The 274,666-nt window shown below is 44.5% G+C and overlaps 2 protein-coding genes across 5 annotated transcripts in view; both read left to right on the forward strand.

Annotated features, from left to right (window-relative positions):
* The first annotated feature begins 46,432 nt into the window (after positions 1-46,432).
* LOC144893004 (vasoactive intestinal polypeptide receptor-like) lies at positions 46,433-203,379 on the forward strand. Of its 2 annotated transcripts, XM_078782245.1 has the most exons (13): positions 46,439-46,514; positions 49,392-49,509; positions 127,551-127,658; positions 133,899-133,999; positions 142,609-142,709; positions 144,096-144,234; positions 150,943-151,096; positions 160,127-160,187; positions 161,380-161,449; positions 161,686-161,777; positions 164,814-164,955; positions 177,104-177,145; positions 201,694-203,379. In XM_078782245.1, the coding sequence occupies exons 1-13, from the start codon at positions 46,461-46,463 to the stop codon at positions 201,883-201,885; spliced, it is 1,374 nt and encodes a 457-aa protein (XP_078638371.1). In that variant the 5' UTR covers positions 46,439-46,460; the 3' UTR covers positions 201,886-203,379. The 2 variants fall into 2 exon arrangements, with proteins under 2 accessions (XP_078638372.1, XP_078638371.1); XM_078782246.1 differs by lacking the exon at positions 49,392-49,509 and having other exon boundaries at positions 46,433-46,514; positions 201,694-203,377.
* A 27,938-nt stretch (positions 203,380-231,317) lies between these two features.
* Positions 231,318-274,666, forward strand: part of LOC137411552 (signal transducing adapter molecule 1) — a 94,021-nt gene continuing 50,672 nt past the window's right edge. The window contains exons 1-9 of one of the 3 annotated variants that reach the window (XM_068096877.2): positions 231,318-231,449; positions 248,476-248,560; positions 248,667-248,742; positions 251,316-251,411; positions 251,680-251,838; positions 253,849-253,945; positions 254,125-254,314; positions 269,288-269,382; positions 272,311-272,396. In XM_068096877.2, coding sequence (XP_067952978.1) covers positions 248,493-248,560; positions 248,667-248,742; positions 251,316-251,411; positions 251,680-251,838; positions 253,849-253,945; positions 254,125-254,314; positions 269,288-269,382; positions 272,311-272,396 — 867 coding nt within the window. In that variant the 5' untranslated portion in view covers positions 231,318-231,449; positions 248,476-248,492. Of the gene's footprint in view, positions 231,450-231,763; positions 232,082-248,475; positions 248,561-248,666; positions 248,743-251,315; positions 251,412-251,679; positions 251,839-253,848; positions 253,946-254,124; positions 254,315-269,287; positions 269,383-272,310; positions 272,397-274,666 lie in introns of those variants that run through there. The other 2 variants (XM_068096874.2, XM_068096876.2) reach the window with 2 other exon arrangements.

Below are 274,666 nucleotides of genomic sequence, written 5' to 3' on the forward strand. Positions count from 1 at the left end.
CTTTTTTTTTTGTATACAAGATCGAGGCTCGTGAAAGAGCTAACATTAATCACACAAAAAGTCAAACCGACACATAAAACACAAAAATAAGGGGAGCGGTAGACAAGATGGGGAGAGAGGGGGAAGGACACAAACACAACATTTGAGAGCAGGGACATCGGGAGAAATGTGGGAGGGGGAGGGCTTGGGGGGAGGTGGGGGAGGTATAAAACATATGAACACTGCAAAGACTTCCAGGAAAGAAGTTGGAATTTCAAAAAAGTGTATCTGGGGTGAATTAGCGGGGGTAGAAAAGATCAAGGTTTTGGATGGGGGAAGATAAGAGATGGTGGTGAACAGCTGTTATAAAGACCTGGAGGGAGGAGTGGGATTGAAGGGAGTGGGGGAGTTTGTTCCAGAGGCGGGAGAAAAGGGGAATGAAAGAGTGAAGGTGAGCAGAGAGCCTAGATTTTGGCAGTTTAACCATAAGACGGTTGCAGGCAGATCTTGAGTGACCTGAAGGAATATTGGGGGGACAGAGCACAGAGAGAGCTGGGGGAGCAAGGCCGGAGAGGAGTCGGTAGAAGACAGACAGACCACCAACCTGCCTGCGGTGGGTGAGTGAAAGGCCCTCGGAGTTAACTTCATCACAGGAGATTCCAATGATTCTGAACACTTTGGTTTCAACAGCGTGAAGCCGAGCTAGGTGTGAGGCAGGAGCACCGGCCCAGAGGGGGGAACAGTATTCCATTGAGCTGCGGATGAAAGCCTTGTATGTGGTGAGGAGCTCAGGTGTGCCAAGGAAGGACTTCGCACGACGGAGGATGCCCAGTCGGCAACTGGCTTTGGAGGCCAGCTTGGAAATGTGGTTTTCCCAAGAAAGATCATGGCAGACAGTGAGACCCAAAAGCTTGAGCGACAGAACTTCTTGGAGAGGATTGTTGAGAAAGTAGATGGGAGGGTTTTCCAGTCGGTCTTTTCGGAGAGACATCCTAAGAGTGTGAGATTTGTCAGGATTGAAAGACATGTTCCACTTGTTTGACCAGTCTGTGATTTTGTCCAGGTCTGCAGAGAGAGAGAGGAGGCTGCAGACTGCCGATCTGAGGGATGAGGAATGAAGCGGCAGATAGTGGAGTCATCGGCAAAGAGATAGAGAGGATTTTCCAGAGAGTCGGAGAGATCATTGATGAAGACCAGAAATAGCACAGGGCCCAGAACACTACTTTGGGGAACTCCAGCCAGAACAGGAAGGGGAGATGAGAGAAATCCATTCAGGACCACACATTGCCTATGACCAGAGAGGAAGTCCACGAGCCATGAGTGGAGATTTCCATGGATACCATAGGAGGAGAGTTTGGTGAGCAGAGCTGGGTGCCAGACCGTATCGAAGGCACGTGATATGTCAAGTGAGACAGCTCTGATTTCCTGTTTGGCATTGAGGACCTCCATCCATTGTTGAAACAGCAGAAGCAACATGTCGAGAGTAGAATGACCTGGTCTGAATCAAAATTGATGATCAGAGATCAAGCCATTGGAGAAGAGGAAGGATTTCATATCCAAAGCAATGATGGATTCCATGACTTTGCTGATAATTGGAAGCAGGCTGATTGGTCTGTAGTTGCAAGGATCTGTTTTTGCACATTTTTTGTGTAAAGCGGTAATGTTTGCTGATTTCCAAGATGCTGGCAGATGACCTTGAGCAAAAGAGAGGGTGAAAAGAACAGAGAGTGTGAGATAGAGCGGCAGAGCAGGATTTTCGGACCCGTGGGCTGATGCCGTCTGGTCCAGTTGCAGAATCAGAGTCGAGGTTTGACAAAAACTTCTCCACCTTGTCAGGAGAGAAGGACACAAAGCCCAGGAGCAGTTGAGTTCGACTGGGAAAGGTGGGAGCAGAGAGAGATGGGTTTGGGACACAAGATTTTGAGGCAAACACAGAGTTGAGGCATTCGGCTTTGTCACGTGTGGTGTCAACTGTGTAGCCATTTGAGGTAAGGGAGGGGATGGAGGGGGAACAAACACCAGAAACGGATTTGACCAGACGCCACCAGGATTTGGAGGAAGGAGACAGGTTTGAGAGTTCAATCTTGAGTGTGGAGAGATAGAGCTTCCTGGCACTCCTGAGGGTAGACACACTTGTTCCGAGCTTGGTGGAAGGAACTGAGATTGCCTTCAGTTGGATTTGCCTTCCAAGAGGCAAAGGCAAGTTGTTTCAGGGCAACTGCCTCACCACAAGATTCAGTGTACCATGGACGGGAGGAAGGGTAAGACAACTGAAGACGAGATGGGATAAATCTGTGCATGAGAGAGATCAGTTTGCTTTGGAAGAAATCCCAGGAAGAATTGATGTCAGAGGCAGTAGATATAGGAGACCAGTCCAGATGATTGATGGCTGCTTGCAGCCCGTGCCAGTCGGCCTGAGTGAAATGCCAGACTCGTCGGCGCTGAGGAGGCTCTCTGAGAATGGCCAGAGAGATGTCCACTTTAACAAGCACATGATCAGAGGAACCGATTGGAGCAGAAGAAGAGCAGCAGACATTTGCAGGAAAGTTTGTCATGACGTAGTCCAGAAGAGAAGATACTCCATTGACTGCGACCTGGGTCGGAAAATTGACAGATTGTGTCAGTCCCAATGAGTCGCAGAAGTCCTTTGCTGAGGTGCCATGGCTGGTGAGAGGAACCCACACCCAGCCAGCTGGCATGATGACAGTTGAAGTCGCCACATATGAGGAAGAGAGAGTTTGGATGAGTTGATAGAAGTTGGTCCATGTTGTCCGACCGCGAAATGTAAATGGAGTCATCACTGTTTGGAGGACGGTACAGAACACATATGAACAAAAGGTGGGAGCGGAGAGGAAGCCGTAGCCAGAGGTACTCCTGTGGGTGGGGTGGAGAGAGGGCAGTGCAGGGAGAGTGAGGGAGAGAGTTTTTGATAAAGATAGCCATCCCACCACCAGGACGAGGATCAGGTCTATCGTACCGGAGGAGGGAGTAACCAGGAAGAGATATTAAGGAATCAGAGACATCTTGAAGGAGGAAAGATTCTGTTAAACAGATCAAGTCTGGATTGTCAGAAGCAACCTGAATGGAGAGATCAATCAGGTTTGAGCGAAGGCCCCGGATGTTTGAGGTCCATACCGTTAATGAGGAGAGAGGGGGAGCATCGGGTGCAGGACAGGGGAGGGGAGGGGAGGGGTAGGGTCAGATGAAGTATGAGAGGAGGAGGTAGGGAGAGCAGTTGATAGTGTGTCAGAGATTACAGAAGAATTACAAGAAAGGGAAGGATGAGGAGGACGAAAGGTTTGAGGGTGATGGGATGAGGCACAGTGAGGGGTTGTTTGAGGAGGGGCAGAGGAATGTCGAAGGTTGTGGGAGGTGTAGGTATGAGATAGAAGGGAGACGAAGTGGGGAGGGGCAGCTTTGAGAAGGAGTAGGGAGGAGGGAGAATTTGGGAGGGATGGTTGCGGGGGAGATTTGAAGGGGAGGGGTTGGGGGGGAGTTTTGAATGGGAGGTGTCGTGAAAATCAAGCTCAGACACGACTTGACCTCTGGGTAGGTTTAATATCATTTAGATCTGAAGTAACATCCTGTAAAAATACATTCATGCAACAGGCATTCAAATCAGAGTATTTCATGGGCAATGGTCGATTCCAATAGAGAGAACAATCAGCGCAGCATATAGGCAGCGTACATCAGCGCAGCGTACATACCATTCAAACTACAGGACTATGTCACAGTGAGTGCCGCTGGAGTGTACGTGCGCCCCGGTAGTCCCGGGTCTTATAGACGCCCCTTTTGAAGCGAGCACACCCTGGGTTCACCTTGGTATAATTTCACTACAGGAGGGACAAGGGGGGAGTTTAGGAGGGGAGGGGCAAGGGGGGAGTTTGGGAGGGGAGGGGCAAGGGGGGAGATTTGGAGGGGAGGGGCAAGGGGGGAGATTTGGAGGGGAGGGGCAAGGGGGAGTTTAGGAGGGGAGGGGAAAGGGGGAGTTTAGGTGGGGAGGGGCAAGGAGGGAGTTTAGGAGGGGAGGGGCAAGGGGGGAGTTTAGGAGGGGAGGGGCAAGGGGGGAGATTTGGAGGGGAGGGTCAAGGGGGGAGATTTGGAGGGGAGCGGCAAGGGGGTGTTTAGGAGGGGAGGGGCATGGGGGGAGTTTAGGAGGGGAGGGGCAAGGGGGGAGTTTAGGAGGGGAGGGGCAAGGTGGGAGATTTGGAGGGGAGGGGCAAGGGGGAGATTTGGAGGGGAGGGGCAAGGGGGGAGTTTAGAAAGTGGATGATTATTGAAAAATGAACATTTGTAACAAATTGGGTTTATTGTGATTTTCAAGTTAGCGATCCGTTTAAGAACGATGGAGGAGGGGTGGAAAGAATGAGAATTTAGAGCATGTCGTGATTTCGAATTCTAAGAGATTGAATTTTTTTTGAAATGGAATGAGTTGAAGAGGAAAAGGAAAGGGGTCTTTTAAAAGGATTAAACTGTTAGGATTGCGGAAGCAAAGCGATGGCATGCACCCCTTCAGTTTTGCCACAAGGCTTGCTGGGTAAGAACCGCCCACGTCTATCAAACTCAGATTGAATGGAAACAGGAGCTTTTACCTCGATTTGAGTCAACTGTTAAAAGCGTGTTGCAGGCAAACCTGGATCAGCTCGAACCTGTGTTTAAATCTGAGTTGAGTATTTAAACTCTCAGGCAACAAGGTACAACTTGTGACTGGTAGAAAAGTTAAGACTGCAAAAAGGCACAGATAGGGGAAGATAGCAAGTCATACATAAAGTAGAGAAAGAACATGGAGCAACTTCGCAGAGACTGATTCTCTGCTCGTTCTATTCTCACTTTCTCTCTTATTTGTTCTCGCGTTTCCCTTCTTTCTTTCTTTTTGCTGTTTTGCTGATTTTTTTTTTTTTTTTTTTTGCTAATCAGTGATTTTAGACTTCTCTTGAAAACCCGTTTGTTCCTTTTTAAATATGAGTCCACATGTCTCATACAGTAGTACCTCCATCTCACTGACAGGAAGACAGCAGCTGCATCACGCTCTGCTGATCTGGAATTGTTTAGATGTTAGTCTGATAAATGGAACATGTCCTTAAATCCTGGAAAATCTCACCGTCTTACCCTGTTGCTTCGGAAGGAACATCAAACCAACCCGCTGTCTATTTTCATTGTTGGCCACTGGAAGATCGAGGTTCAATCTTTTGAACATCTAGGCCTCACCACCAGCCATAGCCTTTTTTGGACCGATGACATAGCAAAGCTGGCCTGCCAAGTCAGCCGCAAACTCAGCATCTTCCGTCATTCCAAATAATTCCTTTACATATGAGAACTTCTCATACCCTACATCTACATGGCCTTTGTTCAGAGCTCATTGAAGTGCTGCTCCTCCCTTTGGGCTGGTGCCCCAGCATCACATCTGTTTCTCCTGGATTCTTTAGATTCTAAAGGTCTTTGTTATTGACATATCTTACGATGAGATAGAAGCACATAGCCTTTTTCACATCACTGACAGGCTGGTAGTCTCTTTTCTTCGCCGCCTCTCCTCTAGTCCAGCTCCTTCTGCTCTAATCCTCCCCATAAATTCCAGTATTTACACATTCATTCAGGAACCACTCCTCATTAATCTCCCTAAATCCAGGCTTCTTGACCATCTCCATTCTTTTGCTCCACTTTTCTCCCATTTGTGAAACCGCCTTATATAGGCGGTTCAATCCCACTCCTCCTTCCAGAGCTTGACGTTGACAGTGTACCACCACTTCATATCAATTCCCATCCCTATCTGTAATGTTTTTTACCCACATTAACCAGACCTACCCCACCCTCTTGTTTTAAGGTTCTCTTTCTCTCTACTTTGCTTGATGCATCTACCTGCTGCCACACTGTCAGTATATTCCATTTTTGCTCTTTGTAACCTCCCTCTTCTGTGAGCTTAGATTTTTGTATTCATTTTAAAAAATCGAACTCCTCATCTTCACTCCTTTGTTCGTATTTCTCCTTTTTGTCAAATCCTCTTCCTGAATTCACGCAGGCTTTATGACATTAACCTAATGGTTGTTTGTGGAGCTTTGACCGAAATCACATGGAAAAACATATTAGTGAACATCTTTACATATGAGTGTACTTTTGCATGAATTACACTTTCATCACTTGACAATGGGCATCATGTTGTGGAAATAGCTTTAGGGGTTAACAATGTATCGCTTAGAAAGTTATTTTAGCTTAGAAATAGTTATTTACACAGTGCATGGTTAGTGTAAGATTGAGGTGAATTAATTGTAATATAATATGCGTCGATATTTGTATAGAAAGTCTGCTGTCCCCCCCCGTCCCCCGTCCCCCCTTCCAATCTTTGTTTCTAAAACCCTTCTTCCTAAATTCCTTTTTAATGTTTTATCCTTTGCAAACCTTTTTGTGTGCTTTTGGGGAATAATGACCCTGCCGCCGTTTTGGCAGAAGGCGCAAGTTTTGGCACACCCGTACAGGTCCTGGTACATTTGGGATGGGCCGAGAAGCTCAGGGGTGGGTTTTGCCTTGATTGGCATCTATAACATCAATGGGCTGAGTGAGAGCAGGCAGGCCTGCACGACATCACTATAAGTAAGAATCTTCCATTTGTACGAATCCCTGGGGAATGTACTTATTTTATTGTAAATAACTGCAATTACTGCATTCCTGTTCTTCCCCATCCCTGTTTTAATACACACTTTGAACTTACTTGGTCTCTGTTTGGGTTATTACTTCTATTACCAAAGGTGGGCAGAGGTTGGGGTTTTTTTTAGTCAAATGTGGGGGGTTCATAATGAAATACTGCATTTGTACTTGAAAATAAATGGTTGTCGTTGGAAAGGGTCATAATTCCCAAGAAAGAAGTAGTAGCAATCGGCCACTCACTCAGTGATTGAAACTTCTGACCTGAGCCTTGCCTCTGCGCAAGACTGCAAAAGTTGATGGCTACTGCCTTTTTGTTGAACTATTTATACTTGGACTGCATGAAGAGGTTAAATGAATAACAGAGTTTAACCAAGATGAGCCTGGTGTTGGCTTAGCGGTTAGGGTGCCGGCTTGGGATCCTCGGATCCTGAGTTTGAATCCCGGTCGATCGCTGAATTAACGCCAGGGGGGTTCACTCAGCCTGTCATCCTTCCAAAGTCGGCAAATTGAGTACCAGCTTGCTGGGATGAATGATCCCGGTGTGTACCCCAGTTTAGAATAGGTACACCGTTTCCCTGCGCATCATAAGAGGCGACTAAGGGTTGGCGTCAGGAAGGGCATCCGGCCATAAAAACATTGCCTCAAACAGGGAACCATGATTGTCATGGGGCCCGCAAGGCTAACCCCCGCTATAGCGGGGAAAAATGGCCTCAAAACGATCATTCGTTCATTCATTCAAAGTTTAACCAAGAAAATCTTCAACAGATGCTCATCTATCAAAAGCTGAAGATAAATTGGCAGTGATTTCCAGTTTTCTTTGATAATGTCCAGTTTCTGAATCATCTGAAGTTATTTTCATGATCTTCCTTAATAACAGTGATGCATCCGCTGTTGAGTTGACCATGTCCACCTGCACAAGTGTGGATGGAAACTCAAGGGTCTTACCCCTAAAGACTATCGGCTCAAAGGTCCATTGAATCGCTTTATTAAAAATATTCATTTTAAAAAAACATGGTACCAAAATTTACGATGTGGTTGTGCACTGTACCCTTGTGGTTGTGCACTGTACCATTATGCTCAAAATGTTTCACAATACGTTGAATGGCACAATTTGTGGGTCCATCACGTGTTCTGATATGCTCATCTATCAAGTTTGTGGGTCCATCACGTGCACTGTATTCCCGACAGAACCTCCGGCGGGTGTCTACAGTCACGTGAAAAAGTACGTACACCCCATGTAAAGTTTTGACTTTTTCAACATATTTCAACATACAGCTATTTGATATTCATTTCAACAATATTGATAGATAAAGGTGATATAATAGAACAAATACCATGAAACATTTACATTTTGTAGTGCATTGTATCATTTAAATAAACATAAATGCAAATTTCGCATGTGGATAAAGTAAGTACACCCTTGGCTCTAATAGGTGGTATTGCTCCCTTTGGCAGAAACAACCTCAAGTAGGCGTTTCTTATAACTGTCTACCAGTCTCTGACATCAACTGGGAGAAATTTTTGCCCACTCCTCCATGCAGAATTCTTTCAGCTGTGCGATGTTTGAGGGGTTTCTTGCATGCACAGCTCGTTTCAAATCCCCCCACAACATCTCGATGGGATTTAGATCCGGGCTTTGACTTGGCCATTCCAGAACCCTCCATTTCTTTCTTTTCAGCCATTCCTTGGTGGATTTACTGGTATGTTTAGGGTCATTGTCATGTTGCAAGGTCCACCTTTGGTTGAGCTTCAACTTTCTGACAGATGGCCTCACATTATCCTCAAGCCACCCTCTGGTACAATGAAGAATTCATAGTGGATTCTATGATGGTGAGCTGCCCAGGCCCTGATGCAGCAAAGCTGCCCCAAACCATAATATTTCCACCACCATGCTTTTGCAGTTGGTATCAGGTTCTTGTGGTCAAATGCTGTCTTTGGTTTTCACCAAACATGTCTTCTGGTACTGTGGCCAAATAGCTCTACCTTTGACTCATCTGTCCAGAGCACATTGTTCCAGAAGTGCTGGTCTTTGCCTCGGTGTTCATTGGCAAACTTTAGTCTTGCCCTGATGTTCTTTCTGGACAGCAAAGGTTTCCTCCTGGCACACCTCCCATGTAGATCAAATTTGTGCAGGCTCTTTCTAATGGTAAACTCGTGCACTTTGACATCAACAGTGGCAAGAGCTACCTGGAGGTCCCGTGATGACATTCTGGGGTTCTTTGAGACCTTTTTCAGCATCTTGCGGTCTGCTCTCGGGGTGAACTTGCTGGGGCGGCCTGGCCTGAACAAGTTGGCAGTTGTTTGGAATCTTCTCCACTTGTAGATGATCTTCCGGACAGTCGAAAGATTGATTTCAAATTGTTTGGAGATCTTTTTAAATCCCTCCCAGACTCGTAGGCATCTATAACCTTCTTTCTGAAGGCCTCAGAGAGCTCTTTTGATCTCGGCATGCTGATGCCGCACACTTCAACAACAAAGAGCAAACCAAACTAAATGTCTGAGGTTTAAATAAGATTGGTTCCTCCAAGATCCTCTCTAACGATGTTCTAATCATTTGCACCTGGGCTGGTGCACCTGATTCTAATTTTAGGTGTTTGAAGTAGTGATAAATGTAGGGGTGTACTTACTTTTTCCACATGCGAAATTAGCATTTATGTTTATTTAAATTATACAATGGACTACAAAATGTAAATGTTTCATGATATTTGTTGTATTATATCACCTTTATCTATCAATATTGTTGAAATGAAGATCAAATAGCTGAATGTAGAAATATTTTGAAAAAGTCAAAACTTTACCTGGGGTGTTCTTACTTTTTCACATGAATGTACATATGATTTAGTGTCATACCACAGAGCCACCTCTTTTATCTTCTGCTCCACTGTCAATGGCATAGTTGAGCTACGGAGCTAGAAATCCCTGGTAACAAATACCACGATAACTCCACCAAGCCCTGAAAAGGAAAAAGATGTAGGTCAAAAAACAAAGAAATGGCAGGAAGTCAAAGTTATCATTCTTTTTTAAGCACCCTGTATTTATTGGATTTGACACCCGGTTCATACGCCAGGGCCTGGGGTGGAGACTTAGGGTCACAGGGATCAGAATGGAAAATATTTTTTACCCTAAAATTTTATATTGAGTCATTCCTGTGGAAACTTTTGCTATCTTTCACTTCTTTGCTTTAGATGGGACTTGTGGGGATTTGCAATGGCGTGCCATCAAATTTGCTTTTGTGTTGCCGTTGCGATACGACGGTTGTGGGTTGTATCACTCTCACAGATGGGGAATTTTTCGTCTGAGTTTTTCCCACAATTTCACTTCAATATTATCTTGCAATCCTTCTAATACTCGTACTTGAAAGAATATGATGCAATTATTGCACTTCCTTGTAAATCACTTATCAAAATTACTCCCTCAGAATCCCTAAATACAACTAGAATGCACGGCACTCGTAGGGCGCATAGTCTCACCTCGCATGCGCATTCTGAACAAAAATACCATCATTAACTGAACACGCTATTATTATGGCCCATATACCAGTCTCATCCATGCACCATATTGTTACGTTTATGGGGGTAGGTTAGAGAATACTGAAGGAAAGGTAGGATTGAATCGAAATAGAATGGACTGTGTGATGTGTCAGAGCATTTCGATGTAACAAGTAGGGAAAATGTAGCTTAAGGTTGCGCGTAAATATGCATCATACGAGGGGTGATGCCGTGTTGATTTGTAGTCGGGATTAAGGTTAATTTTTATTTTTTTTTGTATATAAGATTGAGGCTTGTGAAATAGCTAACATTAATCACACAAAAAGTCAAACTGACACATAAAACATATAATAAGAGGAGCGGTAGACAAGATGGGAAGAGAGGGAGAAGGATGCCTTTCTTTCCTCTGGTGTCATGCCTTTCTTTCTTTGTCAGATATTATAGCACTGTGTGATTTTTATTTTTTTTATCACAGCAAGTACAGTCGTGGCCAAAAATATTGGTAACCTTGCACTTTTTTTCAAATAATGCACCATTTCTTCCAGAAAATTGTTAAAATTAAAAAATATTGTTGCGGATATGAGGACTGTATATTTTTTTGATTGTGTGCTTTATTATTATTATTATTATTGTTTATTCTGCGCCCCCTGCCTCCGGAGCTGTGTAAAGGTGAAAGGGCATCCCATAATTAGTCCACAAGCATACACGTCAGCCAATAATAGAATACCCCTGTTCGATAGTTATATCTTATTCTGTGTTTTAGAGTAAGGCTGTGTCTCCCATTAATTGAAGTACTCCATTGCACCAGTGAAAGAGAATAGATCCCCTTTCATTCCCATCCCCAAAATCTCCATTTCCTTTCACATCCCCTTTCGTCATTGCCAAGCCTCGATTGCCAATTACATCCCCTCCAAAACCACCATTGAACATGTGCTCGGGTCGGGGAAGAGGGGCGTGCCCGCCCGTCGTCATCAAGGGCGGAGCCAGAGGGTCGCGTGACCAACCAGGGCCGAGGTGAGCACACCGATGGGCGTGTCCTGAAGGCCGGCGGCTTGATCGCCGGAGGCGCTATAAAGGCGCGCGCGCAAGAAGCGTGAGGAGTTGGTGGTCAGTGGTTGCGTTGGTTGCGGTGAGGAGTCGGTGGTGAGGAGTGAGTGGACCAAGAAAGAGAAAGAGTGGTTGGACCAAGAAAGAGAAAGAGTGGTTGGATCAAGAGAGAAAGAGTGGTTGGACAGGGAGACGTGCAAGAGTGTTGTTGAGTTGAGGGTTTGGACCAGACGAGTCAGACAAGTCCTGGGAAAGCAGCGGAGGCCACAGCAGCAACAACACCCAACAGCCACTTGGGGCCGGGACGGCGGTTTTGAGCAAGGCCGTGAAGGAACGGCGGCTGCTAAACGCGCCGATCGTGCTGCAGGACCCCCTTGGACCTTCCTCTCCCTCCAGCCATCCACCTCCTGCCTTTCCACCCTTCTTGTGTACGTGAGTTTGTTTTGTTTGTTCTGTCCCTGGGTTAATTAAGTCTGTATAAGCTAGTATTTGCACTGTGTCACCTGCGTCTTATGTGTTGTAAATAAACGTGACTGCTTTCTTTTTGCTTGTGTGTACAATAAATCCAATTACTCTTCTGTCCGTCTTCTCGTAATTATCCCTTTTCCTCTTTGCATTTCGTCGTTTTAGAGTTTTCCAGATTGGGCAGCTGCGGTGCGATACGGCCAAAGTTCTGGGTGAATCGGGTGAGTCGGGGAACAACTGTTCGGTCGCGGAGCCTTCGCTCGGCAAAGTAACATCTAAACCGCGATCAGTAACAATTGGTGTCGGGAAGTGGGATTGGACCCGAAGCGCGCTTAACGCGCTCAAAATTACAAAATACCGAAATTGCTTTTGTTTTACAAAACCCGAATTTTGAAATCGCGCCATGGCTGGTCAAGGCGACGGGATGCCGGTGGGAGAGATAGACGGGGTAGAATCGACCCAGGACCTCGGGGAAATGTATGTGGATGAAAGAGAGGAGGAGAACATTGGCAATGTGGTTGAGGGGGTATCAGGCGCACATAATGGCGCCCTCGCGCACATGGTTATTGTGGCGCCAAATTTAGCCGCGCCCGTGACCGTAGCAGCACCGGTGGATTTGAACCTTTTTATGGAACAAATAAAGGCCTTTATGGTTAAGTCGGGCGAAGAAATGGAAGACAGAAGGAGGGCTGATAGTGAGAAAATGGAAAGCAGAATGATGGGGGTAATGAGGGACGAAGTGAGGGGTACCGGTGAGGCGTTAGACAATGGGATAAAAGAGGTAAAGAATGGGTTAACGGGGTTAGAAAACAGGATGGAAGGCAAATTGCGGGAGATAGGGGAGCAATCCGCCCGAGAAATTAAACAAATGGGAGAGCAGATAGAGGAAGTAAAAATCGGGGTAGAAACCAAATTGGATGCTCAGAGGGATTAATTGGGACAGATGAGGGTGGCATCTACAAAGGAGATGGAGGAGATGAAAGAGGAGATACGACGAGGTGTGAGTGAGGAGGTCTCGGGGCTACGCGAGGAGGTAAAGCGAGGTGAGAAGCGTATGGAGAAAGAGGTGAGAAATAATACGGCAAAGTTACAAGGGGGAATAGAAGATCTGACGAAGGGAGTAGAACAGCTGACAGTCGGACAAAGGGAACTAGCGGACCAAGTGGAAAAGAACACTGCAATCATCGGGGGTTTAAAAGCGACACAAAAGGACATTAAAAACGAATTAATAGCAACACAAAAGGAATGTCAGATGGTACATGAGGGGTTGACGAAGAAGTTGGAGGAGGTGACAGAAGTAATGGAGACGAAGGACCGAGAGGTGAGGACGCACATAGAAACGGTTAAGGTGGCGTTAGAGGAAGAGATAGAGGGGGCGCACCGGGAGATGAAGTAGGTAAAGGAAAAATTAGAGGATGTGGAAGAGGGGGTGAGTGAAATTAAGAAGAGACGGAGGGAAACTAAGAGGGAGATAAAGGAGGAAGTCATGGAATATGTACAAGGTCTGTGTTCAAATCATGATGTGCTGCTCACTAACCAAATAAAGAGTTTGCAGGTGGCAGAGGAGGTGCGACGACGAGGTACGGAGGTGAGTGGCAATGTATATGATGTGAGGAAAGCTTCAGTCGGCTTGGGGATTGGTTTGGATCCGGGTGTTCGTGAGAGGCCGTTGGTGAAGTGTGCGACAGGTCTGGTGTGCGAAAAAAGAGGTGTGCGAGAATGTCCGACCATGGGGTGTGTGAGGAAAAAGTGCGCGCCGACGAGTGAGTGTGCTGTCGAGAGTGAGTCGGTAGTAGCGCGTGTGCGAGGGAGCACATGGAAGCGCGGTGTGGGGAGTGTTACGGAGGAAGTAACGAAAAAGTGTGCGCAAGAGGATGCGCGAGAAAGGTGTGTAACGGACAGGTGCATGGGGAAAGAGTGCGCTGTCGAGAGTGAGGGAGAATGCACGCCTGGGGTGAGTGTTACAGAGGAAGTAACGGGAGAGGGTGCGCAAGAGTGTGCGCGAGAAAGGTGTGTAACGGACAGGTGCATGGGGAAAGAGTGTGCTGTCGAGAGTGAGGGAGAATGCACGCCTGTGGTGAGTGTTACAGAGGGTGTAACGGGAGAGTGTGCGTGAGAAAGGTGTGTAACGGACAGGTGCATGAGGAAAGAGTGCGCTGTCGAGAGTAAGGGTGAGTGCGCGACCGAGAGTGGAGGTGAGAGTAGTGAGAGTGACACGGAGCGTGAGTTGGTTGTGACAGGTGAGCGAGGACGTACACCTGGAATGGAAGGATGCACACCTGGAATGGTAGAGCGTGTGTGGGAATGCACACTTGAGTTGGTCGTGAGGCACGTGGTTGGGTGTGCGAGTGAAAGCACACCTGTGATTGTCACAGAGGAGGTGACCGAGGAAGGGGCGCGAAGAGGTGTGTTGGTGAGGTGTGCGAGCGACAAATGTGTGCCAAGGTGCTCGGTGGTCAGGTGTGTGACCAAGTCTGTGAGCGGAATGAGTGTACCGAGGTGTGTAAGGAAAGGTACGAGGAGCATGGGAACAGCTGGAGGTATGAGCAAGAAAGGGGTAGCGTATGCGTGTAACCATGCAGGTGAGGCATCGACGGTAACCGGGTTAGCGGTTAGAGCGACTTATAGCCGAATCGGGCCCTCGGTGCGTGCCGGGCTTCGCGTGCCGCGAGAACCAGCGGGGATCCGAGCCACGGCGGTTTCGAAAGGACCGCCGTACGCGATCCACGCTGTGCCTCGCTTGGAACGGCCGCGTCCGGGCTCCACTAGGCGGAGCGGGCAGCCTGATAGGAAGGGTCGTCATGGCGACCACTTTCTATTGAGACGTTCCGGCAGGTCGAGATCGGGCAATTGGATGGCTCCGCGCCGAGGTGGTGCATGGGATCTCGGCACGGGTAAGCCCCCGTCCCTGCACCGAGTGCCGGACGTATCCAGCCGCTGGCACAAAACAACCCGCATTCATTGCTCGGCTGTACGAAGCCGAGCTTTAGAAGGGAATTGGCGCACCGAGAGGATCTAATAAGTAGACGGGTGATGAGGATAGTGTTTTGGCCCCTAAATTAGAAAAAAAAAGCAAAATTTGATGATGGTAGAGTGATTGGCAAATTTTTGATTTATTGAATTTGGACGAACAAAATTTATAGTGAGAGACCCCCGATGTGGTGGGATGGCAAATCCACCATCCCTCACGAAGGGGGGGCAAAGGAGCACTAGGTTATGGGGTTGATGGCAGTGAAAACTAGCCCGGGTGGGTTAGGATATTGTGTGTAGGGATCTAGCGAAGATGACATTAGGTAACGTTAAGGTTAGTTAGTGACTGATACCTGTAGTGGGGACGCAGGTAGTTTAGTGTGGATGATAATGACGTGGGAGCGCAATAGTTTAAAGGGGCGACTGGGAAGCGCAAGTTTCAGAGGGGAGTAGTTAGAAGAGATGATGCCGTGTGTTTGAGGATTGAACAGGTGTGATTGCACAGGTGTGCAACTGAACAGGTGAATGGAGCAGTGTATGAGGGAGTAGTGGTGATTGCGTGTTGTGCTGACCAAATGGTCCAGGAAGAAAGGAGGGTGCAGGTGGCACCAGGTGTGAGGGCACAGGTGTGCAACAACAGGTGTATGTGGCTGTGTGGAATAAATGGTAGTGTGGAATAAATGGAGTATTGGAATGGATGGTCGTGGAGTGAGTATGGTGGAAATTGTGGAGTGGAGTGGATGGTGCGAAGGTGTGAATGGGGGAAGAGTGGACCCCCATCACGGATACCCGGGGCGGGTAGTGTAAGTGTTAGGTAGAGGGTATAGGTAAATTGTGGTTGGATATTGGCATCTGTGGTGCGGGTGGAAGAATGGTGATTGGATGGGTGCATTAGTGTTGTGGAAATGGCTGGGCGTGTAGCCTGTTAGTGTGTGTAGTTGGTTTGGGCACTCCACCACTGTGAGGATGTCGGCCAGGTGAGGCTGCAGGTGGGCTCTGGGAGCCGGTAGTAGTTGTTGTGGATGGGGCCCGAGGATCCGGAGGACGGACCCGGGTAGCCCAGTGCCAGAGGGCACTGAGGGGGGTGACAGAGCCAGGAGGGGCTTTCCCCAGTTAGTTAGGTTAGGGTGAGGAGCTAGGTAAGCTCGGGTGGCAACTGCAGTGGTGGAGGTGTGCAGGTGGGTAGACCTGCTGGGAGAGCTACACGTCGCAGCCCAGAAATTGTGCGAGGGCACCGGGAGATGAATCGGGGGAGTGAGACCCCGAATTGAGAAGCACCACAGTTTGGTCAATGGGAATTGGTTTTTAGAACCCATAGTGTAAGTTGGCCAATGGATTGGCAGGGAGAGACCCCGGGTAGTGTAAAGTGTGTTAAGGTCATTTAGAGGATAGTTAGGATTGGAGTCTCCTCGCACCATCTGCATCCACTCACCTGAGGTGACAGGTACTCCACACCATGCCATGTTTTGATTATTTTTGATGATGCAAATGTTTGGATTGTGAGACGCATTATGACGTGGGTGTGACATTGTGCTTGATGTTCCATCTCTTCCTCCTTAGGAGGATTGATGATGAATTGGGTGATGGCAAATTTTGAAGTAGAGGGATTGTGGAGACGAATTTGGTATAGGAGAAATATGGGGAAGACGTGACAGTAGTGACGAATTTGTAAATGGGTAGATTTTGTAAATATGGGGTAAGGGCAAGGGTAGTGTAGGTGACAGGGGGGTGACGTACGGTAGGGACGAGCTTTCTCACTTCGCCCTCCGTACGCATTTCGCCTTGCATTGCCTTATTGATGTGTACCCTTGTGACCTTACCCCTCGCTCAATTGTCTCTTTTGTCTCCCACATGACCTGTGCGCCATTGGGCGCCGAGGGGAGCGTGCGTGGGTCGGCCATTGTGCGCCCGAAATTCCCAGAACCAGCTGTCTGCATCGATGCACCACATTATGGACCACATGCCTGTGGCCGAGCACCACTGATGGACCCCATGGGTGGGGGCATGGCCCCTCTGCTGGAACCGGCCATGAGGGCCTGAAATCTTGCTGGCGGACCTTGGCCACAGGGCACCGATGCCACACAGGTGAAGCACACGTAGTCGGCCCTGTGGGCCATAAATAAAAGAAAATAAAAAGGACACATTGGGCACACTTTATTGCAAATAGGCCGCCAGTAAGAAAATGAAAGAATGACAACATCTGGAAGACCAAATAATAATAACCAGCAGAGGGAGCCGAAGAGCAAGAGATCACCTGCAGGGTTAGGGGTTGTTGATTTTATTTTTATTGAACATGCATTGAACACTGATGAACTATGGTGACTGCACCGATTGGTGCTTGAGGGTGCTTGTATTGGTGCGTTTTTGGGTGCTTTCAGGGTGCATTGATGCAGAGCAGACTGTCTCCCCCCCCAGAAAGAACGATCACAGGTCCTGGGTTAGTTTTGTAAATAAAAATAGCGTCATTGTAAATAATGCTTCCCACCGTCAGTGTGTAGTTTGAAGACCATTCCGCAATTCGGTTAACTGTGGGCGTAAGTCTGTTAGGCAGGGTGCAATGGAGCAGTGGGACACATTTATTTATGTTTTAAAACGGTCGCACTCAGGGTCAGGTTAAAAGTAGAGGGAACTACACCTACGTGTCACACTAAATAAAAGTTGTAGGCCCGGATCGTGCCTAAGAGGAGGAGGGTGCAGTGTTGCGGATATGAGGACTGTATATTTTTTTGATTGTGTGCTTTATTATTATTATTATTATTGTTTATTCTGCGCCCCCTGCCTCCGGAGCTGTGTAAAGGTGAAAGGGCATCCCATAATTAGTCCACAAGCATACACGTCAGCCAATAATAGAATACCCCTGTTCGATAGTTATATCTTATTCTGTGTTTTAGAGTAAGGCTGTGTCTCCCATTAATTGAAGTACTCCATTGCACCAGTGAAAGAGAATAGATCCCCTTTCATTCCCATCCCCAAAATCTCCATTTCCTTTCACATCCCCTTTCGTCATTGCCAAGCCTCGATTGCCAATTACATCCCCTCCAAAACCACCATTGAACATGTGCTCGGGTCGGGGAAGAGGGGCGTGCCCGCCCGTCATCATCAAGGGCGGAGCCAGAGGGTCGCGTGACCAACCAGGGCCGAGGTGAGCACACCGATGGGCGTGTCCTGAAGGCCGGCGGCTTGATCGCCGGAGGCGCTATAAAGGCGCGCGCGCAAGAAGCGTGAGGAGTTGGTGGTCAGTGGTTGCGTTGGTTGCGGTGGTGAGGAGTGAGTGGACCAAGAAAGAGAAAGAGTGGTTGGACCAAGAAAGAGAAAGAGTGGTTGGATCAATAGAGAAAGAGTGGTTGGACAGGGAGACGTGCAAGAGTGTTGTTGAGTTGAGGGTTTGGACCAGACGAGTCAGACAAGTCCTGGGAAAGCAGCGGAGGCCACAGCAGCAACAACACCCAACAGCCACTTGGGGCCGGGACGGCGGTTTTGAGCAAGGGCGTGAAGGAACGGCGGCTGCTAAACGTGCCGATCGTGCTGCAGGACCCCCTTGGACCTTCCTCTCCCTCCAGCCATCCACCTCCTGCCTTTCCACCCTTCTTGTGTATGTGAGTTTGTTTTGTTTGTTCTGTCCCTGGGTTAATTAAGTCTGTATAAGCTAGTATTTGCACTGTGTCACCTGCGTCTTATGTGTTGTAAATAAACGTGACTGCTTTCTTTTTGCTTGTGTGTACAATAAATCCAATTACTCTTCTGTCCGTCTTCTCGTAATTATTCCTTTTCCTCTTTGCATTTCGTCGTTTTAGAGTTTTCCAGATTGGGCAGCTGCGGTGCGATACGGCCAAAGTTCTGGGTGAATCGGGTGAGTCGGGGAACAACTGTTCGGTCGCGGAGCCTTCGCTCGGCAAAGTAACATCTAAACCGCGATCAGTAACAATATTTTGGTAACCACAAATGGATTTCTTTGGTTTGCCATGGAACAAAACATAAAAAGCAGAAAAAATTACTAAATCTTAGCTTATTCCACACATAAATCCTAAAATGGCCCGGACAATATTATTGGCACCTTTTAGAAGTTGTTAGAAATAATTTGATTTCAAGCAGGTGATTCTCCTTTACTTTGGAATTGAACTCACCTATGGTGAGTTGCAGGTACCTGCAATAAAAAACCACTCATTCAACCAGTTTGAATGGAGAAAAGGAGTCATTCTGCTGTTTTGTGCCACTGTGTGTACCACAATGAGCATGGAGAAAAGAAAGAAAACCAGAAAATTGTCCGAGGAGGTCAGACACAAGATTATAGTCAAGCACGGACAATCTCAAGGCTACAAGTCCATCTCCAGAGACCGTGATGTTCCTGTGTCCACTGCACACAATGTTATCAGGAAGTTTAATGCCCATGGCACTGTAGGCAACCTTCCTGGACATGGCCACACGAGAAAATTTGATCGAAGATTGCAGCAAAGGATTGTTTGAATGGTGGAGAAAGCACCTCGATCAACTGCCAAACAGATTCAAGCTGACCTTCAGACACAAGGTACGACAGTTTCAACTCGCACCATCCGTTACCACCTCAATGAAAGGGGGTTCTATGGTAGAAGACCCAGTAGGACCCCACTGCTGAGAGAGAGACATAAGAAAGCCCGACTGGAGTTTGTCAAAACACACCCGAACAAGACAAAAATCCTCTGAGAGAATGTCCTGTGGACAGATGAGACCAAATTAGAGCTTTTTGGTAAAGCACATCATCTCTATGTTTGCAGAAAACAAAATGAAGCCTTCAAAGAAAAGAACACCTTTCCTACAGTCAAACATGGAAGAGGTTCAGTGATGTTTCGGGGTTGCTGTGCTGCCTCTGGCACTGGGTGCCTTGAATGTGTGCATGGCATCATGAAATCGGGAGATTACCAAGGCATTTTGGAGCGCAATGTTCAACCCAGTGTCAGAAAGCTGGGTCTCCGTCGAATGTCATGGGTCTTGCAGCAGGACAATGACCCCAAGCACACTTCAAAAAGCACCAGGAATGGTTCAAGACAAAAAGCTGGACTGCTCTGAAGTGGCCAGCAATGAGACCAGATCTGAATCCCATTGAACACCTGTGGGGGGATCTGTAAACAGCAGTTGGTAGAAGGCACCCTTCAAATATGGGAGAACTGGAGCAGTTTGCACAAGAAGAGTGGGCCAAACTGCCAGTAGAGATGTGTAGGAAGCTCATTCATGGCTATAGGAAGCGCTTGACTGCTGTTATTTTGTCCAAAGGCCGTGCTTCCAAATATGAAGTCTTGGGTATCAATAATTTTGTCAATGCCATTTGTTTTTATTTTCTGATTCAAAAGGATATATTAATTTCTAAATAAAAAACAAAGGTTCTGTAATATTAACAGTGAACTACAGAATTGTGGAGACCAAATATTTTTGTCAATTTCAACTTATTTTTTGAGGAAATTGTGAGTTATTTGAAAAAGTGCAAAAGTGCCAATATTTTTGGCCACGACTGTATGGCCATCATCTTTTATTTTCATGCCTCTTTTTGAAGAGGCCTGAAAATAAACGTGTATGAAATGAGAAATAAAAAGTTTGAAGTTTTAATATTGTGAACCATATGTGAAAAAGTTGAATTTATATCATGCAACAATTTTTTTTGCTGAGCAATGCTATAAGGAGGTTCGGCTCCGAATCAGTTTGCCAACCCTCATAAGTTTCCACTTACAATCCATGTCGTGACCATGATAAATGGCCAGTTTTAATTCCCAACCTCCCCTAATGTTTTTGGCACAACCTAAATTGTTTTTGCAATACTTCTGTGACTTCAAAGATGCTCGCATAATCTCATTGTGCAGAGGACAAAATTATTACAATGAAACACTTGTGAGTTTATCTATATTTATATATCAAAGCGAAAGTTTACTTGTTTGTTACTTTTGAAAATCGAAGATTTTTCAAATATATTGGTTGGTCTTGTGTGTTATTCTGTCTGTTTGGCTGTTTGTATGTCAATTGCCTAAAGGTCACAATTTTAAACCAATCTACACGAAACTCCACCTAGTAGTAGAGTTGGTCATAAGGAAGAGGTTTATTGATTTTGAGGTTAAAAGGTCAACATAGGCCAAAGGTCAATAACTTTGTCGAATTTCTAAAATCCTCAATTTTCATCCGATTGACTTGAAATTTGAAGAGGATTTGCATATCTGGTCACTGAATTCAATCACCAATTATTTTTGAGGCCAAAAGGTCAACGTAGGCCAAAGGTCAACAACTTATTTTAGGCATTTCACAAGTATCGTGCTATGCACAACATACTTCTTGTTTGTCTGTGTATATCAATCGCCTACAGGTCACAATTTTGAACCAGTCTTTATGAAACTGAACCACCTTTCGAGGCCATTTTCCCTGCAGAGCAGGAGTTGGCCTTTTTTGGGCACCGTGGTCCCCTTTTTGAAGCAATGTTTTACAGCCAGATGCCCTTCCTGCCGCCAACCCTGTTAGTCGCCTTTTGCGACACACAGGGAATTACCAGTGAACTGGTACTCAATTTGCCGACCTCAGAAGGATGACAGGCTGAGTCAACCCCCCTGGCGTTAATTCAGCGATCGACCAGGATTCAAACCCAGGATCCTAGGATCCCAAGCCGGCACCCTAACCACTAAGCCAACACCAGGCTATAGAATTGGACATAAGGAAGAAGCATATTGATTTTGAGGTGAAATGGTCAACAATTTTGTCAAATTTCTAAAATCCTCAATTTTCATCCTATTGACTTGAAATTTGAAGGGGATTTGAATATGAGGTCAATGAATTCAACCACCAATTCGTTTTGAAGTCAACTTTGGCCAAAAGGTCAACATAGGCCAAAAGTCAACAACTTATGTGAAGTTTCTAAAATCCTCAATTTTCATCTGATTGACTTGAAATTTGAACAGGATTTGCACAATCCGGTCACTTCATTCATCCATCAATTATTTTTGAGGTAAAAAGGTCAACATAAGCCAAATTTCTAAAATCTTCAATTTTCATCCAATTGACTTGAAATTTAAGAGGATTTACAATATCAGGTCACTGAATACAACCACCATTTATTTTTGAGGTCAACATAAGCCAAAGGTCAACAACATACTTTTGGCATTTTGCAAGTATCGTGCTATGCACGACATATTTATTGTTTGTTTTTTGTTAGTAACCCTACTCCTCTGAGCTCCCAAGGTTAATCGCCAGAAAACTTTATAGGATAACATTTTTTACCACCTAAATAGGGGTTTTAAACAGTTATTTTCTCACAATTCATAACTTAGAAACACCCAAGCAACCACTTGTCATGATCTCCGAGACATCCATATACCAGCTTTATAAATAGCCCAAATGTTTTCGAATTTAAACCCAAATACCTAAATAATTATCGAGCTCCAATCATCAAATATGCCATCAGATGTGAAAAATAACTGTTAATTAAGACGTTACCATGATCAGTAAGATCGGCAAAGATAGTCACGTGACCTTTCAAATGCGCTAATCATTTAAAAACCGAAGATAGTACAAACACAACCAAACATCGATTTAAAGGTAACTTAACTGCTCATCTAACGACATAACTCTCAAGGGTGAAAAAATAATTTGTAGAAAAAAGTTTACCACCTTAGCTAACTTCAAAATATATACACCTCTAAATATACACCCTCAAAATATACATCCTATAGTTTAAAACGAGCTATTTGATCCATATCCCTCAGCAGTCATTTAGAGAGCATGTTCGATTGTCTAACAACAAAACAGATTTCGAATATCTCATTTAATTATGTCATGATGATCAAAGCCGGGTGATCGGGACAATTGGTGCTTTTTTTAACCAAGGGCGTTATAAGTTCCCATTGGCTGTAGTTTGAAAATTCCAAGTCATACAGATTAAACAAATACATTAAATTAAATCCAGATAAATCACGCATTCAATGATACAAGTCAGAAGGACGAAAAAACGACATTTGGAGTCGTTGGAGTGAGTACCCGTGGGGTTTCATAAACTAGGGTAGATCCATACATATGCAATTCCTGCCAAGCAACCATCTCCATCTCCATCTCCATCTCCAAACACCATCTCCATGCAACATCTCCAAACCGCCACATGCCAACACATAAATCTACAACAACAACTTCATGGCAAGGTGAGTTGTTTTGCTGTTTGTTTGTGACCTTTATGCTTTTAGCTCCCCAGGTTTTGGCAGCAAAACTTTCTACGATCAGATCTTTAACCACGATACACCGAATAGGGTTTTTTTTAACAGGAATGAGAAGGTCACTTGGCCAATTATTGTCGTGTTGCACTCGCGAGTTAATTTATTCATGAACCCGAGGTAATGTCTTTACTACAGCTTCACTCCTTGAGACCATTGAGACCCCTTTATGACTCTTAAAACACTTTAGACCTCTTTGAAATAGATTTTGATGACTTTTTCCGTGCTCTATTCACGTCACATCACAAGTTGCAATGACGAATCAAAACCGATATCACAATACGAAACAGATGTTGAAAAGTGAAACTGAATATTGATCTATTGATAAATCGAATGGGAAACCAGAATGAAATGGTATGAGAAATACGAAATGGAAAAAGCCGAAAGCAAAGCTATGGCGAGTATAGAGAGGGGGGACGTCGGGGGCTGAAGAAGTGATGTGGAGAGGGATAGGTGCCTGGTGGTGGTCGGTTGATATGGAAAGAACTTTGGTGATCTTCCGTCAGGTGGGCGGTCGGCCCAAAACGTGCCTAAATCAGTTTCCCAGTCAAGCTTTCATAATATCACCCTTACTCCCAAGCAGAACTTCGGAGGTGAAACAAGTCAACGAAAAAACATGTTTTATGGCTACATACTTTTATTTTTTTAAAGTTTTAGACCTTTTTTATTTTTATTTTTTAATTACATTTTGATAGATAAAAATGTACCAGAAAAGAGGGCCGTGGGTCAAATTTCAGCTCTCTAGGACGTATGGAACCTAGAAAATTAACGGCTCAGAGATTTGAAACAGGACAAACAAACAAAGTTCAGATGAAGTTAAATAAAAGTGTGTAATAATAATAACTAGCCGAAACCCGTGGAACATCCACAGAAGGGAGGATGTGGTGTATGGATAGAGTGTACCATTATGGATGGCATAGGGGATTTGCTTGTCCGAGTAAGAGTTAGGAAGAAAGATGAGAATGAAGAGTGCGTATATGAACAACGATCGCCAACACCAGCACAAATGCATGCTCTGGATTGTCCAATCAGCGGACGGCTTGCTTCGCCTTCGCCCAGCAGACGCCAATACGATGGCGTCGTAAGATGGCGTCGTATCGGCAGTTAATCGGATGCTTTTGGGCCCCAACGTCGGCTAATTCAGATTTTTCAAGTATGGCTGTACGTGATAAACAAAGAGCGCGGTTCGTAGATCGTAAATCCATTAGTGCCGTGGGCATCGGGTCACTGGGTGCGGCGTAAAAGGGATAACAAAGTCGAGTCCTTATGCTATTATTATATAGATATCAAGCACGGATTGGAAATCTTTTCTGGTAGAATGGAACGAGGCTGGCAAGGTTACCAGCTACACCCATTGCGATATCTTCTCAATGAATATTTACACTGCATTCCCGTTTCTACCAATACACACCAAAAAAATTGCTCATTTCAGGTGAGACATCTACGAACCCCCGTCAGTGAGGGATACCTTTGCTAGTCTACAATAAGTTCTAAACAGTTTGTGCATTTTGTGGATTGCTACTTGCCACACACATTTACTGTAGATACGTGTGAAGTTGCCATATGTAAATAATTGCCATAATAAAGGTAGGTTGAGTTTTTTTCTGCAATAAAGCTTTTTCAAAAAAGAAGAAATTCCTAACCTATTGACTGTTTTCATATGTTTTGCTCAAAAGTGAGAAACGCTAATCTTTTTTTTGTTTATTTCGCCCAAACATTGATTATACTGTACAGTATATCCTTCCACATATTACCCTGCCACGACGTAAATATACTAAAAACAAAACCACAATCTCTTTTTACCACATCCTGGTTTTTTTTGTTTGTTTGCTTTTGTATACAAGATCGAGGCTCATGTAAGAGCTAACATCAATCACAAAAAAAAAAATGGACATACAAAACATACAATAAAGGGAGCGGGGGACAAGATGGGGAGAGAGAGGGAAGCACACAAGTACAACATTTGAGAGCAGGGACATCGGGAGATCTGTGGGAGGGAGAGGGCTTGGGGGGGAGGAGGTGTGGGAAGGGGGGATGGGTGGTGGGAGAGGTATAAAACACGTGGACACTGATAGAACTTCCAGGAAATAAGTTGCTATTTCAAAAAAAGTGGATCTGGGGTGAATTAACGGGGGTAGAAGAGATCAAGGTTTTGGATGAGGGAAGATAAGAGATGGTGGTGAACAGCTGTTTTGAAGACCTGGAGGGAGGAGAGGGATTGAAGAGAGTGAGAGAGTTTGTTCCAGAGGTGGGAGAAAAGAGGAATGAATGGAGAGTCTTGATTTTGGCTTTTTCTGTTTTTCTGTTTCCCATTTCATGTGAAAATGTCCCAGAATAATTCCTTTAAATAAAATCCCAGATGCTCAGTCTACAAGGCCTTGGTCCACAGCTGATCAGTGAAGTACTTTCCCAAAAGTTATGAACAGGTACTAATATTCATGGTATTCATAAAACACTAATTTAACAAGAAATGTGTAACAGCAATATGTGAAAACAGATACAATAATCACTTATTGGGAGCATCGGTTAACACCTCAGCCAAAGCAAGGTTTTCAGCATACAACTTCCGGTTTACAAATAAAGGAAAACAAAATGGCTGCCTGCACATCCCTTCTTCAGCTTTCCTGATCCTAAACCTAACTTAACTCAAAAATTATTCTTTCTTTTCTTTTTCTTCTCTCCATCTTTTTGTTGCCATTTTCCTGCATCAATGGTTTCATTTTGTCATCTTTATCAGGTTCAGAAGTTCCATTTATATTCATGATGATGCGTTATAAACGTTGGTGCGGGTGTGCCTGCCGGTTCGTATTCTGTTACATTAGTATTACTCATGAGCATTATTGTTAAAGTTCGAAGGGAATCGATGAACATGTACAATCTCCTCCCAGGAAATACCAACGACTCCCAATTCCCGGTGTCACTATGTTCCTTGCTGATCACTGGTCAGTTTAAGTCACGTGATTCAATATTACCTTTTCCAGCTGCCGCCAATGTAATTGTGAGTACCTAAATAGGTCTACTGAGAGTAATCTCGGTCATAATGCTGTTACATGACAGTCAAACTGTTTGTGGTTGCGTGTTGGTGTAAAATTACCGATATAGACTGTCTTTAGGGTATTTTTATAAGTCTCATTGTCATAATGGTCCGAGGAAAGTTCTGCTCTTGTCATTTTCCCACTTGCATAAAAACATGTCATTGGAAATGAAATAATACATCTTGTTTAAGTATTATTGAGAAGCCTAATTATTTTTATTTTTAACCACAGGTGCTTTGAAATGCTACAAAAACCTCATTGCCCAGCAAATCAAATCTGTGATTATGACTAATAAGGAGCATTCATGTGTGTGTGCCTTGGGCATTGCTTCAATACAATTTAAATATTTGTTGTTGGTGAGAACAAACAGCAAGCACTAAGTTATTCATCTGGAATGTGATTCATGGGATGCAGTTTTGCAAAAGCTTGTTTTTCGTTACAATCAGCACAAGGAATCAGTCATCTATCTCCATCTTCTTCTTCTTCTTCTTCTATTTCTCTTCTCTTCTTCTTCTTCTCTTCCTTTTCCATATTTGTGAACGTCTGTTTGTTCGGTTGTGCCTCATGGACAGTGTGGTGTTGTGCATAGAAGGTATGCTAGAGGGGGCGTGAGTAGTAGTAGTAGTAGTAGTAGTAGTAGTTGTAGTTGTAGTTGTAGTCCACTCTGCTGGTACCAACCCCCTGACCCCCCCCCCCCCCATCCGGACCAAATTCAGATCTTGGGGGGGCAGGGCCTTCTCCATCGCTGCTCCCACCCTCTGGAACTCACTACCTCACACCATCAGAGACTCCTCCTCACTCACCACATTGAAAACATCACTCAAGACCCACCTGTTCAACACTGCATTCAACATTTAACCCACAGCATCTAACCCCTGACTATCTCCTCTCCTTCTCCCTCCTTTGTGCTTTGAATATTTCCCTATTGATTCTTCTTTTTTTGCAATTGTTTTTATGTTTTGCTATGCATTATGTTTTGCACTCTGTCAAAGCGTCTTTGGGCTTCCTGAAAAGCGCTATATAAAATAAATGCATTATTATTATTTATTATTAGTTGTAGTTTTTGTTGTTGTTTTGTTGTTGTTTTGTTGTTGTTTGTTTTGTTGTTGTTGTTTTGTTGTTGTTGTTTTGTTGTTGTTTTGTTGTTGTTGTTTTGTTGTTGTTGTTTTGTTGTTGTTTTGTTGTTGTTGGTGGTGTTTTGTTGGTGGTGTTTTGTTGTTGTTTTGTTGGTTTGCTGTTGTTGTTTTGCTGTTGTTGTTTTGCTGTTGTTGCTTTGTTGTTGTTGTTGTTTTGTTGTTGTTTTGTTGTTGTTGCTGTTTTGCTGTTGTTGTTTTGTTGTTGGTGTTGGTGTTTTGTTGTTGTTGTTTTGTTGTGTTGTTGTTTTGTTGTTGTTGTTTTGTTGTTGTTTTGTTGTTGTTGTTGTTGGTGTTTTGTTGTTGTTGATTTGTTGTGTTGTTGTTGTTTTGTTGTTGTTGTTTTGTTGTTGTTGTTGTTTTGTTGGTGGTGTTTTGTTGTTGTTTTGCTGTTGTTGTTTTGCTGTTGTTGTTTTGCTGTTGCTGTTGTTGCTTTGTTGTTGTTTTGTTGTTGTTGTTTTGTTGTTGTTGCTGTTTTGCTGTTGTTGTTGGTGTTGGTGTTGTTGTTGTTAGTACCACCACCAGGTAAAGGACGGGGCGTGGAGAGGATTGTAACGTGACGTGCGTCCGATGTTGCATTGAATAAAACAGTTTGACATAACTGAATTATTCATTCTTGGAGTACTTTAGGACACAAAAAAATGGCGACGAGAATGGGACTGAGCTTGAATCCACCGACATCCTTTCTGCAAAACCCAGTGAGATGACTTTTTCGGCCTGGACTCGAGTCTTTGAAAACTTCGTGCTGGCGATACAGGAGACTACACTTGCTGATGCGAGAAAGCGCGCACTGTTGATACATTGCTTGGGCACCGAAGGTCAGAGACTCTTCTATACATTAACAGTAGCTGATGACAGCTATGAGACTGCACTTGCGGCCTTGAGGAATTTTTTTGTCCCAAGACTTCATGTCGTGGCAGAACGATATACATTTCTGCAACGTGGTCAGGAAAATGGCGAATCTACGGCACAATACACCGCCTCATTAAGGGAGATGGTCGTCACGTGTGAGTCTGGAGAGCGGGCAGACGAAATGATCCGGGACCAGCTGGTCGAGAAAACAAATTCACCTCGGATTAGAGAGCGGTTACTGCTAGAAACGGGACTGACATTACAGAAAGCTATAACCATCGCTAGACAGACCGAGTCGGCAATGGAGGAGGCCTAGATCACAGGCCAAGGGGCTGCTAGCGCCATACAGGCCAAACATACACCCTTAGTGGGGTCACTTTTCTGGGACCCCGTAACTATTTTGCGGAGAACTAAGTTTGAAGGTGGATTTGGGTACTTTAAGACATTACCTTTAAAATGAGCTCCCATGTCCCTCGCGAAACGATGGGGAACTCTCGCTAGGGGGCTTTTTCCAAGATGGCCGCCATTAACATACTGTATACCTAATATCGGTTTGGCCTACGTTTTTCACTTCAAAACTAATTTAGCATGTTCACTCAGGTTTTGTAGTGTTCTAAAACCTTTAATCAGTGTTATCGCTCACAAAGGAACTCAGAAATACCCAAAGTGGTGATTTATTTAGCTGAAATGATCAAGAAAACACAAATTGACCGCCATACAGATGCTACTGCTGTCATATTTCACCCAAATTACTGATAAATACCGCGGCGCTGTGAGTATGAACTATGGATATTGAAGGTTTGTGAATCAGAGTACTACGAGCAGCCATTTTAGAGGCAAATGTAGATAACAGAAATGCCTCTGGGAATGACGTCATCGAACTATTGGAGTCATAATCTTTTATATGAATAATGGCTGAATCCCTTCGGTCGAGGCCACTGCTGAAACCGCTGCCAGAGGAGAGTGGGCGAAAGAGAAAATACCGACCCAACTGTATATTGTGTGAGCAGGAAATTCAAGATGACGATATTCTGGAGTTGAAGGAGTTGACGGCATGGGAGAATCTAAGAGTAAAGGCTCAAGACTGGGTTACTCTTGATCCCTTTGCCAACTCATTTGATAACGTTCACTGGTCTGCCGGACCGAAGGGACAATTGATGCACACGGCATGTACAATTCACATTTATTCCGGCCGAGCAATTACCCAAGCCAAGAGACGAAAACAGAAAGTTAGAGAGCAAGAGGAACTTCAAGATCAACCAGATGTGACAGAACCGGAGGCTGGACCGAGCAGGATAACGCGAGGCAAAGCGGGGACTATACACCAGAAGGATGACTGTGTTTGGTGTTTCCAGTCTGCTGATAGCCGACACCCGAACAGACCAAAAGGGCGACTCTTTTTATTGACTCAGGTGAAATATCAAGCCTCCAATTCACATCCGTTGAACTTCTTTGTGGTTTAAGTGAATTTGAGTTTTGAGTATTAATATTTATTAATTATTAAGCAGTATCGTAGACACCTGCATGCTGCGTCCAATTCCAAACTCCACAAGATAACTCTGGCAGCGCCCAAAGTTTCCTTTGCATGTGCGATGTGGAGAAATATCTGAGAATCTGCTTCTTCGTGATTAGCTGCCAGTTAAGCTTGCTGTTGGCTTAACGGTTAAGGTGGCTGGCTTGAGATCTTAGGGTCCTGAGTTTGAGCCATTGTCGAGCCGTTTAAATAACACCAGGTGAGTTCACTCAGCCTGTCATCCTTCCAAGGTCGGCAACATGAGTACGAGATTAAGGGTGACGGGCATTGCGGCACAGCCACGCTTGCAGAAAATAATGCAACCAGCAGCCACAGACTGCATACGAAACCGTACAATTTCATTCTCTAAACTCACCTTCATTCCACCTATCCCTATTCAAACGGATCTCTGATTTGAATATCTCAAGAACCCCAGTTTGAAAAAATGTTTTATTTTAATTAATCACTCAAAACCTTCAAATCTCCCTCCTCACCCCATCCCTTCTAATCTTCCCCATCTCCCCTCCCCCTCAAATCTCCCCTCTCACCCCTCCCCTTCTAAACTCCCCCTCACCCTCCCTCTAATCTTCCTCCTCTCCCATCCCCTCAAATCTCCCTCCTCACCCCTCCCCTTCAAATCTGCCCCTCACCTCTCCATTTCAAATCTCCCCTCACCCCTCCCTTCTAATCTCCCCTCACCCCTCTCCCTCAAATCTCCCCCCTCACGCCTCCCCTCCAAAACACCCTCTCATCCCTCCCCTTAGATCTCCCCTCACCCCTCCCCTCTAATCTCCCCCATCACCCCTCCCCTCCAAAACTCCCCACTCACCCCTCCCCTTCTAATCTTCCCCCTCACCCTCCCCTCCAATTCTCCCCCCTCTCCATTCCCCTTCAAAATCCCCCCTCACTCCTCCTTCAAAACTCCCCCTCACCATTTTTCCTCAATTTCCCCCTCTCACCCTCCTCCTCAAAGTTGCCTATTAACTCCTCGACAAAGCTGCTTCCTCCCCACTTCCTCTCCCTTCCAACTCATACCTCCACATCCACCAACCTTCTACTTTGCTCTCCCCCCGCCCCTCAAATGACTCCGCTTTGTGCCTCATCCCATCACCATCAAACCTTTTGTCCTCCGGATCCTTCCCCTTCTCCCAGCTCTCCTGCAATCTCCGACACACTATCAACCGCTCTTGCTACCTCCCCCTCCCCTCCCTCATCTTTCCCCTCCGCTCCCCTGTCCTGTATCCAATGCTCCCATTCCCTCTTCCTTAACAGTATGGACGTCAAACATCCGGGGTCTTCGCTCAAACAGGACTGATCTCTCCATACAGGTTGCTTCTGACAAACCAGACTTTATCTCCTTAACGGAAACTTTCCTCCTTCATGATGTCTCTGATTCCTTAATTTCTCTCCCGGGTTACTCCCTCCTCCGGTATGATAGACCTGAGCCTCGGCCTGGTGGTGGGGTGGCTATCTTTATCAAAAACTCTCTTCTTCACTCTCCTTGCACTGCCCTCTCTCCACCTCACCCCCAGGAGTACCTCTGGCTACGGCTTCCCCTCCGCTCCCACCTTTTGTTCAAATGTGTGTTGTACCGTCGACCAAACAGTGATGACTCCATTTACATCTCCCTGTCTGACAACATGGACGAACTTCTATCCACTCATCCCAACTCTCTCTTCCTCATATGTGGCAACTTCAAATGTTACCATGCAATTTAGCTGGGTGTTGTGATATATCTCACCAGCCATGGGACTTCAGCAAATGACCTCTGTGACTTGATGGGACTGACTCAATCTGTGATGTTTCCAACCCGGATTTCTTCCAATAGCAAATCCTCCCTTCTGGACTTAGTGATGACTTCTGCTTCCACAAATGCCTTCTGCTCTTCCTCTGCCCCAATTGGGTCATCTGTTCATATGCTTCATTGTGAAAGTCAACATCTCTCTGGCTATTCTGAGAGAGCTGCCTCAACGCTAGGGAGGCTGGCATTTCACTCAGGCAGATTGGCAGGGACTGCAAGCAACCCTCTCTTTTCATGGCTGGTCTCCCATATCCACTGCTTCTGATGTGAACCCAGCTTGGGAATTCTTCCAAAGCAAACTGATCTCTCTCATGCACAGATTTATCCCATCTCGTCTTCAGCTGTCATACCCTTCCTCCCGTCCATGGTACACTGAATCTTGTGGTGAGGCAGTTGCCCTGAAACATTGCCTTCGCCACATGGAAGGCATATCCAACGAAAGGCAATCTCCATTCCTTTCAGAAAGCTCAGAACAAGTGTGTGTCTACCCTCAGGAGTGCCAGGAAGCACTATCTCTGCACTCTCAAGACTGAACTCTCAAACCTGTCTCCTTCCTCCAAATCCTGGTGACATCTGGTCAAATCCGTTTCTGGTGTTTGTGCCCCTTCCATCCCCTCCCTTACCTCAAATGGATACACAGCTGACACCGCATGTGAAAAAGCTGAATGCCTAAACTGTGTGTTTGCCTCAAAATATTGTGTCCCAAACCCATCTCTGTCTGTACCCACCTTACCGAGTCGAACCCAGCGGCTCCTGGTTCAGTCAAACCTCGACTCTGATTATGTAACTGGACCAGACAGCGTCAGCCCACGGATCCTAAAATCCTGCTGTGCCGCTCTATCACACCCTCTCTCTATTCTCTTCAACCTCTCTTTTCCTCAAGGTCATCTTCCATCTCCTTGGAAATCGGCCAACATTACCGCTTTACACAAAAAGGTGCAAAAACAGATCCTTGCAACTACAGACCAATCAGCCTGCTCCCAATCATCAGCAAGGTCATGGAATCCATCATTGCTTCCCAAATGAAATCCTTCCTCTTCTCCAATGGCTTGATCTCTGATCATCAATTTGGTTTCAGACCTGGTCACTCTACTCTGGACATGCTGCTTCTGCTTTCTCAACAATGGATGGAGGTCCTCAATGCCAAACAAGAACTCAGAGCCATCTCCCTTGACATGTCTCATGCCTTCAGAAAGGTCTGGCACCTGCTCTGCTCACCAAACTCTCCTCTGATGGTATCCATTGAAATCTCCATGCATGGCTTGCAGACTTCCTCTCCGGTCGCAGTCAACATGTGGCCCTGAATGGAATTCTCTCATCTCCCCTTCCTGTTGGGGCTGGAGTTCCTCAGGGCAGTGTTCTAGGCCCTGTGCTTTTTCTGGTCTTCATCAATGATCTATCCGACTCTTTGGAAAATCCTCTCTATCTCTTTGCTGATGACTCCACTCTCTGTCGCTCCATACCTCATCCCTCAGATTGGCAATCTGCAGCCTCCTCACTCTCTGCAGACCTGGACAAAATCACAAACTGGTCAAACAAGTGGAAATCACACTCTGACAAATCTCACACTCTTACTCTGTCTCTCTGAAAAGACCATCTGGAAAACCCTCCCATCTACTTTCTCAACAATTCTCTTAAATAAGTTCTGTCACTCAAGCTATCTCACTATATCAAGGTCTCACTATCTACCATGATCTTTCCTTGGAAAACCACATTTCCAAGCTGGCCTCCAAAGCCAGTTGCTGACTGGGCATCCTCCGTCATGCGAAGTCCTTCCTTGGCACTTCTGAGCTTTTCACCACATACAAGGCTTTCATCCGCAGCTTTATGGAGTACTGCTCTCCCCTCTGGGCTGGTGCTCCTGTCTCACACCTAGCTTGGTTTCACGCTGTAGAAATCAAAGCTTTCAGAATCATTGGAATCTCCTGCGACGAAGCTGATTCTGGCGGCCTCTCACTCGCTCACCGCAGGCAGGTTGGTGGTCTTTCCGTCTTCTACCGACTCCTCTCCGGCCTTGCTCCCCCCCCCCCCCCCCCCCCCCCCCCAGCTCTCTCTGGGCTCTGTCCGCAGGTCACACAAGATCTGCCTGCAACCCTCTTATGGTTAAACTGCCAAAATCAAGACTTTCTGCTCACCTTCACTCCTTCATTCCTCTTTTCTCCCACCTCTGTAATAAACTCCCACACTCTCTTCAATCCCTCTCCTCCCTCCAGGTCTTTAAAACAGCTGTTTACTGCCATCTCTCATCCTCCCTCATCCAAAACCTTGATCATTCCTACCCCCGCTAATACACCCCAAAGCCACCTTTTTCAATCTCCGACTTCATTCCTAAAATTCCTAGTGGTGTCCACTTGTTTTATGCCGTGTCAGCTGTGTATCCATCACCAATCTTCTCCCTCCCTTCCCCCACCCCAGCCCTCTCCATTCCACAGATCTCTCGATGTCCTTATTCTCTACTATTGATGTGCTTGTGTGTTTCCCTCTCTCTCCCCCTCTAGTCTCCCGCTCACTTTGTTATATGTTTTATGTGTCCGTTTATGTTTTTATTTGTGTTTAATGTGTTAGCTCTTACATGAGCCTCGACTTTGTATAAATAAATAAAAACCTGCCTCCTGCAAGGCATTTGGAGAGCTTTCTGATGAGCTGTTGAGTAGAATTTGTTTCCTTGGAATGAAATTCAAGTACATCGCAGTTATTGGTGACAACTAGTCCAGTCAATAATCTATTAAATAGGAAGAAAGAGCTTGCAGAAGCAGTGTACAGATGGAAGAAATTTGAAACCGTTTGAGGATGGCACCCATTCCAAAAGAATTGCTGAAGATGATGTCAAATGCAAAGAACAAAGCAAATATGGTAAATTTTCTTATGGAAGACTGGATTGTGAAGTGTGAGGAGACATTTATGTTGAGCTGTGAACTCTGTATGGTGGGTTTTGTGACATAAAAAAGCAGACATAGTATTTCTGTGGGTACCATCAAGATGTTCCTGAACTAGTAGTTAATCATGAAGAAGTGGATTCTCAGATGTTTCTCCACATTGCACATGAAAAGGAAACTTTGGGCGCTGATAAGCTTATCTTGTGGAGTTTGGTTTCAGATGGAGCACACAGGTGTCCACGATACTGCTCAATAACTGTAGTCAAGGATCTGTTCTTGCAGACTGGCACCGGTCATAAGAAGAGGTTTGTGCCAATACACCCTGTTGCAGCAGAACTAGGAGAACACATGCCGCTTGTATTGCCTTCCATTCACACATTCAGCGGATGCGACTCAACATTAGCCTTCAGCAGATTTCTTCTCTTCTCCCTGTCAAGGCTGGAATAGCCCATGGCAGTGTTATAGGCCTCATCCTATTCCTAATTTTCAGCAATGATCTCTGTCTCTCTGGAAAGTCCTCTTTATCTCTTTGCTGATGACTCCACTCTCTGCCATAACATCCCTAATCAATCTGACAAAAAGGAGCAGCTCTTCCCTCTCTTCAGACCTTGACAAAATCACAAAGTGATCAAACACCTGGGGCAAACATCTCTCAATCCTGAGAAATCCCACACACTCACTCTTTCTCTTCGAAAGAATCGTACTGCAAATCCTCCCATCTACTTTCTCAACAAACCTCTCAAAGAAGTTCAGTCACTCAATCTCTTGGCTCTCACTCTCAGCCATGATTTCTCTTGGGCAAGCCACATTTCCAAGTTGGCCTCAAAAGCCAGATGCCCTCCTTCGTGCTAAGTTTTCCATCAAGCTGACACCGTTTGGCCATCCCCCATCTTGCAAAGTCCTTCCTTGGCACACCCGAGCTCCTACAAGGCTTTCATCCACAGCTTGATGGAGTACTGCTCTCTCATCTGTGCTGACTCCCCAACCTCACATTTTGCTGAGCTTGACGCCGAGGAAACCAAGCCTTTCAAGATAATTTGAATCCACTCTGCCATTGCAGATAGGTCAATGGTCTCTCTGTCTTATTCCGCCTCCTTTCTGGTCTTGCACTCTCTGCTGTCTCCATGCTTCGTCTCCCTCAGGTATCTGCAGTATGCACGTGGTCCACCAGCTACCCCCTTCCAGTGAAACTGCTGAAATCCAAGATCGCTGCTCACCTCCACTCATTTGTTCCTCCTTTTTCTTGCCTGTGGAATCAACTTCCACATTCTCTTCAATCTCATTCTCCCCTCCAGGTCTTCAAGACAGCTGTTTACCACCATCTCAAATCTTCCTCCATCCAAAAACCATGATCTTTTCTACACCCATTAAACCATCTCCCATCCCTCCCAAAATTTTGCTTCCGTATCCATCTTGTACACCCCTTGTGTTCTCTCCTACCCCTCATCGTTACCCGCATCCCTTGTTTGTCCGTCTCCGTCTATTTTCTCCTTCCCCCCTGCTGGCATTTCCCCCTTTTTCTCCTGCTGATCCTTTTATTATGTTGCATCCTGATCAGTTCTATGTTCTAGCTCTTCCACAAGTCTTGGCATGAGATGGTAGTATGCCTGCATTTGAAGCCCTGGAGGGAAGAGTATAAGGAGGGAATGGGAATGGCCTGAGGAAGGCAGTTAAACAAATGAGATAAAATAGTTTAGATTTGCAGTAAGTTTGGATTTTGAGAGTTTGAGAAGGGATTTGCTGGAAACGTGTGTATCCTAGAGGTGCTGGGGAGGAGCCCTGGATCTCATGGATCTCGTTCTCTGCGGGCATAACATTGCATAAAGGGTCGTCAAATCCCGGGCCCTCGCTTCCAGAATGACGAAGTCAGAGAAACCTAGCAAGCCGGCAGGCCAGGCTGTGTCCCAGATGATCCACGTAAACTCGGGTGCCACGTGCACAGCCCGCTGCCCCACCAAAGCCACCGTGCACTCCGAAGTCGCCGCACACGGCACAAATCCTCAATCTCACCTCGCTCTCTCACATCCTCAACAGGCGGAGCTCTACAGGAGGATGTCCATCAAAGCTCAGCCTTCCCGCCCAGCAGCACAGGGCCCACATGTCCCACTAAGCTCCAGACCCAGGCCGCCCAAATGCATGTCAATCAGCGTGTCACCGACCACCCCATGCACATCTCATCCCATCAAAGCTGCCGTTCTCAGGTCAATCTTTACTGTCTTCAAAACTGATTTATTCGACACATCTCCTAGTCCTCTCTGTCCCAGGTGAGAGGGAGACGGAAAGCCTTGCCGCCTTCCTCCCTGCCGCCTGTGTGTGTGTGTGTGTGTGTGTGTGTGCGCTTGTGTGTCGTTAGTTATCTCCATCATTTGGATTTTAGATGGTGGAACGGAGTCCTCCCAAGTCTCAAAATACCCACCCTCACCTCAGTGAAGGATTGCGATTCATAGGCTAAGTTGTGAAGTTTTGTTGTTCTCAGAGTTTTGTTCCGAGGGCTCTTTTCAGGATCGTAACTGAGCCATGTACATCCTCCAACTGTAGTTCGTTTGTAGTAATATTCCCAAGGATGTTTTTTTAAGATCTCTGTTAGGTTCTTCTTTACCATTCCCGTTGCTCAAATTATCACTGGTCAGGTTTGGCATTCTTCAGCTTCCAGGATGTTTTCACTTCATTTTCGAGGTCTTGGTATTTGGTCATTTTCTTGATTTCGGTATTATTTTGCCAAAATCGCTGGGTACTGTTATCTGAATTCAGTAATGTTGTCTTTTCGTTTTTGTTCCTGAGTACGATGTCCAGTCGCAATGCTTTCTTTTCTATATTTACGCCGGATGGGATCATCAAGTCATTCGTGAGCATTATGTCCTTGTTTTCAATGATTGCTTTTGGTTCATGTTTCCATGAGTTTTGTGGAAGTGGGACATTTAAATTTCTGCAGATGTGCCAGTGGATTACTCTACATACTTTGTTTTGCCTTTGGGTGTGCAGCTCCTCTGGCATGAGTTTTTTTACATCCTGATAGGAGGTGGCTTGTACTTTCTGTTCTACCTTGCAGAACCTACACTTGTCCGATTGACTTAGTCCTGCCATCTTAATAAAGCCATTGGTGTAGTGTCATGTCTTTGGTCTTGGGCATTTATAACAATTCATTCTCTGTCCCAATTGAGCTGACCTCTTCTTTGCCATTCCAGTGATCCTTCTTTGTCTATCCCCAATCTGTCCAACTCTTTTTATATTTCCTTACTGTTTTGTCTTTCTACCAGTTGTCTCTATATACAGTCATGTGAAAAAGTAAGTACACCCCATGTAAAGTTTTGACTTTTTCAACATATTTCAGCATACAGCTATTTGATCTTCATTTCAACAATATTGAGAGATAAAGGTGATATAATATAACAAATATCATGAAACATTTACATTTTGTAGTCCATTGTATAATTTAAACAAACATAAATGCAAATTTCGCATGTCGAAAAAGTAAGTACACCCCTACATTTATCACTACTTCAAATACCGAAAATTACAATCAGGTGCACCAGCTCAGGTGCAAATGATTAGAACATCGTCAGAGAGGATCTTGGAGGAACCTGTCTTATTTAAACCTCAGACATTTAATTTGGTTTACTCTTTGTTGTTGAAATGTGCGGCGTCACCATGCCGAGATCGAAAGAGCTCTATGAGGCCTTCAGAAAGAAGGTTATAGATGCCGACGAGTCTGGGAAGGGATTTAAAAAGATCTCCAAACAATTTGAAATCAATCATTCGACTGTCCTGAAGATCATCGACAAGTGGAGAAGATTCCAAACAACTGCAAACTTGTTCAGGCCAGGCCGCCCCAGCAAGTTCAGCCCGAGAACAGACTGCAAGATGCTGAAAGAAGTCTCTAAGAACCCCAGAATGTCATCATGGGACCTACAGGTAGCTCTTGCCACTGTTGATGTCAAAGTGCACGAGTCTACCATTAGAAAGAGGCTGCACAAATTTGGTCGACTTGGGAGGTGTGCCAGGAGGAAACCTTTGCTGTCCAGAAAGAACATCAGGGCAAGACTAAAGTTTGCCAATGAACACCTGGGCAAAGACCAGCACTTCTGGAACAATGTGCTCTGGACAGACGAGTCAAAGGTGGAGCTATTTGGCCACAGTACCAGAAGACATGTTTGGCAAAAACCAAAGGCAGCATTTGACCACAAGAACCTGATACCAACTGAAAAGCATGGTGGTGGAAATATTATGGTTTGGGGCAGCTTTGCTGCATCAGGGCCTGGGCAGCTCACCATCATAGAATCCACGATGATTTCTTCATTGTACCAGAGGGTGCTTGAGGGTAATGTGAGGCCATCTGTCAGAAAGTTGAAGCTCAACCGAAGGTGGACCTTGCAACATGACAATGACCCTAAACATACCAGTAAATCCACCAAGGAATGGCTGAAAAGAAAGAAATGGAGGGTTCTGGAATGGCCAAGTCAAAGCCCGGATCTAAATCCCATCGAGATGTTGTGGGGGGATTTTAAACGACCCGTGCATGCAAGAAACCCCTCAAACATCACACAGCTGAAAGAATTCTGCATGGAGGAGTGGGCAAAAATTTCTCCCAGTCGATGTCAGAGACTGGTAGACAGTTATAAGAAACGCCTACTTGAGGTTGTTTCTGCCAAAGGGGGCAATACCACCTATTGGAGCCAAGGGTGTACTTACTTTTTCCACATGCAAAATTTGCATTTATGTTTATTTAAATTATACAATGGACTACAAAATGTAAATGTTTCATGATATTTGTTCTATTTTATCACCTTTATCTATCAATATTGTTGAAATGAAGATCAAATAGCTGTATGTTGAAATATGTTGAAAAAGTCAAAACTTTACATGGGGTGTACTTACTTTTTCACGTGACTGTATTTGCTGGTGTTGCATCTTGAATTTTGATTTTGTCCTTTTTGCAATTGTTGGAGCTGTATTCGTTGCTGTTGCAGGTTGGTGCATCACATTTTCTAATTGCACCTGTTTTTGGAAGTTTTTTGCAATGCGAGTGAGAGATACCTTTTCTGGTTTGTTGTGTTCATGCTTGTGCACATAATACAGAATATAGATAGACATTGTGAGTTCATTGTATTCTTAAACTTTGAACTTTATTATTATCCACATCAAAGTCAACAATACTTTTACTACAATATCATTAAAAAGTAAAGTAAAAAGTAAAGTAAAAATAAAGTAAAATAATAAAATTCAGTAGTCTGTTGAGCTTTTCACGTACTCTGCTAATTCTACAGTCATCACTCTGTGTACTTGATTGAGTTCAATCAGGATGCCACATCCTTCTTTCCTTGTCAGGTACATTATTGGGATCACTGATTTTTGTAGAACTATTTGTGGATCGTGAGGAGTTTCCTTGTTTTGATATCTAGTTTTTTGATATCCGCTTGTGGCCAGTTTACTATTCCGCAGATGTACTGGAACACTGGTCCTGCTTGTTGTTTTTTTGCTTTGATTTTGTTCCTTGGAGTTAGATATGTTTTCAGGAACAGCCTCATTCTACGCAGGTATTCTTTGGTAATTGTTTTGTGCATTTTTATGGCAAATTTGGTGGACCTCTTCTACTCCAAGGTATTTGTAAAATGCTTCGTTGTCTAGCTCCTGTATTGTGTATTCAGGTCGATTTTTATGTTTCCCCTTTTTGTTTATCTACCTTGTATGAATATGCACTTGGCTCACTTATCTTGGCCAAATTAAATTTGGATGTCGTTTCAGTAATTTTACCATTTCACTCATTTTAGTTATTCTGCCAGTTTTTCGTCGTTTGGTGCAAATAGTTTTAAATCATCCATCTACAGCAGACGTATCACCTTTCTTGTTTCTTTGGACGTTATTTTATTGGATGTTAGGGTGTATCTGTGTCCTTGATCATTAATGAGGTTATTTCGTGGGTCTAGGGGTAGGCAAAACAGGAGAGGAGAAAGGCTATCTCCTTGGAAGATCCTGCGTCGTATCTTTACTCCTGGTATTTCGATCTTTCCTTCAGAATGCGGCAGGATTAGTGTGGCATTCCATAGATCCATGGCTTTCTCAATCAGCTTGATTATTTGGGGATTTATCTTGTACATTTACATGCACTTTATCATCCATGAAAGTGGGACACTGTCAAAAGCTTTTTTAGAGTCTATCCATGCTGTGTACAGTTTGGTTCTTTCCGTATTGCAATTTTCGAGTATGGCCTTGTTTAGTAGTAGGTGGTCTATTGTTCTGTAACATTCTCTCTTGTATCCCCTCTGTTCTGCCTCTAGGCTCCTTGTTGTGTTACGGGGTGGTACATTGTTTCTGTGGAGATTCCTGTTAAAAGTTTGCGTGTGTGTGTGCTCCATAATACTGATTATATAGATACTTTTAATAAAAACCCATACAACATATGTGATCAATGATTTTATAATACAGAATATAATGACCTTTATAAAACCTATATAAAACCTATACAATGTATGTGATCAATTACTCCATAATACAGAATATAGATAGACCTTTATAAACCTATAATTCCACACGGTAGAACGGATCATTCTTGGGATCACTGATTTTTCACTGATCACTGACTCACTACAGAATAGTGAGTATGTGATCAATTATTCCATAATACAGAATATCGATATAGACATTTATGAAACCTATACAACGTACATGATCAATTATTCCATAATACAGAATATCGATATAGACATTTATAAAACCGATACAACGTACATGATCAATTATTCCATAATACAGAATATCGATATAGACCTTTATAAAACCTATACAATGTATGTGATCAATGATTCTATAATACAGAATATAGATAGACCTTTATAAAACGTACACAACATATGTGATCAATGATTCTATAATACAGAATATAGATAGACCTTTATAAAACCGATACAACGTGTACATGATCAATGATTCTATACTGAAACGCAAAAGAAACTTACCACCTTTGAAACCTTTAAATATCAACAATAACACTGCGTGTAGTAAATGTGTGAACTTATTTGTGGACAATAGTGTCCTCTCCGTCAGACAAAACGGTCACGGATGGTCACTTGAACCTTCAATGGTCACTTCATAGCACAGCTGTTGAACAGCCGTTTTGAGTGTCGGTGATTAGCCAAGGGGTACGGGATGATTTTAATGAGCTGCACGTGATGTCTTGATATTGGCTTTAAAAAGGCCAGTGCAAAATGGGCATTTCAATCAACATGCCACGATTGTCAAGGGATCAACGGCAGCGTGCCCTGGGCATGCTGCAAGGCGGACTGAGCTACCGTGAGGTGGCACGTCGCCTTGGCTGTTCACACCAGACGATATCGGCCCTGGTGGACAGAGACACCCACCACAACTCTGCAGATGACAGACCTCGATCAGGGAGGCCAAGAGTCACCACTGCAAGGCAGGACAGGCAGATGGTCTGAAGTCACCCGCGGGATCGATTCCGTCCAGCACCCCGCACTGCAGCAGAATCTCCGGGGCGTGCAAACCCACGGATCTCCAATGATACTGCACGAAGACGACTGCATGACTATATGGTCTGACTGCCAGAAGACCATACAGAGGCCCCGTGATGACGGCTGCCCATCGCCGCAACCGACAGAGATGGTGCCAGCAGCATCAGCGGTGGACCTTGCGGCAGTGGAATGAGGTCGCTTTCAGCAATGAGTCAAGGTTCTGTGTGGACAGTCCTGATGGGCGTGAGCGTGTCTGGAGAAGAACTGGCGAGCGATATGCCGATTGTTGCGTGCGTCAAGCCAACAGGTGGCGTGGCCCAAGTGTGATGGTGTGGGCCGCCATATCAGGCTGGTACAGGACGCCACTGGTGGTTGTGGATGGGAATCTTAACGCCCAGCGGTATGTGGATAACATCCTGCGACCTCATCTGCTGCCATTCCTGCTAGACCACCCAGAACTGAGAACCTTTCAGCATGACAACGCTCGTCCCCATGCTGCTCGCTTTACCACTGCATTTCTCCAAGACGAGAACATCAACACCATGCAGTGGCCTGCGCTCTCCCCTGACCTGAATCCCATAGAGCACCTGTGGGATGAGCTTGGGAGACACGTAGTTGGCAGGGCCAGGACACGGGCAGAGCTGCTTCAGACATTGAGGACTGAGTGGGACAGAATCCAGCAGCAATCCATCCAAAGACTGGTAGGCAGTATACGCCGACGATGCACTGCCTGTATCCAAAACAATGGTGGCCACACACGCTATTGAAAGGGGACTGACATTGCACCCTGTGCTGTTCTGTACTGTAGAACAAACTGATGAGATGGTGTATCTTGGTCAAAAACTTGACATGTCATCAATAAAATGCCAATGTTTCAATTAGCAATTGTTGGTTTGTTTTATTTTGAACTGTTACAATTTTATTACGTTTCAAACAAGTGGTAAGTTTCTTTTGCGTTTCAGTTGGCCTCCCTGATCGAGGTCTGTCATCTGCAGAGTTGTGGAGGGTGTCTCTGTCCACCAGGGCCGAGATCGTCTGGTGTGAACAGCCAAGGCGACGTGCCACCTCACGGTAGCTCAGTCCGCCTTGCAGCACGCCCAGGGCACGCTGCCGTTGATCCCTTGACAATCGTGGCATGTTGATTGAAATGCCCATTTTGCACTGGCCTTTTTAAAGCCAATATCAAGACATCACGTGCAGCTCATTAAAATCATCCCGTACCCCTTGGCTAATCACTGACAGTCAAAACGGCTGTTCAACAGCTGTGCTATGAAGTGACCATTGAAGGTTCAAGTGACCATCCGTGACCGTTTTGTCTGACAGTGAGGACACTATTGTCCACAAATAAGTTCACACATTTACTACACGCAGTGTTATTGTTGATATTTAAAGGTTTCAAAGGTGGTAAGTTTCTTTTGCGTTTCAGTATATAATACAGAATATAGATCGACCTTTATAAAACCGATACAACGTGTACATGATCAATGATTCTATAATACTGTTATGAATTTTGGGGTAGGGCATATATAGATCCAGGTAGATCTGCATAGGTATTATGCTCCGGCTGTTGTGATCACGAACGTATATAATAAACCTGGACCCGCAATGCGCCTGCTTGGCTGAAGTCAGAGCGAGTCGGTCGGCGGCCATGTTTGTGTGACACTCGCTTGTAAACATACCAACGTGATAACGTGGATGCATAGGTCAGGGAAGCATATTTTCTTGCGGCCAACATACTACCACTACAACATACTACCACTACAACATACTACGACTACAACATACTACTACTACTACTACTACAACATACTACATACTACTACTACTACTGCATACTACTACCACAACAACATACTACGACTACTACAACATACTACTACTACTATAACATACTACTACTACTATAACATACTACTACTACTATAACATACTACTACTACTACAACATACTACGACTACTACACCATACTACATACTACTACTACTACTACATACTACTACTACTACATACTACTCTCTACATACTACTACTACTACAACATACTACTCCAACATACTACTACTACTACTACTACTATGACAACTTGGCACTACAACTACTACTACTACCACTACATACTACCACTACCACTTCATACTACCACAACATACTACTACTACCTACATACATACTAACATACATACTACCTACATACTTACTACCTATAAACATACTACCTACAAACATACTACCTACAAACATACTACCTACACACATACCACCTACATACATAATACCTACATACATACCACCTACATACATACTACCTACATAAATACTACCAACATACATACTTCTTACATTCTTACTACCTTCATACTACAGACTACCTTCATACTACCTTCATACTACATACTACCTTCATACTACATACTACCTTAATACTTACTATCCACATACTTACTACCTTCATACTACATACTACCTTAATACTTACCACTTTAATACTTACTATCTACATACTTACTACCTTCATACTACCTTAATACTTACTACTTTAATACTTACTATCTACATACTTACTACCTTCATACTACATGCTACCTTCATACTACATACACACAAAATATGTCAAAGTATGTTGAACACCTGATGAACAAACTGACTCGTTTTAAGTTTCGTGGGGCGGCGGGAGTGTCACACCAACATGGCCGCCAGACTGCTTCCGGTGACTTCATTAGCTCGCGTGGGAGCGATAAATGCATTGCGGGTCCAGGTTTATTATATACGTCCGTGGTCGTGATAGGTAATCTCACCTGTAATAAGTTTGTTTCGGCGGTTTGTTCGGATTAAGGTGTACCTTCATCCCCATTACGAGGAATGGGGGCATGTTAGGTAGTTATAGGGATTATGTCAATTCTCTTGTACGTCGTTCCCTCTGATCATCCATTTGTCCCATATGACAATACACCAATAGACATTAGTTAGCCCCATTAGCGCACACATTCATAAAAACTTCCCTCTCACAATAAGACTTACCAGAAGAACAGACAGGAAGCGGCCGCGCATTACGCCGGCAGGGCAATGAAACATCGAACAGGCAGGCCGAGAGCCACGCCAAGAAGCTACCCCGTGATTGGTGGAAGGAAGGTGAAGGAAGCGAGACACTGATTATCTACCGACCGATGGGATGACACCAAGAGTGCAAAGCGCTCGGCCAATAGGAGTAGAGGACGCGAGTAGTGGACGATAGGTTCAACCATCAATATACAACGTATGTGATCAATGATTCCATAATACAGAATATAGAGACCTTTATAAAACCGATACAACGTACATGATCAATGATTCTATAATACAGAATATAGAGTCCTTTATAAAACCGATACACGTACATGATCAATGATTCTATAATACAGAATATAGACAACAACAGGCATTTTAAGGCCATTTTCCCTCCAAGAGCAGGGGTTAGCCTATAATACAGAATATAGAGACCTTTATAAAACCGATACAACGTACATGATCAATGATTCTATAATACAGAATATAGAGTCCTTTATAAAACCGATACACGTACATGATCAATGATTCTATAATACAGAATATAGACAACAACAGGCATTTTAAGGCCATTTTCCCTCCAAGAGCAGGGGTTAGCCTATAATACAGAATATAGAGACCTTTATAAAACCGATACAACGTACATGATCAATGATTCTATAATACAGAATATAGAGTCCTTTATAAAACCGATACACGTACATGATCAATGATTCTATAATACAGAATATAGACAACAACAGGCATTTTAAGGCCATTTTCCCTCCAAGAGCAGGGGTTAGCCTATAATACAGAATATAGAGACCTTTATAAAACCGATACAACGTACATGATCAATGATTCTATAATACAGAATATAGAAACTTTTATAAACCGATACAATGTATGTGATCAATGATTCTATAATACAGAATATAGAGGCCTTTATAAAACCGATACACGTACATGATCAATGATTCTATAATACAGAATATAGACAACAACAACAACAGGCATTTTAAGGCCATTTTCCCTCCAACAGCAGGGGTTAGCCTATAATACAGAATATAGAAACTTTTATAAACCGATACAATGTATGTGATCAATGATTCTATAATACAGAATATAGATAGACCTTTATAAATCGATACAATGTATGTGATCAATGATTCCATAATACAGAATATAGATAGACCTTTATAAACCTGTACAATGTACGTGATCAACGATTATTTAAGGATGTAGTTTTATTAAAATGAATGAAATTATGTCGAAGCGATGAGAAACTCTGCCATGTTTGTGCAATTTCACGTGGAGAGACCATTTCAGAGACAGGTGTATTACAAGTGATTCAAGGAGGGTTGAGAAATGGAAGGGAATGTTCGAATTCCCGGAGAGGTGCTTCAGCAGGAAGGGTGGGGTAGGGTTTGGACGTGGGGTTTAGTGAGACATTACCCCCAGACCGCATGCACCTGTCGGCTTGAGTGGTGGTGGTGGGGTGGCCAAATACCACCGTTTACGGGAGGAACAAATAGCAATATTCAATGAAAGGATCCGAGAGACGTCGGCGTTGATTTGTAAACAACGGTCTTATGAGCGACACGTGCGGCATGTCAAACGAGTCCGTGAGCATGGGTGGAGCAGGTGGAGACAGAGAGGGGTGGGGGCGAAGTACACTCAGAAAGATGGACCGGTTAGGAATAGAAAGGCGGGAAAGAAAGAGCAAGGCAGGTTGATGGACAGGATGAGGAATATGGAGGACTGGGGAGGATGTGGCGGGAGTACGTTGACAAATGTGATGGCTGGTGAATATTCAGGGGGAGGAGGTTCGACGTGATCGGTGGAAGGCGGGAGGCGCTGCCCAAGAGGGCGGGCGCTCGGACATCGAGCCCCGCCCCCCAAAGCGCGTCACGTTCGGTGCCAGCTCTGCATCTTCGCACACGGACCGATCGAGAGCTGCAGAGATGCCTGAGATTCTCGCACTGCCCTGCGTCCTCCTGCTGTCGACACTCACACCGGTCAGTTTAGCGTCTGCGCGCTGTATACGTCACACCTGCGCACGTCTGTCCGTCCGTATCTGTGTGTCCTGTTCATTGGTGTTCAGGGACGTGTTGCATGTCGTACAGGTACCCGTGTATATCAGTACGGATAATACTATTAGGATGTCCTGGTAGGTTCAGCCATCAATTTGGATGTTTTGCTCTGCCAATTGTTCAAAGCGATATATACTATACCTGCACAAAACGCTCTTACCTTTTACTTCGGTACCGGTATCATCTATGAATTATAATCTGCATGTCGGGTCACGTGAGCGCTCACTTTAAACTTGCTTTGCAAGAAAAAGGACATGAATTCGGTGTTAAAGGACTGATCGAATTCGACAGCTTGATCATTAAGTGGGTGTCCTGGCACAGGGATACAAATTATACATTTAAAGGGTTCTTTCAGCTAATAACGGACAATTTAACAAAATCGTTAAAATAGGTGAGTACGAACCCATCCATGAGTTGGGGAGTTGGAACAATTTAATTTCCTTTTGAATCTGTCGGCACGTCAGACCACGAAATTGCTGATCACTCCTGGTTATCGATGCTCACATTGAAATCCATTTTGTTATTATGCACAGTAATTATTTATTTATTGCCCAATTTGTTTAATTACGTCCAATGATGGTTGTCCATTGAGCCATGCGTGCAGGACCACCAAGCACCTCGTGTCGTCAGCCTGGCACGAAATTGCCATGAATTTATGTCGTCCGTTGTCGTGTGTTGTCTCCATTCGATCCTCACTTTTGATACACTCGATTGTGCAATTTACCTTTCATGTAAAGGGCGAGCCAATATCTGTTTTACAAACTCTACACACGTACCCTTTATATCGGGACGTTTCATCACTGTTGGTTTTGGAGGCTTTCTTCTTTTTTTAAAATGTCTTTCACCTTTCCTCTTCCTTCCCACCTCCACCTCCTGTGCACCTGTTTAGTTAATTAACCTCAATGTGTGGAGAACGATTAATAAGAGGCTCTGTGTAAAGGTGTAAATGTATCTTTCACTCCAGGTTCGCATGCACTGGACGTGTGCATGTAATTGCGCTTCTAGCACCTGCAGTTTTAGGGATTTGTCTTACACCTGGGGATTGTCATATGGAGAAGGTATTTCTCTACGGCATCGCGGGCATCAATCTGCGTACAGGTGTCGAAGGTGGTGTTTTTCGCACATTTCGATGGAGCTGGGTTTGTTTTGTTTTTTCCTTTGATAAAATAATGCGCAAACTCGTGGGTTTGGGCATTTATTCCCAATGTGATCAGACATTAGATTATTGGTCGTGGGTTTGAGCATTTATTCCCAATGTGATCAGACATTGGATTATTGGTCGTGGGTTTGAGCATTTATTTGCAATGTGTTCAGACATTGGATTATTGGCCGTGGGTTTGAGCATTTATTCCCAATGTGATCAGACATTGGATTATTGGTCGTGGGTTTGAGCATTTATTCCCAATGTGATCAGACATTGGATTATTGGTCGTGGGTTTGAGCATTTATTCCCAATGTTATCAGACACTGGATTATTGGTCGTGGGTTTGAGCATTTATTCCCAATGTGATCAGACATTGGATTATTGGTCATGGGTATGAGCATTTATTCCCAATGTGATCAGACATTGGATTATTGGTCGTGGGTTTGAGCATTTATTCCCAATGTGATCAGACATTGGATTATTGGTCGTGGGTTTGAGCATTTATTCCCAATGTGATCAGAAACTGGATTATTGGTCATGGGTTTTAGCATTTATTCCCAATGTGAACAGACACTGGATTATTGGTCGTGGGTTTGAGCATTTATTCCCAATGTGATCAAACACTGGATTATTGGTCGTGGGTTTGAGCATTTATTACCAATGCGATCAAACACTGGATTATTGGTCGTGGGTTTGAGCATTTATTACCAATGTGATCAAACACTGGATTATTGGTCGTGGGTTTGAGCATTTATTCCCAATGTGATCAGACACTGGATTATTGGTCGTGGGTTTGAGCATTTATTCCCACTGTGATCAAAAACTGGATTATTGGTCATTCAGTGCCCTGAGGCGCCACAAACAGACTCCTATGGACGACGGCGAAGCGATCGGCACTCGAGTCACGGCTCATGCGTCCGGATGTCTCTCTTTTTCCAACAACCTCGCCCCCCCCACCCCCCCACCTCCCTTTGGCACGGACATTTTGCAGCGCAAGGTCGACCTGTAAGCCAAGCCCCACGGCCCAAAAGACGCGTAAATTTACGTTCGGCTGGGAAAATGGTGAAACGTTTAATGGGCTCACAAAGTTTGCGCCGCAGGAGCAAAGGCTCCAAAGGCTCCTCGGAACGCACTGCAGAGCTTCGGCCGCCCAAGTACGTGACTCGAATTACTTACACGAATCCGCCAGAACAATGACGTGTTTATTTCTATATATCCGCAATATTGTCTTGCACTATGCACCACCTTAACCCACCTGCAGCACCTCTTCCCCCAGCAATTCAACTTCCATACCTACCCGGTGCACCCTTATTTCATGCAATGGTGATGATTGTGTAAAAGGAGTTCCCAACAGCCAATTGCACAAAGGTGTTGATTGAATTGGCTGTATACTTGTCGGGCATTGCTTTCGCTCAGCAGAATCCACTGAGTGACCTGGTGGTGTCACCTGCGTGGATTTTATGCGGTTGTTCGTCTTGTGACCTGTCGTGAAACACCATGTTTTGGTTGCACTTGTGGTGTTTGCGTGACGTGCCGTGTGCAATGACACACCGTGATAAGTGCATTTTGAGGTTTGTTCCTCGGACGAGGTGCTGTGTAGGCCCTGCTGTGCAGGTGGCATCCCACCATTGGCTCATCAAGCTTGATGCGTCTCACAGGTGTTGGGGATTCTTCCAGAATGCGACTTCATGCTGGAGCTCAACAAGAAGCAAGATGAGTGTGGTTATGCGTTACATCAGGAAGACACTCTGCACCTGCAGCACACCTCACCTCTTGGCAAGTCCATCGAAGTGCACGACATCATGACAAACCATGAGGCAAAAAATATTTTGGAGAATAATTTACACACCATTGGGTTTGTCTTAACCTCCGACTATCCTGTCTTGGTTCACCTGTCCTCTCAGTCATTCATCTTTCTGGAGCATCACCATGTCACACTCACCCAGCCAGAAATCCATCCTTTGTTATTCTTCCCACATCTAGGTAAACTACTTGCCTCCATTACTTCAACCAACCTTTCTCTCGACCTCATGGAATTGCCTTCCTGAGTCTGTCCAATCATGTTCTTCCATCCGCTCCTTCAAGATTGCGAGACGTTACTATTTCTTGACATTCCCTGTTCCCGTTCCTGATCTCTTCTTCTGTCATATATCTTCCTCAACAGCTCAGCTGTACTTTTACACTCTCGCCCTATTTGTTAGCTTTTACAGTTCTGCTTACCTGTCCTTTATGTACTTATCCACTTTGCCATGTCCGTGTCCCAAAAAAATTTTTTTTAATTGCTCAGCTGGATCATACATATATAGTCCAAACATGTTTTTTTTTACTTATAAGGAGGAACATTTATAAATGACAATACATGTGCTTGGAGTAAATGAGGAAAATAAGCAAATCATTTATGCTCTTGACGAGGCATGCTAAATTGACGGTTGCACCACGTGTTTAAATTGATGGTTAAACAGCTGTCATGGTGCACTGTGCCACCCTTTCACATTGGCAAACCCAGCCATTGCCATTTTGCTTCTGCTACTAGGTACCGAAACAACCAGAACACTGCCAGGGCTGGCCTCTCCACGGAATGTTCTTATATCACAGGCAGAGCCAATAACAGGAAGTCCTCACTCCAGTATTTGGGGTATTCTTTGTCCAGTGAGCATACAGGGCTTGGTGGTGCTTCAGAGTTGTTCCAAGGCACACAAATCATGTGGCATATTTAACTCTTTCCTGTTCTGTGGCCTTACCCGCCCTGCCTTGTTTTCCATCTACTCAGTGTATCAAAGGCTGAAGATAAGTCGTGGAGGTTGTCATCATTCCACAAAATAATTTGAAACCTTTTTTTTTTTAGAGAGATGTTCAACAAATTAATGGCAATGTCCATAACAAATTGCTCGAAATAATTATTGACCACGAGCTGATAAATAAACAAGTTTAAAAAAAACATTTGCATAAAATATGTCATAATACAATGGAGCTAATGCGCATATGGTGATATATATATATATATATATATGGTGAAATATTATGGTTTGGGGCAGCTTTGCTGCATCAGGGCCTGGGCAGCTCACCATCATAGAATCCACTATGATTTCTTCATTGTACCAGAGGATGCTTGAGGATAATGTGAGGCCATCTGTTGGAAAGTTGAAGCTCAACCGAAGGTGGACCTTGCAACATGACAATGACCCTAAACATACCAGTAAATCCACCAAGGAATGGCTGAAAAGAAAGAAATGAAGGGTTCTGGAATGGCCAAGTCAAAGCCCGGATCTAAATCCCATCGAGATGTTGTGGGGGGATTTGAAACGACCCGTGCATGCAAGAAACCCCTCAAACATCGCACAGCTGAAATAATTCTGCATGGAGTAGTGGGCAAAAATTTCTCCCAGTCGATGTCAGAGACTGGTAGACAGTTATAAGAAACGCTTACTTGAGGTTGTTTCTGCCAAAGGGGGCAATACCACCTATTAGAGCCAAGGGTGTACTTACTTTTTCCACATGCGAAATTTGCATTTATGTTTATTTAAATTATACAATGGACTACAAAATGTAAATGTTTCATGATATTTGTTATATTATATCACCTTTATCCACCAATATTGTTGAAATGAAGATCAAATAGCTGTATGTTGAAATATGTCGAAAAAGTCAAAACTTTACATGGGGTGTACTTACTTTTTCACGTGACTGTGCACATATACAATGCTCTCTCTCATGCACAGATGAGTCAAAGCTCCACCTTTGACTCATCTGTCCAGAGCACATTGTTCCAGAAGTGCTGGTCTTTGCCTCGGTGTTCATTGGAAAACTTTAGTCTTGCCCTGATGTTCTTTCTGGACAGCAAAGGTTTCCTCCTGGCACACCTCACACGTAGATCATATTTGTGCAGCCTCTTTCTCATGGTGGACTCGTGCACTTTGACATCAACAGTGGCAAGAGCTACCTGTGGGTCCCGTGATGACATTCTGGGGTTCTTAGAGACTTCTTTCAGCATCTTGCGGGCTGCTCTCGGGCTGAACTTGCTGGGTCGGCCTGGCCTGAACAAGTTGGCAGTTGTTTGGAATCCTCTCCACTTGTAGATGATCTTCCGGACAGTCGAATGATTGATTTCAAATTGTTTGGAGATCTTTTTAAATCCCTTTCCAGACTCGTAGGTATCTATAACCTTCTTTCTGAAGGCCTCAGAGAGCTCTTTTGATCTAGGCATAGTGACGCCGCACACTTCAACAACAAAGAGCAAACCGAACTAAATGTCTGAGGTTTAAATAAGACAGGTTCCTCCAAGATCCTCTCGAACGATGTTGTAATCATTTGCACCTGAGCTGGTGCACCTGATTCTAATTTTAGGTATTTGAAGTAGTGATAAATGTAGGGGTGTACTTACTTTTTCCACATGCGAAATTTGCATTTATGTTTATTTAAATTATACAATGGACTACAAAATGTAAATGTTTCATGATATTGTTATATTATATCACCTTTATCTATCAATATTGTTGAAATGAAGATCAAATATCTTTATGTTGAAATATGTTGAAAAAGTCAAAACTTTACATGGGGTGTGCTTACTTTTTCATGTGACTGTATAGACACGCACACACAACACAGTATATCTAATGCAGGGTCCTCATTAAGTCCTCGTATAACTTTAAAGTTTAACAACTTTGGATGTGTACATGACACTATAGTTCAAATTTTTAGACTTCAACAAAACCATCATCTTTCGTAATATATCGTTCAAGCCGATTTTGCAACTCATATAAAACATTCTCCAGTTGCTGCTGGGTAATTAGATTCATTTAAGTTGTGCTCATAGCCCAAGTTCATCCAAAGAATGTTGTTTTGATGAATAAACAACGGCTTTAACATGGCCCTATAAAAGTAGCCCAATGGGGACAGGTCAGGAAAACGCGGTTTCCAAGCAGTTGGTCCACATCGACCGATCCACTTGTCTGGGAAGGATGTCATGCAATAACTGTCGCATGTTCAAAGCATAGTGACAGGCTGCACCGTCTTTCAAAAAGAAGATGCTGTCTGAAAGATTTACTCATTGTAGTTTAGTGACAAATTCTGCAACATTGCAAAGTAACGTTCACCATTGATTGTTCTTCAATGTGAACTGAAAATGAAAGGAGCAATGATGCATGAGAGCACACCAAGCATTTCATTTTTGGTGAGTCTCTTTCATGTTGCCAGACTTCCTGAGGTTTTTTGGTCCGTTAAATGCGGAAATTGTGGTGGTGGAAATTGCCACTGAATATTGCCTCATCAGGAAATGTCGACTTATCAAGAAACTCAAGGGAATTGTGGATTTTATTGTTTGAACTGTTCACAGAAATCTACCCAACATGGTAGTCTACTTTCTGTAAAATTTGAACCACTTGAATTTTATAAACATGTTCATGCAATTTCACTTTGATTTTGAAAACTGTTGACTGTGGGATGTTTAGGTCACCAGGTACTTGTTGCAACGACTTTTGTGGACGTCTTTAAAAACACACTCGAGTCACAAAATTTTGCCACTTGCATCTTGACTCAGACTTGACAAAATTGACTTGGATTTGAAACTTGGTGTCTGCGGAATTGCAAATGGAGTTTATAATGATTTGTCGACAATGTATTGAAAATAATAGTTGAATAAACATGGAATGAAATGGGGTTTAAAATAAATGGTAATTTATTTTCTGTTGTGGGCGTGCGTGGCCACAGCCTTCGGGTGGCATATCGTTCACCACTGAGGTGAAAGGGAGGGTTTACTCTCCAGACAGCATACGACATGCAAGCAGCAAGCATCAATATTACCAAGGTGGCTTCGTGGGAAACCTCAAACCATGAACATTCGTGCCATGGGAAACTTGGCCCCTGATCAATAACACCATGCACGTCCCGACAACATAAAATGTTTTTGTGCTGATTAAAATTTGTAGGGTGACTTGGATTATTCCAACTTCATCAATTATTCTAAATGGTATCATGACTTTTCTTTTCAAAAGCACAATGTAAAAAAAGGTACGGCATCTTAAAAGACAACGATAGAAATGAATAAGTTATACGTTTCATTTTAGCGTACATAAATAGCCCCGAGTGGGCTGACGGTCATCTCTTGAGGTTGTAGTCCAGACCTCTGATGATTTGGGGGGACCCTCCCTGGGAGCTCCCCTGATACAAAATCGAAAAATCTAAGACATGACAATTGTGCGGGCCAGAGTAGAGGGGCTGTATCTGGTTTCAGAGCACTCGTTTGGTAAATATGGGACGAGTAGGGATCTGAAGTTTCAGGGGGTATCCACTTGGGAGCCCCCATGATCCAACGTTGAAGCCTGAGTGATTGTGCGGCTACTCTCTTGTATTCATGTGTCAAGTTTCAGAACAATCAGCCGAGTGATGAGGGAGGAGTAGCAAAAATAGCAAAAGGTTAACGGATGGGCGGACGGACCGACATCCGGATATCACGACCCATTTTATAATGTCATCTCTTCAATAATCGAGATGAGATGACCGAATAAATACACAAGTAAATAATTAAGATCTCCTCACACGTTCCACATTGAATGCTTTGATTCTACATGTAAACCATTTCACAATGACCTGAGGTTACTGACTAGTCTCATGTACATATGTTCAAGTAGGTACACTAGCTATAAGAATAAATTTAACAAATATATTTTTTGCTGGGAACAAAGACCAAAAATGTCAACGGTATGAAGTTGACAAATAAAAACTTAAGTTGAACAGCTTTTCAGAGCATATATTGCAATAAACGAAGCCCTTTGTCTAAATTCCTTGATAGCTTGTACTCCAAAGTTTATAAGTAAATGTGGGATTTGACAAAAGTTGAAGTCATACTTCAGTAACTTGAGACTTGACACTTGGCTCAAATGACTTATTGACTTCTCTGGTCGATTGCCACAGTCTTCTCACCGATTCAAGGCCGAGATCGTGGTTTATCTTTCAGTGGCCCAGTTTCATTGAACATTTTCATCCAAGAGTTGTTAATAGAGTTTCTATGTCGTGCATCTTTCCTGTAATGAGCAGTGAATATTCTTCTCACAGCTGTTCTGGACTTCTGTGGCCATGTTGCCATGCACAGTTAACCTTTTCTTCTAATGTTGCCATGTTGCCATTCATCTGAAATGAAATAACATGAAAATTGACATTACAAAACGTTAAACTAATTATACTTTCATATGCCATTCACCGTTTGCTTCGATCATGTGTACATCCAAAGTTCTTCAAGCTTTGGGGGTTTTTTTATACATAGTCTAGGCTCGCGGAAGAGCTAGTATGAGTCCGCTGAACGGATAAGAACAAAAGGAGCAACAGAGAGGGGGGGAAACAGCAACAGCAGACAAAGGGAGGCAGACATACGATAGGTGTGTGGAGGAATGGGGGGCAGGAGATAATGCATGGGGTAGACAAGATTTATACAGAAGGGAAAGGAAGGAAAACTGGAAATTCTGAAAGAGGAGGGATTGAGCTGTGGCCGGGGAGGTGGGGGGGGGGGGGGGGCTTTGGAGAGGCGATTAACGAGGGTAGATAAGATCATGGTTGTGGATTGGGGCAATCTGGGCAGCGGTGACTGTCTGTCTGCTGCTGCTGTCTTTTAAGACTTCTGTCTTTTAAGACCTGGAGGGAAGGATGAGATTGAAGAGCATGTGGTACTTGGATCCACAGGTGGGAAAAATAGGAACGAATGAGTGGAGGTGAGCAGTAGGGGGAGGGAGGAGGGTGCAAAACCAGAAAGGAAAGGGTCTGTGATGAGACCACTGACCATGGTCTGTGATGAGCATGTGAGAAGACAGAGAGACCACTGACCTGTCTGTGATGGCGAAGTAATAGGGCAATAGACTCAGCTTCATCGTGGGAGATTCCAATAATCTTGGGGGCCTTGGTTTCCATGGCGTCAAGCTGAGCAAGATGAGGCAGGGGAGCCAGGCCCAGAGGGAAGAGCAGTACTCCATCAAGCTGTGGATGAAGGCCGTGTATCTGGATAGGAGTTCAGGTGCCAAGGAAGGCCTTTGTATGATGTAGGATGCTTCATCATCAGCTGACTTTGGAGGGAGACTATGAAATGTCGTTTTCCTTTGAAAGATCATGGCTGATGTTGAGACCCAGGACTTTGAAAGACTGAATTTCCTCAAGAGGAGACTTAAGAACATAGATAGGAGTGTTTGTCAGATGATCCTTTCGGAGAGAGATAGTGATAGTGTGAGATTTGGCAGGATTGAAAGACATATTCCAAGTGTTGTACATATATACACAAAGAATTAAGTTAAGCACCCCCCCCCCCCCCCGTTTTTTTACAACCTCGCACATTACAAGTTTGTTGTCGTCAAAACAGTGTAATATACCCATGATATTGCTATATTTTCTGGAGAAGTGATATTATGGTCACATAAAAACATAACAATCATGCCGTTTTCAATATTTTATTCTGAATAATTTAAGGTGAAATTTTTTGGGAATTTTAGGCATATTTTCACCTCAATTTAAGTATGGAGCTATAGGTCCATCACGGACAGTGTGGATGACGTTTATGTTTTCTAACGTACAGTCATTGTTCTGAGAAGACCTCTAGCGATCTTTGCGTCAATAACGTGTGTAGGACCCACGTGATCGGATCACTGACTCAACCCTACGTCTCATAGACCCTGTAAGCCGTCGTATGCGTTGCTGTGGCAGGTTGAACCCCCTCGAGCACGTTTGGGACATGTTGGGACGACAAATTGCGAAGATGGTCCCTCCAATAGCCAATCTGGATGAATTGGAACGTGCATTACATCGGGAATGGAACAACCTGCCACAGCAACGCATACGACGGCTTACAGGGTCTATGAGACGTAGGGTTGAGTCAGTGATCCGATCACGTGGGTCCTACACACGTTATTGACGCAAAGATCGCTAGAGGTCTTCTCAGAACAATGACTGTACGTTAGAAAACATAAACGTCATCCACACTGTCCGTGATGGACCTATAGCTCCATACTTAAATTGAGGTGAAAATATGCCTAAAATTCCCAAAAAATTTCACCTTAAATTATTCAGAATAAAATATTGAAAACGGCATGATTGTTATGTTTTTATGTGACCATAATATCACTTCTCCAGAAAATATAGCAATATCATGGGTATATTACACTGTTTTGACGACAACAAACATGTAATGTGCGAGGTTGTACAAAAACGGGGGGGGGTGCTTAACTTAATTCTTTGTGTATATTTGCTTGTGATTTTATTTGTGATTGCTTGTGTTTTTTTTTGTGATTGCTTGTGATTTTTGTGATTGCCAGCTTGTGATTTTTTTTTTGAAGGTCTGAAGAGAGGGAAGAGGCTGCAGCCTGTCTGAAGGATGAGGGATGTCACGGCAGAGGGTAGAGTCATCAGCAAATAGGTGAAGAGGATTTACCAAAGAGTCAAAGAGATCATTGATGAAGATCGCAAATAGGATTGGGCCCAGAACACTGCCTTGGGGCACTGCAGCCTTGACATGAAGTGAAGATGGAAGGATTCCGTTGAGAGCAACCTGTTGACTGTGAGAGTAGAGGTAGTCAGTAAGCCATGTGTGGTATTGGGCTTCAATGCCACAAGTAGAGAGTTTGAAGAGTAAGACAGGTTGCAAGGCAGAATGGCAGACTGTATCAACAGCACAAGATGTGTCCAGAGAGACGGCCCTGATCTCATGTCTGATATTGAGGACCTCCATCCATTGTTGGGTGAGTAGAAGGTGAGTAGAAGCCTTCGCTATCACAGACAGGTTTTGTCCAACATGAAGTGACCTGGTCTGAATTCAAATTGGTGATCCGAGATGAGGTTGTTGGAGAAAAGGAAGGTTTTCATATCAACTGCGATGATGGATTCCATGATGTTGCTGATGATTGAAAGTAAGCTGGTAGGTCTGTATTTAAGGGGATCTATTTTAGCACCTTTTTATGTGATACATAAAACCAATGATGTTGGTGTATTTCCAAGCAAATAGAAGATGACCTAGCACCAAGGACAGGCAGAAAGAGAATGTGCAAGAGCAGCAGAGCAGGTTTTTAGGGCATGTGAGCTGATGCCGTCCGGTCCAGTAGCAGTCAGAGTTGAGGGGTGCCTTCTCCACCTCCTCTTTGAAAGAAACTTACCCACCTTCTCAGGTGTAAAAGACAGAGTTCAGAAGCAGTTCGGTACAACAAGGAAGGATGGATTTGGAAGCAAACACAGAATTGAAGCATTCAATCTTCCCACGAGAGTGTCAGCTGTGGTGCCATTTCAAGAATGAGAAGGGCTTGAACGGGAGCATACAACAGAGAAAGACTTGACAAGGTACCACAAGGTTTTTTAGGAAGGAGCAAGTTTGACAGTTAATTCTTGAAGCTGGACAGATGTTGTTTTCTGGCTCTCCTGAGAGTGGAAACACACTTGTTTCTGTCTTTTTGGAATGCACTGAGATTGCCTTCGGTCGGATTTGCCTTCCAGGAAGAAAAAGCACGTTTCAGAGCAACTGCCTCACCACAATATTCAGTGTACCATGGGTGGGTTGAAGGGTGGGATCATTGAAGACGAGATGGGATTAATCTGTGCATGAGGGACAGCAGGTTTCTGTGGAAGAATTCCCAAGCTGGGTTCACATCAGAAGCAGTGGATATGGGAGACCAGCCATGAAAAGAGAGGGTTGCTTGCAGTCCCTGCCAATCTGCCTGAGTGAAATGCCAGCCTCCCTAGCGTTGAGGCAGCTCTCTCAGAATAGCCAGAGAGATGTTGACTTTCACAATGGAGCAGATGATCAGATGACCCAATTGGGGCAGAGGAAGAGCAGAAGGCATTTGTGGAAGCAGAAGTCATCACTAAGTCCAGAAGGGAGGATTTGCCATTGGAAGAAATCCGGGTTGGAAACATCACAGATTGAATCAGTCCCATCAAGTCACAGAAGTAATTTGCTGAGGTCCCATGGCTGGTGATAGAGGTCCCAACACCCAGCTAAATTGCATGGTAACAATTATTGAAATCATCACGTATGCAACATATGAGGAATTGACTGAATAGTTTGTGGTTATATTATTTTATACTTCCTGCAGGTGTGCAAACCAGCGACTCTGAGCCTATACACCACTCATGTACACAACCTAGGCACAAAAATTTACATAACTCAAAATGGCATGAATATTTATATTTGTAGACCTCTCTATGCATTGTCCAGAGGGATTATTCAGCATTATATGTGCTGTGGTTACGACATTTTTCCCATTCAGAAGTAATCGCGCAACTTGCATCACACATATAATAATACCAGGGGTTGCATGTGCACGTGCTTTTTACGTCATGTTGCCTTTATCGGGTACGAAGGGCCTGTTTTTGTTAAATCAGTGAAAACTCTCATCTCCAAAATATCACAAAATTTGAACATTCGTCGATTCAAACTTCCTGGCAAAATGGCATCTGAGTTTGTGAAGGCAATCTGAGCATCTGATTTTTTTTTTTTTTTTTTTTTGTATACAAGATCGAGGCTCGTGAAAGAGCGAACATTAATCACACAGAAAGACAAACCGACACATAAAACATATAACATCGGGAGCGGTAGACAAGATGGGGAGAGAGGGGGAAGGACACAAACACAACATTTGAGAGCAGGGACCGAGAGACATGGAGACATCGAGAGATCTGAGAGAGGGCGAGGGCTTTGGGGGGGGGGGCATGGGAAGGGGGCGGTGGGAGAGGTATAAAACATATGGACACTGCCAGGACTTCCAGGAAAGAAGTTGGAATTTCAAACAAGGTGGATCTGGGGTGAAATTAGCGGGGGTAGAAAAGATCAAGGTTTTGGATGGGGGAAGATAAGAGATGGTGGTGAACAGCTGTTTTAAAGACCTGGAGGGAGGAGTGGGATTGAAGGGAGTGAGGGAGTTTGTTCCAGAGGCGGGAGAAAAGAGGAATGAAAGAGTGAAGGTGAGCAGAGAGCCGAGATTTCGGCAGTTTAACCATCAGAGGGTTGCTGGCAGATCTTGTGCGACCTGTAGGAATATTTGGGGGACAGAGCACAGAGAGAGCTGGGGGTGCAAGGCCGGAGAGGAGTCGGTAGAAGACAGAAAGACCACCTACCTGCCTGCGGTGAGTGAGTGAAAGGCCCTCAGAGATAGCTTCATCGTGGGAGATTCCAATAATTCTGAAAGCTTTGGTTTCAACAGCGTGAAGCCGAGCTAGGTGTGAGGCAGGAGCACCGGCCCATAGGGGAGAACAGTATTCCATTGAGCTGCGGATGAAAGCCTTGTATGTGGTGAGGAGCTCAGGTGTGCCGAGGAAGGACTTCGCACGACGGAGGATGCCCAGTCGGCGACTGGCTTTGGAGGCCAGCTTGGAAATGTGGTTTTCCCAAGAAAGATCATGGCAGATAGTGAGACCCAAAATCTTGAGCGACAGAACTTCTTGGAGAGGATTGTTGAGAAAGTAGATGGGAGGGTTGTCCAGTCGATCTTTTCGGAGAGACATAGTAAGAGTGTGAGATTTGTCAGGATTGAAAGACATGTTCCACTTGTTTGACCAGTCTGTGATTTTGTCCAGGTCTTCGGAGAGTGAGGAGGCAGCAGACTGCCGATCTGAGGGAAGAGGAATGGAGCGGCAGAGAGTGGAGTCATCAGCAAAGAGATAGAGAGGATTTTCGAGAGAGTCAGAGAGATCATTGATGAAGACCAGAAAAAGCACGGGGCCCAGAACACTGCCTTGGGGAACTCCAGCCTGAACAGGAAGGGAAGATGAGAGAACCCCATTCAGGGCCACACGTTGACGACGACTAGAGAGGAAGTCCGCCAGCCATGCGTGGAGATTTCCATGGATACCAAAGGAGGAGAGTTTGGTGAGCAGAGCGGGGTGCCAGACCGTGTCGAAGGCACGTGATATGTCGAGTGAGACAGCTCTAATTTCCTGTTTGGCATTGAGGACCTCCATCCATTGTTGAGACAGCAGAAGCAGCATGTCCAGAGTAGAGTGACCTGGTCTGAAACCAAATTGATGATCAGAGATCAAGCCATTGGAGAAGAGGAAAGATTTCATATCCGAAGCAATGATGGATTCCATGACTTTGCTGATAATTGGGAGAAGGCTGGTTGGTCTGTAGTTGCTAGGATCTGTTTTTGCACCTTTTTTGTGCAAAGCGGTGATGTTGGCTGATTTCCAAGCAGATGGCAGTTGACCTTGAGCAAAAGAGAGGGTGAAGAGAACAGAGAGAGGGTGAGATAGAGCAGCAGAGCAGGATTTTAGGACCCGTGGGCTGATGCCGTCGGGTCCAGTTGCAGAATCAGAGTCGAGGGTTGACAGAAACTTTTCCACCTTGTCAGGAGAAAAGGACACGGAGTCCAGGAGCAGCAGGGTACGACTGGGTATGGTGGGTACAGAGAGGGATGGGTTTGGGACACAAGATTTAGAGGCAAACACAGAGTTGAGGCATTCAGCTTTTTCACGTGCGGAGTCAGCTGTGTAGCCGTTTGAGGTAAGGGAGGGGATGGAGGGGGAACATACACCAGAAACGGATTTGACCAGACGCCACCAGGATTTGGAAGAGGGAGACAGATAAGAGAGTTCGGTCTTGAGAACGGAGAGATATTGTTTCCTGGCTCTCCTGAGGGTGGACACACACTTGTTTCGGGCTTTGTGAAAGGAAATGAGATTTCCTTCCGTTGGATTTGCTTTCCAGGAGACGAAGGCAAGTTGTTTCTGGGCAACAGCCTCACCACAAGATTCCGTGTACCATGGACGGGAGGAAGGGTATGACAACTGAAGACGAGATGGGATAAATCTGTGCATGAGAGAGAGCAATTTACTTTGGAAGAATTCCCAGGATGAGTTGATGTCAGAGGTGGTAGAGATGGGAGACCAGTCCAGATGATTGATGGCTGCTTGAAGACCGTGCCAGTTGGCCTGAGTGAAATGCCAGACTCGTCGACGCTGAGCAGGCTCCCTGAGGATGGTCAGAGAGATGTCCACTTTAACAAGGACATGATCAGATGATCCGATCGGAGCAGAAGAAGAGCAGCAAACATTTTCAGGGAAGTTAGTCATAACCAAGTCCAGAAGAGAAGATGTTCCGTTGACTGAGATCCGGGTCGGGAAATTGACAGATTGTGTCAGTCCCAGTGAGTCGCAGAAGTCCTTTGCTGAGGAGCCATGGCTGGTGAGAGAGGTACCCACACCCAGCCAACTGGCATGATGACAGTTGAAATCACCACATATGAGGAAGAGAGAGTTGGGATGAGTAGATAGAAGTTGGTCCATATCATCAGACAGCGAGATGTAGATGGAGTCATCACTGTTTGGTGGACGGTACAACACACATATGAACAAGAGGTGGGAGCGAAGGGGAAGCCGTAGCCAGAGGTATTCCTGGGGGTGAGGTGGAGAGAGTGCAGTGCAGGGCGAGTGAGGAAGAGAGTTTTTGATAAAGATAGCAACCCCGCCTCCAGGACGAGGCTCAGGTCTATCATACCGGAGGAGGGAGTAGCCCGGGAGAGATACTATGGAATCAGAGACATCATAAAGGAGGAAAGTTTCTGTTAAGCAGATCACGTCTGGTTTGACAGAAGCAACCTGTATGGAGAGATCAGTTAAGTTTGAACGAAGGCCTCGGATGTTTGAGGTCCATACCGTTAATGAAGAGGAAGGGGGAGCATCAGATACAGAACGGGGGGGAGGAGGGGTAGGGTAAGATGTGGAAGAGGTGGAAGAGGTAGGGAGAGCTGTTGAAGGTGTGTCAGAGATTTCAGAATAGCTCGGAGAAAGGGAAGGATGGGGCGGAGAAAAGGTTTGATGGTGATTGGGTGAGCCACAATGAGGTGTTATTTGAGGAGGGGGAAGAGCGAGGCAGAAGGTTGGGGGAGATGGAGGTGAGAGTTTGAAGGGGGAAGAAGCGGGGAGGACGCTTTGAGGAGGGGGAGTGAGAGGGGGGAAATTGAGAAGCAATGAGGGTGGGGAGATTTGAAGGGGAGGGGTGAGGGGGGAGTTTGGGAGGGAAGGGACAAGGGGAGGGATTTGAAAGGGATGGGATATGGGGGAGAATTGGAGGGGAGGGGTGAGGCAGGAGTCTAGGAGGGGAGGGGTGAGGGGGCGTCTTGGCGGGGAGGGGTGAGGGGGTAGTTTAGGAGGGAGGGGGCAAGGGGGGAGATTTGAAAGGGATGGGTGATGGGGAAGTTTGGAGGGGAGGGGTGATGGGGAAGATTTGGAGGGGAGGGGTTATGGGGAAGATTTGGAGGGGAGGGGTGAGATTTGGATTTTTGAAAGTGTACGATTTATGGGAAACGAACATTTATTGCAAAATGAGTTTCTTGTGACCTTCGAGTTAAAAATACGTTTTAGGACGCTGGATGGAGGATGGAGTGCAGGAGAGTTTAGGGAATGTAGAAAAAAGGCACTATAGGAGATGGATATTTTTTTTGGGATGAATTGATTTGGTGAGCAAGTCGAAAGCAGCCTTTTAAAGAAGAAGAAGAAAAAGGTGTTATAAAATATGACGGAATACATAACTTGAGGGGAAAGTGTAAACATTGAAGGTTAATGAGTGAAAACTATCTGGGGAAATGGGGGAGAAACACGTGGTCGAAGAACGAACGAACGAATAAGAATGAATAAACGAATGAGAACAGAGAAGGAAATGTTTTTGTTTTTTTTGTTTGTTTTTTTTTTAGTTGAGATTTACACAAGGAAGTAGGCTATGGGTGAAAAGTCTGGGAATACAGAGAACGAAAGTTATTGGATCACAAACGACGGACCACTGAGAGAAAAACAAAGCCTCAAGGTTGTACAGTGCACACTGTACAAGGCCTCAAGACACGACACGAATTAACACGATTTTCAATACAGGTATGAAAGATTTGCACCGAAAAATCTTCGTCGGGACACAATATACGTACAACACCATAAATAAATACAGTTTTAACGAAAATACAAATGGGAACAATCACTTAACTTCGATTTCAAATCGTTCGCGACGCGGCAAAGGCCTTGCTCGCGACACGGCAAACAGACGATCAATTTATGAAAGATAAACACCGAGAAACAACCAAAGTTGCACACAATAACTTCACACACCGAAAGATAAATACAGTTTCGACAAAATACAATTGTGAACAGACTTAACTTCGAAAAACGTGGAGACCGTGTGGAGCTTCGAAAATCCCTCCCACCGTCTCCGAGATCTCGCGAGATCTCCAATCAGATGATTTGATGATTCAGATTCAGAATCATCAAATCAGATGATTTGATCATCTGAGCCGTACCTTCGTCCGGTGTGCTGCCATAGCCCATTCCCTGTCTTCTTGTTTGAAGCTGTTGTCTGTTTTACCCCATGTATGTCACAAGGTATTTGTTTTTGCCTTATTCTGCCTTCATAATGTCACCCAACAAGCATCCATAAGGTAGTGCTGAGTCTAGTTATGCAAAGAGGTCGCAGGTTATACTTACAATGAAAGAGAAAGTTGATATTCTGTAGAAATTAGATAAAGGCGAGTTGGTGCGGAACCTGAGGGAGCGCTATGGTGTTGGTAGCACCACTATTTATGATATAAAAAGGCAACATGATAATCTGTTAAAGTTTTATGCCAATTGTGATTCAAATAAGGGCATTAAATGTTTTTTTTAATGTTGCACTATATATTCACATATACCGTAAAAATGGGGGGGAATAGAGACGGCAAGGTGAATAGGGACACAAACTGAAAAAAAGTTCGGAAACCTTTTTCGCTGAAAATTGATAACCATACTGATTTGTTGATATTTGGTTTGAAAGTGTTCTCTTGTTTTTTTTAAAAAGCAACTTATAGTCCCTATTAACCCTATATATGGGTTAAATAGGATTTTTATGGCTGTCCCTATTCACCCATAAAACGTCACTAATACAAAAAAATAATAATCAAGAAATAGGGACAGTTTGGAGAAACTTTTTATCCCATATTTTTTTTCATTGGCACCGTGGTTTATATTATGGGTGCATATTATGTGCATCCATCTGAGCTATCAATTTAGCAATAAGTTGGAAACTCAGGATTGTTTCTTGATAATTATTTTTTAATCCATCATTTAATTAATTTATCATTAAATATTATATTATCATAATTTAATTTATCATTTAATTTAATTTATAATTTATCACTACTTCAAATAGTTCAAATAGTTCAAATTTGAACTTCAAATAGAACTTCAACTTCAAATAGTTCAAATAGTTCAAATATCACGACTACTACTTAGCTCTTTCACGAGCCTCGATCTTGTATACAAAAAAACAAACAAACAAAAAAAAAATACCTAAAATTAGAATCAGGTGCGCCAGCTCAGGTGCAAATGATTAGAACATTGTTGGAGAGGATCTTGGAGTAACCTGTCTTGTTTAAACCTCAGACATTTAGTTTGGTTTGCTCTTTGTTGTTGAAATGTGCGGCATCACCATGCCTAGATCAAAAGAGCTCTCTGAGGCCTTCAGAAAGAAGGTTATATATGCCTACGAGTCTGGGAAGGGATTTAAAAAGATCTCCAAACAATCAATCATTTGACTGTATGGAAGATCATCGACAAGTGGAGAAGATTCCAAAACAACTGCCAACTTGTTCAGGCCAGGCCGCCCCAGCAATTTCAGCCTGAGAGCAGACCACAAGATGCTGAAAGAAGTCTCTAAGAACCCCAGAATGTCATCACGGGACCTATAGGTAGCTCTTGCCACTGTTGATGTCAAAGTGCACGAGTCTACCATAAGAAAGAGGCTGCACAAATTTGATCTACATGGGAGGTGTGCCAGGAGGAAACCTTTGCTGTCCAGAAAGAACATCAGGGAAAAACTAAAGTTTGCCAATTTCATCACGACCAGGACCAGCACTTCTGGAACAATGTGTTCTGGACAGATGAGTCAAAGGTAGAGCTATTTGGCCACAGTACCAGAAGACATGTTTGGCAAAGACCAAAGACAGCATTTGACCACAAGAACCTGATACCAACTGTAAAGCATGGTGGTGGATATATTATGGTTTGGGGCAGCTTTGCTGCATCAGGGCCTGGGCAGCTCACCATCAAAGAATCCACTATGAATTCTTCATTGTTCCAGAGGGTGCTTGAGGCTAATGTGAGGCCATCTGTCGGAAAGTTGAAGCTCAAGCAAAGGTGTACCTTGCAACATGACAATGACCCTAAACATACCAGTAAATCCACCAAGGAATGGCTGAAAAGAAAGAAATGGAGGGTTCTGGAATGGCCAAGTCAAAGCCCGGATATAAATCCCATCGAGATGTTGTGGGGGGATTTGAAACGAGCTGTGCATGCAAGAAACCCCTCAAACAGTGCACAGCTGAAAGAATTCTGCATGGAGGAGTGGGAAAAAAATTCTCCCAGTCGATGTCAGAGACTGGTAGACAGTTATAAGAAATGCCTACTTGACGTTGTTTCTGCCAAAGGGGGCAATACCACCTATTAGAGCCAAGGGTGTACTTACTTTTTCCACATGTGAAATTTGCATTAATGTTTATTTAAATTATACAATGGACTACAAAATGTAAATGTTTCTTGACATTTGTTGTATTATATCACCTTTATCTATCAATATTGTTGAAATGAAGATGAAAGAGCTGTATGTTGAAATATGTTGAAAAAGTCAAAACTTTACGTGGGGTGTACTTACTTTTTCACGTAACTGTACACATATAAAATGCTCTCTCTCATGCACAGATTTATTCCATCTCGTCTTCAGGTGTCATACCCTTCATCCCGTCCATGGTTCACGGAATCTTGTGGTGAGGCAGTTGCCCAGAAACAACTTGCCTTCGCCTCCTGGAAAGCAAATCCAACGGAAGGAAATCTCATTTCCTTTCACAAAGCCTGAAACAAGTGTGTGTCCACCCTCAGGAGAGCCAGGAAACAATATCTCTCCTCTCTCAAGACTGAACTCTCAAACCTTTCTCCCTCTTCCAAATCCTGGTGGCGTCTGCTCAAATCTGTTTCTGGTGTTTGTTCCTCTTCCATCCCCTCCCTTATCTCAAACGGCTACACAGCTGACTCCGCTCGTGAAAAAGCTGAATGCCTCAACTCTGTGTTTGCCTCTAAATCTTGTGTCCCAAACCCATCCCTCTCTGTACCCACTGTACCCAGTCGTACCCAGCTGCTCCTGGACTCTGTGTCCTTTTCTCCTGACAAGGTGGAAAAGTTTCTGTCATCCCTCGACTCTGATTCTGCAACTGGACCTGATGGCATCAGCCCACGGGTCCTAAAAGCCTGCTCTGCCACTCTTTCACTCCCTCTCTCTGTTCTCTTCACCCTCTCTTTTGCTCAAGGTCATCTGCCATCAGCTTGGAAATCAGCCAACATCACCGCTTTACACAAAAAAGGTGCAAAAACAGATCCTTGCAACTACAGATCAATCAGCCTTCTCCCAATTATCAGCAAAGTCATGGAATCCATCATTGCTTCGGATATCAAATCTTTCCTCTTCTCCAATGGCTTGATCTCTGACCATCAATTTGGTTTCAGACCAGGTCACTCTACTCTGGACATGCTGCTTCTGCTGTCTCAACAATGGATGGAGGTCCTCAATGCCAAACAGGAAATTAGAGCTGTCTCCCTTGACATATCATGTGCCTTCGATACGGTCTGGCACCCCGCTCTGCTCACCAAACTCTCCTCCTATGGTATCCATTGAAATCTCCACGCATGGCTTGCGGACTTCCTCTCTAGTCGTAGTCAACGTGTGGCCCGGAATGGGTTTCTCTCATCTCCCCTTCCTGTTCAGGCTGGAGTTCCCCAAGGCAGTGTTCTGGGCCCTGTGCTTTTTCTGGTCTTCATCAATGATCTCTCTGACTCTCGTGAAAATCCTCTCTACCTCTTTGCTGATGACTCCACTCTCTGCCGCTCCATTCCTCATCCCTCAGATCGGCAGTCTGCAGCCTCCTCACTTTCTGCAGACCTTGACAAAATCACAGACTGGTCAAACAAGTGGAACATGTCTTTCAATGCTGGCAAATCTCACACTCTTACTATGTCTCTCCGAAAAGACCGACTGGACAACCCTCCCATCTACTTTCTGAACAATCCACTCCAAGAAGTTCTGTCACTCAAGCTTTTGGGTCTCACTATCTGCCATCATCTTTCCTGGGAAAACCACGTTTCCAATCTGGCCTCCAAAGCCAGTCGCCGATTGGGCATCCTCCGTCGTGCGAAGTGCTTCCTTGGCACACCTGAGCTCCTCACCACATACAAGGCTTTTATCCACAGCTCAATGGAATACTGTTCACCCCTCTGGGCCGGTGCTCCTGCCTCACACCGAGCTCGGCTTCACGCTGTTGAAACCAAAGCTTTCAGAATCATTGGAATCTCCCGCGATGAAGCTAACTCCGATGTCCTTTCACTTACTCACCGCCAGTGGCGTACCTAAGGTATGGCAGGTATGGCACGTGCCCTGGGCACCACTTGAAGGGGGGCGCCACTGAGCTGTTTCTATTAGTCAGAAAAGCCATCCTCGGATCGTGAAAAAAGAATTTTCTTCATATGTATGATCTGTCTTTGATTATCATGGGTGAGAAGCACGAGGATGGCTAGATTGTTAAACCACTTATATAAATTTTTAGGTAAAAATACAGTGCTGGGAGCTACATGACCACATACCTCACAGTACCACTGCTCAGTGCCAACTGGCAGTAAGACCATTCTCCTGCACAAACTAGGGAGGTAGTCTAGAATTTTGTGCAAAATCTGTGAAATTTAATGTTCTTATTAAAAGTGCCATTTCCTTATTTCAGAGCATTGTGTAAGAGGACCGTGAAACATTTCTTCATGAAGAAGAAGGAAAGTGGAGCTGAAGGACTTATGAGACGAAAGTTGGAGATGGAGGAAGCCAAAAAGTCGAGCAAGTTCTTCATGCCCTTCTTTGAAAAGCCCGGAACAAGTTGTTCGACACGTTCCATGGAGTCGCCTGCACCTGCTTCAAGTTTGTTAGAATCCGAAGGTGGATCAAGTACAAATGCGTCACAAGCCGAGGAGGAAGTCAAGTCAGATAAATCCGAGAATGACGAGATTAAAAGTGAGGCTGCCAGAGAGAACGTGGACATGACAGGAGAGGAAGACGATTGTGGTGGTGGTGATGTTGAGTTTATTGACGAGATGTTACCTGACGAGATTGAACCTGATGACACTGAACCTTAGTGAACTTGATGGTATCGAAGAGCCTCGAACTGTCATACCAGAAGTGATTGAACAGCATGACATTGGACTTCTGAAGTTCGACAAGGATACTGGAAAAGCAATTCTGCCTGACGCGTTGAGAACAGAAATAATAAAGCTGGGGTCGAAGTATTTCCAGAACAGTGAGGGGCCTTTCCTACCAACAAATAACCGCTGAATGAACAAAACTTGGATCAAGAGGAAATTGGGAAATGGTCATGGTGAGGAAGTGACTCACTCATGGCTGGTCTATTCCCCTTCTAAAAAGTCTGCATTTTGTATCTGTTGTCTTCTCTATTCCCGTTCGCGGTCAGACCATCAATCCTCACTGGAGCAGGAAAGTGGATTCAACCAGTTGAAAGCACCTGAAAGGATTAGTGTTCATGAAATGCTAAGAATCATTGGGAGTGCTTCACACAGTGGAAAGAAATTTAGCTGAAAACAGAGGAGTTATTGACGCGCGGAATTTCAGTCACAGATTGAGAAGGAAAAGCAGAAGTGGCGTGATATCTTGACGAGATTCCTTCACTGCATAAAATTCCTTGTGACTCAGAACCTGGCTTTGCGAGGACACAGGGAGTCACTTCAGCTGGACGATGACTCCAATGTGGGAAATTTCCTTGGCTTACTGAAACGACTGGCCATCTTTGACCCTGTCATGAAAGAACACCTCACTCGTGTGGAATGTCATCCTGGATCCACGTCTTATCTTTCACCGGGTGTCCAGAACTAATTCATCCACATGATGGCATTCACTGTTCACCAGAGTTTACTGAGAAGCATTCATGAAGCCAAGTACTATGGTCTCATGTTCGACTCGACTCCTGATCAGGCACACCATGAGCATATGTCAGAAGTAGTGAGGTACGTGGAAGTTGATTTTGAGAGGAAAACAGTCCGTGTTAGAGAGTCCTTCCTTTGTTATATCCAGATAAGCCAGAAGGATGCTGAGAGCTTGGTTGAAGACATCTTGAAACAGCTAGAGAAGGACGAAATGGAGCTACAAGATTGTCGGTCACAGTGCTATGACAACGCTGCTGTGACGGCTGGACACAGAAGTGGTGTTCATCAAAGAATAAGTGAGAAAAACAACCTGGCAGTGTTTGTGAATTGCGACAATCACTCACTAAACTTGGTGGGTGTACATGCAGCCAAGCAGGATACAACGATGGTCACGTTTTTGGGAACCATCGAAGCTCTCTACGTGTTCTTCTCTCGTTCAACACAGCACTGGGAAAAACTCAAAAACGCCGTGCCTGTGGTTGTTCAGTCGGAGTCCGAAACCAGGTGGAGTGCAAGGACAGAAGCAGTGAAGCCCGTCAACAAGTACCTTGAGGAGATACTTCAAGTTCTCCAGGACAAGATAGACAATGAAAACGGGACCAGTGAAACAAGAAGTGACGCAAGGCAGCTGTATAACCGCATGTTGAGTTACGATTTTCTGACTTTGCTAGGATTGGAACAAAGTACTCATTCGCATTGACCATATTCAAAGGAGGCTGCAGGATCCTAGCATGAACTTCCAGGATGCTGCCCTGGATTTGAAAGCCCTCCGAGATCATTTTGATGATGAAAGAGAAGTGTTGGTCAGTGAGTCACTCGAAGAAGGACTCGGTCTCTGTCAAGAATGGAATATTGAAGTTGAAAGACGTCAGAGACGAAAGAAACGAATGGCTGATGAGAACTCGAGAGACGCTAGTGGGTTAACAGCCAAGGAGGAAATGGAAAGAGTCATGAAGGGAACACTCGACCATCTTCACAGAGAAAGTTGGAGATGGAGGAAGCCAAAAAGTCGAGCAAGTTCTTCATGCCCTTCTTTGAAAAGCCCGGAACAAGTTGTTCGACACGTTCCATGGAGTCACCTGCACCTGCTACAAGTTTGTTAGAATCCGAAGGTGGATCAAGTACAAATGCGTCACAAGCCGAGGAGGAAGTCAAGTCAGATAAATCCGAGCATGACGAGATTAAAAGTGAGGCTGTGTATGTCTATATATATATATATATATATATACACATACACAAGGTGGACCTTGCAACATGACAATGACCCTAAACATACCAGTAAATCCACCAAGGAATGGCTGAAAAGAAAGAAATGGAGGGTTCTGGAACGGCCAAGTCAAAGCCCGGATCTAAATTCCATCGAGATGTTGTGGGGGGATTTGAAACGAGCTGTGCATGCAAGAAACCCCTCAAATATCGCAAAGCTGAAATAATTCTGCATGGAGGAGTGGGCAAAAATTTCTCCCAGTCGATGTCAGAGACTGGTAGACAGTTATAAGAAACGCTTACTTGAGGTTGTTTCTGCCAAAGGGGGCAATACCACCTATTAGAGCCAAGGGTGTACTTACTTCTCCCACATGCAAAATTTGCATTTATGTTTATTTAAATTATACAATGGACTACAAAATGTAAATGTTTCATGATATTTGTTATATTATATCACCTTTATCTATCAATATTGTTGAAATGAAGATCAAATCGCTGTATGTTGAAATATGTTGAAAAAGTCAAAACTTTACATAGGGTGTACTTACATATATATATATATATATATATATATATATATATATATATATATATATATATATATATATATATATATATATATATATATATATATATTATATTATATTATATATATATATATATATATATATATATATATATATATATATATATATATTGTTACGGTCCGCGGATTAGATGTTATTTTTTACCGAGCGGTGGTGTAACCGCGGCCGAACAGTTGTTCCCCGACTAAACCCGATTCACCCGATTCACCCAAACGTTGGCCGTATCGCGCCACAGATACTCAATCTGGAAAACTCTAAAGCGACCGAATGCAAAGAGGAAGAAGAAGACGTACAGAAGAGTAACGGGGTTTATTATGTACACATACACAAGCAAGAAGAACAGTCACGATTATTTACAGGGGACATGAGACGCAGGTGACACAGTGCAAATTACTAGCTTATCTAACAGGCTTACTTAATACCCAGGACAGAACAAACGAAGACACAGACTCACGCGGGGAATTGCAGAGTGGATTGACTGGAAGGAGAGGAAAGTCCACTGGGCCCGGCAGCACGATCCGCACGTTCTGCAGCCGCCGTTCCTTCGCGGCCCTGCTCCGAACTGCCGTCCAGGCCCCTAAGCGGCTGGCGAGCGTTGTTGCTGCTGCTGCTGTAGACGCTGCCGCTGGTGAGCAAGGTGACTAATCGCAGGCTTTTGCGCTTCCCTGGATGACCTCTGCTGTTGGACCTCACAACTCAGCTCTGCTCTGACGACCCAGCTCTTTCCTTTGCACCTCACCACGCAGCTCAGCTCAGCCTTGGACCTTTTTGCAACTCTCTTGGACTCATCTGCTTGTCTCTCTTCTCAGCCCATCTCATGTCTCTCTGGGGAATGCCCCGCGGCGGGTTATATAGGCCCCGCCCTTCACCCTTTGCGAACCTCCCCCAAGCATTCTCTCTCCGCCCTCTCAAGCCAAACCCCTTGTTCATGGTTGGTCGAGTGGGGCTGGCTCACTCCTCCCCTCTCTGACGAGGTGGGGACCCGCCTTTCTTCCCCAACCCTGCCTCGTGGTCAATGGCGGCAATTGGAGGGGATGTAATTGCCAATCGACGAAAGGGGGAATGGAGGTTTTTGGGAATGGGAAGGAAGGGAATCTACTCTTATTTCACTCGGTGCAATGGAGTGTCATCTTAATGGAAGACAAGGCCTTACCCTAAGACACATAATAAGGAAATAAACTACTGAACAGGGGTATTCTATGATTGGCTGCCGTGGATGCTTTATGGAGTAATTATGGGACGCCCTTTGACCTTTACACTACGGAGGTATTTACAAGGATCATGACATTTACAAAGGGTGATCTTTACAACAATTTACACTACAACAACAAAAAAAGCAAACCATTCTCATATCCACAACAATATATATATATATATATATATATATATATATGTATATATATATATATATATATATATATATATATATATATATATATATATATATATATATATATATATATATATATATATATATATATATATATATATATATACACAGTATATATATATATATATATATATATATATATATATACAGACTTGGCATTTAATATGGAATATATTTTTTTTCTTGACTTGGGTTTACTTTCTGAACTAACTCAGTATATCAATCTGGTGAGTTTATTTTACCCTTCGGTGATGTCATTGTTAAAAGAACCATGTCACTGATTGTCTTTCGCAGCAAGAAGTCAATAACTTCAGAATAATAATTTCAGAATTATTGGAATCTCCCGCGATGAAGCTATCTCTGAGGGCCTTTCACTCACTCACTGCAGGCAGGTAGGTGGTCTTTCTGTCTTCTACCGACTCCTCTCCGGCCTTGCACCCCCAGCTCTCTCTGTGCTCTGTCCCCCAAATATTCCTACAGGTCGCACAAGATCTGCCAGCAACCCTCTGATGGTTAAACTGCCGAAATCTCGGCTCTCTGCTCACCTTCACTCTTTCATTCCTCTTTTCTCCCGCCTCTGGAACAAACTCCCTCACTCCCTTCAATCCACTCCTCCCTCCAGGTCTTTAAAACAGCTGTTCACCACCATCTCTTATCTTCCCCCATCCAAAACCTTGATCTTTTCTACCCCCGCTAATTCACCCCAGATCCACCTTGTTTGAAATTCCAACTTCTTTCCTGGAAGTCCTGGCAGTGTCCATATGTTTTATACCTCTCCCACCGCCCCCTTCCCATGCCCCCCCCCCCAAAGCCCTCGCCCTCTCTCAGATCTCTCGATGTCTCCATGTCTCTCGGTCCCTGCTCTCAAATGTTGTGTTTGTGTCCTTCCCCCTCTCTCCCCATCTTGTCTACCGCTCCCGATGTTATATGTTTTATGTGTCGGTTTGTCTTTCTGTGATTAATGTTCGCTCTTTCACGAGCCTCGATCTTGTATACAAAACAAAACAAAACAAAAAAAAACAAACGAAAAAAAAAAAAAAAAAAAAAACCAACAACAACAACATTATATCACAGGTGGCGTGACAAAATGTAAGGACAGGGACATTTGACGATTGGCTTCATAATCGGGTATATAAGGGTTGTTGCGTTCTGTATTAGTGGAAAACAACTGCTGCACGTCGACAAAAGTTATTGCCGCTTCCTCTGGAGATGGTCCGTCAACTCGACAATGCTGTTTGTCATGGAGTGGTGGCTTTACGAAATTACAGCATGAAACAGCGTGCTATTGCTCGGCAGTATGGCATCACTCAAGGTCAGGTGTCAAAGATCCTGAAACGAAATGCTCAGAGGGGTGTCCCTACTCCAATACCGAGGCCAGGACGTCCCCGCAGAACCCCAAGGAGGGATGATCGCCAACTTCACCGGTGAGTCCGCAATGGCCGAACCAAGTCAGCTAATCGGCTTAGGGCTGAGTGGCAGCAACTGACAAATGTGCTTGTATCCAGAAGGCTAGTCAACCAACGACTGGTTCAAGCAGGCTATCGTGCCAGGCGTCCCCTGAGAAAGCCACGCCTGACCAGATAACACCGCCAGCGCCGATTGCAGTGGGCCAGAGAGCACCGTCAATGGCAGCCAGGACACTGGAATCACGTGATCTTCATTGACGAGTCTAGATTTCTTGTCTATCGTCAAGATGGCCGCGGCCGAGTGCGCAGACAAGTGCATGAAGCCTACAACAAAGATTGTATAGTGCCAAGAGTCCAAGCTGGAGGTGGTGGGGTGACCGTTTGGGCTGCTTTTCATGCAGAGGCAAAACTGACCTGGTTGTTCTGAATGGAAACCTGAACCGGTTCAAGTACAGGGTCATTCTGGAAGAAACATTGCTTCCATTTGCTCGTGCAGCCTTTCGAGGCAACTTTGTCTTCCAAGATGACAATGCACGGCCTCATCGTGCTCGCATGATCCAACACTTTCTTGCTGACCGTGGTGTAGAGCATATGGAATGGCCTGCCATGTCCCCGGATATGAATCCGATGGAGAACTTGTGGGCAGAATTAACGCGTCAAATCGACCACTTGGACCAGCAGCCGACCTCTGTGCGTGAATTACAGCAGGCTATTGTCACTGCATGGCAAGCGATTCCTGTCCAAACCTTGGCAAATCTCGTGAACAGCATGCCTCAAGTGTACGTGCTCTCCTGAATGCTCGTGGGGGTTACACGAAGTACTGAACTGTAATTTTACTGTCCGTAATCCCAGTCGTAATTTAAGTTTTGTTTTTGTTAAAAAAACATTTTTGGCGAATGTGCAAAAGAAAGAGATACTTCTGGAAAACGTACAGAAGTTTAACACTGTACTGTCCGTGAATTGAGTTCGATATCAGTTTACATCACTTTCAAGGATCAATTTATTTGTTTCGAAATGTCAAATGTGGTTTTTGTTTCTTTTAAAGGTCACATTAACAAAATCTAGAATAATTTCAACATCATTCCAATGAGATTTTGGTTTTAAGACATCTTGAAAAGTAAGTTCACCCCCACAAAAAAAAATATTCCATATTAAATGCCAAGTCTGTATATATATATATATATATATATGTATATATATATATATATATATATATATATATATATGTATGTATGTATGTATGTATGTATGTATGTATGTATGTATGTATGTATGTATATATATATATATATATATACATACATATATATACATCCACACACATGCACACACACACATGTACACCCACACACATGCATACACACACATATATACACATACACACCTACACATATACACACATATACACATACAGATACACACACACATACACACACATGTACACTGACACACATGCACACACATACACATATACACATACACACATATACACACACACACACACATGCACACACATATATACACACACACAAACACACACACACACACATACACACACACACACACACACGTACACCCACACACATCCCACATGTCCCACATGTATATATCCCACATCCCACATGTATATACATGTTTAAAGTGTACGTGCACATCTATATATATAAAACACAGTTTGTGTGTGTGTGTGTGTGTGTGTGTGTGTGTGTGTGTGTGTGTGTGTGTGTGTGTGTGTGTGTGTGTGTGTGTGTGTGTGTGTGTGTGTGTGTGTGTGTGTGTGTGTGTGTGTGTGTGTGTGTGTGTGTGTGTGTGTAATGTTACCGATAGACTCCGGAACGGAGAGGCTCACGTGCTTGATATTTGGCATAGACATGGCCATTGAGCCTGGGACGAACATGGCCGAGACCATATTTGACGAGATCCATATTTTTTATTCATATTTACCTCAGCGCATTTCAGCGAAGTACCCGCTCATCTCAGCCAGTGCCAGAACAGCTCGCTAATTCGCTCAGAGCGATCACGTGATGTTCCATCCCGTCACACGTTTGCATGTAATTCAGGGCGAAAAACGATTGCGTTTTTTCACCTTTATGCCATCGTGTTTTGTGTCGATTTTGTGCGATATGAATTAAATTTTAATTCATATTTCGTGTTTACGAATTCGAATACGAAGGATTTCCCCTTTCCCCTTTCAATTTCGAATACGAATTGAATACGAGCTTGAGTCGAGAGGGCGAATGTACGGGTTGGGAATGTACGGGTCTCCCTTCCCCCGCCTGGCAACGCCGGTACTGGAGGGCGTGGATCACAGGATCGGTGAGTCTCCAAAATCCGCTTCGTGCTCTTGCGAAGATGCAGGACGATGTCGCGATTGTTGTGCTGCTCTCCGACCATGAGAACTGCAACGTCATTGTTGACTGGCCATCCCCTTCCCTCCCCCTTCCCCCTCCCCCCCTCCATCCCCCCTTTCCTCCATTTCCTCCATCTCCATTCCTCCATCCCCTCCTCCCCCCTCCATCTCCATCCCTCCCCTCCTCCCTCCCCTCCCCCCTCCCCTCCCCCCTCCCCTCCCCCCCTCCCCCCTCCCCTCCCCCCCTCCCCCCTCCCCTCCCCCTCCCCCCTCCCCTCCCCCTCCCCCCTCCCCTCCCCCCTCCCCTCCCCCCTCCCCTCCGCCCTCCCCCTCCCCTCCCCTCCCCCCCTCCCCTCCCCTCCCCTCCCCTCCCCTCCCCCCTCCCCCCCTCCCCCCCCCTCCCAACAACTTGTTGAGAAAGCAGAAGCAGCATGTCCAGAGTCGAGTGACCAGGTCTGAAACCAAATTGATGATCAGAGATCAAGCCATTGGAGAAGAGGAAAGATTTCATATCTGAAACACACATTTCCCGTGTGTGCATTTATTTTTTCAGTTATTACTGAAACCGAGTCTAAAACCATTGATAAAAATGAAATGAGATGGTGAATTCAAGATAAAATCGTCAGGGTGACTCAATGAATGGGCTTTATTTTACAGGCCTTCGAAAATGCATTTTGTTCTATAAACAGAAACTTTCATTGGATTTTCTTCCCGTTTTTTTCAACCAAGTCTAAAATTATGTTAGCGACTGTGAAAAATAAAATGATATATAGAATTAGAGTTGAAATAAAACTGAGAGAGAGCAAGACACTGCGGGCCTAAAAAAATGGCCTCAAAGCTGCGAGTTAATAAAATGTTGGATATTTGATTATGAATCTTCTCCCAGAATGGGTGGAGCTACTCTCTAAATGGAGTAAGCCACACCCCCGGACAGACATAATCACCTACAGCTATTATAATGTAGATTGTATATATATATATATTTTTTTTTTTTTTTTTTAGATATATGTATATATGTGTAGTGGATATATATCTCTTCTCTTCTCTCTATATTATAAAAGAAAGTTTTTGTTTATTTGTCTGCGCAAGCTAATCTCCTGAACGGTGAAAGATAGGAGGAAACCTCCAATACAAAAAATGTCGGGACGGACCCCGGGAATGGTTTTGGCTAGGTGGCGAGGCCGCTTCGGCCGGGCCGGGCCCATTTCGCAATTAAAAGCTGAGCTGAATTGTAGTAGTCAACCTTCTACGGCCGCGAGTAAAAGCTGAATTATGGCAGTAAATTCATTCAAAAAGAACCAAAAATGTCAGGACAGGCCCCAGGAAGGTTATCGGCTAGGTGGCGAGGCCGGTCGAGGCCGTGTTGGCCGAGCTGGGCCCATTTCACAATTAAAAGCTGAGCTGAATTATCGTAGTCATTCTTCTATGGCCGCGAGTAAAAGCTGAATTAATTATAGTCGTAAATTCATTCAAAAATAACCCGGGCGACGCCGGGTGCTTTCAGCTAGTATATATATATATATATATATATATATATATACAATCATATATATATATATGATTGTATATATAGTTGATGTCGGTGGGGTCGTGATATGTAGTCAGGTGGATTTGTACAGGTAGGTGCTCCGATGATCGTGATAAGAACCACCACCATGTAAGAAGTAGAATATTTGTTTCGACCAAATGTCAGATTAAGTGTTACATGTGGCCATACGAGGATGGTCCTTGTGTTAACTAATTGTCGGGATTATGGAATAAGTGACCTTGCTCGTCTAACCTCGGTAATTTACTTCCCTTCGTCCCGTATGGCACCGCATTCCACTTTTTTTTTTCTTTTTTTTTCTTTCTTTTTTTGTATCCTGAATCGAGGCTCGTGAAAGAGCTAACATTTATTTCACAAACAAATCAACCAGACAAACAAGATATATAAAAAGAGGGAGCGGAAGGCAAGATGGGGAGAGAAGGGGAAGCACACAAACATAACATTTGAGAGCAGGGAGATGTGTGGGAGGGAGAGAGCTTGGGGGGAGGAGGCGTGGGAAGGGGGGTGGAGGGGGGTGGGAGAAGTATAAAACACAAGGACACCAAGGACTTCCAGGACAGAACTTGGTATTTCAAAAAAGTGGATTTGGGGTGAAATTAGCGGGGGTAGAAAAGATCAAGGTTTTGGATGGGGGAAGATAAGAGATGGTGGTGAACAGCTGTTTTAAAGACCTGGAGGGTGGAGTGGGATTGAAGAGAGTGAGGGAGTTTGTTCCAGAGGCGGGAGAAAAGAGGAATGAAGGAGTGAAGGTGAGCAGAGAGTCTTGATTTTGGCAGTTTAACCATAAGAGGGTTGCAGGCAGATCTTGTGCGACCTGTAGGAATATTTGGGGGACAGAGCCCAGAGAGAGCTGGGGGGGGGGGGGCAAGGCCAGAGAGGAGTCGGTAGAAGACGGAAAGACCACCAAACCTGCCTGCAGTGAGTGAGTGAAAGGCCCTTGGAGTTAGCTTCATCGTGGGACATTCCAATGATTCTGAACGCTTTGGTTTCAACAGCGTGAAGACGAGCTAGGTGTGAGGCAGGAGCACCAGCCCAGAGGGGAGAGCAGTATTCCATTGAGCTGTGGATGAAAGCCTTGCATGTGGTGAGGAGCTCAGGTGTGCCAAGGAAGGACTTCGCACGACGGAGGATGCACAGTCGGTGACTGGCTTTGGAGGCCAGATTTGAAATGTGGTTTTCCCAGGAAAGATCATGGCAGATAGTGAGACCCAAAAGCTTGAGTGACAGAACTTATTGGAGAGGATTATTCAGAAAGTGGATGGGAGGGTTGTCCAGTCGGTCTTTTCGGAGAGACATCGTAAGAGTGTGAGATTTGTCAGGATTGAAAGACATGTTCCACTTGTTTGCCCAGTCTGTGATTTTGTCCAGGTCTGCAGAGAGTGAGGAGGCTGCAGACTGCTGAACTGAGGGATGAGGAATGGAGCGACAGAGAGTAAAGTCATCAGCAAAGAGATAGAGAGGATTTTCAAGAGAGTCAGAGAGATCATTGATGAAGACCAGAAAAAGCACAGGGCCCAGAACACTGCCTTGGGGAACTCCAGCCTGAACAGGAAGAGGAGATGAGAGAAACCCATTCAGGGCCACATGTTGACTACGACTAGAGAGGAAGTCTGCCAGCCATGCGTGGAGGTTTCCATGGATACCAAAGGAGGAGAGTTTGGTGAGCAGAGCGGGGTGCCAGACCGTATCGAAGGCACGTGATATGTCGAGGGAGACAGCTCTAATTTCCTGTTTGGCATTGAGGACCTCCATCCATTGTTGAGACAGCAGAAGCAGCATGTCCAGAGTCGAGTGACCAGGTCTGAAACCAAATTGATGATCAGAGATCAAGCCATTGGAGAAGAGGAAAGATTTCATATCTGAAGCAATGATGGATTCCATGACTTTGCTGATAATTGGGAGAAGGCTGATTGGTCTGTCGTTGCTAGGATCTGTTTTTGCACCTTTTTGTGCAAAGCGGTGATGTTAGCTGATTTCCAAGCAGATGGGAGATGACCTTGAGCAAAAGAGAGGGTGAAGAGAACAGAGAGAGGGAGTGAAAGAGCGGAAGAACAGGATTTTAGGACCCGTGGGCTGATGCTGTCAGGTCCAGTTGCAGAATCAGAGTCGAGGGTTGACAGAAACTTTTCCACCTTGTCAGGAGGAAAGGACACAGAGTCCAGGAGCAGCTGGGTACGACTGGGTACAGTGGGTACAGAGAGGGATGGGTTTGGGACACAAGATTTAGAGGCAAACAAAGAGTTGAGGCATTCAGCCTTTTCACGTGTGGAGTCAGCCGTGTAGCCGTTTGAGGTGAGGGAGGGAATGGAGCGCGAACAAAGACCAGAAACAGATTTGACCAGACGCCACCAGGATTTGGAAGAGGGAGACAGATAAGAGAGTTCGGTCTTGAGAACGGAAAGATATTGTTTCCTGGCTCTCCTGAGGGTGGACACACACTTGTTTCGGGCTTTGTGAAAGGAAATGAGATTTCCTTCCGTTGGATTTGCTTTCCAGGAGACAATTTGCTTTCTTCTACATAGAGTAGAAAGTGCCCATTAAACTGCACTCAGATAATAAAACCACCAGGAAGCCAGGACGGTGAGCGCTGCCGCTAATTACACCACTGGAAAGCACACATCGAAGACAAGCATGCCAAAAGCCACACCTCAAGGGGTCATCATTGGTCAGGGCTTTGAGTGACAACCAGGATTATTAAGAAGCGAGACACTGGTTGGTCGGGGCGCGGCAGATGACGTCAGAGCCTGTCGATAAAAGACGTGCTGGTGGACATTTCCTTCTTCTTGCTTCTTCCTGTTGTGGATGTGTACATGAGCGGTTGCCCTTCTGCTTCTCGTTTTGAGCTTTCTTCTTCTCGTTTGTCCTTCCTACTTCGTTCCTCCTGGCTTTTCTTCTTCTTCCCCCTTCGCCGACGGACCGATTTGCGCTTCACTCCCTGCAAAAAGGGGACGGACGGACGGAATGGCGCCAAGTGAACCAGCTGCGTTCCGAGTCTTGCTGATGATAGTGGGGAGGTGGAAGAGCCACGGACAGAGGGTTGCGGTTTTGCCGGCGCGGCTGGAGGAGGGAACGGCACGTTTGCCGTTGTCGGGCGTGAGAAGCCTGTTTCGCGCCAGCGGGCGTGGCCTGGTGAGCCGGGGCGGACTGAGGCCTAGTTCCCGCCAACGAGCAAGCGGTTACCGCCAGGTCCTCGGACGATTCTGTCAAGATATTCCAGCAGGCCTGAGTTAAGTTCACTGAATAACCGACACCATTTTATTTTTCACCTCTTTATTTTATCCCCTGTCTGAGTGCAATTCTGTTTGTAATGAGCCATCCAATTTAGGACTTTAGTTTCACTGTCGCGTTTTCTTGTTGTCGTATTGTCTTTAATAAACCCTTTTGTTATTTTCTGTACATTTTAAATCCGCCTGGTTTGAGTTACTTTGCAGGTTGAAAACTGCCCTGCAGGATCGCTCAGGTAAGACCCTTCCTTCATTCCTCCTCTTCCCTGTCTTTTTCCGGCGCATATATAAAGTCTGCATTTGATCGGCGCCTCGGAGTTAAAGCTTGCTTTGACCATTCGTGATCCCTGTAGTGTTCACCTGGGGAATCACACGACAATATATATATACTGTATATACACAATATATTTTTCCAACCTCCTTCCTTTGGGCAGGATTTTATATTTTGGCTCATCCGTTTGTGCTATTATGGTCAAATGGGAAATGCAACTGTAGCCATATAAGGTGAAAAGCAGCAATACATTATTTGGGATTTAAAACATTGTTGTGGGTAGTGACACATGCCGCAGCTGTATTGGATTTTTTAAAGTGCGGTGGAGGGAGGAGGGTTTGGGAGGCCCTACATAACAAAATTTCAATATAATTAGAAGCATGTTGATTGAGTATGCAGGAAAGGCAATTATGTTCATAAAACCTATTCCACCATTTTGAAACAAGTGTGACAAAGGCCCAGTAACCTTATGAGGCTCGTTGGGGCACCATATGGACGTTTCTACAAGAACATAGACCAGGTGGTGTCTGCCGCCTCTCTGGGTCAGGTTTCTGAGCAGCCATGGGAATCGAACTCACCAGTGAGAGAAACACAACAAGACTTGACCCACTTTGTAGAAATTGCTTTTATTTTTTACCATTGCAGGCCCATTTTTTTCCAGTAAATATCAATTCTAGTCTGTGGGATTGTACCCTGTACCTTTTTTAAACGCTATAATCATATCATTAAGGGTTAATTGTGATGATGGGTACACTGAAGTACCAAGAGATTGAGGAAGCTGATGCATCAAACTCTGGAGAAAGATGTATATGGTAGGGTGTGGCAAGATATCCATCTTCATATTTTATAACCCTCATGTCCTGGTTATATATGGTCAGTGTCCCGATCGCCCGCACCAGAGGTTTATCTCTTTTACCATCTCGCAAGCAATTCCAATTGAGAAATATTTAGTATGCTGAGAATTGGAGTTAGGAGTATTTACGTATATATAGGGTGGACATTTTGTTCTCCTATGCGCATCCTGGTCCTCTCTCTAGCACTGGAGGTCTGTTATGGAGAGGCGAGCAATGAATATCCAACTTATTTTCCATCACATGCACACTTTCCAACATCAGGTCCTTCCATCCACAACACAAACGGTGCTTCATCAACAGCACAACCACCTGTTTATCCAAATATTCCCAATATATATTGTCTCGACGGTCAGGCTCCAGTGTTGATGGGTGGGTTTCAGGTAGGGTGGGCTTTGGGTTCACCTTGGTCTTAGTAAAAGGTAATAAACCATTCGGATGGCATTGGCACATTTCACCGATCGGGAGCGAATTAAGTACTAAATTACATGGCACAGTAATTGTCAAAAATAAATGATTGTTCACTGTGCAATGAACTAATTATGCTTTACTCGTGGTCCTTGCTTTGCTTCTAATTGAATTGTCTGTCGTGTACATTCGAGTACAATAGTCATAAAAACCTACATTACAAAACGAAAAATTCAGAGTGCATCATTGAGACAATTTTACACTTGTAAGTGCAGTGTTTGTTCATGCTGTGACCATACATGTTGGAAAAGGCGAGGATCTTACACTTTTCACTCCCACTAAAAGCAATCCTTCAACCGGCTCATTGTGGCGGATCCACTAAATAACCGGAGAAAGCTTCACCCTAACTGCAAGCACAAAAGGTTATTGAGGATTTTAAAGTTTGTTTGTTTCCTGTTGCCACTCAGGATTATCCGAGCACACATCAAGCTCGTTATGGAATAGCCATGGCTCTGGGTCCTCGATGCAGTCCAACGTTGCTCGATTCAGCCCAACGTTGCTTGATTCAGCCCAACGTTGCTCGATTCAGCCCAACGTTGCTCAATTCAGCCCAACGTTGTTCGATTCAGCCCAACGTTGCTCAATTATTTTGTGACATCACAACAACCTGGTTACGATTGTAAAAATGCATTATTCTCACACAAGTTCAACAACTCGAGGTTTCACGACCCGACTATAAACTGCCACCTTCGTGTTTAGCCTTCAGGGTGAGGCATCACTGTGTGTGCTGTCCATCGGATAGACGTTACGCTGGAGTACCTGCCTGACCAACAATGATCTCATAAGTGCTTTTACCCTGCGCTCGCGAAGCGAAAAGCAGGGTGAGGCATTCGGTTGCGTATGTGCGTACGTGTCTGCATTTTAAAAATTCATTTTCTCGGCAACCGTTGGTCCGATCGACACAAAATTTCACCATAGGAGTGCCTCCGCCTGTAGAACATTTTTTTGTTATTCATAATTATGATGTCATAGGTCGCGTGGTACGGACACCATCTTGGAAAAACGTTTCACCTCTATCTCCAAAACCGCTCAATGGAAAAAATCGAAACGTGGCTCATTGTCAAGTACTCCCCATGGGGAATAAGATATGTTGATGATGAGGTCATCGGTGCCTTCTTTATGACATCATAATTCGACAAGTACAATGCTTGATCTGATCAGTATGAAAAAAATTTTTCTCTGCAACTGTTAGTCTGATGGACACTAAATATATTCAGAATATGAGCGGCTCCTCCTGTAGAATAATTTTTATGATAATTGTTACATCATAGGTCACGTGGTACAGACGCCATCTTGGAAAATCGAAAAAAGTTGCACCTCTATATCTCTGAAACCACTCCATGGAAAAAAATTGAAACATGGCTCATTGTCAAGTACTCCTCTTGGGGAATAAGATATGTTAATGATGATGTCATTGGTGTCTTCGTTATGACGTCATAATTTGACAAGTACAACACTTATCCGATCACTATGAATTTTTTTTCTCAGCAACTGTTGGTCTGATGGACATGAAATTTTCACCATATAAGCGCCTCATCCTGTAGAATATTTTAAGAATAATCATGACGTCTTAAGTCATGTGGTACAGGCACCATCTTGGAAGAACCAAAAAACGTTGCACCTCTATATCTCCAAAACCTCTATCTCTCCACATTGCACTCTATGGGAAAAATTGAAACGTGGCTCATTGTAAAGAACTCCATATGGGGAATATGTGTTGTTAACGATGACGTCATTGGTGCCGTAATTATGACGTCATAATTCGACAGGGACAACGCTTAGTCTGATCACTTTGAAATTTATTGAGTGTGATCTATGCAACAATTATATTAGAGAATATAAATTTATGGTGTCATCGGTCACATTGTCTGGCAGCCATATTGCATCAAGGAAAAAAAATACGTTCAAACACAAGAGTGGGCTCGCACCAAGTTGACTGCGCAGGGTAAGTATTCTATGAATACCATCTAGTTGTAATTTGAATGCGGGTCACGACTTCTGAGTGCTCATATCTCATACCCAGAGAAATATGAACTTGAGTCCTACACCACCACGGTTAATAATTCACACAAAACAACTTCTGGCAATAATTTCCATGAAACAAAGAGGCTGATACTCAAGTAGTGTACACAACTCTAATGTGAGGTATAAGCTTATGTTTCCCTTCAATTACGGAGTGTTTTGCTGGCAGGAAGTAATTTTCAGTTTCAAACTGTATAACTTTAAGATTTTGTTTTATGAAATTTGGATTAAGAATGAAGAGTGTGAAATTGCTTAATGTTAAAAGGAAAACATTGAGCACAAACCACACAATTTTACTTTTGCAATGCATGTTTTTGCCAAATTTTAATTGGTTGCGATTTATTTTTGGCCACCTTGTCACCATGGCGTTGTCACAAAAGTCATGGCCCTCACATTTGTATATGTCTATAGGATTTTGGGAGGGATGGACAGCCGTATCATCCCACTATAGAGCTGCTGTCCATTTTTCCCATCGGTTACAATTGTCAAAGATTCGAAACTGAACACTCAATGCAAGTTCATCGAATCAACATTTGGTCAGCGTGATTTATTAAATAGTAGCATAACAAACAAATTACCTGAATTTGCACATAAATAGAAATGTTTGATGTACAACCGCTGTGATGACATAGGTTTACTACGAATATAATTTATCAACCCCATGCTGGTCTTGATGCATGTCTGGCCTAGTTGTCATAAACTTTATTTGTTGTACTTATTTACGCTTGTATTTATTTCCACCTCATTTGCTTGCATTTACTGGTACATATACAGTTTTTTCTGCAGTTATAATTATGTTGTTGTATTAATTCGCTCCAGTAATTGTCCCCTGCAGTTTCCTAGATTGCTGTTCACCAAAATTTATTGCTGTTTATAGATATTGAACTGCAACTTAGGGTACTGCGGGCTGTTTTTAATGCTTTAATGATCAAACTTTACTAAATAGTCGCTCTACCAGCATGGTATTTGACCGATCGCACTAACATGGAGCGCTTTGGTGGTAGTCAGTCGAGTCTTGTTGTATTTCCATCACTGGTCAGTTTGATTCCCATGGCTGCTCAGAAACCTGACCCAGAGAGGCGGCAGACACCACCGGGTCCATTTCTTCGTAGAAACGTCCCGATGGTGCCTCAACGAGCTTCATAAGGTATAAGGAGCACCTTAAGGGCTTTTACCACACTTGTATCAAAATGGTGGAATATATTTTATGAACACAATGAAATCAATCCACGGGCTCATCTGACTCCATGGCCATTATCAGTTGAGAGATGCATTGAATTGAATATCTAGTACTAGCAGGAGTACCCGGTGTTGCAGGGGTGGGGAGGATGCAGGAGAGGGAGGGGTGAGGAAGGGAGTGGGGGGAGTGGAAGGGGGAGGGTGTGAGAGGTGAGGGGAGAGGGAGGGGAAAGACATACTACATATACATATTGGGGAGGAGGGGAGGTGGCTTTGCCAGGCCCCTCCGTTTTTGGGGAGGGGGGGGATGAGAAGTAGAAAAAAAAACTTACCCGTGCAAAGAGTGCTATAACCACAGTGTTGCTCAGGTAAAAAAAGGAAATTGTAATACACTCTGCCACCAACACCAGGTGGCACTACATGGTACACATTTACATCGATAATTTATGCCCCTCTCTCGGTCCCCCACACCCCCGCATGAGGCCGCGGCCACATAGCCAATGCTACCCCCCAGACAAAGTTGTATTTGTATTTGTATCCCGAGTAAAGTATATAAGCGTTTATAGCTGGAGTACCCGGTGTTGCTCAAGCGAAAAAGACACATTTACATATTTGAAATGAGGGCAAATACAGACTTGGCATTTAATATGGAATATTTTTTTTGTGGGGGTGAACTTACTTTTCAAGATGACTTAGAACCAAAAGTTCATTGGAATTGTGTTGAAATTATTCTAGATTTTGTTAATGTGACATTTAAAAGAAACAAAAACCACATTTGACATTTCGAAGCAAATAAATTGATCCTTGAAAGTGATGTAAACTGATATCGAACTCAATTCACGGACAGTACTATGTTAAACTTCTGTGCGTTTTCCAAAATTATCTTTGTTTTGCACATTAGCCAAAAAATTTTTTTAACAAAAACAAAAGTTTAATTACGACTGGGATTACGGACAGTAAAATTACAGTTCAGTACTTCGTGTAACCCCCACGAGCATTCAGGAGAGCACACACACGTTGAGGCATGCTGTTCACGAGATTTGCCAAGGTTTGGACAGGAATCGCTTGCCATGCAGTTACAATAGCCTGCTGCAATTCATGCACAGAGGCAGGCTGCTGGTCCAAGTTGTCGATTTGACGCGTTAATTCTGCCCACAGGTTCTCTATCGGATTCATATCCGGGGACATGGGAGGCCACTCCATATGCTCTACACCACGGTCAGCAAGAAAGTGTTGGATCATGCGAGCACGATGAGGCCGTGCATTGTCATCTTGGAAGACAAAGTTTCCTCGAAAGGCTGCACGAGCAAATGGAAGCAATGTTTCTTCCAGAATGACCCTGTACTTGAACCGGTTCAGGTTTCCATTCAGAACAACCAGGTCAGTTTTGCCCCTGCATGAAAAGCAGCCCAAACGGTCACCCCACCACCTCCAGCTTGGACTCTTGGCACTATACAATCTTCGTTGTAGGCTTCATGCACTTGTCTGTGCACTCGGACGCGGCCATATTGACGATAGACCAGAAATCTAGACTTGTCACTGAAGATCACGTGATTCCAGTGTCCTGGCTGCCATTGACGGTGCTCTCTGGCCCACTGCAATCGGCGCTGGCGGTGTTGTCTGGTCAGTCGTGGCTTTCTCAGGGGACGCCTGGCATGATAGCCTGCTTGAACCAGTCGTTGGTTGACTAGCCTTCTGGATACAGGCACATTTGTCAGTTCCTGCCACTCAGCCCTAAGCCGATTAGCTGACTTGGTACGGCCATTGCGGACTAACCGGTGCAGCTGGCGATCATCCCTCCTTGTGGTTCTGCGGGGACGTCCTGACCTCGGTATTGGAGTCGGTACACCCCTCTGAGCATTTCGTTTCAGGATCTTGGACACCTGACCTTCAGTGATGCCATACTGCCGAGCAATAGCACGCTGTTTCATGCCAGAATTTCGTAAAGCCACCACTAAATGACAAACAGCATTGTCCAGTTGACGGACCATCTCCAGGGGAAGCGGCAATCACTTTTGTAGACGTGCAGCAGTTGTTTTCCAGTAATACAGAACGCAACAACCCTTATATACCCGATTGTGAAGCCAATCGTCAAATGTACCTGTCTGTACATTTTGTCACGCCACCTGTGATATAATCCTGTTATTGACTTCTTGCTGCGACAGACAATCAGTGACATGGTTCTTTTAACAAAGAAATCACCGAAGCGTAAAAGAAACTCACCAGATTGATATACCGAGTTCTGAAAGTAAACCCAAGTCAAGAAAGAAAAAATATTCCATATTAAATGCCAAGTCTGTATAATGGAAAATAGTGGGGCTGCTTAACTGATGAATTGTGCCTTTTCCCTTAAAAGCATGAAACTTGGCACATGGCTCGAATACCCCAAAAGAAAGATTTTTAGTCCAGGGGGCATCTCCAATTTCACCCCATATGGCGGCCATCTTGAAATTCAGGATGGCCGTCATACAAGACCTGTTTTGATGAATATCTCCATAATTAGAACAGATATCAAAATGGTTGAAGTGCCTATACCTACATTTTTAGGGTCTAGGAATCCAATGGCAACATAAAATATTCAATAGTATATGGCAGCCATCTTGAAATCCAAGATGGCCGCCATAACAGACCTGTTTTGATGAATATCTCCATAATTAGAACAGCTGTGGGTATGCTGGACAATGCCCATGCTCTGCAAAGATGGATGGTTGCAGGTCCAGAGGTCTCAAGGATGATTGATGAGTTTGAGACTGCACAGGAGCAACATGAAAGCAAAGCGCCATCACTGCATCATGATCAGAATAAAAGCACCCAGATGACCTTTGACAAACATGTCAGATCACTTGTATCAGTTATCGAGGAGCTAGGTAATCCATTTCTTGAAGAAACCGCTGACCTTTTGGTCCTTGACACAAAGGATATAGCAAGTGCATCAGTCGTACAAAGTGTGAAAGACGTGCAGAAAGTGGGAAAGGAGGCTCTGGAGTCATTTGTGCAAGAGAGGCTGATTGAACACTCAAAGCCTTTGTATGATGTCGTCCCGCGCAAAAAGTTACCTCTGTTTGGCAGCTCATCAGTAACAGACCAGCTGACAGATAAACACAAGGTAGCCTCATTGATGTTCAACTGTTTTCTCGCCTCTATATTGCCTGTCAAACCCGCGAGGGAAACCTGGATGAATTTTTCCGTCATGAAAATCAATCTTTCCCTCCATCTCTGTCCAAGGATGGGAAGCTTCGACCTGGTACAAAGAGCGACCTTTTGGACTGCTTAGAGGAACTTTCACCATCAAGCACACAGATGCCAGAGGTGACGTGTCATACTTGACGGGGCAGTAATTGTTCAAAAGCTAAAGCCCGATGTTGGCACAGTCAAAACATTTGGCGAATATGCCGAAAAGGTCTTCATCCCATTTGTTTTCTCACAGTACAAATCTGCAACCCGACTTGATCTGGTGTGGGACCGTTACCTACCCGACAGCCTTAAGAGCATGACCCGTGAAAAGCGTGGCAAGGGGGTTCGCCGACGAGTAGATACCTCAGTGGCAATTCCTGGACAGTGGCAGAACTTTCTTCGAGTTGATGAAAACAAGCGTGAACTCTTCAGCTTCCTTTCCAATGAAACAATTAAATCATTTGAAGACCAGCGCAAGGAGCTAGTTGTTACACTTGATACAGAGGTTCTTACTGCTACACCACGCATTGATCTAGAATCACTGTCCCCGTGCACTCAGGAAGAGGCAGAGGGTCGGATGTTCCTACATGCTGCTGATGCAACACAGAGAGGGCATAGTAAGGTCCTTATACAAACTGTGGACACAGATGTTGTCGTGCTTGCAGTTACAGCATCCCAGAAGCTTTCAGTGATGATATGGTTACAATTTGGGACAGGCAAGAACATGCGATTTATCTCTGCACATGATATAGCCACAGCTCTTGGCCCTGAGAAATCTAAAGCCCTCCCCCTGTTTCATGCACTAACAGGGTGTGACACTTCTTCAGCGTTTAATGGGCGTGGAAAGGTAACTGCATGGATTGTGTAGGAATCATTCCCTGAGCTCACAGAGGTACTAGCAGAAATTTGCCACCAGAGCACAGAGATAACTGAAACCTGCATGAACGTCATTGAGAGATTTGTTATTCTGTTGTATGATCGCACAAGTACTGCTACTGACATTAACATTGTACGAAAGAAACTGTTTGCAAAGAAGGGCAGACCTGTGGAATCAATTCCACCAACACATGATGCCCTTGTGCAGCACGTAAAGCGGGCAGTATACCAAGGCGCACTATGCTGAGGACAAGCATTGCATGCTAAGCCTGATCTACCAAGCCCCACTGAATGGGGTTGGCAAAAAACGTCTGCTGGCCAGTTCAAACCAATATGGACAACACTTCCAGAGGCTGCAAAGATCTGCAATGAACTTGTTAAGTGTGGGTGCAAAAAAGGATGTACTGGTCGTTGCCGGTGTAAGAAAGCTGCACTTCCCTGTACTTCTCTCTGCGCATGTGATGGAGAATGCAGCAAAGACTAGAAAACCACAAGATGGCACAGTTACAGTCTGCGATGTCATAGACACTTTTAATCACTGAAGAATGCCAACCTGTTAAGAGTATTTATATGCATTCCCAGTATGCATGATACTATGCAAAATTAATATTTTCATATGACTGCTTAATATTTTATGTTACCATTGGATTCCTAGACCCTAAAAATGTAGGTGTAGGCACTGCAACCATTTAGATAGCTGTTCTAATTATGGAGATATTCATCAAAACAGGTCTGTTATGGCGGCCATCTTGGATTTCAAGATGGCTGCCATATACTATTGAATATTTTATGTTGCCATTGGATTCCTAGACCCTAAAAATGTAGGTATAGGCACTTCAACCATTTTGATATCTGTTCTAATTATGGAGATATTCATCAAAACAGGTCTTGTATGACGGCCATCCTGAATTTCAAGATGGCCGCCATATGGGGTGAAATTGGGGATGCCCCCTGGACTAAAAATCTTTATTTTCGGGTATTCTAGCCATGTGCCAAGTTTCATGCTTTTAAGGGAAAAGGCACAATCGATCCGAATTTTTTAGCTAAGCCGCCCAGCTAAAAGCAAATACATCCAAATCAGAATCCATCACAAATGTCAAATCATCGTTTTACCTTTTCGTTGAATATCTGCTGGTGAATGTATCGTTCATCACGTTTCTGAGTCAAGAATGATGACGTTCAGGAAGAATAAGAAGCTTTACTAACAACTTCGTACACTTCCGGAATTGTATGATTTATTTGTGTTCAAATGTTTGTGAAGTTTTGTATTTATTTATGCGAATGTGTACGTATTTGTATGTAATTATAACTGTCATTAATCAAAAAGGCTTAGGCAATATTGAGAGATTGAAAACAAAATCCCAAAAAACCAACTTTTTTTTCCATCTTTTTTCATTTTTGTGCCTAAAACACCCCCAGGCACTCATTGATGAACCTCTGAACGTTTGACGAAGATCCGTTCAGCCATCTCTGAGAAAAATGGCGACACAGACAGACCAACGGCTCTCTTAAAAAGTAGATAAGGAAGGTAAAAAAAAAAAAATCATACACAACAAAGCTAAGGATGTGTACTTCAGCCCTTAGGTCAAAGTACACAGTCAAACAAAGCTTGCCAAGCTCAAACACAGGTACTTTGGCCTGAAGTCCAAAGCACATGGTCATACAAGAACACATATGTCTCAGCCCTGAGGGCCAGAATGCACGGTCATATAAACACACATCTTAGCCCACAGGGCTGGAATAGATGTTCATTCCATAACTTTATAAGTTGGCAACCCGCTGCACAGAGTATAGTCCCCCCAGAAAGTGAACTGATGTGCCATCTCCTGAAGGAGAATATGCTTCTTGCAATCCGAAACTGCAATGACGACCAGGAACTGACTGAGACTGACAATATTGTTCTTGTGGCACAGGGTCATAATTACGGTTTATGTGTGTGTGTGTGTGTGTGTGTGTGTGTGTGTGTGTGTGTGTGTGTGTGTGTGTGTGTGTGTGTGTGTGTGTGTGTGTGTGTTGTTTTCTCTATACGCGGGTTTAAGAAAGTGTAACGGAGTCAGCTTACATGAGTGTGTGTGTGCACGTGCATTTTTAAGCCGCATGTGTAGCACAAAGCAGGGTTTTGCAATTGCTTCTCTCTGTTTGTCTGTCTGTTTGTCTGTCTGTCTGTCTACAAGCAGCAATCTATGATCGAGCAACTACTCAATTTCAATTGAATTTGATATTTTCAACACTGCAAAACACAAATCGGAAGACTATCTTGCAGTTTTGTAGTATTTGCCTCTGAATTTGCCAATTTGTACGGCATCTCATAGCGAGCTCGCACGCGCACAGCGTAGTAAGGCAATTGCTTCTGTCTATTTGGCAGTCAAACAAAATTGAAAATCATTCCATACAGGAAACTTACTGTTTTAAAGAACGTAATAAAAAGGCACAACCAACAGGCATGAATAACTCATTGAAGTGTTAAATAAGGTCATGTAAAAAATGTGCGTCGGTGGCAGTAAACGTCCGATTTAATGGGTTTTTTTTACTGCAGCCTTTAAAACGTTTATTTTATTTCAATTGAATTATATTTTTGAACACTCTAGAACACAAATTACCTTGTTTCCACTTCCAAAACCCCTCAGTTTATCAGTACTTTGGCAAAATTCTATGCCATCTTGAGCGATCAAATTTGCCGCATGCTCTGAGGATGGAGGAACAACGAGATGCAGTCAAAATGGTGGCGCCTCGTGATGCAATTTAGACAGAGTGAACGTCGTCCAAAAATCTGTCTGTTTAGTGCATCCTTTTCTCAAATATCATTTTAAAATCATCAGTTTCTCTGAGAAAGGTTGGCAGAAAGTTTGAATTTGCGCAAATGCATAGATAAACCTCGATTGTGACAAAAAAAAACCCATCTCAGCAGAGCATCAGCAGCTCTGGACTTTCCGTTTGACCCATTGGCTACCATTGCGTCTGTTATTCAAAGTTCACGAACAAAGCGAATATAGATCATGCTCGGAAACGCAAAAGTTGAAAAGACCCTTCCAATGTCATTTTTGGCACTACTACGTAGTAAGGTGTTCTATGAACTCCCATAGTTTTGTATTTTTTTTTTTTAATTATAATTTTTTTTTTGGTATACAACATCGAGGCTCGTGAAAGAGCTAACATCAATCACAAAAAGGACAAACTCATACACAAAACATACAATAAAGGGAGCGGGAGACAAGATGGAGAGAGAGAGGGAAGCACACAAACACAACATTTGAGAGCAGGGACATTGGGAGTGCTTGAAACTTGACAATATTTTCCTAGGGACACACTGCAGGTACACACACCGTAAAATAAATACAGTTTTGACAAATATACAAACGGGAACAATTACTTAACTTCGATAGCGTGGAGAGCGTGGACAGCTTCGAAAAAACGTAACCTCGCGGCAAGACCGGAAGAGGCAAAACAATGTTTTGTGAATGTTTTTAACTTTTGTGTATTGCAAATATTGGCTCATGGAACAGTAAAACGACAGTGAGCAGCAGATTTACAGACTGAAAAGGGAGCAGGGAGACAAAGACATTGCACATGAGTGTATTAGGCCTCAAGCTGACACCGTGTATCGTTCAATCCCATTCCGAGGTCAGAGAGACTAAAAAATAAGCACTGGTAATCTGAGTACGTGCCGAGTTGAAGCATATACAAAAAGTTTAACTAACAGATCCTGCCAGTTTGAAAGTTTTCCACGCGTTTATGTCGCACTACTTTGTCTTGCATTGAAGGCACTAATTTTGAATCTAGGCCTTTCAGAACACTAGCTTGGGTCACATGACATACAAAATGGCGGCGCCCATGTCGCACTGAATGTTTAGTCATGGCCTGTCATCGAAGCGGCATACGGTATGACGAAGGTAGTAGCTGACGCACTTTCTACATTTCCTGGATGGACGGCCTTCCAACTTGAGGTTCATCAGAATGAAACATTGGAAAAGTCAGCCATCCATTACCGGGAATCTTACCGGGAATCTTACCGGGAATCTTACCTGTCACCGGGAATCTTACCTGGAACCGGGAATCTTACCTGTCATAGAATCCTCGCCTACCGAAATGTCGACCGTAAATGAAATTCTGAATTGGAGTCGAGAAATATCCGATCGACCGGATTTACCGCAAATGATCCTCGTTTTTGACCAGGCCATTTATTCAAAGGTCCAGCAGATCAGGTGGAAAGACGAAGCCTTGACCAATCGGTTTATAGTCAGGCTTGGAGAATTCCACACAGCAATGGCCTTTCTAGCCATTATCGGAAAACGATTTGCAGATGCCGGAATGAAAGACATACTGATCGAATCAGAAGTGGTAGCTGAGGGGTCCATCAACAGCGTAGTGAGCGGTCATCGCTATAATAGAAGCATGAGATCCCACAAACTCTTAGCCGAAGGGCTCCAGAGACTACGTTTCGAGGCTTTCCTCGAATCCTTGTCGGAGGACGAAGAGCAACGCGCTCTCGCAATCATGGGTGACCTTGCTGACGTCTATCCCAATGAGAAATTTATCAGCCTGTCATCTGGCGATGCGTTCACCACATTGTTATCTGCCTACAATTCGTTTATTCAGCGGCAAGGTGAAGAGAATCCCACGTTTGCATTTTGGTCGTCGTACATCGAAATGGTCCAGCTGCTGTTATTATTCATCAGGGGAACTCGTGAGTCCGACTGGAATCTTCATGTGTCTGCTATACGGCACATGCTCCCTTGGTTTTTCTCGTACGATCGATTTAATTATGCTCGATACCTGCCCGCTTATTGCCTGGAGATGGTCATTCTCCCCCTAACTCATCCCAAGGTTCACAAATCTATTACCTTGCATGGTCAATGGACCGTTCAGCAGACAGGCACAGGGTTCTCATCAATTGCTTGTGACCAGGCAATCGAGCAAACTCTGAACAGAGATTCAAAACATTAGGGGGGTTGACAGGAATTACCTTGAATCGTGATGCTGTCCAAAGATGGATACTGAGCCAAAATGAACGGGCGGCCATTGTCCGCCAATGCGAAGCTATGACTGATACTTCTCGAGACCGTTAGGTCAGGAAGGAACTCGGCCACAGCAGAATTATCGCCGACGAAAAGTCAGTCGGAAACATCGTGTCAGTCATCGAGTCTATGCAGAATCCCTTTGATTCCCACCTTACAAAACTGACAAGCATCAGTGCAGGTGTTGTGGCCAGCAGTGAGGTCCAACACGACCTGATCTCAGCCAATGAGATTGGTGAGAGGAGCATGTACGAATTCGTTGACAACCGTTTGATAAATCCGTCGGTAGATTTCTTTGCACCCCTCAAGGCATTGAAGCTGAAAACATTTTCAAATCTGGGGAAATCGAAGGCATAAACAGTCAGGTAAGGAGATCATGTTACGCAATGACAAGCAGTTATTTTCTAGACTGCTAATTATTGCACAGAACAGGAACATCGATCTGCGTGAGATTCTGGCTATTCACTGTCTCCTGTCTCGCTGCCACTTGCGACAGCTGATGGCTCCATGGCAAAGACAACGAAGTCCGCCTTACTTGATGCAATTGAAAGCTCCAAGGACTATTTGGTTTCAACTGTGCCTGATGATGGTGCCATAATCATCGATGGTATGGGCCTTCTGCATAGCATGCGACATTCAGTTTCGAGTTTTGGCGAACTCGCCGATGCTGTACTGTCTCGACTCATCCAGCTGATGAAGAAGCTGAAATGCAATCGGGTGGACTTTGTCACCGACACATACCCAGCTATCAGCGTGAAAAATGCTGAGAGGACGCGTCGTGGCGATGGTGGGAAACAGACGTTCTGCATTCACAACAAACACCAGAAAACTCCAACGCAGTGGAAAAAGTTCCTTGCAAACGGGAAAAACAAGGAAGCCCGAGTTGAGTTTCTGGTCACTGAATGGCAGGGTGCTGATTTCGGCGCAGTCAGAGGCGACATCAGTATCTGCATCGCTCATGGAAATGAGTGTCATTGATTGGATGTCCATGATGCAGTTCTGTCGGTCCAGGTGATAGACGAACTAAAATGTGACCACGAAGAGGGAGACGCACGTATCTTACTTTATTGCAAACATGCAGGTTTTACGCACAGCTGCGTAGTCATCCACAGTCCCGATACTGATGTGGCAGTCATAGCCTTGTCTGTGAGCCATGATATTTCTCTTAATACATGTATGTACTTTGCCACCAGAGTGAAGAACAAGGCGTGTATCATAAATTTGACGAATGTAGTATCGGCCTTAGGGCCTGAAGTGTCCGCTGCTTTGATCAGCCTTCATACCTTCACTGGCTGTGACTCAACGAGTGCCCTCTGCGGGAAGGGCAAACGTGAAGCATTTTCCATAATGACAGCGTCAGAGGAGTTTACCAATGCTTTCATTGAACTTGGGCAAGAATTCACCCCACCAGAATCGTTGATTGTCCGGCTAGAAACATTCGTCTGTCATTTGTATAGGCAGACTACATCCACAGAAGTCAATGACGCGAGATACAAAGTCTTCTGTCTTGCCTCGTCCTCCCCATGTGAACAAATCATGCCTCCAACGAAGGATGCTTTAATTCAGCACACTAGGCAGGCCTCGTACCAAGCTGCGGTTTTTCGGCGCTCACTGCAACAAATGATCAATCCCCCGTCCCCTGATGGTCACGGATGGACATTATTAAACGATGAAGTCTCCATCAAATGGATGACGAAGCCCCCAGCTCCAGAGAGTATTCTAGAAATAATAAGCTGCAAATGTCTGAAAACTCGTTGCGAAGGTATGCTATGCTCCTGTCGTAAGTCGGGTTTGTCTTGCACCGATTTATGTTGTTGTAAGAATTGCATGAACTCCACTGAGACTATCACACAACAGCGCTTCCTAGGGGATGGAGGTGTGGACATCGACAACGATGAATATCTTGATGAATAACTGTTGGGGTGGAATGGGGGTGGAATGTTTTGCCTATGGATCGAATGAGACGGGAAAGCACACTGACCAAATTTGTCATGCAATATCTAAGTTCTAAGTTTATGTTCTAAGTTTATGGCATTTTCCATTCACTTTGTAATGTTTTGACGTAAAGAATGCTACTTGAGCCCGTGGACATTCAGACTTTTCGCATACATCGAAGCCTGTATCTTTGCGTATTGACACGACGGTGAATAAACTATCATGCGATTTAATTCAGGTGTGTGCCTTATTATTATCTATGGATTGATACTTATTGTATCAATGGATTATCATGTATTCATCGGATTCATACCGCCGACCATAATACCAAGCTTCCCTACTCTACATTCACTATGCTATCCCTGGTCATCATGCGGTCCCCATATGCATCTGGAGGCATTTTTAGTGTCGCCCCCTTCATCAGTTGTTTTCCAGACAACCACGAAACGTCGTCAATAAGCAGTATCCCTTCAATATGCCAAGCTTACCCATTTTCGAGAGGATATCTCTGATGGTTTCGAAAATATTTTGGGTTGATTTCGGTGAAATTCATTGAATTTTACAGTAGGTACGTACGACAAAAGTACATTTTTTACATTTCCGCTGTGTGATGCGTGCGTAAGTAAGAGCCTTCAAAACTGACAGGGCCACAGAACCATGGGAGGTCTGTGCCTGGCATAAATTCCTTGGCTGAATTATATGTACCGACGGAGATACCAGGCCGCAAAGTCGGCACCGGAGCTAAAAACCCTCCTTTTTGACTCTACGTGACCTAGTTTGATGTGGTCGTTCACGGAAACTGGCAGGATTTCAGAGTTAAACTTTTAACACAAGGTCAGGGATGTTGTATACAATAAAACAATGCATAGAAATCGTAGTCCCACGAGTTCGGAACGAAACTCATTTTTTGGCACTATTTCAGGCCTCAGCTTGAGGCCTAGTAGGAATATTTGGGGGACAGAGCCCAGAGAGAGCTGGGGGAGCAAGGCCGGAGAGGAGTCGGTAGAAGACAGAAAGACCCCCAACCTGCCTGCGGTGATTAAGTGAAAGGCCCTCAGAGTTAGCTTCATCGCGGGAGATTCCAATGATTCTGAACGCTTTGTTTTCAACAGCGTGAAGACACATTGATGGCACACACATTGATGAATCACCCTATCTGTGAAACATCGGGATGACAGTATATAGCTAGGTTTGGATTCAAACCTAGGCTGGACAGCTTAGATGTGAGTGTGCGTACCTGTAGGCCATCCTCTCAGCCTATGTATTTGTCGAAAGCCCACCATTGGCTTTAAGTGCAAAGAAAATTGTGACAGTGGCTCATCCTGATCTGAAACGTTATCAGCTAAAAAAAAAATTGAACTAACAAAGATGCCTTCCGAAAAGCATCTCACCTTTAGCCACAAAGGCTAGACGCCATAAATGGTACTTCTTCCGCATGGGCAGCTGAGTTCGGCTTGGAGAAAGTGAGTGTGTTGGCAAATTACCCTAATGGCTACCGAAGTCTTTGAGGTTTTTTCTGCCTCCTTTTAAATTTCATTCCCACTGAGATTTTGTGTCGTATCTGTGACTTCAATCCGCACCGAAAGCAGTTTCTTTCAGAACTGCTGGAACTTAATGTTCTGCTTTGACCATCTATTGCTATGTTGCAGCAATAAAACACGAGTTTCCTTCAGTACGCAAAGTATTATTGTTTATTTAGTCGCAATTAAGGGAATAGTTAAGACACCCTGATGAGCTTGTGTGGCCATTAATGATGCGAGTTTTCTTTCTCTCCAGAATCTTCTTTCCTATTCCACACAGAGCCCAGGAACAGTTGGGTGTGACTAGGTAGTATCCTCCCCCTCCATCCCTTCTCTCACTTCAAATGGCACCACAGCCGACCCTTCTTGTGAGAAGGCCGAAAGCCTCAATTGTACACACTACAGGTTGGCCATTACAGGAACTGTGTTTGTTTCCAAATCCTGTGTCCCTAACCCCCTCTCTCTGTGTCCACCCTACACAGTCACATCCAAGCGCTCCTGGTCTGTGTGCCTTTTGCACCTGAGAAGGTGGAGAAATTTCTGGCTACCCTTGACTGATTCTGCTACTAGACCGGACGGCATCAGCTCATGTGTCCTAAATACCTGCTCTGCTGCTCTTGCACATCCTTTTTCTCCCTATCTTTTGCCATCATTCACCTGCGTGGAAGTCGGTCAACATCACCGCATTACATAAACTGGACAGAGCAATCAAAGGTTGCGGACCCTTGCCAGGACTTGTTTTGTGTGATTTTATAGTACGTATTTTATAGACATACCCAATTCTAATTGTACCATACATCATCGACGTACACACATTCTAATTGTACATCCCATACTTTTATAGAGGTACTCGGTTTATATAAGATAATGTGTAAAACCTGTGGTATACGTTGGCATATAATGTGTAGAATTGTAGATAAACAACCACAGACAAACAGGCGGACCCAAAGACGGATCTACTCTGATGATGATAACAATATACAAAAACTGATCCTCGATCTGAACTTACACACCTTCCAGCTTACCTCCAGCCATTAACAAGGTCATGGAATCCATCTTTGTCTCCAAGAATCGCATCTCATATCACGACCTCGAATTCAGACCTGGTCACTCCACCTTGAACGTGCTTCCTTTACTCTCCCAATAAAGGATGGATGCTCTCAATGTCAGACAATAAATCAGGGCCGTCTCTCTAGATATACGTCAAGCTTTCGATACACTCTGACACCCACCTTGCTCTCCAACGCTCTGCCTATGGCATCCAAGACCAACTCCACTCTTGAATTACTGACTTTTGTCAACTCTCAACGTGTGGCTCTCAATGGAATCCTTCTATCTCCTCTGGAGCGTGCAGGCTTCAGTGCCCCCAAGGCAGTGTTCTAGGACCCATCTTATTCCTAATCTTCATCAACAATCTCTCCGATTTTTGGAAAAATCCTCTATCTATTTGCTGATGACTCCACTCTCTGCCATGTCATCCCTCATCCTTCAGACAGACAGGCTGCAGCCACTTCCCTCTCTTCAGACCTTGAGAAAAAAATCACAAGCTGGTAAAACACTTGGAATATGTCCTTCAACCCTGAGAAATCCCACACTCTCACTCTCTGTCTCCAAAAGGACCATCTGGCAAACCATTCTCTCTACTTTCTCAACAATCCTCTTGAAGAAGTTAAGTCACTCAAACACTTGGGTCTCACTATCAGCCATTACCTTTCTTCGGTAAACCACACTTCAAAGTTGGCCTCCAGAGGCATCTTCTATCTTGCAAAGTCGGTCCTTCCTTGGCACCTGAACTCCTATCCACCGACAAGGCCTTCATCCGCAGCTTGATGGACTACTGCTCTCCCCTCTGGGCTGGCTCCCGCGCCTCACATCTTGCTCAGCTTGACGCCGTGGTAACCAAAGCCTTCAAGGTCGTTGGAATCTCGCGCGATTCTCCCGTCTTTGGGTCTATCTATCACTTTGCCATCGCAGATAGGTTAGTGGTTTATCTTGTCTTCTACCACCTCCTTTCTTGTCTTGCACCCTCTGCCCTCTTCATGCTTTGTCGAGGGAGACTTGGACAGGATGGATACGGAAGCAAACTCTCAGGAAGTTAAAACTGGAAATTTGGAAGAAGGTGGCTTTTGGGGGTGGGGGAGGGATGGTTAATTGGGGTAAAAAAAGAGCATGGTTTTGGATTGCAGACTATTTGAGATGGTGGTGAACAGCTATCTTGAAGACCTTGAGGGAAGCATGAAATTGAAGAGTAATTGGAAGTTGGTTCCACGGGTGGGGAAAAAGAGGAATGAATTGGTGGATGTGAGCAGTGATTCTTCCTTGCACCATGAACCCTGCTATGATGTAATTTACTTATTCAAACAATTGACCTGTTTGGTGTTCCCATCTGAGCACTGAGCTAGGATCCCAGTACAAAAATCCCATCCACTGTGTTGATGTCCCCCATCGTTTCTTTGTAATTCATGTGAAAGTACGCCGATGTCTCCTGGTGTGCTTGTCCACCACGGGATATGTGCACAATCTCTTCCAATAGCTTTGTATCACAGTTTTATTAAAACAAAGTCTGATGTTCATTTAGGAGCTCATGGTAGAGGATGAAAGGTCAATTCACACTAATAAAATAGGGCAGAGGGAAATGGGAGACAACGGAGAAACAGATGAGAAAGCATTGACAAAGTGGGAAAAAGAATGCAAGACAAAGCAGACAAGAAAGAGTGCACACACCCACAAGTGTATGGAGGTGGGTGTTGGGGGAAGGAAAAGTCGACGAGACCAGAAGAGGTCGAGAGTGAGGATCGTGGACATAATGCAATGGCAGTGGGTCAACGTCTTAAAGAACTGGAGAAATTAGGACTTCATCCCTCAACATTTGTATCCTAGCTGTGTTACTATGGAGCCGATTGGTGGTTCTCCAGTTGTCCTTTTCGGGCTTCGTTCGCTACCATTCATAATTATGCGTTGTCAAATGGCCGATGCAGTTTCCATAATGGAAGTTGGGTCAAGTGCTCCTCGTGGGTTTTATTTTCCACATGTTTACTTTGCCCTCAGCATTGAAAAATATGTAATTGAAAAATCATATATGTTCTTACATTCATTCGATGAATGGCTTCACCCCAAGCACCACTACAGCCATTCTTTGCCTGTTTTCTCCCTCTCTCGGATAAGCAGCTTTAGGTGCAAATGGAAATTTCTTTACCGATGGTCCTCGTGATTTGGTTTGATGTGTGATGTTTAACAAGCTTGTCAAATCCTCAATATTTATACTGGCAGACATTTGTCAATTTCCTTCTACTGTTTATTGGACGTCATTTTTTTTTTGTCATATTTATTACTCGTTCATGCTAAAATTAATTAAGCATAAAATTAGAATTAACTTTATTATTAATTATTAATTTATTATTAATTGGATTTAATTATTAATAATTTAATATTATTATTACTATTAATTAATTTATATGAATTATTATTAATTAATTTATTATTATTAATAATATTAATTAATATATTAATAATATAATTAATATTATTATTAATAAATTAATTAATAATTTAATATAAATTAAAATTATTAATTAGAATTAAAATTAGAATTAATTAGAATTAAAATTAGAAAATTAGAATTAAATTAAGGCATAAAATTAGAATACAAAGCCATACTTTAACTGCTCGGGAAGATATTTATGTTCTAGCTTTATCTGACGTTGTGATGAGGAAGTCTCGTGGAGATTGACAACGGTCCAAGTCTGGAGTTCGAACTATTTCAGGTATATTACATACGTGACTTTATGCATGTTTTTACGACATGTGCCTGTCAATATATCTGCAACGTAAACGTTGAAGAATCACTGATGAAGTATGATGGCTAAATCAATCCTGACAAAAGATCAAGTAAACAGCTTGGAATACAGCAGCAGTAAACAGCTTGGAATTCTTATACCTTTGGAATACAGCAGCACATGGAGGTACTGATGTTGGTGTCAGGCGGTGACGGGTGTCTTGTTACTTGATTTTCAAAATCATTTGCTGTAAAAAACCAAAAAACCAACTAGTTAACATAGTTGAGATTTCTTTGTATGGCAACATTTATACATCAGGCAGTAAGGTGTGCATCTGAGCTTTTGAGAAGCTGCACATGCATGTGAATCTGAGAACCATATGAGAACCATAGAACACATGTGAATCTGAGAACCTCATGGTGTGGGCATCATCAGGAGCAGCTGAATGGGTTGAACAGGATGCACTACCAAAAACAGGAATAGGATATGGCAGCCCAGAATACCAAAATTAATGTCGGCCATTTTGTTGAAGTTTCTTTTTGTGACGATGGAACACTGTTATTACTCCGCGCATACAGAGTGAAAAGCGAGGTTAAGCAATTGGTTCACTTCTGTTTGTCTGTCTGTCCTGTCTACAAACATCAGTTTATGATTGAGGAACAACCTCATTTCAATTGAATGTTGTATTTTCAAGGTGAATCCGAAAACAAAGCTGTAGTTTTGCAGTACTTTGGCGCTGAATTCATCCTGATCGACCATGTGCAGATTGCAGTAAGGTTAAAAAAAACAACTATACTCTGCCTGGCAGAGAAACAAAATTGAAAATAATTCTAAACAGGAAATTTACTGTTTTTAAGGACGCCATAAAGGACACAAGCAACAGGCATGAATAACTAATGTAATGTTCTAGCGGTTACCGCTGGATGCACACAATCGCCTTGCACCGGCCAGAACACGGCCAGACGCGCCTCTCCCGGGCATGCCCGGACTCACTGTTCCCGGGCACGCCCGGTCTCGTCTTTCCCGGGCATGCCCGCTCTCGCCTTTCCAGGGCTCGCCCAGAGCGTCCGGGCATGCCCGCTATCGCCTTTCCAGGGCTCGCCCAGAGCGTCCGGGCATGCCCGCTATCGCCTTTCCAGGGCTCGCCCAGAGCGTCCGGGCATGCCCGCTATCGCCTTTCCAGGGCTCGCCCAGAGCGTCCGGGCATGCCTGCTCTCGCCTTTCCAGCGCTCGTCCAGAGCGCCCGGGCACGCCCAGCCTCGACTTGCCAGGCCACAGCCAAACACGCCCGGGCAGGTCCAGACTCGCCTTTCCAAGGCTCGCCCTTGACACCCGGGCATGCCCGGTATAGCTTTTGCCGGGCAAACTTCCCGACATAAATGTGTATATATATTGCTGCCCGATAAACGGGCTTTTGTCAGAATACCTGAGCTGTTTTGTTTCAATAAAGCAACTCGGACGAATTCCGTCTTTGGTCGCGTCAATTCTTTCGACTCGCGTTGGAGCGCAGCTCCTTCACTGGTGACCTACCGACATGGACACGGCAGTGACTCTTAAACTGCCTACCTTCTGGGAGGCTCACGCGGCTGTTTGGTTCGCCCAGGCGGACTCCCAGTTCGCCCTGCGAGGCATCACCGCGGACGACACCCGCTTCCACCACGTCGTGGCAGCGCTCGGTTCCGCCACCGCGGCCCGCGCCCTGAGCCTCCTCGAGCACCCGCCGGCTGCCGACAAGTATGACGCGCTGAAGACGCTCTTCCTCGACGCTTTCGCCCTCTCACCGGCGGCACGCGCACGGCGCCTGCTCGACCTGCCCGAGCTCGGCGACACACGCCCGTCCGAGCGCATGGACTATATGCTCTCGTTGCTCGGTGAGCACTCTCCGGATTTTCTGTTCCGTGAGTTGTTCCTTCGCCAGCTGCCTCACCCGGTATGCCTCGCCCTGGCTGGCACGTCGATCACCGATCCCCGCGCCCTCGCCAGGGAAGCCGATAAGATCTCCTCGGCGGGCCAACACATCGGCGCGGCTACCTGGAGCCTGCCGCCGTCCGAGGCAACGCCCGAACGCCCTGCGCGGTTGGAGGCCGAACTGCCGGTGAAACTGGCGGCCGCCACGCCGCACTGACCGCTTCCGACATGACGGCCGGGGCCTCCACCTGACCAGGCGTGGTGTTACCACGCCAGGTTCGGACACAAGGCTCGGACGTGCCGACCCCCGTGCACTTTCGGCAAGTCGGGAAACGGCCGGGCCGGCGTTCATTCCCAGCCATGAGCGCCGGCCACTCGGGCAACTTGCTTTTTATTCGGGACAAAGTGTCCGGGCGGCGTTTCCTTTGTGACACCGGCGCCCAACTGAGCGTCATACCCGCCTCCGAGCAGGACAGGCGGGACGCCGTTTGCGGCCCCTCTTTGGTCGCTGCTAATGGCTCGGCCATACGCACTTTCGGCCCGCGCAACGTCACCCTCTGCTTCGGCAGCCAGCGCTTTCAGTGGACCTTTGTGGCCGCCTGCGTCCCCATGGCTTTGCTGGGCGCCGACTTCCTCTGCGCGCACGGGCTGCTGGTCGACGTCAAACGTCATCGCCTTGTCAACGCCGAGACCTTCAGCTCCCTGGCGTGCACGATGAGCAGCTCCGCGCCGACCGAACTGGCGTGCGCCCTCCCGACGGCGAACGAGTTCGCTCGCCTGCTCGCGGAATTCCCGGCCCTCACACGGCCGACGTTTTCGGCCGTCGCAGTGCGGCATGGGATCGAGCACCACATACTCACTACGGGCCCGCCGGTCTACGCCAGGGCCCGCTGCCTCGACCCGGCCAAGCTCGCCGTGGCAAAGGCCGAGTTCGACGCGTTGGAGCACCTCGGCATCGTGCGGCGCTCCAATAGCGCGTGGGCCTCACCACTGCACATCATGCCAAAGCCGGGGGGCGGATGGCGCCCGTGTGGTGACTACCGCCACCTCAACGACGCTACCACCCCCGACAGGTACCCGATCCCGCACATCCAGGACTTTTCCGCCCGTTTGGCGGGACGGGTCATATTTTCCAAAATTGACCTGATACGGGGATACCACCAGGTACCTCTCCGGGCGGCCGACGTCCCAAAGACGGCCGTCATCACGCCGTTCAGCCTGTTCGAATTTTTGAGGATACCGTTTGGCCTCAAGAACGCGGCCCAGGCATTCCAGCACTTAATGGACGGCGTGCTGCGCGACCTGCCATTTCTTTTCGTCTATCTGGACGACATCCTCGTCGCCAGCACGTCCCGCGCCGAGCACCTCCTCCACCTCCGAACACTGTTCGGTCGCCTCAGCGAGCACGGCTTAATTGTCAACCCGGCCAAATGCCACTTCGGCACGACGACCGTTGACTTTTTGAGCCACCGCATCACCAAGACCGGGGCCGTGCCGCTGCCGACCAAGGTCGAGGCCATCACCACGTTCCCGCGTCCCCGTTCCATCAAGGCCCTACAAGAGTTCCTCGGCATGGTGAATTTTTATCACCGATTCGTGCCCCGCGCTGCTCAGCTCATGCGGCCCCTTTACGAGGCCCTCCGGGGCAAGCCGGCCAAGCATGACATCGTTTGGTCCGCGGCCATGGACGCGGCCTTCGCGAGCACAAAACGGGCCCTCGCCGACGCAACGCTGCTGGCTCACCCGGTGCTCAACGCGCCTATCGCCCTCACTACGGACGCCTCCAACTACGCGGTGGGCGCCGTCCATGAACAATGGGTGAACGGGGTTTGGCAGCCACTCGCTTTTTTCAGCCGGCAGCTCCGGCCGAACGAGTTAAAATACAGCACGTTCGACCGCGAGCTGCTCGGTCTATTCCTGGCCGTTCGCCATTTCCGACACCTCCTGGAGGGCCGCCCGTTCACGGCTTTCGTCGACCACAAGCCGTTGGTCTACGCAATGGCCAAAGTCACGGAGCCGTGGTCGGCCCGCCAGCAGCGCCACCTCTCCGCCGTGTCGGAATTCACCACGGACATCCGGCACGTCGCCGGCAAAGACAACGCTGTGGCCGACTGTCTTTCTCGGGCCAGCGCGAACGCGGTCCACCTCGGCGTGGACTTCACGCTCATGGCGGCCGACCAGACCACCGACACCTCGGTGCAGGCCCTCCGGGCGGCAGACACGGGCCTCTGCCTGGCCGACATCCCCTTCGCGGGCACCGTCCTGCTCTGCGACGTCTCCCAGGGCCAGCCTCGCCCCATCGTGCCCGTTTCCTGGCAGCGCCGCATCTTCGCCTCCATCCACGGCCTTTCTCACCCGGGCCGGAAAGCTTCTCAGAAGCTGGTGTCGGCACGTTTCGTCTGGCATGGCCTTCGACGGAACGTCCGCGACTGGGCCAACGCCTCCACGGCCTGCCAGCGGGCCAAGGTCCACCGCCACACCCAGGCCCCGCTGGCACCTTTCACCGTGCCTGCACGGCGTTTCGACCACGTCCACGTGGACCTGGTGGGTCCCCTGCCCCCATCGCAGGGGTTCCCCCACCTGCTCACCATGGTGGACAGGACCACCAGGTGGCCGGAGGCCGTGCCCCTCACCTCCACGACCACCGCCGACGTGGCGCAGGCGTTCATCGCCACCTGGGTCGCGCGCTTCAGAGCACCGGCGGACATCTCGTCCGACCGCGGCCCACAGTTCACGTCCGAACTTTGGGGCGCGGTCGCCCGCTCGTTGGGGGTCACGCTGCACCGCACCACGGCCTACCACCCCCAAGCCAACGGGTTGTGCGAGCGGTTTCACCGCTCCATGAAGGCCGCACTCATGGCCGGCCTTCAGGACGACGGTTGGACCGACCGGCTGCTGTGGGTCCTTTTGGGCCTCCGCATGGCCCCCAAGGAGGACATCCGGGCGTCCGCCGCCGAGCTCGTCTACGGCCAGCCACTCCGCGTCCCGGGCGAGTTCGTGCCCGATGCTACCAGTCCCTGGTCCGCCGCACACCAGCGCTCAGACCTCCAGGAGGCCGCCCGCCGATTTGCCCCCGTGCCAACGTCCCGCCACGGTGGCCCCCAGTCCTACGTCCCCCCGGCGCTTCGCACAGTGGAGTACGTCTTTGTGCGTCATGACGCGCACTGGGGGCCACTCCGGCCGCCGTACGACGGGCCCTTCCGGGTCTTGCGACGGGGCGACAAGTCCGTCGTCGACGTCGGCGGCCGGTCGGACCGGATCTCTGTGGACCGTCTCAAACCGGCGCACGTGGACGTCGACCGACCACCACAGTTGGCCCTTCCTCCACGGCGAGGCCGCCCCCCGTCCACAGTTCCCCCCGCTCGACCACCCACCACCAGATCGGACCCCCCCCCCCCCCACGACCCTCAAGGGGTCGCTTCGGCCGGGTCATCCGGACCCCCCTTAAATTGACCCTGCCGGTGCAGGTCGATTCTGGAGGGGCGTGTGTAGCGGTTCCCGCTGAATGTACACAATCGCCTTGCACCTGCCAGGACGCGGCCAGGGCGCGATCGCCATGCCGGGCTCGTCCGGACGGGCCCAAACACGCCTCTCCTGGGCATGCCCGGACTCGCTGTTCCCGGTCACGCCCGAACCTCCCGGGCACGCCCGGTCTCGTCTTTCCCGGGCATGCCCGCTCTCGCCTTTCCAGGGCTCGCCCAGAGCGCCCGGGCACGCCCAGCCTCGACTTGCCAGGCCGTGTCCAGGACGCCCGGGCATGTCCAGACTCGCCTTTCCAGGGCTCGCCCAGAGCGTCCGGGCATGCCCACTCTCGCCTTTCCAGGGCTCGCCCAGAGCGCTCGGGCACGCCCAGCCTCGACTTGCCAGGCCGCGTCCAGGACGCCCGGGCATGTCCAGACTCGCCTTTCCAGGACTCGCCCTTGACACCCGGGCATGCCCGGTCTCGGTTTTCCCAGGCAAACGCCCCGGCATAAATGTGTATATATATTGCTGCCCGATAAACGGGCTTGTCAGAATACCTGAGCTGTTTTGTTTCATTAAAGCAACTCGGACGAATTCCGTCTTTGGTCGCGTCAATTCTTCCGACTCGCGTTGGAGCGCAGCTCCTTCAATACCAACCTTTGGTGATTGTCTGTTCACTTAATATTAGAAATGCTGAACGTCAAGCAAGGAAGCAGCACTTATCATGTTTTAGTCTTTGGTATGACTCGGCCAGGGATTGAACCGCCGAATGCCCAGACTCAGAGGATGCTCCAACCATTATACCACCAGGTCTATATTGGTTTTTTTTAGCACAGTATTCTATAGCATCCCATGTATTGAACCATGTGCCAGCTAAGATTGAAAAGGCTTGGGGGACTCCGATTTAGGCCACCAGCCTCACATTCATGAAGTGATCCGAGGAAAGTTGACACTATTGTCATCCCGTAGAGATGAGAACTGAGCTTTAAATGAAGCTGCTTGATATTCAATTTAGTTGTCACCATGGCCAATTGGCCATCATAAAGCATGTATGCATTTGCTCCTCCCACCACCACCTTACCCTTGCAAAGGTATAGAGATCTACAGGGTGGCGAAGTTCTTTCGATTATGTATGTATGTATATTTGTGACCAAAATGTCTTCTTCTTCTTCTTTATATATATATATATATATATATATATACCGAAAACAGGGTCTGTGAAGCTGTGTCACTATGTATTTATTAATTACGTGCTTTTTGAACATTGGTTGCATCCTGTCCATTACTTATGTACTGTTGGAATATACCTTTCGACCCTTTAGACTGCTGAGACCCCTTAGACCTTTGAAGACCCTTTAAGTCCCACAAGAGCCTTAAGATCATAAAGTCCCTTAAGGACCCAAAATAACCCAAAAACCAAAAATATACTGAATACCATAAATACCTTTAAAGACCCCAAAAAACTAAGAAGACCCAAAAGACCCCGGAGACCTAAAATACCCAAACGGCTCAAAAGACCACAAAGACACTAAACAAAAGGTCTAATATCAAAAGACCAAAGACCATGAAGACCCAAAAGACCACAAACACCCAAATATACCCAAAAGACCCCGAAGACCCTTCAAGAGACCCCGAAGACCCAAAATACCCATAAGACCCATTAGACCCCAAGATCCTGAAGACCCCCAAGACACTTAAGACCACTTTTACCTTTAAGATCCTTTCAATACTTTGGACACCTTTAGATCCCTTCACCCTTCCAACCCTTTATAGCCTTTAAACTTTTACACTCCTTAAGTACCTTTTGGCCCCTTAAACCGTAACACAATTTTAGACTCCTTGGACCCTTCAGACCAATTGGACAGCTTGGACCCATGCCCATTTAGATGCTTTACACCACTTGGACCTTTTATGATTACAAATAAATTACAAATAAATCATATCACCAATATTACAAATAAATTTGTACAAAAGAAATGTTTGTATTATAATTGGTGTAAATCATGACAACACAGCAACTCAAGGTCAGTCAGGTTATTATCCTCAGTTTAAATAAGCCCGTGCCTCTGCGGCGACGTGTGGTGAGGCGAGCGCAGCGAGCCGATCCACGCTCGTGTAACTATAATATTAGCAGAATTACCCTTTTCTGAGCATGTGTAGAGGAGGTAAATTAATGAAGAGACATCCTCAATGTAAAGGGCCTTGCTTGCTGAACCTTGCACCTGTTGACTCGATTCTGTTTGCCCTTTGCGTCCCTGACCTGACTTAGACTATTGTTTTCAGTGCAGCGTTGCTGATTGACCGAATAATTGGCCATGTTGATTTTTCAAACTTAGACACTCGTGGTGATCGTTATTAGAGGGCTAGCTTGTTTGTAACTCCTGGTGCGATCATAAATGGATGAAGTTTAATAGGAAAGTGGATAGCAAGTGTTAATGGATAGCAAGCAATACAATGCATATGTTCAATAAATGTTTTTAAAATAAGATTAAGATTGATTAAATCCAAGTAAATAGATAATTGGATGTGGACCATTGTTCCTTCAAGTTAATTCTTCAACCAGAAACTTCTTTTTCATCATTTAAATTCATAGGTTCAGGTATAAACAACTGCTTTAAGCTTTGAGTTATCGGATTTTGTCATGTCACGTGAAGTGGAAAGTACATGGTGTTTTGATCAAGATTGTAATTATATTCTTGTGAAAGGCCTTACATGGTGAGGTTTGACATTTTCAGTTTTCTAAACGTGTGTAACCTTTAAAATCTGTGTCATTTTATGTGTGAACTGTGTGCACTATTATAATCATACATTGTAATATAATTACATACACTGTTATAATCACATACATTATTGTATTATCATCACATACATTATTATAATTATATGCATTATTGCATTATAATCACATACATAATTATAATAATTTCATTATTGTATTATAATCATAAATTATTATAATCACATACATTATTATAATCACATGCATTATTATAATCATATACCATATTGTATTGTAATCACATACCTTATTATAATCCCATAAATATTATTATAATCATATAGACGACATCGATGATGTTCTCTCCACTTACAGGTCATACCTTGAGCCTCCCGCCCCCCTCCCTCCCCCTCCCCCCCTCCCCCCTCCTTCATCCCCGATCACATTGCACAATGAGTGAGCGGCCACACTGTGCTTAAAGAGCAAAGCCCAGCCTCGAGCCCCTCATCAGTCTTACATCACTTCATGGTGTTCACGATGAGGGAAAACACTGTGCATGTGCATAGGTGTAGCTCCGGCTGAACGATCTCTTGTGGAAGTGTCTTCTCATTCATTTTCTTGATTGATCATATAAGAATATATGAAGAACTTTGACCCGGGAGGAGACCGATTGGCCCATCACGCCTGCACTATATCAACACAAAGCGGACGCGAGCAGAACGCAAAGGCTTAATTGTCAACAAGGCTGGAATATTTGGTTCAGATACGTGTGGCGTGTATGGGGGCTCCTCAACTGGCCAATGGGGTCCCTTATAAAAACCCTGGCCAGGCAAAGCAGGACACACAAAGGAAATATCACTTGGACCTTATATCGCAGGAATTGATACCCTTTTATTCTGGCACTAGATCAGTGTCCGGCAACCTTTTTCTTGTGGTGGCCCAGATCGTCATAGGGCTGTTCGGGCACAGGACGGAACGATAACCGAGTAGTCATTAGAGGTTAGAAGAGTTTATTTTTAATTTTCGGTTAATTGCCAAATGTGAGGTCTGTACACAGTTTAAACATGGAATGGTATGGGTTTCTCACCTGGAACGAAGTTAAGGGGAGCTTATGCGATGTCGCGTTGTCAGTCCGTCCGTAAACACTTGAAACTTCTTCTCCGAAACCGCTGATGGGATTGCGACCAAATTTGGCACAAATTATATTTGTTGTGTTGTGACTACAGTTTGTTCACGGCATTAAAAAAAATCGGGATATAAGGGGGTTTACCGGGGGTCAAAGTGGATCCAGCTTTGACCCCCCAAAATAGGAATTTGCTTTTTCCTCTGAAACTAGACAAACTATTTCGATTAAACATTACCACAACCTTCATCACCCGTGATGTACCGAAGTTTGTTCACAGCACTAAGAAAGTCTAAGGGAGTCTACGGGGATCAAAGTGGGTCCAGGTTTGACCCCCTAAAATAGATATTTGCTTTCTTCTCTGAAACTAGACAAACTATTTCGATGAAACTTGACCACAACCTTCACCATCAATGATGTACGAGTTTGTTCACGGCATTAAAAAAAATCTGCCCCTTTAGGGGTTTACGGGGGGGGAGGAGTTGCCCCCAAAATAGGTATTTGCTTTCTTCTCAGAAACTACACACACAATTTCAATGAAACTTCACCACAACCTTAATCACCAATGATGTACCAATGTTTGTTCAAGGCATTATAAAAATTGGGGTCTTAGGAGGTATATGGGGTTGGGGGAGGAGGGGTTGCCCCCCAAAATAGGTATTTGTTTGTTTGTTTGTTTAAAGTCTTATGATTATGTTCGTATGATTCTACATGCTGCCCTTTCTTCGAGCAATAATTGAAATTGGTTTAAAATACCTTTAGTCAGTGCAGTATCCTGTTTATTCCACCAGGTGAGTGCCAGCGGTATTGCCCCCATATTTTTTTGTGTTGGTCTGTCAATGCGACCTCGGTGTCTGCATTTTTGTGTGTGGCACGGCGAGCACAATACAAAGGAAGTGGAAGTCGAGCATTCCTCGGGTCTGAAGTCCGAACCGAATGCGTGTATGCGGGCCGGATGAAATCTCGTTGCCAGCGTATGTTGCCTACCACTGCCCTCGATTTTGAAATTGCTCAACCAAGGTAGATTATAAAAGCTTGCCCGGTATTGGCCTCCACCCGAGACCACCGACTCCCTGAGTAATGACTGTTATAACTTCAGCTAACGTTCGGTCATGGAGGTGTGAAAGACCTGTTTCAAAATGTAAACCAGATCCTCATTTTTTGAAAGACGTTGACCTCCTGGGTGATGTCGCACATGTCCCGCACTCTCCCTTCCTGCTGATCCATTTTCCCCACTCCTCGAGGCAATTCCTCAGCAGATACTTTGGTACTGTTGGAGATGATGTGCCTCCACATTCCCACAAAGTCTTATGGCTGTATCACCACAATTATTGTCCCCCGTCGCACCGCGGAACGAAAGGGGGACTATGGTTTTCCCCTCCGTCCGTGTGTGCGTCCGTGCGTGCGTCCGTGCATGCGTGCGAGCGTGCGTGCGTGCATGCGTGCGTAAGCAAAGGACCGAATTCTAATTTGGTGTGTGGGTGCAACCCACGTCAAAATCCAAGATGGCCGCCGCCATGTGTGTCTGACGCCATGTATGTCTGAACCTTGTGAGCAGAATATCTTGAAAAAATAAGCGAAGTACCAACTTCTGATCTGGTGTGTGGGTGTATCTAGGCATAAGGAAGAACCCTGTTGAAAATTGGGTCGCCACGTCAAAATCCAAGATGGCCGCCTTGCGTCTTCCACTTTGTCAACTCGCATCACTTCACCGACGGGGGACCTAGGCATAACGCTTGTTGCTTTTGAGGGCCCCGCGGGCATTATCCGCAAAGCACGCCAGGCCAAAAGGATCTAGGTTCAGCACAGATTATCCGGATTAGATAAAATGTATCTGAATTATATATGAAATGCGCATGGGTTGGAAGGTACATTTAATAAGGGATCACGTGTGTATTGATGGAGTTGAGTGCGCATTGGGGAGGGGAAAGGAGCAGCGGTGGCAGAACGATAAAAACACATTCTCATTGTCATTCCGAAAGCAAACGATTCTCGAGTAAAACGTAACAAAGGAAGGTTCCTAGCAACTGCTCCCCCCACATCCATACCTTTTTTTTCCTCTTGGATAATCGCACAGCCCTTGTACACCTCCCACAGTAAGAATCCCAATGAAAGACACTGTTCGAGTGCGAGCTGTGATATTTGAAGAGACGCCCAGGGCACCGCGATACGTGAGCGGATAAAAACACATGTAATCATCCAGAGCGGCACAACAACCCATTCCGCAAGGAAAGCAACCACTCGGCTGGCTTCAGGCCCTGGTGCGAACATCGGAGATCGATGCGTCTTGATACACAAATGGCGTGCATTTTATTAATAACGAGATTGAGCAATGACTTCTTGCTAGTTCGCAATAATCAGGATTGGCCAGATGGTGCAGAGTCACCTTTGCATTTGGTTGCTGGTGGACGTTAAAGATGCCGTGGTCTCTTTCAGTGAAGAGTCTCCGAGTTATCGCCAACACCCTGAACGAGTTCTATACTCTTGCCCTGACTTGTCCAGGGTCAGGGGATGCAGCCACCTTCATGAGGTGAAATGGCATTGCAGTACTGCACTACCTCCTGATCTATTGGCCATCAGAGGTGGTCCGCCAAGTGTGGATCTTGGGGGAGGGAGGGTGGAAGGGAGCTCACAACTCCGGAATCCTGCTCGATGACAGATTCCAATTCAACGGAGGATATTTGTGGCAGTAACTAAAGCAATTCCGTTTTTGGCAGTCATATTCCAACCTTCCTGTCCAGGGTCTCTCAAGCAGACTCTCTTGGCAGCTAGAGTCCATGCACTGATGTTAGGAAGTTTCCCAGAAGGACCTAACACGAATCATTCATGGATTGCGCAGTCATACTATCCCACATCAATTTGTTTTATTCAGCCCTTCAAAAAAAGATTCCCTCAAGATAAAATCACAGTCCCATCCACCCCATCCCTGAACCATTTATTTATTTATTCGTATGCGGCCTTTGGTTGCTTGGCCCCCCTCATTTTTTCTGGGGGCACTGCTGTGCCACTGATGCAGTGCCCCCTTACCAGCTCGCTGGTACTCAATTTGCCGACCTCGGAAGGATGACAGGCTGGGTCGACCCGCCTAGTATTAATTCAACAGCACGATAGGGGCTTGACATCAAGACCCTAGGATCTTAAGCCAGCCACCTGAACCGTTAAGCCAACACCAGGCTTCCTGAACCATTGAGCAGCACACTTTACAGACCTGCAAGCTACAAGTTGGACGAATGATTGTTTTACAACCGTTGACTAATGAATATTTTCAGATGTTAGTTGATTACCAGAAGCAGTGCAGGTTTGAGGCTTCGCTTGTTTTTTGGTTTGTTCAAACATGTTCTTGTTCTGGTTGAAGACGGCCAGCATATTGATCATTGCAATACTGCACTGCCTCCTCAAGCAAAGACTCTGTCTGTTGAGGCCAAAGTTAAGTTGTTATGAGACATGGCAGTCCGACATGAGTGTGCAAGTTTGCACAGAAGGCAGTGTACAAATGCTCGCAGATAAGCTTACATTGACAGAAACGACAAGTTTACATTACAGTAAAAAATTATTCCGGGGAGCTATGAGAATGAGGTTTCACAACCTGGTTCATGAATAATGATCCTTTACTGGAAAAGGAGGTGGAGATTTTGGGTTCGGGGAGAACTTCCTCCCACCTCCGAAAACCCTCATATGGAGATAACGACCAATGGCCGAAAAGGCTTTATTAACATATATGATCACCCTTTCACAGTGGAGGCTAAAGTTCTTCAAGGCAGTTATTTGGGCCGAGTCTTGTTCCATATACAGTGGGGTGCAAAAGTACGAGTCCAGCAGGAAATGTATTAATTGAGACATGATAACAACAAAAATCATTGTATTGTAAGGTGAAATCATAAACACCTTATTCGGGTTTCCATGAACTCTTGAGGATATACCCACACTTGTTATAATAGGAAAAAAATCAAATCTGTTTGAACATATTGTTGCGGTTTTGTAAATAAAGGCAACTCCCCCCCCCCCCCCCCCCCCCCATAGTTAGTTACACCACAACATGTAGCCTCGCTTAGTTAGTTATTTCTTATTAAATGTGAAGTATAGTCTCCTTCCCAGTGTTAGTATGCGTTGAGGCAGGTAGAGTAATGGTAGGCCTCATTGAAGCCCAAAGTGCCTTGTCATGGGAATAGGACAGGCCTTGCAGGCCCGAGGGAGGAGCTGGAGGGCGTGGCCGGTGAGCAGTGGGCGGCCAATGGGAGCTGAATGGAGTGGCCGAGGGTGACCAATAAGGGGCTGTCACGACACGTGACCCCAGGCGGCCAATGGAGGCCCATGGAACATTCGAGGGGGGGGGGATTTCGGGGGGGCTATAAAACCTAGACCGGACCCCCGCTCGCTCTCTCTCTGCCCCGTCGCTCTCTCTGCCTGGACTCCCTGCACGTGCGCTCTGCCTCACTGACCTTGAGATACGCTCCTTGGATTCCTGCTACGTGCATGACCGTGATCAATGCCCCTGCCACGAACATCCCCGGCTGTAGTGTCCTGGGGTTGGAGCGATCCTTGGGGGTATCCGCCAAACGAGCCCGTTCAGGCAAACTGCACGAGCGGCTGCGCTTTGGGCGCATTCCCCTCTTCCTTCCCTTCCCTGAACGAATCTGAGGGCCCTTGTCTGGGTACGTAGGTAAGGCCGTTAAGATTCTTCGCTGTGTCCTTTTCCTGTGAATATTGTAATAAATCCTGTGGTTTGTTTCCAATCTGGCCATCATCGTCCTTTCACCATTGGCCTAGCATTTCACGAGTTAAAACCGCTCAATTGGGTTCAATAGTGATTAACGGCATGAGTTACACGACGCACAAACCGCTCGGGCGTTAAATACCAGCGTGACACGTGCGAGGTTCAGTCCCCGTTCTCACGGCTGCATGTGTCGAAGGTACTCGGGTCGTGAGCATTAACCCTTCCACGCGTAGCTTTGGGCTCGGCGGCTGGAATTGCTTAGCAATCCGTCCACCACGAGTATAGTGTGGGTGGGGACCTCGTGGACTCGGAGCTCGAGGGGGAGCAGGGCTTAACCCCCCCTCAGTACGTCGACGAGCTCGAGATCCGCAACAATATAATCACTAAAATCGGAGTGACCCCCTTTTGCCTTGATAACTTCCTCAACTCCTCTGTCCTCCCGCTCATGCCTAATAGGCAGAGCAATGCAACTGTTTAGCCAGAAGAGCCTTTTAAAATCGAAATTGTTCCTATCGACACCCAGAGCTATTTTGTGTTCCACAGACAGGTTAATATGTGGCAGATATTTCCTGTTGGACAGGTTGCATGCAGCAATAGCTGGTGTGGTACTTGCATCCTGGTACTCATTACATTCTCCCTCTTTTATATCTCTTTCCTCACATTTATCAATGCAGTTATTTTATTTAAGGCCAGGCCTCGATGAGGACTATATAGTCTGTGTCTGGAGCATTCAACATAAAAAAAAACAAGACCAAAAGTCTAATAACGGCTTAGCCGGGCTTGTAAAATATTATAAACCACAAACACACATGATTAGCTTTTTAAACATTCGCTAATGCTGTTTATAACATTAAACAAAGAAATTTGGAGGAATCCCGACATCCATGAGGTAAGTTTTACTTACAGAACTGAGCGAAGATCTACTGTAATCTATATACCCCACAAGGGTTGGAGGTGTGCTCATTTACCAAGCAGCTAGCTAGCACTTGCCAAGCCAGCCGTTCCTTACGGGTTTTGAATGGAGTGCTTGCTCGAATGCTTAAACCACTTGGTGATCTCTCCACAAGAAACTTGGTAAATGAACACACATCCAATGTTCTTGAGACCCGATCATAGATCGACTGTAATCTATATACCCAAAAGAGGCATGACCTTTCCTGCCAGTGGCCAGACGGAAGCCAAACAGTTCAATCTTGGTTTCATCAGACCACAGAATCTTGTTTCTCACAGTCCGAGAGTCCTTTAGGTGCTTTTTTGCAAACTCCAAGCGGGCTTTCATGTGTCTTTCACTGAGGAGAGGCTTCTGTCTGGCCACTCTGCCACAAAGCCCAGATCGGAGGAATGTTGCAGTGATGGTTGTCCTTCTGGAAGTTCCTCCCATCTCAACACAGGATCTCTGGAGCTCAGCCAGAGTGACCATCGGGTTCTTGGTCACCTCTATTATCAAGGCCCTTCTCCACCGATTGCTCAGTTTGGCCGGGCGGCCAGCTCTAGGAAGAGTCCTGGTTATTCCAAACTTCTTCCATTTAAGAATTATGGAGGCCACTGTGATCTTGGGAACCTTTAATGCAGCAGAAATGTTTTGTAGGCTTCCCCAGATCTGTGCCTCGACACAATCCTGTCTCTGAGCTCTGCAGGCAGTTCCTTCGACCTCATGGCTTGGTTTTTGCTCTGATATGCATTGTCAGCTGTGAGACCTTATATAGACAGGTGTGTGCCTTTCCAAATCATGTCCAATCAATTGAATTTACGACAGGTGGACTCCAATCAAGGTGTAGAAACTCCCAAAGATGATCAAGACAAATGGGAGGCACCTGAGCTAAATTTCAAGTGTCATAGCAAAGGGTATGAATACTTATGTAAATGTGATATTTCAGTTTTTTCTTTTTAAGAAATTTGCAAAACTTTCTAAAATCCTGTTTTCTCTTTGTCATTATGGGGTATTGAGTGTAGATTGATGAGGGAAAAAATGAATTTCAATGATTTCAGCATAAGGCTGCAACATAACAAAATGTGATAAAAGTGAAGGGGTCTGAATACTTTCTGAATGCACTGTATGGTCCGGAAAACCTCTAACTTTTTGCCGACGACTCCACATTGTGTCACACAGTAGCCCCATCCCTCTGCCTGGCAAGATAGCAGCTGTGTGTCTCTCTATCTCTCTCTCTCTATTGATCTGGAAATGATTAGAAACTCATGGTCTGATAAATGGAACATGTCCTTAAAAATCAAAGCTACTCAGTCTGCAAAGCCTTTGTCTGTAGCTCAATGGAATAGTTTTCTCCCCTATGGGCTGGCATCTCAACAACACATATCTCTCCCTAATTCTGTGCAATCTAAAGCTCTGAAAATCATTGGAATCTCCCGTGATGAGGCAGAAGCACAGGGTCTGTTGCTTTCACGTCGCAGGCAAGTTATTGGTCTCTGTTTTTTTTTATTGTCTGTTCACCGATCGTGCTCTCTGTCCTCCAACCCTCCCTATCTATTCCAAGATGCGCACGTTCTTCCTTCCTGATTAAACCTCCAAAATCTTGGCTGTCTGCACACGTAGTCAGGTTCACTATGTTAACAAATATAATTTCGTTCAAAATTTTGGGATTCGCAAACCTGTACATTTTTGGAATCTTCAGAGCATGGAGAATCTGAAAATCAATGTTGGCATTTGCACAGACACCTGCATGGCCGCCATTTTGGATTTTGAAAATGGCCGCCATAAAATACATATTTTGCGCGATCTCGGCTTCTAGTCAACCCAGAGACTTAATTAAATATGCTAATCCTATGTTTTCTGGGTCAAGGAATCCAATAAAGGCCTCAAAATAGTGCTCAGGATTATAGAAAAGCAACAAACAAAGGTAATTGAAAACCATTGTCTTTATATTTGTGATATAACTGTATTACATAATGCATGATATTGCAAGTCCTTTGAAGTTATAGGTTTGGGTTTATAAAGCAAGAAAGCAGCCTTGTTAGTATCCGATTGAACTATAAGTCCCATACACAGGATCTACGAAGTCTATACCGTTCAGGGATATGCTTTTACAGATCTTCATCACTGTCCTGAGTGTCATTTTCGGCAAAATTAATTTGCAAATGCCAACATTAAGTTTTGGATTCCTCATGCTCTGAATATTCCAAAAATGTATAGTTTTGCTAATCTCCAAAAATTTGGAACGAAAAAACATGGTGAACGTGACTAACATAGACTCGTTAATTCCACGCTTCTCCCATATATGGAAACACCTTCCACAAAGTGTTCTATCTCATGTACTCCTCCTTCCAGGGATTCAAGCTATCAGTGCACCACCATCTTTGTCATTCTCAATTCTGTCCTGCGATCTTTATTAGGCCCGTTAACCTTTCCTAACTCAACCATCTTATTTGATAACTTCAGTACGTTTCCTCCCCCCACATCTCGTCTTTTCCTGTCGTTCATTCCCTTGATGTCAGATCTGCCTTGCTCTTACGTGAGCCTCGTTCCTGTAACAAAAAATAAATCCCAGCTAGTACCGGTTTTGTCATCGAACAAATCAGATGATTCAGTTCTCACTTGGTTCGAGCCAAGGCCTCATCCAGTTGACGAAGAGACTGTGGACAGACTTGGCGACCACAGACATGCCTCCCTGTTGGATGTCCTAAGCATATTCAATCAGATTTAAGTGTGGAGAGCGTGCAGGCCTGTCCATGCGATTGATGTAATCCTAAAGTGCAGTCTTGAGATGTGCACCAAGTGAATGGGTGTTGTCATCCATGAAGGCGAAACGACGATCTTACTGTTGTGCCAGAGGGATCACAACAGGCGTATTCATCTCGTTCCTGCATCTGACACGTCATACCACACCTTCCAATCACGACGCTAATCATCACTCATCAGTATACTATAGATACATCGGTGAAAATAATATTCAGCCAATGGTTTACCCTTCAGCTGTGACGCGTCCTCCATTGCATGCACCGCCCTCCATGGCGCCGTGTTCGAGTGGTGCAGAGCAATGCCCTTCTGGACCTCGCACCGCCGGCACAAAGCCTGTTCGGAATAATTGTCTTCAGGGTTGAAATTTTATGATTTATTGCTTTTTGCAGATCATTCTGGAAGATTGCTGTTGGAAAGGGTTCCTTCTGGCAAGGTTGGCAACATAATAATCCACCCATGAGGTTGTCACCCCTTTGCAAGCAGAACAAAACCTCTCTGCAAGCTGTCCGATATGGCAGTACTTTGTTGGCATCCTAGAAATGACACTGCGGACTGGGGACCCAAAGGCATCCCGATGGCACGAGCCAACCCGTTTGTTGTTGAGTGATGTGAATTGCTCGCCGAAACTGCCTCAGACCACATTGATGGCAAATTCATAGAGCAGATTGTCCAGACATGTATGTGGATTCTGTGCGAGACGTGATGTCCAGCTGAGTTTCCATGATCGCTCGGTTTAGGGGACGATAATTGTTACGTTACATGTTGTGTGTCCCATTTCCCGAATGATTTCCTTTCCTCAATAGCCATGACGAAGCAATTTCTGAACTGTGAATCCATAGTTCATTTTGCAATTGAAATGCTATTGCTTAATTTCTTTTTGTGAGGAGTAAATCTTCTCCTGAATTGTTTTCATGGTCCATTAAGAACTGTGTGACAGAATTCCAGGCAGTGAACCTCTGATTTGAGTAAAGGCCATTCCATTCCAAATTCTGGCAAATAAAATTTACGGTGATGAGATATATATATATATTCCCGTACGATTCTGGGGACATTTGAGAAAATGGAAAACTGGATATTTCATAATTTTCATGGAATCCATCATTACTGTGTGATGTTATTTTGCAAGATTACGACACACACACACACACACACACACACACACACACACACACACACACACACACATACACATACACACACACGCTTATACATGCAAATGCGTACAGACACACACACACACACACAATATTATACGTGACATATTATACGTACATATTATATACACATTATAAAGTGCCTTCAGAAAGTATTCACACCCCTTGACGTTTTCACATTTTGTTGTGTTACAGCCTGAATTTTAAATGGATTAAATTGAGTTTTTTGGTCACTGATATACACATAATTAACCTAAACACTAACCCTAACCCCATAAAGTCAGTGGAATATATTTTAAATATATATAAACGTAATTAAAAATTAAATACAGAAATATTTAATATACATAAGCATTCAACCCCCTGAGTGAATACTTCGAAGAAGCGCCTTTGGCAGTGATTACAGTTTCAAGTCTTCTTCGGTATGTCTGTATCAGCTTTGCATATCTGGATTTGGGGAGTATCTTCCATTCTTCCTTGTCGGTTTGCACAAGCTCTGTCATGTTGGATGGGCAGTGTTGGTGAACAGCAATCTTCAAGTCTTTCCACAGATTCTCAATGGGATTTGAGTCTGGCCTTTCACGTTCTTGTTCTGAAACCATTCTGGTGATGCTTTGGCTGTATGCCTGGGGTCATTGTGCTGTTGGAACGTAATTCTTCGCCACAGTCTTAGTTCTTTTGCACTCTGAAACAGGTTCTCCTCAATAATTTGCCTGGATTTAGCTCCATTCCTTCTTCCCTCTATCCTTACAAGTCTCCCAATCAATGCTGCTGAAAAGCATCCCCATAGCATGATGCTGCCACCACCACGTGTTAGATGGATGATGAGCTGTGCCCAGTTTCTGCCAGACGTAGCACTTTGCATTCCGGCCAAAGAGTTCAATTTCTCTCTTGGATTCTGTTGAATTCTATAAAACCCAATATTATTGGCATCTCCTGCAATGTGACCGAAGCACAAGGCTTGTTTCCTTTGTGGCCTTTCAGATTTTTACTGCCTCTTCTTCGATCTAGCTCCCTTTGCTCTCTCAGCCCTTCAACTTTCCCCCAGGTCCTCCAGTGCAAACACGTTCTTCCTGACATCCAGCATTACCACCTGTTACGTGGTCCCCTCGGTGACTACCTGGTCTCGGTGACCCCCGGACCGTGAGAGGACCTTCGCCAGCAAGTAGTATTATATATATGCGCTTTCGCAACGCAATCCCTATGAATTCCACCCAAGAGAAACTGATGTGCAATGATATATTTCCAGGGTAAGGATATCATACGATTTCAATGATACAATCACGGATATTCCCCGAGCAATCAACAACAAACAACCATCAACAATTCCCAACCCACAATCAATTCCCTATATGATTAAGATGGCCATCTTATATATGTGTGTCCACTTCTGTACTCACGACCCCCTTTTGGTCTCTGCCCCTCACAATGTCTCTGGGCCCCTCCCGACCGAGATGCTGGTCGGCGTCGCCGCACTCGGGCGGTTGAACGAACCCCGGGTGGACGTGTTTCCACCGGGCAGGTATCGTACCAGGCACCGCGGCTGCAGCCCCTCGTGGCCACGCGAAGCGGGCACGGCAAAGCAAGCCAAAAGCCCCACGCCGCTTGCAAGGCGTGTTAGGCCCCAACGGGCGACCCGTACGCGTCTGTTTAGACGGTGCCGCGAACGGTGCCAGACGCGGGGTCGATGCACGGCCCCACGTCAACTTGACATCTCCACCGGGTAGGTACACGTCCCGGTAACTCCTCTCGCCAGACGGGCTTCGGAACGCCGCTTTTCCACGCAGCGCAAGGTCGATCCCACCTTTCGTCGGAGCGGGGCGAGGAAGAAGAATACTCGTCGCTTTTCTTCCTCGTGTCTTTTCCTCTTCCGTTTCCGGTCACTTCCGTTTCCGGACACTTTTCAGAAGGGCTCCTGACCCTCCAACCACAACAACCCTTAATCTACTACACATGGATAAGCAAAGACCTGAATGGTAATTCACATACATTCACATAAATATGTAACACTCCCCCCCTTCAAGAAAGAAAGTTTGAACCCCGCGAAAACTTTCTTTGCCGGCCAATTTGGAGAAACCAACCAGATAACTCAACCCCCCCCACATTATCAGTTCCCCCCGGGCACAGTTATCACTTAACAATAAAGCAACCAAAATTTCACCACAACCCCTCCAGATTACTCACTCTGGACTAAGCACCAGCAACGACATTGTCCCTGCCAAATCAAACTCCATCTCATGACCCTCTGACTTTGACCGTCAGTTTCTTGTGAATGAAGGTTAAGGGGTTGATCAAAGATCCAAAGTTAAGCCACTCGATAGCACTTTTTCCGGGAGGCCAAGCCGAGTATTCACTACATGGATGCCTTTAGGAACGTGGAGTTCACGGTTAGTCCGTGCAGGAAAGTTCTCTACATGGGCGCCTTGAGGAACGTGGAGTTCACGGTTAGTCCGTGCATGAAAGTTCACTACATGGACGCCTTTAGGAACGGCGTTCACGGTTAATCCGTGTAGGAATCTTGGCCCGGCGGCTCCGCCGCATTCAGTGCTTCAACTTCTCAGAACTTCCCTAATAATTAGGGTGGGACCACTTGTCCCTGTAGTCCCATGAATAGCGGTCTCCTTCTCGGCCACTACTTTGCCAATCCTTCCTTCGGGAGCGGCCGTAACTCAGGGAGCCTCCATAATAATATTGATTGCGGCCACCACCAAAACTACCGCCCAGTTGTCCTCTCCTGTAGACCTCTCGACGCCTACGAAATGCCTTCCCTACTGTTATGGTCCGACCCTCCAAATCCTTGCCATTCCAATTCTTCTCTGCCTCTCTGGCGTCTTTTGTGCTGGCAAACGTGACAAAGCCGAACCCTCTTGACTGTTGCGTTTCCCAGTCTCTTACCAACCGCACTTCCACCAGCGGCCCATATCTGTTGAAGACAGAGGTCAGAACTTCTTCCTCTGTTTTGAAGTTCAGTCCCCCTACAAATAACTTGGCACTTTTGTCGCCATCCCGAGCTGGTGTGGTGTTATTTTCCCTGCTGGGCTCTTTACCAACCTTCAGGTTACCATAAACTTGACCCCCGGCCAAATCATTCCCGATAACCACAGATACACCCTCTACAGGAAGCGTGGCTTGTAAACCGACGGTGACCGGTCCTGACACCAAATCGGACTCCAAATGGATGACATGAAGGGGAGCACTAACACCGCCCCCGATCCCCTGTAAACGAACACTATCCCCCGTTGCCGTCTCCTCGGACCATGGCAAAATGCTTTCAAGCATTAAAGATTGATGTGCCCCTGTGTCCCTCAATATCCTAACCGGTTTCCGGTTAGTCGAGGCTCCATCCCGTGACACAAACCCCTCTGAAATAAATGGTTGGTAACCCTTTTGATGGCGATTTCTCACAATGGCCATTGCATTTGGAGTCGTAATAGTCGGACTCCGCTCTGGGTCTTCCCTTTTCATGCGGTAACAACTGGACATCAAGTGTCCAGGTTTCTTGCAAAAAGCGCAAGTAGGCCCGGAGGAAAAAGTCGTGGTCTGCCTCGGGCCCCCCGAACTATAAGGTTGTCTTGGGCCCGCATCCCTCTGATTTCGAACAGGTGGGGTATCATAGTTGTCCCCATAATCATCTCGAGGCCGCCGCCATGTAAGGTCGTTCTCCGCACCGGGTGTTCCATAACTCCCCTGCTGAAGTCTAGGCGAGGAGTTAGGTTTGTGGACCCCTATTCGGTGGGTTAAGGCATAATCATCTGCCATGGTGGCTGCGTCCCACAACTTTGGTACTTTCTTTTCCTGCAGGTACACTTTGATGTCCTCGTGGACACACTGCTGGAATTCCTCCACCAGGATCAAGTCACGCAATGTTTCGAAGTCTTTCCCGACTCCTTTTGACTCACACCACCGATCAAACATGTTTTCTTTCACTCTGGCAAACTCCACATGGGTCTCACTCTCCCTCTTCCTGGCATTCCTGAATTTTTGCCTGTAAGCTTCCGGAACCAACTCATAGGCTTTGAGGATGTGCTTCTTCAGTACCTCATAATCTGCACATTGGTCCATTGGTAGCGCCGAATAAATTTCCTGAGCTTTCCCCACCAGCACACTTTGCACGAGTATGGTCCAGGCCTCCTCCGGCCAGTTTAATTGTCGAGCCACTTTCTCAAAGTGTGGAAAAAATTTCGCGACTTCTTTTTCACTGAACGGTGGAACCAGCCTCACATGTCTGCCCACATCCCAGGTTTTCTGGTTAGGTGTCGACCCCGTCAGCAAGGGTGGTGCCTCTCCCCGTTCTCTCATTAACTCCAGCTCCTTGAATTTGATTTCTTGCTGAAGCTCCATGTCACGTTCCTTTAATTCCCTTTCCGCTTTTCTCTCCTCTGCTTCGAGGTCCCTTGCAGCTCTCCTCTCCTCTGCTTTTCTCCCTTCTAACCTTTCCTGGAGTTCTCGTTCCACTCTCCTTTCCTCTGCTTGTTTCTCTTCTCTCCTCTCTTCTGCTTTCCTTTCTTCTTCTGCTCTTTCCTTTTCTGCTTTCCTTTCCTCTTCTTTTCTTTCCTTTTCTGCTTTCCTTTCTTCTTCTGCTCTTTCCTTTTCTGCTTTCCTTTCTTCTTCTGCTCTTTCCTTTTCTGCTTTCCTTTCTTCTTCTGCTCTTTCCTTTTCTGCTTTCCTTTCTTCTTCTGCTCTTTCCTTTTCTGCTTTCCTTTCTTCTTCTGCTCTTTCCTTTTCTGCTTTCCTTTCTTCTTCTTTAATCCGTTCCTGGCTCCGTAATTGCAACTCCAGTTTCCGGAGCTCAACATCTTCTGGTTCTTCGGGTAGCCACTCCCAGGCTAACTCGTCCCATGTTCCTAATCCCACCATAGATTGTATCACCGTGGCCTGCAACTCTGCCTTCCTCAAATTAGTTCGGACCTCCAAGTTAAAATGTTTGGCCAATTTCAAGAGGTCCGACTTTAGTAACGCTCGGAACTGTGCCTCACTCGGTGTTACCGCAAAGTTCTGTGCCACAAACGCCATGGTGACTATCGTTAACACCTGTTAACCTTCACCCAAGACTTTACCCCAATTTCCCCAAAAATTTACCAATTAATACTTAATTAATAAATTTTAATTAATAAAAATATTATTTTATTATTTTATACAAATACACTTTTAGATCCCGGACGTAGACCCAATTGCGTAATTTGGACGAGCCCCCAATTCTGTTACGTGGTCCCCTCGGTGACTACCTGGTCTCGGTGACCCCCGGACCGTGAGAGGACCTTCGCCAGCAAGTAGTATTATATATATGCGCTTTCGCAACGCAATCCCTATGAATTCCACCCAAGAGAAACTGATGTGCAATGATATATTTCCAGGGTAAGGATATCATACGATTTCAATGATACAATCACGGATATTCCCCGAGCAATCAACAACAAACAACCATCAACAATTCCCAACCCACAATCAATTCCCTATATGATTAAGATGGCCATCTTATATATGTGTGTCCACTTCTGTACTCACGACCCCCTTTTGGTCTCTGCCCCTCACAATGTCTCTGGGCCCCTCCCGACCGAGATGCTGGTCGGCGTCGCCGCACTCGGGCGGTTGAACGAACCCCGGGTGGACGTGTTTCCACCGGGCAGGTATCGTACCAGGCACCGCGGCTGCAGCCCCTCGTGGCCACGCGAAGCGGGCACGGCAAAGCAAGCCAAAAGCCCCACGCCGCTTGCAAGGCGTGTTAGGCCCCAACGGGCGACCCGTACGCGTCTGTTTAGACGGTGCCGCGAACGGTGCCAGACGCGGGGTCGATGCACGGCCCCACGTCAACTTGACGTCTCCACCGGGTAGGTACACGTCCCGGTAACTCCTCTCGCCAGACGGGCTTCGGAACGCCGCTTTTCCACGCAGCGCAAGGTCGATCCCACCTTTCGTCGGAGCGGGGCGAGGAAGAAGAATACTCGTCGCTTTTCTTCCTCGTGTCTTTTCCTCTTCCGTTTCCGGTCACTTCCGTTTCCGGACACTTTTCAGAAGGGCTCCTGACCCTCCAACCACAACAACCCTTAATCTACTACACATGGATAAGCAAAGACCTGAATGGTAATTCACATACATTCACATAAATATGTAACACACCCATCCTCTTTTCTCCTGTTTGTGGATTCATTTTCACTTCTCTCTCTCCAGGGCTTCAAGCAGGCAATGCACCATCATCATGTCATCGCCCTTCCCTTCCTGTGATATTTTATACCCCCATTAACATAACCTAACCTATAACCTTCATATTTGTACATTACTGTGTTTTCTCTCCTTCCACCCGCTCATCTCAGGGTGCCGGGGAATGTGGGACAATCTTTCCTGCTGGATGTCCGTTGAACACGCCGCCGTTGCAAATGTCAGATGTCCATCCTTCATCGTTATTTTCCAGAATAAAGATGGTGGGTATCTAAAGCATTTATTCACAAAATGTTATGAATATATGTGCAATGGCTTTCCAAATTTACAAAGTATTCTTAAAGAGTAGGTAATCTATATTTATCTTGCATAAAACATTGTTGAAAGTTTATGGACTCATAAAAGAGCTGTTGGCAGAGGGTGAAAGGCCAGTGCACAACAAATAGTGGGGATAAAACAGCTGAACAATGGACGAATGAGGATCAAATAGCCTGATGGAGGTAGGACGAGCAGATAAAAATAGGATAGAGCACAGATTTCAGCGAAGGGAGGAGGAATGGAAAGGAAAACGTCAGCAAGAATATGAGGTCAAGATTTAGGGATCAATGAAAACGGTGGAAAAGGGATTGTAGGGAAAAACACGATGGGACAAGCTTGGGGAGGTGATTCTACGGTTGTGAGAATAGGGTATGCTGTAAAGGAAAGGTGAGGAGCAAGTCTTTGTACAAACAGAGGAGAGGGCAGGGAGAGCAAAAAAGCATTGGGAAGAAATGGGATGAGCGACCAAATACGCTCAAGGAAGAGTACTTCTTCTTTCGCATGTAGTACGGGACTGCAGGTAGCATCATTGGCTGGGGGCGCGGTTGTGCCGCTGATTTTTCCTATTCCTTGATTCCTGATTTTTCCTATTTTTCCCCTTTTACCTGTACACTGGTACTTATTTCACCGACCGCAGAAGGATGATAGGCTGAGTCAATCCCACCTGGTTTTAATTGAACGGCCAACCGGGATTACGAACTCGGGACCCTTCACCCTAGGATCCCAAGCTCGCCAGCCACCCAAACCGTTAAACCAACACCAGGCTTGGTAGAATACTGTGATGCCACCAAACCTGTCTGGGATACATGCAGTGCCGCGTTAATTCAATGGTGGGCACTGGGCGAAGTATAAACTAGCGGGCCTCAATTGCTTATCGGTGCTTTCAAGAAAACGCCATATAATTTGATAAACCAAATTTATCTATATTTTATATATATGAAAGAAAGTTTTTGTTTGTTTGTTTGTTTGTTTGTTTGTCTGCATGCGCTAATCTCCTGAACAGTGAAAGATAGGAGGAAACCTCTGCAACAAAAAATGTTGGGACGGGCCCCGGGAAGGTTATAGGCTAGGTGGCGAGGCCGGTCGAGGCCCATTTTGCAATTAAAGGCTGAGCTGAATTATAGTAGTCAATCTTCTACGGCCGCGGGTAAAAGCTGAATTATAGTGGTAAATTCATTCAAAAATAACCAAAAATGTCGGGACGGGCCCCGGGAAGGTTATAGGCTAGGTGGTGAGGCCGGTCGAGTCCGCCTCGGTCGGGCAGGGCCAATTTCGCAATTAAAAACAGCTGAATTATAGTGGTCAATCTTCTACGGCCACGAGTAAAAGCTGAATTATAGTAGTAAATTCATTCAAAAAGAAACAAAAATGTCGGGACGGACCCCGGGAAGGTTATAGGCTAGGTGGCGAGGCCGGTCGAGTCCGCCTCGGTCGGTCTGGGCCAATTTCGCAATTAAAAGCTGAACTGAATTATATTAGTCAATCTTCTACGGCCACGAGTAAAAGCTGAATTATAGTAGTAAATTCATTCAAAAAGAACTAAAAATGTTGGAGCAGGCCCCGGGAAGGTTATAGGCTTGGTGGCGAGGCCGGTCGAGGCCCACCTCGGCTGAGCTGGGCCAATTTCGCAATTAAAAGCTGAGCTGAATTATCGTAGTCAATCTTCTACGGCCGCGAGTAAAAGCTGAATTATAGTAGTAAATTCATTCAAAAGGAACCCGGGCAACGCCGGGTGCTTTCAACTAGTTAGTGATAAAAACGAAAGAAATTTTAAAAAGGGGAAAAAGTTTTTGAAAAAAAGGTTTGTTATTATTTTATCCCTTGGATGCAGTAATTGGACCTCGGAGGCCCACAAGGTTTTTTTTGTTGCAAAAACTATGTTGTACAATTTTTTTTTGGAATGAGCCTCATTTTTAACCCACTTTCATGTTGCAACACAAAATTCAGTGACATAAAAAAAAATTCATTCATGCTCGTGGGAAAATTTTCATTCATTTATAACACGAAAATCCCACACAAATGCAGGCCTGGGGCCTTCGAGGCCCTGCATAAATGTTGTTGTACTACTCAGTTATATCATTATTTTTTTGATATGAGCCTCATTGTATGCTCCTACAACTTGGTTACAAATAATTCAGTGACAAAAATATGAAATTTTTCATTCAGATTCATGGGAAAAGCTTCATTCTTCATTCATAACACTAATGCAGGCTAGGCCAGGGCCTTGGAGACCAGGCATAAATGTTGTTGCACTACTATGTTTTATCATTATTTTCTTGATATGAGCCTCATTATATGCTCCGATAACTTGGTTACAGATATTTCAGTGACAAAAATATGAAAATTTTCATTCAGGTTCGTGGGAAAAGCTTCATTCTTAACACTAATACAGGCCTGGGGCATTAGAGGCACCTCATAATTTTTCTTGGGTTATAACCATGTTATATAATTATTTTCTTTGCATGAGCCTTCTTGTATGCTCCTATAACTTGGATATAAATAATTAGATGGAATAAATATAAAAATATTTCATTCAGATTCGAAGTAAAACCTTCATTCATAACACATTACACATTACCCATAACACATTACACATTACCTATTACACATTACCCATTACACATTACAAATTACACATTAAACTTATTACACAATACAAATTACACATAATCATAATAAGTAAATAAAATGCCCGGGCCTCCCAGGACTGCATTGGTGTATGATTTTTGACAATGTTGCGAACATATACATTCTAAATAAAAGGATCAGTGAATCATATTTTTTTGAGCAAATACTCCTCCATGAGCCTCAACCTTTTAATGAAAAAAAAGTTGAAAACCCCCCCAAATTTATTTGTTTTGCAAAAAATAATAATTATTCATTACTTGTATGGGATTCTTCCAAATAATAGGATCAATGATTCACATTTTCTGAGCAAATACACATCCATGAGCATCGACTTGGATTGAAAAAGGATATGAAAGAAAAAAAATCTATAAAAAAGAAAGAATAAAAAAGCCTTACGCGAATACATTTGTGGGGCCTCCGAGGCCCAATGGCTGCATAGGTGTAGGATTTTTTTTGGGGGGGGATACAAGACCGAGGCTCGTGTAAGAGCTAACATTAATCACAAAAAAATATAGACACACAAAACATACAATAAAGGAAGCGGGAGACAAGATGGGGAGAGAAAGGGAAGCACACAAGTACAACAGCAGAGAACAGGGACATTGGGAGATCTGTGGGAGGGGGAGGGCTTGGAGGATGGGGGCATGGGAAGAGGGTAGGGTGGGAGAGGTATAAAACACATGGACACTGCTAGGACTTCCAGGAAATAAGTTGGTATTTCAAAAAAGTGGATCTGGGGTGAATTAATGGGGGTAGAAAAGATCAAGGTTTTGGATGGGGGAAGATAAGAGATGGTGGTGAACAGCTGCTTTGAAGACCTGGAGGGAGGAGTGGGATTGAAGAGAGTGAGGGAGTTTGTTCCAGAGGCGGGAGAAAAGAGGAATGAAAGAGTGAAGGTCAGCAGAGAGTCTTGATTTTGGCAATTTCACCAGAAGAGGGTTGCTGGCAGAACTTGTGCGACCTGTAGGAATATTTGGGGGACAGAGCACAGATAGAGCTGGGGGGGCTAGGCCGGATAGGAGTCGGTAGAAGACAGAAAGACCACCTACCTGCCTGCGGTGAGTGAGTGAAAGGCCCTCGGAGTTAGCTTCATTGCGGGAGATTCCAATGATTCTGTAAGCTTTAGTTTCAACAGCGTGAAGCCGAGCTGGGTGTGAGGCAGGAGCACCAGCCCAGAGGGGAGAACAGTATTCCATTGCGCTGTGGATGAAAGCCTTGTATGTGGTGAGGAGCTCAGGTGTGCCAAGGAAGGACCTCACACGATGGAGGATGCCCAGTCGGCGACTGGCTTTGGAGGCCAGCTTGGAAATGTGGTTTTCCCAGGAAATATCATGGCAGATAGTGAGACCCAAAAGCTTGAGTGACAGAACTTCTTGGAGAGGATTGTTGAGAAGGTAGATGGGAGGGTTGTCCAGTCGGTCTTTTTGGAGAGACATAGTGAGAGTGTGAGATTTGTCAGGATTGAAAGACATGTTCCATTTGTTTTACCAGTCTGTGGTTTTGTCCAGGTATTGACAGGATTTTTGACAGTTGTGGTCATATACATTCTAAATAAAAGGATGAGTTAATCATATTTTTGGAAAAAATACTCCTCCATGAGCCTCAACTTTTTAGAGAAAAAAAAGTTGAAAACCAAAACCCAATTTTTTTTGCAAAAAAAAAGAAAAAAAGATTCATTACTTGTATGAGATTCTTCCAAATAATATGATCAATGATTCACATTTTCTGAGCAAATACACATCCATGAGCATCGACTTGGATTGAAAAAGGATATGAAAGAAAAAAAACTATAAACAATAAAAAAAAAACATTACACGAATACATCCGTTGGGCCTCCGAGGCCCAATGGCTGCGTATGTGTAGGATTTTTGAAGCCTGCATCCAAGAGTTAAAGTAGACTTAATATGTTAATATTCATTCTTAATCTTATACTGTAATTGCAACGTTTTTCTGGCTTTTAGTCTTGCAAACTCATCAATGATATCGGTGAAGTCGATCAGCTTCAAAATGTCGATCTCAATTTACATCAACATCAAAGCAGTAAGGCGTTGTTTTGCATTGCAGAACATAACTCTGACCTCACACTCCCACCCTTGACCACATCTTGCTCTCTCTCTCCATCTCTCTCTCTTGTTTTGTGGGCCCCTTGAAGCACCAGTTTGTAGCCCTGGGTAACTGTCCCTTTTGCCCATTGGATATAATCCTGGTCCTGGTGACAGGAGAGCAACAGATCCTGCACTTCATCCTCCTAATTATATGCACCAGTGACCCTTAGGGCTTTGGCCTCCATTGCCTCCAGTGTTATGAGCTGGGATGTCACACCACCAACTAGAGCTACGGCATGAGTCTGGGTAGTTCCATATTCTTTCCATTTCCTAATGATGGAGCTCACTGTGCTCTTGGGAAATTCAACACTCCAGAAATTGTTTTATACCCTTTCCCAGATATATGCCTCCTCCCAATTATATCTGAGTTATACGGACAGTTCCTTGGACTTCATGGTAGAGTTCCTGCTCTGACTTGCACTGTAAACTGTGGGACCTTATCTAGAAAGGTGTGTTTCTTTCAAAATCATGTACAATTAATTAAATTGGCTACAGGTTGCCTCCAATCAAGTTGTGGAGACATCTCAAGGATGATCAAAGGAAATTGGATGCACCTGAGCTCAATTTGGAGTCTCATAGCAAAGGGGTTGAATACATATTGACTCGAGGCATTTCAGCTTTTTCATTTTTAATTATTTCGTAAAATTTCCTAAAAAGAAAATTCCACTTTGATATTATGGGGTATTTATTTTCTGTAGATCAGGGACAAAACTCTCAATTTAATCCATTTTTTATTTAGGCTGTAGCACACCAAAATGTGAAAAAATCAAGGGGAGTGAATACTTTCTGAAGGCACTGTACAAATAGTCTCTTGTGGCCCCGGAACCAAACAAAAAATATGTACTTATGACGACACTCACAGCTCACACAACTCCCACTCCACCTTCCCCCTCCTCCCAAACATGATTAATAGTAAATATCATCATTTATAACTTATCGTACATCGACAAGCCCCAGATATGACCAGATATGACGGTGTTAAAAAGCACGAAGGTTAAGTTAGAACGCGCCCATCTATGAACTTTCAGCCTTTACGTGCCCACATTGTCGGGGTTTTTTGCAATACAGACTGAAACATATCAACATTTTGTACGAGTTGATCAGGACGTTCTCCACACCCCTTCTCGCGGGTACGCTTCCTAGTACTTATGGCTTCTTTAAAAGTTTTATTCGTCATTTCATTCTGCAATCCTTATCTTTGAGGCATATGTCCAGGTAGCCACAAATCACTTTGATACTAAGGGTTTCTGCGCATGCTCGCCGAGCATTTAGGGGTGGACTCTATAAATTTGAAAGTGTCATATTGATGGGATGATGTCAAAATGGTGTACGGATACAAGATGACGCCCCTTTCCCATGATGCTTTGTGTTGTACAGCATTTGATGGCATAACTTCACATTATAATGCAAAGTGTACCTCTGTGATTCCCCACATGACGGTACCTTCCACAGGTGTGGTACACAGGAACTGCAGCGATGGCCACTGGAGTGAGCCGTACCCACCTTATGAGATTGCCTGTGGATTCAATGACAGTGAACCAATGTCGGAGCAGGTGTGTGGACATGTGTGCACTATCTTCATGTCACAGTACACCGTAGAGTAGCGTGGGACAATGTCACTGTGCTTCTAATTTTTGAAAACTCTACTCTTGCAGTCATCATTATTATTACATGCCAGGTAAAACACAATGTCAGTTTGTGTGTTCGTACAGATGTCTGTCCCCCTTCATGAGGGTAGGTTTTAAAGGTCAATCTTTTAACACGAATGTGTGTTCTCCACGGTATATTTGTGAGGGTAAAACAAACTGGAAAAACATTTTCCATAAAAGAGTAATTGTATCTCTTGTATTGGAAATGTATACGGTGGCTTGCAAACCGAGCCTCAAGGGCGGTGTACAGAAGCGATTTTAGAAATAACAAGTACAAGGTGCAGGGAGGTGAAATTCGCTGCATGTGATGTGCAACACGTGAAGAGTAAAACGAGTGTTTGTTTACATCCATCGGATGTCTAATAAATAAAGAAGATATAAGCACACCTGACACTAGGCCAAGGCTTCAGACTTTGCACGCTCACGAGGCTGCACCCTCAAATAAACTGTTTCAAACCGTCATATTTGACGGGCTTTTTACGAGTTATTAATAATTGCCTGGTGTTGGTTTAACGGTTAAGGTGGCTGGCTCAAGATCGCAAGGTCCTGAGTCCAAGCCCTTGTTACGCCATTGAATTAAGACCAGGTGTGTTGACTCAGCCTGTCATCCTTCCGAGGTCGGCAATATGAGTACGAGCTTACTGGGATGAATGAGCCATTCGGGTATCCTGCGTCGGAGTGGCAACCCATCCAGGATTGTGCCCAATGCGCAAGAACCTGCTTTGGTAGCCATATGCATCTAAAGATGCAAAAAGAGTGGTTATCATCATCATTATTAATAATATTATTATTATAATTGTATATATACTCAATATGTATATATACAAAATATACAATACTCAACTCAAGCATCACCTCTCTGCCAATAACCTGTATGAAACATTCCAATCCGGATTCCGGTCCAACCACAGTACTGAAACTGCTCTCCTCAAAATCACCAACGACCTTCTCCTCTCCTCTGATGCTGGCAACCTCAACATTCTCATCCTCCTCGACCTCAGCGCTGCCTTTGACACCATCGATCACACCATCCTCCTCACCCGACTTGAAACCACCTTTAACATTACCGGCACTGCCCTCTCTTGGATTAAATCATACCTCTCTGACAGACGTCAGTTCATCTCCATCAATAACTGCAAATCCCCCACTGCTCCCCTCCCCCAAGGTGTCCCCCAAGGTTCAGTTCTTGGCCCCCTCCTCTTTATCCTTTACCTGTCCCCCCTCGGTCACTTAATCCGCCGTCATGGTCTCCAATTCCACTGCTTCGCCGATGACATCCAGCTTTTCATCTCCACCAAGTCCATCTCCACCGCCACCCACTCTATCCTGACAAACTGCATCACTGAAATAAAATCCTGGCTTCAAATCAACTTCCTCAAACTTAACTGTGATAAATCTGAAATAATCATCATTGGCCCAAAAACGCTCACCAAGTCCACCCATAACTTTGCCCTCAACATCGACGGTTTCCCAGTGTCCACCTCCCCTCACATCCGGAATCTTGGCATCATCTTTGACCAAACCCTCTCCTTCGACAAATACACTAAACAGATCACAAAGACAGCCTTCTTCCACCTGAAAAACATCGCCCGTCTCCGTCCATCCCTCTCCTCTGTGGCTGCAGAAACCCTCATCCACGCCTTCATCACTTCCCGTCTGGACTACTGCAATAGCCTCCTTTATGGTTCACCCTCAACAATCACCAATAAACTCCAATACATTCAGAACTCCGCTGCCCGTCTACTCACCCATTCCCGGACCCGTGACCACATCACCCCCGTCCTTTACAAGCTTCACTGGCTCCCCATCTCCCAGAGAATCCAGTACAAAATCCTCCTCTTGACCTACAAAGCCCTCCATAACCTGGCCCCATCCTACCTGGCTGACCTCCTCTCCAGACACACTCCCACCCGCAACCTCCGCTCTGCTGGTACCAACCTCCTGACCCCCCCCATCCGGACCAAATTTAGATCCTGGGGGGACAGGGCCTTCTCCATCGCTGCTCCCACCCTCTGGAACTCGCTACCTCACACCATCAGAGACTCCTCCTCACTCACCACATTCAAAACATCACTCAAGACCCACCTGTTCAACACTGCATTCAACATTTAACCCACAGCATCTAACCCCTGACTATCTCCTCTCCTTCTCCCTCCTTTGTGCTTTGAATATTTCCCTATTGATTCTTCTTTTTTTGCAATTGTCTTTATGTTTTGCTATGCGTTATGTTTTGCACTCTGTCAAAGCGTCTTTGGGCTTCCTGAAAAGCGCTATATAAAATAAATGCATTATTATTATTATTATTATTACATTGGTATGGAGACTCATGAAAGTGAAAAACAGGGGTCAATGGACCAATCAACAAAATGGGGCAAAGGGCGAAATAGTCGGATGACAGCAAACTGATGCCCCACAGCACAAAGAGTGGAAACAGTGGGAACAGGGTGTCACCCAGTAGGTGTCGGAAAGCTGATCACCATTGAAAATGGCAGGGGCCGTGAGGTGACTGTGGGAAGCAGGCTTGAAATTCTCTTGGGAAAAGATCTTTCGACTAGAAAGAATTGAGATGAGCGTTGAATTTAGATTTTGGATGGGTAACAAGGACAGGGTAGAACGTGTGAAGCTGTCCAGCCTGGGTTTGAATCCCGACCCAGCTGCAAACTGTCATCCAGCGGTGTTTCGCAGGCTTACTAGACCGTGTGAACAGCGTATTTCTTCCAATAACTACCCGAGGTATTCATTCACCCCAGTCTTACATATCTTATCCTCCTGCCCACATTGCTCCTCTTCGTTTTCTCCTTTTTAATTTTCTCACTTGAATCCCTCCCCACAAACTATTGTGCATACGTAATAAGTTGACCCTCTCCCCTCTTCCACCTTCGACGATTGTTCAATAAAGTAGAAGTGGATCTTTATCTTCTCAGAATTGAGACATAGTCCTACACGTATGTTGCAAAGGTACACAGTGGCTCAAGCATTGAATTTGTATGAATGTATTGTTATTTATTTCTTTATTTCCTAAAAGCACTGGGAGTACCTTTACAACATAGTAGAATGGCAAACGAACAGAAAAACATTGTTGCTCAAACACTCTTCAAGCCATTACAAATCAAACAAGAAAGAGCAATTTTATTCTGCCATACAATTTTTGTGTAGATCATGCTCAAGAAATTTCAAAGTAATCGGATCAAGCATTCTACTTGTCTAATTATGACGACATAATGAAGCCACCGATGACGTCATCATGAATACATGTTGTTCCCAATGGGGAGTACTTGACAATGAGCCATGTTTCACTTTTTTCCATTGAGTAGTTTCAGAGATATAGAGATGCAATTTTTTACAAAATGGCGCCCATACCACGTGACCTATGACATCATAATTATCAATAATTTCTACAAGAGGAGGCGTTCTTATGGTGAACATTTCTTGGCAATCGGACCAACGGTTGCAGAGAAAAGCCGACTCCCATTCTGCGCAGACAAACAGACAGACAAAGACAAATAGACAAATGAAAAATCACTCATATAGCGACACTTGGCAAAAGAGAACAAAATAGAATGGCACTCGTTAGAGCATCCTTTTGACCTCACAAATAATTGGTGGTTGAATTATGTGACCTGATATGTAAATCGTCTTCAAATTTTAAGTTAATTGGATGAAAATTGACAATTTCAGAAATTTGGTCTATCTTGACTTTAGGCCTATGTTGATCTTTTGTTCATTGTTGATCACAAAAAATAGTTGGTGGTTGAATTCAGTTCGCTGATATGCAAATCCTATTCAAATTTCAAGTCAATCGGACGAAAATTGAGGATTTTAGAAATTTGAAATGGTTGTTGACCTTTGGCCTATGTTGAACTTGTGTCCTATGTTGATCTCAAAAATAGTTGGTGGTTGAATTCAGTTTGCTGATGTGAAAATCCCATTCAAATACCAAGTCAATCACATGAAAATTGAGGATTTTAGAAATTTGAAGAAAAGTGGTTGACCTTTGGCCTATGTTGACCTTTTGACCTAAAAAAAATAGTATTCTGTCGGACCAACAACTTCTCCATTTGGTGAAGTTTCGTGAAGATCGGTTTAAAATTGTGACCGATATGCAAGTATAAGTGAGCAGACAGACAAACAAACACAAACAAACCCACACACAAATCGGAGTGATCAACATACTTGTAACAAACAGACCCAAATGCAATACCCTCTTCTCTGGCAAGGGTAACTGCATGAGTGTTGATCGTCTGACATTTTCAGTTTTAGGTGTTGAAAATGATGTCCCTCAAATGGTCTTCCTTCCAGAAGTGATGGAGAAACATGTCATTATGTTTAATTCTTACTCTCGTTTCTTTGTCACCTGCCCAAAGTACCTGAGCAAACTGCAGCTTCCATGGATACAACTCAATTGGTCCTGTGTGGATGTGCTTCTTACAGATTGACAATTCGTGTGAATGGTAGTCTGAGTACAGGACTACCATGAGTCCTCATAACTGCTGCGTACACCTCACTGTTTGGACATTCCTGTTTGGTGCTTGTTGTACCAACAGGGTACATGTGGTAGACCAAGCAATGTCCAAATTGGACATTGCTTGGCCTACCACACTGACTGGTGTCTTGTACCATACCTATTCAAATTTCAAACACTGACTGGTGTCTTGTACCATACCTTCCCTTCTTTATCTACTTACTGATGAATAGTATTTGTAGACTTCGTTTAAATGGAATTGACATTGTTCAAATGGGTCAAGAGCCCTGTCCGGGTAACGCCAACCAAGTGTCAGTCATTGAGTGATCCGTTTGCAGAAATCAGAATTAAATAAATTTTGATGCAGCTTCTGATGTGATGTTCCTGTAGAAAATCAATACAAGATGCGTCCACTGCAGTGGTGGACACACCACAAGGGGTTAATATTGCAGGAGTTTATGATTTCAACCGAATCGGAGAGGAGCGATTGGTGGAAAATTACAAGATTAATCAATTCAGCATTTAAATTGCAACCAAAACCTGGCACAAACTAGGCAATATAGATCTATTTGAAGTCATGTTGTGCATTTATAATTCGTAAGGTTTTGATAAGTTTTCTCTCATCCTATGTTTGCTCATTAATTCAGTTTTACGTAAGCAAAAACACGTTTTTCTGATAACCGGTTTCAACCTCATAATGTATATAATGATGAGGTTCCGATGAAAGTTGCAAATGCAAGGAATAGATTTTTTGTTAATTCAAACTCTCGGCTCATGGAAGAGCGAGTTGACAGAAGGTATAAAAGGTAAACGTACTGACAGTGATGCTGGGTGGCCACAGTTGGACAAAAGTCAGGGAATGAACAATTGGGAAAAGTGTAGAGAGAAGGTATGGGAGGAAACAGTATCATGCAAGGGTTAGGTAGTTGGTAGTAGGTAGGTGTAGTAGGTACCGTACCTAGTTCAAAATGACACCATTTGCATTCTGGATGAGATTACAATTTATAAAATTTACTTCTTGATTAATTCGGAAAATTCCGTCTCAACTTCGGATATTTCCGGCCGTGAAAAACTATCCCCTACGGCCGCGACATTTCTAAAAAATAATTCTTCATCAATTTTAGAATATTTGACGCCGTTTTCAGCGTCCGAAACGCGGTACCGGTAATAAGCTTTTTTGAAATATTTTTTCAAATGCTCGAATCTCATTGGTTCCGGTGTTTGGTGAAGATTTTCGTTGAAGATAACCAGGGCCCGTGTGGGCCCGGGGAACGAGGTTGGTCTTAAAGTATTTTAATTACAAATTATAGGTGCATAGGATTGTGAATCAAACAAAGATGGGCGAAACAAACTCCTATTGAACTTTTTCGCAATTCTTTATGCATACTTCCGCATCTGCAAGATAGCGGCCTAGATGGAGCGATTTGGTGCGTCAAAGATTCGAAATTCTCAAAGGATCCAGCAAAATCTGGCTTTTCAACGTAAACGTACACGTTCATTCACAGCACCGGCTTCGCCGGTTACTACTATAATTCAGCTTTTACTCGCGGCCGTAGAAGATTGACTACTATAATTCAGCTCAACTTTTAATTGCGAAATGGGCCCAGCCCGGCCAAGGCAGCCTCGACTGGCCTCACCACCTAGCCTATAACCATCCCGGGCCCGTCCCGACATTTTTGGTTCTTTTTGAACGAATTTACTACTATAATTCAGCTTTTACTCGTGGCCGTAGAAGATTGACTAACATAATTCAGCTCAGCTTTTAATAGCGAAATGGGCCCAGACCGTCCGAGGCGGCCTCGACCGGCCTCGCCACCTAGCCTATAACCTTCCCGGGGCCTGTCCCGACATTTTTTGTGTCAGAGGTTTCCTCCTATCTTTCACCGTTCAGGAGATTAGCTCGTGCAGACAAACAAACAAACAAAAACTTTTTTTATATATATATAAAATATAGATAGAAGATGACAACAAATAGGGTCTTGTAAAACAAGATGGCAACAAATAGGATCTTAAAAACAAGATAGCAATAAAAAAAGGTTTTTATAAAACAAAATAGCAACAACAAGGGTCTTATGAAAAATGATTGCAACAAAAAGGGTCTTGCAAAACATGTCAACAAAAACCATATTATAAACAGAGATGACTACAAAAAGGGTCTCATAAAACAAATGGCAACAAATAGGGTCTTATAAAACAAGCTGTCAACAAACGGGATCTTTTAAAACGAGCTGTCAACAACAAGGTTTTTATAAAACATGATGGCAACAAAAAGGGACTTGTAAAATAAGATGGCAACAAAAAGGGTTTTATAAAACAAGCTGGCAACAAAAAGGGTTTTATAAAACAAGATGACAACAAAAAGGGTTTTATAAAACAAGCTGGCAACAAAAAGGGTTTTATAAAACAAGATGACAACAAAAAGGGTTTTATAAAACAAGATGGCAACAAAAAGGGTTTTATAAAACAAGATGGCTACAAAAAGGGTCTCGTAAAACAAGATGGCAATAAAAGGGTCTTATAAAACAAGCTGTCAACAAAAGGGACTTATAAAACAAGATGGCAACAAAAAGGGACTTATAAAACAAGATGACAACAAAAAGGGTTTTATAAAACAAGATGACAACAAAAAGGGTTTTATAAAACAAGATGGCTACAAAAAGGGTCTCGTAAAACAAGATGGCAATAAAAGGGTCTTATAAAACAAGCTGTCAACAAAAGGGACTTATAAAACAAGATGGCAACAAAAAGGGTTTTATAAAACAAGATGACAACAAAAAGGGTTTTATAAAACAAGATGGCAACAAAAAGGGTTTTATAAAACAAGATGGCAACAAAAAGGGTTTTATAAAACAAGATGGCTACAAAAAGGGTTTTATAAAACAAGATGGCTACAAAAAGGGTCTCGTAAAACAAGATGGCAATAAAAGGGTCTTATAAAACAAGCTGTCAACAAAAGGGACTTATAAAACAAGATGGCAACAAAAAGGGTTTTATAAAACAAGATGACAACAAAAAGGGTTTTATAAAACAAGATGGCAACAAAAAGGGTTTTATAAAACAAGATGGCTACAAAAAGGGTCTCGTAAAACAAGATGGCAATAAAAGGGTCTTATAAAACAAGCTGTCAACAAAAGGGACTTATAAAACAAGATGGCAACAAAAAGGGACTTATAAAACAAGCTGGCAACAAAAAGGGTTTTATAAAACAAGATGACAACAAAAAGGGTTTTATAAAACAAGATGGCAACAAAAAGGGTTTTATAAAACAAGATGGCTACAAAAAGGGTCTCGTAAAACAAGATGGCAATAAAAGGGTCTTATAAAACAAGCTGTCAACAAAAGGGACTTATAAAACAAGATGGCAACAAAAAGGGACTTATAAAACAAGATGACAACAAAAAGGGTTTTATAAAACAAGATGGCTACAAAAAGGGTCTCGTAAAACAAGATGGCAATAAAAGGGTCTTATAAAACAAGCTGTCAACAAAAGGGTCTTATAAAACAAGCTGTCAACAAAAGGGACTTATAAAACAAGATGGCAACAAAAAGGGACTTATAAAACAAGATGACAACAAATAGGGTCTTGTAAAACATGTCAACAAAAACGGTATTATAAACCAAGATGGCTACAAAAAGGGTCTCGTAAAACAAGATGGCAATAAAAGGGTCTTATAAAACAAGATCGCAACTAAAAGGGTCTTGTAAAACAAGATGACATGTATTGGTACTTCCTTGGATGATACCTCACAAGGGGACATACATTGGTACACCCTTGGGTACAACCTCACAAGTGGGCAACCTCACAAGGGGCCAAGTGTTGGTACTTCTTTAGGTGCATCCTCGCTAGGGGACAAACTCCAGTACATCCCAGAGTTTGACTTTCCAAGAGGACAAACATTTGTACTTCCTCGTACTTTCCCACATCTCGTGCACATATTGCAGCCGTCATACTTTTTTTTATTGCTGTGAGATATGTTAAAATTGATCAAATGTCTGTCCTTCTAACTCACATTCTTTGACCCACCTTATCTCTCTCCATGCTGTGCTCAAGAATGAAGATTATTACAACACGATAAAGATGACGTACACAGTGGGCTATGCCACTTCTCTCGCCTCCCTCACCATCGCTATGCTCATTCTCAGCTTCTCCAGGTGAGCATACACTCCTTATGGCCATCACTGTACTCTTCATTCACATCATAAATCTAAACCTTCACTCCCCCTCATCAGAATCCAATCCTCCAGCGTTCTCTCTGTTTCTTTAAGTCCTGGTTCAGGCCATTTTGCGGAAGGTATTTAGGAATAAGTTACCGTGACCATTTGCATCTTCAACAACAACAATCAAAAAGGCTTTTCTCACGTTAAACGTTTGCACAAATAATGGGTGCACAAAGGCTCTTATAAAAGAAGATGGCCACACATGGCATGTAATGGCATGATGGCAATAAAAAACGGTGTTGGGATAGATGTAGACTCTCTGCTCACCTTCACTCTTTCCTTTCGCCTCTGGAACAAACTCCCTCACTCTCTTCAATCCCACTCTTCCCTCCAGGTCTTTAAAACAGCTGTTCACCACCATCTCTTATTCTCCCCCATCCAAAACCTTGATCTTTTCTACCCCTGTTAATTCACCCCAGATCCACTTTTTTGAAATACCGACTCCTTTCTTTGAAGTCTGAGCAGGGTCCATTTGTTTTATACCTCCTCCTCCCTGCCCCCCCCCCCCACCCCCCGCATTCCCATGCCACCTCTCCCCAAGCCCTCTCCCTCCCACAGATCTCCCGATGTCCCGGTTCTCTACTGTTGTACTTGTGTGCTTCCCTCTCTCTCCCCATCTTGTCTCCCGCTCCCTTTATTATATGTTTTTTATGTGTCCGTTTGTTTTTTTGTGATTAATGTTAGCTCTTACACGAGCCTCGATATTGTATACCAAAAAAAAAAAAGATGAAAACGTGGTTTTCCAACACCCACTGAAGGGTCATATCACATTGGAATTTTTTTTTTTAATCCCATGAGATGATCTGCAAGTCAGAATATTTCCTTTTGTGTATGCTTGTTTTACCATCCCATTTGAGGACTTAGCTCAAGGTGCTGGGATCTCAGGTTCACATCCAATACACCATATTGTAATTCATGTACACTGATGTCGTCTAATTTCCTCGCCCTGCATGTGATATATGTACAAACTCCAACATGAGCTTTGAATCACTGCTTGTTATGGCCGCATCTTCACAAAGGTCAAGTGGGTTACACTATTAATACACGAGTATTTTGTAAGGAATATATTAGTGATGTAACATGATCTCTCATTTCAAGCGTATCAGTTGTTGAGCCTCGTATGGCTGGCTCAGAATTTCTAGGATGAAGAAGAATCTGAAAGAGGCAAAATGGTCATCCGTTCACATGATTTTTTTTTCAGGCATTTTTGAATTTATCTGGGGTGCCATCCCAAAGGCCTACGCTTTGCAAATTATTCCAAGAACCAGTGAAGTCGTTATTTTTCTTCTGATTCTTCTGCTTTCCCTCTTCTCCAACCAGGAAGCTTCACTGCACCCGTAACTACATTCACATGCACCTGTTCATGTCCTTCATCCTCCGAGCCATCTCTGTGTTCGTAAAAGATGCTGTACTCTTCTCCGATTATGAGATTGACCCTTGCCTCTCCGACATACAACTGGTAAGAACAATTGACATCGGATCGACCACAATGTTTTTGTTTTCGTTTCTAACACCGACCCAAACCCTCAACCTCTGAAATCATATTAATGTTGGTAGCTTTGAGTGAAACTAGCTTGATATTATTTAACCTAAAAATTATCCTAATATCAAAATTTCTTGATAGTCATAGACACCAAGCGGATCTGTGTAGAATTTAAGGTTGCCCATGGATGGTATTGATATAAGTTATAACCTCATCAGAGACATTCCTTCAAGCTCAATGTCTTTATACAAAAAGAGACAATCATTTAGCGGCTGGCACGATATCCTAGACTCTATCCAGTCTAGGACCTAGAGGTATGCCCACTGGTCTGGGTTCGAATCCCGACCCAGGTATAAACGGTCGACGTGGTGTTTCACAGACAGGGTGATTCATACATATGTGTACCGTCTCTTCTCGGAGACGGCCTCATTTTTTTGCAAACCATGTCGTCTTTTTTTCTTTTTTTCTTTTTTTTTTGTATACTGAATCGAGGCTCGTGAAAGAGCTAACATTTATTTCACAAACAAATCAACCAGACAAACAAAATATACAAAAGGACAAAATATACAAAAAGAGGGAGCGGAAAACAAGATGGGGAGAGAAGGGGAAGCACACAACCACAACATTTGAGAGCAGGGAGAAGTGTGGGAGGGAGAGGGCTTGGGGGCAGGAGGCGTGGGAAGGGAGGGTGGGGGGGGGGGAGAGGTATAAAACACAAGGGGACCGAAATTAGCGGGGGTAGAAAAGATCAAGGTTTTGGATGGGGGAGGATAAGAGATGGTGGTGAACAGCTGTTTTAAAGACCTGGAGGGTGGAGTGGGATTGAAGAGAGTGAGGGAGTTTGTTCCAGAGGTGGGAGAAAAGAGGAATGAAGGAGTGAAGGTGAGCAGAAAGTCTTGATTTTGGCAGTTTAACCATAAGAGGGTTGCAGGCAGATCTTGTGCGACCTGTAGCAATATTTGGGGGACAGAGCCCAGAGAGAGCTGGGGGGGGCAAGGCCAGAGAGGAGTCGGTAGAAGACGGAAAGACCACCAACCTGCCTGCGGTGAGTGAGTGAAAGGCCCTTGGAGTTAGCTTCATCGCGGGAGATTCCAATGATTCTGAACACTTTGGTTTCAACAGCGTGAAGACGAGCTAGGTGTGAGGCAGGAGCACCAGACCAGAGGGGAGAGCAGTATTCCATAGAGCTGCGGATGAAAGCCTTGTATGTGGTGAGGAGCTCAGGTGTGCCAAGGAAGGACTTCGCACGACGGAGGATGCCCAGTCGGCGACTGGCTTTGGAGGCCAGATTTGAAATGTGGTTTTCCCAGGAAAGATCATGGCAAATAGTGAGACCCAAAAGCTTGAGTGACAGAACTTATTGGAGAGGATTATTCAGAAAGTGGATGGGAGGGTTGTCCAGTCGGTCTTTTCGGAGAGACATCGTAAGAGTGTGAGATTTGTCAGGATTGAAAGACATGTTCCATTTGTTTGCCCAGTCTGTGATTTTGTCCAGGTCTGCAGAGAGTGAGGAGGCGTTTGATTATTATTTTGTAATTTTTTTTGTATCTTTGTATATATTATTTTGCAGACCATGCTCAGTCCCGTCTGCCAGCATTCATTAGTGGACTATAAAGATCCAACGGTGTCTTTTACGAAGAGTTGGCGAGCTGTCACCAGAACCCTGAACAAATTACCCAATCCTGCCCAAATCACATTCGGTCAAAAAATCAGGTCTGGCCAGCCGGTTCCAAAAATAATGAGGCCATGCTCATTCCCCCCAACCTCCTCCCACCCTTAGCAGCAAGCACAAGGAGGGAATAATTTGGGCCAGAAAAGAATAATAAGAAGAAATGTGACCAACACGTGGTTTCAATTAGACGATAATGGCTCCCCAGTGAATAATATCAAAAGTCCTTTTCGTAAAGCAATTCTGTTTGTTTATTATTTGCCTCCAAAGTAATCTCCGTGATTTTATTTTTGGCCATGTTTAGCAAATTCTCCTGACACTCTTCAAAGTATGAGGCAGTAAGGTGGGCATCCTGTAATTTTCACACGACGATTGAATTCCCTTTCAATTCCCCGTCCATGAAATTGTGTTTATTAGCATCAGGAAGGCGAAATATCTCTGTCTGCATGGCGCACAATGGTTGTTTGATGGAAAAGGCGTGGAAGACAATGTGCACCTAATGGCAGTGGTTTTGTCGTCGATTTCATAACCATGGAAACCTGTTGGCAATTTATGACGTTTTTTTTTCCAAACAATTCTCTTTTTGCAGCAAAATTTGGAACAAGGCCTTATTAAAGCCGTGCGGCTCGGGTTGAGCTTCCCTAATTGCACGTGCAGAAATGCACATAAATGAGATGGCATGCTATTATCTATTGTGTGCCAACAAATACCTGAGATGTTTGTATATATTATTATCAAGAAATGGCAGATTTTATAAAACACCGGAAATTAGACTTTTAAATTCAATGCACCGAGCAAACGAAGCCTGGTGTTGGCTTAGCGGTTAGGGTGCCGGCTTGGGATCCTAGGATCCTGAGGTTGAATCCCGGTCACAACAACAACAACATGCATTTTAAAGGCCATTTTCCCTGCTAGAGCGGGGGTTAGCCTTGCGGTCCCCATGACAATCTTCTCCATTTTGCCCTATTTTCTGCATCTCTCCTTGTTAACCCCCTTGCCCGCATTTCTTCTTCCACCATCTTTAGCCAAGTCTTTCTCGGTCTTCCCCGTCTTCTACTTCCTTCTACATTCATTTCCATCACTCTTCTCAACCAGTCACTTTCATCCTTCCTCAACACATGACCAAACCATCTCAACCTGTTCCTCTTCACAGCATCAATCACAGGCTCTATTCCCATCATCTTTCGCAATTCATCATTTGTCTTCCTCTCTCTCAACGATACTCCGCACATCCGTCGAACCATTCGCATTTCCACCCTTTCCAACCTTCGTTGCTGCTCTACGTTCATTACCCATGTCTCGCTCCCATAAATCATAACACTTCTCACACATGCAGCATACACCTTTCCCTTCAGCTTCAACGACACTCCCCTCATCATCAGCACGCCACTCAATTCCCGAAACTTCTTCCATGCACATCTCACTCGAGCAACCGTTGCCGAGTCTGATCCACCTTCTCCATTCAGCATGTCTCCGAGGTAGCAAAATGTTTTCACACCTTCCAGCTTCACGCCGTCTCCAAGATCCAACTCAACATTTCCTCCATCTGCAGCTCCCTCTGTGCACACCTTACATTTGAATGTAGCTGCCACACTGGTTAATGACCCTCTCAAACCACTACATTTTTGATGAACCCACTCAGCGCACATTGTACACTGAATGGAGTTCACTCCGACACCCTTCCTACACACAGCACAGGGCCACTTCCCAGTTCTTTCCACCTCACCGCATGCTTTACCACTTGCCATCACCTTCGTCTTTCTGATATTCACCTTCAGACCTTTTGTCTCCATACATTCCTTCCACGTGTTCATCTTTTCCCTCAGTCCATCCATATTTTCCGCAATCAACACCAGATCATCTGCATACAACAACTCCCACGGTAAACCCTCCTTTACGTTCTGAGCCAGCACCTCCATCACAGCTACAAATAGTAGTGGACTTAGTACCGACCCCTGATGCACTCCCACCTTCACCTCAAACTCACCACTGTTCCCGTCCTTCGTCCTTACAGCTGTGCGCGCTCTTTTGTACATTGCCATCACTACTCTGATCAACCATTCCTCCACTCCTAACTTCCTCAATGCCCATGTCAATACTTTGCGTGGAACCCGATCGAATGCTTTCTCCAGATCAACAAACCCAAGAAACAACTTCTTCCTCTTCTCCATGTACTTCTCCTGCAACTGCCTCACAATGAAAAGCGCGTCTGTCGTTCCTCTTCCTGGCATAAATCCAAACTGCATTTCGTCGATCTTCACTTTCTTCCTTATCCTCCTCTCCAACACCCTTTCCAATACCTTCATTCCATGCTCCAATAACTTTATCGCTCGGTACGAGCCACACTCCAGAGGGTCACCTTTCCCCTTGTATAGAGGGACGAGGGTACTCAGTTCCCAATCCACTGGAATGCGGCCTTCTTTCACCACCAGATTACAGATCTCTGTCATTCTCTTCACACCCCAACTTCCTGCTGCCTTCAACATATCTCCCACAACTCCCGTCGGCCCTCCTGCTTTTCTACTCTTCATTGCTTTTATCGCTTCCTCAACTTCCTTCTCAGTTATCTTCTCTGCCGGTCCCGGTCGATCTGAATCTGAATCTGAATCTGCTCTGAATCCCGGTCGATCACTGAATTAACACCAGAAGGGTTGACTCAGCCTGTCATCCTTTTGAGGTCGGCAAATTGAGTACCTGTTCACTGGTAATTACTCCCGCTAGGGAGTAATGCATTCGATGGTGTGTGTGTGTGTGTGTGTGTGTGTGTGTGTGTGTGTTTGTGAACAAGATATCTGGAAAAGTTTTGAACGGATTTGGATGAAAGTTGGTGGGATGATCGCCCTTGAGATAAGGAAGAATTGATTAGTTTTTGGTGAAGCTCAGGATATTATTCCGGATCCAGGAATGTTTTGAAGGATTTTTTTACCATTGGAAGATAGGGCTCATTTTTGTAAACGTTATCTTCTATATATTCTGTATTTAACATTGTGATATGAAAATAGTTTTCATATTTGTTGTAAATGTAGTTTAAACTCGTGGTTATGCGTTAGAGCGGTGTATTTTTTTAGCAGCGTCGTCTTCAATGTTATTTTTTTTTTCTAATAAAGACATATTCTGTCATTTTAAAACCACCAAAGTGTGTATTAGGTTTCCCCGTTTAATAAAATGTATCGTTTGATACGTATAATGCTTTAATACTGTTTTTGTTTTGTTTTTGTTTTTTGTTTTTTTACCTCAGAAGAGATATGAACATTTACCTCAGCGAATGTCAATCGCGGTGTCAGTATTTGATGAACTTATAAAGACTTAGGTGACTTATAAGTGTGACCAGCATGTGCACGGGATTCTTCCCAGAAGAATGAGTGGCCGCATTAGCTTGTACGACTTAAAATGAGCGAGTTTTGTTTTCACGTTTGGGCCAGTTTTACATGTTGTATCCCTAAGGAATGAAACGAACGTTTTTCCTGCCTTACAATTTTATTTGAAGTCACACATGCCTCAAAATACACTCACTTATATAGAATTGAACGCTGAATCCGAAAATGTAAGTGAAATTGCCTTGTTTTTTTTTAACGTTTTCTTCTATATATTCTACATATATATCTGTGCAGTGGCTGTCTTGTGTTGTCTTGTCTTGTGTTGTCACTGAACTACTCCCTCAAACTTTTGTGAAATCGTACTATTCCAACTTGACCCACGGCGGGAGTATGCGCTCTACTGAGTGGCGTTCTAGTTCCTTGTGTGTCGCAAGAGGCGACTAACAGGGTTGGTGGCAGGAGGGGCATCCGGCTGTAAAACATTGCTTCAAAAAAGTGACCACGGTGCCCGAAAAAGGCCAACCCCTGCTCTGAGGGGAAACATGGCCTCGAAAGGTGGTTCCTGTCTCGCACCGAGCTAAAGGCTTGCAGGACTTGATTAGCTAAGAGGGTTTTTGATCATAAGTGCGTGTCTCTGTCGTCACTTATTGTTCGGCTTGGGGAGGAGGATACTTGATGGAATATGTTGAAGGTTTCTCCACACTGTGGTGGTTGTACTCACACTTCTACCGGTATCCATTATTCACCAAACAGGATGAAGAGGAAGGGTACTTCAGGAGGATGGAAAAGATGAAGGTATAAAAAAAATCATTCAGCCGTCATGGTTGTGGTGTCCATCATTTTCAAACCTCCATTATCAGTCGTTGATAAAAGCCGCACCAAAATCTCCAAACTCATCTCGGTATTTCCGCATTACTCGAATCATTCTTCCAACTTCTGGTGTTTCATCTCGCAATAAAGTACGTGCTTTTGGAGTCGAGCATTGAGCATCAAACCTGCGCCTTGCTGCTGTCGCAAGTACTTAGTATTAACCGGTAGATATTATTTGTTTCATAGAGATTCCCAAAAGTCCAAATGAAAGAGTTGAACTGCTGTAGATTGGACGAACTGACGATCATGGGACGACGGGTGACGGATAGACGTGCGATCATGTCGATAAGCATGGTGAGAGTAAAGGTAGAAAAGATAGTGTGTGGACACAGAAGATGACATGACGTCATGTTGAACTGCTATCTTGAAAGACTGAAGACAAGGTAGTGAGATCGGACAGACGACTATTCCACAGACGGGGCAAATGGGGACAAAAGAGACGAGTTGCGCAGGCCTTGTGCGGCTGGAGAGAAATGGATGATTGAGAGGGAAGCGGCTACAAGGCCGGATGAAAGATGCTCGTGGAACAATGAGCCACCAACCTGCTTACAATGAGGAGATGTAGACAAAGACAACATGGCATGCCTAGCTTTCTTTCTTCTGGCTCCGTAATGCAAACGACATTTTGGATTAAGATTGAATCAAATCTGAGGGAATGTAAATGAATGATCTTTAATCCACTCAGCAGAGTGAGTCTGATCTTTGACACATGCATCCCTCTCCCCCCACCCCAACTCCTCCACCTATCCACATTCCATTTCCCTTCCACAAGTGTGCAGCTTATGACACGTCTGTGAGTGGCTCACCTTCTCTGCATTGTGCCGTCAGGTGCTATGCAAGCTCGTCATGATCTTCTTCCAGTACTGCATAATGGCGAACTTCAGCTGGCTGCTCGTGGAAGGCCTGTACCTGCACACTCTGCTCGTCATCTCCTTTTTCTCTGAGAGGAAGTACTTCTGGTGGTACATCCTCATTGGCTGGGGTTCGTTCGCCCATTCGCCCATTCTTTGGTGCACTCGTTCTCACAATTTATATGCAAAAGTAGACCGTTATCGGATCTTGAGAGGAAAAGGGTTTTTTATCAGAGTAGAGATGGACAGATGAGTTTTGATGATCCATGATGAGCGGTTTTAACGCAGCAGGAAGTTGGGGAGGATGTCATAGTGTGAGGTTCTGGAGTGGTCGTTGTCGCGCTGATCGATTTCCGTCGCACATTTGTACCCTGTTGATCGACACAAATACTCCTTACTTAATCAACGTGTATCAGTGAATGCTTGAGTGGGAGTAAGGGGCTAGAAATATGTGGCAATACGGGATGAAGCCCCACAAAGGGACAGTTTGTAAAGGTCACATAGGTTGTTTACCATTTTCAATAATTATCAAAAGGTAAATACACACACACACATATATATATATATATGTATATGACTTATTTCAAACATGCCAGTTCATAAAAGCTTTTGCAGGTGCACTTGTTTTGCCATAAGGCTGAAATACAGGGTCATAGGTCTTCCTCAAAACGTCACTGCACAAAGTCTTGTCATACGTATTCACCAAAAGGCTTTTAAAGTCTCACACAACTAGCTATTCGTACTAAAGGCAAGATAAATCAATCCCCACAAGCCATTCCTACGTATAAAGCCAAGAAGCAGCATGGCATGAGTGGAGATCAAAGACAATGGCCTTAGCAATCTTGTTATTTATTTATTTACAAATTTCAAAAGCTCATGGAAGAGCAATGTTGAAAAAACTAAAATAAAAAAGAAGGAAATAACGACAAAAGGTGAACAAGCTGGGAATGGTGAGTGTCCTGTCGAACGTGCACAGCTATCACGACCGACGCAAACGTAAGGGCAGAGAAATGTCGTGATCCCGAGGGTGGTGGTTGTGGTCGTGATGGTTGTGGTGGTGATGAGGGGGTCTCACTTTGCTGACAAAACACATCAACTTGTGAGTGGTGTTAAACACAGCACAAAAGGAACTCTCCAACTCAAGGGGAAAAAAAATGTCACGTGATGAATCAGGTGGAAAAAAGAAAAGAAAAGGTTTTTCCCTGTTTAAGGAGACAAAACTATTACAAAATGAAGGGTTAGTGTTAGTAGAGAAAGCAGGTTACGTGGAATAATAACGACATTTCATGTGTGCAAATGCACCAAGAATGGTAATAAAATGTGGATAACGCCTAATCAATTTGTCAATACAAATCAAATAAATGAACCTCGATACAAATCGATATTGTTGAGCAAATCCACACTACAATTCATTGTACGATCAACAAACCAACCCCTAACCCGTAAATGGACTATAACTCACGGTGGAACGTTGCGGCTCTTTGTATTCAGAAGTGTGTTGGAGCAACTAAAGATGAAATGAAATGACCCTAACAGCGATGAAAAGCGAAAGATAGCTCAACAGAAGGCAAAAATGATTGAAATAACCCAAAATTAACTTCACTTTAGTTACACAACAAGCGGTAGACAAATTGCGTCAGTTACACCTTCCGAACCCCGGAAGGGGCAAAGTATGTAGCTACAACCTTTGTCTTATGACACAATTTAGTCTAGTAGGAAGACTAGGTCCCCCTGCACCCCCCGGAGATATACTTCTAATCAGTGTTTCTACATTGGAAAAAATGTGTAGAAAATGACTAGCTATGGCCCCAAGCTGAAAAAATGTCCCACATACCATTTTTATGCAAATTACTGCTGCCATTATCAAAAAAACGATTTTTGACATATCTCAGCCAATATTGCAGATAATTGAAAAATGAAGGTGTCTAGACCCATGTTTTGAAGGGCATAGATCATGATAGAACTATTCATAACATGATTACATGTGTCTATGGTATACTAGTATGCTAATTAGTGCTTTATTTACAAAATAATCACAGTTTTACGAAATAATAGACTCATATTAAGGTCCGTCTACACAGACGTTAACACAAAGTTTTATTTTTCTAAATACCCTGTGAAATTCACCGAATGCCCTGTGAAACCTGGGATTCTTCTCCAGCTTTTTCAAGGGCCCGACTTTTCCCTTCCCTTTGAAGGCACTGGTGCAGTCTTCTCCGCTGAACACATAGTACCCCAGGAGAGTGGCACAGTAGTCCTCTCCCAGGGATTCTGCCAGCTCAGAGACGTTGACAAGTTGGCGATGCTTCCCTGACCCTGTATCCAGGTACACCGTCAGCTTGATGTTGTGGGCATGGTGGAGCAGGATCAGGAGGATGTCTGTGTCCGGTGTTCTGACTACAGCGTTCTTGTATCCGATGGTAGCAGCATGATGGAGGTACAGAACCACCCTGGTATCAGTCTCTTCCTGGTTGCTGTAGATCGTGGGGAGTTCACGTACCTCGACCTGAAACACAAAAAGGCACCGCATTTCAATCACCAGTCACTGCCAGTTTCAGTATATCTCCGGGGGGTGCAGGGGGACCTAGTCTTTTTTTGATAATGGCAGCAGTAATTTGCATAAAAATGGTATGTGGGACATTTTTTCAGCTTGGGGCCATAGCTAATCATTTTCTACACATTTTTTCCAATCTAGAAACACTGATTAGAAGTATATCTCCGGGGGGTGCAGGGGGACCTAGTCTTTTTTTGATAATGGCAGCAGTAATTTGCATAAAAATGGTATGTGGGACATTTTTTCAGCTTGGGGCCATAGCTAGTCATTTTCTACACATTTTTTCCAATCTAGAAACACTGATTAGAAGTATATCTCCGGGGGGTGCAGGGGGACCTAGTCTTTTTTTGATAATGGCAGCAGTAATTTGCATAAAAATGGTATGTGGGACATTTTTTCAGCTTGGGGCCATAGCTAGTCATTTTCTACACATTTTTTCCAATCTAGAAACACTGATTAGAAGTATATCTCCGGGGGGTGCAGGGGGACCTAGTCTTCCTACTAGACTAATTAGTCCCCCTGGCAATTTGGTTGAGATTGGATCATTAACTACTGAATGTATCGGCCACAGATATGCACAGACAGACAGACAGACAGACAGACATCAAATTGCGTATTTCAGTACACTGAAACCACACTGTGCCACTATTGTGTGTTTTAATGGCCTCCTCCTAAACCGAGGGAGTAACGCCGCCACGGGATACTGGATGTTGAGAGTTTGCACTGTTAGCTCCTGGAATCCAATGAAAAAAAAAATCAGGTGAATTGCTTTATCACTGTTCTGTTGCTGCTGAAAAACCTATCCAGTTTAATCTTCTTCTTCCACTTATTCTTATTCGTCTTGTTTTTTAATGGCTACAATTATTGTGGATTTGGCCGGAGACGTTTTTCGCCCGAGTCTTTCACGAACTCACGTTCTTCACGTTTTTTTTGCCCAAGTCCTGATTCTCAACTAAGTACAGAAGTTATGGCAGACATTTGTAATTTGTTCAAGATGCCGGCAATATCTCGTCTACTCTTTGCAAAGGACACCATGGGATCTTGGTCTTCCTCTGATATTTCCTTCCATCCTATCTTCTATCATCTCTTTCCTCAATTCCAGCATAAGGAATATCCTCAATTCCCGCCCCTATATTCCAATAGGATAAGGGGAGGCTTATAACAATGTCCGAGCTGGGTTTTTTTTGCCAATGTCCGAGCTGTATATCGGAGCCAGCACGGACTTTCAGAATTCAATTTTGCATCAATAATGGGAAAGAACATGCGGATTTGACATTAAATTTTTTTTTTGCTCTTTACCTAATTTTTACACTTTTTTTTTGTATACAACATCGAGGCTCGTGTAAGAGCTAACATTAATCACATAAAAACAAACGGACACATGAAACACATAATAAAGGGAGCAGGAGACAAGATGGGTTTCGAGAGGGGGAAGCGCACAAGTACAACAGCAGAGAACAGGGACAACGGAAGATCTGTGGGAGGGAAAGGGCTTGGGGGGACGATGCGTGGAAAGGGTAGGGTGGGAGAGATATATAAAACACATGGAAACTGCTAGGACTTCCAGGAAAGAAGTCGGTATTTCAAAAAAGTGTATCTGGGGTGAATTAACATGGGTAGAAAAGATGTAGGTTTAGGATGGGGGAAGATAAGAGATGGTGGTGAACGGCTGTTTTAAAGACCTGGAGGGAGGAGTGGGACTGAAGAGAGTGAGGGAGTTTGTTCCAGAGGCGGGAGAAAAGAGGAATGAAGGAGTGAAGGTGAGCAGAGGGTCTTGATTTTGGCAATTTCACCAAAATAGTCAGGTTCACTATGTCAATAAATTATATTTCGTTCAAAATCATGGTAGATTAGCAAACCTACACATTTTTGGAAAGGTTATAGCATAAGGAAACTAAAAATCAATGTTTACATTTGGAGAGATACCTGTATGGCGGCCATTTTGGATTTTCAAAATGGCCACTGTAAAATACATATTTTGTTCTATTTCTGCCTCTAATTACCCTAAAAACTTTTTAAAATATACTAAACCTATATTTTCAGGGACAAGGAATCCAATGAAAGTATCAAATTAGTGCTATGGGGAATGGTAAGACACGAATCAAAGGTTTTGAATTGCAAAATACTGTCTTTATATTCGCGATAAGTTGCATAATCAAATACATGTTATCATTTTGTACAGGCAGTTAATAACATCAAAATGTGTCACAATAATTCATATCACCAAACATACACAGGCAGTCAGCAAAATCATATATACACATGCAGTCAGTATAACTTCACATCTACACAGGCAGTCAATGACAAAATATACACAGGCAGTCAATGGCATCAAACATACACGATTACAGAATATGCCATTTAGAGTTCGTCATCACTGTCCTGTGTGTCGTATCCGACAATGTAGTCCGCATCGTTTTCACAGTCCGTTCCACACAAGCAAAGGTCAGTCAAATTGATTGGCAAATCGAATTGGTCGAATGGTCGATCGAATCGAATTCGATGAATCAAATCGAATCGATCGAATTGGTCGAATGGTCGATCGAAACGATTGGTCGAATGGAAATGGTCGAATGGTCGAATTGGTCGAATGGAATTGGTCGATTGGTCGAATTGGTCGAATCGAATTGGTCGGAATTGGCAAATGTAAACATTGATTTTCAGATTTTCCATGTAATAACGTTTCCAAAAATGTATAGGTTTGCTAATCTACCATGATTTTGAACGAAAAAACATGGTGAACCTGACTAAAAGAGGGATGCTGGCAGATCTTGTGCGACCTGTAGGAATATTTGTGGGACAGCACAGACAGGGCTGGGGGGGGGGGGGGAGCTAGGCCGGAGAGGAGTCGGTAGAAGACAGAAAGACCACCAACCTGCCTGCGGTGAGTGAGTGAAAGGCCCTCGGAGTTAGTTTCATCGCGGGAGATTCCAATGATTCTGAAAGCTTTGGTTTCAACAGCGTGAAGCCGAGCTAGGTGTGAGGCAGGAGCACCGACTGGCCCAGAGGGGAGAACAGTATTCCATTGAGCTGCGGATGAAAGCCTTGTACGTGGTGAGGAGCACAGGTGTGCCAAGGAAGGACTTTGCACGACGGTGGATGCCCAGTCGGCGACTGGCTTTGGAGTCCAGCTTGGAAATGTGGTTTTCCCAGGAAAGATCATGGCGGATAGTGAGACCCAAAAGCTTGAGTGACAGAACTTATTGGAGAGGATTGTTGAGAAAGTAGGTGGGAGGGTTGTCCAGTCGGTCTTTTCGGAGAGACATAGTAAGAGTGACATTGACAGTGAGACATTTAAACATTTTTCACTATAAGTCGACTAAGGTTTGTCCAATCGGAACGAAATTGCCCACTAGATACTCTTGGCCCTATAGTAACTCGTTATAGTAACTCGAGTAAAACTCGTTTTTTTCTCTACGCTCAATTTTGCTAATGCGGAATCTCAAAGACCGTTTGGCCTTCCAAGATGTTCTTGCATCATAATGGTGTACCTGCACTGAAGTTGTGCACCTGATATTTTATTTGCGTCCTTGACCTACGTCTTTCGGATTATGACCTAATTAAGTAAAACCCCCTATTTGATCATAACTTTTTTTTTTCTCCGATTTTCATGATGTAGAGTTTATGGATAGATTGTAGATGAGGACACACTTTTTAAATTTACATTCTATCCCTAAATGTTGACGGTCAAGGTCATATGGTGGTTTGAAAAAATATGCTATCATTGGATCGCGGACGCCCAGGGAGGCTTACGCTTGGCGATCGTTTTGTGATTTGAGATATCTCGTTAAGCAGTGCTCTGCTCATAAAACAGATTTGGGCCGCTTTGATATGAGACCGGAAATCACTCATTGACGAGTCGATTTGCCGATGATTTTGTGGGTATAGTTTATCATTGCCCCAAAATGATACTGTATCATAGAAATAGACTTTGAGTAGTGAAGAAGTGTTTTTCACCGAGATCATAACATGAAGATTTACTCATGATTAATAATTCAAGTCTCTCTTCATATGGAACAGACGAAATGGACGATTATATATAAAAATTGAAAATTATATATATATAGACTTGGCATTTAATATGGAATATTTTTTTTGTGGGGTTGAACTTACTTTTCAAGATGTCTTAGAACCAAAAGTTCATTGGAATTATGTTGAAATTATTCTAGATTTTGTTAATGTGACCTTTAAAAGAAACAAAAACCACATTTGACATTTCGAAACAAATAAATTGATCCTTGAAAGTGATGTAAACTGACATCGAACTCAATTCATGGACAGTACTTTATTAAACTTCTGTACGTTTTCCAGAAATATCTCTTTATTTTGCACATTAGCCAAAAAAAATTTTAACAACAAAAAAAGTTAAATTATGACTGGGATTACGGACAGTAAAATTACAGTTCAGTACTTCGTGTAACCCCCACGAGCATTCAGGAGAGCACGTACACGTCGAGGCATGCTGTTCACGAGATTTGCCAAGGTTTGGACAGGAATCGCTTGCCATGCAGTGACAACAGTCTGCTGCAATTTATGCACAGAGGTCAGCTGCTGGTCCAAGAGGTCGATTTGACGCGTTAATTCTGCCCACAAGTTCTCTATCGGATTCATATTCAGGGAAATGGCAGGCCACTCCATATGCTCTACACCACGGTCAGCAAGAAAGTGTTGGATCACGCGAGCACGATGAGGCCGTGCATTGTCATCTTGGAAGACAAAGTTTCCTCGAAAGGCTGCACGAGCAAATGGAAGCAATGTTTCTTCCAGAATGGCCCTGTACTTGAACTGGTTCAGGTTTCTATTCAGAACAACCAGGTCAGTTTTGCTCCCTGCATGAAAAGCAGCCCAAACGGTCACCCCACCACCTCCAGCTTGGACTCTTGGCACTATACAATCTTTGTTGTAGGCTTCATGTACTTGTCTGCGCACTCGGACGCGGCCATCTTGACGATAGACCAGAAATCTAGACTCGTCACTGAAGATCACATGATTCCAGTGTCCTGGCTGCCATTGACGGTGCTCTCTGACCCACTGCAATCGGCGCTGGCAGTGTTGTCTGGTCAGGCGTGGCTTTCTCAGGGGACGCCTGGCACGATAGCCTGCTTGAACCAGTCGTTGGTTGACTAGCCTTCTGGATACAGGCACATTTGTCAGTTGCTGCCACTCAGCCCTAAGCCATTTAGCTGACTTGGTACGGCCATTGCGGACTAACCGGTGCAGCTGGCAATCATCCCTCCTTGTGGTTCTGCGGGGACGTCCTGGCCTCGGTATTGGAGTAGGGACACCCCTCTGAGCATTTCTTTTCAGGATCTTTGACACCTGACCTTGAGTGATGCCATACTGCCGAGCAATAGCATGCCATTTCATGCCGTAATTTCGTAAAGCCGCCACTCCATGACAAACAGCATTGTCGAGTTGACGGACCATCTCCAGAGGAAGCGGCAATAACTTTTGGAGACGTGCAGCAGTTGTTTTCCACTAATACAGAACGCAACCACCCTTGTATACCCGACTGTGAAGCCAATCATCAAATGCACCTGTCCGTACATTTTGCCACGCCACCTGTGATATAATCCTGTTGTTGACTTCTTGCTGCGACAGACAATCAGTGACATGGTTCTTTTAACAAATAAATCACCAAAGTGTAAAAGAAACTCACCAGATTGATATACTGAGTTAAGAAAGTAAACCCAAGTCAAGAAAAAAAAAAAATTCCATATTAAATGCCAAGTCTATATATATATATATACATATATGTACATGTTATTAAATATTTTCTATGTTATAAATATATGTATTTCTTTTCAAATACAGCTGGTGTTTTGTGGTGATGGTGTTGTTTTTGTTGATTGATATGAGCCCATCCACCCGCACGGCAGGAAACAAAATGGCCCGGTGTGTGTGTGTGTGTGTGTGTGTGTGTGTGTGTGTGTGTGTGTGTGTGTGTGTGTGTGTGTGTGTGTGTGTGTGTGTGTGTGTGTGTGTGTGTGTGTGTGTGTGTGTGTGTGTGTGTGTGTGTGTGTGTGTGTGTGTGTGTGTGTGTGCGTGTGTCCAGGCCATAACTTCCTTTGTTGTGAGAATATAGAGAAAAGGTCATTTGTAAGTTTTTCTTTTTTTTGGTTGTTTTTGTCAAGTTTAGTTCGACACAGATGGGCTTTGCATTTTGAGATGCATTCTGGTTACCACCACCGAAGCTGCTCCTGTCTGTTTCGAACGAAACTTGTTGAACAGGTTGGTGTGTGTCAAGGACCAATCAATTTGATTTTGGTGAAGATCCGAATACAGATCCAGATAGAAATTATTTCATTTTTTGTGATTTTTCACTATTGCGTGATAGGGCCAAAAACTACTTTATATGTAGCATGATATTTCAAAATGTATGGACGGATTATGATAAAAGTTGGTGAATGTGTTGTTTAGGTGACAAGAACAAGCCGATTAAATTTTGGTTCATGCCCAAATCTAGATCCAGTCTATCAGTGGGATACAAAACGTAAACTGTTCAGCCTGGTGGAGGTATGTGCTCTACCAAGTTCCGTTTTAGTTTATATAGGTATTTGTTTGTTTGTTAATTAAATAGTACCATGTACTTGTTTGGCTTTTTCAGGTGCTCCAGCCATTTTCACCATTCCTTGGGCCCTGTCTCGCTGGGCTTATGAAAACACAGGGTGAGACTTCTGATGCTTGATGCCCCTATCTAACCTCCAATTGCTTTGCTACATCATCAATATAACTGAGGACAAAAAGGCCTGTTTTTCTCATCTTTCTTTGCAAAGGCAACGAAATTCACAAAATAGGAAGTTCTACCTCCTTGATAATGCTATCCATATAATTAATATTTGCAGTGACTGGCATGATTGCTATTTCCTCTTTCAACATTACACCCATCTTCACTAAACTTTGTACGCATAATTAATTATGTCTTACAAACCTACTTATGCCATCTATATTTACTTACAACTTTTATTCCATTTGGCCCAATCAAAAGTAAAAGCATTCTCTCTACCAGATGACATCCTTTTATGACATCCAGTGGATGAACTAAACAGGACGTTAATTGAGGTATGCTCACCACCATGGAAAACAAATAGAAGCTGATGTTTCGGAGGATAACCCTTTGTCAGATCAAAAGAGGGAATTGTTGTTTGCTCCCACAAAGGGTTATCATCCACAATGTCACCTTCTTACTTCCTGCGGTGTGAGCCTGGTGTTGGCTTAGCGGTTAGGGTGCCGGCTTGGGATCCTAGGATCCTGGGTTCAAATCTCGGTCGATCGCTGAATTAACGCCAGGGGGGTTGACTCAGCCTGTCATCTTCCTGTCACCTTCCGAGGTCGGCAAATTGAGTACCAGCTTTCTGGTAAGTCCCTGTGTGTCGCAAGAGACGACCAACAGGGTTGGCGGCAGGAAGGGCATCCAGCCATAAAACATTGCTTCAAAAAAGGGGATCACGGTGCCCAAAAAAGGCTAACCCCTGCTCTGTGGGGAAAAATGGCCTCCAAAGGCGGTTCTTACTTCCTGCGGTGTATAGCAAACTCCGATCAACGTTCTGTTGATTTCATCCCAGGTATTGATTGGATGGACGTTTTTTTGTGGAATTTGCATCAAATATGTCGAGGATTCTTCTTCCATTTCTAGAAAAGACAGAAGCCTGTACCTGAAATGCTGAGCCTTTGTTCTTGTCCTTGTGATTTTTTTTTTTAACTGCAGTTTCATTATATGCTTAGACTGCAGTGGAGGCTGCATCGACGTTTCACCATTCAAAGAAGTCCCAGGCAGTAACAACTTTTGATTATTGAGGTCTCAATCCTTTCTCTCCAGATTTGCCTTTCTCTCCCTCTCTTTTTCCTTTCTCTTGGTAGTTGCTGGAATACAAACAACATCCCAGAGATCTGGTGGATCATCAAAGGTCCAATTCTGTTCTGCATCTTGGTAATGACAATAATTGTTACTGTCGCTGTTTGCTCGCCCTGCATGTAACATATCGACCATTTCTCAAAGCGTTCTTTACTCGACGATCCACTTTGTTCCAGAACTTTGAAAAGTAATACTTTGGGATCAAAAGGTTCATAAAAGATTGCTCTGATGATTGATAATGGTCTCATAATCGTTCATAGAATGTCTTTTTGGTTTAAAGTCATGATTGTAATGAAAATTATTGTTTTCAGGTGAATCTCATCATGTTCATCAGCATCATTCGGATCCTGGTGAAGAAGCTGAAATGTCCAGACGTGGGAGGGAATGATTGCAGCCATTACAAGTGAGATGTGGGAGTCACGTGTATTATGTCACATACTGCATTCACGGGGTAATTCGAGTCACCACTTATAGACCAGACACAGTTCCAGAAAGGACGTTGAGTGGGCTGCCTCGTCCCCTAGCATTCTCTGGTGCCGGCGGTTAAACCTTTGTACCTTTCGAAAATAACAGGCCATTGTGTGCCACTACCCTGGCCAAATCTCAAAATCCTCTCCTCATGTATGAGTCAGCACTGCATCAGCGGCATAGAGAGATGAGGTTTGGCCACGCCCACAGAAATGATGCAACGAGCAGTCAAGTCCAAGGTACATGGTTGAATCCTCAATGCACCGTGCTTGTGCTTTATCCACATGACGTACAGAGACCAACATGCAATGAGGGAGAGGGGCTTCGTTTGCAGTGGACTAAAAACAGCAGACAATGATGATTCTTATGTTATACTAGCTGAAAGCACCCGGCGTTGCCCGGGGTATTTTTGAATGAATTTACTACTATGATTCAGCTTTTACTCGCGGCCGTAGAAGATTGACTACTATAATTCAGCTCAGCTTTTAATTGTGAAATGGGCCCAGCTCGACCGAGGTGGGCCTCGACCGGCCTCGCCACCGAGCCTATAACCTACCCGGGGCCTGTCCCAACATTTTTGGTTCTTTTTGAATGAATTTACTACCATAATTTACCATAATTTGGTAATTTACTACCAAAGCGCCTTTGGGCTTCTGGAAAAGCGCTATACAAAATAAATGAATTATTATTATTATTATAATTCAGCTTTTACTCATGGCCATAGAAGATTGACAACTATAATTCAGCTCAGCTTTTAATTGCGAAATGGGCCCGGCCCGGCCAAAGCGGCCTCAACCGGCCTCGCCACCTCGCCTAAAACCTTCCCGGGGCCCGTCCCGACATTTTTTTAATTCGAGGTTTCCTCCTATCTTTCACCGTTTAGGAGATTAGCTTGCGCAGACAAACAAACAAAAACTTTCTTTTATAATATAGAGAGATATTTCTTACAAAATAAGAAAAGGAAGTCAACATTTGTGAATGATCATTCAAACACATTTGTGTCTTCACACCTCAGCAAGTCGATGTTTTGCAGAAGTTTGGCGAGGATTCTTCTTCATATTTGCTAACTATTGGCGAGTCCAAAATCACACCTGCATACTGTACTTCACTTGACATATTCCAAAAGTTTTGAAATAAGTAAACCTGAGCTCTCGCATCGATATACAGTCATGGCCAAAAATATTGGCACCCTTGCACCTTTTTCCAATAATGCACCATTTCTTCCAGAAAATTTTTGAAATTAAAAAATATTTTGCTATCCACATGTATATTTCTTTGGTTTGCAGTGGAACAAAACAAAAAAAGCAGAAAAAACTACGAAATCTTAGCTTATTCCACACATAAATCCTAAAATGGACCAGAAAATATTATTGGCACCTTTTAGAAGTTGTTAGAAATAATTAGATTTCAAGCAGGTGATTCTCCTTTACTTTGGAATTGAACTCACCTACGGTGAGTTGCAGGTGCCTGCAATATAAAAATCCACTCATTCAACCAGTTTTGAATGGAGAAAAGGAGTCATTCTGCTATTTTGTGTCACTGTGTGCACCGCAATCAAAATGGACAAAATAAAGAAAACCATAAAATTGTCTGAGGAGGTCAAACAAGATTGCAGCCAAGCATGGACAATCACAATTGTAGCCAAGTCCATCTCCAGAGACCTTGATGTTCCTGTGTCCACCGTATGCAATGTTATCAGGAAGTTTAAGGCCCATGACACTGTAGCCAACCTCCCTCGACGTGGCCGCAAGAGGAAACTTGATTGAAGATTGCAGCAAAGGATTGTTTGAATGGCGGAGAAAGCACCTCAATCAACAGCCAACCAGATTCAAGCTGACCTTCAGACACAAGGTACGACAGTTTCAACTCGCACCATCCGTTACCACCTCAATGAAAGGGAGTTCTATGGTAGAAGACCCAGGAGGACCCCACCGCTGAGAGAGAGACATAAGAAAGCCCGACTGGAGTTTGCCAAAACACACCTGAACAAGCCAAAATCCTTCTGGGAGAATGTCCTGTAGACACATGAGACCAAATTTGAGCTTTGTGGTAAAGCACATCATCCCTATGTTTACAGAAAACAAAATGAAGCCTTCAAAGTAAAAAAACACTTTCCCTACAGTCAAACATGGAGGAGGTTCAGTAATGTTTTGGGGTTGATGTGCTGCCTCTGACACTGGGTGCCTTGAATGTGTACATGGTATCATGAAATCAGGAGATTACCAAGGCATTTTGGAGCGCAATGTTCAACCCAGTGTCAGAAAGCTGGGTCGCCGTCGAAGGTCATGGGTCTTGCAGCAGGTCATTGACCACAAGCACACTTCAAAAAGCACCCAGGAATGGTTCAAGACAAGATGCTGGACTGTTCTGAAGTGGCCAGCAATGAGACCAAATCTGAATCCCATTGAACACCTGTGGGGAGATCTGTAAACAGCAGTTGGGAGAAGGCACCCTTCAAATCTTGGAGAACTGGAGCAGTTTGCACAAGAAGAGTGGGCCAAACTGCAAGTAGAGAGGTGTAGGAAGCTCAATCATGGCTATAGGAAGCTCTTGACTGTAGTTATTTTGTCCAAAGGCTGTGCTTCCAAATATTAAGTCTCGGGTGTCAATAATTTGGTCAACCCCATTTCTTTTTATTTCCTGATTTTAAAGGATATATTAAGTTCTGAATCAAAAACAAAGGTTCTGTAATATTAATGGTGAAATAAAGAATTGTGGAGACCAAATACTTTTGTCCGTTTCAACTTATTTTTATAGAAAATTTTGAGTTATTTGAAAAACGTGCAAGGGTGCCAATATTTTTGGCTACGACTGTATTATTTTCTTTCTTTGTGTTGTATTAACTGCCTGAGAGATTTAGACTCAATACTAATGTCACCGGACTCAGACTTGGCTTGCCAGGATTCAACTACATCGCTGCCGGAATGTCTTGTAGCGGTAAATGTCTCATAAAGGGCCTCTCTGCCAACAGACGACTTGTCAAGTCTACACTGCTCCTCATCCCACTCTTTGGCATTCACTACATCCTGTTCGCGTTTACTCCAGACATGGTGCCATTCTTCCTCTCCCTGGAGATACGGCTCTACTTCGAACTCTCCCTCGGCTCATTCCAGGTTTCTCACAAAATGACTGCATCACTGCCTCCCCATGCACACACATCCTCATTTTAATTTGTCGAAAGTATTGGATATGTATCCCCAACCAGCGGGTACCATGCACGTACTGTCGACTTGTTTACTTGTCTATCAATAGGATAACGTGAAAATGCTTAGTCTTATGAAACAGACATTTTGCATAGATCTGCATCCTACAGTGACACAGGCTTCATTAAGTTTTGGACGTGATGTGGAAACATCACATGTGGAAACGTAAAAAATATCACCAATGGATGTGTACATACAGGTGTCCCACAGAACAGTCCCACAGACGGTCCCACAGAACAATGAACCATTTATTTATTCACTTATTGTATCAATAATACAAATGTGACTAGAAAGCATCTGAAAATGCAAAGCCCGTCTACTTTGTATTTGGACATCTTCTTCCATATATGTTAAGGATGACGAAAACGGCAGAAAAAAAATACAAAAACATTGACTATTTTAGGTGACTTTGACCTCAACGGAAATACGCTTAAGTGACCCAATATGCAAACCATGCTCAAATTCCAAGTAAATCAGATGGAAATTGATGATTTTGTGACATTGACCTTCTGACCTTCTTGACAGAACGTAGGTTACAGTCGATGAATTGGGTCACTTTGGGTCACTGATATTTAATGCAACCTTGACCTTTGACCTTTTGATCTAAAAAAATATGTGTTTCCAGCTTTTGATTTATGAACTAATTCGGTGACCCAATATGCAAGTTATTAAAATTTCAGGTCAACTGAATGAAAATTGACAATTTTATTTCATGTTGACCATTGTCCATTTCACCAAATTATAGATTTGCCTTCTCCACATTCTCACAATAAAGCCATGTTGAAAATGTAATGACAAAAGCTCAAAAAGTAAAGAAATTACGGCCCAGACAGACAGACAGACAGACAGACGCACAGAAGTGATTGCAAACCCCGTTTCCCGCTATGCAGGGGACAGGCTGAAAAGGTTTCAGTGAGAATAGGCATGAATGAATAACAGAATTTGTTATTTATCGGTATGCTGTAGAGTGATTTGAGGGTTTGTAAGTTAATTCAATGTGTCGGCTATTATCTTGGCTCACTCTTTTTGTCTGAAAGTCAGAGCATTTTGTCACGTTTCCTTAGAAATGCACTGATTCAGCTTCGCTTCTTTCAACATCCTATGAACTGGAGTTTTCAACATGTTCGTCGATTTGCTGTAAAGATTCCCACCTTGATTACTTTTTGGGAGATCTTCCAAAAGCTCCGAGGACTTGTGCAACTGCCTCCTGAGTGTGCGCTGTTCTGCCCCCGAGGAAAGGGCAATCCAAATTTGACGGCATTACCATGTCCTGTGTAAATTGTTTTTTTAGTCGGTGCTGAATTCTATTGGATTTTAGAAGCAGCAGCTTGTCCCATTATGCCATCTTTCTGCATGAAATTATGCCATCTTACCTGGTATGGTTCACCAGAGGACCTGGGTTCGATTCCTGGTCTGGGTGAGCAATTTCCCCACATATGTCAATTAATTATTTATAATCCTGTGCATTTACATGAATAAAAATCGTGCATTCTGAGATCTACTGTAACCTGTATTCCCCTGCGAGGCTTGGCATTGTTAAATGCTCAGTTTTGTTTAAATTGGAACATTATTATTGAAGTTATTAAGAATGTAAATCATTCATTCAGTTAGCCGAGACACACTGGAGTACATCTTTGCAGAGAAAGCTCCCACAAATCTGGATTTTTTGCACAATTCTTCATGTGTGGACGTTCCTTTAATTGTTTATTTTTGGTTACTGTGTGTTTAAATGGCACGAGGTTATAAAGGAAAATGTCACAAATACATAACAGGAGAGAGAGAGACTTTTTGACTTTTATGTCCTTTTATTACAAAAGTATAAGAAAAACAACAACAAATGATGATTCAAAGAAAACAATCACAACAGTTGCACAAACTTGTTTTTTTTTTTTTTTGTATACAAGATCGAGGCTCGTGACAGAGCGAACATTAATCACACAGAAAGACAAACAGACACACAAAACAAATAACATCGGGAGCGGTAGACAAGATGGGGAGAGAGGGGGAAGGACACAAACACAACATTTGAGAGCAGGGACCGAGAGACATGGAGACATCGAGAGAACTGTGGGAGGGAGAGGGCTTTGGGGGGGAGGCATGGGAAGGGGGGGGGTGGGAGAGGTATAAAACATATGGACACTGCCAAGACTTCCAGGAAAGAAGTTGGAATTTCAAACAAGGTGGATCTGGGGTGAATTAGTGGGGGTAGAAAAGATCAAGGTTTTGGATGGGGGAAGATAAGAGATGGTGGTGAACAGCTGTTTTGAAGACCTGGAGGGAGGAGTGTGATTGAAGTGAGTGTGGGAGTTTGTTCCAGAGGCGGGAGAAAAGAGGAATGAAAGAGTGAAGGTGAGCAAAGAGCCGAGATTTCGGCAGTTTAACCATCAGAGGGTGGCTGGCAGATCTTGTGCGACCTGTAGGAATATTTGGGGGACAGAGCACAGAGAGAGCTGGGGGAGCAAGGCCGGAGAGGAGTCGGTAGAAGACAGAAAGACCACCTACCTGCCTGCGGTGAGTGAGTGAAAGGCCCTTAGAGATAGCTTCATCGCGGGAGATTCCAATGATTCTGAAAGCTTTGGATTCAACAGCGTGAAGCCGAGCCAGGTGTGAGGCAGGAGCACCAGCCCATAGGGGAGAACAGTATTCCATTGAGCTGCGGATGAAAGCCTTGTATGTGGTGAGGAGCTCAGGTGTGCCTAGGAAGGACTTCGCACGACGGAGGATGCCCAGTCGGCGACTGGCTTTGGAGGCCAGCTTGGAAATGTGGTTTTCCCAAGAAAGATCATGGCAGATGGTGAGACCCAAAAGCTTGAGCGACAGAACTTCTTGGAGAGGATTGTTGAGAAAGTAGATGGGAGGGTTGTCCAGTCGATCTTTTCGGAGAGACATAGTAAGAGTGTGAGATTTGTCAGGATTGAAAGACATGTTCCACATGTTTGACCAGTCTGTGATTTTGTCCAGGTCTTCAGAGAGTGAGGAGGCTGCAGACTGCCGATCTGAGGGAAGAGGAATGGAGCGGCAGAGAGTGGAGTCATCAGCAAAGAGATACAGAGGATTTTCCAGAGAGTCGGAGAGATCATTGATAAAGACCAGAAAAAGCACAGGGCCCAGCACACTGCCTTGGGGAACTCCAGCCTGAACGGGAAGGGGAGATGAGAGAAATCCATTCAGGGCCACACGTTGACTACGACCAGAGAGGAAGTCCGCAAGCCATGCATGGAGATTTCCATGGATACCATAGGAGGAAATTGATAACAAATGATAAATAATTACATGATAAATGTATACATATACTTTACATGATAAATAAACAAATTATAAGGAAATAAACAAGCAAGTATTAAGGAAATCAACTACATAGTAAATACTAACTGACCCTCAGCTATTTTACAAAATGCATCTCTCACACATCCCTGGTGTTGGGCTAGCGGGTAGGGTGCCGGCTTCGGATCCTAGGATCCTGGGTTCGAATCTCGGTCGATCGCCGAATTAATGCCAGGGGGGTTGACTCAGCCTGTCATCCTTCCGAGGTCGGCTAATTGAGTACCAGTTCACTGGTAATTCCCTGTTTGTCGTTGAAGGCGGCAAAAAGGGTTGGCGTCAGGAAGGGCATCCGGCCGTAAAACATTGCTTCAAAAGGGGGACCAAAAAACAACAACAACCACGGTCCCCGAAAAGGCCAACCCCCGCTTTGCGGGGAAAAATGGCCTCTAAACGGTTGTTTTACACACCACTGCTTCTCAAAGAGTTGTACCTCAGAAAAACAACAAAATTCCAGCTTAACCCTTGAAACACAGAGAGCTTTAAACATTTCCAAAACATCTGTACGATACGAATCATTACGTATCTTTGATTTCCTGTTCTTATATATCGCCAACTTGGCTTGCGCAAGAAAGAAATGAATTAAAATTGTTGTTGGGGAATTGAAACGTCCACTAGGGCCAAAAATAAAGGCAGGAAAATCAAAAACAAAGGAAAACCGTGCAAGTAATATTTTAAAGAAAACAAATAAAGGATTTAACTGGTCACAGCGTACATACGCATGGGGCAAGGTTTCAGTTTGTCCACAAAATGGACATTGCTCACTTATCGCTTGCGAGAAGCAGTGAATTAGGGAATTTGTGGGTAGGATCCAATGAGCAATTCTCCATTGAAGATCCCAAACACGTTTCGGCACAGGCTGTTCATAGTACCACCCCCAAATAGGGTAAAGGGGAGGGGTATTCGGCAGGACTGCAGGCCATCTACAAGGTACAGGGGAGGACAACGAAGGAAAAAGGATTTTTAAGCATTGCACATACAAGGTCTTTCGATTGCTCCCAGAAAAGAATAGAGAGCGGCCAAAACTAATCGGTTCCAAACTGAGAGAACCAGATAGACAAAGATTGGGGAAGGGTGGTGAAGATTCAGAAGTGGGTACGGGAGGGTTGCTTGCCCCGCCATTTGAGGCACAGGAGATGCGAAGCACCATTTTCAAAAAGCTGTCAACTCTGCGACACGATCTAATGCCAACTGACACAATCTAATGCCAACCGACACAATCTAATGCCAACCGACACAATCTAATGCCAACTGACACAATCGAATGACAAACGACACAATCTAATGCCAACTATCGAAGCCAGAGTGATCCACCTGTCATTGGTGGCGTTTCTCAAGTGACACACTTTTGTTACTGAGGCATTTATAAACTTTTGAATGAAGGTGCTTTCATTCACACACTCACCAAATACAGAGTTGTGAAATAATGGTTCGTTGAAGAACATGGATCGAACATAAGTCGAGGGGTCATGGAGACAGGTAAAGGCTTGCCACGCATTCAGTAGGCTTTGGTGAAAGGCAGATAGCATTGATATGTCTATCTTGGTCGAATCCATCAGAAACGGCTCCTGTGCAAGGTCCAACTTCCCTGCTTGACGTAAGATGCAGCTGGTAAGCTGTCTCCAGGCCAAACATGTTTCAAACAAGAAGCGCCATGTTGTTCGGCGGCAGAAAGCCATGATGTGGCACTTGATATTGACCAGCCCTTGGCCACCCTCTGCAGTTGGTAAGTTTAGAATCTCTGGTCTCAGCCAATGCTTTCCGGACCAGAAGAAATGGGTGATGCATTTTTGTATATCCTCCACCAGAGTTTTGGGCGGCTGCAGGGAAAGAACCTTGTACCATAACTTAGTGGTGACCAGACTGTTGGTGACTAGTACCCTACCTCGGTAGGACAGTTGGCAGAGCAAGTTCTTCCATTTCAGTAACAGTACTTCAAAGTGTGCCAACAAGCCTTCCCAGTTATGCCTCACAAAATTCCCAGGGCCAAGGAACACCCCTAGGAACTTAATCCCATCTCTTCTCCACGAAAGATTGGCAGGGAGAGGAGGAGGGGAGGAAATAGAGGGGCAGGTAGAGGATAGGTAGAGGGTTGAAGCCACAACGCTTCTGTTTTTGTCCAATTTATCTTGGCCGAAGATGCCCTGCTGAAGAGATCCAATGCACTCATCACCAAATCAACGTCTTCTGACTGCCTGATGCAGACACAGATGTCATCTGCATAAGCAATGCTTTTTAAGGGGTGGGTTCCAAAAGTAACACCAGACAAGGACTTCTGAAAGGTATTTAAGAGGGGCTCAAGGGATAAAGCGTACAAAATTCCTGACAGAGGGCAGCCCTGCCTTACCCCTCTCCCAACACAAAAGGGGGGTACAAGTTCATTGTTTATCTTTAAGATAGCCGATATGTTTGAATAACATAATTGTATATGAGATAGAAAGAAAGGTCCAAAACCAAAACATTTTAGCATTTCAAAAATATATGAAGGAGAAACACAGTCAAAAGCTTTCTACTGGTCGAGGAAGATCAAGCCACAACTTTCATAATTAATCTCACAGATTTCAATGACATCTCGGACAACAGAGATATTATCCTGAATATTGCGACCAGGAACACAATAAGTCTGGTCCATGTGTATAATGTCTCCTAGTCGGGGTGAGAGACGCAAGGCAAAATCCTTTGAGAAAATTTTATAGTCCGTACACAATAAGGACACTGGCCTCCACTGTGATATAAGCAATACATTTCCTTTTTTAGGAAGCAAAGTAAGCACGGCTCTCCTGCAGCTCAGTGGAAGTTCACCCTTCTTCAAGCTCTCCAGGAAAACGAGAAGCAAATCAGGTCCAATCAAGTCCCAAAATTTCTCGAAGAACTCTACTGGCAGACCATCCAGGCCAGGTGATTTCCCTCTGTCCATGTTTTTAAGGGCAACAGAAAGTTCCTCAAGCGTGAGCGGTGACTCCAAATCCGTTCTTTGCTTTGGAGTTAGTGTACCGACACCATCAAATAAGTTCGGAACCAGTTCTGCATCGACATCTGTTGCTTGGTAAAGTGTAGAGAAGAAGAGTCTTGCATCCTTCTTAATTTCTACAAGGTTGGTCGTGATTGAATTATCAGGACGTTTCAAAGCAGTAATTTGGGAATGAGGAAATTTTGTTTCAAAATCAAAGAAAAACCGGGTCGGAGAATCCAGGAGGTAAAGGTGCTGAAAGCATAGCCTCGTTAGCACTCCTTGGGTTTGATTAGAAATTATATTATTAAGAAGAGACTTCTTCTCACATAGTCTTAGTTTCTTTTGGGGGGTAGGATGGGTTTTTTAATTTGTTTGAATCTGGAGAATCTCCTTCATCTAGTTTCCGTTGCCTTACAAGGTTGACCACTTGGAGCATCCTAGACTGGCTTACACCACCATTTATATTGAGGCTACCAAAAATAGCCATAGAGATGTAAAAGAGGTAAGGAAAGGGAAATATGCGTATCATCCTTTTATTTCGTTTTTTGCCTTAACAATGTGTTTCTTAAGCCCACTGCATTGGGGTTCCGTGAAATTGTGGTCACTGGGTCGGCGAATAATACACCTTGCCATTTCAATAAACCCATGTAGATCAGAAAAATGATCTTTTATTTCAATATATCTTTTTCTAAAAGTCTGGTTCAGAAACTTGAGTATTTGCGATGGTAAGACGTTGGAATCACTGTATGTGAGGAATTACTCAATGTCATAGGATTCCTCCTCAGACATGTCAGAAGCACTATCTGGGACCCCTGGCTCTTGAGACACCAGAATACTCTGTGGTGTGCAGGTGTCATCCTGCCCTGTTTCTGTACGAACAGGTTGAGGGAGAGGTTCCACCAGAACCCCGGGTAATGTGGGGGGGAGGGGCGATTCTGGTTCTTCCTCGATTGCAGAATTTCAGGTTCTTCCTCGAGAAAATCATTGTGCTCAGGTACATTTTCTAAATTGGCCGGTACAACGACTATTTGATTTGAAAGATCGCCGTCAGGTGCGTTGGAACACTGAGTTGTCGAAATTTGCTCTTTTTGCCCCCCAGTCGAGTCTCGACCCGACTCGTCATAATCCGCACAATGATTTAACGTTGTTTGCACTCCAACCTCATCTGGAGGTGGCGCATGCAACTCCTCCACATTAGGCTGAGGGTCCATGTCGACAGCAGGCAGAGGATCTGCATTCACATTTAGCAATACTTTATATCGATTACTCATCGATGTTTTATCAGGCTTTACTGAGTCCAATGCATCGGAGTCTAACACCACCTTCTTTTCCTTACGAGGTGGAGGGACATTCCGAGGTGTTTACCTCTTTCTCAAAGAGGAGACGAGTGTAAAACCATCCCAAACGTTTTCGTTTTCGGAGGTTTTCGATGTAGATGGTACGTTTTCTGTTACAGTATCAGGGGGTGTTGTCTGCTCGGCCACTGCGGGGGCAATTTGTGGACAAAACCGTTTTAGATGCCCAAAGTTCCCACAGCCAAAATAGTCTAGTAGGAAGACTAGGTCCCCCTGCACCCCCCGGAGATATACTTCTAATCAGTGTTTCTAGATTGGAAAAAATGTGTAGAAAATGACTAGCTATGGCCCCAAGCTGAAAAAATGTCCCACATACCATTTTTATGCAAATTACTGCTGCCATTATCAAAAAAAGACTAGGTCCCCCTGCACCCCCCGGAGATATACTTCTAATCAGTGTTTCTAGATTGGAAAAAATGTGTAGAAAATGACTAGCTATGGCCCCAAGCTGAAAAAATGTCCCACATACCATTTTTATGCAAATTACTGCTGCCATTATCAAAAAAAGACTAGGTCCCCCTGCACCCCCCGGAGATATACTTCTAATCAGTGTTTCTAGATTGGAAAAAATGTGTAGAAAATGACTAGCTATGGCCCCAAGCTGAAAACATGTCCCACATACCATTTTTATGCAAATTACTGCTGCCATTATCAAAAAAACGATTTTTGACATATCTCAGCCAATATTGCAGATAATTGAAAAATGAAGGTGTCTAGACCCATGTTTTGAAGGGCATAGATCATGATAGAACTATTCATAACATGATTACATGTGTCTATGGTATACTAGTATGCTAATTAGTGCTTTATTTACAAAATAATCACAGTTTTACGAAATAATAGACTCATATTAAGGTCCGTCTACACAGACGTTAACACAAAGTTTTATTTTTCTAAATACCCTGTGAAATTCACCGAATGCCCTGTGAAACCTGGGATTCTTCTCCAGCTTTTTCAAGGGCCCGACTTTTCCCTTCCCTTTGAAGGCACTGGTGCAGTCTTCTCCGCTGAACACATAGTACCCCAGGAGAGTGGCACAGTAGTCCTCTCCCAGGGATTCTGCCAGCTCAGAGACGTTGACAAGTTGGCGATGCTTCCCTGACCCTGTATCCAGGTACACCGTCAGCTTGATGTTGTGGGCATGGTGGAGCAGGATCAGGAGGATGTCTGTGTCCGGTGTTCTGACTACAGCGTTCTTGTATCCGATGGTAGCAGCATGATGGAGGTACAGAACCACCCTGGTATCAGTCTCTTCCTGGTTGCTGTAGATCGTGGGGAGTTCACGTACCTCGACCTGAAACACAAAAAGGCACCGCATTTCAATCACCAGTCACTGCCAGTTTCAGTATATCTCCGGGGGGTGCAGGGGGACCTAGTCTTTTTTTGATAATGGCAGCAGTAATTTGCATAAAAATGGTATGTGGGACATTTTTTCAGCTTGGGGCCATAGCTAGTCATTTTCTACACATTTTTTCCAATCTAGAAACACTGATTAGAAGTATATCTCCGGGGGGTGCAGGGGGACCTAGTCTTTTTTTGATAATGGCAGCAGTAATTTGCATAAAAATGGTATGTGGGACATTTTTTCAGCTTGGGGCCATAGCTAGTCATTTTCTACACATTTTTTCCAATCTAGAAACACTGATTAGAAGTATATCTCCGGGGGGTGCAGGGGGACCTAGTCTTCCTACTAGACTAAAACATTTTAACGTTTCCGTGGACGCATATACCTGGTACTCGTGATTATCCACACGAAACGTAAATACCGCGTTGAGCACCTTGTCCACATTCGATGCAGGAAACACAATGTACACCTGCCGCCGGAAGGACATGATGTGTTTAGCCTGCTCGTTGCGACACCCCAGAGATAACATCGTGATCTCCGACACCCCAGAGATAACATCGTGAACTCCGACACCCCAGAGATAACATCGTGAACTCCGACACCCCAGAGATAACATCGTGAACTCCGACACCCCAGAGATAACATCGTGATCTCCGACACCCCAGAGATAACATCGTGATCTCCGACACCCCAGAGATAACATCGTGATCTCCGACACCCCAGAGATAACATCGTGATCTCCGACACCCCAGAGATAACATCGTGATCTCCGACACCCCAGAGATAACATCGTGAACTCCGACACCCCAGAGATAACATCGTGATCTCCGACACCCCAGAGATAACATCGTGATCTCCGACACCCCAGAGATAACATCGTGATCTCCGACACCCCAGAGATAACATCGTGATCTCCGACACCCCAGAGATAATATCGTGATCTCCGACACCCCAGAGATAATATCGTGATCTCCGACACCCCAGAGATAACATCGTGATCTCCGACACCCCAGAGATAACATCGTGATCTCCGACACCACTGCACCATACCGAGAAAGCTCTTTTAAAATTAAATCGTTTTTCAGGAATGGGGTACAATTTGATATGAAGACTTTCACGGCTGGGGTGTCCAGTGGGGAGACCAGGACAAAATGTCCATTCTCGGTAGACAAACCGGTCGCCACAATTTCATGTACAAGTTGCTCTTCAGCCACGAATATTACCAGGCGTTTGTTCATCCATGAAGCTGCACAGATTCGGCATGCCCTGCGGGGGGGGGGGAAGGGAAATGCGCTACTCGGCATACACCAGCACGAGCGAAACTATCACGAGGAAACACACCTCCTCAATGAGGAAAAGGGCGAGAAACCACGACAACCCGTCTGAATGCTGATGGACTCACACCTCGATCTCACCGAAAGGCGTGGGCTCTCTCTATCTCTCTCTGTATCTCAGGGGAAGAAACGAAAGTAGAAAAAAAAATAGAGACATCAACACAAGCAAGGAATGCAATGGAGGCAGGGAGGGTGGTGAGGGGAACGAGTGGGGTGAGGGGAACGAGAGGAGGTTGAGGGGAACGAGAGGAGGTGAGGGGAACGAGAGGGGGTGAGGGGAACGAGAGGGGGGTGAGGGGAACAAGAGGGGGGGAACGGTCGGAGGAAGGGAAGACCAAGCGCGGGGAATGGGCGTGGAACTGGGAGGTGAGGGGAGGAAAAAATGGGAAGGGAGGACGAGGGTTGTGGTACCGGGTTTGATGAAAATGGAGTGGTGGCGGGAGACAGAGAATGCACAATGTGAAAATAAACAAAAATGGAAAGGCAAAGGTGAGAACAACGACCAAAAAATAAAGGAGGGGGGGGGGGTAGAAAGATCGAAAGTCGGAGCAGCTCGCACAACACACATGCACAGCCGCCATCTTGCCACGCCCAACACACAAACAGCCAGCAGGGGGCGAGAGAGAGAAAGAGGGGTGGGGGAAGGAGAGGGAGAGAGAGGAGAGAGCGAATAGGGGGAATAGAGGACAGGAGAGAAGGGAGGAGAGTAGGAGGAGAAGAGAGAGGGAGACAGGAAAGAAAATGAGGAAATAGACAAGAGAGGGGCGTTAGAGTGGGAGAGAGAGAGAGGGGAGATAGATTGTGGGGACTAGAGGAGGGGAGAGTGGAGGAAGGGAGAGAGAGAGCGAGAGAGAGAGAGAGAGGGGTTGTGGGGAAGGAGAGGGTGTGAGAGGAGTGAGCGAATGGGGGGGAATAGAGGAGGACGGGAGAGAGGGAGAGAAGGGAGGAGGAGGAGAAGAGAGAGAAGGAGTTGGAGAGAGGGTGGGAGAGGGACACAGACTGACACAGACCAATACCTATTGTCTGTTTTTACTTTGTATCGTCAAAACAAATGAATTGTTTAAGGATTAAATTTTACACACACATATGTAGTTCGTTTACTACCTTCCCTGAAATTATGTGGACATGGTGATAAGTAAATGTCACAGTCACAAACTTTAAAAAACGAAAGAACATGTACCGGTATTTATTTTTATGCATAATCCAAGACTTGTAATGCCACACACACACACACACACACACACACACACACACACACACACACACACGACGAACACTTCAGCACAGCCACTGAGCTTGAGTGAAGTGCCGTCACTTCCTGGGATACTCTGGGTACCAGCGACATCACAACAATGGCGCCACTTTTCTCACCGCACTCAGCGTGGAATTTCCTCCTCCCCTTGCATGCTAACCAATGGGGATTGTCCATTCTCCGTCCTTTCAAATGTTGTACGTTAAGCAAGGAATCAGCACGTACTATTTTTAGTCTTTGGTACGGTATGACAAATTGGTGTAATGATTCATTTCTTAATTTTCATAAACACATCATCACAAAGAAAGGAATCACAATGGCAAAACATCCCTAATTACCTCCCACGAAAATATGAACATCTTAATAATAACACTCGCTCGTAAATGTTGAAATCTGTCCAGCATTTCACTTTAGCGAATATCCAACATAAATGTCACAAAGTGGAAAAACAAGAAGTTTCACGATCCGTTTTGTTTCACCTTGCCTTTTGTCTTGCAGGGCTTTGTTGTCGCCATCTTGTACTGCTTCCTCAACGGGGAGGTGAGAACTCTCTCTCTAACTCTCTCTCTCTCTCTCTCTCTCTCTCTCTGTCGCTCCCTCTCTCGCTCTCCATATAGTGGAGGAAAAATAATTTTAGGTGAGAAAAATTGGGGACAAAGATGAAAATTGGCTGAAATGCTCGTACCCTATACCCTATAATACCCTATAAATCGCTAAATACCCTATAAAAGCTTTGCAGAAAATTCCCCATAATTCCTGGGGGTGGGAGGTACCTAATTTGCATATTTCCAAGATGGCCGACACCGGCGAAGGTAAAATTTATAACTTTTGAACCGAAGAGGATAGAAGCATATTTAACATGTCTAGTTCCACTAATTTTAGGGTGGAGAACTCATTTGCGAGGTTTTTGGGTGGCTACAGGGTCATTGAGGGGGTCAAATTAGGCACCTAAATTTGCATATGTTGAAGATTGCCACCACTAAAAAGCTGTAATTGTGATACTTGTGATAATTGTGGAACCAATTGTTTTAGAATAATAAATGACACTTCTGAATTCATACCAGATTTTAATATAAACAACAGCAAATTGGTTGTGTTAAGCTGTCGTGGGGTTTTTTTAGCATACAAAACATACAAAACAATTAAATTATTTAGTGTGTCCAAGGGAATACAAGCAAGTGCAAGTACAAGGGGATTTAAGGTAATCTAATCAATCTCCTCAACAACTGGGGCATTATAACAGTTCTCTCCTAGACATGTTTCACACATTGGTGTGCATGCACGACCTGTACTGCCTTCCTGCACTTGCAAGAGGCTGTCTTGCATCCCATTTTACAGTTGCAGAATATGAGTTCCAGGAGTCTCTCAGGGGCAGATGGGTTTGCTGAACCTACTGGACAAAGTACATCTGCCCGCATCTCCCAGCCCCACTGGGTACAATCAAGCTTAACACCCTGGCACTGCTGAATCAGTGGATATGCCCGCAGACTATGCTGCTTGGCTCACTCAGATGTGGGAGGGAGGACAGCGAGGTTCATGACATTTGTCACAGACTGCTTCGCAATCATTTGCTTTAGCTTGAAGAACCAAGCATTGTTCAGTGAGGCAAATTTTTCGGCACCATACCAGGCAAGAAAGAAATGCTCACCCGCAACACCGATTTCTTCCTGAGACGCGTCCTTATAGAATATAGACATCTCGTCTCTCAGAGTGGATCTGTTTCTCAGCAGCTGACACGCTTGAGCCTTACCTCCGTGGTATGCTGCTGATGTCGTGTCAGTCCCCGTGAAGGCATGGGCGAAAAGAATCACTTCCTTCAAAGGGCCCAGAGAAACTTGGAGCTTGTCAATATCTACATACTTTGGCTCCACCCCACCCGATTGAGGATTAATGAGTATGATCGACTCACCGGATGGCTTATGATGAAGCAGAGATATCATGACATCTGCATCTTTGGAGACAACATGAACCCCCAGATCGACATTGCTGTACTCAAGAGCTGTCCTGACAATGAGGTTATCAGCATCAGCTTCTGCTTGACAGGTAAGAATGTCAACAGCCCTCAGCTCTGTTGAGACCAACTTCATCAGCGATGTCTTGTTTGTTCCATTCCCCAGAAACTCTGCTTGTGTTGTGGATGTGTTGATCTGTGGTGATACAGCAATGGCTGCAGATGTAACCTTGCTGGCTCTCCTGGACTGCTCGCCAACCTTGGTGCTGAGTTGAGTACCATACCCATCAAAGACCACGATGACAAGGCGGTTTGGGTAATGCTTTTGCACATAGCTAGCTCACATAGCTTTGTATCACATCTGCATATGTACAGGGTGTATTCCATACAACGGCGTGCAGAAAGTGACCCCCATCTATAACTATGGGAACTGGGCCTATAACTGTTGAGTCAACTAGGTGTGAATTCACGTCAAGGATACGATTCAGAGCAGCCTTTGCTGTCTTATGCATGGACACAACATCGAACAGAGCAGGGGCGAAGTTCACAAATTCATACTGAACAAAATCTCTCAAGTCATTGCTTGATTTTTACAGCCAGAATCCTGTTCAGCATCTGCTGCTCATTGACAACCAAGGGCTCATTCCGCACTTTGACAGTGGAGCGCATGGCTGACAATGGCTGAATATTTTTCTTTTTCTGTAGCTTCAAGTCTGCAAAGTTCTGCCCCATCATCTGCGTGTGCTGTTTGGAGCCAATAGTGACAGCATTGTCACAGTTTATACTGGAATCCGCCTCAACTCCAGTGAAGATAGATACCAACTTGTCTCTGTACTCAAAGGGATTGTGTGATTTGAGCCATCCAACCAACCTCTTTCGATCAGCATCATCTTGAGTCTGTCTAGCCTGCCCCAACTCAGCATGTTCCTTATGTAGTGAGTGTTGGTCTGATGGCTCACAGCGCATGCCTGAAAGCTCCTCCGGAGCCTCACATATTGGTATACAAAGGGGTACAGCGCCCACCCACTGTGCGAGAGTACTGTCAGTGATGCGCCGACCACGTGTGAGCCCTCCAGTGGTCTTCATCGCCCTCATCAATACTTGTTCGATGGTCATGTCTGACCAGACACCAGACCAAAACTTGCTGGTGTGGCGAATAGTGAACTACCCATCACCAACAAACTTCTCCCAGTCTTCAGATGGCATCTTCTCCTCCAAATCCTCCATTGCCTGCAGGTACACCTGGGATGATTTTGCGTATGCTAGACGCCCCGCAGCATGCAAGTATGGTTGCATTCGAGCAATGGTATGGAGGTGAAGAGAGAAGAAGAAGTAAATAATCAGCACGTACAAACTGCTTCATTAGTGATACCTGATCAACATACTGTATCCACAATTTGGTGGTTCTACTCTGAAGACTGGCTGTTTGGTACAGCTGACTCATGGTGTTGGTGAGTTGTATTATTACAGGGTCCAACATCGCATCACTGACCCCTATCTCCTCGGCTACGACCTACTGACCCCTATCTCCGTAACCCACTTTTTACGATAACTTGCATATTTTTTACCTCTAAATGACCCCATTACCACCCAACATGACCTCTAAATGACCCTGTAGCCACCCAAAAACCTCAGAAATAAGTTCTCCACCCTAAAATTAGTGGAAATAGACATGTTGAATATGCTTCTATCCTCTTCGGTTCAAAAGTTATAAATTTTACCTTCGCCGGTATCGGCCATCTTGGAAATATGCAAATTAGGTACCTTCCACCCCCAGGAATTATGGGGAATTTTCTGCAAAGCTTTTATAGGGTATTTAGGTCATTTCAGCCAATTTTCATCTCTGTCCCCAAATTTTCCCACATCATGCCAATTTCTAGCTAATCTACCTCCACTAATATGCCTTTGGCTCTTCTATGATGTCACACAGTGGACATGCTGACTGGTGGCAACTCCTGAATTTTAGGATAATTTTTCTTGGTAGTGAGGCCTTAAGATCAACATTAGTATGAAAGACTCATGCTTAAAATTAAAGGTTGCACACTTTGCCTTTGTCATTGTTGTCTTTGGGAATCCATGCTATAAAAGTGAAATTGTATATTTACCAAAGGTTTCATCAGAGGTGGGCCACCAAAGGTGAGCGGAGGTTATTTTCATTTTTATTGAAGTTCGCCGTAAACAAGGCTGACAGCAACTCTAGTTTGCAAAGGGTTACAAAGAAGAAGAAGAGGAAAAACTAGCAAAAACCTTCACCTAGTCCTGACAGAACTACTGTGCAGGAGGGGTAACTAGGCCAGGTGGAAAAAAAAAATTCCTACCCCCCTTTGGTGTTTTTTAGGAGACACAATCTCCGTACTAGATGGCAGTTGACACCTGAAGGGAGCTCATGCACCCTTTATCAGGTGTTGTTTTTAGTCCTTGCAGGGTCATGGCATAAGCAAAGCCAGTGAGGGGTGTCTGTTTAGCCACCGACAACCCGACAATGCAGCAGGTAGCCCTGCTACCTGTAAGTAGATTGAGTGACTCCTGTATGTTGGAGCAGGAATTTAGAATATGGCCTGGGTCTCTCTTTCTCTCTCTCTTTATGGTGTGCATCACAAGGCTGCTCGTGGTATCATTGGCTGAGGGTGCGGCAATATCTCTGATGCAATGCCCTCTGCTGGTTGGAGCAGGAATTTGTAATTTGGACATCGTGCTCGCCGACTCCATGCGAAGGGCACCGTGGGATATTTCATCTCCCCCAACTAATGCATGCAGATAGGACACCCAGTTTAACATCCATCTGAGAGATGACACACCCATTGATGATTCAACCTGTCTGCGAGACGCCAGGATTACAGTTTATAGCTGGGTTAGGATTCGCACACAGGCAAGACAGTTCAGAGGTGAGCGTGCGTACCTCTTGGCTATCCTTAGTCATTTGACAAGTAGTGCACAGACTGAAGACTACAAGAGACTGCATGCTTCAGTCTTAAAACTGTCTCCATGCTGTTGTGTCAAAATTGACAAATTGAACTTCTCTGAAACAATATTGAAATATGCAAAATGAGTAACACTTTATAAAGTCAAAACGAGCAAGAAAAGGTGATGACACATCGTTCAATTGAATCAGGTAAATAAAACATAAGCCCTCGCAGTTTATGTAATATCAGGCTCTTCTGGTTTCCCATATGTCAGGAAAACATTTGTGTTTTCTGTAACTTTGCTGAATCCTCAGTTTCTCATATGGTTAATGGATTAACATCTTCATAAAGGGGTTGCCATGTTAGTGTTAACTAGCCGAAACCCGTGGAACATCCACGGAAGGGAGGATGTGGTGTATGGATAGAGTGTACCATTATGGATGGCATAGGGGAGTTAGGAAGAAAGATGAGAATGAAGAGTGCGTATATGAACAACGATCGCCGACACCGGCACAAATGCATGCTCTGGATTGTACACTCAGTGGACGGCTCGCTTTCGCCTTTGACTGTCCAATCAGCGGACGGCTTGCTTCGCCTTCGCCCAGCAGACGCCAATACGATGGCGTCGTAAGATGGCGTCGTATCGGCAGTTAATCGGATGCTTTTGGGCCCGCACGTCAGCTAATTCAGATTTTTCGAGTGTGGCTGTACGTGATAAACAAAGAGCGCGGTTCGTAGATCGTAAATCCATTAGTGCCGTGGGCATCGGGTCACTGGGTGCGGCGTAAAATGGATAACAAAGTCGAGTCCTTACGCTATTCTTATATAGATCTTGCTATAATTCATCAAATGTCCGTCTGTCTGTCCATTTGAAGGTACTGTAAAAACTGCTGAACCGATTGTAAAGAAATTTTGGGTGGATATTCCTGGGATCTCCAGGAGTAAAATAGGCTATTTAGTTTTCCCAATTTCAGCTTTAGTCTCCAGCATTCTCAGGTTTGGACTCCCGCATAACATTCGCGTTCACATAACGTTCATTGTTCTCATTGTGACGATGTTGTTTTCCCGGGTGCCGCACAAACGGCTGCACCGATCGCTGCACAGCTGCACCGATCGAACTCTGTGACCTCGGACAAAGACCTTTTATAAGGACACGGGTTGAATCCCTGCTTGAGAGAATTCCAACCCATTTCAACTGAAGGAAACACGTATCGGGAGTACATGCGACATAGCGATTGTGAACACGATTATCGATCACGATTCACGATCACGATCATCACGATCATAGTGTATCGATCACTGTGGGACATTTGGTGAATTGTCGTAAGATACTGTTTAGATTTTGATGATTTGCGTGTGACATGATTTAACGGATGTTTATATGAATCGTTTAAAGTAAAATAAAAAGCCTTCAATTGCTGATACTAGCAATGGTACCTGCCCGATGGGCAGGGCTTCAATTGGGAGGCCCAAATGAAAAAGCTAAATATCAGATATTGAAGGCTTTTTTCTTTTAAACGATTTATATAAACACCCGTTAAATCTCGATCGGTGCAGCTGTGCAGCGATCGGTGCAGCCGTTTGTGCGGCACCCGGGAAAATAACGTCATGCGGGAGCAAGTATCAGCAGGATGTGGCAGTGCGGGAGTCCATGTTTCTGATCTTCCTTCATGCCGAAGTAGCCCACCACTTCTCCAAGCATTCCACTCTTCAGATCTGCCATGACAGATTTAAGCTTGATACTGAAGACGCATGCAGTTAGTACTTCTGATGTCGTATGTACTCCTGATATGTGTTTCCTTCATTGTAAAAACTTCCAAATCAACAGTTAAAAGGATTTTGAGCTGATAGCTGTTACGGCCTTGGCAAGATCAATGGAGACAGCGATCTGTTAGCATATTCACCGCCCAAATAGCTATGTGGAATTCTCTCATGTAGAGATTAAACTCACGTCATTTGAACTTTGGCCGAGGTCATTATTTACTTTTGATGATGTTGATGCCATTTGTGCGGCACCCAGGAAAACAACATCGTCACAATGAGAACATCGTCACAATGAACGTTATGCGAACGCGAATGTTATACGGGAGTCCAAACCTGAGAATGCTGGAGACTAAAGCTGAAATTGGGAAAACCAAATAGCCTATTTTACTCCTGGACATCCCAGGATTATCCACTCAAAATATCGTTGCGATCGGTTCAGCAGTTTTTACGGTACCTTCAAACGGACAGACGGACAGACGGACGGACGGGCATTTGTTGAATTATACGTAGTAAGATTTTACCTCTTCACTTGGGCCTCCCAATTGAAGCCCCGCCCATAGGGCTGGTACCGTTGCTGGTAAATATAATAATATCTAGTCCCCATGAGAGACAATAATGCTCAAATCTATATGATACATTATTATACATATACATATATATACAGTGCATTCAGAAAGTATTCAGACCCCTTCACTTTTTTCACATTTTGTTATGTTGCAGCCTAATGCTGAAATCGTTGAAATTCATTTTTTCCCTCATCAATCTGCACTCAATACCCCATAATGACAAAGGGAAAACAGGATTTTAGAAAGTTTTGCAAATTTATTAAAAAGAAAAAAGTGAAATATCACATTGACATAAGTATTCATTCCCTTTGCTATGACACTTGAAATTTAGCTCAGGTGCCTCCCATTTCTCTTGATCATCTTTGAGATGTTTCTACACCTTGATTGGAGTCCACCTGTGGAAAATTCAATTGATTGGACATGATTTGGAAAGGCACACACCTGTCTATATAAGGTCTCACAGCTGACAATGCATATCAGGGCAAAAACCAAGCCATGAGGTCGAAGGAACTGCCTGCAGAGCTCAGAGATAGGACTGTGTTGAGGCACAGATCTGGGGAAGCCTACAAAAAAAATTCTGCTGCATTGAAGGTTCCCAAGAGCACAGTGGTCTCCATAATTCTTAAATGGAAGAAGTTTGGAACAACCAGGACTCTCCTTAGAGCTGGCCGCCCGGCCAAACTGAGCAATCGGTGGAGAAGGGCCTTTGTAAGAGAGGTGACCAAGAACCCGATGGTCACTCTGGCTGAGCTCCAGAGATCCTGTGTGGAGATGGGAGAAATTTCCAGGACAACCACCACTGCAACACTCCACTAATCTGGGCTTTATGGCAGAGTGGCCAGACGGCAGCCTCTCCTCAGTGAAAGACACATGAAAGCCCGCTTGGAGTTTGCAAAAAAGCACCTAAAGGACTCTCAGAATGTGAGATACAAGATTCTGTGGTCTGATGAAACTAAGATTGAAATGTTTGGCTTCCGCCTGGCCACTCTGCCATAAAGCCCAGATCGGTGGGGTGTTGCAGTGATGGTTGTCCTTCTGTGATGCAGTGATGGTTGCAGTGATGGTTGTCTTCTCCATAGACAAATATTGGCAGTAGAATGGTAGTGCACAGACGACAAGTACTGAAGAGCTCAGTGACTTCAAATGTGGCACCGTCAAAGGATGCCACCTTTCCAACAAGTCAGTTCGTCAAATTTCTGCCCTGCTAAAGCTGCCCCGGTCAACTGTAAATGCTGTTATTGTGAAGTGGAAACATCAATGAGCAACAACATCTCAGCCACGAAGTGCTTGGCCACACAAGGACACAGAACGGGACTGCCGAGTGCTGAAGCGCATAGCGCATAAAAATCGTCTGACCTCAGTTGAAAAGGACTTCTGCGACTCACTGGGACTGACACAATCTGTCAATTTCCCGACCCGGATCTCAGTCAATGGAGCATCTTCTCTTCTGGACTTGGTTATGACTAACTTCCCTGAAAATGTCTGCTGCTCTTCTTCTGCTCCAATTGGCTCATCTGATCATGTGCTTGTTAAAGTGGACATCTCTCTGACCATTCTCAGAGAGCCTCCTCAGCGTCGATGAGTCTGGCATTTCACTCAGGCCAACCGGCACGGTCTTCAAGCAGCCATCATTCATCTGGACTGGTCTCCCATCTCCACCACCTCTGACATAAACTCATCCTGGGAATTCTTCCAAAGTAAATTGCTCTCTCTCATGCACAAATTTATCCCATCTCGTCTTCAGTTGTCATACCCTTCCTCCCGTCCATGGCACACGGAATCTTGTGGTGAGGCTGTTGCCCAGAAACAACTTGCCTTCGTCTCCTGGAAAGCAAATCCACCGGAAGGAAATCTCATTTCCTTTCACAAAGCCCGAAACAAGTGTGTGTCCACCCTCAGGAGAGCCAGGAAACAATATCTCTCAGTTCTCAAGACCGAACTCTCTTATCTGTCTCCCTCTTCCAAATCCTGGTGGCGTCTGGTCAAATCTGTTTCTGGTGTTTATTCCGCCTCCATCCCCTCCCTTACCTCAAATGGCTACACAGCTGACTCCGCACGTGAAAGGCTGAATGCCTCAACTCTGTGTTTGCCTCTAAATATTGTGTCCCAAACCCATCCCTCTCTGTACCCACCGTACCCAGTCGTACCCAGCTGCTCCTGGACTCTGTGTCCTTTCCCCCTGACAAGGTGGAAAAGTTTCTGTCAACCCTCGACTCTGATTCTGCAACTGGACCTGACGCATCAGCCCACGGGTCCTAAAATCCTGTTCTTCCGCTCTTTAACTCCCTCTCTCTGTTCTCTTCAACCTCTCGTTTGCTCAAGGTCATCTGCCATCTGCTTGGAAATAAGCCAACATCACCGCTTTACACAAAAAAGGTGCAAAAACAGATCCTTGCAACTACAGACCAATCAGCCTTCTCCCAATTATCAGCAAAGTCATGGAATCCATCATTGCTTCGGATATGAAATCTTTCCTCTTCTCCAATGGCTTGATCTCTGATCATCAATTTGGTTTCAGACCAGGTCACTCTAATCTGGACATGCTGCTTCTGCTGTCTCAACAATGGATGGAGGTCCTCAATGCCAAACAGGAAATTAGAGCTGTCTCCCTTGACATATCACGTGCCTTCGATACGGTCTGGCACCCCGCTCTGCTCACCAAAGCCTCCTCCTTTGGTATCCATGGAAATCTCCACTCATGGCCGGCGGACTTCCTCTCTAGTCGTAGTCAACATGTGGCCCTGAATGGGTTTCTCTCATCTCCTCTTCCTGTTCAGGCTGGAGTTCCCCAAGGCAGTGTTCTGGGCCCTGTGCTTTTTCTGGTTTTCATCAATCAATGATCTCTCTGACTCTCTTGAAAATCCTCTCTATCTCTTTGCTGATGACTCCACTCTCTGCCGCTCCATTCCTCATCCCTCAGATCGGCAGTCTGCAGCCTCCTCACTCTCTGCAGACCTGGACAAAATCACAGACTGGGCAAACAAGTGGAACTTGTCTTTCAATCCTGACAAATCACACACTCTTACGATGTCTCTCCGAAAAGACCGACTGGACAACCCTCCCATCTACTTTCTGAATAATCCTCTCCAAGAAGTTCTGTCACTCAAGCTTTTGGGTCTCACTATCTGCCATGATCTTTCCTGGGAAAACCACATTTCCAAGCTGGCCTCCAAAGCCAGTCGCCGACTGGGCATCCTCCGTCGTGCGAATTCCTTCCTTGGCACACATGAGCTCCTCACCACATACAAGGCTTGCATCCGCAGCTCAGTGGAGTACTGCTCTCCCCTCTGGGCTGGTGCTCCTGCCTCACACCTAGCTCGTCTTCACGCTGTTGAAACCAAAGCGTTCAGAATCATTGGAATCTCCCGCGATGAAGCTATCTCCGAGGGCCTTTCACTTACTCACCACAGGCAGGTTGGTGGTCTTTCCGTTTTCTACCCACTCCTCTCCGGCCTTGCTCCCCCAGCTCTCTCTCTGGGCTCTGTCCCCCAAATATTCCTACAGGTCGCACAAGATCTGCCTGCAACCCTCTTATGGTTAAACTGCCAAAATCAGGATTCTCTGCTTACCTTCACTCCTTCATTCCTCTTTTCTCCCGCCTCTGGAACAAACTCCCTCACTCACTTCAATCCCACTCCTCCCTCCAGGTCTTTAAAACAGCTGTTCACCACCATCTCTTATCTTCCCCCATCCAAAACCTTGATCTTTTCTGCCCCTGCTAATTTCACCCCAAATCCACTTTTTTGAAATACCAACTTCTTTCCTGGAAGTCCTTGGTGTCCTTGTGTTTTATACTTCTCCCACCTCCCTCCGCCTTCCCATGCCTCCTTCCCCCAAGCCCTCTTCCTCCCACACATCTCCCGATGTCCCCACTCTCAAATGTTGTGTTTGTGTGCTTCCCCTTCTCTCCCCATCTTGTCTACCGCTCCCTCTTTTTATATTTTTTGTTTGTCTGTTTGATTTTTTTTTGTGTGATAAATGTTAGCTCTTTCACGAGCCTCGATTCTGTATACAAAAAAAGAAAAACAAAACAAAAAAAAACTCACTATCGAGTTCCAGACTGCCTCTGGAAGCAACGTCAGCACAACTGTTCGTCGGGAGCTTCATGAAATAGGTTTCTATGACCAAGCAACTGCACACAAGCCTAAGATTACCATGTGCAATGCCAAGCGTCGGCTGGAGTGATGTAAAGCTCGCCACCATTGGACTCTGGAGCACTGGAGTCTGGAGCCTCGATTGGGAAGGCGGAGGGAGGTGGGAGAAGTATAAAACACAAGGACACCAAGGACTTCCAGGAAAGAAGTTGGTATTTCAAAAAAGTGGATTTGGGGTGAAATTAGCGGGGGCAGAAAAGCACTCTGGAGCAGTGGAAATGCGTTCTCTGGAGTGATGAATCACGCCTCACCATCTGGCAGTCCAACGGACTAATCTGGGTTTGGCGGATGCTAGGAGAATGCCACCTGCCGGAAAGCATAGTGCCAACTGTCAAGTTTGGTGGAGGAGGAATAATGGCCTGGGGCTGTTTTTGATTGCTCAGGCTGGGCCCCTTAGTTCCAGTGAAGGAAAAGCTTGACGCTACAGCATACAATAACATTCTAGACGATTGTGTGCTTCCAACTTTGTGGCAACAGCTTGGGGAAGGCCCTTTCCTGTTTCAGTATGACAATGCCCCCGTGCACAGAGTGAGGTCCATACAGAAATGGTTTGTCGAGATCAGTGTAGAAGAACTTGACTGACTTGCACAGAGCCCTGTCCTCAACTCCATCAAATACCTTTGGGATGAATTGGAATGCTGACTGCGATCCAGGCCGAATAGCCCAACATCAGTGCCCGACCTCACTAATGCTCTTGTGGCTGAATGGAAGCAAATCCCTGCAGCAATGTTCCAACATCTAGTGGAAAGCCTTCACAGAAGAGTGGAGGCAGTTATAGCAGCAACGGGGGGGGGGACCAACTCCATACTAATGCCCATGATTTTGGAATCAGATGTGTGATGTTCAGGTGTCCACATACTTTAGGTCATGTAGTGTATAAGACAATGTAAAACAAAGTGAATTGATTTTAATTGAAAATTTGGTTACACAATACTGTTTTCTATTGTACTTGCTACGAGTATCACTTGCTTTTCCGAATACGGACGAAGCACCATTTCACAGTTTTCAATAGCATGTGTTGAGCTATGACACAGGCAGTGGGTAGTGATAGATGCACTGGTGTGAAGCCAACTTGCTTTTTGGGCATTTTGACGTTTTATTTGAATGAGCGATTTTCGACACTTCAACTCGAAAAGTTATTTTGGGGACAAATAGAATCTTGTTCAGCATACTCGTTATATTCTAAAACCACTTGTTTCCAGCTTGTATACTCTAGAATTCGAAACTACTGTGGGGACTCTTTCTGTGGGCATTTTCTGATATTTCCACCTGTCTACATATTATAGACATCATAAGACACCATTTAAAGTCAGAAGATTTATGTTTTCCTTCATTATGTACTTTGTGCCTTCCTCCTGCCCCGTTATGTTGACGACAACTGCTTCATTCAAACCACGAAGTATTCCATTTCAAAAGGTGTAACCACAATGTGTGATTCCGGGCCATGAGCAGAGCTCCCCACGTTTCTACTTCTTCACGGGTTGTTTATTATTAGGCATTATTTCATTATTATTACTAGCAACAGTACCCGCCCTACGGGCGGGGCTTCAATTGGGAGGCCCAAATGAAAAGGTAAAATCTTACTATAATTCACCAAATGTCCGTCCGTCTGTCCGTCTGTCTGTCTGTTTGTCTGTCCGTTCGAAGGTACCGTAAAAACTGCTGAACCGATCGCAACGATATTTTGGGTGGATAATCATGGGACCTCCAGGAGTAAAATAGGCTATTTAGTTTTCCCAATTTCAGCTTAAGTCTCCAGCATTCTCAGGTTTGGACTCCCACATAACATTCGCGTTCGCATAACGTTCATTGTGACGACGTTCTCATTGTGACGATGTTGTTTTCCCGGGTGCCGCACAAACGGCATCAACATCATCAAAAGTAAATAATGACCTCGGCCAAAGTTCAAATGACGTGAGTTTAATCTCGACATGAGAGAATTCCACATAGCTATTTGGGCGGTGAATACGCTAACAGATTGCTGTCTCCATTGATCTTGCCAAGGCCGTAACAGCTATCGGCTCAAAATCCTTTTAACTGTTGATTTGGAAGTTTTTACAATGAAGGAAACACATATCGGGAGTACATACGACATCGGGAGTACTAACTGCACGTGTCTTCAGTATCAAGCTGAAATCTGTCATGGCGGATCTGAAGAGTGGAATGCTTGGAGAGGTGGTGGGCTACTTCGGCATGAAGGAGGATCAGAAACGTGGACTCCCACACTGCCACATCCTGCTGATACTTGCTCCCGCATGACGTTATTTTCCCGGGTGCCGCACAAACGGCTGCACCGATCGCTGCACGGCTGCATCGATCGAGATTTAACGGATGTTTATATAAATCGTTTAAAGGGAAAAAAAGCCTTCAATATCTGACATGTAGCCTTTTCATTTGGGCCTCCCAATTGAAGCTCCGCCCATAGGGTGGGTACCGTTGCTAGTATCAGAAATTGAAGGGTTTTATTTTATTTTAAACGATTCATATAAACATCCGTTAAATCATATCACACGCAAATCATCAAAATCTAAAGAGTATCTTACTATATTCACCAAATGTCCCACAGTGATCGCCACACTATGATCATGATGATCGTGATCGTGAATCGTGATCGATAATCGTGTTCACAATCGCTATGTCGCATGTGCTCCGATACGTGTTTCCTTCAGTTGAAATGGGTTAGAATTCTCTCAAGCAGGGATTCAACCCGTGTCTTTATAAAAGGTCTTTGTCCGAGGTCACCGAGTTCGATCGGTGCAGCTGTGCAGCGATCGGTGCAGCCGTTTGTGCGGCACCCAGGAAAACAACATCGTCACAATAAGAACAATGAACGTTATGCGAACGCGAATGTTATGCGGGAATCCAAACCTGAGAATGCTGGAGACTAAAGCTGAAATTGGGAAAATTAAATAGCCTATTTTACCCCTGGAGATCCCAGGATTATCCACCCAAAATATTTTTGCGATCGGTTCAGCAGTTTTTACGGTACCTTCGAACAGACAGACAGACGGACATTTGGTGAATTATAGTAAGATTATTACATAATTATAATATTATTATATAATATAATAATAATATTATGATATTATATTATTATTATTATACAGTCACGTGAAAAAGTAAATACACCCCATGTAAAGTTTTGACTTTTTCAACATATTTCAACATACAGCTATTTGATCTTCATTTCAACAATATTAGTGGATAAAGGTGATATAATATAACAAATATCATGAAACATTTACATTTTGTAGTCCATTGTATAATTTAAATGAACATAAATGCAAATTTCGTATGTGGAAAAAGTAAGTACACCCTTGGCTCTAATAGGTGGTATTGCCCCCTTTGGCAGAAACAACCTCAAGTAGGCGTTTCTTGTAACTGTCTACCAGTCTCTGACATCGACTGGGAGAAATTTTTGCCCACTCCTCCATGCAGAATTCTTTTAGCTGTGCGATGTTTGAGGGGTTTCTTGCATACACAGCTCGTTTCAAATCCTCCCACAACATCTCGATGGGATTCAGATCCGGGCTTTGACTTGGCCATTCCAGAACCCTCCATTTTTTCGTTTCAGCCATTCCTTGGTGGATTTACTGTTATGTTTAGGGTCATTGTCATGTTGCAAGGTCCACCTTCGGTTGAGCTTCCATTTTCTGACAGATGGCCTCATATTATCCTTAAGCACCCTCTGGGACAATGAAGAATTCATAGTGGATTCCATGATGGTGAGCTGCCCAGGCCCTGATGCAGCAAAGCTGCCCCAAACCATAATATTTCCACCACCATGCTTTACAGTTGGTATCAGGTTCTTGTGGTCAAATGCTGTCTTTGGTTTTCGCCAAACATGTCTTCTGGTACTGTGGCCAAATAGCTCTACCTTTGACTCATCTGTCCAGAGCACATTGTTCCAGAAGTGCTGGTCTTTGCCTGGGTGTTCATTGGCAAACTCTAGTCTTGCCCTGATGTTCTTTCTGGACAGCAAAGGTTTCCTCCTGGCACACCTCCCATGTAGATCAAATTTGTGCAGCCTCTTTCTAATGGTAGACTCGTGCACTTTGACATCAACAGTGGCAAGAGCTACCTGTAGGTCCCGTGATGACATTCTAGGGTTCTTAGAGACTTCTTTCAGCATCTTGCGGTCTGCTCTGGGGCTGAACATGCTGGGACGGCCTGGCCTGAACAAGTTGGCAGTTGTTTGGAATCTTCTCCACTTGTAGATCATCTTCCGGACAGTCAAATGATTGATTTCAAATTGTTTGGAGATCTTTTAAAATCCCTTCGCAGACTCGTAGGCATCCATAACCTTGTTTCTGAAGGCCTCAGAGAGCTCTTTTGATCTAGGCATGGTGACGCCGCACACTTCAACAACAAAGAGCAAACCAAACTAAATGTCTGAGGTTTAAATAAGACAGGTTCCTCCAAGATCCTCTCCAACGATGTTCTAATCATTTGCACCTGAGCTGGTGCACCTGATTCTAATGTTAGGTATTTGAAGTAGTGATAAATGTCGGGGTGTACTTACTTTTTCCACATGCGAAATTTGCATTTATGTTTATTTAAATTATACAATGGACTCCAAAATGTAAATGTTTCATGATATTTGTTATATTCTATCACCTTTATCTTTTTTTTTCTTTTTTTTTCTTTTTTGTATACTGAATCGAGGCTCGTGAAAGAGCTAACATTTATTTCACAAACAAATCAACCAGACAAACAAAATATATAAAAAGAGGGAGCGGAAGACAAGATGGGGAGAGAAGGGGAAGCACACAAACACAACATTTGAGAGCAGGGAGAAGTGTGGGAGGGAGAGGGCTTGGGGGCAGGAGGCATGGGAACGGGGGGGGGGGGGGGGGGGAAGAGGTATAAAACACAAGGAGACTAAGGACTTCCAGGACAGAAGTTGGTATTTCAAAAAAGTGTAGGATTTGGGGTGAAATTAGCGGGGGTAGAAAAGATCAAGGTTTTGGATGGGGTAAGATAAGAGATGGTGGTGAACAGCTGTTTTAAAGACCTGGAGGGTGGAGTGGGATTGAAGAGAGTGAGGGAGTTTGTTCCAGAGGTGGGAGAAAAGAGGAGTGAAGGTGAGCAGAAAGTCATGATTTTGGCAGTTTAACCATAAGAGGGTTGCAGGCAGATCTTGTGCGACCTGGAGGAATATTTGGGGGACAGAGCCCAGAGAGAGCTGGGGGGGGGGGGGCAAGGCCAGAGAGGAGTCGGTAGAAGACGGAAAGACCACCAACCTGCCTGCGGTGAGTGAGTGAAAGGCCCTTGGAATTAGCTTCATCGCGGGAGATTCCAATGATTCTGAACGCTTTGGTTTCAACAGCGTGAAGACGAGCTAGGTGTGAGGCAGGAGCACCAGGCCAGAGGGGAGAGCAGTATTCCATAGAGCTGCGGATGAAAGCCTTGTAAGTGGTGAGGAGCTCAGGTGTGCCAAGGAAGGACTTCACACGACGGAGGATGCCCAGTCGGCGACTGGCTTTAGAGGCCAGATTTGAAATGTGGTTTTCCCAGGAAAGATCATTCATGATCATCCCAGGTTTATCTATCAATATTGTTGAAATGAAGATCAAATAGCTGTATGTTTAAATATGTTGAAAGAGTCAAAACTTTACATGGGGTGTACTTACTTTTTCACGTGACTGTATGTATTATCTATATTATAATAGCCGTAGATGATTCTGTCTGTCTGTCTGTCTATCTGTTGGGTGTCTGTCCGGGGTGTGGCTTACTCGGTTTGCAGAGTAGCTCCACCCATAGGCCATAGCTCCACCCATTCTGGGAGTGGCTATAAACAAATATCCACCATTTTATTAACTCGCATAGCTTTGAGTCCTGTTTTGTAGGCCCGTGGTGTCTTGCTCTCCCCCAGTTTTATTTCAAATCAAATTCGATAAATCATTTCATTTTTCACAGTCGCTAACATAGTTTTAGACTCGGTTGAAAAAAAACGGGAAGAAAATCCGATGAAAGTTGCCGTTTATAGAACGAAATGAATTCTCAAAGGCCTGTAACTTCAAGGCCATTGAGTCTCTCTCACGCCTTTATCTCCAATCTAATCTAACTCACCATATGATTTCATTTTTATCGATGGTTTTACTTTTAGACTCGGTGTCAGCAATAATTGAGAACAATCCACACACGCGGGAAAATGCAGAGATATATTTTTTAAAATCGCGTCATGGTGTATCATACACCGCCCAACATGACACCGCCGGCAATGTGTCGATATATATTAAAAATTCGCTTTTGCTTTTCCGTTATGATATATTACTATTTCGTTTGATGATAGTCGTCACAAAAACGTCAACAATGATGCCGACATATATTTCTTCGTTTTTATTTCATTCAACATATTAGCCGGAAGTAAAATATGTTTCAGGAAATTACCGAGAGATATTTCTTCGTTTTTTTTATTAGTTATGTGCGCATACACTTTAAATAGGTTTATTTGAAATCTTTAATTTTCCACAAACATTCCACACACGCGGGAAAATGCAGAGATATATTTTTTAAAATCGCGTCATGGTGTATCATACACCGCCCAACATGACACCGACGGCAATGTGTCGATATCTATTTTAAATTCGATATATCATTTCATTTTTCACAGTCGCTAACATAGTTTTAGACTCGGTTGAAAAAAAACGAGAAGAAAATCCGATGAAAGTTGCCGTTTATAGAACGAAATGAATTCTCAAATGCCTGTAACTTCAAGGCCATTGAGTCTCTCTCACGCCTTTATCTCCAATATAACTCACCATCATGGTTTTAGACTCGGTGTCAGCAACGCGGGAAAACGCAGAGATATATTTTTAAAAATACACCATATCACCGCCCAACAGCCAACAAGTATCATACACCGCCCAACATGACACAGACGTCAACATTTCGACATTATCGCTTTTTCTTTAAACCGAGCCGAACCGAATAAACCGAGTGAATTCACCGTTTACCTTTGGTGACAGTCGTCACAAAACGACATATATTTCTTCGTTTTTATTTCATTCAACATTTTTAGCCGGAAGTAAAATTACCGAGAAATTACCGAGTTCAGGAAATTACCGAGACATATTTCTTCGTTTTTTTATTTATTAGTTATTTGCGCATACACTTTAAATAGGTCTATTTGAAATATTAAATTTTCACAATGTAATTTACTTGCCATTTGTCATTTGATAATTATGAGACACTTCCTATTGAGGATCGTGACAATTCATGCGGTGCGTGGAAACTTCCATTTCCAAAATGGATGAAGAACGCAGACCTGTACAGGATGCAGCTAGAAAACGAATGAGAAGGGCGAACGAGTCCGTCGTCGAACGTCAATGCAGACTTGAACAGGATGCAGCCAGAAAACGAATGAGACGGGAGAACGAGTCCGTCGACGAACGTCAATGCAGACTTGAACAGGTTGCAGCAAGAAAACGAATGAGACAGGAGAACGAGACAGTTGAGGAACGTGAACACAGACTCGCACAGGATGCTGCTGCAACAACGATGAGGAGGGAGAACGAGACCCTCGACGAACGTGAACACAGACTCGCACAGGATGCTGCTGCAACAACGATGAGGTGCGAGAACGAGACCGTCGATGAACGCCAACACAGACTCGCACGGCATGCTGAGCAACAAAGACGTTGGAGTGCTCAGCAAACATATACAACCGCAGCCATAATGAATCCGGCCGAAGTATCCGATAATATTGTTCAAGAGCATAAATGCGGTCCAATGACGTCACCATGTGTGTACTGTTCTGCACACCATTTCACAAATGAATCAACAGGACAAGGGGATGGATTTACACTGTGTTGTTCCAAGGGAAAAGTTAAATTGCCTCCACTATTTGCCGTACCTGCTCGACTGCAACAACTTTATCAGGGTGACGATGGAAAATGTCGCAACTTCCGAGACAATATCCAGAATTACAATTCGGCATTAGCTTTTGCATCAATGGGTGCTCAGATCTCATCTCCTCCAGGAAATGGACCGTACTGTTTCAAAATCCACGGTCAAATTTACCATCGCTGTGGTCCATTACATCCATCACATGTACATGAACAAGCACAATTTGCACAATTATTTATTTTGGATACAGCTCAAGCTACAAAGGAACGTATGAATCGACCTGAGAATCACAGATGTTTGCAAGAATTGATGGCAGAACTGCACAACATACTATCTGACGTTAATCCTTATGTCACATGTTACAAGACTATGTTCGGGGGAGTAACAGGAAGAAATCAGGAAAGCTGTCCTTGAAGATCGCCTCCCTTCTACCTTGGAAATGCATTTTCGTCGACTGTGTGCAGACGACCAAAGACGTTACAACATACCAACTGCTGATGAAATTGCTGCTGTCTTCGTTAGTGGACAAGATGGTGAACCACCTGCAAACAGGGATTTCCAGGTTCATTTGCATGACCAGGGCTTACACAATCTCTCTCCACTTTCCTCTCACATTGATCCCATGACATATCCCATTCTCTTTCCACATGGCGAGCCTGGATGGATGATAAACATGCCTCACCAGCGACAGACTGCGGTTCGAAACAAGGTAACTCATCGTGAATTCTATGCCTACCGACTGGCTATTCGAAATGAATTCAGCACTATCCATTCTTCGGGGAAATTGTTCCAGCAGTATGTTGTCGACGGATATTGCAAGGCAGAAGCAAATCGACTGCAATACTTCAAACAAAATCAGGAAACCCTTAGAGCCATGGAATACAGAGGACTACTGGACCACGTCCACAACGTTGCTGCTGATAACCAACGTCCTGTCGGTCGTATCGTCATTTTGCCGTCGAGTTTTGCAGGGAGTCCCAGAGCTATGCAGCAGAACTACCAAGATGCTATGGCCATTGTTCGCAAATTCGGAAAACCAGATCTTTTCATCACGTTCACGTGTAATCCAAAATGGACAGAGATACAAGAAAACATCGGCCAACACCAACGAGCTGAAGGCAGACCAGATTTAGTGGCACGCGTGTTTCATCTGAAATTAAAAGAGTTAATCGACGATATAACGAAGAAGCACGTGTTGGGCAAAGTACGTGCATTTCTCTACGTCGTCGAGTATCAGAAGCGTGGCCTACCGCATGCCCACATATTACTCATGCTGTGCCAAGAAGATAAAATTTGTACCGCTGAAGACATTGACAGAATTGTTTCCGCACAAATTCCTAATTCAAATGAGTCACCAGAGATCCATTCCTTGGTGAAGTCTCACATGATACATGGTCCGTGTGGCAATTTAAATCGCCATTCGATTTGTGTGAAAGATGGAGTGTGCAGTAAAGGCTTTCCAAAAGCGTATGCTGCAGAGACACTTGCGAGCATAGATGGCTATGCCCTTTACAAGCGTCCCCCAAATGGACCCACCATAACCGTTCATGGAACCGATGTTGATTGCCAATATGTCGTCCCATTCAATGCTTATTTACTGAAGAAGTACAGAGCACACATCAACATTGAGGTTTGCGCAAGCATAAAGAGTATAAAGTACTTATTTAAATATGTGTACAAGGGACATGACTGTGCCAGCATCGAAATTCGAGAGCGCGGGAGAGTGGAGGTGGACGAAATAAAGACCTATTTGGACTGTAGATATGTCAGTGCCCCAGAGGCAGCATGGAGATTGATGGAATTTGAAATGCACAAACAGTCCCATTCCATCACCAGACTTGCGGTACACTTACCTGAATTGCAGACTGTTGTGTTCAGGGATGGTAACGAGGCAGAAGCCATTGTACGACATAGGGGTACAACACTTACAGCTTGGTTTCAGTTAAACCAGAGAGACCCTGAGGCACGAAGTTATCTGTACCATGACATTCCAAAATATTACGTATTTGAAGATGGACGAAAGACATGGAAACTTCGACGCCGGGGCGGCAACAAGGTTATCGGACGCATGGTTTCGGCAAGCCCTATGGACATTGAGCGCTTTCATCTTCGTGTACTCCTGCTGCACTGCCCTGGTAAAACATCATTTGAAGATCTCAGAACCGTAGATGGAGCAGTTTGTGAAACATACAAGGATGCAGCCAGGAAATTACATTTAACAGAAGATGATACAGAATGGGACAGGTCCTTAGCTGATGGAGTTATCTTTGCCATGCCACAACAATTGAGATCTCTTTTTGCAACCCTATGCATATTCTGCACACCAACAGACACGTCGGCACTGTGGGAAAAATATAAAAACGACCTTTGCGAAGATTTTGTGCACAGCGGCCATATCTTGGAACAAAGTATTTTCATGGCATTGCGAGAAATACAGTCCTTCCTCCTGAGACATGGACAGACCTTGGAAGCATTTCAGTTACCAGTACCTCCAGACACTGTTGAAGATCTTTCGAGCGATGATTATCAGTATGTACCGGGAGATGAACATGAAAAAGGTGAAAACAACAGACAACTACTAAATGATGACCAAATCAAAATTGTAGATGAGGTCCTACAGGCCGTTCATTGTAGGGACCAGTACACAGGCAACCGGTTGTTTTTCGTTGATGGACCGAGCGGAAGTGGCAAGACCTTTCTCTATAATACGCTTCTGCACATCTTGCAAGGCCAGTGTCGTTTGGTTCTTCCAATGGCGTACTCGGGCATTGCAGCAACATTGCTAGCAGGGGGCCGTACATCGCACCATCGATTTAAATTGCCAGTGCCCATTTTGGAAAACTCCACATGCAACATATCACCTACGAGTAAAGATGCAGATACTCTAAGGAAGGCCAACCTATTCATTTGGGATGAAGCACCTATGGCTCCAGCATATGCTTTAGCGGCTGTTGATCGATGTCTCCGGGATGTAACCAGCAACAACATTCCTTTTGGTGGAAAGGTCTTACTTCTTGGTGGGGACTTCAGGCAGGTTTTGCCCGTTGTACCTCGCGCTGCACCTGCAGCAATCATCGCCACATGCATCAAGCGTAGCAAGTTGTGGCCAAAGTTCAAACTGCTGAACTTAAAATCAAACATGAGAGCTAATGATGACGAAGAATTCTCAAAATGGTTACTGTCGGTTGGAAATGGGACTGTGGAAACAATTCCTGACTCAGATTTAATACGACTGCCTGATCGTATCTGTGTAGAAGACAACATGTCTTTAGCAGAGGCTGTTTTTGGTAATTTGAACGAAATCCATTCAAACTATGATGCGCTGGCACAACGAGCCGTGTTGTGTCCAAAGAATGAATCCACATTTGTGATCAACGATGAGATACTGGATGCATTTCCTGGGGAAGAAAAGACGTACTTCAGCGCTGATTCCATTGTCTGTGATGACCCTGAAGAGGCACTAAATTATCCTATGGAATTCCTAAATCAATTAACTCCTTCTGGAATGCCATTGCACAAACTTCGTCTCTAAGATGGTGCTGTCATCATGTTACTCCGTAACTTTGATCCGAAACAGGGACTGTGCAATGGTGCAAGATTGGTTGTTAAAAGATTGTTGCCAAACATAATAGATGGAGAAATAATTTCTGGCAGTCACAAAGGAACACGCACATTTTTACCCAGGATTAGTATTGCACCTTCCGATACAACACTACCATTCGTACTCAAACGCCATCAATTTCCAGTTCGTGTGGCATTCTCTTTCTCAATAAACAAGAGTCAAGGTCAAACATTACACAAAGTTGGGATTTACCTACCAGAACCCGTCTTCAGCCATGGCCAATTATATGTTGCATTGTCGCGTGCTAAACGATTTGAGGATGTCAAGGTAAAGGTAGTCAGTAATGGCCAACAGGGAAAAATTGATGGCCGCAGTGGAATCTTCACCCGTAATGTTGTTTACCCGGAGGTCCTGCAGTGACACCATTCAGGCAACAAAAGGAGGTCACGAAGGAAAATAGTTAATTACTCCGACACATTTAGTTGCGGTGATTGAAAAATCACCGGACTATTGTTGCTGTTTTGATGCTTTTTACTGCTGTTTTGATGCTTTTTCACTGCTGTTTTGATGCTTTTTCAGTGCTGTTTTTTCACAGCTGTTCTGATGCTTTTTCACTGCTGTTTTGATGCTTTTTCACTGCTGTTTTGATGCTTTTTCAGCTGTTTTGATGCTTTTTCACTGCTGTTTTGACGCTTTCCACTGTTGTTTTGATGCTTTTTCACTGCTGTTTTGATGTTGTTTCACAGCTGTTCTGATGCTTTTTTGCCGTTTTGCCTAAAAATCTCATTTCAAAAAAAAAAATTCCAAAAAAATCTCACAATGATGACATATAATTCAACGAAAACGTTGAAGCAACCGCATAATATTACGGTGTTGTTTAACTCTGAGTGAGAATAGTTCTAAATTTTTAAAACTTTCTTCTGATATTTGTGATTTCTTTCAAACAAACTGTATTTCCCATCTACACGGGCATGTATGTATTCCTATTAACGTTATGTAAAGTACATAAATTGTGTGGATTACATCATTTGTGGATGTGATCAATTATTGCCAGTAACCATTTTATATAACTGAATGTGCAGGTGCAGCATCTAACTCAATATGTCGAAATGTCACACACATCCATGCCCGTGGGATTCCCACGGGTGACCCCGCTAGTTAATTATAATATTATATTATTATAATTATCATTAGTATATTATCAGGCATTATTTCAGGGCTGTTTCAAGGTCAGCGTTTAGTTACCCTCGCCAGAGGAGAGGTTATTGCATTTGAGTTTGTCTTGTCTGTTTGGCCGCACAGAATAAATATGATTTTCTCTGCAACCGTTCGTCCGATTGACAGGAAATTTGCACCATTGGTGCAACTCCACCTGTAGAATTTTTTAAATGATAATTATGACGTCATAGGTCATGTGGTTCAGCCGCCATCTTGGAAAAACCGAAAAACTTTGTACTTCTATATCTCCGAAAGTGCTGAACAGAAAAAATTGAGACATGGCTCATTGTAAAGAACTCTCCATGTGGAATATAATATGTTAATGATGATGTCATAGGTGCCTCCATTATGACGTCACAATTCGACAAGTACAAAACTTTATCCGATCAAGATTAAATTTCTTGAGCATAATCTAGGAATAAATTAGTTTAGGAAAAAATAATGATGACGTCATCGGTCACGTGGTTCGGCCGCCATATTTGATTTAACACAAAAGCCTTAAAAACCACTGAAAATACATCCTGGCAAGGTTTGCAATCTCTGATTGCTCTTTTTCTTGTTCCCCATATAATCCCGGCTTGTTTTTGGCACTACCTCACTTTTCCTTTTGGAGTCATTCATTTCCTCGTAATAAATTTTCAGCTTTCACTATTTTCAATGAATATTGCTTCACAGAACGATGCATGCACTTTGAGAACAGGTTTGCTGGAATGCAAAGGAACACTTTTTCATTCCTCAAACCTGACACCACTTCTGACTCCAAGAGGAGGCCTGATTGCGTCCACCATTTTGTCTCTCCTCGTGTTATGGGGGAGGTGGGGAGGGGCTGGGAAAGCGATGGCAGCAGACTGGGAGCGTGAAGACGGTCCGAGACCAAAGAACTGTTCCTTATACTGGAATGATATGGTGAAGCATTCCACAGGAACACTTCGCTAGCCCAGTTGAAGCCGGGGTTTTCTGGCGGAAGGTGGGATTTAGGTGGAGAAGGCAGCAATTCAGTTGCTCCTGCATAGGAATAGTCTGTGATGCAAATGAGCTGTGATAATTCATGTATATAGCTGGGTCATGCCAACTGAAAGATACGCACGTGAACTTCAGACATTTTTCCATGTTGTGCAGGTGCAAGCCGAGCTGAAGCGGAAGTGGAGACGTTGGTGCATCGATCGCTACTTGACCGTCGATGTGAAACAACAGCACAACTCTACCATGAGCAATGGCGGTGCCAATGGTGGCACCCAGGTGTCTCTGCTCACTAAATGCAGCCCAAAAACCCGTAGCTCCAGTCTTCAGGTCGACTCTTCGCTTATCTAACCGGATATGAGAATGAGATGCGTCTTTACATGAAGATGTGCTGTGAGCGTAAGGGGTCTGCTTCTATGTTCTTATGTGGTTCCATCACCACTGGTTTTGGTCAAAATAGGTGTTGCAGTTCCAGTAATGCCAGATATGTGGAAAACTTTGCAGGGTTAATGCTCCTGCCAGTACGATACGGTTTAAAGAGAATTTCATTTAAAACATCTAGGCTCTTAGAATTCTTGTGGTTCGGAACAATGGTTTGTGAAGCTGAAATTAAGGAATGAAAAAACAAGTAAAGAAATAAATCATTCTCTCTGCAAAGCATGTCATCTAGCAGTATTGGAAACAAAAACCCTTTCTCAGTTTGGGATAACTCGCCCATCAATTAATCAATAACAAAACGGCGCTCAATTCATCATTTTTGCTTCGACTCGCTCAAGTCATCACGTTTTCTTGTCGAAATGAATGGGCAATTGAATCGAGATATTTATTCCAAATCAAAATTCTGAAACGGACAAAGCAGAAAACTCGCCAATGTTCAGTAGCACAATGACAATCTTTCGATCAAATTCATAAAAAAGTATATGTTAAAGTCAAAAGGATTGTTCAAGATTAGCCTTAGTTTTACATTCAGTTTATTCAAAATGCACTTCCCTTCTTTTATACCTCTATTTCACTTTTCAATACAATCAGTCAGTGGACGAGCTTGTATGGTTTATACTGTCGGGCGGTAATTGTTATATCGAGGTGGTTTTGAGCGAGTATATTAAATAAAGTTCGACTCGATATTTGAGCGAGTATATTAGATAAAGTTCGACTCAAGTGAGCTAGACCCAGGGGTGTTCAGGGTCTAGCTCACTTGAATTGACCAAATATCGAGGATGTTAGACTCTTGGAGGCACGGGGAGGGAAGGGGGAGCAGGGGTTGTGTGGGGAGGTTGGAGAGGGGGAAGGGAGAGGTGTCTCAGTGTTTTCACCTTCGTGCAAAGCTCAAGCCAAATTAATATGATCCAGTCTCCCACCAGTCTACTCTCGAACCATAAAAATGCGATAAAAGGTGCCATTCGCATTTCGAAGAACCAGAACTGGGTCAAGGGTTTGGCACTTGAGCTTTTGGAGCTTGTGGAGTACCAATAAAAGGTGCAAATACAGGAACATGATTTAGGGTTGCTTTGTGCCGTCGGGTTAAGACATCCTAATCCTGTCGTGTGCCATTTTCCACTTCCTAATGGTCTGGTTAACTTCTTTTTTTTGGCCTGTTCCGAAGCTGATTTGCATGGTTGTGTTACATACACGTGTACGTTGCACACGTCCCTAAGTGTGGTTTCAGATTTGATTAATGATGCTGAGTTTGAAATGCATTACAGTCGCCATGTAATATGGTGGCCTTGACAATGTATACTTTTGATGGAGTTGACTTGATGTCTGTTCACCATGCTTTGAGTCTCTGCGTTTGAAAAAATTCCCTTGTATGCTTTGTTGATTGCTAAACCACCATGTGCCAACCAAAGGAGCCTATTTGTTATAAATCTTTCACCCACATGGTATAAACTTGGTACATTTTGAGTGTAACGCAGCAATTGTTCCATGGGCTTGGCAGTCTATTGTTCCCTGGGTTTTGTAGTCTATTGTTCCCTGGGTTTTGCAGTCAATTGTTTCCTGGGTTTTGCAGTCGCTTATTCCCTGTGTTTGGCAATATATTGTTCCCTTGGTTTTGCAGTCGCTTGTTCCCTGGGTTTGGCAATATATTGTTCCCTTGGTTTGGCAATATATTGTTCCCTTGGTTTGGCAATATATTGTTCCCTTGGTTTGGCAATATATTGTTCCCTGGGTTTGGCAATATATTGTTCCCTTGGTTTGGCAATATATTGTTCCCTGGGTTTTGCAGTCATTGTTTCCTGGGTTTTGCAGTCACTTATTCCCTGTGTTTGGCAATATATTGTTCCCTTGGTTTTGCAGTTGATTGTTCCCTGGGTTTTGCAGTCGCTTGTTCCCTGGGTTTGGCAATATATTGTTTCCTGGGTTTTGCAGTCTATTGTTCCCTGGGTTTGGCAATATATTGTTCCCTGGGTTTTGCATTCAAATGTTTCCTGGGTTTTGCAGTCACTTATTCCCTGGGTTTGGAAATATATTGTTCCCTTGGTTTTGCAGTTGATTGTTCCTTGGGTTTTGCAGTCGCTTGTTCCTTGGGTTTGGCAATATATTGTTCCTTGGGTTTTGCAGTTGCTTGTTCCCTGGTTTTGGCAATATATTGTTCCCTTGGTTTTGCAGTTGCTTGTTCCCTGGGTTTGGCAATATATTGTTCCCTTGGTTTTGCAGTTGCTTGTTCCCTGGGTTTGGAAATATATTGTTCCCGAGGTTTTGCAGTCGTTTGCTCTCTGGATTTAGCAATATATTGTTCCCTTCGTTTTGTATTTGATTGTTCCTTGGGTTTTGCAGTCGCTTGTTCCTTGGGTTTGGCAATATATTGTTCCTTGGGTTTTGCAGTTGCTTGTTCCCTGGGTTTGGCAATATATTGTTCCCTTGGTTTTGCAGTTGCTTGTTCTCTGGATTTAGCAATATATTGTTTCCTTGGTTTTGCAGTTGCTTGTTCCCTGGGTTTGGCAATATATTGTTCCCTTGGTTTGGCAGTCGCTTATTCCCTTGGTTTTGCAGTCAATTGTTCCCTGGATTTAGCAATATATTGTTCCCTTGGTTTGGCAGTCGCTTGTTCCCTGGGTTTTGCAGTCGATTGTTCCCTGGGTTTGGCAATATATTGTTCCCTTGGTTTTGCAGTTGCTTGTTCCCTGGGTTTGGAAATATATTGTTCCCTTGGTTTGGCAGTCGCTTGTTCCTGGGTTTTGCAGTCGATTGTTCCCTGGGTTTTGCATTCACGTGTTCCCTGGGTTTGTCAATATATTGTTCCCTTGGTTTTGCAGTCTATTGTTCTATGGGTTTTGCAGTCGATTGTTCCCTGGGTTTGGCAGTATATTATTCCTTTGGTTTGGCAGTCAATTGTTCTCTGGGTTTTGCAGTCAATTGGGCCATTAGTTTGGCTATCTATTCTTCCATTGGGGTTGCCAGTCCATTGTTTCCGGGGTTTTGCAATATATTGCTTCATTGTTGTTGGCAGCAGTATATTATTCCTAATTTTTTCAGTTTATTGTTCACTGGGATTTGGCAGTCTATTGTTCCATGGATCACTGACAAACCCATAGCAGATTGGCTATGCATTGTAACCTTTGTTAGAAATTGTCTGTGATCCGATCACCGCCGATAGCGATTGGCTGTGATTCGGTCACACTTTATCTGCTATCACGTGATGCCATTTGATGTTTGGCGGACTGAGGCGGTATACTTCAAAGTCCAAGATATCATGTGGTTCAAACAGGTGTTTTTAGAACATGCTGTTCCTTGTATAATACGCATCAGTTGCATAACCGGATACGAAAATGAGATGCGTCTTCACAGGAAGATGTGCTGTGAGCGCAAGGCGTCTGCTACAATGTTCTTATAATAATAATAATAATTCATTTATTTTGTATAGCGCTTTTCCAGAAGCCCAAAGGCGCTTTGACAGAGTGGAAAACATAATGCATAACAATACATGAAAACAATCAATCTTATGTGGTTACATCACCACTGGTTGACGTCAAAATAGGTCATGCAGTCTTAGAAATCCCATATATGTGGAAAATTTTGCAGTGTTAATGCTCCTGCCATAACAATACGGTTTAAACAGAATTTCATTTAAAACATCTAGGCTCTTAGAATTCTTGTGGTTCGGAACAATGGTTTGTGAAGCTGAAATTAAGGAATGAAAAACAAGTAAAGAAATAAATCATTCTCTCTGCAAAGCATGTCATCTAGCAGTATTGGAAACAAAAACCCTTTCTCAGTTTGGGATAAGTCGCCCATCAATTAATCAATAACAAAACGGCGCTCAATTCATCATTTTTGCTTCGACTCGCTCAAGTCATCACGTTTTCTTGTCGAAATGAATGGCAATTGAATAGAGATATTTATTCCAAATCAAAATTCTGAAACGGACAAAGCAGAAAACTCGCCAATGTTCAGTAGCACAATGACAATCTTTCGATCAAATTCATAAAAAGTACAAGTTAAAGTCAAAAAGATTGTTCAAGATTAGCCTTAGTTTTACATTCACTTTATCGTCCCCCGTCACACCGCGGAGCGAAAATGGGACTATGGTTTTTCCGTCCGTCCATCCGTGCGGGCGTGCGTGCGTACATGCGTGCATGCATGCGTAAGCGAAGGACCGAATTCTAATTTGGTGTGTGGGTGCAACCCACGTCAAAATCCAAGATGGCCGCCGCCATGTATGTCTGACGCCATGTCTGTCTGAACCTTGTGAGCGGAATATCTTGAAAAATAAGCAAAGTACCAACTTCTAATCTGGTGTGTGGGTGTATCTGCGCATAAGGAAGAACGCTATTGAAAATTGGGTCGCCACGTCAAAATCCAAGATGGCCGCCGCCATGTATGTCTGACGCCATGTATGTCTGAACCTTGTGAGCAGAATATCTTGAAAAATAAGCAAAGTACCAACTTCTAATCTGGTGTGTGGGTGTATCTGCGCATAAGGAAGAACGCTATTGAAAATTGGGTCGCCAAGTCAAAATCCAAGATGGCCGCCTTGCGTCTTCCACTTTGTCAACTCACATCACTTCACCGACGGGGGACCTAGGCGTAACGCTTGTTCAAAATGCACTTCCATTTTCCATTCCTTTATACTGTTCTTTCACTTTTCAACACAATCAATCAGTGGACGAGCTGGTATGATTTATATTTTCGGGCGGTAATCATTTTACCGAGATGGTTTTGAGCAAGTATAATGTTGAGGATGTCAGACTCTTGAAGGCAGGGGAGGTGGGATTGAGGGTGTTGTAGTGGTGGTAGAGGCGTCTCAGTGTTTTCACCTTCGTGCAATGCTCAGGCCAAATTAAAATGATCCACTCTCCCTCCAGGCCTGCTCTCCAACCATAAAATGCGGTAAAAGGTGCCATTCACATTTAGAAAAACCATAACTGAGTCAAGCTTTCGGCGCTTGAGCTTTTGGAGTTCTGGAGTACCAATAAATGGTGCAAATACATGAACATTATTTTGGATTGCTCTGTGCTCTAGGGTTAAGAAGTCCTTATCCTGTCGTGTCCAATTTTCCACTTCCTAATGTTCAGGTTAACCTCTTTTTTTTTGGCCTGTTCTGAAGCTGATTTGCATGGTTGTGTTACATACACGTGTATGTTTCACACGTCCCTAAGTGTGGTTTCAGATTTGATTACTGATGCTGAGTTTGAAATGCATTACAGTCGCCATGTAATATGGTGGCCTTGACAATGTATACTTTTGATGGAGTTGACTTGGTATCTGCTCACCATGCTTTGAGTCTCTGCTTTTGCAAATTTTCCCTTGTATGCTTTGTTACTTGCTAAAGCACCATGTGCCAACCAAAGGCGTCTATTTGTTATAAATATTTCACCCTCATGGTGTAAACCTGGTACATTTTTATTTTAAAGCCACAATTGTTCCATGGGCTTGGCATTATATTGTTCCCTGGGTTTTGTAGTCTATTGGTTCCATGGGCTGGCATTCTATTGTTCCCTGGGGTTTTCAGTCAAATTTTCCATGGGTTTTGCAATCTATTGTTCCCTTGGTTGTTTTTAGTCTATTGTTCCCTGGGTTTTGCAATTTATTGTTCCCTATGTTTTGCAGTTGATTGTTCAATTGGGTTTTGCAGTCTATTGTTCCATGGGTTTAGCAATTTATTGTTCCATGTGTTTGGCAATCTATTGTTCCATGTATTTGGCAATCTGTTGTTCCTTGAGTTTTGCAGTCTATTGTTTCTTGTGTTTTACAGTGTATTAGTCCATGTGTTTGGCAATCTATTGTTCCCTGTGTTTTGCAGTCAATTGTTTCCTGAATTTGGCAATTATATTGATCCCTGGGTTTGGCAGTCTGTTGTTGCCTGTGTTTTGCAGTCTGTTGTTCCAAGGATTTGGCAGTCTATTGTTCCATTTTGGGTTTGGCAGTCCATTGTTCCATTGGTTTTGGCAATCTGTTCTTCCCTGAGTTTAGCGGCCTATTGTTTCATTAGTTTGGCCGTCTATTCTTCCATTGGGTTTTGCAGTCCATTGTTTCATGGTTTTTGGCAGCAGTCTATTGTTCCCTGTGTTTTGCAGTCTACTGCTCCCTGGGTTTTGCAGTCAATTGTTTCCTGAATTTGGCAATTAAATTGATCCCTGGGTTTGGCAATCTATTGTTCCCTGTGTTTTGCAGTCTACTGCTCCCTGGATTTTGCAGTCAATTGTTTCCTGAATTTGGCAATTATGTTGATCCCTGGGTTTGGCAGTCTGTTGTTCCCTGTGTTTTGCAGTCTATTGTTCCAAGGATTTGGCAGTCTATTGTTCCATTTTGGGTTTGGCAATCTGTTCTTCCCTGAGTTTAGCGGTCTTTTGTTTCATTAGTTTGGCCGTCTATTCTTCCATTGGGTTGTGCAGTCCATTGTTTCATGGTTTTTGGCAGCAGTCTATTGTTCACTGGGTTTGGCAGTCTATTGTTCCATGGGTCACTGCCAAACCCATAGCCGATTGGCTGTGCATTGTCGCCTTTATTAGAAATTAGCTGTAATCTGATTACAGTTGATAACGATTGGCTGTTAATTGGTCACACTTATCTGCTGTCATGTGATGGCATTTGATGGCTGGCGGAAGGAGGCGGTGGTTTTTAAAGTCGAAGATATCACGTGGTTCAACCAGGTGTTTTTAGAACATGCTGTTCCTTGTATAATCAGCATCAGTTGCTCGAAGGGTTGTGTGAAAATGACGACAAGAAAATATTTTTTGTGTAAATATTTCAAATAATCAATCTCAACTTGCATCATATCAGATCAGATAAGGCAAATGATGTTTTGCTTGCTTCTCCATTATTGGTTTCCCAAATGACATTGTACGATTGATGACACTGTGCCATTTATTTTCACTGCTATGTGTACGCTGGTCCGTAACGGTATGCTTTTTTGCGATGTCATTCTGCCCGAAAGCCTCGTGGTGATACACAGCGGAGTAATTATTCTCATTCTGCACTCTCCTGGAGACCATCGTGGCTGTAGATGTCAAAAGCACCCGACTCCTGTTGCGTTTCGACGTCTTCTCGCTTCTTGTGTAGACGTATCGGAAAATCTAAAGCAGTGCATGTCTTTGTATTTTTGATGCGACTAGTGAACTGTAGGTTTTCGAGGTATTGTATATTTGCTCTCCAAAGGTTTGTTGATAAAACTAATCACGTGTTTTTTTTTTAATTTTTGTTCGGACGCTGCAGACAGTACGATTCCGTCTCCTCGCTGGGTTTTGTATACTGTGTGACGTTTGTAATTTTTGTGAGGTGCGGTTACAATACAAGTGCAAACACGGTGTTACATGCCTGGTGTTGCTGAAACCTCAATGCACAGACACAAACATATCTGGTGTCTACGAGTAGTATGATCGGGCGCCGTTTTGAACAATTGGAGTGACAGAGGTCATGATAGATCCGGAATGCGCTCAAAGTTCGCAAACCTCTCCGAAAGAAGGACCTTGAAGGTGCTGCTCTCAGATCGAAGTTCGTAGTATTAAGTTTAAATTGAGACCAAACATCCAAACAAAAATGTTGGTGTTCATACTATTATTAATAATTATAAGGTTTCCTCTTACTTTAATGTAAATGATTAATGTAAATAATTACATTAATTAATGCAGAGAAAACCTATTGTTACTGTGCAGTTTATTCTTATTCTTCCCACCACTGCATGTCCAAAAACTTTAAAAATTAATGTTCTCTGCAACCGTTTGTCCAATTGACACGAAATTTTAAATATAGTATTCAATGGAATACTGTTCTCCCCTCTGGGCCGGTGCTCCTTCCTCACACCTAGCTCGGCTTCACTCTGTTGAAACCAAAGCTTTCAGAATCATTGGAATCTCCCACGATGAAGCTAACACCGAGGGCCTTTCACTCACTCACCGCAGGCAGGTTGGTGGTCTTTCGACTCCTCTCCGGCCTAGCCCCCCCCCCCCCCCCCCCAGCTCTGTCTGTGCTCTGTCCCCCTAATATTCCTACATGTCGCACAAGAGCTGCCTGCAACCCACTTATGGTTAAACTGCCAAAATCAAGACTCTCTATTCACCTTCACTCTTTCATTCCTCTTTTCTCCCGCCTCTGGAACAAACTCCCTCACTCTCTTCAACCCCACTCCTCCCTCCAGGTCTTTAAAACAACTGTTCAGCACCATCTCTTGTCTTCCCTCATCCAAAACCTTGATCTTTTCTACCCCCGTTAATTCACCCCAGATCCACTTTTTTTGAAATTCCGACTTCTTTCCTGGAAGTCCTAGCAGTGTTTTATACTGTTTTATACCTGTGTATATACACTGTGATTTATATAATATTTTATTTAATTTATATGTTTTATACCTCTCCCACCCCTCTCCTCCCCGCAAGCCCTCTCCCTCCCACAGATCTCCCGATGTCACTGCTCTCAAATGTTGTACTTATGTGCTTCCCTCGCTCTCCCCATCTTGTCTCCCGCTCCCTTTATCTTATGTTTTATGTGTCAGTTTGTCTTTTTGTGATTAATGTTAGCTCTTACACGAGCCTCGATCTTGTATACAAAAAAAAAGTATTGCCAAGACCTCTAGAACTTTATACTAATTATGACGTCATAGGTCACGTGGTATGGGTGCCATCTTGGAAAAACCTGCAACATTTGCCCCTCTATATCTCCAAAACGGCTCAACGGAAAAAATTCAGTCAAGGCTCATTCTAAAGAACTCTGCATTGGGACCAAAAATGTCTTCATTTAGGGTATCAAAATGGCTACCGTTATGACATCATAAATTGGACAAAAAAGAATGCTTGATCCCATGATTATGAAATTTCTTGAGCATGATCGCAGGGAAAAAATCGGTCGATAATATTTTTTTTGACGTCATAGGTCACATGGTACAGACGCCATATTGTTTTTCCTGAAAACCACGAAAAACCCCTTTTCTCCGAAATGGCTGAACAGATAGAGTCAAAAAAACTTTGCAGGCATGATCACATGCCCAAGACAAACAAATGATCCCTGGCCATGACATCATAGGTCACATGGTTTTGGAGTTATGATGTTTTGAAGCATAAACTTTAAAACCTTTGTCCTCCTTCATTTTTGAAGATATCGAGTGGAAACTTGACACATATGTTCTCCATGTCTGGAAGCTAAAATGGTCTTTTTGAATTTGCAATAAGTCACATGGTTTGGCAGCAATAAATAATTCAACGAACATTTAAAAAACCTTCTGTCTCTTGAACTGCTGCATTGATCGATGTGAAACTTTAAAGTAATGTATCTGTCATCAAGAGGAATAAGTGTTTAAGATTTAAACATGATTGGTTTTACGGTCTGGAAGGCAGATGTCGTTATTGTTGGAAGAAGAAGAAACTTTACAGTGTTTTTCTTCTCAGGCCGTCACTGATTCTGCCCATGCAATTTTTCGATTTCCTTTAAAAATCATTGTCTCTGCAATCGTTGGACCGATTGAGAGGAAATTTTCACCATAGGAGTCCCTCCTTCTGTAGAATCTTTTCATGGTAATTATGACGTCATATGTCACATGGTACAAGCGCCATCTTGGAAAAATCAAAAAACTTTGCACCTCTATATTTCCAAAAGCGGTACGTAGAAAACATTGAGACATAGCTCCTTCTCAAGATCTCTCCATGTAGAATAACATATATGTGAATGATGATGTCATATGTCCCTTCATTATGACGTCATAATTCGACAAGTACAAAACTTCATCCGATCAGAATGAAATTTCTTGAGCATCATCTCGCGATAAATTGATGGAGAAAATAATTATAATGTCATGGGTCACGTGGTTCGGCCGCCATTTTTCAAATGAGAAAAGCCTCAAAACCCACTAAAACCCCATTTTCTCTGAAACGGCTAAACAGATCGAGCTCAAATATTGTAAGCATGATCACATGCACAAGACAAACAAATCAAATCCAGGCCATGATGTCATAGGTCACATGGTTTGGGAGCTATGGTGTTTTGAAGAATAAACCTTTAAAACTTATCTCCTCCCTCATTTTTGAACATATCGAGTGGAAACTTCAAAAATATGTTTCCCATGTCTGGAAGTTAAAATGGTCTTATGGAAATTGCGATAAGTCACATGGTTTGGCAGCCATAGATAAATTAATGAAAATCGTAAAAAAAAAATTTTTATCTCTTGAACTGCTTCATTGATTGATGTGAAACTTTATAATAAAGTAGAAGTCCTGAAGGGGAGTAAGTGTATAACGTTTCAACATGATTGGTCAGGCCGTTTGGCAGCCACAAGATGTTTTTGTTTGAAGAAGAAAAACCTCTACGTTATTATCTTATCTTGTCCAGCCATTTGACTTTTCAGTGTATGTTTGAATGATGAATTACCTATGTCTATTAATTATGTACTATTGGAATTTACCTTTCAACCCCTTGGACTGCGAAGACCTATTGGAGTATTCGACCTTTGAAGAACCTTTCAGTCCCCGAAGACTCTTAAGACCACCAAGACCCCAAAATACCCTGAAGATCCTTAAATATGATGAAGAACCAGTGGACCCAAGTAACCAAAAGACCCTGAGGACTCAAAAGACCCTGAGGATCTCTCATGTTTATGCCTCAGCCTACGAAGTCGCCAGAGGCATTATGTTTTCGGGTTGTCCGTCCGTCCGTCCGTATGGGCCAAACCTCATTTTTCTCAGCAACCACATGTCCGATTGAGACAAAACTTGCATGGTAGGAGTGACACCCATCCAGAATGTTTTTATGATAATTGTGACATCTTAGTTCACGTGGTGTGGCAGCCATCTTGGATTAAAAGCAAATAATTAAAAATATATTTCTCAGAAACCGCTGAATGGAAAATTTTTAAACTTGCCACATTGTCAAGTACTCCCAATGGGGACCAAAAGCATGATAATGATGACATCATAGGTGAAGTGGTATACCAGCCAAAAATATTTTAATCGAATTCCTTATCCTAAAAATCTGAAATTGCATGCACATGATCTACGACCCATTTGTATTGAAATATTAAATTCATGACATCATAGGTCACATGGTTTGGCAGCCATATTGGATTTAACCTAAAACTCGAAAAAAAACATCTTCTCCCAAACCACCAAATTGATTGACTCAAAACTTTACGTGTGCCATTGACTAGGCATGGCGATTCAAAGATGATCACGAAAACATAATTGGTCACATGGTGTGGCAGCCATATTGGATTGAAGGAAAATAGTAAATAATTATATCTCTGAAACTGCTCACCCTATCGATGCGAAATTTTACAAATATAATCTAACAGCACTGTTGCATATAGTTTGAAAATGATGATGTCGTAGGTTACGCGGTTTGGCAGCCATCTTGGATAGAAAAATGAACCTTATCCGATCAACACGAAACTTCACAAACGTGATCCTCTACCCATACCTATGCAGAGTGTACATTTTAAATGTCATATTTCATGTGGTATGGCAGCCATTTTAGCTTGAAAGCCGATATTAAAAAAATCCCTTCTCTGAAACTGCTTCACCGATCGATGTGAAACCTGTCATGGCTGGTGAAAATGTGATACTTGAAAACAGCTGAAGGGATTTAAATTCAAACTTGTTTATTTTTTAGGACAGAAAGATGGCATCTACCTGTTGTATGACTATGCGTAGGCATATTGGCGACACAGTCGCATTGTTCTAGTTTTTTTAATATAAAAAATACAATACTGAATTCAGTGTTATAAAGTGGACGTCATGTGTCATATGTGTCCGATGCCTATCTGTTAATTGTTTGTCTATTAATTATGTAATATCGCAGTGTACCTTTCGATTGGTAAACCGTTGACTACCTGATGGTGCGTAGGCGAGATAGGGGGCACCTCCGGGACACAAAGGTGATCCCGGGGGAGGAGGCTGTTTCACAGCACCACTTGGTTGTCTGCGACGTAAGGGTGAAAGGTGCGAGGAGAGCTCGGCGGGTGAAGTACCAACCGAGAATGAAGGTGTGGAGGTTGAAAGAGGTGACAGTAAGGGAGGCATTAAAAGAGAGGCTGAGTATGGTGGAGGATGATGTGGTTGAGCTTGAAAGTGGTTGGATGTCAATGAAAGCTCGTCTGTTGGGAACCGTTGGTGAGGTATGTGGATGGACAAAAGGACCACCGAGGCACTCGGAAACATGGTGGTGGGATGATGAAGTTGGAAAGAGGATTGACGTGAAGAGGAAGAAGTTCAAGGAGTGGCAGAAGGCGAAGGGTACGGGAGCAGAAACAGCAGAGCATGAAAGTTATAAGGCAGCCAGGAAGGCTGCAAAGAAAGAGGTAGCAAAGGCGCAGGAGGCATGTAGGAAAATGTTCGGAGAACGCTTGGATTCGGAAGAGGGTCAGAAAGCAGTATTCAGGATTGCAAAGCAGATAGCGAAAGAGAGGTGTGATGTGATGGGGGTGAGTTGCTTGAAGGATGAAGTGGGACAAATCGTTGTCGACCCAGATGGAATTAAAGGAAGATGGAAAAGATATATGGAAATGCTGTTGAATACAGAGAATGAATGGGATGGCAACATAGAGAGTAACCCTGTTTTAGGACCGGCAGAGAAGATAACTGAGAAGGAAGTTGAGGAAGCGATAAAAGCAATGAAGGGTAGAAAAGCGGGAGGGCCGACGGGAGTTGTGGGAGATATGTTGAAGGCAGCAGGAAGTTGGGGTGTGAAGAGAATGACAGAGATCTGTAATCTGGTGGTGAAAGAAGGCCGCATTCCAGTGGATTGGGAACTGAGTACCCTCGTCCCTCTATACAAGGGGAAAGGTGACCCTCTGGAGTGTGGCTCGTACCGAGCGATAAAGTTATTGGAGCATGGAATGAAGGTATTGGAAAGGGTGTTGGAGAGGAGGATAAGGAAGAAAGTGAAGATCGACGAAATGCAGTTTGGATTCATGCCAGGAAGAGGAACGACAGACGCGCTTTTCATTGTGAGGCAGTTGCAGGAGAAGTACATGGAGAAGAGGAAGAAGTTGTTTCTTGGGTTTGTTGATCTGGAGAAAGCATTCGATAGGGTACCACGCAAAGTATTGACATGGGCATTGAGGAAGTTAGGAGTGGAGGAATGGTTGATCAGAGTAGTGATGGCAATGTACAAAAGAGCGCGCACAGCTGTAAGGACGAAGGACGGGAACAGTGGTGAGTTTGAGGTGAAGGTGGGAGTGCATCAGGGGTCGGTACTAAGTCCATTACTATTTGTAGCTGTGATGGAGGTGCTGGCTCAGAACGTAAAGGAGGGTTTACCGTGGGAGTAGTTGTATGCAGATGATCTGGTGTTGATTGCGGAAAGTATGGATGGACTGAAGGAAAAGATGACCACGTGGAAGGAATGTATGGAGACAAAAGGTCTGAAGGTGAATATCGGAAAGACGAAGGTGATGGCAAGTGGTAAAGCATGTGGTGAGGTGGAAAGAACTGGGAAGTGGCCCTGTGCTGTGTGTAGGAAGGGTGTCGGAGTGAACTCCATTCAATGTACAATGTGCGCTGAGTGGGTTCATCAAAAATGTAGTGGTCTGAGAGGGTCATTAACCAGTGTGGCAGCTACATTCAAATGTAAGGTGTGCACAGAGGGAGCTGCAGATGGAGGAAATGTTGAGTTGGATCTTGGAGATGGCATGAAGCTGGAAGGTGTGAAAACATTTTGCTACCTCGGAGACATGCTGAATGGAGAAGGTGGATCAGACTCGGCAACGGTTGCTCGAGTGAGATGTGCATGGAAGAAGTTTCGGGAACTGGGTGGCGTGCTGATGATGAGGGGAGTGTCGTTGAAGCTGAAGGGAAAGGTGTATGCTGCATGTGTGAGAAGTGTTATGATTTATGGGAGCGAGACATGGGTAATAAACGTAGAGCAGCAACGAAGGTTGGAAAGGGTGGAAATGCGAATGGTTCGGTGGATGTGTGGAGTATCGTTGAGAGAGAGGAAGACAAATGATGAATTGCGAAAGATGATGGGAATAGAGCCTGTGATTGATGCTGTGAAGAGGAACAGGTTGAGATGGTTTGGTCATGTGTTGAGGAAGGATGAAAGTGACTGGTTGAGAAGAGTGATGGAAATGAATGTAGAAGGAAGCAGAGGACGGGGAAGACCGAAAAAGACTTGGCTAAAGATGGTGGAAGAAGAAATGCGGGCAAGGGGGTTAACAAGGAGAGATGCAGAAAATAGGGCAAAATGGAGAAGATTGTCATGGGGACCGCAAGGCTAACCCCCGCTCTAGCAGGGAAAATGGCCTTTAAAATGCATGTTGTTGCAGTGTACCTTTCGACCCTTTGGAATGCTAAGACCTATTTATTAGAACTTTGAAGAACTCTTAAGTCCCCCAACACCCTTAAGAAAGTGGGAGAAAGAGAGAAAGTGGGAGAAAGAGAGAAAGTGGGAGAAAGTGGGAGAAAGGGAGAAAGAAAGAGAAAGTGGGAGAAAGAGAGAAAGTGGGAGAAAGTGGGAGAAAGAGAGAAAGTGGGAGAAAGAGAGAAAGTGGGAGAAAGAGAGAAAGTGGGAGAAAGAGAGAAAGTGGGAGAAAGTGGGAGAAAGAGAGAAAGTGGGAGAAAGTGGGAGAAAGAGAGAAAGTGGGAGAAAGTGGGAGAAAGTGGGAGAAAGAGAGAAAGTGGGAGAAAGTGAGAGAAAGAGAGAAAGTGGGAGAAAGAGAGAAAGTGGGAGAAAGTGGGAAAAAGAGAGAAAGTGGGAGAAAGAGAGAAAGTGGGAGAAAGAGAGAAAGTGGGAGAAAATGGGAGAAAGAGAGAAAGTGGGAGAAAGAGAGAAAGTGGGAGAAAGTGGGAGAAAGAGAGAAAGTGGGAGAAAGAGAGAAAGTGGGAGAAAGTGGGAGAAAGAGAGAAAGTGGGAGAAAGAGAGAAAGTTAGAGAAAGAGAGAAAGTGGGAGAAAGAGAGAAAGTGGGAGAAAGTGGGAGAAAGAGAGAAAGTGGGAGAAAGAGAGAAAGTGGGAGAAAGAGAGAAAGTGGGAGAAAGAGAGAAAGTGGGAGAAAGAGAAAAAGTGGGAGAAAGTGGGAGAAAGAGAGAAAGTGGGAGAAAGTGGACGAAAGAGAGAAAGTGGGAGAAAGTGGACAAAAGAGAGAAAGTGGGAGAAAGTGGGCGAAAGAGAGAAAGTGGGCGAAAGAGAGAAAGTGGGAGAAAGAGAGAAAGTGGGAGAAAGTGGGAGAAAGGGAGAAAGTGGGAGAAAGAGAGAAAGTGGGAGAAAGAGAGAAAGTGGGAGAAAGAGAGAAAGTGGGAGAAAGAGAGAAAGTGGGAGAAAGAGAGAAAGTGGGAGAAAGAGAGAAAGTGGGAGAAAGAGAGAAAGTGGGAGAAAGAGAGAAAGTGGGAGAAAGCCAGAAAGAGAGAAAGTGGGAGAAAGAGAGAAAGTGGGAGAAAGCCAGAAAGAGAGAAAGTGGGAGAAAGAGAGAAAGTGGGAGAAAGAGAGAAAGTGGGAGAAAGAGAGAAAGTGGGAGAAAGAGAGAAAGTGGGAGAAAGTGGGAGAAAGAGAGAACATGGGAGAAAGTGGGAGAAAGAGAGAAAGTGTGAGAAAGAGAGAAAGTGGGAGAAAGTGGGAGAAAGAGAGAAAGTGGGAGAAAGAGAGAAAGTGGGAGAAAGAGAGAAAGTGGGAGAAAGAATCAGCCAACATCACCGCTTTGCACAAAAAAGGTGCAAAAACAGATCCCAGCAACTACAGACCAATCAGCCTTCTCCCAATTATCAGCAAAGTCATGGAATCCATCATTGCTTCAGATATTAAATCTTTCCTCTTCTCCAATGGCTTGATCTCTGATCATCAATTTGGTTTCAGACCTGGTCACTCTACACTGGACATACTCTGGACATGCTGCTTCTGCTTTCTCAACAATGGATGGAGGTCCTCAACGCCAAACAGGAAATTCGAGCTGTCTCCCTTGACATTGCACGTGCCTTCGATACGGTCTGGCACCCTGCTCTGCTCACCAAACTCTCCTCCTTTGGTATCCATGGAAATCTCCACGCATGGCTGGCGGACTTCCTCTCTGGTCGTAGTCAACGTGTGGCCCTGAATGGGTTTCTCTCATCTCCTCTTCCTGTTCAGGCTGGAGTTCCCCAAGGTAGTGTTCTGGGCCCTGTGCTTTTTCTGGTCTTCATCAATGATCTCTCTGACTCTCTTGAAAATCCTCTCTATCTCTTTGCTGACGACTCTACTCTCTGTCGCTCCATTCCTCATCCCTCAGATCGGCAGTCTGCAGCCTCCTCACTCTCTGCAGACCTGGACAAAATCACAGACTGGTCAAACAAGTGGAACATGTCTTTCAATCCTGACAAATCTCACACTCTTACAATGTCTCTCCGAAAGGACCGACTGGACAACCCTCCCATCTACTTTCTCAACAATCCTCTCCAAGAAGTTCTGTCGCTCAAGCTTTTGGGTCTCACTATCTGCCATGATCTTTCTTGGGAAAACCACATTTCCAAGCTGGCCTCCAAAGCCAGTCGCCGACTGGGCATCCTCCGTCGTGCGAAGTCCTTCCTTGGCACACCTGAGCTCCTCACCACATACAAGGCTTTCATCCGCAGCTCAATGGAATACTGTTCCCCCCTCTGGGCTGGTGCTCCTGCCTCACACCTTGCTCGGCTTCACGCTGTTGAGGCCAAAGCTTTCAGAATCATTGGAATCTCCTGCGATGTAGTCAACTCCGAGGGCCTTTCACTCACTCACCGCAGGCAGGTTGGTGGTCTTTCTGTCTTCTACCGACTCCTCTCCGGCCTTGCTCCCCCAGCTCTCTCTGTGCTCTGTCCCCCCAATATTCCTTCAGGTCGCACAAGATCTGCCTGCAACCCTCTTATGGTTAAACTGCCAAAGTCTAGGCTCTCTGCTCACCTTCACTCTTTCATTCCCCTTTTCTCCCGCCTCTGGAACAAACTCCCCCACTCCCTTCAATCCCACTCCTCCCTCCAGGTCTTTAAAACAGCTGTTCACCACCATCTCTTATCTTCCCCCATCGAAAACCTTGATCTTTTCTACCCCCGGTAATTCACCCCAGAGTCCTTGCAGTGTTCATATGTTTTATTCCTCTCCCACCTCCCCCCAAGTCCTCCCGATGTCCCTGCTCTCAAATGTTGTGTTTGTGTCCTTCCCCCTCTCTCCCCATCTTGTCTGCCGCTCCCCTTGTTTTTTGTGTGTTTGTGTGTGTGTGTTTTTTTTGTGTTTTGTGTGTCGGTTTGTCTTTTTGTGTGATTAATGTTAGCTCTTTCACGAGCCTCGATCTTGTATACAAAAAAAAAAAAAAAAAAAAAAGACCACCAAGACCCCAAAAGACCACCAAGACCCTTAAATATAACGAAGAACCAGAGGACCTCGATAACTCAAAAGACCCAAAAGACGCCCAGGACTCAAAACACCCCAATGACCCAAAAGACCCCTCTTTTAAAAAAATATTTACAATACAATACTGAATTCAGTTTAATGAAGAGGATATCATGTGTCACGCATGTCCGATGAAAGGAGGGCTGTAACAAAGTGGGGTTGTAACAAAGAGGGGTTGTAACAAAGCGGGGTTGTAACAAAGCGGGGTTGTAACAAAGCGGGGTTGTAACAAAGCGGGTTGTAACAAAGCGGGGTTGTATCAAATGAAACCACAGCATGTTTATTGCTAACAATGAGATTGGAAACAAGACAGCCAGCTTAAACCCACTGTTGAGCAGAAGGTGGACAGTGACATCATGTGATTGGATTTCCAAAGATAAATAAATGCTCAAGCAGCAACAACTAACTAACCAGGGAACTTTATCAAATGTTTCAAAAAGTATAGTGTGCCGTTTGATATTGCTATACTATAAAAGGAGCTGTGTGTCCGTCTGTGCGTGTGTCTGTGTATTGAGGACTTTCAGTGGGAAGGGGGGCATGGGTAAGTTTGAAGGCTTGAGTGTGGGGAGGGAATTGATGCCTTAGGTTTGGGAAGGCTGAGACTTTTTTGTTGAGGAGTTGCCAGAATTGCATGTGTAAAAGTTTACTGACAGTAAAAGTGTGTGTCACATGGTGACATGGAGTGACAGTGACACACACGCGCGTGTGCGTGCTGTTTGTAGGGGCGGGGGGGGGGGGGGGAGGGGAGGATGGCGGTTGGAGAGGTGACGCAACCACCTGACGGTAATGTGCAAGTGTTAATTTTTTTTAAAAAGACGTTTTCAAAAGCTTCTCTTATAATGAAGAAAGGAAACAAACAGTGGGAAGAAAGAACAAACCGAAAAACAGTACTCGAGCTTGGTATCCTTGTCTATATGCAGGTTATCGTGTTGGAGGTCCCTGAGCTGAATGGCATCTCTGACTGTTCACCTACCATATTGCCGATTGTACTGTCATGTTATAACAACAACCTATTGTATAATCTCGAAATTTTCACGGATGAATGAGCCGTTGATTAGCTCAAATTGATACAACTAGAAGAGCACTCGGTAGAGCGCAGTCTTCCGCCAGGCTCAACAGTTTTGGTTTTTTTTTGGATTCATAGTCGAGGCTCATGGAAGAGCAAGTAGATTGAACGGATCAGGACATAATAGACAAAAACAGTATGCAGACACGCATGCATGGGGTGGACAGGATGGATACAGAAGGAAACTCCAAGTGGGAAAAACTGGAAAATTAGAAGGAGGGATCATGGTTTTTAACGAGGGATTAATGAGGGTAGAAAAGATCATGGTTTAGGGTTGGGGACGACTTGAAATGGTGGTGAAGAGCTGTCTTGAAGACCTAGAGGGAAGAAAGGGATTCAAGAGGATGAGGAAGTTGGTTCCACAGGCAGGAAAAAAAGGGGAACAAATAAGTGGAGGTGAGCAGTGATCCTGGATTTAGGTAGCTTCACCAGAAGAGGGTTGATGGTGGACCATGTGAGCCGTGCATAAACCTGGGAGGGACAATGCACGGAAATAGCAGAGGGGGAAAGACCAGAAAGGAGTTAGTAGAAGAGAGAGAGACCATCGACCTGTCTGCGATGGCAAAATGATAGGCCCGTAAACTCAACTTCATCGTGAGATATTCCAATAATCTTAAAAGCCTTGGTTTCCATGGCATCAAGCTGAGCATGATGTGAGGTAGGTCACAGTACAAGGTGGAATCATCAGCAAATAGATAAAGAGGATTTTCTAGAGAGTCAGAGAGTTCATCGAGGAAGATCAGGAATAGGACTGGGCCCAGAACACTGCCTTGGGAAACTACAACCTTGACAGGGAGAGGAGATGAAAGGATTCTGTTTAGTGCGACACGTTGGCTACGAGAGTAGCGGAAGTCAGTAAGCCTTGTGTGGAGTTGGCCTTGAATGCCATAGGCAGAGAGTTTAGAGAGCAAAGCAGGATGCCAGCCAGACTGCATCAACAGCACGAGATATGTCCAGAGAGATGGCCATGATCTCATGTCTGACATTGAGGGCCTCCATCCATTGTTGGGTGATTAGAAGCGGCATGTCCAAGGTGGAGTGACCTGCTCTGAATCGAAATTGATGATTTGAGATGAGGTGGTTGGAGAAAAGGAAGGTTTTCATTTGAAGTGTGATGACTGATTCTATAATATGACCTTACTGGTGATTTGAAGTAAGCCGGCAGGTCTGTTGTTAATGGGAATCGTTTTTGCACCTTTATATGTCATTCAATGATGTTGGCAGATTTCCAAGCAGATTTCCAAGCAGTTGGCGGATTTCCAGTCTGGCATCCTGCAGATGCACCACAAATGACAGAGGGAAAAGGGCAGAGGAAGGAGGTGCAAGAGCAGCAAAGCAGGTTTTTAGGACACGCGAGGCCATGCCGTCCGGTCCAGCAGCAGAGTCAGTATCGATGGTTGAAAGAATCTTATCCACCTTCTCAGGTGCAAAAGACACAGTCCAGGAGCAGTTGGGAATGACGGGGAAGGATGGGTACCGAGATCGAGGGGTTTGGGAACACAAGATTTGGAAGCATTCGGCCTTCTCACGAGCGGAGTCGGCTGTGGTGCCATTTGAAGTGAGGGATGGGATGCAAGAGGAGCATACTCCAGAGACCGACTTAACAAGGCACCACCAGGTTTTATAGGAGGGAAACGAGTTTGAAAGTTCATTCTTGAGGTTGGACAGATGTTGTTTTCTGGCTCTCCTGAGAGTAAACACACACTTGTTGCATTTTTCTTCCACTGATAGGCCATATCTGCATCTGGACCTTAACCAAAATCGAATCGGCTTGTTCTTGTCTCCTAGCCAATTCATCCACCAGGTTTTGTCATAATCCGTACACAACCTTTTGAAATATCATGATAATGTATTATTTTGGCCCCAAATCGCAATAGTGAAGATTCACTTTAAAAATTCTCAGTTCTGGATCTTTACTCAAGGTCAAATCCATTCGTCCTGGTCAAACATCCAACCTGTCCACCACCAAATTTCTTCCAAATCCGTCCTCAACTTTTTGAGATATCCTGCTCATCGACAGAAAATCAAACAAACAAACAAACAGGGGTGAAAATATAACCTCTGTCCTCTTTAGGTGGTGGAGGTAATCATAAGGCAAAGTTGCTTAAGATGGAATGTGTGAATAAGCTCGCCATTTTGCACTCTTCGGCTCAATCAAACATGTCACACCTCGGCATTTGCTCCATTGTTGAACGTTCTACTTCATCCTCACATCGATTTGAGGACAGACCAGACACTCATTGCGAAAGAACTTGAGAAAAGGGAGGGGGCCCTATACGCTACCAATGGTCTGTAGTCTACACTGGAGAATAAAAGTGACGGTGGAAACCCCAGCTTTAAATAGCAGAAGGGGCTGGCAAGGTATGCACACTGGCCTCTGACCTGTCTTGCCTGGGTTCATATTCCGACCCAGCTATAAACTGCCACCCTGGTGTTTCGCAGGGCGAGGGATCAATGCAGGGGACACTGCATCAACTGCGCAGCCATGCTCCCAGGCACCATATAAACGAGAACCCATGTGCTGCATAAGAAAGAAAATAACAGTCGTGGGAATGAAGTGTTTCTGAGCAATGTCATTGCGCTTGACCACAAGGGTTAATAACTGTGGTGCCCACACCGTGTCCTCTCTTTGTACTCACCACGATGGGGAACATGTGTCAACCCTCTATGGCGAACATGTGTCAACCCTCTCTGGGGAACATCTGTCAACCCTCTCTGGGGAACATGTGTCAACCTTCTCTGGGGAACATGTGTCAACCCTCTCTGTGGAACGTCTGTCAACTCTCTCCGTGGAACATGTGTCAACCTTCTCTGGGGAACATGTGTCAACCTTCTCTGGGGAACATGTGTCAACTCTCTCTGTGGAACATCTGTCAACCCCCTCTGGGGAACATGTGTCAACCCTCTCTGTGGAACGTCTGTCAACTCTCTCCGTGGAACATGTGTCAACTCTCTCCGTGGAACATGTGTCAACCCTCTCTGGGGAACATCTGTCAACCCTCTCTGTGGAACGTCTGTCAACCCTCTCTGTGGAACGTCTGTCAACTCTCTCTGTGGAACGTCTGTCAACCCTCTCTGGGGAATATCTGTCAATCCTCTCTGTGGAACGTCTGTCAACCCCCTCTGGGGAACATGTGTCAACCCTTTCTGGGGATCATCTGTCAACCCCCTCTGGGGAACATGTGTCAACCCTTTCTGGGGATCATCTGTCAAACTTCTCTGGGGATCATCTGTCAACCCTCTCTGGGGATCATCTGTCAAACATCTCTGGGGAACATCTGTCAACCCTCTCTGGGAATCATCTGTCAAACATCTCTGGGGAACATCTGTCAACCCTCTCTGGGGATCATCTGTCAAACTTCTCTGGGGATCATCTGTCAACCCTCTCTGGGGATCATCTGTCAACCCTCTCTGGGGATCATCTGTCAACCTTCTCTGGGAATCATCTGTCAACCCTCTCTGGGGATCATCTGTCAACCCTCTCTGGGGATCATCTGTCAACCCTCTCTGGGGATCATCTGTCAACCTTCTCTGGGGATCATCTGTCAATCCTCTCTGGGGATCATCTGTCAACCCTCTCTGGGGATCATCTGTCAACCCTCTCTGGGGATCATCTGTCAACCTTCTCTGGGGATCATCTGTCAATCCTCTCTGGGGATCATCTGTCAACCTTCTCTGGGGATCATCTGTCAACCCTCTCTGGGGATCATCTGTCAACCCTCTCTGGGGATCATCTGTCAATCCTCTCTGGGGAACATGTGTTAACCCTCTCTGCACCTCCTTGGTACCATTTGAGAATGGGGTTACGATTGCGAATGAGAATTTAATTTTGTGTCCACATTTCAAAAATGCACGGAATTCTTCACGCCATGAACATCAAGTATCCGAGAATGAGTGTTTGATGTCATCCAAGGTCACGCCATGGCAATGTCAAGACACACCCACACACATAGCCAACACTCCAACTCGTACAGACAACACTCCAACTCGTACAGACAACACTCCACCTCGTGCAGACAACACTCCAACTCATATACACAACACTCCAACTCGTATAGACAACACTCCAACTCGTATAGACAACACTCCAACTCGTATAGACAACACTCCAACTTGTATAGACAACGCTCCAACTCGTATAGACAACACTCCAACTCGTATAGACAACACTCCAACTCGTATAGGCAACACTCCAACTCGTATAGACAACACTCCAACTTGTATAGATAATACTCCATGCCGTATAGATAACACTCCAACTTGTATGGACAACACTCCAACTCATAGACAGGAGAAGGATGGATCTGGGAGTACCGGGTGGTAATAGATACAAGGGGTAAGCAGACAGCACATAAGTTTTAGACAGCTCTAGCTAAAGGAAATAGGGTTGCAGGTTGTATCCATCAGGGGATAAATTATAAATGAAAAGCTAGTTAGTGTTGACACTGTACATAGTCCTGGCCCTGCTCATAATCCCGTATACAACTCATCCGCAAGAGATTTTGAAACTTGATTTGAGTTATTGGACCATTTACCTTTAAAAAATCACACAGGTGCTTCTTCGGAACCAGCTGCGAATGGCCGCTAGGGGTGAAAATCCTAGATGGCCGCCAGTAGCCATATTGAAAATGTAAATTTTGAACCACTCACCATAGAAGTATGTGTAATACCTTGTTTTATGGGTTTTTGGGTGTGGGGAATCCATTTGTGACATCATTTTCATAATTGAAGGCCAATGTCACATGCTAAGGTCAAGGTCAGAAATCACAAAAAACGACCAAAATCGCAGTTTTACACACATCGAGAAGCAAACTATCAAGTATAACTCACTATTTAAAAGTTTATGATGTAAATTATACTTTGCCTATATGATTGCTTTGATGGAAGGTCAAGGTCTTGCTCTGGATGTTAAGACCATTGCAATTTTATTACTCATTACCAACTTGCCACTGACTAAGGTTGTTTTGTACTCCGCAGGTGTGTAGTGCATATGTGTATCCGCATCGACGTGTCTGATTCTGTCGACATTGTGCTCACTGATCGCCCCTAGTCATCCACTCCGAGTGGTAGGTATATATATATTTATTTTTCACAAAAATTGATTCTTTTCTAGATACGACGTTCTAGATACGATTCCTTTCTAGACAAGAAGTCTTAGAATTAGAAAATTAGAAATTAGAAGAATACAACAATTAGAAGAATACAATACAAATAATTAGAATTGGAAGAATTAGAAATTAGAAAATACGACAATTAGAAGAATACGACAATTAGAAGAATACGACAATTAGAAGAATTAGAATTGGAAGAATTAGAAATTAGAAAATACGACAATTAGAAGAATACGACAATTAGAAGAATATGACAATACGAAGAATTAGAATTGGAAGAATTAGAAATTAGAAAATACGACAATTAGAAGAATACGACAATTAGAAGAATACGACAATTAGAAGAATACGACAATTAGAAGAATATGACAATACGAAGAATTAGAAATTAGAAAATACGACAATTAGAAGAATACGACAATTAGAAGAATACGACAATTAGAAGAATTCTACAATTAGAAGAATACGACAACTAGAAGAATACGACAATACGAATAATTAGAATTAGAAGAATTAGAAATTAGAAAATCCGACAATTAGAAGAATACGACAATTAGAAGAATACGACAATTAGAAGAATATGACAATACGAATAATTAGAATTGGAAGAATTAGAAATTAGAAAATAGGACAATTAGAAGAATACGACAATTAGAAGAATACGACAATATGAATAATTAGAATTAGAAGAATTAGAAAATACGACAATTAGAAGAATACGACAATTAGAAGAATACGACAATGCGAATAATTAGAATTAGAAGAATTAGAAATTAGAAAATACGACAATTAGAAGAATACAACAATACGAATAATTCGAATTAGAAGAATTAGAAATTAGAAAATACGACAATTAGAAGAATACAACAATTAGAAGAATACGACAATTAGAAGAATGCGACAATTAGAAGAATACGACAATACGAATAATTAGAATTAGAAATTAGAAAATACGACAATTAGAAGAATACGACAATTAGAAGAATATGACAATTAGAAGAATACGACAATTAGAAGAATACGACAATACAAATAATTAGAATTAGAAATTAGAAAATACGACAATTAGAAGAATACGACAATTAGAAGAATACGACAATTAGAAGAATACGACAATACGAATAATAAGAATTAGAAAATACGACAATTCCCCAATCTCCGGTCAACATTTACAAACTTTGGTGGAGTAATTCAAGAAGTTTTCAAGAGTGCCCATCGAGTTTGTCCATCACTGGAAATGACTCACATAGTATTCGACAGCTACAATGAATTGAGCATCAAGGAGGGTGAGCGGATCCGTAGAGCTGGTGAGAATAGCGCTGTTGACTTGGCCGTCGTGGATGAGTCTGTGCCTATTCCACACCAATTGGACAAGTTCTGGGCATCTAGTGTCAACAAACACAACCTACAGCTGCTGGCGCGGGATGTGGGGGAACGAGATCTGCAGGACGTGGTTCTGAGTGGGACGGTGGTCAATGAAGAACTAATATCTGCGAGACTGAAGCTGACTGGATCACCTGCGAGTGATCTGTCACTTCTCAACAACTGGCAGGAGGAAGCAGACTGCCGCATAATATCTCACGTGCATTGGGCAGTTGGAAGGGGCTGTGAGAGAGTGGTTGTGGTGTCTAATGACACAGATACTGTTATCTTTCTCCTGCACTACATTGGTTTGTTCAAAGAGGGTGGCTTGCAGGAGCTTTGGGTTCAGTTCGGGACAGGAGAGAAGCGACCTATGAATCCACTTCATGTGCTGCACCTCAAGCTAGGAGACGAATTATGCCGTGTACTCATCAAGGCGCATGTCACGACTGGGGACGATGCACTGAGCAAGGTGGGCACAAAACATGCAGCACTCGTATGCAGACCTGAAAAGTTTCTCTCCAGCTTTGGAGAGTCTCCTGTTCTCTCTGAAGTGGACATACATCAGGTGGAACAATACCTCGTCCAAGTATGGGCCGGTGCGAGAAGCAAACCCACTGCAACTGCATTTGACCACTTGAGACTCGACGTCCACAGGCATTCAGTGGTAGGGCTAGAAGAACTACCACCCACATCCAGCGTCATCCGGGGACATTTGAGGAGGGCATTGTACGTGATCCGGAATGCCTTGACCTTGCTAGCTGATGCCAGTCAGCTTGACCCTATTCATTATGGTTGGATCAACCAAGACGGCATGCTCCTGCCCCTCAAGTCTCTGAAGCCGATCCCCACCAAAATTCTGACCCTGTGTGGCTGTAGTGGGAAGTGTAACTCAAAGCGTTGTTCCTGCAAAGCAGCAGAAGTTATGTGTGTGATCTACTGCCTTAAGAAGGTTGTTGAGCCCATCTGTGTGAATAAATAAACAAATGCCAAGTTACCACCTTAGCTCTCTCGTCTGCGCATCTGACTCATATACCATTCATTTTTAGTCATAATTATAAGGAATATGGCTTATATGCCGGTATTATATGGCACTGTAATCTAGCTATTATTATTTTTTAATTTTCAGATTGTGTGTTCTAAGGAATGATTAAAATGTTCCAATTCATAAGTGAACAATGTGTATGCCTACGATATTGTGAGCCAAATAAAATGAGAAGTTGTAAAATAAACAAGATTTGAAAAAACTACGTGGCCTACACTTATTCCCAGTCAGTTAAGTTGCAAAACATCAGTAATTGTATCACTCATCAAACTTTGATAGTTTGCTTCTCGGTGTCTGTGAAACTGCGATTTTGGTCGTTTTTTTGTGATTTCTGACCTTGACCTTAGCATGTGACCTTGGCCTTGAATCATGAAAATGAGGTCACAAATGGATTCCCCACCCCCAAAAACCCATAAAACAAGGTATTACATATACTTCTAGGGTGAGTGGTTCAAAATTTACATTTTCAATATGGCTACTGGCGGCCATCTAGGATTTTCACCCCTAGCGGCCATTCGCAGCCGGTTCCGAAGAAGCACCTGTGTGATTTTTTAAAGGTAAATGGTCCAATAACTCAAATCAAGTTTCAAAATCTCTTGCGGATGAGTTGTATACGGGATTATGAGCAGGGCCTGGACTAACAGTGTTAGGACTAGGGGTCATATAGCTTGAGGGTAAAAAAGACGAGAGTTAGGATTAAGGCAGAGGTCTTTCGGTCGGAGCGTGGTTGATGCATGGAATGGTCTCTCTGTAAAGGCAGTGGCAGCGGAGGGGGTGGACAAGCTTAAATGGGATTTAGATAGGTTCCTGGATGGGCAGACAGGATAGCGTAGAGGTACGCACACTCGTGTCAAAGCTGTGTAGCCTGGGTTTGAATCCTGACCAAGCTAAAAATTGTCATCATGGTGTTTTACAGACAGGGTGGATTCATCAATGTGTGTGCTGTCCCTCCGATGTACATTAAACTCGCTTCCCGTCTGCTGTAATTATTCGTTGGACGTTAAAGATCCTATGGTGTCCTTCGTGAAGAGTAGACGAGCCTGGGCACCCGGTTCGCAAAAGACTTCGGCCAACCTTCCCTCGGCCAACCCCACAAGAACGTGCGAATAATTGTGGCCGGTAAAGAACAAGAAGTTGAAAAAGATCGGTACCTGGATCTTGATGCATGGGAGATAGAGGGCATGGAGACAAGTACCTGGACATGGACACAGTGACACTCCCAATGCCCAGGCACCATGAAAACCAGCACCCATGTCCACGTGCTGCAAACGAAATAAAAGAACCACCATGGGAATAAAGTGGTTCTGAGTAATTGTCTTACAAGCACTTGAAATGACCACAAGGGTTAATAACTGCGGTCCTCATACCGTGCCCCATTTTCGTGGTCACCACGATGAGGAACATTTGTTAAATCTCATCACATATCCACAACCCCTGTCCCACCCCATCTTCACACGCCCACTCCTACCCCAAGTACAAATCCGCCCCAACTACACACACACACACACACACACACACACACACACACACACACACACACACACACACACACACGAAGGTGGATACTTCGAGAACTGGGAGGGCTCCGTTCCACCTTCTGATGCCCGCATATGGAGATAACAACCAACAACAATACACACAGACATACACATACACACACATACACTAAACAAGGCCACACTCAAAAATTGCAATGCACGAACAAAATGATCCACAGCATGGATAGACTACAAAAAGTTTTTGATGGTGTCCCACATTCATGGATGATACAAAACATGAATTGTACAAAATCAACCCCCAAATAATCAAACTGATAGAGAAAGCAATGGAGCTTTGGAATACCATATTTGGAATACCATATTGAGATACCGATATTACAGCATTCGGAAGGAAATAGAGAAATACCAGGATTGAAGATACGTCGATGAATCTTCCAGAGGGGCAACCCTCTTGTTTTGCCTGGCCCTGGACCCACTGAGCAACCTCATTAATGAGCAAGCACTTGGACACACCCTCACGTCAAATATGAGAACATCTTAAGAGATGTCCACATGTCCACATGTCCAATGTCCATGTCCTCCACATATCGCATATGTATTTTATAAATTTATAAATAATGCCTCCTCCTATCAGGATGTAAAAAATACTCGTGTCAGAGCAGCTGAACACCCAAAGGCACAACAATGTATGTCAAGTAATCCACTGGCACATCTGCAAAAGTCTCAATGTCCCAGTTCCAGAAAACTCGTGGAAACATGAACCAAAAGCAATCACTGAAAACAAGGAAGTAATGCTTACGTACGACCTAATGATCCCATCAAATATAGTACCAGGGATTATTGGAGCAACAGGAATGATAAAAAAAAGAACCTCACGGAGATCTTGAAAACCATCCCTGGGAATATTATGACAAACGAAATGCAATTGGAAGTTGTCTGAGGCTCGGTGTCGGTGGTGATCATCAAAAGAGCCCTCGGACCAATCTTTGAGAAGAAGAAAACTTCACAAACAAACTTCACACACACACACACATTCACATAGCTTACATACACTCACATAGCCTACACAAACATAGCCTACACACACACACACACACACTCACACAGCCCACACACACATAGCCTATACACACACACACACACACACACACACACACACACACACACACACACACACACACATATGTATATATATATATATACAGCCTACACACACATAGTCTACACCCACATACACACATATATGACACACACACACACACACACACACACACACACACACACACACACACACACACACACACACACACACATAGCCTCTACATACACTCACATAACCCACACACACATATATATATAGCCTACACACACATATGATACATACATACACACACACACACACACACAGCCTCTACATACACTCACATAGCACACACACACACAGAGCCTACACCACACACATGTATGATACATACATACACACACACACACACACCCTCACACACTCACACACACACACACACACACATACATACATACGTACGTACACACACACGCATCACAACCCCACTCCACTCCCATACGGCACATCCCAACTCTCATCCACCACACACCTCAGATTGCAGCTCCCATTACCAGTTACGACATACACACTCACACCAAAACCACAATAATAAACCACAGTAACCACACGGTGGCACCTGTTATTGTTAGTAAGGAACATGCTATAAAAGCCAGTACAGGACTGGAGTATCCCAGGAATACGAATATGATACCGAGTTTGCTATATAATTACAACAGTCTAAGTTTCTGCATATGACGTCACGAGGAACAGATCGAATGGAATGATTCGCTGATCTATATATATGACGTCATCAGAAGTTTGGGTTATTCGACGCTGGATGTGCAGTCATTGTGAGATTCTATAACAAGTTTGTTACCAACGTAAAGATTCCACCTGGAAACCGTGTGCGTCACACGAATTGAGACCATGGTCCTTAATTGATAGAAGTAACATACGGCCAAATGTACTCAGCACGTTTATAGACAACGTGATTTTCACGACTTGTGACGGAAGAGTCGTCAGGTAAGACTCCTGAAGTGAAAGTGTTTTAAAATCATATACAGTGTGTACTGTATAGTTAAATAGTAGTTTGGCCAAAGTTAATCCTTCAAAACATTCCTTTAATTAAACAGAGTGAATCTACCAGGACAAGTCGCTTTAAAACATGAGGACGATTTGGGATCTATTTTGTTCGTAATTCCGACATTGTACACGACTTATATATTTTGTTCAACATCATTCTCACTTTATTGTTTCAATGGTACAAATCGAGTCTTATATACATCTGAGTAGATCTGGATGCGCGATCAATCTCAGAACGACTGACGTCATTAGGCAGGAAACGGAAGTGATTTCACCTGTCACGTGTTACACACAGCTCACCCCTCTGGCACAGTCGTCTGGTCTCTTGTTTGATGAACGTGGGATCTTTGGGCAAAAGCCGTCGCCAGCACGAAAAACGGTGATAGTAACTGTGGTGTTATAGAAACGTGAGTGGATTTCGGGCAGACATAGGGGAAACGTCACACGGAGCAGCAGCAGTAACCACCAGCGACAACGTCAACAACCACAACAACAGCAGCAGCAACAACGGCGGATTTGGAGCGGAGCCGCGATGCCGCTGTTTACAGCGAACGCGTTCGAGCAGGACGTGGGTACGTAGGAGTTACGGGACACACCGATGATGCACCGCGCACATACAATACAAGGGTCTTGGCTTGTGATTTTCTCTGGTCGCCTTTTACTAGTTTAGCGACCACGCCGGTCATTGGTCACCCCCGTCATTGGTCACCCCCGTCATTGGTCTCGCCGGTCATTGGTCTCGCCGGTCATTGGTCTCGCCGGTCATTGGTCACCCCCGTCATTGGTCTCGCCGGTCATTGGTCACCCCCGTCATTGGTCACCCCCGTCATTGGTCACCCCCGTCATTGGTCTCGCCGGTCATTGGTCACCCCCGTCATTGGTCACCCCCGTCATTGGTCACCTCCGTCATTGGTCACCCCCGTCATTGGTCACCCCCGTCATTGGTCACCCCCGTCATTGGTCACCCCCGTCATTGGTCACCCCCGTCATTGGTCTCGCCGGTCATTGGTCACGCCGCTCATTGGTCACGCCGCTCATTGGTCACGCCGCTCATTGGTCACGCCGGTCATTGGTCTCGCCGGTCATTGGTCTCGCCGGTCATTGGTCTCGCCGGTCATTGGTCTCGCCGGTCATTGGTCTCGCCGGTCATTGGTCTCGCCGGTCATTGGTCTCGCCGGTCATTGGTATCGCCGGACATTGGTCACGCCGGTCATTGGTCACGCCGGTCATTGGTCACGCCGGTCGTTGGTCACGCCGGTCGTTGTTCTCGCCGGTCGTTGGTCACCCCCGTCGTTGGTCACCCCCGTCGTTGGTCACCCCCGTCGTTGGTCACCCCCGTCGTTGGTCACCCCCGTCGTTGGTCACCCCCGTCGTTGGTCACCCCCGTCATCGGTCACCCCATCATCGGTATCGCCGGTCATCGCTCGCCGGTCATTGGTCTCGTCGGTCATTGGTCACCCCCATCATTGGTCTTGCCGGTCATTGGTCACCCCCGTCATTGGTCACCCCCGTCATTGGTCACCCCCGTCATTGGTCACCCCCGTCATTGGTCACGCCGGTCATTGGTCTCGCCGGTCATTGTTCTCGCCGGTCATTGTTCTCGCCGGTCATTGTTCTCGCCGGTCATTGGTCTCGCCGGTCATTGGTCTCGCCGGTCATTGGTCTCGCCGGTCATTGGTCTCGCCGGTCATTGGTCTCGCCGGTCATTGGTCTCGCCTGTCATTGGTCTCGCCGCCGGTCATTGGTCTTGCCGGTCATTGGTCTCGCCGGTCATTGGTCACCCCCGTCATTGGTCTTGCCGGTCGTTGGTCACCCCCGTCATTGGTCTTGCCGGTCATTGGTCACCCCCGTCATTGGTCGCCCCCGTCATTGGTCACCCCCGTCATTGGTCTCGCCGGTCATTGGTCACGCCGGTCATTGGTCACGCCGGTCATTGGTCACGCCGGTCATTGGTCTCGCCGGTCATTGGTCAAGCCAGTCAATGGCGGCGTTCTTTGTCACGCCGGTCCCTGGAGGAGTCCTTGGACACGTCGTTCCTTGGGTCTTCAGCCGTGTGTACAACCACTTGGGCATGTGTATGGCCACATTGCTCTTTTGTCACATCTAAATGACCACATTGATGTCGGGAAACATCACTGCATGCCCTTTATGGTAAATGGCAACATCATTCCATAACGGCTGATGTATATACAACAACAACACAACAACAACATGCATTTTAAGGCCATTTTCCCTGCTAGAGCGGGCGTTAGCCTTGCGGTCCCCATGACAATCTTCTCCATTTTGCCCTATTTTCTGCATCTCTCCTTGTTGACCCCCTTGCCCGCATTTCTTCTTCCACCATCTTTAGCCAAGTCTTTCTCGGTCTTCCCCGTCCTCTACTTCCTTCTACATTAACTTCCATCACTCTTCTCAACCAGTCACTTTCATCCTTCCTCAACACATGACCAAACCATCTCAACCTGTTCCTCTTCACAGCATCAATCACAGTCAATATTCCCATCATCTTTCGCAATTCATCATTTGTCTTCCTCGCTCTCAACGATACTCCGCACATCCATCGAACCATTCGCATTTCCACCCTTTCCAGCCTTGGTTGTTGCTCTACATTCATTACCCATGTCTCGCTCCCATAAATCATAACACTTCTCACACATGCAGCATACACCTTTCCCCTCAGCTTCAGCGACACTCTCCTCCTCATCAGCATGCCACTCAGTTCCCGAAACTTCTTCCATGCACATCTCACTCGAGCAACCGTTGCTGAGTCTGATCCACCTTCTCCATTCAGCATGTCTCCGAGGTAGCAAAATGTTTTCACACCTTCCAGCTTCACGCCGTCTGCAGGATCCAACTCAACATTTCCTCCATCTGCAGCTCCCTCTGTGCACACCTTACATTTGAATGTAGCTGCCACACTGGTAAATGACCCTCTCAGACCACTACATTTTTGATGAACCCACTCAGCGCACATTGTACATTGAATGGAGTTCACTCCGACACCCTTCGTGCACACAGCACACGGCCACTTCCCAGTTCTTTCCACCTCACCACATGCTTTACCACTTGCCATCACCTTCGTCTTTCTGATATGCACCTTCAGACCTTTTGTCTCCATACATTCCTTCCACTTGTTCATCTTTTCCTTCAGTCCATCCATACTTTCTGCAATCAACACCAGATCATCTGCATACAACAACTCCCACGGTAAACCCTCCTTTACGTTCTGAGCCAGCACCTCCATCACAGCTACAAATAGTAGTGGACTTAGTACCGACCCCTGATGCACTCCCACCTTCACCTCAAACTCACCACTGTTCCCGTCCTTCGTCCTTACAGCTGTGCGCGCTCTTTTGTACATTGCCATCACTACTCTGATCAACCATTCCTCCACTCCTAACTTCCTCAATGCCCATGTCAATACTTTGCGTGGAACCCTATCGAATGCTTTCTCCAGATCAACAAACCCAAAAAACAACTTCTTCCTCTTATCCATGTACTTCTCCTGCAACTGCCTCACAATGAAAAGCGCATCTGTCGTTTCTCTTCCTGGCATAAATCCAAACTGCATTTCGTCGATCTTCACTTTCTTCCTTATCCTCCTCTCCAACACCCTTTCCAATACCTTCATTCCATGCTCCAATAACTTTATCGCTCGGTACGAGCCACACTCCAGAGGGTCACCATTCCGCTTGTATAGAGGGACGAGGGTACTCAGTTCCCAATCCACTGGAATGCGGCCTTCTTTCACCACCAGATTACAGATCTCTGTCATTCTCTTCACACCCCAACTTCCTGCTGCCTTCAACATATCTCCCACAACTCCCGTCGGCCCTCCCGCTTTTCCACTCTTCATTGCTTTTATCGCTTCCTCAACTTCCTTCTCAGTTATCTTCTCTGCCGGTCCTAAAACTGGGTTACTCTCTATGTTGCCATCCCATTCATTCTCTGTATTCAACAGCATTTCCATATATCTTTTCCATCTTCCTTTAATTCCATCTGGGTCGACAACGATTTGTCCCACTTCATCCTTCAAGCAACTCACCCCCATCACATCACACCTCTCTTTCGCTATGTGCTTTGCAATCCTGAATACTGCTTTCTGACCCTCTTCCGAATCCAAGCGTTCTCCGAACATTTTCCTACATGCCTCCTGTGCCTTTGCTACCTCTTTCTTTGCAGCCTTCTTGGCTGCCTTATAACTTTCATGCTCTGCTGCTTCTGCTCCCATACCCTTCGCCTTCTGCCACTCCTTGAACTTCTTCCTCTTCTCGTTAATCCTCTTTCCAACTTCATCATCCCACCACCATGTTTCCGAGTGCCTTGGTGGTCCTTTTGTCCATCCACATACCTCACCAACGGCTCCCAACAGACTAGCTTTCATTGACATCCAACCACTTTCAAGCTCAACCATAGGGCTGTCAACCGATCCGAGACCGGGACGAAATCCCGGCGGTTTCGGCTTTTGAGACGGTCTCGGGACGGTCCCGAGATAAATTGACTGACGCAATTTCTCGGTAAAAAAATCCCGGTTAAAATTCCAACTTCTTGCAGATATTTTCCATAATAGAGGCATTTATTGAGCCTTGCTTTCATTACTCTGCTTCTGCACAAGCATCATTTTTCGCAAGTGCAGCTGAACTGACACAAACGATGATAGATAAAGTAAACTCACTGTTCCAGGATTTTCCCCTTGTCAACAAACAATGCACTACAAACGAATCCGAATTCCGAATCCGGATCTTCACCAACATGTAATCATGTCGTCCTTGTCACACACGCTGCATCTCCACAAAATTTCGGCCGAATCCGTCCACAACTTTTTGAGATATTGTGTTCACAAACAAACGGACAAACAGACAGGAGTGAAAACATAATCTCCATCGACCTTTGGTGGCGGAAGTAACGACATCAGGATGAAGGTCACAATGAAAATCCGCCGCATCGCGGCTTCATTTAAACCGTTGAATCCTTCCGCTGTATCACTCCGCCTCGCTCCGCTTTACGCCGCGGTCACGTGTCCGTCCTTGGAGACGAGTTACGGAATGTGGTTGCTATGGTCTTTTGCACATTAATATCGAGGGATTCGCTCGAGGCCCCGTGATTGGAGGGACGATGTTTATTTAGATTAAAAACATGTTTATAACGGAATATTCTACACACAATGTATTAATACAAGTACAATACATTATGTAGTTATATGAAATGAGTTTTTGATGAACGTTTATGTTTAATTGCAACGCTAAATCTATAAATTGTAAGAATCCCTCGGGGTTTGGTTTGACGGTTTGAATGTGAAAGTATTTTGGTTATCTTATCTCCACTTTAGGCCTGATAAGTTGTTTACGTTTACTTTAGTCACAGAGTCAAAATAAGGAGGGGGGGGGGGGTGATCACTACACCGCCTGCTTTATAATTTACTAGCAGAAGTACCCGGCATTGCCGGGCGGGGGAGGGGAGGGGAGGGCAACAGGGGGGGGGGGGAGCGAGCCCCTTGGCAAAGCGAGCGATTTTTTTTTTTCATAGCGTCATCACGTGATCGCTCTGAGCGAATCAGCGCCCACCTGCTCTGATGCCGTGGATTCCGTGCGCTGAAATGCGCTGAGGTAAATATGAATAAAAAATATTTCGTTGTGTGGCAGGAACTTCTGAAAATGTCTGCCGTCGTCCTGGTGGGGCTTCCCAGGAATTCAGGTAACGCAGTCGGGTTGATCAAAGCATGGGCTCGGATAACTTGGGTGCCTTATCAGTCGACAATTGTTAAAACACGTGAACATTCGATGAAAGGCGTTATTTAGCGTTATTAGTTTCAATTTCTGGAATAAGGGGTCGGTATATTCGATCCGTCCACCGAACGGCTATCAACGGGTTGAACAAAAAATTGTACATTCCGATTTGAGTTGAGGCACGCAACGCTGCATCATTATAGCTCGCTTAACGGAACTATTAAAAAAAAAGTAACATGCACATGTGCGCAGCAGCAGGACGCGGCAACTATTGAACGATCATGAATATCGAACGGTCGTACGTGTACGCGCGCGAGCTACGAGAACGCTTGACATGCCCGATCACAACTCACAAAATGATAATGAAACTCCAACCGGGACTCGAATATGCCTGGGCAGAAACATTTTCTCCCTCTCTCTGACATTCCGAGCAAGGAATTACACAATACAAACTGTAATGAGATAACCCGGTCCCATCGGTGGCCGATCATCTGCATGTAGGCGGTGTATTTTATTTCATCCCGGTAAATGGAAGCTAAGTCGGAATTTAAGTACTCAACATCAGAAATGAATTTTTTTCATTGTTGTTTATATATTGTAATGAAATTCCATAATTTTTGAAGCCTTTTTTTTTTTTTTTTTTTTTTATGTATTACTTTGTCAGGAACTGAGCCGATCCGAGATCCCGTTATGAAAATTGAAAATTTATCGAGACGGTTCCGAGACGGGATTTTGAATCTAGCTAACAGCACTACTCAACCACATCATCCTCTACCCTACTCAGCCTCTCTTTTAATGCCTCCCTTACTGTCACCTCTTTCAACCTCCACACCTTCATTCTCGGTTGGTACTTCACCCGCCGAGCTCTCCTCGCACCTTTCACCCTTACGTCGCAGACAACCAAGTGGTGCTGTGAAACAGCCTCCTCCCCCGGGATCACCTTTGTGTCCCGGAGGTGCCCCCTATCTCACCTACGCACCATCAGGTAGTCAACGGTTGTCGTCGACCCACCTGACGTGTATGTAACAAGCTTATTATCCTCTTTCTGGAACTGAGTATTACAAATCAACATATCAGCTCCATCAGCAAACTCCAAAATCCTTTCACCTTCTCCATTTCTCACACCATATCCGTAACCCCCATGAACTCCCTCAAAACCATCCATACTCCTTCCCACATGTCCATTCAGGTCTCCTCCCACCACAACAACTTCCTCATCTTTCACGTTTTCCATCAGCTTCTCTATCGCACACCAGAACTTGTCCTTCTCTTCATCGCTTCGACCAACCTGTGGAGCATATCCCGAGATGACGTTCACCAAGAGCTTTCCAATCATAATTTTCACCATCATCAACCTATCACTCACTCTTGTCACATTCACCACACTGTCTACACACTCCTCAGAAAACAGGACACCAACACCATTCATGCCCTCCGGGCACCCTTGCCACACAAACTTGTTTTTCTGTCCCTGCCTACCCTTCACCATTCTCACACCACTTCCCTTCCATCTCGTCTCCTGCACACAACATATGTCCACTCTTCTTCTGACCAATACTTCCACCACTTCTCCTGATCTCCCTGTCATTGTCCCTACATTCCATGTCCCAAACCTCAGAAACCGATCTCCACTTCGGGCTGCACCCTGCCCATATGTACTTGTAATTGTCATGGTTCTCTTTTTGAGGCAATGTTTTTATGGCCGGATGCCCTTCCTGACGCCAACCCTCTTAGTCGTCTCTTACGACACGCAGGGATACGGCGTACCTATTCTGACCAGGGTACACACTGGGAAACGTTTAAAACATGGAAATTCTGGGGGGGGGGGGAGGGGGGGAGCGGGGGGGGGGGGGTGGGCGTCAGCATCACGGTTGCGGTTTAAACATATTCCAACAATATCCAAACAGAACCATGAAAACCATGAAAAACAATCCGGGAAAAGTCTCCAAGCGAGAACGTGGATTTGAGAAAGAAGGGGCAGAGGCGGAAGAAAAACGAGATACAGGGGGTGGGGCACAAGCCGAGACGAGGAGGAGAACGAACAAGCACGTGTCCGGGGGGAGAGAAAGAATCAATATAGAATTCTTTGTCTAGGGAGGTGAGGTGAGGGGGAGAAAATAAAATAGAAGAAACAAGCAATACAGCGAAGGAAATAACCCAAACCGACAAAACACCGACGGGGGGAGGGAAGCCCAAGTCACCAGGCCGCGCACGAGGTACGACCCAGAAAACGATTAATTACACACAAGTTTGCATGAACCACAAACCAACACCAACTAAAAACACACAATAACACGTACACAGCAAAATAACCAGTGGAAATTTGACAAAGACAAGAATGGGAAAACACTCAAACTTCGATGCCGTGGAAAGCTCGAAGCACGCCTCACTCGCCCGAGGAACCGGAAGTTACCCTGGATGTATATGACATCAATAAATAATCACATCGGTTTATAGTCACAGGTAAATCGTGTTACAGGTCGGACTAAACAGTCAGAATGAAGGTCTTTCAGATATACTGTTGCATGCACAGTATATTGAGAGCACCTGCTGAGAGCACCTGTTGCCCCACTGTCACTTGGTTGCCTTTATCTCTCTCTCATCTTGTTCTTCCATGATCCTCAAGTGTGTCCCTATGTGTGTGTGCGTCACCATGTATACACACATACATTTTCACTTATATTTCGGGGTTGCTCCATGTGTGTTCCTGGTCCGTGAGTCCCTCGCTTCAGCTCATAAGCTGCCAGGAACAGATACATTGTGTTTTGCTGATTTGCTTTCATTCCTGTGTTGCTGGTCGTGTTTTCATCCAATTTTCCGTGCCAATCCGTACTTAATTGTGTTGAAATGTCGAATTTGTGTTGTTCATAAAGTCTGGTTCATTTAGGGCTAAGCTAGTTTGCTTGCTGTTTCTGCCTCTGTTTTTTTGCTCCTTTTCTCCAAAGTATTGCTATTTCTGATCCATAAGCTTAATCCTTATCCCCTCCTTGCTCCAAAAAAAGCAAAACAACATTAACTTTTCTTTACTGTGAACAACAAACCAAGCTCAATCTGCCATGCACAGTTAGTCAGTTACTCCTTCATTCTCTATCCCTTCTCCTTTTTAATATCCCCAAGCTGAATCTTCACTGAATAAAACGTTTCTTCCTTTAAAAGCTCTTTATAACTCTTTGAAAATGCTCAGAAAATGTATTTCAACTGTCCATTCTTCTTCTTTCTCCTCAAACACTTCTTCCTTTTCACAAGGCTTATTTCCCAAAATATTTTCATGATTAAACGCTTCGTTCATCCACCCTCCTCTCGTACCGACACCTCCATTTTCCTCTGCCTTCAACCAAAAGCATTTTTATCACATCTCCCATGAAGTCTCTCCCTGTATTGGGAAATCCAGCTTGGGAATCTTGAGAAGCGCATTTTTGCAGAGGATAATAGATTCTCCTTCACGTCCTATCGTTTAAAACTAAAACCCCTCCATGTCAGTACCCGCCCTCTCACTCCCACCCCCCCCCCCACCCTCCATCTGCTTTTCCCTCTTCCCACCACCTCTCAGCTTCCCTCTCACCACCCCCCACCCACCCCTCCCCATCCCAACCCGCACCCTCTCGGCTTCCGCCCTCCCCGCTTCCCCATTGCTCCTTTCCACTTCCTGCACCCTGCCAGCTGCTCCTCCTCCCCTGTTTCTAACTGTGTGGGGATGCGAGAGGTGGAGTTTTACTGTTTTGATTTAATTCCTGTTCTGCTGGTGGTGTTGTTCGTCAGATTTTCTGTCCCAAACCATATTTTGTTGTGTTGAATCATTGAGTTTGTGTCTTAACAAATCCTGGCCTACTGGTGATTGCCGGGTTGTGGCCATTTTTTATTTTTTCCCCATGTGCCTTGTTTTTCCTAACTGTGTGTAGATGATTTCAAACATCCAAGGCCTCCTCTCCAAATTGACAGATCTCTCAATCTAGGCTGCTGCCACCAAACCAAACATCATCTGTGTAACAGAATCCTTCCTCCCACATGACTTCCCTGAATCCTTTTTGTCTCTCCCTGGCTGTTGTCTCCTCCGGTTTGATCCACGTGATCCCTGCTTTGTACATCCAAAACTTCATTTCTCACTCTGTGTACTGCTCTTACACCTCCTAAACCCCATACGTACTTCTGAATGTGACATCCCCTCTGCTCGCACTTCTTGTTTGTCTGTGTTGTGCCATCCTCCAGTGGCAACTTCATCAACATCTCTCTCTATCAGATGATATTGACCAACTTTTAACCACTCATCCCAACTCTCTCTTCCTCATATGTGGTGATTTCATTTGTCACCATGCAAATTTAATGGGGGTTGGTGCCACTCTCGCCAGCCACAGCACTTCAGCAAAGGAATTCTGTGGCTCCATGCGACTGACTCAATCTATAAACATTCCCACCCGGATTTCCGTCAATGGCAAATGCTCCCTTCTGGATTTGGTGATGACCAACTTCCCCACCAATGTCCAGTCCTTGTCCTCTGCTCGAATTGGTTCGGCTGATCATGTGTATGTGAAAGTCAACATCTCTCTAGCCGTTCTCAGAGAACAGCATCACTGCCGGCGAGTCTGGCAGTTCACTCACGTTGACTGGCAGGAACTGTGAGCCACCATCACACTTCAGGACTGTCTCCTATGTCGAGCACATCTGATATTAACTCAACCTGCTTTTTCACGTGCGTAGTCAGCTGTGATGCCATATGCAGTGAGGGGAGGGATGGAGGGGGAGCATCTCTCATCAGCTGAGAGCGGGGTGCCAGACCGTGTCGAAGGCACGTGATATGTCAAGGGAGACGGCTCTAATTTCCTGTTTGACATTGAGGACCTCCATCCATTGTTGAGACAGCAGAAGCAGCATGTCCAGAGTAGAGTGACCTGGTCTGATACCAAATTGATGATCAGAGATCAAGCCATTGGAGAAGAGGAAAGATTTGATATCCGAAGCAATGATGGATTCCATGACTTTGCAGATAATTGGGAAAAGGCTGATTGGTCTGTAGTTGCAAGGATCTGTTTTCGCACCTTTTTGTGTAAAGCGGTAATGTTTGCTGATTTCCAAGCTGATGGCAGATGACCTTGAGCAAAAGAGAGGGTGAAGAGAACAGAGAGAGGGTGTGAAAGAGCGGCAGAGCAGGATTTTAGGACCCGTGGGCTGATGCCGTCTGGTCCAGTTGCAGAATCAGAGTCGAGGATTGACAGAAACTTCTCCACCTTGTCAGAAGAGAAGGACACAGAGTTCAGGAGCAGCTGGGTACGACTGGGTATGGTGGGCATAGAGAGGGATGGGTTTGGGACACAAGATTTCTCTCATCTCCCCTTCCTGTTCAGGCTGGAGTTACCCAAGGCAGTGTTCTGGGCCCTGTGCTTTTTTCTGGTCTTCATCGATGATCTCTCTGACTCTGGAAAATCCTCTCTATCTCTTTGCTGATGACACCACTCTCTGCCGCTCCATACCTCATCCTTCAGATCAGCAGGCAGCAGCCTCCTCACTCTCTGCAGACCTGGAAAAAAATCAGACTGGTCAAACAAGTGGAACATGTCTTTCAATCCTGACAAATCTCACAATCTCACTATGTCTCTTCGAAAAGACCATCTGGATAACCCTCCCATCTACTTTCTCAACAATCCTCTCCAAGAAGTTTTATCACACCGACTGGGCAACACATTTCCAAGCTGGCCTCCAAAGCCAGTCGCCGACTGGGCATTCTCCGTCGTGCGAAGTCCATCCTTGGCACACCTGAGCTCCTCACCACATACAAGGCTTTCATCCGCAGCTCGATGAATACTGCTCTCCCCTCTGGGCTGATGCTCTGCCTCACACCTAGCTCGGTTTCACGCTGTTGAAACCAAAGCTTTCAGAATCATCGGAATCTCCCGCCCTGAAGCTAACTCTGAGGGCCTTTCACTCACTCACCGCAGGCAGGTTGGTGGTCTTTCTGTCTTCTATCGACTCCTCTCTGGCCGAGCCTCCCCCCCTGCCCGCCCCCCCCCCCCCCAGCCTTGTCTGTGTTCTGTGCCCCAAATACTCACTCCTACAGGTCACACAAGATCTGCCTGCAACTCTCTTCTGGTGAAACTGCCAAAATCAAGACTCTCTGCTCACCTTCACTCTTCATTCCTCTTTTCTACCGCCTCTGGAACAAACTCCCTCACTCTGTTCAATCCCACTTATCCCTCCAGGTCTATAAAACAGCTGTTCACCACCATCTCTTATCTTCCCCCTTCCAAAACCTTGATCTTTTCTACCCCTGTTAATTCACCCCAGATCCACTTTTCTGAAATACCAACTTCTTTCCTGGAAGTCCGAGCTGTGTCCATGTGTTTTTTTTTACCTCTCGCACCCCCCACTCCCCTTCCCATGCCTCCTCCCCCCAAGCCCTCTCCCACGCCCCCTCTCCCTCCCACAGATCTCCCGATGTCCCTGCTCTCAAATGTGCTTCCCCCTCTCTCCCCATCTTGTCTCCCACTCCCTTTATTTTGTCTTATGTGTCCGTTTGTTTTTTTGTCATTAATGTTGGCTCTTACACGAGCCTCGATCTTGTATACAAAAAAAAGATGAAAAAAAAGCTCTTTAAATACATTCCTCCACTGAGAAGTGGCACACCAGGGAGCGTAGGGTTGGGAGGGTGGAAACAGGCTGAGAAGCCTTCAGACAAGGTGTGTATTGCAGAAATGTCTGATCTGCCTTGTGTCACTGGCACAGTCGAGGCTGTATGTTATGAGTCTAGACAAGATATATGGGAACAGGGGGGCTTTGAAGTGAGTGTACCAGTGTAAACTGTGTGTGCTTATTTGCTTTTTTTTAGTCCAAGATGAAAAGGAATTGCCTCAGCTTATGTCCTTGCTTTGTCTGATGTTTTCATATGACTGGCGCTATATATATTTAATTATTAAACTGTAACTGCTGACGTAAATAGGTTTTTTTATATCGGGAAGATACGTGCCCATGAATATTTGTGCTTAATGATGATGCGTATTATGGTATTAATGATAAGATTAAATTGATTATTTTGACATTCGCTTAAAAAAGGCAACAACTGGTTATTTTTCTAAACAGGCAAGTGGTCACTGGGGGGCAGCAAAAGGGAGGGCCCATCCATGCAGCCTGTTCGCCTCCATCAAACGTTGGCATTCCCCAAAATGACCCCTCAAGATGGCCCCACATACAGCCAAGTCTGATAAATCAATGGATTTCGTAATTTTAATTAAATTTAACCACGACACAGTTTTCACTCCGTTTGTTTGTTTCCTTTCTTTCTTGTTTGTTTGTTTGTTTGACCGAGTGATATCTCAACCATCCTTTGAGCTCGGAAGCTGAAATTTGGCACAATAGTGAGCACGTGCTTTATTGATTAATTACTCAATTATTATCGATTTATTAATCACTTATTTATTTTCTTTCTCATCTGGGCAATATTTCAGGCACCTTTTGAGTTAAGAAGCTGATATTTGGACGTGACAGTGATCAAGTGATTTGGCTGTAAAGGATACTTTTGATTTATTGATTAATTGATTCATCAATTAATCGATTAATTATTCAATTATTCGATTAACTATTTAATTTATTTTCAAAAAGTTACAGCTTCGGATGAAACACTGGTGGTTTAGGTATGCTATTCTCCAATTGATTAATAAATTAATTATTTTACGATTATTATTTATTTAATTATGCAATTTATCAATCAATTCTTGTACATCTCTCCCTCCCAATATTGTCTCTATGTGCTGCACGGCGGCATTGCCGGGTGCCAAAGGCGCCTTGGCAATGTCGCGCGCTGGAGGATATGGTATTTATTTGGTATGGGGTGGTGTACTTTGAATGTATCTGACAAAGTCACCGGAGGCATTATGTTTTCGGGTTGTCCGTCCGTGTGGGCTAAACCTCGTTTTTCTCAGCAACCATATGTCCGATTGAGACGAAACTTTCAGGGTAGGAGTGACACCCATGCAGAATGTTTTTATAATTGTGAAGTCATATGTCACGTGGTATGGCAGCCATCTTGGATTAAAAGCAAATGATTGAAAACAAGTACAAAAAGTTTCAATTAAAACAAAAGCCGCGTCGATGTTACACAATGCCTAGATGCAGCTGTGCCTATAACGTCGATGTTATAGGCACAGGACATTCCTATTGATTCGATTACTTGATGTTATTTTTGTGCAAAGTGAAAATATATCTCGGCAATTTCCCGTGTGTGGCGACGAATTTTTAATATATCTCGGCATTTTCCCGTCTGTTATTTCAGGCGGTGTATGACTGACCATGCCGCGATTTATAAAAAATATATCTCGGCAATTTCCCGTGTGTGACGACACGTGAACGAAGCTATGCTCCTCTCTCCACATTATTGTGACGACGTATAAATTAAATATTTCATCGTGACGATTGCCATCAAATGGACGAATTTTTAATATATCTCGGCATTTTCCCGTCTGTTATTTCGGGCGGTGTATGACTGACCATGCCGCGATTTAAACAAAATATATATATCGGCATTTTCCCGTCTGTTATTTCGGGCGGTGTATGACTGACCATGCCGCGATAAAAAAAAAAAAAATCTCAATGGACTTGAAGTTACAGGCCTTTGAGAATTCATTTCGTTCTATAAAGGGCAACTTTCATCGGATTTTCTTCCCGGTTTTTTTCAACCGAGTCTAAAACTATGTTAGCGACTGTGAAAAATGAAATGATATATCGAATTTGATTTGAAACAAGTACAAAAAGTTTTAATTAAAACAAAAGCCGCGTCGATGTTACACAATGCCTAGATGCAGCTGTGCCTATAACGTTGATGTTATAGGCACAGGACATTCCTATTGATTCGATTACTTGATGTTATTTTTGTGCAAAGTGAAAATATATCTCGGCAATTTCCCGTGTGTGGCGACGAAGTTTTAATATATCTCGGCATTTTCCCGTCTGTTATTTCAGGCGGTGTATGACTGACCATGCCGCGATTTAAAATATATATATCTCGGCAATTTCCCGTGTGTGGCGACACGTGAACGAAGCTATGCTCCTCTCTCCACATTATTGTGACGACGTATAAATTAAATATTTCATCGTGACGATTGTCATCAAATGGACGAATTTTTAATATATCTCGGCATTTTCCCGTCTGTTATTTCAGGCGGTGTATGACTGAGCATGCCGCGATTTAAACAAAATATATATCTCGGCAATTTCCCGTCTCTTATTTCGGGCGGTGTATGACTGACCATGCCGCGATTTAAAAAAAATAAATCTCAATGGACTTGAAGTTACAGGCCTTTGCGAATTCATTTCGCTCTATAAAGGGCAACTTTCATCGGATTTTCTTCCCGTTTTTTTTCAACCGAGTCTAAAACTATGTTAGCGACTGTGAAAAATGAAATGATATATCGAATTTGATTTGAAATAAAACTGTGTGAGAGAGGAAGACACCACGGGCCTACAAAACAGGCCTCAAAGCTATGCGAGTTAATAAAATGGTGGATATTTGTTTATATGAAGCCTCTCCCAAAATGGGTGGAGCTATGGTTCCCAGAATGGGTGGAGCTTTGAGGTTTTGTCTTCTCTGCAAGAAGAACAAGAAGAAGAACAAGAAGAAGAACAACAACAACAGCAGAGGGCACTCTATGAGCAGCGTCTGCGACGCGGCTAAAAAATATTTCTCGGAAACCGCTGAATGGAAAAACTTGAAACTTGCCACATTGTCAAGTACTTCCAATGGGGAACAAAAGCATGATAATGATGACATCATAGGTGAAGTGGTGGTATACCAGCCAAAAATGTTTTAATCGAATTCCTTATCCTAAAAATCTGAAATTGCAGGTACATGATCTATGACCCATTTGTATTGAAATATTAAATTTATGACATCATAGGCCACATGGTTTGGCAGCCATTTTGGATTGAAGGAAAATATTAAATAATTATATCTCTGAAACCGCTCACCCTATCGATGTGAAATTTTACAAATATCATCCAACAGCACTGTTGCATATAGTTTGAAAATGATGATTTCATAGGTCACATGGGTTTGGCAGCCATCCTGGATAGAAAAAGAACCTTGTCCGATCAACACGACACTTCACAAACGTGATCCGCTACCCATACATATGCAGAGTGATGGCATCTACCCACTGTGGGACTATGCGGAGGCATATAGGTATGCCTCCGCATAATAGGTATGGTGACACAGTCACATTGTTCTCGGTTTTTTTGTTTTTTGTTTTTTTTGCGCATCAAAGTCATGCATCTTCGTGCCGAGTTTCAAAACGATCAATTGTGCCTCCTTTGAGGAGTAGGGAAAAAGTAAAAAAAATGTTAATTGACCTATTGCTGGAAAGAAGGATGGACTGAGTGACTGACTGAAGGACGTCATTATGGCTTTAACAGCTCTTCTCGACTTCGTTGTAGACTAGCTAAAATACCCCGCTTTTGAGGCAAAGACTTCACTACCTATGTGCGAATGTGCGTGTACAATACATCGTGCTTGTATAGCTCAGATAGATTCCAATTGCACATAACAGAGGCCTGATCATGAGGCCTATACCATTACAAAAGCCCATTAAATCAATCAGCTCCAACCTTTTGATATTTGATTATTCCTTTTAACGGTTCCCTTGGTCGTTTTACACTGAAGGGAAAACTGATAGGGAGGGAATGGAAATTGTGAATGTGACCGCTCCGAATAAATGTTTGGCTTCACATAAGACCAGCATGGTGGCCAAATGATGTCTTTCATGGGTGGAAGTAATGTTACACACAAACATGTGGACAAGCCAGTGTATTATTGTATAGTTAAATGTATATAGTCATGTCAAATTCCAAAATCATGTATTTATTGACAGCAAATAAAACATTTTTGGGAGTGAGTGATTGATGCAACGATTGACATTTTATACCAGCCAGGTTCAATATTTTGGCTGATTGAAAAAAAAATACTATTCTCCCATAGGTTTGGATTACTTTGAAGCAACTTTTACTTCTTTTTAAAAAATATATCTCGGAGGGGCTTTTTCGTGTTTCAGGCTGGGACAGACAGACAGACAGACAGACAACATTAGCCTATCGTATGTATAGATAGCAAATTTCAGGGAAATTGGGCAATGGCTTTGGAAACTTCTGAGGAACAAAGAGCTTTGTTATTACATGAATCGTATTTTATGAAGAACTTAACGTATTGTGTTAACATGTAACATGAAGTTAACGTATTGTGAAACTTGCATTGTTTTCACCTGTAGAGAAAGCGACCAGTGAGATGAACACGTCTGAAGACTGGACCCTCATAATGGACATTTGCGACCGAGTTGGGCAACATCCGCAGGGGTAACCCGTTTTTACTTGAATCAAATTGCTGTTTCTCGAACTCTGTGAATCTTCAGTTCATCCTTTTGCACCAAACATTGTGGTTTGCTGGTCTTCCCTCCCTTAGCGCACGGGATTGCCTGCGGGTCATTATGAAGAGGGTTAACCACAAGGTCCCGCACGTGGCAATGCAAGCATTAGCGGTAAATTTATTTTGTATTTATTTGACTTGCACCATTAGTAATATTCTGAACAGTTTTTATTTTTATTTGGTTTTCATTTTTTAAATTTTCTTTGTGTCATTGTACGTATGTGAGTTTTGGACAAGGTCAAGTTTTGTATAATTAATATTTTGGAGATTCTTTTGATCATGCAACCATAATTGGTACTTCTTTTAATTATTTTTAGCTCACCTGGAACGAAATTCCGGGGAGCTTATTTGATCCGTCAGTCTGTAAACACTTGCAACTTCTTCTCCGAAACCGCTGATGGGATTGTGACCAAACTTGGCACAAATGATACTTTTTATGTTGTGACTAAAGTTTGTTTATGGCATTAAAAAAGTCAGGATTTAAGGGGGTCTACCGGGGGTCAAAGTGGGTTCAGGTTTGACCCCCCCCCCCCCCCCCCCAAAATAGATATTTGCTTTCTTCTCTGAAACTACACACACAATTTCAATGAAACATTACCACAACCATCAACCGGGCTGTATCAAAGTTTGTTCACGGCATTTAAAAAAAAGTCTGCCCCTGTAGGGGTGTACGGGAGAGGGGGAGAGGGTTCGCTCCCCCAAAATAGGTATTTGCTTTCTTCTCAGAAACTACATATGCAATTCTGATGAAACTTGACCACAACCTGCATCACCCATGATGTACCAAAGTTTGTTCATGGAATAAAATTTAAAAAATCGGGTCCTGTGGGGTCTTCTGGGTGGGTTGCTCCCCCAAAATAGGTATTTGTTTTTTTTCTCAGAAACTACACACACAATTGCGATGAAACTTGACCACAACCTTCACCACCTCCAAATTAGGTATTTTTTGTTTGTTTGCTTGTTTAACGCTTTGAGTACGGATGACATCCAGTGCCAATGCGAAAAAGTTTTGTGTACGGATGATGTTACTACACGTCATCGACTATACCTATAAATAGATCGTCAGTACGTGGTTGCATTCCCGTAATGCCAAATTAATCCCGTACCGGGGGTATTTTTATAAAAAAAAAATCCCGTACTCAAAGGGTTAAGGTTTTATGATTACGTTAGTATGATTGTACATGCATGTCTTTTAGTAACCATTGAAATTGGTTAAAAATGCCATGATACAGTTTAAAATACCTTTAGTCAGTGTAGTATACTGCTTTATTCTACCAGGTGAGTGCCCAGAGGTCGTGCCCCTATGTTTCCATCACTGATTGTATAAACAGTGATTGAGTGTCTTATTCATTTGCTGCATACCGTGCCTCTCACGCTGGTGGTGATTGTTGTCATTGTTCATGAGGAGCATTTTTATTTCTAAACGGTTGTGTGTGCATATAATGTTGCCATACTTTTTATCTCGACTTCTCCTTATGCAGATCAACTGGGCCACTGGTTTAACTGGTTTGATGAAATGTCATTGTAGGTAAATTTTTCTTCAATTAATTTGACTGATTTCCTTTTCTGGATCATTAGGGGAATGCTCGCCAGTCTATTTTTGTGGAGCATTTTCAATGTGCCAGTAAGAGACCAGTCCTTCACTCTGGGTTGCTAAAGGATGAGCAGCTTTCATGGGGCCTGTGGGAAAGGGAATGTGCTGAACAAAGTTGAATTCCAGGTTTTACATGTGAGAGGCCATTGTGTAGATATAGTGAGGATATGCAAATCAGGTTTGTGTTACTTTATTCACACGGGTTCTTCCATGGTAGTGCATTACCACTATATCGGATGAATCAATAGCTCAAATTTAACTACAGTGATATTTTGACTTAATTCAAAAGAGCAACTGAAAATTATGATTTTAAAATCACACATGTGTGCGTGTTTCTACAATGCCAACATATGCCTGTGCACAAAACACATGCCCACACATACCCATGTGATGTCACCATGCCATTTGTAAATGAAGAGTTCCTGCACTCGGTTTGAAATTGTGAGTGCATGACAGGAAAGAGGCTTTGAAACCAAACCTGCAGCATGCCATGACCTCCTGCCATGCTTCCGAGTTCATTCACCATACCAGATGCAATCTCTGTGCATCTGTAGAGTGCATCGTCTCGCCTCGCACGTTCAGTCTGAACAAAAATATCATCGTTAACCGAACAGTGAACACGCTACTATTATGGCCCACACACCCGTATCATCCATGCACCCTATTATGTCACATAGTTTCCCTTCATTCCCCAGTTCCTAGTCTCTCGTCTCGTCCCTAACCACTCACGTTCCACCGACCTTTAAAAGTAAAATAAACAATTTTGGCATCCAATGCTATTTCATTCCTATAGATATTTTTAATCCGTTTTTCAGCATGGTGTCTCCTTCCCCACGTTGCTCCCTACTCTACTCTACCCCAAAAAAAACTCCTTCCTTTTTCTCTTCTCTCCTAAAAGTAAACTTTGGCTTGAATATAGTCAATGGCTTGCTTACATGGCTTACATTAAATACAGTGTCTGACAACTGATCAGAACATTCATTTGTCCATTTTGGCTTCAAAATATCCTGTTGTTTGGTTTGTTTTTATTTGTCATTCCAACGTGTTCATTAAAAGTTGAATATTAATCAGAAACCTTTTCTTATTCGCAGCTTTTAGGAGCTTGTGCTGCAAACTCTGGAAAGTCTTTCCATCTGGAAATTTGTTCCCGAGACTTTGCAAATGATGCGAACAACGTGTTTAACAAGGCATGAAAGCACCTTTTCACCTTTTGATTGAGTGTGTTTGTGTGGAGCCATCTGCATGTGATGCGTACAAAAAGAATGACTCCACCACCTCCCCCTTCCCTCCCCCTTCCTCACCTCTTCCTCCATTTCTCCTCACCCCCCACCCCCCCCCCCTTCCCCCACCCTCATCCCCTGACCCCACATCTGTTCCAGTGCAATGCAAACCTATCCCCCTTCCATATGCAGAAAAATGCCCCCCTGACACCTGTTCCGCAACACCTGCCTGCAGGCACATCCAAAGGTGTGCGACAAGCTTAAAGCACTTATGGTAGAATGGGCAGAAGAGTTTCGCAACGATCCTCAACTGAGCCTCATCTCAGCAATGATTAAGAACCTCAAGGAGCAGGGTGTTGCGTTCCCTTCCTCATTACCTTCCTCTGGTTCACAGGTTTGTGGAAAACCGTTTTTGCATGTCCTGCCAAGCGGCATCGCATTGCAGGCCACACTTACTTTGAACAGTTAACTGGTTGACAGTTCATTCTGTTCACCTAAAGAGCAAGTTTTATTTTCTTTATTTTTGTTATTTTTTTTTTTGGGGATACAAGATCGAGGCTTGTGTAAGAACTAACATCAATCACAAAAAAAAAAAACCGGATACACAAAACATACAATAAAGGGAGCGGGAGACCTGATGGGGATAAAGAGGGAAGCGCACACGTACAACAGCAGAGAACAGGGACAACGGAAGATCCGTGGGAGGGAGAGGGCTTGGGGGGAGGAGGCATGGGAAGGCAGGGGGGGCGGGTGGGAGGCAGGTATAAAACACATGGACACTGCTAGAACTTCCAGGAAAGAAAGAAGTCGGGATTTCAAAAAAAAGTGGATCTGGGGTGAATTAACGGGGGATCAAGGTTTTGGATGGGGGTGAACAGCTGTTTTAAAGACCTGTAGGGAGGAGTGGGATTGAAGAGAGTGAGGGAGTTTGTTCCAGAGGTGGGAGTAAAGAGGAGTGAAGGTGAGCAGAGAGTCTTGATTTTGGCAATTTCACCAGAAGAGGGTTACTGGCAGATCTTGTGCGACCTGTAGGAATATTTGGAGGACAGAGCACAGATAGAGCTGGGGGAGCTAAGCCAGATAGGAGTCGGGAGAAGACAGAAAGACCACATACCTGCCTGCGGTGAGTGAGTGAAAGGCCCTCGGAGTTAGCTTCATCGTGGGAGATTCCAATTATTCTGAACGCTTTGGTTTCAACAGCGTGAAGACGAGCTAGGTGTGAGGCAGGAGCACCAGCCCAGAGGGGAGAACAGTATTCATTGAGCTGCGGATGAAAGCCTTGTATGTGGTGAGGAGCTCAGCTGTGCAAAGGAAGGACTTTGCATGACGGAGGATGCCCAGTCGGCGACTGGCTTTGAAGGCCAGATTGGAAATGTGGTTTTCCCAGGAAAGATCATGGCAGATGGTGAGACGCAAAAGATTGAGTGACAGAACTTCTTGGAGAGGATTGTTGAGAAAGTAGATGGGAGGGTTGTCCAGTCGGTCTTTTCGGAGAGACGTCGTAAGAGTGTGAGATTTGTCAGGATTGAAAGACTTGTTCCACTTGTTTGACCAGTCTGTGATCTTGTCCAGGTCTGCAGAGAGTGAGGAGGCTGCAGACTGCCGATCTGACGGATGAGGAATGAAGCGGCAGAGAGTGGAGTTATCAGCAAAGAGATAGAGAGGATTTTCAAGAGAGTCAGTCATTTTCATATATGGGGCATTTCTTTACAAGTCTTTGAAACATTTAATCCAATGACCAGGTGGCTGAATATTTGGTTTAATCTTGTTATTTTTATTAACGCTGCTGCTATTGAATTGTTTTTGTTGTAGCGTGTGCCACATACATGTACATATAGGATTGCATGAAAATGAACTCTGGATGGTTAGGGAGTGGGGTTTAGGGGTTTAGAGACCTTGATAATGATTGATTATTATCAAGCCTTAGCTAGAGAACAGAAAAGCCATTCGAAGTTATTTATCTCTTAATCTATATTGAGCAGCGGTGCAGGCAAAGCAATTGCTAATCAATTCTATGGACTTTAGCTTCTGATAAATGTCAACACTGCCCTTGGTTTAGACCCGATTTTAGGCAAGTGTATTTGTTTTGTAAACACTTAGTTGCACCAATTCCATCTCGTTGTGTTGCTTTGTGGTAACTTTATATCCAGATGCAAGAAGCACAAGACAGGAGATGCGGGAGGTCATACCACACGGACCATTTATTGTGTTAAACGATTTGTTTTGAAAATACTTTATTGATGAACTTCCTTTGGGGGCATGTAATTGAATCTTTGGCGTTTATTAAAGGAAAGCATTGCTTGCGAACCAATTTCTCAACATGTAATTTTTCTTTTTGATGTCTAATTTGGAACCCCAGTGTGTAACATTTTATAATTAATATAATTTGCCTTTGACTGTACAGCTTTCGGACCCTATGGCCAAGCCAGCCTCCACACCATTGTTACCAGAGCCATCTGGCATTGCTGCAAACAAACAGGAGAACGACGACCTAGCACGTGGTAAGACCATTAAGTTTTGTGATAACCTGGGGAAAAGGGGTGCGGGTGTTGTATTGGGGATTGCAATAGCAAAGCCAACTTGGTGATGGTGATGTGCTATTTAGCATGGGTGTGCTGCATCTCGTAATAATTTGAATTGGTCGTCCGGCAATAATATGTGGATTGTGCTGACACCACAGCAATTGAGCTATCCCTGAAAGAGCAGAAAGGGCAAGGAGGCTCAGCTGGACTGTACCCCAGCATGGGCTCATCCAGTGGTGTATCAAAGCCCGAGCCGAGGAAGGTGCGCGCCCTCTATGACTTTGAGGCAGCGGAAGATAACGAGCTTACTTTCTCGGCTGGAGACATGATCTCTGTTCTAGACGATAGGTGAGTTGTAAGATTTAACCCTTTTGCTTCACAATTTTTTTCCCTCCCAATTTTTTTTAAACCTTTTTACTTTTTATCTTTTTACCCCCCAATTTTTATCCCCATAGGAGTTTATTTTTAGAAATTTTTACAAATAAAAAACGAAACGCTGAAATGTCTCGAGTCAATAAGTATTCAACCTCCTTGCTATACCACTCCAAATTGAGTTCAGGTGCATCCAATTCCCTTTGATCATCTTTGAGATGTCTCTGCAACTTGACTGGACTCCACCTATGGCTAACTCAATTGATTGAACGGGATTTTGAAAGAAAAACACCTTTTTATATAAGGTCCCACACTTGAGAGTGCATGTCAGAGCAGAAACTCTACCATGAAGTCCGAGGAACTGCGCATAGAACTCCGAGATAGAATTGTGAGGAGGTATAGATCTGGGGAAGGGAATAAAACAATTTCTAGAGTGTTGAAAGCTCCCAAGAGCACAGAGAGCTCCATCATTAGGAAATGGAAAAAATATGGAACTACCCAGACTTCCCAGAGCTGGCCGTCCCACCAAATTGAGCAACTGGGCGAGAAGGACATTGGTCAGGGTGGTTACCAAGAATCCAACGACCATTCTGACAGAACTACAGAGTTCCTTGGCTGAGACGGGAGAATCTGCTGGAAGGACAAGTCTCTCCATAACTTCACAAATCTAGATTTTATGGGAGAGTGACCAGACGGAAGGCATTCCTGAGAAAAAGGCACATGACAGCACACCTGGAGTTTTTATTTTTATTTATTTTTTGTATGTAGGATCGAGGCTCATGAAAGAGCTAACATTTATCACAATAATTTCAAACAGACACATAAAACATATAATAAAGGGAGCGGGAGACAAGATGGGGAGAGAAGGGGAAGCACACAAACACAACATTTGAGAGCGGGGACATCGGGAGATGTGTGGGGGGGAGAGGGCTTGGGGGGAGGAGGCATGCGAAGGGGGAGGGGGGTGGGAGAAGTATAAAACACAAGGACACCAAGGACTTCCAGGAAAGAAGTTGGTATTTCAAAAAAGTGGATCTGGGGTTAAATTAGCGGGGGTAGAAAAGATCAAGGTTTTGGATGGAGGAAGATAAGAGATGGTGGTGAACAGCTGTTTTAAAGACCTGGAGGGAGGAGTGGGATTGAAGAGAGTGAGGGAGTTTGTTCCAGAGGTTTTTTTCCAGTTTGCAAACAAGTAAACGAAAAACATATTTTAGGGCTACACACCTTTTATTTTTTTAAAGTTTTAAACTTTTTTTTTTTTGGGGATTTATAAAATAAAAATTTGATAGATGAAAATGTGCCAGAAAAGAAGACCGTGGGGAAAATTTCAGCTCTCTAGGACGTATGGAACCTTGAAAACGAACGGCTCAAAGATTTGAAATGGGACAAACAAACAAAGTTCAGATGAAGTTAAATAAACGTGTGTAATAAAAAGGCACGTGAAAGACTGAGAGCATGAGTCAAAATACTATGTGGTCTGGTGAAATGAAAATTGAAGTCTTTCGGCTAAATGCAAGCGCTACATCTGGCGGAAACCGAGCACAGCTCATCACCCATCAAACACCATCCCTACCATGAAACATGGTCGTAGCAACATCATGCTATGGGGATGCTTTTCTGCAGCAGGGACTGGGAGATTGTCAGGATAGAGGGACCAATGAATGGAGCCGAATACGTACAGGCAAATCCTTGAGGAGAACCTGCTTCCGAGTGCAAAAGACCTTAGACTGCGGCGAAGATTTATGTTCAAACAGGATAATGACCTCAAGTGTACAGCCAAAGCAACACTGGAATGGCTTCACAACAATAATGCGAAAGTCCTTGAGTGGTCCAGCCAAAGCGCAGACTTGAATCCCATTGAGCATCTGTGGAAAGACATGAAGATTGCTGTTGACTGATGCTCCCCATCCAACTTGACAGAGCTTGAGCAAATCTACAAGGAAGAATGGGAGAAACTCCCCAAATCAAGATGTGCAAAGTTGATTCATACCCAAGAAGACTCAAAGCTGTAATCACTGCCCAATGTGCTTATACAAAGTATTGACTCAGGGTGGGGGGGGAAGGGGAGGGGAGTTGAATGTAAATTATATAATAATAATAATAATGCATTTATTTTATATAGCGCTTTTCAGGAAGTCCAAAGACGCTTTGACAGAGTGCAAAACATAATGCATAGCAAAACATAAAAACAATTGCAAAAAAAGAAGAATCAATAGGGAAATATTCAAAGCACAAAGGAGGGAGAAGGAGAGGAGATAGTCAGGGGTTAGATGCTGTGGGTTAAATGTTGAATGCAGTGTTTAACAGGTGGGTCTTGAGTGATGTTTTGAATGTGGTGAGTGAGGAGGAGTCTCTGATGGTGTGAGGTAGCGAGTTCCAGAGGGTGGGAGCAGCGATGGAGAATGCCCTGTCCCCCCAGGATCTAAATTTGGTCCGGATGGGGGGGGGGGGGGGGTCAGGAGGTTGGTACCAGCAGAGCGGAGGTTGCGGGTGGGAGTGTGTCTGGAGAGGAGGTCAGCCAGGTAGGATGGGGCCAGGTTATGGAGGGCTTTGTAGGTCAAGAGGAGGATTTTGTACTGGATTCTCTGGGAGATGGGGAGCCAGTGAAGCTTGTAAAGGACGGGGGTGATGTGGTCACGGGTCCGGGAATGGGTGAGTAGACGGGCAGCGGAGTTCTGAATGTATTGGAGTTTATTGGTGATTGTTGAGGGTGAACCATAAAGGAGGCTATTGCAGTAGTCCAGACGGGAAGTGATGAAGGCGTGGATGAGGGTTTCTGCAGCCACGGAGGAGAGGGATGGACGGAGACGGGCGATGTTTTTCAGGTGAAAGAAGGCTGTCTTTGTGATCTGTTTAGTGTATTTGTCGAAGGAGAGGGTTTGTTCAAAGATGATGCCAAGATTCCGGATGTGAGGGGAGGTGGATACTGGGAAACCGTCGATGTTGAGGGCAAAGTTATGGGTGGACTTGGTGAGCGTTTTTGGGCCAATGATGATTATTTCAGATTATCACAGTTAAGTTTGAGGAAGTTGATTTGAAGCCAGGATTTTATTTCAGTGATGCAGTTTGTCAGGATAGAGTGGGTGGCGGTGGAGATGGACTTGGTGGAGATGAAAAGCTGGATGTCATCGGCGAAGCAGTGGAATTGGAGACCATGACGGCGGATTAAGTGACCGAGGGGGGACAGGTAAAGGATGAAGAGGAGGGGGCCAATAACTGAACCTTGGGGGACACCTTGGGGGAGGGGAGCAGTGGGGGATTTGCAGTTATTGATGGAGATGAACTGACGTCTGTCAGAGAGGTATGATTTAATCCAAGAGAGGGCAGTGCCGGTAATGTTAAAGGTGGTTTCAAGTCGGGTGAGGAGGATGGTGTGATCGATGGTGTCAAAGGCGGCGCTGAGGTCGAGGAGGATGAGAATGTTGAGGTTGCCAGCGTATATAGTTCTGTCTTTCATTTTAATTTATTTTGTAAAAATTTCGAAAAAAGGAAATTCCACTTTGACATTATGGGGTATTATGTGTGGATCAGTGACAAAAAAAAAATCTCAATTTAATCCATTTTTAATTTAGGCTTCAACACAACAAAATATGAAAAAATCAAGGGGTGTGAATACTTTCTGAAGGTACTCTAGATAATACATTGTGGTTATATAGCTCGGATATATTCCAATTGCACTTACCCATGGGCTGACACCAGTGACCTAAAGCCATGAGGTCTATCATGGCTTGGACTGAAGCATGAGGTCTATACTTACTGTGGCCTGCACAAAACCTGTGACGCCTGTTGGCTCAAACCTTTCGATATTTGATGATCATTTTTAACAGTCGTTTTGGTCGGTTTACACTGCAGGGGGAAAACTTGTATGTAGAGCATGGTGATTGTGAATATGACAGCTCCGTTTGTTTCAATTAAATCGATTCTAGCTTTCCAAAGGTACCATTTTTAGCTCACCTGGAACGAAGTTCAGGGGACCTTATGCGATGGTGCGTTGTCCGTCCGTCCGTCCGTAAACACTTGAAACCTCTTCTCCGAAACCGCTGATGGGATTGCGACCAAATTTGGCACAAATGATATTTGTTGTGTTGACTAAAGTTTGTTTACAACATTAAACAAAATCTGGGTCTAAGGGGGTTTACCGGGGTCAAAGTGGATCCAGGTTTGACCCCCAAAAATAGGAATTTGCTTTTTCCTCTGAAACTACACACTATTTTGATGAAACTTGACCACAATCTTCACCACCCGTGATGTACCAAAGTATGTTCACGGCATTAAAAAAAAATCTGCTCCTTCAGGGGTCTATGGGGGGTTGCCTCCCAAAATAGGTATTTGCTTTCTTCTCAGAAACGACAAACGCAATTTCGATGAAACTTCACCACAACCTTAATCACCCATGATGTACCAATGTTTGTTCAAAGCATTGGAAAAATTGGGGTCTGAAGAGGTACACTGAAGGGAGAGGGAGAGGGGGAGGGAAGGGGAGGGGTTGCCCCCCAAAATAGGTATTTTTTTGTTTGTTTGTTTAAAGTCTTATGATTATGTTAGTATGATTCTCCATGCTGCCCTGTCTTCTAGCAACCATTGAAATTGGTTTAAAATACCTTTAGTCAGTGCAGTATACTGTTTATTCTATCAGGTGAGCGCCAGGGGTATTGCCCCTATGTTTATTATTCCACGACAGCCGTAACCGTTTCGAACACCATTCACACACAGTCAGAGAGTGCTTAATGCATGGAGGAATATTCTCGCCATATAAACATGGTGGCGGTGTAGAGGGTGGATAAGTTTAAATGAGAAGTAGATAGGTACCTGGATGCATTGGAGATTGAGGGGTATGGGGATATTGATTGGCTTGTGTTTCTATAGGTGATGATATTATGGTTGGTGCAGCTTAGGCATGATAGGCCGAAAGGCCGCCTCCTGCCGCAAATTTCCTTGTTTGTAGATGAGCCCTGGTGTTGGGCTAGCGGCTAGGGTGCCGGCTTAGGATCCGAGGATCCTGGGTTCGAATCCCGGTCGATCGCTGAATTAACGCCAGGGGGGTTGACTCAGCCTGTCATCCTTCTGAGATCGGCCAATTGAGTACCAGTTCACTGGTAATTCCCTGTTTGTCGTTAAAGGCGGCAAAAAGGGTTGGCATCAGGAAGGGCATCCGGCCGTAAAACATTGCTTCAAAAAAGGGGACCAAAAAACAACAACAACTACGGTCCCCGAAAAAGGCCAACCCCCGCTTTGCGGGGAAAAATGGCCTCTAAAGGTGGTTATATATTATATATTGTAGAGCATGACACACACGGGCAGATGCTGCTCCTTTTAGTAACATGAGATTATATTTTATATAACTGGGAAAATACCTGTCCCCAGAGGCAAGAAAAGCAAGCAAAAGTATCCGTCCACAGTGATGAGAAAGTTCAAGTTAATCTATCGATTTAAATTATTTCATGGACTTTAAAAAAGTTAATTGTGTTGCACTCTTGGTTTCACTCAGAGCCATGAGCTCTGAGCAAAAAAAGCAAAAAAAGCAGAGAAAGCAAACAAGCTCTGAGCTACTTTTACTGCCCGCCACAAAATGGTGGTGTAACACCAGGCGGCAGAGGTTCAATTTGTCTAAAAGAGTCAAAAAATATCCTGCTTGCAAAATAAAATTTGGCATCAACATTATTCATGCCTGTTCTCCCGTCATTTCAAAAGTGAATGTTGAGCATTTCAAATGCAGCGTGGGAAAGACCTGGGAGACGACCATAAATAGGAGACAGACGGACACATGGACAGATACCATGGTTTGAAATATGTAAAAGATGACTTTCCTTCCAAGAAACTTCAACACATCAGGAGACCATTCGGCCCATCAAGCCTGCCAACCAGACAGTTTTTTTGTATACAGAGTTGAGGCTCGTGGAAGAGCTAAAACACTGAATGGATCAGGACGCAACAGGATAAAAGAAACAGTAGAGAGAAGGCGGGGACACACACAGTGGAGTTGAAGGACAAAATCGAGGGAGACCTGGACAAAATGGGTCAGGTCAGGTATGGGAGCATGCACCGGAGCAACTTTTCCACTTTTCCACTTTCCAGGGGCCTCCGTCTGGTCATCCTCCAGGCTGATGCCTGGCCCATCCCTATCTCTTTGGGATGCCGATCAACCTGCTGCAACCACGAGGCATGCGGTCGGCCCGTTGGCCTCCTCTACTCACGAGGCTCCCTTGCTGAGAGTATCTGGTGAGCTGGAGCAGCATCCGGAAAATGAGCCACATGTCCATACAGCCGCAGCTGACACTCACGGACCATACAGGAAACGAATCTCATCCGAGTCTCTCTCAGCAACTGCTCATTGGACACAAAGTCCGACCAGCAATAGCCAAGGATTCTCTGAAGAGACTTGGTTCCAAAGGAGTTAAGTTTCATTCTCTGGCCCTTGGTAAGGGTCCAAGTCTCACATCCATAGAGCAAGACTGGAAGCACCAAGGACTTAAAGACTCTGACATTCGTCTTCCTGCATATACTGTATACAGACAGCGCCACACCCCATGATCCAGTGAATCCATGACTCCCCAGGCCCAACCCAGACGTCTATCAACCTCTGGCTCACAACATGTGGAGACATGAATAACAGTGCCTAGGTAAGTGAATCTCTTCGTGACCTCAATATCTTCGCCACAAACGACCGGCACAGACAAGATGTCATTGAAAGCCTGGATCTTGGTTTTGACCCAGAAAATCTGTAATCCTAGTGGCTCCGCCTCCTCATTCAGTGCCTGGAGGGCCCCCGTAAGAACATCGAAAGTCTCCGCAAAGATGACTGCATCATCTGCAAAATCAAGGTCAGAGGTCTCGACACTCTCAAACGATGCACTGCAGCCTGACCTCTCTGACATCCTCCCCCGAATCCAATCCATGCAAGCGCTGAAGAGTGTGGGAGCCAGTACACACCCCTTCTGAACTCCAGTAACAACTGGAAATAAGTCAGAGATGGAGCCACCACCACATCTCACAGCACTCTCAGTACCAGAGTATAGTTCAGAGATCAGATTGATCAGCCATGGTGGCATCCCACGAAGACCAATAATTCTCTAGAGGGCATCCTGATTCACCGAATCAAACGTTTTGTGGAGATCAACATAGGCTGCAAGCAGCCCATGACGAAGCTCTTGCTTGCATTCGGTGAGGACCTGATGCGCAAGGATACAGTCAATTGTTGACCTCTTTGGTGTAAAGCCCGACTGCTCTGGTTGCTGGTGCTCAAGCAGATGGCGGCGAACCCTCTCAATATGAACAGCATTTGGGATAGCAACACCCCTGACATCTAACTCAACAGCCGGTGGGTCAGCCTGGTACAGCCCCTCAAAGTAACCGGCCCAGCGGGTCTTTACTTCAGACTCCTCTGTCAAGAGGCCACCACCCTCTGCTCTAACTGCAGTACACTTAGGGACAGGCTTAGAGGAACGCAATGCATGGATTCCTCTGTAAGCAGAACGAGAATCACATGTCCACAAGTGATACTCTACCCTTTCACAGATTCCTCGCACATAGGCCTCCATGTCTGCCCCCAGCGTACAATTACAGCGTACAGTTTTATGCCTCGGCTCCCTGAACAGTTCAGCTCTGCCATCGAGCCTGGCCCTGCGACTCTGGTCGATGGTATCAAGTGTCTCCTAAGAGACAAAGTTCTTCTTCGCCTGATGGTGGGTTCCAAGACAGCCACCGCTAACATCAAGGATGGTGGTCTTGAAGGCACTCCACAACTCCTCAGGATCCCCCGAAGCATCCAGATCCCCCCCAAAACCACACTCAACCTGCTCCTCAGCTACCCTCTCCTCCTTGAGCTTGCCCACATTCAGCCGAAGCTGGGATGATAGCATTCTCTTGGATTTGAGTTGCAACTTCAGAGTTGTTACAATAAGCCTGTGGTCAGTGTTGAGGAACTGAGCACTCCAGTAGACCCTGCAGTTCTGGAGCATCTGCCATCGACCATCAATGAGCACATGGTCAATCTCCTTCGCCACACCACCAACATTGGAATACCAAGTCCAGCGATGATGATGTGGGTGCTGAAGCCATGAGCCAGCCACCCTAAGTCCATGACTTCTTGCAAAGCCGAGTAACTTAGTGCTATTCTGGTTCACAGTCCCAGATCCATGGGGACCAACACATGCCTTATAACCATCCCTGTCAGTGCCAGTCGATGCATTGAAATCCCCCAAGACTAGAAGAGTATCTCTCCTGGGGCACTAATCAACCACAGACTCGAGCGTGGCGTAGAATGCCTCCTTCACAGTGAGATCACTTTCCTCAGTCGGAGCATATACAGAGACCAGGAAAATGACACCCAAAGAGTGACAAATCCTCAGTCTCATAATACGCTCGTTGACCGGTGCTACCTCGACTATCATGGGAGTTAGCTTATTGGACACGGCTATAGCAACTCCGTGGGCATGGTAACCGTCAAATCGACCAGACTAGTAGTCGGTGTAACTACCCACCACGATCTCACCACTATCCGGCCTCCGAACCTCAGGAAGTGCTGCAACACTAATTTATTATTTTATTTTTTTTGTATACAAGATCGAGGCTCGTGAAAGAGCGAACATTAATCACACAGAAAGACAAACAGACACATAAAACAAATAACATCGGGAGCGGTAGACAAGATGGGGAGAGAGGGGGAAGGACACAAACACAACATTTGAGAGCAGGGACCGAGGGACATGGAGACATTGAGACATCGAGAGATCTGTGGGCGGGAGAGGGCTTTGGGAGGGAGGCATGGGAAGGGGGGGGGGTGGGAGAGGTATAAAACATATGGACACTGCCAGGACTTCCAGGAAAGAAGTTGGAATTTCAAGCAAGGTGGATCTGGGGTGAATTAGTGGGGGTAGAAAAGATCAAGGTTTTGGATGGGGGAAGATAAGAGATGGTGGTGAACAGCTGTTTTAAAGACCTGGAGGGAGGAGTGGGATTGAAGGGAGTGTGGGAGTTTGTTCCAGAGGCGGGAGAAAAGAGGAATGAAAGAGTGAAGGTGAGCAGAGAGCCGAGATTTCGGCAGTTTAACCATCAGAGGGTTGCTGGCAGATCTTGTGCGACCTGTAGGAATATTTGGGGGACAGAGCACAGAGAGAGCTGGGGGAGCAAGGCCGGAGAGGAGTCGGTAGAAGACAGAAAGACCACCTACCTGCCTGCGGTGAGTGAGTGTAAGGCCCTCAGAGATAGCTTCATCGCGGGAGTGCTTATCTAATGGGAGTGCTTATCAGAGATAGCTTATCTAATGTTCAAATGCTGGAGCTCAGATGATAGCAGAGACAGGTGATCATCTTCTCTTAGAGTAAGAACATTCCAGGCACCCACCCGAAGGGACGTCTCAGGTTATCCCAAGGAAACCGTCGTCTAGTACACGACACCTCAGCACCACCACAACACACACCTCCACAACCCAACCCAGGAAAGTTACCCCATGCTTTTCCTCCTATTATCAAAGAATGGGGGTCTTGAAGGCTTTGCCCCAATCCCGTCATCCGGTGAGTTGCCCTGCGAAGGGCAGCTGCACAGGAGGTACTCGGTTTTATTTAGTCGAGTTATTTGTGCGTTTTGCGGAATGACATTTGTTTATGGTGGCCGGAGTGCAAATCCTGCCACCAACCTCCTAGAAAAAGGTAACCCGACTGCAGGAGGACGTCCGCAGACACAGTTGGGCACCGGATATGGATTGCCGTTGGCTCACAGGGAGCTCCTCCATCCTTTGACAGGTCTTGTTTTAGCCCTGCTAGGTGTCCATATCCAAACACCCCCGGGGGGTGACTAGACCAGGTGGAAAAAAAACAAAAAACTTTTTTTCTACCCCCAAAAAATGTGTGACTACTCTTAGTCTGGCTCCAACCCGTTGACCTGCCTGGCTTGGTGTTGTAAAAATCGGAGCCAGAGACCTCTCAAGAAAGAAGGGAGGCTTTAATGCAATCGACCTGGTGCATCTAAAACATAACACCATAAACGTAACATTAGTCTACATCAGGGGTCGGCAACCTTTTTGACATGAAGTGCCAGTTTGAAATGTTCTTGTTAATTTGTGTGCCATATCAACATTAAGTTTTACATCAAGTTTAATTATGACACCACATCAAAAAAATACTTCCAACAGACATGGAATTTTATTCCATTCATATAGGCTACATGCATAGCAACAACATTTTAAAGAAACATTTATCTCTCATAATCAGGACATTGTAATGATAATTTTATCATTGTAAAATTTGTCCCCAATGAGGTTACAAATTATATGCATGGACCCCATTTCAAAACACTGCTTTCAGTAACTCATTTACAAAGTATTGCATTGGAAACAAATGTCAAAAAGGGAGAATAAAGTGTATCAAACAGAAATACCAGTACTATACAAGAATGCTGCCATCCTCATGAAAACATCCACATCTGAGTTGGAAAAAAAAGAGATGGACAAACAGCTACATATGCAAACCCATGTGTACTACAAATAAACAGATGCCTTCCAGTCAGTGTGCGCCCTGGCCCTGCTTTCCTTTGCTGAGCTCCATTATCTGGGGGTTGTAGTTAGTCACTTTGAGTTGTGCACATGCTTCGGAGTGGTCGGTTGTCAAACGACTGCGGGAGGGGCTGAGCACGTTCTTCATGTGTGAGAATATCTGCTCACAGATGTACGTTGACCCGAAGACTGACAGCAAAGCCAGTGCAACGTTCCGGGGAACAGCTGAACTTCTTCGGCATGGATGTCCAGCAGGTGAAAATGCAGGTTCCGTGATCTTGCACTGCCGTGGTTTCTAGTTGTTTCCGTAGCTCTGCAAACTTAGTCACCCACAGTGTTGAACTCTTCAGCTCAATCAGCTGCATTTCCATGTCCTGTGTATCCAACCAGTCTATCAGAGATAAATCCAATTCGTGTCCATCAAAGCTGTCTGGCTTGATCAAGAAAGAGAACATGGGTCCATACTTCTGAAAGTCCCCAAATCGTGTTGTGAACTCCGACTCAAGCTCGCTCATGTATTTGCATATTTCAGCGGTGCTGATGCTGTGCTGCGAGGACAGCTCCCTTTCGTGTTTGAAGTAGCGGAAAGTCGAGGTAGCAACATCGCTTGAAAAGATTGCTAGCTTGCCGACAAAAGCCGTCCATGTGTCGAACATGTCCAAAACAGTTTGCCCTGTACCTTGCAGTCGGAGATTGAGCTCGTTGAAGTGTCCCGTAATATCCGTGAGAAACATAAGTTTCACGACCCACTTCTCGTCCTCGAGTTCTGGGTAGTTTTGGCCCTTTTCAGCCAGGAAGGCCTTGATTGCATCAAAGCAGCTGACAAACTGCTCCAAAACCTTTTCCGCAGCTTAGCCACCTAACCACTGAGTGGAGAGGGATATCTTTGTATGTGCAGTCCATTTCCTCAAGCAGGGAATGGAACTGTCGTTGTGTCAGAGCAGATCGCTTAGCTATGAAGTTAATAACCTTTACTACCGTAGCCATAACCTCATTAAGATCTGAATTTGACATCTTTGCACAGAGTTTTTCGGTGTATTATGCAGTGGAGTTTCATGATGGTGTGACCAACTTTTTCCTCAATTAATCTGACAGCTCCCCTCTGTTTCCCGACCATGGCGGGGGCGCCATCTGTTATCACTGCAAAAATCTTCCTGAAGTCAATCCCTCGCTCCTTAAAATGTTCCATAAACACCTTGGCTATGTCCTCACCTTTTGTTGTGTCAGACATTGGCTTTAAGCAGCAGAGTTCCTCTCTTACAGTCGAATCACAGTATCTTGCCATGACTGTCAAACATGGTATGTCATTCACGTCCACGCTCTCGTCAAGTGCAATGCTAAACACCACAGCATCTTTTAACCCAGCTATTTGCTGCGTGCTGACATTTTCTGCCATTTCTTCGATGCGTCGCTCAACACTTTCAGCTGACATGGGAATATCTTTTATTCTTGATTTGATTAACTCTTTGTTTGGTAAGCCTTCAAACAGAACCTCTGAGCTACAGAGAAAAGCCTCCTTAATATATTCGCCATCAGTGAATGGCTTTCCGCGTTTCACAATGCATTGAGCAATGCAATAGCTTGCTTCAGTCGCATGTTTTTTTGCAATGGCAAAGATTTTGAGGGTGTTGGCTTGCTTCCCATACCTGGACACGGCACATTTGATGGATTCTGCCTTGTCTGCCTGATCTTTGAAAGTTTTCTCATGCTTTGTCTCAAAATGGCGCTTAATACTCGATGTTCGACAAACAACATTTTCAAAACATAAAGTACACACAGCACGGTCCTTCTGAAAAACAAAACCCCACTCTTCTGTCCATGAGGGCTGGAATGCCCGAACCTTTACTTCAGCTTTCTTAGCTAGCGGGGTTGCCATCAATCTACCGAACTTGAACCGCTTCACTGCAATTCCTGTGGGAAATGTGAGCGGGAGGCCATACCGTCAATTAAACTAAATAAGACAGGCCGCGTGTTACGAGAAAACTACTACCCCCATTTTCATTACTACCACCCCATAATAAAAACCTCAAAATAATGACGAGATTAATATTAAAACGCAGAACGGAGCCTGAATGATAAAGAGTGGAGATGCAACCGCTGACCACCGGGTGTTAACACACAGTCGCTCTTACAGCACCTCATGTTGCCGCGAACGGCGTATCGGAAGGCACCAAGCCTGCATCTGCTGTTTTATATCTGCGATTATTATACAATTCAGAATAATGATGAGATTAATATTACAACTCAGAAACCAGTCCGAATAATAATAATGAGTGGAGATGCAGCCTTGGATCATCTGCTGTGAACAACACCACTGTTCCTACAGCACATCCGGTTGCCGTGAATATTGTGTTTGAATGCGCCAGGCCGGCATCTCATGTTGTGCATCTTTGATTATTATTCCAGTAAAATAATTTGGAATTGGAATGGTGACTCTGCTCTGATCCATCTACCTCATCACCCTGCACCATCACACCGGAATACTGTTATAGTGCAACACGCGCAACAGCCAATGGCTGTTCAAGAGGTGATTTGGCATGCAGCGGAGAGGGCACTGCTTTCGCCAGTGTGCCAATGATTACGCTGCCGCGTGCCAATGGTGGCACGCGTGCCTAAGGTTGCCGACCCCTGGTCTACATGATACAAGGAATACATTACAATACATGTAAATGAAGCAACTACTACTAAGCACAAATCCTTACCTAGCTCTCATAGAATCATGGAATCGAGTATCCATCTGCCACTCTCACAGCAGGTTACATATGCAATAACGCCCATCTCCACAGGGACTGCCCCATCCGACAGTAATGTGTATCAGACTGGCTTTATGTCCACTTTTCATATCACTAGGTAAAACCTACCAGGAGCAAAGCTCCTGCCAGTATAGTCCAAAGTGTCACAGGAGCACGCAAGCCTCCCCACTACGCTCAAAGTGGAAAGTGGTAGTCACAATCAGGGAGGTACATGGGGATGGGGAGGAATCTGGTGTACAAGATGGATGCAGAAGGAAATTTTTCACTCCCCTCCTCCCCCCCTCTCTCTCTCTCTCTCTCTCTCTCTCTCTCTCTCTCTCTCTCTCTCTCTCTCTCTCTCTCTCTCTCTCTCTCTCCCCTCTCACCATTTACCTCTCTCTCACTATTTCCTCTCTCACCATTTCCTCTCTCTCACCATTCCCTCTCTCTCAGCATTAACCTCTCTCACCATTCCCTCTCTCTCAGCATTAACCTCTCTCAGCATTAACCTCTCTCAGCATTAACCTCTCTCAGCATTAACCTCTCCCACCATTCCCCTCTCTCCCACCATTCCCTCTCTCTCAGCATTAACCTCTCTCAGCATTAACCTCTCCCACCATTCCCCTCTCTCCCACCATTCCCCTCTCTCTCAACCTTCACCTCTCTCGCACCCTCCACCTCTCTTTCTCCCCTTCCCCCACTCTTTCCCCTTCTTCTTTTTCTCCCCTTCTCCTCGCTCTTCTCCTCTCCTCTCTCTCCCTCTCCCCTCTCTCATTCCCTTCCCTCGTTCCCTTCTCTGCCCCTCTCTCTTGCCCCCCTTTCTTTCTACCCCTTCTCCCTCCCTCTCTCTACCCCTTCTCCCTCCCCTTTCTCCCCCCTTCTCCCCTCTTGCTTTCTCCCTCTCCTCTTTCTCTCTCCCCCCTCTCTCCCATCTCTTCCTCTCTCTACCCCACCCGCTTTCTCCCCCTCCCCTATGTTTAGGTCATAAAGCTAAATGTAAGTTTTTCTTTCATTAAATGGTCGCCTTGCAGTGCAACCTTTATTCAATGATTTGCAGTATGTGCTACTGTTATTAACAACACTTACATGGTTTGTTCAACTCTATGATAATCCTCATACTCTGTCATAGACCGTTGGTGCCACCGTAGCAGTTTTCTGAGCAAGTGTTATTCTGGGTGGTTTGCCATTGCCTTCCCAGCAGTAGTTCAGGAAGGAATTTGGCCACGGTGGGGATCTTTAATGTCCACCAACTAATATCGGTAGATGGGATGCCCAGTTTAACGTCCTTATCGGAGGGATAACCCCCACATTGATGATTCACTTAGTCTGTGAATCACCCTGGATGACAGTTTATAGCTGGGCCGAGATGCTTACTTTGGCTAGACAGCTTAGAAGTGAGTGTGGGTCGGGCACCTCTTGGCCATCCTGTCAACCCAGGTCATCTCAATGCAGTGTTAAACAAACCGTGATTCCATGTTGTATTTGTACATTCAAAATGTATCTTGTTTGGTATCATGTTGTTCTTCTGATTGAATGTTGAGCTTTGCCTGCATGCGGAGCTTTTCAAACGCAAGGCGGGAAGGGGCCGCCAGAAATGGGAGACGGCCGAACATATGAATGCACAAACACACGGACAGAGACCACGCTTCACATTATATAATAGATTGTGGGCCAGAATGAAAACATTTATTTATTATGTTTTTGGTCATGCGAATGGCTTTGTTACAGTGACACTAACTGGTGGGAGGGTCAGACGGTCCGTGGGACGGGCCTTTTTCCAGCAAACTTTGTGACGGCAGATCTCACTGCTGAACCTGCACCAGGTGCGTCTAACCCCTGAGAGTGTCATACGTGGACCTTTAAGTGTTAGCAATGTGGAAATAGCTTAGAAACAGCTTGGCAATGTGGAGTGCATACAGGCTCTTTCCTTTGATATTGTATTAATTTTGCCATATTATTTGTTTATTCATGGATTGTTAATTCCTTAAATATTTGCCTTATCTTTATTTATGCAAGCACTACAATGGTGCTTTTTTTCTATTGAAATTTAGTGACAGATATGTTTGTGAAAGCTTTGCTCATTGTCCATTAATGTCCTTGTAATTTGTGTGAAAGTACGCTGATGTCCTCCAATGTCCTTCTCCTACATGTGATGTATGTACAAGCTACTCCGCCAGCTTTATATCACTGTTAATTAAAGCTTAACACCTTTTTAACGATAGACATCTTACCTATAATGACTCGACCTGTTGCACTGTTGTATACAGGGTGGCCCAATGACGATCATGTTTGTAAACGGTGATCATTGGTCCCACAGATTCCATCCCATGTCAACAAAATCTTGTCAAAAATCTGTTCATTGGATTTATTCACACTGCCAATAAAGGTCATCTATCAACAGCGCAAAACACAAGACAGTACTATGATTCAGTGAGAAGAAGTGTGATTCCGATACAGCAATGCTTCAACTTCACAGCCTTATTTGGGACAGACAGGCACCGCTTGAACTGAAAAGGCCTCAATTACTCTCAATATGCAAGTCAGAAACGTTCAAAGCACTTTGTACTTCAAACAAAGTAACTTGGCAAATTTAATCAGAAAGAAAACGGCAATTGGTAACTATCAGGATGACCATGAGCAGATTTTTTTTTTCAAACGACTGCCTTTTTTCCGATACAAACATTGCAGAGCGGATGGAGCTAGAGCGGAGAAGAGGCGTTTCAAAAAGCGAGGTTGCCCTTCTGTCTGTGATGTGAGAGATTCCGATAGCAACGAGAGATTTAGATTCCACAGATCCATGAGAGACAGGATGACATGGCATGATGTGGGGATACCAGCCCTTCTTCGAGGGTATGCTGAAAAGTAATGCCTCCTATTCTTTTTCTCCAAAACAGTTTAAAATATTTGAATGAAACAAAAGCGTCGTCTGCACATTAGTTCTTCCTGCCACTTGGTGCAAAGTTTTGTGATTGTGACACTAGATGTTTCAGTGCTACATTAGTCAGGATAGCAGAAGGCAGTACATTGTCAGTGTGGGGTGGGGTGAAGCACTGGAGATGAGCGTTGGGGTTTCTGACGAGGTGAGAGTTGAGATGACTGACTGGAGGTGAGAGTTGGGATGACTGGCTGGAGACGAGAGTTGGGATGACTGACTGGAGACGAGAGTTGGGATGACTGACTGGAGACGAGAGTTGGGATGACTGACTGGAGAGGAGAGTTGGGATGACTGACTGGAGACGAGGGTTGGGATGACTGATTGACGAGATGAGAGTTGGGATGACTGACTGGAGACGAGGGTTGGGATGACTGACTGGAGACGAGGGTTGGGATGACTGACTGGAGACGAGGGTTGGGATGACTGACTGACGGGATGAGAGTTGTGTGCACCATTATGATCCTGAGAGTAAATGACAGTCAATGGAGTACCGCCATAAAGGATCATCAGCCCCGACTTGTCTCTGTCAGATTTTCATCTTTTCCCAAAACTTGAGGAACATTGTCACGGAGAACGTTTTTCTTCCAACAATGTCAAGGCCACTATGAAGCGCTGGTTATGTCAGCAGGAAGCACAGTTGTGATGATGGCATCACAAAACTACTTGAACGTTGACAAAAATGTGTTTGGACCGCAGTGGTGATTATGTTGAGAAATAAATATGCACAATGGTAGAATAAAGATTGATGTTAATATCTGTCTTTGTTTCATTCAAATATATTTTCCTGTCTTGGAAAAAAAATAATAGGAGGCATTACTTTTCAACACAACCTCGTCATATTATAATTAGCTGTAGACAAAGGCCTTTGCCTAAGGATTGGCATGCACTTTTGAGCCTTACAGGGTGACCTAAATTGCCTTCAGTCAGGTTTGCTTTGCATGTTGAGAAAGCAAGCTGCATGCTTGTCCATCCTCGTCTGTCTCACCAAGATTCGGTGTACCAGGGTCAATAAGATTGGTGGGACAGCGACAGGCAGTGTGCGATAAACCGGAGTAAGTGTCCCAGCTGGAATCGATATTGAATGCAGTGGAGGTGTCCACATTGATATTGAATGAATGAATGATGTCGATGTCGAGTCTCCTCGGGCAATTATGGCGTTGCCATCATATTGACTTTCTATGGCTGGTACACACAGGTAAGTGTGTGGTATAGATGGGGGGCCGCCACTCCTCTCCGTCCCTCTGCTGGCCGTTGGGGAATTCACCCTCTTCCACCTGTGCTGTTGGAGTCGACTGGACTATCATCCACCAGATGTGCAGAGCCATCTGCCATGTAAACGGCATGGCTGAGGACCGTTACCTTTGTAAGGGGGACTGACAGGTACTACACCTTGCCCACAGGTGACCTGGGATTATGCAAGGCAGGGGCATCCATCTCCTTGAGGTATCAGAAGACACCCGCATAACTGTAATCATTGATATTGACCTTGACAAGGAATTGGGCAGAAGAGCTAAGAGGTGCAGAAGAGGAATAGGAGTTTACAGATTGGGTCAGATATTGAACGGATGATTATAAGTTGTTTATTCTTTGAGGAAATTGAGCTTGTCTATAGAGCCATCATCATTTGGTGCACCATACACCACATGCACAGCCAAACTGTTGATATGTGATGTGATGAAGAGTTCTAACTATCACTGCTTAGCAACATCCAAAAAAAGGAAATGGTCACCGTTCCATGGGCCACCCTGTTGAAGCTTGCATCATGATAAATTCCTCGCATGGCAGTTAAGAGATTGCCGATCTTGTGCGAGGGCAGCAGTGAAGGCCGAGAAGAAGAGTGTGCAGTTTTCAGATGAAGTTGATACCATCAAACTTGAACCTCAATTGCCAAGCATTGACGAGGTGAGATTTCTTTATAAATAGTTGTTCTGATTTTAGATTTAGAAAATCTGCTCTGATTTTACAATTTTGAAAAAACAATTAATTTTATTCCAAAGCACGGTGCTAAAAGTTTAAAACCTTGCAGTCATTGGTGGATATGTACATTTTCACATTGAAAAACGTTACAAACCTGCATTGATAAAAATGATTCAATGAGATTTAAAGAAGCTTTGAGATAGCGAGGAATAATCGAGGTTTTATTTAAAAATGCTTTAAGTCGTAACTAGCCGCTGGCTTTCGCTGCAAAGTACCTTACTCGCACCTGTATCGGCACGACATGTTGCACCTTCCGGGAAATGATCGTTTCTGAGGGAAATGTGACACCATCGACATGTATGTTCAGAGATCATGTGCTGGCATTTTCAATAGATAGCAACACAGCACATGACAATTGAAGCTTCACTGCTCTGTTTGCACCTAGTCAGCATGCAATGCTTCCCACCAATAATTCAGGAATAAGTATAATTTGCCCTGGCACAAAGAAAGGTAGCAAACAATTGAAATTTTCCAATTCGCTCATTTGCACAACTCAAATCTTAAATTTACTATCTTGGTGTGAAATTTTATTATTTTTATTTTTTTGTTCATGCTTGTAATTTATGACAAGGAGTAGTATGGTGCTGTTTGAATGTATCGTGTTCGTGGTTGGCTTGTAAAATTCACCAACAAATATGGTAATGGGGTTTGTAGGTGGGGAAGAGGGGAGGAATTGGAGAGAGGATTTTAAATTTCCATCAGTATGTCTTTTTGCTTGAGAATGCTCATTACTCGGAGCAGGAAGGATAATTGTCTTAATTTATCTTGAAGAGAAATTGCATTACTATTTTTTTGTGCTCTCTGTGTTCCTTCTTTGATTTTTATTTTTTAATTTTTTTATAACATATACACGACTTTCAAAATTATGTTCCCAGAATGCTTGGTGTGCACGCACAGAAACCCAGGAAATAAGTATTTTTAGGAGCAGCAGAAAATATATTGTACGAGCGAGATAAGGATTGGTACCTAAAATGGCTCGCAAAGCTTCTAAAATAATCCAAAAATACTTGGAAAGGCCTGGGTGAAACTCCTTCCGTATATTGCGAAATCCTTTTTCTTTTTTCTTTTTTGTAGTGACCCATGCAGAGGCTTCCGTATTTTCATCGTCAGAAAAGCATGCCGTGATTATAGGGAATTGAGATGCTATTCTGATATGCTAATTAATTTCTTAACCCATATCATCTGGATAGGGTGCAATGCAGACGCATAATGACCACGATTATGTGAATTACTCCCATGGTAGTTTATTGTGAGGTATTTTTGGAGAAGTTAGCTGGGGTACAAGCGCGTTAACGTGATCAGATGTCTGCCAGACGGGAGAAAGTATGTTTATGGTGGTAAATACAAAAATAGTGACCATTGTTGGATTTTCCCATCGCCATTCACTCCTATGGGCTTCACGGAAAATACCGAAGTGCCGTCTTTACTTTGCATGAAGTAAAGACGCGGTGCTGCTGCACACAAATACAAAGCCTAAGACTAAGACTAAGACTGTTGGTCTTAGTGAAATTTGTGATCACATTGAAACGAGACCGATACATCTTAACAAGGAACTTTAACGCAGGAGGAGGCCATTTGGCCTATCATGCCTGTGCTGCACCGCCACCACCATTAAGTAAATCCACCAGGCTCTCAACTTTGTGGTTCCGAGAAACCCCTCCAGTACATGACATGTGAGTTTAAAGGGGGTAGTGAATACTCTGGTTTTGCATCACGAGCGAGTGTGATTCCGGTAAACCACTCCAGTATGTGGCGCATGACACCCTCTAAGTGTGTGTGTGTGTGTGTGTGTGTGTGTGTGTGTGTGTGTGTGTGTGTGTGTGTGTGTGTGCGCGCGTGCATTTATGCGTGCGTGTACGTACGTGTGTGTGCGCACACCCGCAAGGCATGAGGCATGTTTTTTGTGGAGTTCTACTGGAGCTTTCTGGTGTGGAATGTGATTCACCAAAATGATCATTATGACCTCGTGAGTTGATTATGATAATTAAGTGCAAATAATCTGGAAGAATTCCTTTTTACCATGCCATGTTAAGGTGTATAGAACAGCTTAATAGGTCCTTCTGTGGCATGGTATTCCTATTACAAAATAACTACAAAAACAATGATAACATTGTAACAGGGCAATTATTAGTACTAATAATATTTACAACAATAATAATATTCATACCATTTGGCAGTAATTAATAAAACGAACG

This window comes from Myxine glutinosa, chromosome 7, assembly GCF_964187855.1.
Source record: "Myxine glutinosa chromosome 7, kmMyxGlut1.1, whole genome shotgun sequence".
NCBI lineage: Eukaryota > Metazoa > Chordata > Myxini > Myxiniformes > Myxinidae > Myxine > Myxine glutinosa.

What these genes read in the sequence shown, in the direction of transcription:
- LOC144893004 (XM_078782245.1), top strand. Translation starts at nt 46,461, where the DNA reads ATGCCTGAGATTCTCGCACTGCCCTGCGTCCTCCTGCTGTCGACACTC. An exon ending in GCAGCACACCTCACCTCTTG is followed by an intron (nt 49,510 to 127,550) that starts GCAAGTCCATCG and finishes CGCTCATCTCAG; the next exon opens with GGTGCCGGGGAATGTGGGAC. An exon ending in TCTCCCTCGGCTCATTCCAG is followed by an intron (nt 164,956 to 177,103) that starts GTTTCTCACAAA and finishes TTTGTCTTGCAG; the next exon opens with GGCTTTGTTGTCGCCATCTT.